General features: G+C 37.9%; 4 protein-coding genes across 4 annotated transcripts in view; 3 read left to right on the top strand and 1 right to left on the bottom strand.

Moving 5' to 3' along the window:
• Positions 1–23155: 23155 nt before the first annotated feature.
• Positions 23156–44670, top strand: RBP3 (retinol binding protein 3). The gene is made up of 4 exons (XM_051973827.1): positions 23156–26203; positions 32576–32766; positions 37547–37689; positions 44338–44670. Exons 1-4 carry the CDS (start codon positions 23156–23158, stop codon positions 44664–44666), a joined length of 3711 nt encoding a protein of 1236 aa, XP_051829787.1. The 3' UTR covers positions 44667–44670.
• A 14886-nt stretch (positions 44671–59556) lies between these two features.
• On the bottom strand, positions 59557–97121 carry ZNF488 (zinc finger protein 488). The gene is made up of 3 exons (XM_051973979.1): positions 96686–97121; positions 72714–72941; positions 59557–61550 (listed from the first exon to the last, which is right to left on the bottom strand). The coding sequence occupies exon 3, from the start codon at positions 61450–61452 to the stop codon at positions 60382–60384; it is 1071 nt and encodes a 356-aa protein (XP_051829939.1). The 5' UTR covers positions 61453–61550; positions 72714–72941; positions 96686–97121; the 3' UTR covers positions 59557–60381.
• A 32477-nt stretch (positions 97122–129598) lies between these two features.
• Positions 129599–219108, top strand: ANTXRL (ANTXR like). The gene is made up of 18 exons (XM_051981911.1): positions 129599–130076; positions 150937–151008; positions 151604–151675; positions 154912–154993; positions 155483–155516; positions 157151–157230; positions 157360–157428; positions 158508–158588; positions 159044–159104; positions 174826–174924; positions 179463–179532; positions 180892–180970; positions 183940–184035; positions 186316–186354; positions 187262–187360; positions 188067–188234; positions 190445–190525; positions 215360–219108. Exons 1-18 carry the CDS (start codon positions 129922–129924, stop codon positions 215594–215596), a joined length of 1674 nt encoding a protein of 557 aa, XP_051837871.1. The 5' UTR covers positions 129599–129921; the 3' UTR covers positions 215597–219108.
• Positions 219109–270814: 51706 nt separating this feature from the next.
• Positions 270815–271146, top strand: part of LOC127546952 (transcription elongation factor SPT5-like) — a 2314-nt gene continuing 1982 nt past the window's right edge. Inside the window, exons 1-2 of the mRNA XM_051973828.1 lie at positions 270815–270845; positions 270884–271146. The exon at positions 270884–271146 is cut by the window's right edge and continues 1295 nt beyond it. Of these exons, the coding sequence (XP_051829788.1) occupies positions 270815–270845; positions 270884–271146 (294 nt within the window). The remainder of the gene's footprint in view (positions 270846–270883) is intronic.

Genomic DNA, 271146 nt, shown 5'->3' on the forward strand with positions numbered 1-271146 from the left:
CAAAGGTTGGAGTAGTCAGGATGAAAATAGGGGATAGGGCTGGGGGATAATTCCCTTCAAATGGAATATAAAATGAGTGGCTATGAATAAGATGAGTTAAAATTGGGAACCAGATTTTGGACAGTTTTTAATAGGGATTCATGTAGATTGCCTTCTGATTTGTGATTTTTTTTCAAAATATCAGACTCTGAAAGAGCTTATTGAGCCCTGAGAAATCATATTTCCTTTGTTGATCTTGGTCTTTCACTATGTAAGACTCTTGGAGCATCTCAACAGACTGCAACTTAGCATATATTCTTGAAAGCAAAATATATAAATTATGGCAAAATATAATATGCAGAACTACAAAACCACCAAAATGTTTATATTAAATATGAGACCATGGCCCTGAGAGAGTGTTGGGTCATCCAGGATCTACTAAACTTGTTCATGACATTAACTCTCTGAGAGGCTAACAGTAAAGGGATGAATGTGTTTCTTCTTCATAGTGCCAAACCCTGTCTCTCTCTCCTTTCTCTGTTTCCCTCTTTCCTTTTTCTCCCCTTCTTTTCTCCCCTTATCTCTTTTTTATTATTATGAACCTAACAAACAACAATGTGAACCTTTCCATATAAAAAGAAAGGCTTGCATAAAATTGTGACTCTCCCTAATGTACAGCTTTATAATGTATTTCAAATTTAACATGATAGTTCCAGCATTGCCTTGCTTGTCTATATCCTGAACTTTTGTTAATTTTGTTAATTCTTATTTCTAATTGTAATGTTCTCTGGTTCGGTTTTCTTGGGGGTCTCTGGGAGCAGCTTTCCTTTCAGCTCAGTAATCACAGCAAGAGTCACCAGGGGTTAAAGTCCAAATCCTTTATTATCTCCTTCCTGGGGCTGGGCAGCTTTCTGGAGAGCCTTTCAGTCTGGCCTTGGTCTTAGTGGGGGAAGTGCAGGAGGCCAGGCCAACCACCAGGAAGATGGAAGATCAAATGAATGTCTGTCCTTGGTTCCAAGAGCTTGAGCTCCGGCTTGTCTTCTCTGACCTCTAAATCTCTCCGACTGAATCCTGGCTGAGGCTCCTAGCTTATATATGCTACACTGAATATAAACCAATCATTATATCACTAGGAAAGCATTATTTGTTATAAGATTAAATCTATCATACTGAGCCATGCTAAACTAGATAACCATTGTCTCTATAAATTCCACTGACTTAGCACCTTGTAAGAAACCCAAAATATCTAGTTAATTCTTTTATTTTTATGTGTTGAAATTAATATTCTTTTATTCCCATTTTTATAGCATTATCATTATTTCAAGATTTTCTTATTATCCACCCCCCCATAAAAGCCTTTCTTTATAACAAACATATATAGTCATGCAAAACAAATCCACACATTGGCTATGTGTAAAAATGTATTTTCCTTATGTAATGTTAACCCTCACCTCTCCTCCAAGAGGTGGAAAACATGATTTGTCATTAAACTTCTGGAGTCATGATTGATTGGTTAAGTCATGATTGATTGGTTATCATTCTTAAGGTATTTGTGGTTGTTTTTATTCACAATGTTGTTACTGCAATATGAATTATTCTCCTGCTCCTGATCATTTCATTCTGCATCAGTTCATAAAAAACTTTCTAGGCATCTCTAAATTTGTACCTTGGATCATTTCTTGTAGTACAAAAATAATCCATTACAAAAACTAGTCATTCCCTTATGGATATCATATATCTGGTTATCTTCTTCAATGCTGAGTGCTTTAAAACCTCTCTTTTCATCATCTCCCTCCTTTCTTCATTTTTCTGGAGTCAAAATTATAACCAACTCTCAATTAGCAGTGCTAATGAGGAGGACTTCCACTGAAGCATACTTTGAAATTTCATCATGAAGTAGAGTTTATTCTACTACCCCAAAGACTGCACCAATGGAAACAAGTTAGGAGGTCCAATTAAAGTGGAAAATCTTTAAATATGAGACCAGCAATAAACTACATGTCAATCCTTCAAGTACTATCTAGGCAGGTATAAAAGGCATCATCACAAGGAGTATGACTAACTTTATTAAGGCATGGAGACATTGTGATCCTCCACAATCACCCCTGTGAAATCATGTTATCTTTGGAGTCCTGAAATATAACCAAATAGAACTGATCAAGCAGTTTTGGCTGCTCATATATGAGATCAGAACAAAATAAGATTATCTAAAAATTAACAAAAAGAGATTTAGCCACTCATAGGATAGGAAAGATATTAAGAGCAGGGAAAGCACTAAAGATGCAATTGTTTCAGTAGAATGCAGTCTTCTTGTGTGATGCTATTGATCTTGCTGTTGGGCTGCTGTCCAAAGTCTGGAGAAAGAGTTCCAGTCCCACCTATCCTGGCTAGTTTTGTACCCAGACAACCCGAAAGCTTCGTCAAAAGCTAGAGCCTTGGGTCATGATAGTTTCAGTACCTTTTTTAAAAATAGCCTAGGAGATTTTTGAGAAGATGGCAGAATAGGTCAATAAATTTCAAGCTCCCCAGTTTCCCCCCACAAACAGAACAAATTTATGCCTCAGAGTGAACATAGACTGGTGAACAATCAAAAAGACTTGGGGCAGAATAGGGGTTCTCCTGGTATAACCCAAGATGACCCATAAAAAGACCCCAGATCAAAGATTAACCAGTGTGAAGGGCAAACAACTCCAAATTAGTTCTGCAGAAACACCAAGTGGGAACACCTGGGACTAGTTGGGTTTAGCTGTAGCTTTAGCAGGGAACCATGGGAACTTTTATCTCCTAGACTACATGAGAAGTTGGGGATCAGAGTGAAGTAACTTTGGTAGATTAGAAAAAACTGTCCCAGCTGTGCTGCAGAGATGTGATCCTGGGCAAGAAGGAATCAGCACACAGGGAGTGCAGAAGCAGTGGAGCAGGGACACTGCATCCATGGGCATTTGCAGTAGAGTGGAGCTTTTGGTTTGGGATTCTAGGTCAGAGGGAAGAGCTGAAGTGAAGCTAGAGGCACCCCTACCCCATGAATAGAAGTGCTTATCTTCATTTTAAAGAAATGAATGGGCAAAGACAAAAGAACCCAACCACAGAAACTTACTATGGGAATAGGAAATATCGGGGTTCATCTTCAGAGGAGGACAATGAAGTGAAAAAGCTCTTCTATTCCAAAGAGTAATATTAAATGGCTATTAGCTCAGAGAGAATTTATAGAAGAATTCAAAAAAGAATTTAAAAATCAAATGAGAGGTATTGAGGAAAAACTTTTTAAAAATCCAAGAAAAACAAGATTATGAAAAAAACGTGAATCAACTAGAAAAGGAGATAGTCTTAAAAATGAAAATAACTCTTTGAAAATTAGAATTGGGCAAGGGGAAGCCAGTGAAGTTATAAGAACACAAGAAATAACAAACAGAATATAAAGAATGAAAAAATAGAACAGAATGTGACCCATAAAAAAATAGATCTGGGGAACAGATCAAGAAAAGAAAATATAAGAATAATTGGACTACCTGAAAGCAGTAACCAACAAAAGAACCTTGACAAAATAATACAAGAAATTTGTCCTGGGGTGATAAAACATGAGGGAAAAGTAGAAAAAGAAAAAAAATCAATCAATCATGACCTGAAAAACACATAGGAATAGTATTGCCAAACTTCAAAATCCCCAGATCAAAGAGAAAATTTTACAACAAGAAAAAGTCAATTCAAATATACTGGAGTATATTTAGCTCCAGCTAAATATTAGCATTGTAAAGGACTTAGCAGCAGCCACAATAAAAACTGCAGATCTTGAAATCATATCTATTGGCAATCAAAAGATTCATAATATTGAATGAAAAAAATGTATATTCAATGAACTTGAAGACTCAATAGAAAATCTGACTATAAGAGTCAATATCAAAGATCAATTTCAAGGAAGTTATTATGGATAAGTTGTTTATATATTTTTAAAATAGAAATGTATACCATATGTTTAAGATTGACAACAGCAATTGGGTAGCTCAAAGGAAAGATTGGGACAGAATTGAGTATGATCTGACTCTAAAAAGCAAAATTACCTAAGAAAAGTCAAAAATAATAATTATATTACACAAATGAGGTTCAGAGAAAGAACACACAGAGGCATTAGAGGGAAGAGGTTCTGAAAACCTGTTCATATCATACCATGAAAGATATAACAAACACCCTTTAAAATCTATAAAGAAATAAGGAGGAGGGATGGATGGAGGGAAAAACAAAGGATGAGATCCAGGAGTGAGGGGAAGGTAAGTAATAGCAAGGCAAGTAAAGGAACAGAATTAAACAGGACTTCTTATCCTTATAAGAAGAGATGTACACAACTACTACTGGAAAAAAAAAGTATGGCTAGTAATCATTGATCTCAGATAAAGTCAAACTTAAAGATTCAATCAAGAGAGTAATCTACATTATATGTCAGCCACATTAATATTGTTTAGATACATGTTTACATATGGGTAAATATGTATGTGTATATGTGTGTGTGTATATCTGAGACTATGTAGATATGTAGCATGCTGCTTTATGTACGTATATATAGATATATGTACATGTGTATGGGTCTGTCAGTGGGTGTGAATGTATATGTATACATATGTTGTGGGCAGCTGTGTGTGTGTATGTATATATCTATACTTGCATATAAATATATCTATGCTTAACTATAGCCTGCTTGGGGGAAGCAGGGGAGATGAAAAGGGAAAAAAGAATAAAGTAAAAAAAAAAAGTATGCAGCAGAGAACAAAAGAACAACATACAAGGAAACAAAGAAAAGATGGACATTCATGAATGTAATTTTTCCTACTATTATTTATTCTTTGTTTTACAGGAAATTTATTATTATATATTTTGAATCCTCCCTGATCTTTTACTAGACATATTGAGACAATGTTCTATTCTATTTTCTTTTCTTTTCTTTTTCTGTATTTCTTTTTTCTATTCTTTTTTAATAAACAGAAATAATAAATATATAAATAAAAACAGCCTTACCTGAATGTGGAATACTAAGAATGAATAAAAAGACAGATACAGATGATCTAAAATATTTTGATGTGCTCTTGTTGGTTTACTGAGACACTTCACCAAGATATGGCCACTGGGTAAGCAACAGCTTCTTGGAACTACAAGTGAGAGTTAGATGAAAAAGGATACCTAAGGTGGATGAGCCGCTCTCACACCAGAGGTCCTAGTGTTCCCTGACAACCCTATATATGTGGTGTGGTGGAAGGTATATTGTAATTAGGGAGATAGATTTACCATAACTACTAATTTCAAGGATCTCAGAAAGAGAAGGGACCTTGGAGCTATGAAGACCTCAGACACTTAGTAGGAAGTCACTTAGACCTTTCTGGCCCTCAACTTCATCATCTGTAAAATGAGGGATTTGAACTTAAAGTCCTCTCTTCTGGGTCTATTTCTATATCTCAACTCAAACGCAAAAGGAACCTACACTGTAACATACCTTACAAGGTCATCCAGTCTTTTCTGGAAAGCCTCTAATAAAGGAAGTCCCTTCCATTTTTTGACAGCTCTCATTGTTAGGATTTTCCCCCCTAAACACTGATCCTAATTTGCCTCTTTACACCTTTTACCCATTGCTCCTAGTTTGTCCCTTGATCCAAACTCTTCAAATACTTGAAGACAATTATCATATGTTCCTCCTCCCATCCCTTGTCTTCTCTTCTACAGACTAAATTTAGTTATTTCAAGACTATCTGTTGCAGGCCCATCATTATGTAGCTATTGTACTCATTTTAGGCAAAAGGTGAAAAAAGGATGGGAAAGTATCAGTGAGGTGATCTGCACCATTAGTAGATATAACCTCCTCAATGAGATTCTAATTCTATTTAACTATCTGATTTTTTTTCCATGTTTATTTGTATGACTTTAGGCCAATCACTTTGCCTTTCTGCAATTATGGAATGTTTGGGACCAACTAGATTATCTTGAAAGACTTTTATAATTCTAAAATTCTGTTATGCTATAAAAATCAGGCTTGAAGTCAGGAAAACTCATCTTCCTGAATTCAAATCTGACCTTAGACACTTACTAAGCTGTATTATGCTGGATAAGTCACTTCACTCTGTCTGTTTTCTCATTTGTAAAATGAACTGGAGAAACAAATAGCAATATCTTTGCCAAGAAAACCCCAAATGAGGCCATGAAAAATCTGACATGATTGAAAAAGAACTAAACAAAAAAGCTTCATTTAGCATTGGAAGGAGTTTTCATTTTCTGACAGTAAATAGAGGTGATTTAGAAGGGAATAAACCTACAAAGGTAATAGAAATAGTTCTGGTTTGGAGTCAGGAGTCATGGTTTTATCAATTGAATACTCCCTGTACAATGTCAGACAAATCACTTAATGTCTTCATGACTCAGTTTCCAAATCCTTAAGAGGAAGAAGTTGGACTAAAGGTCTTCTGAAGTCTCAATCTGTGGCCACAAATAATTAAGAATTAACTGTTTTTCAGCTGTGGAGAAAGTTCCTTGAAATAAGAATTATCAAGCTAAATATTATGTGATGAAATAGAAAGAAAAGCTGGAGTCAAATCACTCCTCTACAACTCATCAGCTATGCAACCTTAATCCCTAAACTTTGCTAGGTCTCAGTTTCCCTACTTGTAAAATCAGGGGTTTGGACTTGATTCCAAGGTTTCTTCCAGCTCAAAACCTACAATCCTGTAGTCAGCCAGGCAATAAAACAATTTTATAACTTAGAAAAAAAATTAAAAACTATATCTGACACTTGATAGGTCTTGTTACTATTTTCTGCCAATAGTTGAAACCATTGGCTCCCACTTATCATTCCCAATATAGGGATCTCTATGTTAGGCAAACAAGCTGAATGACCTGCTGGTGCCATTTCCTGCTCTGTGGTTTCCTCTCAGGATTATTCTGTCACTGGGCAGCTACCCAAGCCACCAAGAGCTTTGTCACACCCAGCACTTCAAGGTTTTGAGGACAAGGATACAAATTATTCTTCACCCACCTTCTCCAGAATGACCCTAGGGTCAAGGAGGACCCTGATTTTCCTTTGAAGAGCTGGGCTATTAAGGTCCAGGTCAAAGATAAGAAACAAAAGCACAATCAGTCAGGGAGTAAAACTTTTTTTTTTTTCACAATCGTTTTAATTTTTTTAATGGAAATCTTAAAAAGAACTGTTGGAAATCGTTCAGCTTATAACAAGCAGCTGTCCTGCTTCTCAAAGTAAAATGAATTAGGACCTGGATTTAACTCTTTACTCTTCAACTTACCAGATGGGTGGTCTTAGGAAACTGAGCCTTAGTTTCCACTTCCATAAAATGGGGAAAAAAAAAACACAAAGAGGCAATGAGATATTAATGTCATTGTTATAACCTCAGAATCTACAAGCCCTGGACAAGTCATTTAGCTTTTCATTGTCTTGGAAATCTGCTAAGACATTAGGTTGTAAAGAATCAAGTTGATGGAGGGATTTTTGTCTCTGAAAGTTCCTTATAACAGTAAAATCACAAGAGTTAAAAAATAAATCAAAATTAAGGCTAGTATGTGTATCATAGGACAGTTATGAAGAAAGGACTTAGAAAGCCCTAAAATGCTATTAAAATACTTTTTTTAATCTTGTAGAATGATTGATTTAAAGATGGAAGTCATCTAGTTCAATCTTCTAGTTTTATAGAAAAGGCAACTGATCTGCTCAAGGTCACATTGTATTAAGTAGTACAGGGGGAATTCAAACTCAGAGAAGAAATTAGAGTGAAACTGTTTTGGTTTATTTTTTGAACATCTGTAATGAAAGAGCATCTTACTGTAAAAGTGCCTGATGACACAAAATTTAATGATCTTGGAGGGGATCCAGCACTTTCCATTTTCCCATTTGTAGCGACTTCCTCGTGAGAATAGGGGCTCAAATAGATTTTGCCCTTGTTTAGTTGCCCGATGAGATGAGAATGTTCTTGTAGTGGTTCAAATGTATGTCTACTTATATTCATCTGCAATACCATCCCTTCAAAGTCAAGCAGTTTTGATGACCAGCTTAAACCTGAGAAAGAATACAATTCTACTGAATTTTGATTAGATATACAGGTATACTCTGGGAAGTCAAGGAGTTTCCCGTGTATCTAATACTAAATTGTGCTAATGATTTCAACATCAAAGCTCTGTAGTTCTTTATACATTCTGGAATAGATGGTTTATTAGGCTGAATATGAAGGCAAAAAAGTATACTTCCTCCTCTGACCTCCACCTTTGGAATATGGATGTTACTGGCAGGATTCAGACACTCTGTCCCTCCTGCTATCAGACATGCCCTATTCTCTAGTAATACCCTCAATTTCCCCTCCACGAGATGAGGAGGAGGAATAGAAAAATTAGCATGACATCCCATGATGTCCTGGGATCTTCCTAGACAACCATGCCAACTGATAAAATTTCACTTAAGAACAGAAATCCCCAATTACCATTTTTACCTACTTTTAAATCTTATGTAAAACTTGTATTTCAGAACCATTTTCTCCCATACTGATCCTGAATTCCTACTTGCTATTCATATTTATCAAAAATTCACTCTAGTCTCTACACTAAGGCCAGTCACTGTTCTCTGCTTTTCTAATCTACTATTCTCAAATAACAAGATCCACAAATAAAAAACAGCTGTGATCAAAAATTTTATCTAAAGCAAATCACTGTGACTGTATTGTGTATGTAAGGAATAATAAGCAAATTTTAAAAATACAAAAGTTCTCCAGTAAATGTCATCTTAATCAATACAAATGGGCAAAAGAAAGGATAATTTGACTGCCTGTAAAGTCTTATGCTCCATTCCCCATTGGAAAATCAACCATCATTGGTGACTCCTACACTTTCTCCATCACTTCTTCCAATGCAACATCCTAGTTGTTGAAAAGAAGGGTCCTGCAACTGCTAGAAGTCATGGCAGTCTCCATGCTTCCACACTAAGCCTCCCAGTCTCTAAACTGGAATCCCAAAGTGCCTATTAGAGCCTCTCTGTCTCCATCTTGATCTCTCTTGACTCCCTGTGATTTACTGTGTCTATGTAAATCAGTCTTTGTGTCTCTGTCTCTGTCTCTTTCTTAACATCTCTCTGTTTCTATCTGTCTTTCTCTTTGGCTCTATCTCTCTGACTTTCTATCTCTGTCTCTTAACCTCTCTGTTTCTGTCTCTGTCTTTTCTTTGTTTCCTTCTCTGTAACTTTCTATCTCTCTGACTTTCTGTCTCTTTTTTGTTTATTTCTGCCTGGTTCTCTATCTCTCTGTCTCTTACTGTTTCTGATTTTCTCTCTATGTGTGTCTCTCTCCAAGTCATTCTCTGTGTATTTTTCTACCTCTGTCTTTCTCTCTGTGTCTTCCTAAATACACACACACACACACACACACACACACACACACATGTATTATGATTCCCCTTAAGGAAGGACAACCAGAAAAGCTTATCTTGGGTGTATCCCCTCGCATATGTCTGATTAATCCTCAGCCTTGTTTGCAAGCTGTCCAAAGGTACTCATACAACACCTAGAGGAAATGGTTGAGTAGTGATCTAGTGCTCCACGCTCAGCTTTGCTGAATTCCTCAGCTAATACTGTGCTGATTATTTCCTTTCTCTTTAGTTGTATCTGTGACATGGGTCAGGGTTGGCCAAGCTTTGTTGAAAACTGGTTTTCCACATACAGTGAAAGATCCACCTTCTGACAGAGAATTTCAACTCAAGATGCTGGAACTCTGCTAAAAACCATTAGAAGCCTCCTTCTGGAAATGCAAAATGCCTCGGGATCAGGCTACTCCTTGAACAAACCCAATTCTCCAATTCCTTAATCTCTAAAGGATTAGACTGGGGGAGGTATGCAGGCAGAAAATTGAGGGTAAGAGATGAAGCATTCCTTTGGTCTCCTGTGCAAAATAATTGACTTTCCCATTCATTTTCCAGTGCAATAGCCTCTTGAAATGTTTTCAAAAGGCAGAGACAATTTCTGAAATCTAAATGCTGGCCATGGTTGTCTAACCTTCTCCTATCAATATAGTGGCATTCTTAAGCCCCAAACACTTATTTATATTTATGATTTTTTCTTTTGAAATCATGAAATAGACATGGGACTATGTCACACAACTACAGGGACAATTTTCTCCTAAAGCCTCTTTGTAAATAGACTTCTCTAGGCAGCCAGCAGGAATAGAGATGATTATCTACACTTCATAACTCCTCAGAGGGCTTTCATCCTACTCAGACAGAAGGGGAGAGAGAAACTTAAAAATACCACTCTATCTGCATGCAGGATAGCGGGGTGGTGCAGTGGATAGAGCCTGAAGGAAGGGAACCTTGAGTTAAAATCTGAACAAAGATCTGTGCCAACTGGGTGACCTTGGACAAGTCACTTAAATCAGCTTGCCTCAGTTTTCTTATCTGCAAAATGAGCTGGAGAAGGAAATGGCAAAGCACTCCAGTATCTCTGCCAAGAAAACCCTCAGTGGGGTCAAGCATAACTGAACAATAACGTATCTACATATATATTCAACTGGATTTCCAAATGCCATCCCCTCCCTCCATTTCTTCACAGAAATAATCACAGAAAAAATTTTGAAACTTTATTTAGTCTGTTTTAAAAGCTTCTATTTGTAAATGTTTGAGGGAGGATTATAAGGATGAATAAGAAAGCAATGCACTGGTAACCTTTCTGGCTTTGGCCTTTGGAGTCTATAACTACAGGAGTCTTTCATTATTATAAAAACAAGACTGAATCCAGCCATCTGACAGAAGGCTATTGTATTGCTATTTTCAACATTTGTCTCTTACTAATAAAAAGCTTAAGGAGAGCTTTGCACAAAAGGAATTACCTTCCAAATAAATCTTTTTATTAACAAAGTCATAGCTCCTCCTAGAGGGGAAAATAAGTACTGCAAAAGCAATGATTGTCATCCTAATTGTGAATTTTTCCTAATTTCAGTTATTAATTACAGAATTAATTCACAACGTAATAACTCTGCCACTCTGTTTTCTTTCCATTGTCATGTGAAGAAAGATGGCAGAGGAAAAGCAGAATTAAGGTATGATTTGAAAATTTTTTAAAAGAAGATAAATTGTTCAATTTACATTCATCAATTTCTAAATAATGAAAAGGTAAAATTTTCTTTCGTTCCAAATCTCATTCTTCTGCTAATGTTCTAAAGGCAGTTGTTCTAAATATAGGTGACCCAGGTGCTGGATAGTGTCAGGACAGAGTAACTGGAACAGGAAGCTACAGAGCCAACTCTATCCAACTCTGAAAAACACAGAATCACAGATTTTCAGAGTTGAAATCTTAGCCTTTACCTAATCCAACCCACATCCAACATAACATACCCAATAGTGACATCTAGTCTGTGTTAAAACTCTCCAGTGAAGCAGAACTCAGCCATCTCCAGAGGCAAGTCATTTCCACTTTAGGATGACTCTAATTGTTATAAAGATAAGTGAGGAAAACTAAGGACAATGCAAAGAATTTCCTTTTTGTTTGTCTAGTTCAGTTTGTTTGTTTGTTTTTAGCAATCTTTGGAGAAGGAAGAGTACAACTAAGGGGTTAATACCTTGGGAGGAGACAATAATAATGAAGAAAAGAGAGAAGGTAGAGCTTCTCTAGCTATCATGTTTCTGTTTTCTTGGAACTGGAAATGACTTAAAATGAGTAACTTGTTGATGACAAAGATAAATAAGGAAATAATGAGAAAGGACTCAATTTCTCTTAATGAAATCAAGTCTCCTTGTCCACATGAACCACATCTTCAGGACCTGAAATAACTGACAGATGTGTTTGCTGAACCACTGTTGTAATATTTTGAAAGTCACTAAAAATGGGAGCAGTTATGAGATTGAAGAAGGAAAAGTAAGCTAATTTTTAAAGATATAAACACACAAGTGCGTTGTGTGAGTGTGGATAGATAGAGGGGTGGGGAGGGATGGATAGATAGACGGATAGATGGATGGATGGATGGATGGGTGGATGGGTAGATAGACAGATAAAGAAGAAGAATAAAATATAGTGTAGAGAGCCTGATTTTTTAAAATCTAGTACTGGGAAAATTCTAGAACAGATCATTATAAAGATGAAAAATAGTGTTCACTAAGAGCCATCATGTCTTCAAAGAGAACCAGTCATTCCAGACTAACATTATTTTCATTTTTGACAGATTAAACTATTAGATAAAAGGAATACTATAAATAAAAATTTACACAAATTTTTTGAGGGCAATCTGGGTTGAGTGACTTGCCTAGAATCACAAAACTAATATCTACAGTCAAATTTGAACTCAGGTTCTGCTGATTGCAAGACGTATACCAGCTGACTTATTTACACTGATTTTGTCAAAGTTTTTGACAAAATCTCATCCTGTTGTTGTGTGAAAGATGAAGAATTGTCAACAAGAAGATAATATGATGAACTCAAGAGAACAAAGAAGAAAAGAAACATGGTGAGATAGCAGGTATTGTAGGGAAAAGTGTGTAAGTTTTATTGAACTGAAAACTCAATTATGCAACAGTGGAATATGATGTTCAGAGAAATTAATGGAATCATGGACTTCACTCAGAGACACATAGTTCCTGAAACAGAAAGGGGATAATAACATTGTATTCTTCCTTTTTCCGAACTTGTCTGAAATATTGTCTTTAGTTCTGAAAGTCATGGCATAGAAAGGACATTGGTAAATTGGAGAGTGTCTAGAAAAGGATAAGCAGGATAGTGAAGGACTTTGAGTCCATGACATAAGAGAATCATTTGAAAGAAGTGGGCACATTTACTTTGGAGAAGAGAAGAGAAAACTCAGAGGATAGGGAAGGGAACATGAAAACTGTCTTCAAGTATGGGAGAAATGATTAAATGTATTCTATTTGTCTCAAGAGGGCAAAACTAAAATCAATGAGAGGAAGTTGCAAAGAAGCCAATTTAGGCTTAATGTCAGGAAAACCTCCCTAGCAATTAAAGTTGTCCAAAAGTAGACTGGGCAGCCTCGGGGGTAAGAATGGAGGAAGGGGGTGCTTCCTGCTTCTTAGAGATTGGATGGCAGCTTGTCTGATTTGTTACAGTAGGGATTTTCTTCATGTCTGTATTAAAGTAGATGGTCTCTATGGCCCTTTACAAAATTCAAATTCTGTAATTCTGTAAATAATGGGACATATATAAGGGAATAAAATTCAAGTTCTGAGAAAATAGTGAAATGAAAGGTAGCTAGGGAACCTGCTTACTGAATAATCTCAAAATGCCAATAGAAACACTAGAAAAAATTAAAAACTATTAACAAGCCTGGGGGGTGGGGGGAATTGCAAAGGCATTCAAAGACATGAGAAAATCAAAGAAAATTCAAACATAAATTGAGAAGTAAATGCTAGAAAAATGTTCTGAAAAAATACTTATAAGAGGATCAGAAACAATTATATTTTTACCCAGACTTTCCTCAAGACACAACAAACTGTATGATAAATACACTGAAAGAATTAAAGGAAAGTATATCAAAAAATCATGGGGGAAAAAAAAGAATTGATTGAAGAGTGGAGAAAGTTAACATTTAAAATGTCCACAAACCAATATACTTAATAAAAAACCATTCATTTTTAGAGGATTTTTATAAAGTAAGATGAATAATGGATGGAGAAAGAAATACTCAACTGGAAAAAGATTTGGAAATAAAGACAAATGTGACAAATCTGGAGGATGAAACCAAGGGGGAAAAAGTGAAGAAATTTGGTACTTCCCAAAAAAACTTTAAACACTAAAAGGATATAAACCTTTCATTTCAAGAAAATTTTGCAGAAATATAGAAAAATAATATGTTACAAATAAATAGAATTCATGGGATGCCAAAAGTCAAAAATTCATTTCATCCAGAAGTATCATTATTCAAGATATAAGAAGATTATTTTATCAGCAGCTAAGAAGAAAGGCATCATATATTAAAAAGTAAATATCAATTTTCCACAAAAATGAGAAATCATTGAAGTTAGAATGAGATGTGCTGCATATAAAGGAACAGAGATCTTCATTTCAGAATCAGTTTGCCAAACAAAGCTAAGCAATTAATTAGAAGATTTAAAAAATGGTTAATTAAATATCAGGATGGCTTTGAGAAATTCATGGCGAAAAGGATCATCCTTAGAGTAGCTTGAGATATACAAAACCAATAAGAGCTTGATGCCTCTGGATAAGATTTCAGTTATTAAGCTAAGTTCTTTGATTTATAGGTCCTTTTCAACTGTGATTAAGTCATTGCTATTGTAATACAATGTAGTTTGATGGATAGAGTACCAAGTCTGGAGTCAGTAGAACAGTTTAAGTACACAAAATTCAAAAGCAAACACAGAAGCCTAGTGTTTGATAAACCAGAAACTTTAATTATTTGGAGGAAAAAGGAACTATTTGACAAAAATTACTGGGAAAACTAGACAGCCGTTTATCAAAAATTTGGCTTAGACCAATATTTCACACTATATATAAAAAGAGAACCTCCAAATATGACTTGGGTGTAAATGATGACATTATAAACAAATCAAATGACTAATGAAGACAAAAACTTTCAGATCTAGAGGTTGGAGAAGAGTTTGTTATTATACAAGTGATGGAAAGGATCACATGAGACAAAATGAACAATTTTCACAGTATAAAATTTAAACTTTTTGCACAAACAAATCTAATGTAAAAAGTAGAAAGCAGGAAACTGGAGGGGGAATCATTATTTTCTCTAATAAAAGTCTATTTTCAAAAATCTATGAGAAATTGTTTTTAATCTATAGAATTATGAACTATTTTTCCAATATATAAATGATCAAGGGATGTAAACAGGTAGTTTTCAAGGGAAGAAATTCAAACTATCAACAACCATATGAAAAAATGTTCTAGATCACTAATAACTAGAGACATGCACATTAAAGCAACTTTGAAGTTGTATCTCACATACGTTTCACTGGCAAAGATGATGAAAATACGAATGTTATAGAGGCTGTAGTAAAAACAAGTACGTGAGTATATTGATGAGAATTGGTCCAACATTTCTGAGTAGCATTTTGGAATTATGCCCAGAAGGTTACCACACTATGAATATCTTTTGACCCAGCTACATAATACTACTGGGTCTACACTCCAAAGAAATCAAATAAAGAGGGAGAGTATTTATAGGTACAAAAATAATCATAACAGCTCTTTCATGGAAACCAAAAAAATTAAAAACTAAGGGGAGATTTTTCTATTGGAGAAATAAATTATGGCACATGAATTGAATGGGATATTATTGTGCAATAAAAAATGATGGAATGAACAATTTCAGGGAAACAGATGTTCATGAACTGATGCAGGACAAAGTAATCAAAACTAGGAGAACAATTGATACATTGATAATAACATTATTAAAAATAACTTTGAAAAAGTTATGAACTCTGATCAGAAAAAGGAAAAACCATGAGAACAAAACAATGAGTATGAAATAAGCTACTCAATGTCTTCAACAGAAAGATGATAAATTTACAGTTCCAAATGATTTGGATTTTTAGTTATGGATAATATGAGGATTTATTTTTGTTGGACTACATAGATGTATGTTGAGGGATTATTATTGGACTTTAAAAATGTTTGGGTGAGTGGGAATGCCAGATTGATTTTTAAAAAATACTAGTTGTTTGAATATAAAAATAATAAAATGTCTATTGTCCAGACTTTAGACAGAAATTCTATTGCACTAAATCAACAGATATATTGGGCAGGTACATAGGATATATTGGATAGGTAGGGTGAGCAAGCCGGAATATTTTGAGGAACTTGCAGAAAACTGTTCACTAAAACAGAATGACATTTTAAAAAATACTATCATCTTTCCTATAAGACAAAATGAATCATAGAATGCTACAATCTCTAAAGAAACAAAATGGCAACTATTTACATACAACTATTACAATATCAAAAACTAGATATTGAAGTAAATAAATCTTTAAAAATTAGAATTGAGAGGGCAACTAAGTGGTGCAGTGGATAGAACACAGCCCTGAAGTCAGGAGGACCTGAGTTCAAATCTAGTCTCAGACACTTAACACTTCCTAGCTGTGTGATCCTGGGCAACTCACTTGATCCTAATTGCCTCAGCAGAACAAAACAAAAACAAATTAGAATTGGGCAAATGGAAGCTGAGTTCACAATTCATCAAGAAACAAACAAATCAAATCAAAAGATTGAAAAGGTAAAATAAAATATGAAATATTTCATTGAAAAATAACTGACCTGAAAAATAGATTAAGGGAAAATAACAAGAATTACTGAACTACCTAAAAGTTACAATCAAAAAACCAGCTTAGACATAATTTTTTTTCAAGAAATAATCAAGGAAAAGTACCCTGATAACCTAGAATCTGAGGGTAAAATGAAAAATAAAGTATTCTATCAATCATTTCCTGAAAGAAATCACAAAATGAAAACTGTCAGGAATATTATAGCCAAATTCCAGAGCTCCCAGGTCAAGGAGAAAATATTGCAAGCAGTCAGAAAGAAACAATTCAAATATTATGGAGCCATAGTTAAGATAGCAGAAGATTTAGCAGCTTCCACCTTAAAAGATGAGAGGGTTTGGAATGATTTTCCAGAGAGCAAAGAAGTTAGGATTACAATCAAGAATCCCTTTCGCAGCAAAACTGAGTATACTCCTTTGAAGGTCAAATGGATATTCAATGAAATTGAGGACTTTCAAGCATTCCTGATTGGGGGTGGGAGGGCAAAACAACTCAGAATATGTATAATCTATATTAAATTGCTTACATGTAATTGGAAAAATTTGTTTTTTATATATGTTATTTTTCCCCAATTGCATATTAAAGAAATTCTTACATTTGGATATTTTTTAAGTTTTGCGTTCCAAATTCTATTCCTCCCTCATCCACTCTCTCCCCTCCCTGACACAGCAAGCAATTTTGTCTTTGTTTTGTACACATACACATACACTTCTATTTTATCTGATTCCTTTCCATACCACCAACTCCCATACAACTATTACCATCTTTTTTTTTTTAATTACTACTTTTTAAATTTAAGTGAGGTTTCCTTCTCTGGGGTTTTTGAAGAGCTTTTTCCCTACAATCACTAGGGATAGGCAGTGAACATCATCAACACTAATTTTCCCAAACCTATTTCATAGAGTGAAACAAATAGAGAGACCCAGAGGGTAGAAGATCCTCTAGTTATCAAATCTACAAGAATTGTTGAAAAGCAGTTTGACTGTCTCAAACCTTAGAATGCATGGAAGCTAAGATTTCCTTTACTCTGGGACTAAACTCTCTCCCTAACTGCTTGCTTGCTGTGGCACAGAGTTAGGTCTCCTGAATCCCAGCTCCTTATTCATCACTCTATATTAAACAATTCAGGAAATACACTCCTTTCTGTGGTCCTGACTACCTGATTGCCTTGCTTCCAGGATTACAATGCAATCTCTATTTAATGCTAGTTATATCAACTTTCTCTAAAACTCTCTATAAGTTTGAGTTCTGATTTTGTAGATTTGGATCTAGGAATGAAGCTTGCTATATGTCCTAGTTATCAGCCTGCTCATAGAGCTGGAGACAGTAGTAGTTGGGAGTAGAAAGGGTATCCATCTATGTTATTCCCTGTAGGCATCTGTTTTCCACCCATTTATTCCAGCGTTATATGGCAGTATCATTCTTTGGGAACAGTTCCCTCCTCTTTTGCTCTGCAGATGAGAATGAAGAATTAAGGACACACTGTTTCTAAAGTCAGTGTAAATCTGAGCAACTCCTTTTAAAACAGCCTGATCTCTGACTTCTGGGTCGTAGAACTAAGCCCACAATATTATAAGTTCGGCAAAGAGAGAAATTGGTTCATTAATTTCTCTGAAGTCTCCATATCTCCTAACACAGTGCTTAGATATATATTATTTATATGCACTTTTCAATGTTAATCACCTTGTTCCTGCTAAAAGGAGAAGAATCAGTTCGCTGCTGGAGAGCCAGGAAAGCGCAGGATGGAGGGAAATTGAGAAGGTAATCCATATTACCCAAAGGTTAGGTAAAAATACCAGGCATCTTTTTGAAAACTTCTTGCTCTATCAATGAATAAGCAAAAAAATCAATCTGGAGAAACAGAGAAAATTTGGTCAACGGATTTTGAAAAAATGGTATAGATAAAATATTCAGAGGATTTTAACATCTTCACTTTGCCATTATTTGTATGTTGTGATAACACAGCTGGTAACCCTTAGTTTGTTGAGTTCTATTCCCAAAGTGCTATAAAACTGGATATATTCTTTGACTCATCAATATCATTATTAAGTCTATGTCCCAAAGAGACAGAAGGAAATAGGAAAAGGACTTATATGTTCAAAGATATTTATAGCAGCTATTTTTGTGACAGAAAAGAAATACAAACTGAGGAGATGCCCATCAACTAGAGAACGGCTTAAACAAGTTGTGATATATGATTGTGATAGAATACTATTGTACTATAAAAATGAAAAAGAGGCTGTTAAAAATCTAGGAAGACACGTGAATTGATACAAATGAAGCAAATGGAATATTTGGAGAATTTTATGCACAGTAACAACAGCATTGCAAAAATGATCAATAGTGAAAGATTTAATTCCTTTGATCAATAAAATGATACAAGAGAATTCCAAGGACTAAACTGAGGTTGAAGCATATTATTTTCCATTTTCTTTCTCTTGCTTTTTTTTGCAGTATGACTAATAGGAAAATATGCTTTGCATGACTTTGCAAATATAATGGGTATCATATTGCTTGCCCTTTCAATACATGAGGGAGGAGATGGAGGTAGGGAGAGAATTTAAACTCAATTTTTTAAAATAATTGTTTTAAATTATTTTTTTAAAAAAGATGTGTTCTTAACCTGGCACATTCAGACTCCAACAATCAGGAAATGCAGGCAGAAATCTGTCGGGCAACCAGATTAACATCTTCTATACTTTTGGCGTGGATTAGGACTCAAACTTCTTCCATACTTTGTGGCAGCCCATTTATCCATGCCTCAGTGGTATTGTCCTGAAGTGAACCTAATGATGGATTCAATTTCTTTCCAGGGATGTACTAAAAATTAACCAATTTGGTTAGATCATAACACTTAGGATCAATGTGCTCTCCTGTTTGAGTAGAGTAGAAACAAAGGAACATGAAATTGTCTGATCTCCCCTAATTTACTTAAGCTCTCTGAGTCTTGGCTTCACCTGTATAATGAGGGATTTATCCGCAGTGACCTCCAGGGTCACTAACAACTCTAAATCCTAACATGATATTTAATCAGCTCAGTTTCAGAAAATTCCTGTTGCATGAGAGCACAGGGGACGAAGTGCTAGATTTGGAGTCAGAAAATCTAGATTGAAACCCAAGTTCTGCCTGTTACTACTTCTTTGTGTCTGGTGAAGGGGCAGTTAGTTGGAACTATAGTGGAGAGAGTTCTAAGCCTGGAATCAGGAAAATTCATCTTCCTAAGTTCAAATCTGACTTCAGATACTCACTAGTTGTGTGTCCCAGAGCAAGTCACTTAATCCTGTCTGCCTCAGTTTCTCATCTATAAAATGAGCTGGAGAAGGAAATGGCAAAGCATGCTAATATCTTTGCCAAGAAAAGGGGCTGATGAAGAATCAGATTCATCTGAACAATAAAATGTTTGGCCAAGTCATTACATTTCTCTGGATCTCAATTTCTGCATCTGTAAAATGTGAGTACTATATTCAACAATCTCTGATATTCCTTCCTGAAAAACAATTTTCTTTTTAAAATGTAAAGTCGTTTGATAGATTTTGATTTTATATCTACTGAATCTTCCCCAAATCTCTCTTCCTACTCATTTCTAGAAAATGGTCCTTCTGTAGGAAAGGTCTTATTTTTTTAAGAAAAAAGAAATAAAATCAACAAAACTAATCAACATAGTGGGAAAAAATCTGATGTGTGCAGTGTTTTACATTTACAGACACCTACACACATACATATATCTGCAAAAGAGTTAAATAACTGTCTTCTCCTAGCTTTTCTATGGAGTCACTCTTGTTCTTTGTAATTTTGCAACAATAATTTTTTATTGTTTTCCTGTTCATTTTACTTAGATCTTAATAGCCATTGTGTATAATGTTTTCTCAGCTCTACTTATGTCAGTTCACATCAGTTCATTTAATTTTCCATGTTTCTTAGTATTCATTATATTCATCATTTGTTACAGCACAGCAGTATACTATTACATTTATCTACCAGAATTTGTTTAACCATTCCCCACATGATTGGTTATCTACTTTGTTTCTAGTTCTTTGCTACCACAAAGATACTGCTATAAATATTTCAGTCCGTATGGAGATTTTCTTTTTATCAGTTGCTTCTTTGGAGCATATACCTAGTACTAGAATCTCTGAATCAAAGAACATGGACGTTTTAGCTTCTTTATTTATGTAATCCCAAATTGATTTCTAGAATACTTGTACTGATTCACAGCTCCATTAACAATGCATTAGTATGTGTGTGTGAGTTCAGTTCAGTCCACAGTTCTGCCACCATTGACTATTCCCAACTTCTTTTCATCTTTGCAAATATATAGAATGTGAGGTAAAATCTCCAGAATTTTTTTTTATTTTTATTTCTCTTATCATTAGTTACTTGAAGCATTTGTATAAATATTTTTGACCTGTGATCCTTGAAGCAATTGATTCCATGTATTTATTACAATAATTAACATTTATATCATGTTTTAAGATTTAAAAAATACTTTTTTTTTCTTTTAAGCCTTCTAGCAATTCTGTGAGGCAGGTATTACCTACTCCATTTTTTAGATGTGGAAATTGATGCTAAGAGACATTAAATCAATTGCTTATAGTCATATAGTTAGGCAGTGTCAGAAGCAGAAGAAGAATCCTTTTTGCTTCCAAGTCCAGCACTCTAACCTGTTTCTAACAAATTAGCAAAGCTAGAGTTATCCTAGTTTCACACCTAATTTGTTTTTTGGATGTGTCTGGCAATTTTCTGGGGACTGTTGTGAATGGTATAATGCTTCCGCTAAATATTTGTTAGCTATGGAATACTATATAAACCAATTTTTGCCAATATGCCCTCCACCAGGGATTTCAGGGCTCAGCTGGGTTTTAGAATTCCAACCCTATCAGGTAGTCTGGTACCTACCTAATTGTCATATTTAACACTAAGTGGAATTTCTACAGAAAACAGTTTCTGACCCTTGTCTGCTCCTGCTAGATTCATAAACAAGGAAAATTGTTACCAGCAGACCTTGAAAGCCCAAAAGCAGAAAGATCCCACTTGACTAACAAAACTAACCCCCAGTGTTCTAACTGGTGCCTCTTGGTTTTGTTCTAGCTGGAAGAACACTCTCTTTTTTTTTTTTTTAAACATGCACCTTGTTCCACCCTCTCTTATTCAGGTAGGTTTCATTTTGGATTACAGTTATTTCTACATCTCTCTTATTCCCCCTCTCAAACTGTAAAGTCCTTAATATTAGTGGTGCATTGGCTAGAACACAAGACCTCTGGTCAAGAAGACTCATCTTCCTGAGTTTAAATCTGACCCCCGATACTTATTTGATAGCTGGGCAAGCCAGTTAACCTATTTGTCTCAGTTTCCTCATTTATGAAATGAGATGGAGAAAGAAATGGCAAACTACTTCAGTATCTTTGTCTAAAAAACTCCAAATGGAATCATGTATTCAGACATGACTGGAAATGACTGAACAGAACAGAAAGCAAATGCGTTTTGAATATTAACCAGGAAGCTGTTTCAATACAGGCATAGTTTTGTCAACCTTCAGAAAAAATTAACATAACCCATATCCAATCACATATCAGTACTCATAAAATGTATCATAAAACAGGAGGAAAGCTAAGAAGGTAAGGGCACTATTTTTTTTAAATGTTCTATGTGGCTTAGTGGAAAGTCAGACATTTACCCTGGAGAAGAAATTTGGGGATGGGAACAATAATCTTTAAATATCTAAAATATTATCATATAAAAGAGTGTTCATATTTTTTGTGTAACTCCAAAAGACAGAACTGAAATGGCTGGATGGTAATCACAGAGGCTAAGATTTTAACCCTCTTTAAGGAAAACCTGCTCTCAATTAGATTTCTCCAAAAGCCTTGGTAAATAGTAATGCCCCCATCATTGGAAGTCTCTAGGTAGAGACTAGATGACCGCTTACTTCAGGATCGAGCAGGGATTGAATTGGATGGACTCTGAGATGTCTCCCAACTCTGAGATGTTAGTTATATTTTAGGTTTCTGTAATAAATACATAATTAGCCCCTTCCAAATATACAGGTCCAAGGTCTCCTGAATACATCTGCCCTTCAAAAGCAAACCTCAGCTCTATTGTAGTTGGAGCTGCATTTTCATTGGCTGAAAACAGTGGGGAGACATCACCATATGTCACTAGGGGTCATTAAAAGCAAATCCTAATGAGCTAAGAATTATGAAGATTAAAGTGCCTTCAGTTTTTGCTGCACTAGGCTGAGAGTGAATGCAGCCGTCCTGCAGTGTTCCTCAGCCTGTCGTGGGTGGTAGCTTTTTGTGATGGCTTTCTCATCAATGTCTGTTGTCTAGAGACTGCAAATAGCCAAATGCTAAAGCATTGGAAAATTGCCCTTCCAGGCAATGGGCTGCAAAAATACAAATCATTACTAGCAATTATCCAGGCAATCAGGGCAGCACGAATTTGGCTCCAATTTATGCTCATGAGATGAGTGTGTGATTGCAATGAAGTTGCCACAGGGTAAGTGAGTTCCCAGCAAATAGCTTTACAGTTGAATTCCTTGGTGTTAAACAACACTGGGACCAATTATTACGTCAGTTAAGATCCAAAGGGGAGAGAACTAGTGCATATTCAGAAGCAGCACAAAGATGGGGGTACAATGACACTGTCCCAGTAAACCACATTCTTTACCCACATTCATTAATGGAGTTGTAAACAACAGGACTGGCTACCATTATCACCCTTTGGCTGATGCACTTCAATTTAATGAGATTAAAGGTTTAATGGAGATAAAAAGCCCTCCCTTTATTCCCTGCTCCCATATTTAGCATAAGGCTTTCTGTCTATAGTCATTGACAAAGAGGGACACACACAGCACAGAAGAGATTGCTTTGTGGACTAAAAGAGAAGAGAGATTCTTTCCAAAGTGTGTTTCTTCTTCTGATTCCCAATGACTAGCCAGTGTCTCCTGCTGTTCTCAGCCCTACTATTTAGTTTGGCCCATGCAGAAGAAATCTTCCAACCTACTCTGGTTCTGGATATGGCCAAGATCTTATTGGATAACTACTGCTTCCCAGAAAACTTAATGGGGATGCAAGAAGCAATTGAGCAAGCAATCAGGAGTGGAGAGATCTTGCATATCTCTGATCCCCAAATGCTGGCCAACGTCCTGACAGCAGGTGTGCAGGGTTCTCTCAATGACCCACGGCTAGTGATCTCTTATGAGCCCAGCACCGCCAAGGCTCCTCAGCACGACCCCAAACTCGCCAATGTCACTCAGGAAGAGCTACTCGCCTTATTCCAGCAAATAATCAAGTACCAGGTACTGGAGGGTAACGTTGGTTACCTAAGAGTGGACTACATCCCTGGCCGGGAGATGATAGAGAAAGTTGGGGAGTTCCTGGTGAATGACATCTGGAAGAAGGTCATGGAGACCTCCTCTCTCGTGTTGGATCTCCAGCACAGCACGGGAGGTGAAGTTTCAGGAATCCCCTTTGTCATTTCCTACCTCCACCATGGGGATATCCTGCTCCACGTAGACACAATTTACGACCGGCCATCAAACACCACTACTGAGATCTGGACCCTGCCCCAGGTGCTGGGGGAGAGGTACAGTGGGGAGAAGGACATCGTGGTTCTCACCAGCCATCATACTGTAGGGGTAGCTGAGGATATCGCCTACATCCTCAAGAAGATGCGCCGGGCCATCGTGGTGGGAGAGCAGACCCTGGGAGGGGCCCTCGATCTCCGGAAGCTGCGCATTGGACAGTCAGACTTTTTCATCACTGTCCCTGTGGCACGGTCTCTGAGCCCCCTGGGTGGGGGTAGCCAGACTTGGGAGGGCAGCGGGGTGGTTCCCTGTGTGGGGATTCCAGCAGAACAGGCTCTGGAGAAAGCGCTGGCCATTCTCACCCTCCGCAGGGCAAGGCCAGAAGCCATTCAGAGGCTCATGGAAGTCCTGCAGAAATACTACACCCTGGTCGATAGGGTACCGGCCCTGCTCCATCATCTAACTGCCATCGACTATTCCTCCGTGCTCACGGAGGAAGATTTGGCTGCCAAACTCAACGCGATGCTCCAGGCGGTGTCCGAGGACCCCCGGCTCCTGGTGCGGGTTCTGAGGCCCGAGGAAGCCACAGTCGGGACGGAACCCAGAGAGGAAGCTGCCACTCCCGCCTCCGCGTCCCTGCCTGAGAGTGAAGCCCAACGGCAGGCGCTGATAGACTCGGTTTTCCAGGTGTCGGTTCTCCCGGGCAACGTGGGCTACCTGCGCTTTGACGAGTTTGCCGATTCCTCGGTCCTCGGCACACTGGCTCCCTACGTGCTGCGACAGGTCTGGGAGCCCCTTCAGGACACCGACCACCTCATCATGGATCTTCGCTATAACCCCGGGGGGCCTTCCTCGGCGGTGCCCTTGCTCCTGTCCTATTTCCAGGACCCAGCCGCGGGCCCGGTTCGCCTCTTTGCCACCTACGATCGCCAGACCAACCAGACGCAGGAGTACCGCAGCCGGGCAGAGCTGCTCGGCAAGCCCTACGGGGCCGAGCGGGGCGTCTACCTGCTCACGAGCTACCACACGGCCACGGCGGCGGAGGAGTTTGCTTTCCTCATGCAGTCTCTGGGCCGGGCCACCCTGGTCGGGGAAATCACTGCAGGCAGCCTGATGCACACCCGCACCTTTCCCCTGCTGCAGCCCCCCAATGGGAGTCTGGTTCTCACCGTGCCCACTCTCACTTTCATCGACAACCACGGTGAGTGCTGGCTCGGAGGAGGAGTCGTGCCCGATGCCATTGTCTTGGCTGAAGAAGCTCTGGACAAAGCCAAGGAGGTCCTAGAATTTCACCAGAGACTGGGCGCCTTGGTAGAAGGCACTGGACACCTCGTGGAGGCCCATTACGCCCTCCCCGAAGTAGTCGGGCAGGCCAGCGCCTTCTTAAGAGCTAAGCTAGCCCACGGGACCTACCGCACAGCTGTAGACTTCGAGTCATTAGCATCCCAACTTACCAGCGACTTGCAGGAGGTGTCTGGGGACCATCGGATACACGTGTTCCACAGTCCCGGGGAACCAGTCCCGGAAGAATCGTCCCCGCCTCACAAAGGGGTCCCTTCCCCTGAGGAGCTGACTTACCTCATCGAGGCTCTCTTCAAGACCGAAGTCCTGCCGGGGCAGTTGGGCTACCTCCGTTTCGACATGATGGCGGAGGTAGAGACGGTGCGAGCCATTGGCCCCCAGCTAGTAGAGCTGGTGTGGGAGAAGCTGGTGAATACAGAAGCATTGGTGGTGGACCTGAGGTACAACCCTGGGAGCTACTCTACCACCGTGCCCCTCCTCTGCTCCTACTTCTTCGAAGCTGAGCCCCGAAAGCACCTGTACACCGTCTTTGATCGGGCAGCCTCTCAGTTCACCGAGGTTTGGACTCTGCCTCAGGTGGCTGGAGAGCGTTATGGTTCCCAGAAGGACTTGTACATCCTGATCAGCCATACCAGTGGCTCTGCGGCTGAGGCCTTTGCTCATATCATGAAGGACCTGCAGAGGGCCACAGTCATTGGTGAGCCCACGGCAGGAGGGGCCCTTTCGGTGGGCATTTACCAGGTGGGTGACAGCCCCCTTTATGTTTCCATGCCCACTCAGGTGGCCCTCAGCCCAGTCACTGGGAAAGCCTGGGATATGGCCGGGGTTGAGCCTGATGTCAGCGTGCTAGCAAATGAAGCCCTCATCACTGCCCAGGGCATTGTTGCCCTTCGGGCCAAGGTGCCCACCATTCTACAGACAGCTGGCAAGCTCGTTGCTGATAATTATGCCTCCCCAGAGGTGGGGTCCAGAGTGGCAGCAAAGCTGGCAAGTCTCCAGACCCAGTACGGGAAAGTTACCTCAGAAGGGGAACTGGCTGACATGTTGGGGGCAGATCTGCAGACTCTTTCTGGAGACAGACACCTGAAGACAGCCCATATCCCAGAGGACGCCAAGGACCGCATCCCTGGGATCGTTCCCATGCAGGTGAGACTCCACAATAGCCCTAGTACTATTAAACTGCCTAGGAAGCCCTCTCTTAAGGTATTTAGGATTTAAGCAGAAAAAGTAGAAGATTACATAATCACAAGACTCATTGAGAAGAAAGGACCAGGACTAATGGATAATTAAAAGGAAATAAACAAGTCCAAATGAGGGACAACATAGAGCCACTTAAAAATAAAATAGACTGCCTCATGAAGTAATAAGTCCCTCTCACTGAAGGTGTTTAAGCTCCTGGTTGGTGGGGATAGTATTGAGACGGGAAGGTTGTTAAGGAAATTCATGCTTCAGATAGTTTGGGAAGATGGCCTTGGAAGCCTCTTCCTACTATAGAATTTTATGAAGGTAAGAAACGCTCTCTTACATAGAAAAGTGAATCAGCACAATAGCTCATTTTACAGATTGTCAGAGGAATGCATATTGACAAACTCACCAGACCAGGCTGAACCACAACCAGAAGACAAATAGGTCTGCTTGGAACATAAACCTTTAAAGGGGAACATCATGAGAGATCCATTGGTATTGTCAGAGGGGCTCACCAGAGTGGGCAGGAGAAATAAAGGACCCCAGCCAATAAAACTCAGTGTTCATAGCTCTGGAAGAATGTTCAGTAGAAGAAGAGAGAGAAAAAGCTGAATTAATTGCAATAAAGTTAGCTGAAATTAGTTTGAAGAAGTATTAATGAACTTTATCTTACTGAGCTCCTCTTACAATTAATGAGAATGAATTGTTCAGTCATTTTTTTTCAGTTTATTCAGCTCTTTTTGAACTTATTTGGAGTTTTATTTTAAGCAGAAATATTGGAGCAATTTGTTGTTTCCTTCTCCGGCTCATTTTACAGATGAGGAAACTGAGGCAAACAGGGTTAATTGACTTGCCCAAGTCACACAGACTCTATCTGCTCTGACATTTATCTGCCCCAGCAGAATAAATTAAATGGACAGTTAGAGGAAGTTGTAATTATAAAAGAATAAATCCAATCCAAAAAATACATACTAAATGCCTACTATGTCAAGTCAAACCAACAAGCAATTATTGCATGTCAAACACTATGCTAAGTACTAGATACACAAAGAAGGCAAAAATAATTTTTACCTCAAAGACATCACCTTCTAATTAGGAAATAATATATAAAGATATATTCATTAGGAAAAAAATGTATGTATTGCGAGTAGGGATTCCAGATCTGTGATTTCACTTTTTATATGAAACTTCCAGCATGAAAATACCCTCTATATATTTAAATAAGGACTTTATTTGTAACTTATAATCTCAGAGAGCCATATAGGTCTACTTGCACCCTGCTACATCTTTCTTGACCTGATATAAAGTGAAATGGAAGGTTACTGAGTTACTAGTAAAGACTAACTGGGGAGAGCCCATAAGACAAGCCTCTGCCAAAGGAAAGATTTGAAATAAATCTTGGAGGAAGACAAGGAAACTAATAGATAAAAGGTGAGAAGGAGGAGCATTTTAGTTATGGAAGACAGGTGGTGACAAAGGCAGAGATGGGAGATGGAGGATCATTGGGGAAGAACAGTCAGTAGGCCCATGTGGGAAAGTAAAACAGATAGCCAGCTCAAAGACATGAAGTTGGAAAACTTAGTGTCTTGTTCAAGAAAAAAGTCAGCTGGTATTTTCTGTATCGTAGAATATGTTGTTGAGTTGTTTGAGTCATTTCTGACTCTTCATGACCTCAAATGGGATTTTCTTGGCAAAGATATTGGAGTGGTTGGCTATTTTACAGATGAGGAATGGAGGCAAACGGGGCTAAATTACTTGCCCAGAGTTGCACAGCTAGTTAGAGGGGAATAAAGTATATTGTACAAGGTTCTGGGAATACAAAGACAAAAACTAAACAGTCCCTGCTCTCAAGGGACTTACATTCTACATGGAGCATAGTAGAATACAATATAAAAACAGTTAATTAAAGGCTTGCCAAGCAATGGACATATCATATGTCATTTGACATAGAAAATAACCTGGGGATATTATTATACTAGAAAGGTCTGAAGAACACAGTGCTCCTATTGTATCAAATTACTATAGACATTACTATTTCATTTTGAAAATGAGGAAACTGAGACCCAAGGGAGATAGGTGACTTGCCTTTGCTAGTAAATGCTAGAGATACAATTCAAACATGGCTCTCTCTTCACTTCTGCAACAGTGAGCTTTCCACCACCCTGCACCTTCTCTCACAACCCACTAAACCTATAAAATGGATGAACCCAAATATTTTTTTTGGTGGAAGAAGAGGGAAGAGTTTGAAGTTGTCTTTTTTTTTTTTAACAAAAAGAAAAGTGTCTAAATCTGTGTTTCCTATTCTTGCATCTTTTAAAAAAATGCTAAGGATTCAAAGACAAAAATTCAACAATCAGAGATTTGCTTCCTAGAGCTCATAGACTTTAGGTCATCCTTAGAGATCACTAAAAACAGAAGACTGTCCAAAATAGGGCAGGTCTGGCCCCACTCAAGCCTTTTTAAGCACTTGTTGAGAAAATATTGATGCTCTATTTAAAACCAACCTCAATAAAACACTTTGGTGTATATACACACACACCCGCATGCATGCATGCATGCATACAGTTGTTAAATTCCACAGGGCTTTAAAAGATGAGGAATTATCCTCTCTCAGTGACCTTTATTGCTCACCCATACCACGAGTCTTAAAAAATGTCGAGCATCTTTTGAAATCACTTCTGTGTAGCCAGGAGGGGGCTTTTTCACATGAATTCAGGATTTCTGAACCACACATAAATAGAGTCAGACTGAAGCCATGGAGATAATGGGTATATTCCTGGAACCCAGGCCTCATTAATCAATCCACACACTTGAAAGATCAAGTGGAATTCCTGTCACTGGCCACTGGATTGGAAATGACAAACTCAATAGCCTCTGATGGTCATGTGCAATGGCCAAACAAAGTAAATAAAAGGGGGAGGGCGGGAGGGAGGAAAGAGGGGAGGAAGGGCTCTGATGCCATTTGTGCAAGCCATCAAGTCTATGGCCTAAATAAAGGAACTTAGTTATGTTCCAACATGCTCCCTGCCACTAAGGGATGAGGATGCAGCAGATGAGGTAAGGAGGGCAATGAAAAGCAAATTCAAGGCAGCAAATATTTGTTAATTTGCTATTGTTATTAATTATTAACAATAATTTTGTTAATGCTAGTTAAATGCTTATTACGTTTGAGCTGTGACACCAGATACTGAGAGAGGTTCAAACATTATTCCCAGAATTATTTCTGCCCACATAAATATCTTGCAATTTTTAAAATTGTATTTGTTTGGGGAAAATATTATTTATTGGGGTGAGGAGGAACCCAAGCCTGTGGTTTCATGTTTGTATAGAAGTCTCAATATGAAAACATCTTCCTTATATGCAAATTTGTCTGCAATTTATAGCCTCAGAAAGTCATTTGGAGATACTAAAGGTTTAAGTCTATGGTCACATAGCTAGTATGCATAAGAGAAATACCTGGATCTGAAGCTTCCTCTGAAGCTGTCTCACTAAGTGGTTTGCTGAAGATTCCTCTCAGGGAAGGGTTAACTTCAGAACTCTAAATGACAGGACTTAGTAACTGATTGGCTGAAAGAAATGATGGAGAGAAGTGTGAAAGACAATCCAAATTACAGATGTATAGGAGACACTGTGATTGGCGGTACCAGTGGTGGGAAGAGTAAATTCAAGTTTGAGGGAAAGATAATAAGTTACACTTAGGACTGGTTGAATTTGAGATGCCAATGGAATAACCAGACAAAAATGTCCTATGTTCAATTGGAGGTGCTGGCAAGAGAGGTCAAAAGTGGAGATAAAGATGTTGGAGTGAAGGGTAACAATTGCAGCGATTGGAATAAATGAGTCTGTCAAAGTAAAGATCCTTGAGAGGGAAGAAGAGTTGAAGATAGAATCTTGAGTCCCACACAGTACCTTTAAAGGTTAGCTAGAGGATGAGGAGAAGAAGCAGAGGAGTGGCCCTGGACTTCAGAAGGGAACTCTCATCAATGGAAAGGATTTAAATGTCATTTGGTAGCTTCCCAAGAGTCTTCCTAGAATCAGAACATGCTAGAGGTGAGTGAGAGGAGCCTTAGAGATCTTTTAACCAACCTTCCCCTTTGTCAGATGTGGAAATGGAGCCCCTAAAGAAGTAAATGACTGCACCCAGTGTTCACAGAGATGGAACCAGAACGCAGGTATTCTGAGGTCAAGGTCACTTATATTCCCACTATTTTATATTGTTCAGTCAGTCCAAGGTGGCTCATGAAAGAAAAGTAATGAGGGCTAGAACACTCTACATTTAGATGGTTCTTAAAGTGCTATCCTGACAGAGTGTTAAGGAAAAGATCCCAATTGTAGGGTGTCCAGATTAATAATTTGGGTTTACAAACTCCTCACTCACTTAAAAGAATATCATTATTAAGCAATAGGGAGAGGAATAGGGATGGGAATGGATGGGGATGGGAGAGATGGTAGGGATAGGATTAGGGATGGGAATAGGGTTGGAAATGGAGACAGAGATACTGGAGAAATAAGAATAGGGGTAAGATAGGGGATGGAGTTGGGAATAAGGGTATGGGTAGAGACGGGGTAGGAATTAGCAAGAAAGGTAGGGAAAGGGATTGAACATGTGTTTTCAATGATATAGAGAACTCCCATAAGAGGAAACTCAGTCTCCCTATGCAGATTGACAGCTTCTCTGACATACAATCAATATGTGTCAGAGCTGGATCTTCCTGGTCTTGCTCTCTTTTCATTATATCATGTTGCCTTTCATTATCATAATTGGCATTAGTATTAATAGCAGTAATACCTTTCTTTTATTTAAAAGTTTTACAGTACTTTTTATATCACATTTCATTTGCTGTTCATTACAACACTTTGAGACAAGGCAGAAGTGATGCCCACTTCACAGATGAGGAAACTATACATGGCAAAGTAAAGATGGGAAGCCAGATCTACAATTAGGCTTGTGATCCCCTAAACCATAGATGAAGAAAATGAAACATTGCAGAGTCCAGTGAGCCCCTTCAATTCATGCTGAAAATGAGCTGCAAGGCCAGGGTTATTACTAATTTATCTGTGTTTGACTCCCTGGATCTAATGAACTCATTAAGTCATGGATGGCAGAAGCAAATAAATATAATTTTATCAATGTCATTTGAGAACTGTTTGGAGGAGGAAGAGGGAGAGCCAAAAATGAGGTACGGGATTTGGTAACATGGAAAGAGATGAACAGAGCTTAACAGTAATCTTTTTGTTTGTTTGTTTGTTTGTTCTGCAAATAAATGCCTTCCCCATCCTCACCACTGATAGGAAATTAGTTAACTCTTTAGAGGGGGACATAAATAGCTGATAGGATTTGAGGCTGTAAGATTGACAGTAGAATAAAGTATGTTAATAGCATCTTAGCTTAAAAGAACTTATTGAAAAAACTTATTTTGCTTTTCTTGTTTGGGGAGCACAGGAGTTTGTATAAAGTATCTAATTTGTATTTCTCTTCTGGATACTGAAATTCGTACAATAAACATATTTCAAAGACTCTTTTTCAGAGTTAATAAAATTCTTTTAATATGCTCAGATGAGGTATATCCCAGAAACAAAGGGATAGAGAACTCCAAGTTTAACAATTCAGCTGTATTGGATGCAGGTCAGCATTTTCTCAGCATCTTAGAACTTTACAAAGTTGTCTTATAGCATTGAGAGATTAAGAGATTTGACCAGAATCATACATCCTGTATGAATTAGAGATGATTTTTAATTCAAATCTTCCTAGTCTTGAGACCAAGGTCTCTGCTTTCTATACTAGTGAATTCTGCCACAGTGAATATGCACCTCCCATTCTGAGCTCTTGACTTGTTAGTGACATTCAAGGTTTCCCATCATATCAAGGATGATCTTTGGACCTTGATTGGGAAATATTATTTTCCTTAATTAGAAATTCATAAAATTTACTCAAATCCTTCTAGATCATAAGCTCCTTGGGGGTGTAGACTACATTTTAATTACATATCCATTATCATTCCCTCCTATCCCTTAGAGTACCACTATGATGTTTTCTGAGGGAACATGGAGGTAGGAGATAAGCCTATGATTTCAGTCATGCAAGGAACTCCCAGTGTGGAAATTCCCTCCACAGATATAGACTTAGCACTCATCATAGAGAGTTGTCTGGGACACTGAAAAGATAAGTCGTGACCCAGGGTCACACAGCCTGTGACAGAGAAAGGACTTCCTAACTCCTAGACTGGTCTCTTCACTATGTCATGCTGTGATCAGCTACTAAAGATAAATGTTGACAAACGTATTTGTTGAATTAATGAATTCTATGACTTTCCCTGTCTTTTTTGAATTCAGCTTCCCTCTCCTGAAGCCTTTGAAGATCTGATCAAGTTTTCCTTCCATACCAATGTATTTGAGGGCAACATTGGCTACCTGAGGTTTGACATGTTTGGAGACTGTGAACTGCTCACCCAAGTCTCTGATCTCTTGGTGGAGCACGTCTGGAAGAAGGTCATGCACACGGATGGAATGATTATTGACATGAGGTAAGCATGGAAAGTCAGGCTACAGGATGCCAGTAGAACTGAATAAAACCAGAAATGTAACTAGTGAGGGAGGCAATTAAATGGCAGGTGGACAGGAGCACTGGGCCTGGAGTCAGGAAGACCTGACACTAATTGTGTGACTCTAGCGAGTCCCTTAATCTTTGCCTTACTCTACTGGAAAAGGAAATGGCAAACCACTCTAGTATTTTACCAAGGAAACTCAATGGACAGTATAGCTGGTTATGGTTCAAAAATGTGAATGCAACTGAACAACAGCAATAACAATACCTTAGTGTTATTGTCTAGAACCAAGAGAAGGGAAAGTAGGATTTGGCTTCAAGGTGGTGGGACAGCAAATTTTAAATAATCTCCTTTTCTTCCTCCTTCCATCCCTTAAAGAAATGATAATCCAACTTTACTCTATCCCCTCCCTAACTCCAGGTTTCCTCTTTCTTTCTTCTTGTTGTTTTCTTACCTAGAATTTATTGTATGCATTTTATAAAGTAATTATGTATTTAGGTCTTCAGCTAAAATAGGACTTGGAGAACATCTAGTCAAAATTTTTAATTTCACAGATAGAGACATCAAAGTCCAAGGTGGTTATGATTATTTCTCCAGAGTTACACAGGCAGTAAGCACCATAGCCTGTATTTGAATCCAGATCCTCCAATGCCAGATTGTACTCTTTCTACTGTATTACCCTCCGTCCTCAGCTTTTCTTTCTGCAAAGACCAGCTTCTCTCCCACCTTCCCTGAACAAGCATCCATGTCTCTTCCCCAGTGAAGGCAGAAATCACTGTATTAGAAAGATGATCATAAAATATTCTCTGATGAAATCAAGAGAATGGGACCCCAGACCTTTTGGGACGGACTGCAGGGCCCCTCTGAGATCCTTTCTAACTCTGAGATCCTATTCCCTAAAGCCGTTATAATAACTAATTCCTCTTCCCATTCAACTCAATTTATCTTAATTACTTCTTGTATCATTTTCGCATCATGAATAGTAAAGCTGATTTGAGGGTGCTTTCCTATAAGTTACCTATTGCCCTAAGGCAATGTTTGCCCAGATGCTGCTAATTATGGCTCCAAAAGAAACCAAAATATTTCACCATCTCTATTCAATAGCACCAAAAGTGTTTTTTAGAATGAATATATATAGAGAGAGATATTATAGATATAGATATATACATATGTCTTTCCCTAAGGGAATCTAATATGTGAAAAATCAATCTTCACAAGAATGTAAATTCAGGATTGATCATTTATTTTACAGATTTTTTTCCCCCAAATAAATTCTCTTAAGGGAGAAAGATCCTTTATATCTATAAGATATGCTTTATTTATCCACTAGGTAGTGCCATAGTGCACAGAGGCATCCATCTGTAGTCAATTTACCTCAGTCTCCTCAACTGTAAAATGGGGATAATAACACTTCCCACACAGGACTTTTGTGAGGATCGAATGAGGAACAAAATAAACTATTACACTGTGTTATATATATTAGGTGATATATGTGTTCTTAGTCTCTCATCCTTGATTTGGGGAAAAATAATCCAAACATAGGTTTTCAGGAACAAGAGGCAGTATGGCTTTGAGAGTACAGAGATTCCTAGGAATCAGGAAAAGCTAAATTCAAAATTCATCTGTGACTTATATGGCTATTTAATCCTGAGCAGATCACTTAACCTCTCAGTGTTCTAGACCAGTGGGAAAAAAGGACCATTAAATCATACAAAAAGGTAGCATATTTACTTAGAAAACTATATATTAATATTATCAATGTTTTACTATTCATTTTATTAAATATTTCCCAATAACATTTTAATCTGGTCGGGGCTCTGGACTATTGGGAAGTATTGAGGCAAGCATAGACCTATTCTATCTAGATAGTATTCTAGAATTATATATAAATTACAGAAAAGATACCAAGTTGCTTTGATAAAGGAAATTTCCTCAGCTGGAAGATCCTTATGTTAATGAAATAATCGGTCCAATCCTGTACCCAGTGCTTTTTCAGGAACATAGAAGAATTCTGAATGTAGAGAAGAATCTTTAAGGTTCATATAGTCCAACTCACTGACAAAGCAAGAAAAAAGACTCAAAAATTGGGGTGACATTCAAAGTCCCACAGCTAATTAGCGACAGAATCAAAGTTAAATCCAGGTCTTAAATCTATTGCCTAAAGGACATTCTAGTTATATGGATATGTGGGAGAATATTTCTCTTTCTGTGCAGAGATAGGTATGAAAACACAGAGAATGAGCACTCCTTCTGGAGCTCTGGGTTTTTCTCTGAACAAACTATACCATTCTGTCACCCATGATCTTCACTACTTTTAGGAGAGCAAAGAGACATGTGAGTCATAAGATGAGGAAAAGTATTTCTCTTCTGTAGGAACAAACTGGCCTTTTAAAGAGCAGGTGGGAGGGAGATGGAGGAAGCCTAGAGTCCTTTTCCACTCTACCAGAGAGAGGGGTATAACCTTGGGATTTGGATCCACCACCACCCTTCGTAATCACTAGGTGGCACTAGACTCCACAAAAACACAAAACAGGCTTTTTCTTCGCTGGGAGTCCATAGAAACAGAATAAAACTTTTATTATTATTCTATAACTGAAGATGCTGCTATCCACCCTGACCAATATATGATAGGGGAAGAGAAACAAGGAAATGGGAGGGAGGAAGATAAGGAATAACTGAAAAAGTTTCCACTAGGTCACTCTCCTATTCTCTACCTTTTGATTTGCAGGACTTTTTCTGGGGTCCTTTGATTATTGTTAAAAAGTAATCTGTTTGAAATTTACTGGTGCCCAAATGGCCAGAAGGATAATCCTTTCCTCTAAACTATGATGTATACAATTTATAAAGGGATGAATAAACCAAGGCCCAGAGAAACAACATTTCTTTTAAATATATATATATATATATATAATCCATTTTTTTATTAAAACTTTTTATTTTTAAAACATATGAATGGATAATTTTTCAACATTGACCCTTGTAAAGCCTTTCCCTCCACCCCCTTCCCTAGATGGCAAGTAATCCAATATATGTTAAACATGGTAAAATATATGTTAAATCTAATATATGTCTCTCTCTCTCTCTATCTCTTTCTCTCTCTCTATCTGTCTGTCTGCCTCTCTCTCTCTTTCCATATATATGCAATTACCATGCTGCACAAGAAAAATCAAATCAAAAAGGGAAAAAATGAGAAAGAAAAAAAATTCAAGCAAACAACAACAAAAACTGTGAAAATGCTATGTTGTGATCCACACTCAGTTTCCACAGGCCTCTCTCTGGATGCAAATGGCTCTCTCCATCACAAATCTATTGGAACTGGCCTGAATCACCTTATTGTTAAAAAGAGCCACATCCAGCAGAATTGCTCATCGTATAATCTTCTTGTTGCTGTATGTAATGATCTCCCGGTTCTTCTCATTTCACTTAGCATCAAAGTCTCTCCAGGCCTCTCTGAAATCCTACTGCTGATCATTTCTTATAGAACAATAATATTCCATAACATTCATCTACCATAACTTATTCAGCCATTTTCCAGATGATGAGCATCCACTCAGTTTCCAGTTTCTTGCCACCACAAAAAAGGCTGCCACAAACATTTTTGCACTTTTGGGTCCCTTTCCCATCTTTAAGATCCCTTTGGTATATAAGCCCTGTAGAAAGACTGTTGGATTAAAGAGTATGCACATTCTGATAGCTCTTTGGACAGAGTTCCAAATTGCTATTCAGAATGGTTGGATCCAGAAGATATAATATATTATATATGTAATAATAAATATAAATTATATTATATATAATGTATTATATATATGTAATAAATTCAAGAATCCTAATTTGGAACAAATTGTTTCTTCCACTAAAGCCCAATCTTCATTCATTTATAAATTCAAACATCATAATTTAGAGATAAGGGATTATCCCTATGGCCATTTGGGCACCAGCAAATTTCCAAGAGTGATTATTGTTAATAATAATTAAAGGACCCCAGAAAAAGCCAAGAATTCAGGGCTGTTAGAAGGAGAGATATGCTAGACTCAGCGCTACTTTGGAAAGCCAATTATTATATTCTCAGGGTATATACTCCAAAATCTGTAATCACAAATCAGAGGCTGGTTTATTGCACTCTTGATTGTCTAGCTCAATCAAGTGTCAATAACATGGGTCAAACTTAAATAATGTGAGGGCAAAGAGGTTGCACAATGAATAGAGGATCAGCCCTGGAGTCAGAGGTACCTATATTCAAATCCAGTCCCAAACTCTTACTAGTTATGTGACCCTAGGCAAGTCACTTAACTCTTGTTGCCAAAAAAAAATTTTTTTAATGGATGTGGAAGTTACTTCAAAGGCCATTTATTCTAACCAACTCAGTTTACAAATGAGGAAACTGAGACCCAGGAAAAAGTTCAAAACAATCCCAAAAGAGTAACTATATCTATTATCCATTGCTAAATTAAATATCTTAGAATTTCTAAATTAGAAAGATTTTTAGATGTTATCTATTCCAACCTTTCTCCTTTTCCTCCTTTTCAATTTCCTTGAGAAAACTAAGACAATGTGACATGTGACACAGTAAATCACTGAATTTCTTCCCAACTTTGGGATTTTATGATTTCTTGAAAAAATCATGACCTATAAAGCAATCTGGAAGAAAATTTATCTATGCCTACAAATAGGATGCATAATAGAAAAATGGAATGATTTCTATGATCAAGTAGCTTTGGTTTGATTTCTAAAATTTCTAATTCTAGTTAATATCCAACAGGTTCAACATAGGAGGTCCCACCTCCTCCATCTCCGCTATGTGCTCCTACTTCTTTGATGAAGGTCAAAAGGTTCTTCTAGACCGGATCTACAACAGACCAAATGATTCCATCAGTGAAATCTGGACACAGCCTCAGGTCACAGGTGAGAGGGATATCTGGAGGATAAACTTTTTAGCTGATTTTAGCTGTAATGTTTTCAGTTCAACATGTTTTCTTTTTCAATTGTGTTCATCATGAATTAGGAATCCGTAACCTTTTGTGTCTTGGTAGTCTGGTGAAACCCAGAGACCCCTTTTCAGAATGATTTTTTAAAGATATGAAATATAAAATCCATAAGATGATAAAGGAAACCAAAAACATTGAAAAACCGTTATCCAAATATTTTAAAAGCTTGGAAATCCAAGTTCACAGATTCCAGATTAAGACCCCTTGGTTTAGAACAGTCATTTTAGAACAAATATATAACTGGATTAATTAATGTTGGACTAGGTGGTCTTTAAAGGATTTCTCAGAGGACAAAAAGAATTGATCTAAAGGGATTGGTTCAGACACACAAAGAACTAGAATCTAACAAAAGTTTGATTTTAAAAAACAAAAATTATGAAAATGAAAGCAAATAATAGAGGAGAAATATAAAAACAGGAAAAATTAGAGTAGTCAGCAGGGGACAATAAAATGACTTCTGGGGGTGGTTATTTTGGGTTTGTTAATTTTTTTTAATTGAGGAAAATAAGAGGACCAAAAAGAGAATCAGATATGAAGCTTGGGTGAATAGTGATATAATAATGAAAAACAGCTAAAGCTGGGGTCGCCCAATTCATATTTCTTTTCTAATTCCTCTATTAAGGAGAATGTTCTTAAATTCATAGGAATAGAGGAAAAAATTACAGAGATAATTAAGTAAGTAGGGTTATAGTATGAGACTTCCTAATTAACCCTTGATGAATTTCACATCCTGGAAGAACTGGAAGATATACGATTGCTGAGTCACTATCAGTGGCTTCTGAGAAATCATGAGAAATACAAGAGATATACAAATGGTGTCCCAAATTCTAACAGCAGAAAGAAAATTAAGTCAGCAGTCTATAATCCAGTGAGCTTAATGGGCTTCAATTGCAAGCTAAGTTCCAGTATATATTACTAATGACATGGCTAGTAAATCTCTAAGGAAGAAATCAATAAGAAAAGAGCCAGCATGATTTCAACAAAAATAGGTCATACTGACTAATCTCACTTCTTTTTTTTTTTTGACAAGGTTACTAGAAGACAGTGCTAGATTCAGTTTGCCTAGATTTTACTGAAACATTTGATAAAGTTTCTCTTCTCTTATTCTCGTAGAAATTATTCAAAAACATTAACTAAATAATAATAAAATTAAATAGATTTAGAACTGGTTGTATGATCATTGAACCCCTAATCTAGGAGATGCTTTGAAAGATCCTTTAGTCAAAAGGAAGTCTGTAGTAAAATAGCTTAGTGATGAGACCCAAGCACTGTGCTATTTAACATTTTATTCAAACGATAAGCTTAGCATATTTTTCAGATATTGCAAAAGTGGAAGGAATAGCTAATTAAATGGTTGAGAGCGTCAGTCAAAGAAAAAATCTTAACAAGTTAGAACACAGTGGATCAAAGCAAATGAAATGAAATTTCATAGGGATGAATGTTAAATTGTACCTGAATTCTATTAAAGCAATTTAAAATGGCAAGATTGAGAAGACAAATGATTCAGTGGTCTTAGGGTACTTTAAGTTCAATGTGAGTCAACAACCAAAAAACTTCATGCAATTTTAGGTTACATTAAGAGAATTCACAGTGAATGGTTTTGTAAAAAGATAAAAATATTGGAGGGCTGCAGAAAAACAGGCATTCTAATACTGATGGTATCATGAATTAATTCAAGCATTCTAGAAACCAATATGGAATTATACTTTGAAGTGTCTAAAATGTCCATACTCTTGATTTGGATATCTCACACCTAGGCATATATCTTCAAGGATGTCCAAGACCAAAATAAAACTCCTATATAAGGCTTATAATCAGCTGCAGAGGGCAAGGAAAGTTAAGGACAATAAAAATATTATTAGCTGAACTTTTATGACCACAAAGCACTGAAAAATAATGAACAGATGAAGCTATATGTAGTAAATGCTTAATATAATGTGGGCACAATGCTAAGCACTGAGGGGACAAATGCAATAGTTAAGTTCATTCTTGCCCTCAAAGACACTACATTGTAACAGGGGAAGATAAAAGAGGAGGAGGAAAAAAGGGGAGGAGAGAGACAGAGACAGAAAAAGAGACAGAGACAGATGGACAGACAGAGAGAGAGGAAAAGAGAAAGATAGAGGGGTGGAGGAAGAGGAAGAGACAGGAAGAGAGAGAAAAGGAGGAGGAAGAGAAGGAGGAGGAGGAAAAGAAGGAAGAGAAGGAGGAGGAGGAGGAGAAAGAAGAGGAGGAAGAGAAGAAGGAGGAGGAGGAGGAAGAGGAAGAGGAGGAGGAGAAAGGAGGAGAGGGGATAGGGAGGAAGATATAATAGAATTAATATTAATATATAATAGGAGGAGAAATATATAAAATTATTTAGTTGTTTGTTTATCTATTGATTGATTATTTATTTATTTATGGGAATAGGGATCAGGGAGAAGAGTTTGGGTTTGCTAAGTTAGGATAATAAGCTGATATATAAAGAAGAGATTTAGTACATCCTTTTCAAAAATAAAAGTCCTATTAATTTAATGTCTGTGCCCAAAGGGAGAAAATAGGGATAGTAAAATAGATGGTGACAAGATAGATGAAAATTTCTTAGGTAAATGAATGGATAGCCATGAGAAGCATGGTTTAGACTGAGATTGACTAGAACAATTGAACTAGATGGTTTGTACTTTGTTTAGTCACCTGTCAAGATGATATATCTCCAGGGTAGGAAATCCAAAGCTAAGTAAGTGCTCATCAATTGAGGAATGGATAAAGAACTGTGGCATAGGTATACGATGAAATATTACTATGTTGAAAAAAAAATGATGACTATGAAAAGAAGACTTAAATGAACTAATAAAAAATAAAATAAACACAATCAGGAAAAGATTAGATGAAATAATTGCAACATTGTAAGCAGAAAAGAAACCAGAGAAATAAAATAGAATGTTGCATAATTCTAATCACCAAATTTGCCTTTGGAGAAGAATTGAGAAAATACATGTCCCTATTTTTTTTTAAAAGAGGTGAGGAACCATGGGGATAGATTATAATGTATACTATCAAATACTGTTGATGCCTGGGTTTTCTAAACCATTTTTTTTTCTTTTTAAATATTTTTTTTACAAGGGACAGTTCATTGGGTAGAAGGGAAGGTTAGAAATTCAGAAATAAAGATTTAAAAATTTAAAAAAAGCAAAATTCCCATGACTGTTTTTCAGGGATGTAATAGAGAGAATTTACATTTAGACAAAATGTTTGGACAAAATAACCTCCTAGGTCCCTTCCAATCTTGATATTCTGTGATTTGAAGAGGCTAACAAACCATATAAGGAAATCCAAGTAGTAAGAAACCACAAGACTAGAAAGAAAGCCTTTGAACCCTTGGTTCAGTATTTTATCTATGAGGACATGTGTTAGTGTGTTAGAATGTGCAGAAAATGTGCTTGTGATTCTACAGTTCAGTGGAGAGGAGCCATGATTTAGATACGCTTAATAGAGATAACTAAAAAATCCTATTGCTGTTAGATCTTATTTTTCCTTTGTCCTTCTGTTTGAACACAGATGTGCCTGAGGTTTGGGAATTCATAACACTGATAGCCTTATAATGATGTTGCACTGTGGGCAAACCTCAGGGAAATCAGCATAAGGGGGAAAATATCCCCTTGACTATCTTCTAACCCAGGCAAATCCAACAATCCAAAGAGTTGAAGCCATTTTGGATTGTACCAGGCAAGAGGGTAAAATATAAAAAGTTCTGTCTCTAAAGTGAGAAGATCTAAGTTCAAATCCTAGAAGGGGCACTTCCCACCCATGTGACTTCAAGCAATTTTCTTAAACTTGCCAGGTCTCAGATTCTCCATCTGTAAATGAGGGGTTGGACAAGATGACCTCTAGCCTCGCTTCTTGGGTCCTGGCAGGTTTTGGGGGAGATATAAGAGCTGGCACAGAATCAGAGAGCTTGAGAGTTGAGTGAGACCTCAGTGATCTCCCAGTCCAAAGGACTAGGAATCTCCTGTATGAAATAATGAGAGAAGGGGATGTCTTCAGGAAGGAGAAGCTATCACTTCTGTATTGACCCTTTCCACTCTTAGACAAATGTCTTTCTTAACAATAAGTACCATTGTTAGGAAGATTTTCCTGATATCAGACCTAAAATGGTCTCTTCTTGACTTCTATTATTGCTCCTCATTCTGCCTTACTTCTGGGATCCAACAGAGTGGGTATAATCCCTTCAACCAAACAATCTTTAACATACTTCAAGCCATTCTTTAGTTACTCACCTCATCTCAGATTGTCTTCTCTAAATTAAACACATCTAGTTCTTAGGACCAGTCCTCATGTGACATGGATACGAGACCCGTCATTATCCTGATTGCTCTCCTCTGGCCCTCACCATTTTATCCACACTCCTCTTAAGCTGGAGCACTTAGATCTGAACACAGTACTCTGTAGGATGACATCAGAGTTCAACGGAACTTCAGGTTTACTTGTTTTTCAATTGTGTCCAACTTTTGGTAATCCCATTTAGGGTTTTCTTGACAAAGATACTGGAGTGGTTTTCCTTTTCTCTCTCCAGCTCATTTTACAGATAAACAGGATTAATTGATTTGTCCAAGGTCATACAGTCAGTTAATATTTGAGATCATATTTGAACTCAGTTTTCTCTGACTTCAGACCCAACTATACCATTTTTCTTAAAAAAACAATTCTTCCCTTAATAAGCCCAAGATTTCATGTGCTTTTGTTTTTTGTTTTTGGATAACTCATCACATAGGTGGTTCATATTGAGCTAGCAGTCCACTGAAACTCCCAGATCTTTTTCAGAACATCTATTAATTACACTTCCCTCATTTCAAATTGGTGAAATGGATTTTTCCAAGTATAAATCTACATTTGTCCCTATTAAATTTTGCCTTATTAAATTTACCCCCAGTACTTTAGCCTATCAATATTCTTTGAAACCCGATGCAACTATATAGTCGATTGGCTATACCTCCCAGCATTGTATAGAAATAATAAAAATGACATTTATATAATCAAATGTTATCTCATTTGATCTTCGCAACAACCCTGGAAGGTAGATGCTATTATTATCCCCATTTTACAGTTGAGGAAACTGAGGTAGAGGTTAAAATATAACTTGCCCAAAGTCCTTATGAAGCTGGATTTGTAGCTGGGTCTTTCTGACTCCAGATCTTGCACTTTATCTACTGATCTACCTAGCTGCCTCTTGTTTCATCTGCAAATTTGATAAGTATATTATCTATACCTTTATTCAAAACACCAACTCACAGCTTTTTAGGGTCATACAATTCTCTGTTCTGAGGAAATCAAAATTCACCCTGCAGGAGACTTCCATTACTTCATTACTGAATAACAACAAATATGGAGAATTCAGGAAGGTAGAAGCTGAACCAAGTTCTCCCACTAATCTTAAAAGGGTAAAAAACCAGAAATATAAGTCTGTAAGTGCAAGAGATACCACACCTTATAAGAGTTCCATTAAAATGGAGAACTGAATATAATGTTTACATCCATTATCTTGTTTGATCTCTACAACAAAAATATTATATAAGAAAATCAAAGGGGAAGGAGAATAAAGGAATTGGTGTGAGAGGACCTGGGTTCAAATCCTGGTTCTGCCATTTACAATATACTGATTATATTATATCATATCATATCATATTTATTATATTATATTATAGCACATTTATTATATTATATCATATTTGTTATATTATATTATGTTAATTACAATAGCCTGAGCGAATCCTTTCATCTTCTGTGCCTTTGGTTGTCTCCATTGTACAATATCAGCATTGGACCAGATGGCTTCAAAGTTCTAAATCTAATGATTTAGCAATGGTATAATAGAATTACCAAACTGGCCTCAGGAGGCTGATTGATAGTTCTGGCTCCATGAGCATAGTATATGGACTTGGGCAAGTTTCTTTATTTCTCTGAGCCTTAGTTTTCTCAGCTGTAAAATGGGAATAGTAATAGTCCACCTCAAAGTATTGTTTTGAAGTCTGAATGAGAGAATGGATACAATGGGCTTTGTAATCATAAAAGACAACAAGATTTTACACCCTGTTAGTATGAGTTTCCAGATGAGGAACCCAAATGTAAGCAGTTGTAAACTTCACAATGATGAATTGGGAACTGCCCAGATTCAAATCCTTCTTTGGATACTTCCTAGCAGGGTGATTCAAATGGCCAAGTCATTTAATTTCTTTGTGTCTCAGTTTCCTCATCTGCAAAATGAGCTCAAGATTTTCTACAATTCTTACTATCTCTAAATCTGTGTTTTAGTGAGTTAGTGATATGAGTCAGTGAGTCAGGATTAGAACTCTGGTCTCTACTGCTCTTTCTGTTATCACAAAATGTGTCAGCAACAGACTCAAAAAGGAAAGTCCCCTGAGACCTCTTTATCCTTCCCAAGTGGATGTTCACTTGTGAGACTTTTAAGCAATCAAGAAGCATTTATTAAGCACCTACCGTGTAATATTTGATGCCGGCAATACAAAGATGAAATGAAACTATCTCAGCCTTCCCAAACCTTACCTTCTATCTATTGTATCTCTTGCAGGTGAACGATATGGTTCCAAAAAGAGTGTGATCATCCTCACCAGCAGCATGACGGCGGGTGCCGCGGAGGAGTTTGTGTACATCATGCAGCGGCTCGGGAGGGCTTTGGTCATTGGGGAGGTAACCAGTGGTGGTTGCCAACCCCCTCAGACCTACCACGTGGATGACACCGACCTCTACATCACCATCCCTACGGCCCGATCGGTTGGCTCTGGGGACAAATCCTCCTGGGAGGGAGTAGGAGTGGCCCCTCACGTGGAGGTTCCAGCTGACCAAGCCCTCAGCAAAGCCAAGGAGATGTTCACCCACCAATTGCAGAAGATAAAATAGATCTTCTGGCCTGGTGGAAAGCAATGTAAAAGTTCCTGTAGGTTAAGATTGTCCAAACATTTATCAATGTACAGAAGGGATGTGGCTAGGTATTAGAGATGAACGCCTCTTTTTCTGTCTATTTATTCTAATTATACTTAAAATAACCTTTCTAAATTCAATTTAATCCCACTTTCCCTAGAATATCTGTGATAATGATTTTCTTCAACTTCTCTTTTCCAGTTTTCTTTGCTAACTTTTTAAGGTTATGTAGTTTGATAACAAGACTAATACAGTTGGAGCCAGAGGACTGGGTTCACATCCAGGATTTATTTTTTTCTGTATGGTTCTGGATAAATCATTCAATCTTCATAGGTCCTAGTTGCCTCAGGTATAAAATAAGGGCAGAACCAGATGACCCAAAAAGTTCCCCTAGATTTAAATCTAACCTAAAAATAAATAAATAAAGCCTTTTCCTTCAAAAAGTTTTTATTTAACAATCTTTAGAACCTCATTTTCCTGGTTGCTCTTCTTGAGACGTTCCAATTTTATCACACACACACACCCCCTAAAATCTGGCACCAAAAGCTAGAAACAGGATTACAAGTTGAGCCTTTAGTTTAAGACATTTACAAAAGTGCCTCATGGCACATACAGACTACTGCATCTGAAAATATGTGATTAGTCTGACCTGGTCTGCTCTTGATAATTGCATGCTGGCTTTTAGAGATCATTATTTCTCTTTCCAAATGTCACTAACTATTCCCTTAGCGCTGTGTTGTGGGATTTTGTTTAGAATAGAGGTCAACTTTACCAATGTACAAGTTGGCAACTCCACCTTCTCCTACAAACTGCCAAGAATATTGTTACCAAGAGTTTCCTCTCCCTCTTGGTCTGATTTTCTTTTCAAAATATTGGGCCACTGGATCCTGCCAATCCTTTCTCTGAACCCCACACTATTTGCTCATGAGGAGTGTACATAAAACATTATGTAGCATTAATGTGCTATAGAAATGTCAAATGTGGGGGGGGTAGTAGTAGCTACTATTCTGAGTAACAGAGAAAGGGAGACGAGGAGATCAATATTAATATGACCTAAAACCAAGACTATCAATGTGCATCCTTGCTCTGTATTTGACAACTATGTTCTTATAACCCAAGTAAGTGGATTTTTTTATAGCCCTTGCTCACACCTAGTAAATCATTTGTGATATGCCGATACCTGGGTTTAGATTGGTTTCTGTACCTCCTATCAGAGCCTCTAAGGTCTCTCCCAGTCCAAAATTTATGATACCATAATTTCCCAGAAACTCATGGCTACTTCCACAGCACAAAGAAAGCAACATGGTCATTCTTGTTTGTTATTATTATAGCTTTTTATTTACAAGGCATATGCATGGATAGTTTTTCAATATTGACCCTTGCAAATCCTTCTGTTACAACTTTTCCCCCTCCTCTAGATGGAAGGTAGTCATGGTCATTCTTTATTGAAGGATGGAAAATGATATAATGATGACATAGCATTTCTAAAAGTAATTTGCTTCTAAGCATTTGGGAACTATATTGGCAGAAATCATAACTAGATGAGAGGCTCAGCAGGGGGTGGAATAGCATAAGAATAAAAGGCATTAAGGAATATTTGGAAACAAAATAGAAGAAATTAAATTTCACTAAAAGTAGGTTGTTTCATTCTTTATATTTGGATCCCCGTATACCAACTAGATGCTTGATAAATGTTTGTTGATTGATTGACTTTTCATGTCAAAAAGTAGTCACTTTACAATTATAACTACATTATTGTTATTATATAATACAATTACCATTGATGTCATGTTATTTCATATTTAGCATTCTAGATAAGGGAAAATATCACTAACATTAATATATTTTCCTACAATCCTTATTTACATTGTATGGGACAGAATTTTTCCAAGAATACTTCAAATATGCAATACTACATGTTTCAATATTATTCCAGTTTTTAACATCATCCCTGAATCCTGTTTCATGTCTATTGATTCTCTCCCTCTCCCCCAATGGCAAGTTATGTAGAATAAATCAAGGTTGCAACCCTACAGTACAATTCAATTATTCTCCTTTCATTCACTATTTATTTTTTTAAACACCTATTAACAACCAATTATAAACAATTCACTAGGTTTTATGCTGTAGCACCTGGGAAAAACAATGAATAAAGAACTGGACCTGGCACCAAGAAAACTCATCTTCATTAATTCAAATCTGGCCTCAGACACTTACTAGCTGTGTAACTCTGGGCAAGTCATTTAACTCTGCTTGCCTCCATTTCCTCATCTGCAAAATGACCTGGCAAAGGAAATGACAACCCCTCCAGTAACTGCCAAGAAAATCCCAAATGAGGTCATAAAGAGTTGGACACAACTGAGAAACTCAACAACAAAACAACAAAGGTTTTATGCTAGAAATATCTAATATGAATAAGACCAAATTGAATTCAAGACCCTGATTTCAAGGAGCTTACAAGCTAGTAACAGCAATGAGATATATACTGAAATTTCTATAATACAAAAAGTAACACATGCATAAGATAGATTCAATCAAAGTGTTGAAAGATTGGATAAGGAAGGGGGAATTTTCAATTAGGAATGAAATTTTACCTGAGATAGTCCTTGAATAAAAAAGGGGGCATTTCAATTGTCTAAACACTGAAGTAGGGGGAAATCCATTGCAGAAATAAAGGGGATTGTACGAGCCAAAATAGGTAAATGGAAGGAGGCAGGACAAGATCAGGAGAAGAAAGATTATCCAATTTTGCTAGAAGTCACACCAAGTTAACAAACATTTATTGGGTTTCTGTTGGGTGCCAAGCTCTATCCTAAGTGTTGAGAATATAATAAAGGGAGAGGGGAAAGCAAGGAATTCATAAAAGGGAATAATATGACCCCAAGCTGAAAAGACAGATTGTGGTCAGATTGTGGCAGGAATTAAATGTCAGCCTAAAACACTAGCAATTTCTTCAAATAGATAATGGGGAGCTATTGAAGATTCATCTAAGAAAAAGAAATACATTTGACTTCCATTTTAAGTTTAGGGAGAGCAATGTCCTCTATTTAGGTTTTACACATTTAGATCTAGACCTAGAAGAAATATCAATAGTTATCTCATATAGCCCAACACACTCTTTTTACAGATAAGAAAATTGAAACCCATGGGAGTTGTGATTTTCCCAAAGTCACACAGGTAGCATCAGAAATGGGTTTGAATCCAAGTCTTCTAATTCTAGAAAGAGTGCTCTCTCTCCATTATACCTATTATTGTATTATCTCTATTATATCTATATCTGAGAATACACAAATGATGTATAATTTCCTCTCAATGAACTTCACTTTCTCTGTGGGAAATCTTTTTATGTATTCATAGATTTGAATCTAATTCTTCTTGAAAGCAAGAATTGTCTTTTACTTTTCTTTGTATATAAAGTACTGAGTACAGTGCTTGATACATAATAAAGCTTAATAAGGCTTTTTTGACTATCTGACTCCAAAGCTAGAACATTACACCCCGCTACTTTTTTGGGAATGAGAAGACTTATAAGAATCAACCATCTAATCAGGAAATCTGGAAGAGAAATTTTGCCAGAGCTTTGGGCAAAAGTACAAAAACTGATTTGATTGTTTTGGAGATCATTGAGGAGCATATCATGCCTTTTAACAGAAGTAGCTGATCTCTACCCTCAGCCTTAATGAAAATAATTTTTATCCGAAATGTACGTCAAATGAAAATGTAAAACATTTACATGCCCTTGTCATTTGCAATTGACTGGACCATAACCAAACTAACCATAAGGTTATATGATTTTGAGCTCTCTAAGAGACTTTAGAAATCACCTAATCCAATTCTTTCATTTTTCAGATGAGGAATCTGAGACCCAAAGAATTTGCCTCTGTCATACATAAAGTTAATAGCAAAACTAAGATTATAATCCAGATCCTGACTTTAAAAATAGGATTTCCATTATTACATCAAGTTTCTTTTGAATTCACTTAATTAAAAACACACAAACAAAAAAAAATCCCCTTTCAATTGCAGTTGTTGGATCAGCATTTATATGATCAGTTTGGTGATTCATTGCCTGTTACTAGGATGTTCTTCAAAGTTTTCGTCATTTTAAAGCTCCACCAAGCATGTGCCTCTTTCCCACAACCCTACCAACAATGGATGTTGGAATTGATTATTGGTTAAAGCACTAAGTAAAAAGGCATCCAGTAAGAGTGATTAGAGGGCTGGCTTTAAAACAGGAAGACTTGAGTTCAAATCCTCCTCCTGAAAGATAGTAATTGTAAATAAGCTCTTGGTGGCCCTAGAGAGATCTCAAAGATTAAACTACAGTATGAATTACTCAGATGCATTGTTGGAGTTTCTATACCAAGAGGTTCAACTTCAACCTTTCTCTCCCTGTCAAAAAAAATCTTAAGTTTGCTTTGATTTTTATTCCTCTGATAATTAAGGAATCTGAACAACAATGCTTGGACTTTATTATCAGATATGGGCAAACAGGACTGAAGATCTACTTTGACCAAAGAATTCAGAGCCACTTTATTAGAAATGGGGAAAATTGGTACCAGCTGACAGGTTCAGTTAGATTTGCTGAATAAATAGTGGGATATTTATGCAATATAAAGTTATGATTCATAAAAATTACAAATAGGAAGAAATTATGGAAACGTGGAAGGATAAATATATCATGATCCAAAGACCAGAAGAATAATATAACACATTGCTCCAATTGTGTGTATATGTTTGTGTGTGTGTGTGTGTGTGTGTGTGTGTGTGTGTGTGTGTGTGTGTAGTAAGGAAGAAACAAAGGCAATGGGGCTTACTAATTAATCAATTAATTACTAATTAATCAGTCAGAAAGCTTTTATTAAATCCATACTATGTGCTAGACTTTATACAGACAATGCTTGGAATACAAGGTACAAAAAGGTGATATTTTTTGTCCTTTAACAGCTTATACTACTGGAGGGATACAACATATTCACAAATAAATAAATATGGGAAACCCATGTTACATAGTGGTTGAACAGGGCACATTCAAGTCTGAGTCTCTTGCTTCTCGACAAACTCATGATCCTGAGTAAGGAGAGAAAAGTTATTTTAAGATGATGAGGCTTTCCCTTTGTGGCCTGTTGAGCAGGTGGAATTATTAAATATCAGAGATAGAATTTGCATCCTGTTCTTTCTCAGTCCAAGGCAAACACTTGAACAATTAACATAACCCTGACCCCCTAGGAAGTCAAAAGAATTATCATGGGATTTTTTTCTGGCAAGGCAATTGGGATTAAGGGACTTGTCCAGGGTTACACAGCTAATAAGTATTAACTGTCTGAGGTACAATTTGAACTCAAAGGCCTGTGCTCTATCCATCATGCTATCCAGCTACCCCTCATGTTAATTTTAAAATGAATTGTCCAGATACTGAGCACTCTCTTACTTTCATGTTGCATGTTAAGTCAGAACAATTTTTCTATGCTACCTTTAAGGTATACGGTGGAGCATCTTGTCCTTGCCATCATACTCTGAACACATATTATGAACTCTAGAATAAAAACCATGTTCTCCATAGCCAGAGAGAGAGAGAGAAAGGGAAAGAGAGAGAGACAGAGAGAGAGAGAGAGAGAGAGAGAGAGAGAGAGAGAGAGAGAGAGAGAGAGAGAGAGAGAGAGAGAGAGAGAGAACTGTACTAGGAGAATAGACCCAAACTTGGCCCATTTTTTTCCAGAACACACAGACTTGTTTGGACAGTGCAGAGCTGAGGTAAAATGGGTGAAGAATATTTATTAGGCAGTCTTACAAACTACATTGTATTTTGATGAGGTTTAAGTGTCAGCCTCTTTTAAGTTGTTGTTCTATCAATAATTGTGGTGAGCCATTTGCAACTTTTAGCATTCTATGAATATTGGAAATAAGTATCTGTCCCATGTCTGATTCTTATTATATTGGATACTTTTCCATTCTATCTGTGGGGAGATTCTAGAAAAGAACTAGAACTTAAGATATAAGTATATGGTCCAGGATTCCAATTAAGTTTAATGACATGAGAAGGGTGAAGGAAAAAAAAGGGGGGGTGGAGAATAATGCCTCTTTATTACAGGCTAAGTTCTCCTTCATCTTAAACTGGTCTGAACCACATTAAGGACCCAGAGTAGAAATGCCCCATAGGGAAGAAAGGAAAGGGATGTGTGCCAGTCCCTTTATCCCACTTAAATATGTACAAAGCAATTTGTAATGGGGAGATCACTGGGGAAAGTATCTTTAAAAAAAGTGTCACTTGAACTGAATCTTGAAAGGAATTTCATGGATGTAGGTGAGGAGGAAGAGCACTCCAGGAACGAGATGCAGCCTGTGAGAAAGGATGGAAGGTCATATATGTGTAACGAACCATATGTAAGCTAGCTTGGCTGGCATTCAGCATGCATAAGAAAGGAGTAATGTGTAATCAGCCTACAAAAAGGGGCTGGAGCAGATTATTATAAAGATGTTAAATGCTAAATAGAAGATTTTGAACTTAATATGTACACGGACTGAATTGGAAAGGGATGAAGATCAAATGTATTAGAGATTTCTGTTTATATTGTGTACAACTGATTTAGATGCTTAGGAAAATGTATGCTATGAAATTATTATTTTTCTGTGTGGTCAAAATGTAAACCTAAATTTAGGATTTTATGGGAAGAGTTTGGTAAATTATTTGTTTATTTTTATTAGCTGTGAATGGTGAGTTATTGTTTTTTTAACAGAACTGACCCAATCATTTTAGCCAGAATTGTCTAACTAGCCAATGTTTGCTTACACAGCCTTTGGGTCCTGCCAAATGGACAAGAATTTGATGATAGGAATATTTCAGCCTTCATGCACATTCTTTTCCATTTAAAAAAATACATCTGAGCTACAAATGCTACAACCGCAAATACTAGCTGTGGAATAACTGGTTAGTTCTGGCCAAGTACTATTCTGGGTCATTTATACAGATTTCTGACAATGAATACTGGCGGCTTGGTAGCACGATGGATAGAACACTGGACCTCAAGTTAGAAAGATCTCAGCAAAAAATTCCACCTCAATTACTTAGTAGTTCTGTAACCCAGGATAAACCACTTCAATCTCTGTCTGCCTCAGTTTCCTTGTCTGTAAAAATGAAGAAATTATCACTTACTTTACAGAATTATTTTGAGGATCAAATGAGAAATTTTTAAGGCTGTTGGCACAGTATCTAGCATGTATTAGGCCTTTAATAAATACTTCTTCCATTACCTTCCTCCCATGAATAAATCTGTATCAACACACCTTCTTTCCATTAATACTAGTAAAAATGGGAATCTAGGAGTATGGATATGTGCTAAAAAAATCTGAAAATGGGGAGGAAGGTGAGGAAAAGGGTCTAAAATTTGGTAGTCCACTCATGTTTTAGAGGTTTGTATCATGAATTCCTTTAACAATCTGGGAAATTTATGGACTGCTAATCTGAATAATATTTTTAAATGGCACAGGGGATAGAGTACTCAACCTGGAATCAGAAAGAACTAAATTCAAATCTGTCTTGAAACATATACTAGTGAGCCCAAGCAAATCACAACCTCCATATATCTCAGTTTTCTCATCTATAAAATGGAAATAATAATAGTGCTTACTTCCCAAAGATCAAATGAGATAATAGGAGGATCAAATGAGATGATATTTTAAAAGCACTTTTAAAATTTAAAGTGCTGCACATACATTAGAAATTTTTATCATTAAAAATGTATAAAGCACACAAGACTATAAAGGAAATCAATTATATAGAAATAGTTATTAATAACTATAATAAACATACAGTTATCAATATATGCAATTATATAGAAATACAGTTATAAAAGTGGGGAGAGGTTAGAGTTCATGAACACCAAATTAACAACCCTTTCTCTAAAGTGAGGTCAGCAAGTTTACTGAGGGTCACAGGAAAGTGGAAGAAGGAAAAAGGGGAAATCCCACAATAGCAATGACGATGGGAAACACATCTATAAACAGATTTATAGAACGCCATTGCTATATTTCTTCAGGGGAGTCTAGTAAAATGGAAGGAAGAATGGCTTCAAGAGAATCACAAATCACCAAATGGGAAGGAGTTGTCTTGTCTAACCTATACTTCACCAAGAATCCATTCGGTCAATCTTTACAATCCAAGTTCTCTGCATCTTCTTACAAGCTAGATCACTTAATTTTTCTGAAACCTGAATTTTCTTACCTGTAAAATGGGATTAATTATATTATATTTAAATTCAACAGATGTTTATTAAGCATACTGTACGATAAGCCCTGGAGATAAAAGGACAAGAATAAAACAGTTCCTACCCTTATATTTCCTGAGGGGAAGCATTTGAGTTACCTACTTCATAGGACTATGATGAAGAAACCTCTTGGTCAATAATTAAATACTATATAAATGAGAATTACTAATGTAATTACTGAGAATCATTGTGACCTAATGGAATCATATTGGAATTGGAGTCAGGAAGATAAGAATTGAATCCTGTTTAATATACTTCCTAGTTGTGTAATCCTGGGTAATCTTTCTCTGCCTCAGTTTGCTGGTTACTTGAAATAGGGTTTTAGATGGAGACAGAGATAGGCATAAATATAGGGAAAGGGTTAGGGATTTCGTACACATAGAGATAAGGACTAGACTGGTGATTTCATTAGTATAAGAAATTCCTGGAAGAGGAAACTCCCTCTCCCAATACAGACTGATATTGCCTCTAACACTGAAAAGTTAAGAGATTTATCCAGAATCACACAGCTGGCTTACATCACTTTCAGTTCCCATCTGATAGATAGCGGTAATAACAGGACAGTTGTGAGGATCAAATCGGATTGTATTTCCAAAGTATTTTTCAAACTTTATAGTGCTATAAAATTGACCTTTGTTATTTTCTTCTATTAATTTTACAAGTGAGTTTCAGCAGTCCTTTAACACCTATAAATAAATTACATACTAGATAATTTACCACTTAGATTGTGGGAACTGATTTTTGTCTTTATGTGTACCGGCACTGATACGGTTCCTGGCACATATAGGTACTTTAAATAAATGTTTATTGACCACCTAACAAATTGGGGGTTCACATCAGTCAGCATCAGAGAGAGCTGGGGATAAGATTATGGGACGCAATCAATCAATACACGGGTATTATGTTAAGTTCACATTTCTTATCACCCTGCACCCATTTCTACCTTACGTAGCAGTAGGGATTCTGGGAAAGGAAATCAGGAAAAATCAAGAATCTTGGTTAAAGTCACTCTTGCTGCTTCCTATCAAATCAGGTCATATACTTCTCATCATATTTCTCTAAGTCGAATCCTAAGTTCTGCCTTTCTTCCCCCAAGGATGAGGCAATACTTCTCTATCTAGAACAGGGCTAGAGAACTTTTTTCTGCCAAAAATATTTATACTTATAAATATTTATAACATCTTTCACGGGCCATATAATATTATTAACTTATAGAACTCAAGCAATGGGAGGTTTTGTATATCTGGTTTTCAGCTCATCATCACCTGTGGTTGATTCAGCAAATGATTTCACCAGGACAATCCCCACCCCGATCAAGAAGCTAAGTTTGAATAGTTCAGTCTGGAAAGAGGAGAGCCTGACCCCAATGCAATAATAAGCCACTTCTCCCTCTGAACCTTTGTCCAGACTGCCCTCCCTGCTGAAATGCACACCCACTTTCCCCTCTGTCTCTTAGAATTCCTAGTTTCCTTCAAGGTTGGATCTCCTCTTCTGAATGGAAGCCCTTCTGGCCTGAAATGATTTAGCATTTACTTATTTGTATATCTTTTGCCTATCCTTCCCCCAAAATAAAGTTTCTTGAGTGAAGAGATATCTTTAACTTTGGTTTTGTTCTCCTACACCCAATAAAATGTCCTACATGCAATGAAATCAAAAAGAACCAGAACAGAATGAAATTGAATAGAACTAAGATTAGAAGAGCAATGAGCAATTATTAAGCACCTACTATGTTCCAGGTAAGTGCTAAATATTAGGGATGTAAATAAAGGTTTAAAAAAAAAGTCCATGTTCTTGAGGAGCTCACAATTCAATGGCAGAGGTGCAAAAAATTCTGTATAAACATAAACAGGATAATTTGGAAGTAATCTCAGAGGGAAAGCACAAAGAAAGATTAAAGACTGGGAAAGGCTTCTTGCAGAAGGTGGAGCTGTCGTTGAGACTCAAAGGATGCCAAAGGAACTAGGAGGCCAATTTGAGGAGGGCACAAGTTTCAGGCATGGAAGACAGCCAGTGAAAATAACCAGAAGCCAGGAAATGGAGGGTCTAATTTGTGGATCAGCAAGGAGATGAATCTCACTATATTGAGGAGTGAGATATAAGAAGACTGGAAAGATAAGAAGGGGCCAAATTATGTAAGACTTTGAAAAATGCAGCATGGGATTTTATTTTGGTTGCTGGAAGTGATAAGGAGTCACTGAAGTTTATGATAACATAGGTAGAACTGCACTGAAGGAAGATCTGTTTAATAAACGCATGGAGATTCAACTGGAGTGTTTGAGTCTGGGGATGCCAGGGCAAAGGGGGGGAATAGCTTTGTTCAAAGGCTATGCCAGATGTCAATTGCCTCCAACTTTGTGAGCCCTTTGAGGTTACTTGAGCCTGGGCATGTAGAAGGAGGTTTCGTGTGTGAAATGTTGGCAGGGAAGTTTCATTCTGGGATTTGATGTAGATAGTCCAAGTATGTTTCAGAGAAGTCTATAGTGGGTCAGAATAGTGCATCATAGCTGAAGCTTGGAGCCCAGGTGGGGTGGGGCACAAAAAAGGCCATAAACCAGACCATGAGTCTGGCATCTGTTTCTTGGTGTCCCCTCTGAAAAATAGCCCAGTTAGATTCTACATTACACAGCATATCTGAAGGACAAATTCTTAATCTCCCTGTACTTTTTAAGCAAAAGCAAGTGGGTACTGGGAGTGGGGATGAGAATGCAAAGGAACCTATCAATCAACCAATCAACAATTCATTAAGTGATTAGTAAGAGAGGTTACTGGTAGTGCTGTGAATAGAATAGTGGATTTTTGGTCTAGAAAACCAAACTTTCTCGCTTCCATACTGCATGACTCTGAGAAAGTCACTCAAACTCTGTAGATCTGTTTTCTCATCTGTAAAATGGGGATAATAATAGCACCTACCTCATAGGATTGTTGTGAGGATCAAATAATATTTGTAAAAAGTACTTAGCATAGTACTTAATGCATAGTACATACCTTTTATCTAAATCTTAGGTGCTAAGAATACAAGCACAAAGAATGAAATGATCTCTACACATAGTGAACTTGTACCTGCACTACGTATGGTAGGTATCACCCTGATTTGTTAAAAGGAGAGATTTGAGACACAATATAATTAAGCAACTTGTCTAAAGTTGCAAGGCAAAACAGCAGTAAAGTCAGGCTAGATCGGTGTTCTTCTCACCATCCTAACTAACGAAGCATACTGAATTAATTAGCTATGGGTTGCATGGGTACAAAAAGGGGAAATGATCCCCTTATCCACAGCATCAGTGCCCATGGCATCCAATGCCACATAATTCTCCAAAGCATCAAGAATGGATGGAGTAAGGAAGGGGTTTCTTCTCTTTATCTCTAGTAAAATTTCTTACCATCCTTCAAAATGAAAAGAATCTTCTCTTGGGGTGTCACAAACCTGGATCCATGGCTGTTCTATAGCCAGAGAGTTCTAACAAACACTGAAGCCTTTGGGGGTCACTATCCCACTAGAAAACAGGGTCAGAGGCAGAACCTGCTCCTGATGCTAATGACCTGGGTGAGGAGAGACGCTAAAGGCAGCCTGAAAATTCAGCAGTTTGTGGTTGCTCCAGAGTTTCCATTAGCAACAGCAGACACTCTACTGTATCCTCTGACTGTTTCCAGGGCTTCTTTTCTTAAATCAATGGAAAAGAACGGAGGAAGAAGAGGGCACATCCATCTGCTTCAGCATATCTTTGTGAACTGACTGAACAGTTCATTGGTATTGGGCCAGGCAAATATGATTTTACCTCCAGTTCTGACCATCCATAGCCATCCTGATTAACTGAGTCAGCTGGTGGCTTTGGTACAAAATGAAAAGAATGTATTTACTATAATTATTGCAAATATCTTCTTAGTGCAAAATATTTACCTGCTCTGTCTTGTGAAGATATCAACTTTCTCTTTCAGAAAAATCTAGCAATTGGCAAACACCTTCAAAAATCCAAGATGGGAAGAAAGAGAATTTTTCTTTCCAGTGTTGAGAAAATTGATAGGACTCTCAGATACCAAGGAGGGGAATCAGATATGATGGCTGCTTGTTGATTATGTTCCAAATTGCACTTTCTCTAAAAATAATATGAATAGAGAACCTTTCTTATATAGAGTGCTGTACAATCCATGAGACATTTGCTATGTCTCAAGAAAGGTCTTCCTGGATCAAAGCCTTCCTTGAAAGAATGAATATCGTCGGCAAAAAGGATTACAAACCCATAGATTTACATAGCTAGATGCCTGAACAAGGTAGGTCAAAAGAAGGATGGATAGATAGATAGATCTAGAATACAGATACTAGAAATAGACAGACAGAAAGATAGATCATAGATAGATGTCAGACAGATATAGAACATAGATGTTAGCAATAGGTAGATCGTAGATAGATGTTAGATCTAGAACATAGATGTAAGAAACAGACAGACTGACAGATAGACCATAAATAGATGTTAGATCTAGATGTGAGAGACAGACAAATAGATCATAGATCATAGATAGATGCTAGACAAATAGATATAGAACATAAATGTTAACAAGAGAAGATAGATCTTAAATCTAGATATAAAAGACACAGAGACAAGAGAGAGATAATGCTTGGCAAGGACACTACAAGAAGCAGCATGAAGTCTTAGGAAAATAAGAAAATGGGTTCACTTATTAGAATCTGGGGGAAACAAAGATTTAAATTTATGGTTGAAAGGAATAGATGCCATCTAGAATTCTAGCATAAATAATTAACGATAATGATGATCTGTCATTTACAGAGTGCTCTTAGATTTGCAAATTGCTTTATGTTTCCTCATTTGATTCTCACAATAGTCCTGTGAGATATATGCTATTAATTTACAGATTTAACAGATTAGGTAATACATTAAGCTATTAACCATTTACTTAATAACCTAGAAGAATCCTAAAGAAATGAGACATAAGATAGGTGAGTAAAGATGGACTGAAGGAAGATGAAGTAAGAAAAAAGATAAGAAAGAGGGGATCTTTGACAGCTGTGAACATGTTGGTGCAGTGTAGGAAAAACCTAAGGATAGCACTTGGGCACTGATAGGTTTTTTTGGTCTAGATTTAAGAAAGTGATGGAGAAAATATTAACAATGTATATTAGAGTAGTTAGTGAGTCATGCATACATTTTTAAAAGAGCTGATGGTTCAGCATTTACCAGCATATAAATGTCAGATTGCATTGTTCAAAATGATAAATCACCAAAGTAAATGACAACTTTTTAAAAAATTAAAGGAAACAATTGAAAAAATTGCCCTACCACCTCTTGGCCAATACACAAATCATTGAAGTTTAAAGATTTGCCATCTGTGTTCTGAAATTTATTTGTGTCAAAGTAGCAGACTTGGTAATATTGTAGAAGATTAATTAGTAGAGCCCTCAGGAAGTCTTGACAGCTTCTAAAATATTTCTCCTAGAAATAGACTTAGCCTTAGAGAGAACAATTTGTCCACAGGCTCATATGGTATCTGCTTTAATGATAACTAACAAACTTATGCGGTACTGAAACCAGTGTCCCTCAAGTGATAAACGCCAACACCATTTTAGAGCATGTTTCTGCAAAAGGATGTTTCTTATCATTCCCTTTCATGATGTAGCTGCTCCCAGGACATGGTACTTTTGTGCTTTTGCACAGATGGTCCTCCATTTCTGGAAAACATTTCTCACCTCTGCATGAGGCTGGTCCTGATCCCCTCAGTTGCCAATTCTCTTTTATGAAATTACTTTGTACTATCTTGTATATATTTTGTATTTATTATCTAGGTACATATTGAGTAGGTTTCCTTTTCTATTGAAAATATAAGGAATATAAGGATACTGCCTAGTTCATAAGAGAGTGAGCTCTTTCTCTTTCCAGGTTTCTTTTTGCAATCATCTTCCCTTTCCCTTTCTGGTTGATCATTTATAATCATGTATCTTTGCTTTGCATTTAAGTAAGAACTTAATAAGCAGTTGTTGAAATGCATTCAACATTAAATATGGAAATTTTACTGCCTATTCAGGCATCTAATACAATAAAGCCCTCATTCCCCAAGATTTATCCCAGTGAGTGGCTAAAATGGATCTTGCTCTTTAAAGGAAGAAAAACATGTCAAATAACATCTAAAAGAATTCCCAAGTTTGCCTTTGTTGCATACAGCTGCCGCCTAGAGACGTGCCACCTGTCATAAGCTCATCATTATCGGAGATGCACACACCTGAATGGCAGCAAGTTCTGAAGAATTTTCAAATGTGACACAAAATAAGCAGGCATTTAAACACCAGAGCACGCTTCACTGAACACCTAGTGAATAAAAGTCCCATTCTGGAAAAGGACAACAGGGGGATGAAAGGTACTGACATGGTTGGAACCACTTCCCCTATTTCTTCTGTAGAGCCCATAACTAGCCCATAAGATGAGAGGTTTCCCTAGCTAGGTTTCTTGCTGTTATTTATTTTGCTTACAAGCCATTCCCCTTTCTATTTCTGAGTGATTCTTTACAGTTGTGCATCTTTGCAAATATAAAGCCATCTACCTAGTATGTGTTCGCATTCACCCAGAGAGCTTTTGGTTTTCATAGAGAACAGTGTCCTGAGAGAGAGATTGTGGGTTCCCCTGAACATACACCTCCAGCTAAGAAAAATAGGGTGCTGTGAATAGAAAGGAAGCATGGTAATTCCAACAAGGGGTTTTTGTAAGTGTGGAACAACTTTTTGGGTAGAGTGAAATATTGCTTTCTGTGATTGTTGAGAAAGAAAATTGTCTCCTGTACCATTGGGAAAAGATATCCCTGGAAAAGAATTTCCAACTAGTCCCTTAAGAGAGTTCTTTTTCTTTATATTGCTACCAATCACAACTCTTTTCCATCCTGCATACATTTATTCATTAGGGTTTTTGGACATAATGTTTTTTTGGAAGGGAAAGAGTTGGTGCTATTTTTCTGCCTTCTGTATGTCTGACTTAATGTAATGACTTAAGAGGAAGTGGAAATGGAAGTGACATTTCCTACATGATTGGTTCAAACAATTCACACTCTTGAAAATGTTCCACCGTCTGTATTATACCAACAAACAGGTCTGAAAAGTACAATGATTGAGAATTAATAATAATCTTAGCTTCATTTCACTATTTTCATTCCTTAAAAATATATATTTACAAGGACTTGTACATAAGGGTTGGACAAGATGATCACTAAGCTCCCTTTAAATTCAACAGCACTGTGACTCTGATTTAGTTGTCTTTTTAAAACTAAGACCAATTTTGCAAATATTCTCTCTCTGACCAAGGAGACATTTGTCAGTCATTGCAAATAGTCATTTCCTTAAAGAAAGGAATTCAAAGACCATTCTTCCCTTCAGCAACAGAGCCATCCAAGTACCGCGTGGAGTGTGATTGATTCAGTCCCGGGCTGCATCTCTAATTGTGAGAAGTCATGTGCCGGGATAGATGGTGGCGCTCTCGGAAATACTCGTGGCAAATTGGACAGGTCAGCTTTTCTTCCCTCCTCCTCTTGGCTTGCACCTCAGAAGAGGAGTATTCTTTTTTGTGGTGGGATCGCATGTGGAAAACCAAGTCGGATGTCATGCGGAAGGAGAGGTTACATTTCGCGCACCAGTTCTGGGTAGCCATGCCGAGGGATGTGAACGTGGGCGGCAGGAGCATCAAAGATGGGGAAGATGGGGCAGAGGAGGGGGACGACGAAGAAATGTGTAACTGAGCTACTGGCTTTGGCCACAGTTCCGAGGCATATGGGAAAGTGTTGCACTGGGGGGCCCATTCCTGTAACATTTGCAAGTTGCACAAATCGCTGATGGAAAACTTGGAATTCAAAAGATTTCCACAACACATAGCATCCATGGTGTTAATGAACCCTGACAGATCCCCCAGGGTTTCTGCCGAGTTGCTGACTGGGAGCTGGGAGCTCACTGCTGTTCTCTGGGCCAGATACTTGACTGGTTTGCTGAAAGCGCTCCCCAGCTCACCCAAGGCTCGGGCTGGCCACACAAAGGAGAACGCGCTACCTGTCCCGCTCAGGACACAATCCATTGGCTGCTGTCCTTTGCCACGTTGGTCTGCGTCAGGGCTGTGGTCCCCTTCTCTGGCTCTCTCGCTCTGAAGTTTGTCTTTTAGTCTCTTGACCTCAGTAAAAGCACTGGGCTTCTGCTCCCAGGGGGCCTTCTTGGATGACTGCTTCACTGGATTGAGCTTCCATATGGCAGCTGACAACACATGCTCAGTCCCTCCATCCTCCCTGCTGCAGGAAACAGAGGGAAGTCCCTTCATCAAATGGTTTGTTTTCTCCAGTAACACAATTTTCTGGACCTGGCTCTGCTCAGCTTCATTGGTTTGTATTCTCTTTTCAGGCAAAGGGCTGGGAATATCTTTCCGGGTGGCCATTTTAACCTCCAGGTCTCTGGCTAGGTTGTGGTAGTTGGTAGATTGGTCCAGATTCCTGGTATGGGGAGCTTTGGGATCCGGGGAGCTCATTACCAAGGGGACTTTCTGTGGAGAACCCAGGAAGCAAATGTATCAGAGATAGGAGTGCTCACACTGAAAGGTATGGCTGCATTCTGGGCATCTATAGTCTGAGTAGAGAAGAAACATAATATTATTTCATAAAGAATTCTTTTGCAAACTATGAATCATTTAGTATATAATCTTTAGTATCCTCTACTTCCCCCATAGACTCAGTTTACACGAAGGCCAGTATTTCTCTTTATATATAAACCTCAATTTACTGCAAAGAAACTTACCTAAATGAGATAATTGAAGTATTAGCCCTTGATATTTAGCTTTTTGAAGCTTTTCAGAGGTTTTCATATTTCACTATTGTGGAAAGATTGAAATTGTGATACTCACATATATCACCTTCATGTTTGACTTGAGCAAATTATTTCAGATCTTTAGGCCTCAGATTTCACATTTAAAAAAAAAACCCCACAGGCAATAAGACATGGGAACCTTGCAAAGAAAGATAAAATAATAGCAAAGAAGCAATTTAAGCAACCTATGGGGAAGAAGGGATGTTGAAAAGACAAGACTCATGAAGTATATAGGCAGGTCTCAATATGAAAATTTGTACCATTTCCTATGAATGATTTATTTGTAGCTTACAACCTTACACAGTTGTCTGGAGCATTAAAAGGCTGCCCACAATCACTCAACCACTATGTCAGAGAAAGGACTTGAGTCTAACTTTCAATTACCTATTCTTCTCATCATTAGCAAAAAAAAAAAAAAAAAAAAAAAAAAAAAAAAAAAAAAAAAGCTATTACTACCCCAAAAATAACTAAGTAAAGGTAATTATACTATTATATGTGATTTCTTAGAATGGAAATTTATCTGTGTATTTTGAATCCTCGCTGATGTTCTGTTTTAGTTTATTTTCCTTTTCTGTCTTTTTCTATTTTGTATTTAGTTTTAAATTTTAAAAAGATGTGAAAAAAAGGTAATTACAATCATTCAACTAACCAAACCCCTTAATGCATATCCTTCTGCCACCTCAAATTTCACTTTATGGAGAAAAAAAAAGAAACATAAGAATACTAGATATTAGGGATTTTATTAAAATAATTTCTAGAAAATATTGAGGGGAGGGAGTATCATTATACACACATGCATTTCACTTGCCTTTGTCAATATCTAGTTATATACCATAATCACAGACTTTTATCAAAGTCAACTTAGAAACATTAAATTTATATTCATCAAGTTGTATTTCCTAAGGTAGAAAAGTAAAACAATACCATTTAGAAAGATGGGCAAGAAAGAGCACAGGTTATGAGCCCAAATGGATTTCTCTTTTATCTTTAGTTAAATATAAAATAAAACAGCCAGGCCATCCCATTACTTAAGTTTTCTAATAATAAGTTGACAATGTTAAGCAAGCCAAAGTAAGTGTCACTGGACTTGATGTTGAATAGAAATATCTAGAAAGAAATATTTTCTGCCATCCAGACTCTTATAATTTAAGGGTCTCTCCTGGGCTTTCTCTCTCCTTCCTTTTTACACTCTCCCTACCACCCATGGGTCTAATTATCATTTCTATGCAGAGATCTTCCCTCTCTATTAACATAGATCCAGCCCTAATTTTTTCTCCCCAGCTCCAATCCCATGTCACCAAATATCTATCTCAAAGGTTCTTAAACTGTGAGCCACAATCCTGTATGGGGTCATGTAACTAAATGTGGGAGTCACAAGAAATTTGACAATAAAAGGCCTCAAATATTTTGCCAAGATTTAATTCTTTATGTAAAAATAAACAAGCACATTATTTCATTAGTATGCAAATTTGCTTTCATCTTTATAGTAAATTATTTTATTTTAAATTTTTTTAAATTTTTAGAATTATTTTAAAATAAATTTCCTTATGATTTTTATTAGTAAATGTTTGATTTATATACCCATTTGATATATACCTAGGATTGTATAAAAATTTCTTGGGTGAAGAGAGGTATTTAATAGAAAAAGATTTAAGAAGTCCTGATCTATTGGACATTTCCAACTAGAATATGTGCAGGCATCACAAAGTCAACATGTTCAAAATTGAATTCATTTTTTTTCCCATCCATAGCTCTTATGACATCTCTAAGTTTGGCAAAGCTCTACCATCCTTCCATGTTTCCCTATATGCAACCTCAGTCATTCTCCATAATAAAGCAAATTCTTGCACATATATAACCTATAATAGCTGTCTTGGGGAGGATAAAGGTAACAGAGAGAGGGAGAAAAAAATGAAAGCACAAAAGTCCTAGAAAAGTGAATGTAGAAAATTATCTTTACATATATTTGTAAAAATAAAATAGTATTTTCAAAAAAGAAAAGAAAGAAAGTGACTCTTAACTCTCACTCACTTCATGTCTCCAGTAAGTTTCCATATCTTAAAGTCTCTACATGGAGATGTTGTCTCCATAACATGTCTCACATTAATCAATTTTTCTCCACAAATTCAGCTACCATCCTAGTTCAGATTGTATATAATTCCATGTATATGTATATAATGTATGTATGTAATTTTCCACTCATGATTCCTCTTTGTCTGAGAAATTTTTACTTGCTCCTGGATATGAATCCAACATTTACTAATAATTCATAATTTTGTGACCCCCCCCACATTCAGGCACATGACCCATATGGGGTCACAACCCATAGTTTAAGAAGCTTTGATCTAGTCCAAGTCTCTTTTATTGATGAGGAGACTGAGAAGTTAAATGATTTAGCCAAGGTTATAAACTAGAAAAGATGGGATATTATTATGGGCCAGAACTTGAAACAAGGTGCTGAGTGGAATTGAGGAGACAGTGGTTAAATCTAGTTTAGCATTGATTTAATCCTACAACAAATAATGGTTTCCTAGTGATACAATGATTGATGTATATTCAGTGTACAGCATATAAGCAAGAAGCTCTCAGGGCCAGAAGGACAAGCTCACTAGAAGCTCTCAGAGGCTGAGACAGATTGATTCCATCTTCCACTTTTGTTGTGGCTGGAGGCTGAAGCACAAACCCTTGGAAGTCGGGGAGATTCAGAAGCCAGAGAAGGCAGTCGGGAGCTCAAGCTCTTGGAACCAAGACTACAGAAGGCCTCTAAGAAAGCTAACCAGGCCCCTGGAAAGGAGACAAGACTTTGAAGGAGACAATAAAGGATTTGGACTTTAACTCCTGGCTACTCGTGTGGTGATTACTGAACTGAAATGAAGGCTGCTCCCAGAGACCCCAAGAAAACCCCAACAAGAGAAGATTACATTTTAGAGAGAATGTTACAGGATATAAATCCAGGTTCTATGACTCCAAGTTCTATATACTTTCCATGTCAGAAGCAGCCAAGTGCCAACGCAGATAGAGTCTAGACCTTGAAACAGGAAGATTTGACATAACATCCACCACAGATATCTATTAGTAGTGTGACTCTTGCAAAGTCATTTAAACTCTATTTTCCTCAGTTTCTTCATCTGCAAAATGGGAGTGATAATAGAGTTGTTTTGAGGATAAAATGAGATATTTTGAAAGTGATATATAATATATATAAATATGTATATACACATATATATCACATAATACCATTTAAGTTTTAGGCATTATTGCTGTTGATGGTATAGTTATCTTGTCTATAAAATTTATAAAGCATTTTAAGATCATATCATATGATCATCATATCATATAAGTGCTAGCCATTATTGTTGTTAATGGTATTGTTATCTTGTCTATAAAATTTATAAAGTGCTTTAAGCATTTAAAATATATTTTCTCATAACAACTTTGTATTGGTGTTGCTATTATATTCCCCTTTTATAGTCAAGAGACAGAAGCTAAGAGAGATTAAATGATTTGCTAAAAGTCATGCAACTAATAAATGTCTGATGCAGAATTTGAACTCAAATGTCTTGGCTCTAAGTCTAGTGCTCCATCTACTGCACTACCTACCTTCCAGTTCCAGAATCAATTTCTATGAAAAAATTCATACAAAAAAAATCCCGACTCTCCCAAATGCTAGTATCTTTTTTTCCAAAGTCACCTTACATTATTTCTTTTCTATGGGCACACATACACACATATATAATATATGTACACACATGTATATATTTCACATCTCGCTAAAATGTAAACTTTTTGAGGGTAGGTATTATTTTGGTTTTGATTTTATATCCCTAGTGACCAGCACAGTTCCTATAGCCATATAGGATGCTTAATAAAAGCTATCTGATTTGGATCCCCAGGACTACTATCAACTAGCATGTAGAAGACAAGAGTATAGCAATGTCACACAGCTACTTCAATTCTGAGCAGAAAACAGTTAAGTTATAACTCAATATTTCTGTACTTCTGGTTTGCTCTGCCTAATATATTGATATAGAGATAATGTAGCATCAGTATAAACATTCTCTGAGAGTAAGATACCAGGCCGAGAGAGCCCTTCAGCACAAGACAGGAATAAATTAGACAGATCAGAGTTTTGGCAAAGGTAAATGAGTTTTTAAAATCATGTGAATAATGAGATTACCAAAATAGCTAAAAACAAGACAATTAAAAAAAAAAAACCACAGATTCTTCCAGGAGAAAAAAAGATGTTCAAAAATAATTAGGGACAGGTAAATTAGAAGGCACTTAAATAGTATAAATAGAGGGGGAAATCTAGGATATAGGAGAAGAATTTGGAGCAACTCTATAACAAATGAATTGACAACCAGACTATGGTATTTGGGTTATATAATAACTATATAAGAAATAAAGATCCCAGATTGTTTTAAATTCATTGAAGCAGAATCTTCTGTCAACATTGTGCCCAACTCGTGGAACAGGAAGCTAAACAACAAATAGGAGGTGTATTTGAATGATGTATCTGTCAAAAGTATTTTGATGCTCCAGATACAGGCAAATGCATTTGGGGAGTAGTGAACAGAAGGAGAAACCACAGGACATCTACACCCAGGAAAGACAGGAAGAAGACAACTGTCACGTTTCCTCTAATCAGAGTAGGAGGGCTTCACTGGGGAGCTGGGATTTGAGGAGCATTTGAAAGATGGAAAAGAATTGACTTGGTAAAAGCAAGTGGGTACATTTCACGATCTAAAGATCTGGAAGTTGGATTATAAGAATAAGATGAAGTTCTGAGTAAGTGAATCTTCTATATAGGAGATGGGGGAAATGAGGTAGTTCCCAGGTTCCCAAGTTGGGAAACTTGGAGATCAAGTTGAAAGTCTTAAGACTGATTTAAAAGGTAAAAGATACAGGGCACAGACACCATAGGGAGGGAGGAGATAAGTAAAAACAATAGGCAGGGGAAATGACTGGCAAAGTACAGTGCCAAAGATGGGAATCTAATTAATGGGAACATTATAATAAATTAAAAGGAAACAAAATCATAATAAAAAAGACAAAGAAGGAAATGTTGGTATTATCTCAATAAGAGCTGGCATTTATACAGAGCTTTAAGGTTTGTAAAGTATTGTATATTAAATCAATATTACTTCATTTTATCCTCAACAACCCTGGGAGATCAGTACAATTCAGAATCAGATTAGCATATGGGAAAACTGAGGCAGAGATAATGTTTTTTTTTTCTTAAGTGACTTACTCAGAGTCACATAATTAATGTCTGAGGCTGAATTTGAAGTTGAGTCTTCCTGCCTCCACACTTAGCACTCTGGGCACTCTGCTATCTCAAAGAAAGAAGCCATAATATTTAGCAACCGATTGACTGTATGAAAATTTTTTATTATTATTCAGATTAAATCTTGATATTTCTTGCTTGAGATGGTACCATTGTCATCAAAGATGAAAAAATGTAAGAGGAAGGAAGGAAGGGAGGGAGGGAGGGAAAGAGGGAAAGGAGGAAGGGAAGGAGGGAGGGAGGAAGGAAAGAAGGGAAGGAGGAAAGGAGAGAGGAATGGAGAAGGAAGGGAGGGAGGGAGGGAAAAAGGAAGGGAGGGAGGGAAGAAGGAAGGGAGGGGGGAAGGAACGGGGCAAGGGAGGAAGGAAGGAAGGAGGGGAGGACGAGGGGAAGGAAAGGGGAAGGGGGGAAGGAAGGAAGAGGGGGAAGGGAAGAAGGGAAGAAGGAGGGAAGGAAGGAAGGGAGAAGGCGGGAAGGAAGGAAGGGGAAAAAAGGGAAGGAAGAAAGGGAGGTAGGGAGTAAAAGAAGAAAGGGAGGGAGGGAGGAAAGAACCCTACCAAACATTTTCTTTGTCTATTATTTTTCCATATCACCACTTCTCTCCCTATTGTGGTTCTACTCAATATATTGTGTATCACTCTCAAGGAAAGGTTACTAAAAACAAAATACAATCCCTGCCCCCAGAGCTTATAATCTAATGGGACATACAACACACACAAGGAAGCTGAAAAATAGGTAGAAGAAAGAGTAGCAAAGAGAAACAAAATATATGATTCTGACATCCAGAAAGCCAGGAACAGAGCAGGCAGGTGAATGGAGACAGAATATGGGTTTTTCCACAAATAGAGGCTCCAGGCGCATCTCAACAATGAGACAGGACAGCCTTGCAGAGGGGGTAAGCCCAAGAAATGGTTGGGAGGGAAAAATTGAAGTATATTTGGATTGATTTGGTGATGGAATCTCTAATCTAAGCTGTCTTGTCAACAAAACATTGCACGGAATTCTGTGATTCAATCTCTGACCACTTTATGGAAAGCATCATACTATGGAAACTACTTCACATCCTCCACCCTGTGAAACCGTACCAGAGACAACAACTCATCTAGAATCTGGGTTTAGGAGATGGAACTAAAACTGGTATTATGATGGGACAGGGGCGGGAGTGGTGGGAAGTAACAGGTTTCAGAATATAGTACTTACTGAATTAGGGCACAGTCAGCCTTAGAAGTACCAAAACTCTGAGAAAGAAAGTCTGTTGGGACTTAATAGATCTGTGATAACAAGGATAGTAATAGTAAGAGCAACAATCAATAAACAAATTGCTTTCCTCTCAACTCCAAGATGGAATGCAAGTAATATTACTATTAAAAAGTACAGTAATAAAACACAAATCTTCCACTTCAATTTTTCCTGAAGGTGTTTCCTAGTAAGTGTCATTAGTGAGACATTTCTCCTTCATCATCAGTTTCCCTCACTTCCCAAGAAACCTGGCATCTAAGGAGCTGGGGACTGGTTTGGTTAAGGAAGCTGAAAAAGAAGGAAGGGAGAAGACAGAAAGATTTGGGAGTAAGGAGGACAGCAATAATTAGTGTGGGTATGGCCGGGTATGCAAGTTAAAATTCCATTCAAGCAGGATGAGGTACATAGTCTTCTGTGTTCTGTATCTTGGAGGAGGAAGAAGAGGAAGAGGAGGAGAAAGAGGAGGAGGAAGTCAAATCTTCATTCCTACTCTGCCAAGCCAAAGTGCAATCAGAGGAACCAGTGCTAAAAACCTGCTCATAATCTGAGGTATACAGAGCTATCAGTGTCTTCCAAAACTTTCTGCCAATTGAACAAGTCATTTCCATGCACAAATGCCTACTTTTTCCTCCCACTGCACACAGGATGAATTGGAAAAGGGTCCAGTCGTTCCAGGTTCATGCTTGGTGTGGAATAGAACTTTGACCCCATTCAGGAATTGTTGATGCTACAGTTTAGGCAGTTTATGCTACCTATGCCTGCTTCTGTCATCTTTTTCCTAATCAAATTAAACTGTTTTGCGTCATGTTATGATATAAGATCTAAGTAATCTGTTAACAACAGTTCTAAGAGGAGGGATTTTCCTGCAGATTATTGATTGAACCACTCTCAAGTAACTTAATCCAGACCCTGGGTGACAATTTAGGAGTAACAAGAAAGGAATTTTGTCCATAAACTCCTAGAATTTGTTATATATGTGCAAGAAAACTGAGTCTAACATAGCAAGATCACTTAGCTAGTCTCAGAGTCACCACTGGAACTCAAATACACATTCTGTTTCACTACATTATGATGTAGAGTGTAGATGATGAAGCTTAGTGAGAAACTAAAGCCTAAGTTTGGTAGTGGAAAGGTGAATGGAGAATGAATGGAACAACTGACCCTTTCCCATGCCTATCATGACATGGGAAGAAAACTAAAAACAGAAAATTCAAAAGTAAGGTGAAATGGGGTAGTTTCCTTATGTAGAACTATTGTGATTAAATGTGTGTAGTGTCCCTTTGGACTAAGATCTAACTTGAAGGGTTGGCAACCCAGGTTAAAGTACTCTGTGAGTCCATCCTTCTAAAATCATAGCTCCTGATTCTACAATTAACCTGTTAACTTTTTGATAAAACCATATAATTAACTTAAAGCAAAGGCATTTACTGAAGACAGCCTCTGTAGATGGTAATTGAATGATCCCAGAAACAAATAAGAGGAAGAATGGGCTAGATGGCATTTAGGAAATAACAGCCCTTTCAACAACTCTGACCTTCTACAGACAAGAAAATCTTTCCTTTTAACGTTAATATTCTCCAGGGCATGCCATGCTGCTTCAAATCAAAAAACATAGAATCAAAATGTTGGGTTCCCCAAAGAACAAAGGAAAGGTACTATATAAGTAGGCATAAATAAGCAGTTACAAATAATGAATTGTACACATGAAGTAGCATAAAAAAATATCTCAAAAATATATGACCAAAAAAGGAAGCATAGAGGTCATGTAAATCAGGTTTCCCTCTTTTACTTTTTCTTGGACCATGCTTTTTTAAACTTTCCTTGTATCCCCAGTGTCTAGAAATGGCAAGTACTTAACAAAATAAACAAAACAAAAGTACTTAACAAAAAAAAAAACTTAACAAAAGTACTTAACAAAATTAAAGACAATTGATTACATTGCTATTTTTTCTCCATTCTAGCTAGGTCTCAATCCACCTCACCTCATCCTATATCTGTTTCTCTGTTCTTTGGCTCTTGCTGCCGCTGTTAACAACCAGAGTCCCTTTTTGTTCTCTCATTCAGTTCCTATTAAATGACCTTGTTTATTGGCCATACCTAATAATAAAAGTCGGGCAACAAACAGGATCTACTCAATAAGTCATACTGTGGTATGGTTTGTGCTATTTGACTGTGTGTTTTTAGAGGATAAATAAAAAATAATCTAAACTGCAAAAGTGTCCAGAAGAGAAGGGACAGAGAAATGTCCCTAGAAGTGCTATTTAAACAAAGAATCATGACACCGTTTCAGACTCTCATCCCTAACACCCAGAGATTTGCCACTCCCTGAATTCCTCAGAAGAGCAGCCAGGTCATCTTTGGTCAAGCTTCAGGCCTGCCTCTCTGACAACTCCTAGCAATCTGAGAAGTTGTTTTCTGTTATTCGGGAGATTCTCTTAACCTCAACTTTCTGGCGTGGTTTGTTTGATGGTAGAAAAACACAGATCTCACTGAAGCTCTCCAGCTTCCTTCCAGGTCTCACATTTCCTCACATCCTTAATTTTCTCCTGCCCCAAAACTTGCATCAGCACTGACTTTTCCCAACCCAGAATCAATTCAGTTTCTTTTCAACAGACTTTGCGAAGTGCTGTGCTGTCTCTGATTACCACAGGACACTCTGTGGGAAGCAATCACACATCTGACGTCAGTCACCAGCCTTGTCTGTCCCTTCAGTTCCAGATCTGCCAAAGGCAGTTCCTCATTCAAAGGCAGAATTTAATTTTTTAAATTATTTAATAATAATTTAATTTATATACATATATATTATGTAAATATAATAATTTAAAATATTTTAATTATTTAAGCTAGTTTTATATTTTAAAAGGATATATATATATATGGGGAGGAGTGAGAGAGACAGAGAGAGGGAGGGAGGAAGGGAAGAAGGAAGGGAGAAAGGGAGAGCCTGAGACTTTCCAAAATAGTCATGTCTTAGTTCTTAACTGATTCATTAGAAACACTTTGAAAAGCCTTGATTCCTTGATTTAAGGGACTAAGTCTCAGACACGGAATCAAAAGACCAGGAGAAAGCTCAGTACTATTGCACACTCTAGAACTGAAGCCCAGAATTAAAAAGGAGATAATAAGACAGGATTAAAATGTTTTAAAAGAGTCCAAGCTTCTTAGTGGTAGGATAGAAATTGTAGACATACTTGTTAAAATACTATCAGGAATCTTTGGGAATTCAAGGAAAACAGAGTTTCCCCAATGCATTCCATGGCTATTCAAAGGTATTTGGCTTAATGATCTCTACAGGAAGCAATGGGTAAAATGATGGTAATGGGCAAAATTGGGTACAAAATGGGTACAAAATGGGTAAAAATGACTGTTGTCTGGACCGTAAACCCAACCTCGATGGATAGTTAATCCACTGGATCACATCACTACATAATTTGACACAAGTAACGCAGATGGCCTGGATTGCATTTGGGAATTTAGCAAAAGTCCCTCTTTTCAATCTTGTAGATGCCAATATTGCAACATCACAAATCTGAAAAATCCAAGTTTTCTCTTACATGGGGATAAAAGAAGAGGCACTATTCCTTCAAACAGAAGGCAGCATATGTCCCGGGCTGAATTATTCAGCTGGTGGGAGCAGAGATAGGACTATGACATCATCATTGCACAGAACTTCTGATGGAGGAAACTCCCTAGACAAAGGTAGGTCAGTCCCTTCGCTGCACATAGTAGTCGTGGAGACCTGCCTCTGGTAGTGACTTTCCTTGGGTCACATGGACAGTATGTGCCAGAGGGAGCACCTGAATCCCAGTTTTCCTATCCACCACAGCTGCTCTCTGTCAATCATACCTTTTCTCTAGCCACTTGTTGCTATTGATTTAGTGATTTCCTATCCAGTCTGACTCTTTTGGGGGGTTTTCTTGGCAAAGGTATTAGGATGTTTTACATTTCTTTTTCCAGCTCATTTTACAGATGAAGAAACTGAGGCAGAGTTAGGTGACTCTCCCAGAGTCACACAGCTGTTGTCTAAATCATATTTGAACTCATGGCTTCCCGACTCCAAGCCCAGCACACTATCCATTGCACCATCTATGTCCCTCTACCCACTTTATCACATAATATATGTGTATATACATGGGTATATATTCATATAAACCTACATAATTAAGTGTATGTATATATGTATATATACATATAATAAATATGTATATATATATCAGAATTCTATTTGCACAGACATCATCATTGCACAAATGATTCCTATCATACTTTTTAATTCTAAGATTCTACAATTCTATGATTTGAATTTTATAAATTTATTTCCTCATTTAGAGGAATTTAGTTTTGAGGAATCACTTTCCTCATGAGAAAAGATTTTTTTTTTTTTTTGTACAAGCTCTTACCTTTATGGAAAGCTCTGGCTTTAATTTCCTGGAAACCTAGGAATCTCGAAAGCTCTTCATCATACCAGACAAAGGGCTCTTCATGCTTACTGATCTTCCTCGTGGGGCGGAAATACAGCTGGCTGTTTTCCAACTTAGCTTCCAGGTTCTGCTCCTTGCTACCGCAAGCTGCCTGAACAAGCCTCATCCATGTCAATCCGGGGGACTGAGAAGGGAGTTAGCATCCACCTAGTGGACATAGATACAAAAGAAAATCTTTTGAAGGCATTCAGGAAACACTGCAATTTTTCCCAAATCGGCATGACATAGCACAATATCACATAATACAACATAGATTGATCTTCCTTAAATAGAGTTCTATTTGGAGACAAGTAGATGATACAGTGGACAGAGGGGAATTCAAATCCAACTTCAGACATTTTCTAACTATGTGACCTTGAGGAAGTCATTTACCTTTGCTTCAGTTTTCTCAACTATAAAATAGGGTAATAATAGCATTTCTCAGAGTTGTTAATGATACTTAGTACAATCTTTTGCACATAATTTGTGTTTAATAAATGTTTATTTCCTTCCTTTGTCTCATGTTACTCCCTATTCAATAAACTTCAATGGCTCCCTCTTATCCCCAGTACCAAATACAAAATCATCCATTTGGCATCCAAAGCTTGTATAACCATGACCCTTTTTAACTCCCTAGGCTTCTTACACCTTACTCATTTCCACACGCTCTGAGGGAAGAGTACATTGAGCTTCTTGCTGTCCATTGCACAAAACTCACTATATCCCATCAATGGACATTGACTGGCCATCTCCTGTTCCTTGAACTTCCTCCTTCCTCATGTCCACCTTTTAACTTTCCCAGATTGATTTAAATCCCAGCTAAAATCCCACCTTCTACAAAAAGCCCTTCCCAAGTCTTATTAATTCTGGAATCTTCCTCCTGTTAATTATATCTGTTATCCTGCATGTGCTCTGTTTGATTGTAATTGTTTACCTGTTGTCTCTCCTATTCGATTGGAATCTAAGTGAAAGCAGAGACTATTCACCTTTCTTTGAATCCTCAATACTTAGTATAATGCCCAGCATATAATAGGTGCTTAATAAGTGCTTATGGATTGGCAACACAATACTAAACTTCCAAGCAATTCCTTTGGGGTAGTCACATTGTTCAAATGTCAAATGTATCCTTGCCAAAAAGATTATTTTATGGAGAACTCATGCATGGCAAATGCTTATGGGGTAGTCAGAAAAAGTAATACGAGGACACTCTCAAAGTCTCTCTTAAGAACTTTAGAACTGATTGCATGGCATGGGAGACACTGGCATAGGACCACCCTGCTTGGAGAGCTCTCCAGAGACAAATCTGGACCCTATGAGCAAAGCAGAAGTAACTTAGAAGAAATGCAACATATGCAGTTAGAGAATCCATCCCAAATGTTCATTGGGACTATTTGTGCCCAACCTGTGGCAGAGCATTCCGAGCTCATATTGTTCTGTCAGACACACTGAAACTTGACTCAAATAAAATAATGCTATTTTGAGCCTCTTCGAGAATGAAGGACAACAACCAGTACAGAACAAAATAGCATAATAATAACATGATTTTCAGTTGCTTTGTTTTGTTGTTGTTGTTGTTGTTGCAAGAGTGTTCATATAGTTAGAAACCAGAAGAATTGGACTGTGAGCCAACCAAAGATTCTATAATTAGAGATGAAAACAAGAGACTTGTCTAACCCTGGAGTCCTGGTCTGAAGCTGGAGCCCCCATTACCGTTGAATCCTCCTCTATGCCTTCTAATCCAGATGCCTTTTCTCATCACCTTCCCCACTCTACATCCGCTATTAAACACCAGACAACTAAAGCCATGGCTTAGCTTTTGGCACCCCAGATTGCCCCATATTTTGAAACTACATCTCAAGCAAGTGGTTCATTTTCTCCTTTTCTTCAACTACAAAATGCTTTTCTCTGTGTGTATATATGTGCTGGTGAAGTTTTAATTTTCTGCTCTGAATCTCAAGCTATGTGGCCAATTAGATCATGCGGTTAGAGTATTTCTATTAATGAGACTCACATCTTAGATTAAATCCCTGGATGTCAGTTAACTGAGCTCTGTGGGTCTGTTCCATGACTACAAACTGCCCTTTTAAGCCCTGTTGGCTATTAGTCACAAAAACTCCATGAGGCAATGTGTATGGATTAATGTAAATCCATTCCTGGGACTGGAAAAAACAACTCAGAAGTCAAATCCTACTAATGAGAGATGGAGCAGTAGTATCCTCTCCCTAAGTGTGAGACAGTGAATAGGCCCTGAACTTGGAATCAAGAAAACCTGGTTCAAATCCCTCCTCAGACCTTTATTATCTGTGTTGACTCTGGGTGTGTCATTAAAAATCCTTTGAGCTTCAATCAGTAAAATAAAAGGTTTAAACTAGACTCCAACGTATTTTAGAGCAATAAATTTATGATTCTATGAAAGGTACACATACCTACCATACCCCAAAAGGCAGCAGCAAATAATGGCTGGAGAATCAGGAAGACATAAGTTTGAGATCCATCTCTGACACATAATGACTATGGGACCTGAGCAAGTCAACAAAAGCTCAGTTCTTCAGGAAACCTTTAAGACTCTCAGTTTCAGAGCAAATGATGTTTAAGATTATAAGTTTACTGTTCTATAGAAGAGTAGGAGTTCCCTCATAAAATTCCTTTCAGCAATGAAATAACACAGCCAATTTTTAATAAATATCCTTGATGAAGGGCAGCGCTAAGTGGCTCAGTGGGTAGAGCACCAACCTGAAGTCAGGAGGACCTGAGTCCAAATCTAATCTCAGACACTTAACACTTCCTAGCTGTGTGACCCTGGGCAAGTCACTTAATCCCAATTGCCTCAGCAAATAAATAAATAAATAAAAGTCCTTGATGTTATGGATCAGAAATAGCCGTTAGTGTAAGGAAAAGTAAGCTAACATTGATGCAAGCCTTGTTCACAAACCTAGAAGAGAATATTCAAATGGGATTCCCAACCCATTTAATTAATTTGATCTTTTTCTGTCCCTTCCTGTTCATAAATGTCAAATAAAGAGGACATTATGGACATGACACGATAAAATTTCATTAACATTTTTTTATTAAATAATATAGATCTGTGCCATCAAACTAAGAATTTTGCAGTGTTTGGGGATTTTGGTTGAGTGCTCTAAATGGATTTCCTCCTCACCCCCTTCAACAGTCAACTATCTTTGATATTGATTGGATAATAAATAGCTAATAAATGGAACATCATGTAGCATCATGGAAATCTCCAGTGGAATGTAAACTTCTTGAGGGTAGAAACTATTTTTTAAATTGAATTAGACCAGTACATTTTAAATGCCTATTATGTACTAGGCATAATGATGGACATTATGGATACACACACAAACATAAAACCTTTAAAAAGCTAATATACTACTAGAGAGGAAGAGAAGAGGTAGGAAGTTAAGAGGTGGGAAGATTATCTCCCATAAAATCCTTCCTCCTAAAAGAAGCCTCTCCTAAGCTTAGTTGATCTTGGTGTCTGCCCTCTGAGATTATCTGTTCATAGAAGTTTATATTTTGTCTCCCCCATTAAACTGTGAGTCTTTTGAGATAAGACTGGATTTTATATTTCTTTGTATCCCCTGCACTTAGTACATAATAGAGAAGCTTAATAAATAATCTTTGACTAGACTAGACTTTGACTAGACTAACACTTAATAAAGTCCCCTGAACATGATAGGGACTTCAAAAATGCTTGTGGAATTGAATGGGGGAAAAAAACTGGATCTAAGCCCAGCTCTGCCACTTAATGGCTGAATTAACTTAAACAAGTCACGTCTCTCTGGATCTATACATTCTCCTTTTTAAAATAAAGGGGCTAGATTAGTTGATCTTGAATGTCAATTCCAGAACTTTGAATGATTCCACATCATACAAATTCCAAAAATTGTATCATTACAACTGGCTCATGGGCACATCAGCGAAGTCCTGACGGCCCCTTCTATCTTTCTTACACCTCCTTTCTTGGAAATAATCAATGGCCTGAGGCTGAAAATAGAAAATGAACATTTGGACTTTTTTCATACATAGAATATACTCTCACGGACTGGAGAGTAACTCTGTGTTAACCCTAGGCACTGACTGGACAATTTCCTTTTAGTAAATAGGTAAGGGGCAGCCAATTGGTGCAGGGAATAGTCCCTGGAGTCAGGAGAATCTGAGTTTGAATCTAGCCTCAGACATTTCCTAGTTGTATGACCCTGGACAAATCAGTTAACATCAATGGAAGGAAGAGGAGGAGAGAGAAGAAAGGGAGAGGGGAGGAAGAAGAGAGGGAGGGAATGGGGAAGGAAAGAGAAAGAGAGCGGGAGGAGAAAGAGAGGAGAGAGAGAGGGAGAACTTGAATAACAACAACAATAAGTAGCATTTCTATGGTGATTTAAGGTTTTCAAAACAGTTCATATAAGTTCTCTCATTTGAGCCTCACAACAAACTTCTTGAGACTTGTATTTTAGAGGTAAGGGAACTGAATCTGAGAGAGCTGAAGCATCCTGCTGAGGGAGGAGGGTGTCTGAGGTAGGATTTCATCTCAGTTCTACTTGACTCCAAGACTAGCTAGCATTCTATGCCTTCTTTCATTTAGATACTGTACAAAAATTGATTTTATTCTCCTTCTACCACTGAGAATCTTGGAATCAAAAATTCTTAGGAGTAATTTCTCTGCTATATAATTGGTAGTTCATGAATATTTGTTGAACACAACACACAAAAAGTTGTCAAGTACAAAAGTTGATTTTCCACTGCTTACAAAGTACTTTTTTCTGTGTGGATACTTGTTGAAAATTATAGCTACCTCATCACTGGAGGGCTTCAAGCAGAGATTAAACATCCATTTGTCACATTTGCTATGAAGGGGATTTGTACAGAAAAGCCAGTTTGGAATGGGCAGTTTCTGAGGTCCTGCCTGGGCGTCTATGATCATGGAGCCTTTTCTTGAGGATTTATAATCACCATTATTCAATATTCTATTATGGTCCTGTCTTCTAATAGTGTGATGCCCTCAAGAGGCAGCTGAGAAGAATATGTTTACTACTCTTTGTTCTAAATCACCTTCAGGCTTTTCAGCCTTCATAACTCATAGAAAGCTAAAAGTTGACCTAGGAAGGACTTTAAGGGACATAAGACCATAAGACCACAAATCTGAGGACAATCTAGTCCAACTCTCTCATTTTACAAGTAAAGACGTGTTATTGTGCAATCGTTTCAATTGTGTGACTCTTCGTGACCACATTTGGAGTTTTCTTGGCAAAGACAGTAGATTTGCCATTTTTCCTAGATGAGGAAACTAGGCAAATGGAACTAAGTAATTTGCCCATGGTCACAAAGCTATCAAGACTCTAAGATCAGATTTGAACTGAGAAAGATAAGTCTTTTCTAACCCCAGGCTTGCTACTTTATCCACTGTACCTAAAAAGATAAAATTACTTGTCCAAGATCATATATGTGACAGACCTGAGACTCAAAGCCTGGACCTCTAATTCCAAAAGCAAGGCCTTTTCCAACTCACCACATAATCTAACCCAATGGGTAAAGACTCATGGACTTCAGTGTGGATCTGGTGGCATTTGCTTCAACCACACAGTTATTTCTTTTTCTTTCTTCTAGGTTCCCTGTATGTCCAGAAAGGCCAAAGCTGCTGCATAAGTCACTTCTGGATAAATATAATAACATTATAGTGTTCTAAGAAATTACCTTACAGACCACAATAGCTATAATACTCCTCAATAATTCCATCCATGTAGATTTATTTAGCCTTACCAAAATGTGATCATTCTTCACTTCTGCTAAAAAAAAAAAAAAGAAAAGAAAAAAGAAGGGAAAAGTAGAAAAAGAAGAGAAAAGGGAAAAGAAAGGAAGGGAAGAGGGAAGGGAATAAGGAAAGGAAGGAAAAAGGGAAGAGAAAGAAAAAAGAGGGAAAGGAAGGGTAGAGAAGGGAAAGGGAAGGGAAGAGGGAAAGGAAGGGAAGGGATAGCAAATCATATTTGCACTGTCAGACACATGGTCTAGGATTTCACAACTTTTCAGGAGATCTCTTACTCCTTTACTTTATTATATCTTGTAATTGCTGTGACTTTTAAATGCTATCCCCAAAACACATCAGTTTTGTTTTTTCTTTTTGTACAAATGACCCTCAAAAGGGCAAACACCAAAAAGGCTAATTGAATTAAGGGGTTTGTAGGAATTTCATGGAAAAGTGTCCTTTTTGCAGTTAAATTTTAATTTGCTTCTTTTGCTGATAAAAATTGTTTCTTGAAAATATCTCCCTCTCGAGGTTCTTTAAATCCTAGATTTCCTAATGCTAGAAGAGAACTGTGTGATCATTTTTTGTCCCTTGTTTTTATACGTGAGGAAACAAATCATGTTCATCAGGGAAAATAACTTGCCTCTGGTCACACAGCTAGTAACAGAACTAAGGCATCTCCAGTTCTGAAGAAATAGGATCTCCCTCAGCAAAGAATAAAATTTTTTAAAAATACCTTTGGTGAAGGAAAACTATCTTTAAAGTAGAGATTCAATTCAATTTTGAAAGCATTTATTAAATGCCCACTGAATGCAGGGCACTTTGCTAAGCTTAATAGATACAAAGACAGAAATGAAAAATATTCTCCATCATTAGGGAGTGCACCTTCTACTTCAAGTTGTGGGTGGCATTAAAATACTTCAATAACTGAGTGCGGAGAGGTTAATTTCAGTGGGAAAAGAGAAGAGTTGGGGTGGGAATAAAGTAGATTATTAGCATAGGGTGACACTATGAAAAGACACAGAAATAAGAAATGGAGTACAGGGTTTGGAAAACAGCATGTAAGTTAGTTTATTTGGAACAACAAACATGAAAAGGAGTAATGTGATAAATTGGAAAAACTGAAAATGCTAAGCTGGGCAGTTTGTATTTTCATTCAAGAGGAAATAGGGAGCTAATAAAGATTCTGGGGGAGGATAGGGATATGGGTAAACTCACACTTTAAGAAAATTATACTGACCTGTGAAAGATAGATTAGAAAGAATGACTGGAAGTCAGGAGGTCAATTAGGACTATTTTGTAATAATCTAGATAAGAGATTATATATATACATATATATATGTATATATATATGTATATATATATATGCATATATGTATATATATATATATACTAAAGTGATAATATTAATGAAGAAAAAGAGACAAATATAAAGACATATTGAGTTAATACTTGGATAAATCATTGGAAGTGGGAGGTAGAAAGAAGAAAAAATCAAGGATGACAAACTTAGATCACAAACTTGGATGCCTAGAAGGATGGTCAACAAAAAATAAGCAAGTTTGGGGTGGTAGTTTTGGAGGCAAGGAGGAAAAGTTAATGATTTCTTTTTTGGACATGTTTAATTTGGAATGATTGGGATAATTTGGGATACCCAGATGAAGATTTTCAACAGACAGGAAGTGATCAAGGTTTAGAGCTCAGGAGGGAGATTCAGTCTGCACATGAGTTTGGGAATCATCTTTATAAAGGTTATACTGAGTCCATAGGAGGGAACATGATCAGGGGGGGAAAATTGAGATGGAAAAAAGAAAGTGACCCAGGGCAGAACTTTTAATACAATTTTCCTCATTTTTCCCAATTATCCAATACTATTTAAAAATATTTAGATGAAAATGATCAGAAAAACAATATATAAGTAAGTTTTGCTCTGGAGACAATTGAGTAAGATTTGAGTACATTTGACTAAGAAACCACCAGAAGATCTGGATCCTAGTCTTGATGAGCTGTGTGATGTTTGATGAGCCATTTAATCATTCTGGGACTCAGTTTCCTCATCTATAAAATAGAGCGACTAATACTTGCCTCCCCACCTACCTTCTATAGTTTTTATAAAGCTCAAATGAGATGATTTTACATGAAAGGTGTTTTGAAAGGGACAAAGTACTTTAGAAATGCAAGATATTTAGACTGAGGAAGGGATAGAGAGGAGCCATTTCTGTCATATTTAACAGTAGGAAGGAAAGATAAATCAGAACTTTAGTGTATGAGGTTAATAAAAGAGAAAACGCATGTAAAGGGAGTAAAGTAGAAAAGTTGAGTATGGCTATTGAAGAGTGGGTTAGAAAAGGAGGCAAGTGCATAGCTGATATGTGAGATATTGTAGAAGTAGTGGTATTCAATAAATGGCAATTGTTACCGTAGAAACCACCTTGGATCTGGAGTCAGGAGAACTGAATTCAACTCCTACCTCAGTCATTTATTATTTGTATGACCTTGAAGACACTTCTGGCACTTCGCTAAATGGAGAGGGTAGTGGAGGAGATGGCCTCTGATGTCCCTTTTAGCTCTCCAGTCTTATAAGGCTATTTCCCTGCTCTGGTATGGAACACCAGGTCTACACTTTAATGAAGAAATGGAACATAGAGAGGCAAAATCCAACGGAGCTAAGAGTTCCACAGCAGAGAGAGCCCTGGCTCACTGATGGCACATTGATGCTATCTACATTATGACTTGCTAAGAGAGCCAGAGCCAGTTTCTACCATGTTGTTGTCTCCTGTGAAGAAGGCACTAGTGTTAGAATTTCCATTCTCCCAACGAATTAAAATAAGAAATAGAAATTTGGGTGAATTTGTCTAAAGTGATACACTGAGTCAATGGCACATCAGAATCTGAATGTAAGTCTTCTGATCCCCAGATAGAATGGATATAGGGGAACCTAAAGAACATGAATTTGAAAAATGCCAAATTCATTCCCACTAGGGTACCCCATTGTCCATCTCAATTGTTGGTCAGTGGCCAGAGAAGATACTCAACGCACTTTGCTGTGGAGCATTCAGGGTTACTTAGGACTGATACACCAATCAACAATTATTTATTCAGTGCTAACGGTATGAGAGGTACTGGGGATACAAAGCCTCTCAAGAGGTATTAGATGCAGAGATAATGGTGACATACAAGCAGTGGTTTGCACAGTGCCTTGAGCTATTCTGGAAAGACTGACTTTTGTTATGACTTCTTTAGGTAGCTCCTTTTGGTTTGTGTTGTCATTCATCCAACTAGTTGTTTTTTTTTTTTTCCCTTCTAACAACTACTCTGTACAAGACACAGGGTAAATTATTATAGTAACAAGAAGCCCATCTTCTTCTAAAGGCAAGCAGGCTTCTGCTTCTAGAGAAAATTAACAAGAGGACTGAATTTCCCTTGCCCTCTTCTAAAGAGGGTGTGTTTCAAAGGAAACTTTAAACCCATGCTATTTTCTTTCCAGAGGATGTAACTTCATTCCCATTTGAAGGTTTCCAACTAAACCTCAGAAAGTTGACCACAAATAGAAATGGAATTTGTTTTATTTGCAACTTGTTCAAACCCAAAGTACATCAGGGTTGTGTGGCCAAATTATTGTATGAAGAGGGGACAAAGGAATATGTCACTTCAGTAAAGTGAAGGGATTATAAATAATCTATAAGGGCCCTTCCAGATCTAATAGGTTAGGAGCCCCAATCTTAAACTATACACTTACTTTTGGACCTAGATAAAGGAAATCTAGTTTTCTGGCTGGTATGTTAATTTAGTCTTAAAGCAGGTTCCTGAAATATTCAAATAGACTGGATAACCAACCAATGCCCAGAATGTATTATTCCCATATGTTAGAAGATCCAGGTGGTAAAGCTTCTGAGAGCTAGAAAGTATTCCTGACTAATTAAAAGATCAGTATTGGTATTGTTGAAGATCATGTTTATAATTTTGATTAAAGTTCTAAATTGCTCACAGGCTGTTTTATTTTAAGTTATGCTTAATTTCTTTTAAGCCCTAAATCCATCCATTTAGGTTACTTAAAAAGCTTCCTTACTTCCAACAATCAGCAAAGACCCTCCCACTTCTATGACAATGGTGTGACCTCTGGGCAAGTCTAAGCCTCAGTTTCTACATGCTTGAAGTGAGGGATTTAGACTCAATAATTCTAAGATTCCTTTCAAGTCCCATATGTGATGGTTTTACAATTTCACTTGCCCCATGACAGTTACCCTGGCAGCCTGAAGTGACACAAAAAACATTAGTCTTGGAGTCAGAAGGGTTCTGTAAGTCCCAGCTCTAACACTAACTAGCCATGCAAACTCAGGCAAGTCATTTAACCTATCTCTTTGTCTCAATTCCTTCATCTATAAGATGAGCAAAATAATGAAATGATGCTTGTAGTACTCCATTCTTTAGGGCAGCTAGGTGGTGCCATAATGCATAGAATACTATGTATTCCTAAATTCAAATCTGTTCTCAGACACTAACTAGTTGTGTGATTCAGGGCAAGTCATTTAACTCTATTTACCTCAGTTTCCTCTTCTGTAAAATGATCTGGAAAAGTAAATGGAAAACCACTCCAGTATTTCTGCTAAGAAAATCCCAAATGGGATCTTGAAGAATAAAAAAAAGACTGAAGAACAATAACTACTTAACCCCATGGGGTTGTGTGATAAGTGCTTTGTAAAGAAGTATCATCATTATTATTCATTATTTCACCTCTGGGAACTGTTCTGATGAAAAGAGCATCTTCACTACATGAACTTAGTGTCAAGACCTCAAATTCTTAACACCTTAAAAAGCCACCTCGAATAGAAAAGCATCAACTTGTGGTTGCTAACAGTTTCATCTCGCCTAAACATCAGTACTCTAAGCCTTGGATCAAGCACTCAATAAATGAACAAACATTTATTAAGTACCTACTATGTGTTAGTCATTAGGGATAGAATCAAAGTTAAAATTAAATAGTTCCTGTCCTTAAAGGGTTTATACTCTATTATCATGGAGTTCATTCCTTTTTGATTCATCATGAAAGTTATCCCTCAAATCCTTAAAAATAATTATCCTGTCTTTGAAATCTTAATTTCAGTGGGATGTATTCAAACAACTATTCCTTATATTTTATTTAAATACCTTTAAGAAGAGAAAGGTAATTTGGTAGCAGACAGAAGTAGGGTATTGAATCCCCATATTCTCACCTTAAAGCACAAGAGAGCACAAACTATTTCTTTGTTCTTCACAACAAAGGAAAGACCACTTCTTGGTGCTCTTCTAAAACAAACTCACTTGCCCAATGAAGGGTTAGGATAGATGAGCTTTGTTGGGAGTTAGTGTCCAAGCATATATGTGCCCGTTACATTTGAGGCTTTGTGCCAAGCTCTGGGCACACATGTCCTGCTTATAGTACCTAACATTATATCATATAAATGCAACCTGTAAAAACGTAGGAGCTTATGAAATAGGGCACTGGTGACATGAATACCAGAGAAAATAAACTTTGGGTGTCCCTCATCTCAAGGCTCTGGAGAGCCATTGGGGACCCTCTGATGGGACCCTCCCTTCCTAAAAGGAAGCTATGTGAGATGATAATACCTGAGAGAATATAGACAAAGGATAGGAATAAACAGAACCCCAGGACTACAAATACTGCAAAAATACTGGCTGAGGAGCTCTCCCCCACCAAAACAACCTGAAATAATAAGAAAAGAACTGTGGCCAGACTATGCATGGAACAGATGCTGAGTGGCAGAAGTCATTCAAGAAACTAAGAACAGAATCGACAATTCTTCAATTTTCCATTATTTGTTTCATTCTCACTCTCTTGCTCCAGAAAATTAAAAAAAGGAGTCTGTATTTTCAATACTGATTTCTCAAGAGCTCGTTTGTTTTCTGCTCTCTATTGTTTTTAAAAGAAATTATTTTCTCTACACTAAACTGGTGAATCATAATGGTGTCAATCAATGTTGGGAGAGGGTGTTGGAGGCATGTGGGGTGTACATGTGAGTCCTTTCACAAGTAGGGACAGAAGGACAGGGTAAGTGTGCAGAAGAAAGACAGAGACAGATGTTTGTAACTTCTGGGATCTTTCTTGTCATAGAGATTTGGAGAAAAGCAAAAGGGAAAATTATTGATTCATATTTTTAGAAATTCCCAGAACTGAAAAGAATATTGTGGATCCAGATTCATTCCTAGGAAAAGGAGAACAGCTGCCTTTGGTTGAGAAGAAATTATAGGAAGCAGGAAGCTAGTACTGCCATGGGGATCACAACAAGTACCTCCTTTTTCTCATTTTCTTCCTGAGGCAGATTTGAAAGGGAAACCATTCCCCTCTGGGGCAGAACTGAGGGAACTGAATAGAGAGAAAGTCAAATTTAAAGGGAGGGGCTGGGAAAGAATGGCCAAGCTCAGGAAGGTGAGGGGTGGGAGGAAGGGTGTAGAACAGAAAGAATAATTAGCCCTCTCCTCTCCAGCACATCTACACCTACTCCACACCCACACTGTTGCTACACATATATGTTATAAATGCCGGAAAAGAGAATGAACACTAATTAATTAGGAGAATAAGAGCACACTTTTCTAAGAGTTGGCACATAAGCTGAGCCTTGAAAGGAGCTAAGATGTCTAAGACGTGGGTTAAGGAAGACTCTTCATCCTCTGTTCCCTAAGATCTGTTCATGTTCTTGGAAATAAATAAAAATTATATTCAAGTAATCCATTTCCCTCTTTTTTGGTACTCCATATCCCCATCTATAAAATCAAGATAATTTCGCCTACAAATGTCGTCCACTACTTGTCTTCCTAATTGCAAAGTGAGGGAAAGTGGTGAGAGTTGTAAATATCTCAAGATCATCAATTTAGAGCTGGTTCATGTAAATCCAACACATTGCACTCCTTGAAAAACATAATGTATTATTTTTTCCTTAGTTTCCTCTCTCTTTTTGTCCTCTAAATAATCCATGTCCTTCCTTTTCTTATACTGGATCCCACTGAAGTCCTTCTGAAATGTCAGCACTGAAACCTATTCAAGAATCACACTTTAGATTCCTCCTATGAGTCATTTCTAGTTTCATTTCCTTTGTAACTTTTGGTGAGAAATATCTAAACATTGAGCCTCCAGGATGATGAGAATCACTCAATTATGTCGCATCCTTTCCAAAAGGATTTCATAAATAAGAGGCCATTGAAATGATGGCAGCAAAGTTGCCAAATGTCACTTCTAGCTAGTAATTAGTGTTTCCTATACATGTCAGCATATCTCCAGCCTCCATGCCTTTGCAGTCTATCCCCCCTGTCTGTTCAACTCATCCTATCTTTGGGAATCCTTAGCTCCTTTGAAGAAGAAAATAGCAAATCATTCCAATATGTTTGCCAAAAAACCCCAAATGGAGTCACTAAGAGTTGGACACTACTGGAAAATGACTGAGCAACAACAAGCAACAACAAGGACTCAATCTATGTAACATCTCCCCTGCAACGCCATTCCTGATCCACCATAGTCTCCACAATTATTAATGTCCCTCTCCCCCACAAAATTCCCTCTTAGCATTGATATTATGCTAACTCCTTTGATCTTCACATCATTACTGTGAAGTAAATGATATAAATTATTCCTATTTTATAGAAAAGGAAATTGAGGTTTAGAGAGTTTAAATAATTTTCTACAATCACACAGCTAGTCTGAGAGTGTGCTGCAAACTCAGTGCTTCTAATTCCATGTCTAACACTCTGAGTAGTCTGCCTCTCTCATTTGTTTTCCATTTGTTATTTTCATTTTGTTCAGTCGCATCCTATTCTTTGTGACACTATGGACCATATCAAGACAATAGTGTCCATGAGGTTTTCTTGGCAAAGATACTGGAGTGGTTTGTCACTTCCTTCTCCAGTGGATTAAGTCAAACAGATTAAGGCTGTAACTTGCTTGGAGTCACATTCATATTCAGATCTTCCTGACTCCTGGCTCAAGGCTCTAATCATTGAGCCATTTAGCTGCCTCTTTATCTAGTTATCTATAAATACACTATATCTCCTCAAGAGGATACAAGGCACTATTTCATTTCTGTTTTTGTATTCCCATATGGATGTTCTGTATATAGTAGGAACTTAGTAAACGCTCATTGAACTGGACTGGATTGGATTGGATCAGAATGGACTGGACTGTTTTGGACTGAACTGAATTAAATCACTTTAGAGCCAATGTGGTACAACTGAGAAGAACATTAATTGTGGAGCCAAAGGACAGGCCTAAATCTATCTCACTTACTGTGTGACTTTGGGCAAATCTCAATGTTTCTGAACCTCAGTTTCTTCAGCTATAAAAAGGACATAAAATATGTATACCACCTACCTTGTAAAGTTATTGTGAGAATTAAGTGAGATGATGCAAAGTGCCTTGTAAATCATGACCTGATAAATAAATACGAATTGTTCCATCTGTGACTAAAGCCAATTCTACCTCCATCAGAATGGTAGATCTAATGATACACTTCGCAATGGATCAGCACCAGCTCATTGCCCCTTTCCCTAAACATTTGTACATAGACATACACATGTGCATGACTACATATACAGCAGATATAAATCTAATTCTGCAACTTTTGGAGATGAGATAGATCTGTATTAAAAAAGGATAGAGGAGGTTTAGCATCAGGTGTGTTTTCTTGGTCACCCCCATACTAACCCCTCTTTGGAGAGTTTCCTTGCTCCATTTCCAAAGAAGAAGAATAAAGCATCTTTGCCATCAACTCTGAAGGTACCAGCTATAAGACAGGTACAACCACATCTAAGGAAAGAATTTCTGTGAGGGAGAAGCCTTTTTTTCAAATTGTGAAACAGGAGGCAGGCAAGATTGTCTCTATTGGAAATAGGCATAAATATTTTACTTCCATATTTTGAGGGAGACATATTCTCCCAGATTTCTACTTGATGCACTCTTAAATTAATCAATGTGCCTGTTGTATATTCTCCACTGGAGATGGGAGACAGACAGATAAAGAAAAACAAAGACAGAGAGGAGAGGGGGGAGGGAAAGAAAGGAAGAAACAAGAAAAGAAAGAAACAAAGAAAGAAAGAAGAAAGAAAAAAGAAAGAAACAAAGAAAGAAAGAAAGAAAGAAGAGAAGAAGGGAAGGAGGGAGGGAGGGAGGGAGGAAGGAACAAGGAAAAAAGAAACAAACAAACAAGGAGAGAAAGAAAGAAAAAAGAAAAAGAAAAAAATCAGAGAAATAGAGATACAAAGAGAGAGACAAGACAGAAAGGCAGAAACAGAGAGAAATAGTGGCAGAAAGAAAAAGACAGAAGGAGAAAAGAGAGGAGGTGTGAGGGGAAGGAGAGGAGAGAGAGGTATAGAGAGATAGAATAAGGAAGATCCAAAAACAAGTCCTACACTACTCTTATTATCTTGGCTCCAGAATTCTGGGCCAGTCCCAACTTTTGCATATTCCCAGATGCTCTAAATCTAAGGGGGAGACAAGGGGCTAGTACTTGGCTGTAGTCATGAAAATGTCTTCTTCAAGAGTTCTCTAGACCTGTGAAATCACAATTGGGCAAATCTTCATGGAAAGAACTCCCCTAAAGGAAGCTCAAATACAAGGCTCTGAAATTAGAGCTATGTCTTTATACCACATTTACTTTCATGTGTGTATCTGTGCACTGCACACACGTATAAATCTATACATATATATTGCATGTGTGCGTGCATGAATGTGTGCCTCTGTGTACTGTGTGTACATATACACACGTGTACATATTCATGAGTACATATACATGTGTACATTTGTGTGTACGTACCACATATAACAGGAGGAACCAGAAGCAGAGTGATGACAAATTATCTTGATATAATTGTCTCAATTTCCCAGATCTTGTCTACGTAGCAATGGGCTAGCTGACAGAGCACACTAACACTTGAAACCCTAATGAACACTGCCCAGTAGCTGGTGATGAAACAGGTTCGTAAATAGCACATCTGGACTTTGACATCATGGAACAAAACATCTGGATGACTACTGAAGGCTTTCTACTTCATTAGAGTCAAGCATCCCCCGACTCTAGCTTCTTTTGGTCAACAGAAGCATTCATTTCTGCTGGTCCTCCAGAGGCCCTGAAGAACAAATGAGGGCATCTCTTTTCATTACATCCGAGATAGGCAGGACTTATTTCACACTGCAGTCTCGTAGCTAAACTGGATGAGATCTGAACAATAAGAAATGCTTAGCTCTCTGCTTCGAATTAACCATAAAGTATTCCAGCACTTTATTCTAGTATAATAATAATTGATGTTCCTAATGATGACCTTAAGGAATTAAAGAACCCCTGAGTGCTGTCTGAAATATCAGAGAACAAAATAAATTATTTTCAAGATAGTCTGGCTATTAAGTGTGCTTTATTGATTCTGAATCCTTTGAAAATAGATGTATGCTTACTTTCAATTCAATTCAATAAACAGTTATTAAATTCCTCCCGTGTGCAAAACATTTGCTATGTGCCCAGGAGGAGATACAAAGCTTAGAGAAGATATGATCACTGCCTCCATGGAGCTTACCCCAAGGAGGAGATTCTTGTTGGTCAGTTGTGTCCAAGTCTCTCTGACCCCAATTGGGGTTTTTTCAGCAGAAATCCTAAAATGATTTATTGTTTACTTTTTCAGCTCATTTTACAGATGAGGAAACTGAGGCAAACAGAATAAGTGACATGTCCAGGATCACATAACTAGTGTCTGAGGACAGATTTTTTTTAACTCAGGTCTTCCTGATTCCAGGCATGGTACTCTATCTACTGACCTACCTAGCTGCTTCATGAGGATTCTACCCAACACAAATAGTTGTAATACAAAATATACAAATATATTAAATAAATTCTTGATAGTATTTCCCATATTTATGTCTCATCTGAATTGCCTACACTACTATAGACATAAAAAAGCAGAAATGTATTAATTGGACAAAATACGATTTAATTTATCAATGCACCAAAAATCTATGATTTTGGTAGTGGGAACTCCCGTTGTGACAATTCCCTCCATTAATTCAGATCACATCCTCTATAATTTAGTCTTTAAAAGTTGCCTGTGGCTCTGAGAAACTACATAAGTTTTCTATAGTCACATATCAAAGAAATGTGACTTTAAAAATGCTTAACAAAATGCATGAGAAATATAAGATAAATATAAGGACAGATTGGGATATTAGCAATTCAAGGAATAATTAGGGAGGTTTTCTGGAGGAAATAGCATTTGAGTTGAATTTGAAAGAATAGAGAGGAATTCAAAGAGCAGAAGGTAGTGGGGGAAAGGACATTCTACAATATGTAATCAAAGACCAAAAGATAGAAAAACATAATTCACGTACATGTCCTGAGCAAAGGCAGTTTAGTAAGATGTAAGGTTAAAAAGGCAAGGTAGTACATGCTGTAGATAGCTTTGAATTCCAGATCAAGGAGCTTGACGTTTGCTCAAAAGGAAATAAGGAGCCAGTAAAAAACAGTTGACCCACCAGACTGACCCATTCTGCAATAGTGATTTGATTCAATTCAACTTATAGTTATCAAGTCCTTATTATGTTTCTATGAGGCAGGTAGGTAGTACAGTTGATCGAGTGCCAGCTCTAGAAACAGGAAGACCTGAGTTCAAATCCAGCTTCTAATATTTACTAGATGTATGACCTGGACAAGTCACTTATTCCTGTTTGCCTCAATTTCCTTATCTGTAAATTAGTGGCTTTGCCAAATAGGGTCACAAAGAGACATGACTAAATAACAAAAATGATGTCCTACAGAACGTGAAGTACTCTGAGGAGAGAATGAATGCACTATTTATCAGTCTCTGTGAATATCAGCCCCTTATTGGGGCTGAAAAATGTTAATCAACACGTTGATAGAAATAATGATAGTGATTTCACATGAATTCAAAATCCAAAAATCATTTTTTGTCCAAAATTAACCAAACAGTTACTTCAAGTTGTCTACATTGGACCAGCAACTCATCACCATTCCAGTGTTGAACCTGTTTTCTTCCATGACAGTACACCTCTCTTACTTCAGGTGTATTATGGAATATAAAATAAACCTGGGCTCTTCAGGTTGCAGTTCCCCATTGACGTGGATTTGGAAATTCAAATATGCTTCATCTTCATTATTGACTGACCTTTATCTATCAGTGTCTATTCAGCCTCTACTTCTTTGAATATGATCAAGAACTATAAAATATTCAACTGTACTGAGGAACTCAGTGTCTAAAGGGATCTGACAACAAACCAAAGAACTATTTTATGACATAGATAATTGCCCCTTTGTTTCTTTTTGTCAGCTGCAATTGCATTGCACTAAAACAGTTCAAATACCAAATTGGACCCCATTGTAGCTATCATCCATATCATCACTTAAAAATATGAACCATAAAGATATGCTGTCTATAGACACAATCTTCTTATCCAAATGAAAATAAGAAGTTCTAAATCATGAACGTTCACATTGTCCAATATCACAGATTGATTGTAATAACTTCAAAATAACTATTAATGGGACAGAGACAAGACCAGTGACTTCAGAGGGAGCTCTTCGATGAGAAAACTCCCTCTACTGGTGTAGATTGTCACCTTGGCAATTTATAATCTTAAAATTATTGTCTCCAGAGCAATGAGAGGTGAGACAGCTTGGCCTAGAATTACACATTCAATACAAGTCAGATGCAGCACTCATACCTAACTCTTCCTTGCTCCAAAGCCAAATCCCTGTGCAGTACATCACATCACCTTCTTGGTAATTAGAAGGGATTTAGAAATGGAAAATCCAAATTTAGGCCTCCCATTAAAAATAAAATCTGGATGGTCAATTAAACATTTGACATTTTAGCATACTTTTATCATAATTCTTTTTTTTTTTGATTGAGATTGAAAGATGGATATAGTGGAAGAATCTGCATACCTGCACAGGTGAAAGGAAATGACAGGATTTGGTTCCCCTAGATTTTACTCCTGACTTTCCTCCTGGACTTTTTCTATAATGCCCCAGAAGTCTTTATACTCCAGTTCTTTCTAGCCTCAGACTTCACACAATGAAGGACCTTCCATCCAAATGGTCCCTCCCTCTGATTAGCTAGTTCCTTCCAGAACTCTCATTTTAAGGAAGAGTTATCCCTTCCACAGTTTGGGGGTTAGAGAGGCAATATCCCTGCATTCTGTAAAATCCAAATAAAATGTTTTGACCCTCCATTCCACAAGAAGAGTTATTTTTTTTCTTTTTCTTTTATGAGAAGTTTACAGTATTAAAAGATAAAATATGTTGCTATTATCCAATACTATGCTTTACATAAAGTTATCTATATGTATATATGATATCTAAATTTTTTCCATGCCATCTACTGCCTTCATGTGTTGTCTGCAGCTTCAATAATGAACTGATGCTGAGTGAAGTGAGTAAAACCAGGAAAACATTGTACACAGCCACAGCAGGATTGTATAATGATTAACTACGATAGACTTGGCTTTTCTCAGCAATTCAGTGATCCAAGACAATTCTGATAGACTTGGAATGGAAAATGACATCCACATCCAGAGAAAAAACTATGAAGACTGAATGCAGATCAAAGCACACTATTTTCACTTTTTTTTTCTTTCCCAACTCAACCCATTTGAAAATATGTTAAAAATGAATATACAATTGATCAATGATGGACAGAATCAGCTACACCCAGAGAAGGAACACTGGGAAATTAATGTGGACTACTTGCATTTTTGTCTTTCTTCCCAGGTTATTTTTACCTTCTGAATTCAATTTTTCTTGCACAACATATATTGTATCTAAGATATACTTTAACATGTTTAACATGTATGAGACTGCCTGGCATCTAGGAGAAGGAGTGGAAGGAGGGAAGCAAAAAGTTGGAACATAAGTGAGTGCAAGGGACAATGTTGAAAAATTATCCATGCATATGTTCTGTCAATAAAAAGCCAAAATTTTTAAAAAATGAATGTGCGCCTATAACCTAAATCAGATTGCTTGTTAACATGGGGTGGGGGTGGGTAAGGGAGGAAGTAAGAAAAAAAATTTGGAATTCAAAACTTACAAAAATGAATGTTGAAAACAATCTTTACATATAATTTTAAAATAATATACTATTAAAATAAAAAATTAAAGTAAAATAAAGAAAATAATCCTAGGTAATTCATATACTTAAAACAAACAAACAAAAAAAAACTCCTCCAGAATTCTCATTTAATTTCTTAAGCCAATTCACAATATATAGAGATCAAAATGGGGAAACCTGAATGAGAGCAATAGAAAGCAGAGGGGAAAGGGGGAAAAAAGGTTAAAGAGATCTCAAGCAATGTGCCATGGCTGAGAACCTGTGAAGAGTAGCCAGCACCAGACACACTGCCAGGCAGCATTCAGAAATGAGGTGGCATTTCTTTCTAAGCAAAAACTTCAGCCGTATCTGTATGAGTCTATGTCTCTACATCCAGCTGGTTTGTGTGAATCCACTGCTTGTTTGACTTAACTGGATGCTCATTCTCCTTAAAAGAGGCCTGTGTGGTTATTAAGGGCAGACTCACAAATAGGCTATAGTTGCCAGTGAAATGACAGTCTTTATGGGTACAATCCATGGAGAGGATTATTGATCACCATCCCAGCTATCCTCTGAAGCAACAATTTAATATATTAACTATAAAGATTACATCTTTAGAAATAGCCTACTTCTTTGAAGAAATCATAAATTCAGAATCATGAATGTTTACAAATAAGTTAATGATGATAAAATCACCTTTGTAAACTTTTCCATCTACTCTTTTGTAATGAAAATAAAATGATCAGAAGAATTACGTGAAATTTCTGGTTCTCTTAAAAAATCTCCTTCCCAATTCTGAAAACTTTAGATAAATAATCAGTACATTAAAGGAAAATTAACTCTATGATCTAAATTAATATATATGTATGTATGTGTTCTCTAAATCATATGGTTGTGATATGTAATGTTTGTAATTTTTAATGGGGAGAAATGTCATTTAGGTCACTGAAGCTTACATTCACAATTACTTCTGTTACTTTTATTTGAAAGAAGCAACACTAAAATTTAACAACCAAAACCTTGAAATCATTTTTCCATGTATATTTCCTTTGAAAATAATTATACTTCTCTCATAACACATTCAGATTACAAATCTCAATTTTTAAAATTATGATCATTTGCCTTAGCTTATTTATAGATAGATATAGAGATAGAAATTGTGTAGAAAATCAGACCTTAAACATGAAATAAAGCAAATAATTATTAAGGATCAGTGTAAAGTAAAAATAAGAAATTAAACTATCTCAAATAAATTGAACAGTTCACATTTTAAAAACATTGTATTTCTTTTTAGAAAAGACAGCATATTCTAAATGTCTCTTTGTCAAATTAAATGTTTTTAATTTTAACCAAAAATTAAAACCTTGGCATAGGAAATACTTATATTTTATACCAAAAAAATCACATTTTTACTCTTTTCTTTTCAGTTTATCTGAAATAATCTTCAACAATAAATATTTTCATATTAAAACAGTCTGTTTAGCATGATATTTGTGCAGATGACCACCATTCTTGACTTTGACAAAAATAAACATTCCTTTAAACAATAGTCATTGCATCATCCAGAGCTCCCTAGTATCCAGATTGTTTCTATTTTGTCATTTTTGAAATCCAGTTTCCAATATTGGCTCCTACTAAAATATTCTTGTCACTGACATACTCATCTATTGTCTTCACAGAATAAAGCTCAGTGCTGTACCAATAGCCTTTATTCTATGACAGTTGATAGACTCTTGCAAGCATTATAAGATATTCTGATCAAGACTAAAGAAAATATAAGGAATATTTCCCAAAAGGGTTATTCTCTTTTCAGGACAGAGAGATTCTTGTGTTTGTTTACTAAAAGGAAACTACATAACAGACACCTTTAGCCTAAAGCCAAAAAAATGACCCATTCAACATTAGTCATACCTTTGTTTCAAAGCTTTCCACTTCTACTTTTCAAGTATTTTCCACAGAAGAATCCAAATTAGCTACTGGATAAAACCTATTCACAGAACAGATGACAAGTAAAATATAGAAACCAAAGTGAATAGCCTCCTATGAAAACATCTGTCAAGGTGGGGGGGAAGATGTTATATTATCTATTGCCAGGGATAATCTATGAATAGAATTCATTTTTTGTATTGCAGTTTTGTTTTGTTTTTTCTGCACAAATCTACATTATAAATGGTTCGTCGCCAAAGTGGAAACTTATTTCAAAAAATGCTCTTAAGGTCAGTTTAGCCTGTCTGGGAGAGTGAGATGAGACTTTACACTCAGTTCTATTTTCTAATATGTGTGTGTGAGTGTGTATGTGTGTGTGTGTGTGTGTGTGTGTGTATAGGAATCCATAGATTAATAGATTATATTAGTCCTGGAAGGAACCTAAAGATCATACAATCCAGCTTTTTACTTTTATAGATGAAGTCCAGAGAGATTGAGAAAGCTTTCAAATGAGTAACAGAAGGAACATCTCCTGAACCTCCCCTCAACTACTCAGCTTCTTCTACAGGTAATCATCCATCCTCTTTTTGTTAAAATTACTACTGAACAGAAATTAACACCATGTAAAAATTACTAGTGAACAGTAATTAACACCATAGCCCATATATTCATTCAGGAATAACTCTAATTGGTAGGCAGTTTTCTTCACTGCCTTGAAATGAAATCTGTTTCAATATAATTTCCATCCATTGTTCCTAGTTCTCTCCTCTGAAAACTAGAAGAATTAGTCAAATCTCACTTCCAAAGGACAGATTTTTAGATATCTGAAGATTGTTATCATGCCCATCCTCAATGAGTTTTTCTTGCTCCAGGGTAGAGTCACAATTTTTGTATCCAGTCCTCATATGGTACAGGATTTGGGGTGAAAGGAAATTTAAAGACAATCAAGCTGGGACCCCCTCTTTTTATAGAAGAGGAAACCGTTTGACTTACATAGCTAATAAATGTCAGAGGTAAAATTTGAACACAGATCTTCCCGATTCCAAGTCAATATTCCATCCGTTAGGCTGGCTAGGTACACAGTTTCCTAGACATCAAACCATCCTATCTTCCTCATTCCCTCTGGATCAGCTCTAGTTTGTTAATGGCTCTCTAACAATTGGTGCCTAGAAATGAACTTGTAAAGTGTTCACCAATCTTCTCTTGGCTTTCTGGAAGCATCCTCCCCTATTTTTGCTTAGTTTTAAAACACAGTTAAGTTTTGTTCATTGATGGTTAATAAGTTCTAACTTTCTGTCTGGATTTTTAAGGTTTGCTACCTCCTCCAGGCCTATATTAAAAAGTCATTTTTTTATAACAAAAGAGCAGATGGAAAACTTTACAAAGGTGATTTCATCATCATTAACTTATTCTGTAAACATTCATGATTCTGAATTAGCCTGACAGCTAATTTCTGGGAGAGAGTGAGCACTGAGTAGTTTTTTCATTCACCTACAAATTCTCCTGCCCATCTGCGATCCCAATGTGCCTCTCATATTTCCCTAAGCGTAGGTTCCCCCAGGAAACAGCTTTTTTCTCCCCTTCCTTATTCTATGCTTTCCCTCCTTCCTCTTCTTCCCTTCTGCTCTCTGTGCCCAGGACAATTTACCTAAACTAGAAACCCCTGAAGATTCACCAAAGACCCTCCCCCCACAGCACAGCATTGAATCTCTCTGCATCCACCTTCCAGCCTCTCTCCCAGTCCTGCACCAGGTCCTTGACCTCTGCTGACCCTCCAGGGGCGATTAGCCCAAAAAGGGAAGGGAAGGGAACCCAGTCCTAGTGGGATGCCGTGGGCAAGCCCGGGGTCCAGCCTGGCTAAGCCATGTTGGTTGTAGTGTCTGGGAGTCTATGGCTCTATTAGCGGTCCTTGGAGCTGACCTGGCTCCCTCCGCCGCTCCCCAGGTATGTTGAAACTGAAACCAAATCAGGGAGGGTCAGTGTCCCATTTCCTCCAGGCATTTCTCCGCAGCATCTCTAGCTTTGAAGGTTCAGCTTTCGCCCACCTGCTTGCTTCCTGGGGTCGCTGGCTACCTCCGTCCCTCCCGGTTTCCCAGTCTCTCGCCTCACTGCCCTGAGTAAGCAAGGGGCCAGCCCCTTTCTGGCCCAGCCTTACCGTTAGTGACGCTGCCTCCGCTGCTACAGCTCGTCTTCAGGTCACCAGAGGTCCCTGCAGTAGCACAGGTGGCCCGGACCCTCAAAGGCTCATCCCGGAGCCCTTGCTCTCTAGAGAGCCCGTGAGAAAGGGATGGAGAGAGACCTGGGGATCGCGCACGCAGACTTGGATGCCCCTCGGGCCAGGGCCCCTGACTGAAGGCAGAGGAGAGAAGGGACTGAGGTGTTGGAGGGGCTACCGTGGAAGTGGAAGTCCTGATCGCAGGGAATGGGTTTCAAGGGGCTCCCAAAATGCTTGCGTGCGTTCTTGATGCTGGGGAAGAAAAGTGGCCACCGTCTCTGACTCCCGAGTGTCTCCAGTCAGCGCGCACCAGGAGCCAGTGAGGCGTGAGACGAGGGCAGGTCCGTTCCCTGCCTGCCTGACTGCCTTTGCCTGGGCTCCCTCTCCTCCCCCTCCCGCTTGCTCCCCACTTTTCCTCCCGCCTTTCTTTCCCTCCTCCCGCCTCCCCTGCGCCTCCCCCGCATTCCACCCCTGCCTGGAGCTTCTTCTTTCGCCTCGCCAGTCCTATTCATTCAGTTCGCTTTCCCTGCTCCCGATCCCCATCCCTTCTGTCCTCTCCTCTCACGCCCCTGCCCTGCCCTCTGCTTCTTTTCTTTCCTTACAGTTCCTTCTCCCGTTTTGGGGGGGGGGGGGAGCTATTGTATCCTTGGTTCCAGCTAACCCCATATCGCTTTTCAATTTTCTTGCCGCCTTTTAGTCTAAATGGTGCGCTCCTTGGATTGAGTTGCTCCATTTCCCTCACTCCCAATCCCCCAGTTTCCGAAGCCGTCCACTCTACATCTCCCTCTTCATTTCTCTCTTCTTTTCCTCCTGACTCTTCTTTCCCTGTTTTTCGTATTCTCCATCTTTGCTACTATTTCAATACTTCCGGCGCTTGATTTCCATACACCCCTGTCTTAGCTCCATCTTCCCTCTTTTTCAACCTTACCGCATCCTGTGCATCCCGTCGGAGGAGTCTAGTCTCTTTCCCCTAAGCTATTTGTATCTCTCATCTAGGACCTCTCCTGAATCCCGGCCAGCTGACTATCCCAAGAGGGGACATTCTGGGCTATTTTCCTCATCTACATACCCCCTAGATGTTCTGCCTCAGCTTACACACAACTGCTTTTCAGTGTAGCACCTGCTTTCTGTGGCCCAATCTCTTTTCAGATCTTGTTGAGTATTACAGATAAGCTTTCTCTTCTGCTACGATGTTCTTTCATTATCATTTACCCTCCAATTTTATTTCTGGTTGTCCCTCTGCCCGACTTGACTAGGTTCTCTGGAATTCCATTTCTTTACCTTTTCTGTCCCAGGATACAATTGTTGTCGTCTTCTCTCTCTCCTCCTCTTCCTCCTCCTTCTCTTCCTCCCCTTCCTCTTCTCCTCCTCTTCAACTTTTTCCTCCTCCTCTTCTTCCTCTTCTTTTTCTTCTTCTCTTCCTCCTTCTTATTCTCCTTCTCTTTCTCCTTCTCTTCCTCCTTCTTATTCTCATCCTCCTCCTCTTCTTCTCCTCCATCTTCCTCTTCTTTTTCTTCTCTTCTTTCCCCTCCCTCATTCCTCCTCCCTGGTTTTCTGTCTTTATGTGTATTTCTTTGTCTTTTTTTCTATGTGTACATGTTTCTTTCTTTGTAGGTCTTTCTCCCCTACTGTGTCCCTATGGGCACAGTACTCAGTTATTAGACTTTCCCATTCTTGTTTTTTTTCCCTTCCTCCTTCATCACTCCACAGTCCTAAATGATGATTTCTCTTGATACTTTCAATCTTTACTTCAACCAAGGAGCTAGCCTAATCCTAGAGTTTCTAAGATCTAATTAATAATACTAGGTAGAATCTCCTGATCAATAAAATATTTACTCTTGCTACTATCTGAAATTCCTTTATTTGGAGAAAAATTCTTTCATTCCATAAAGTTAGATAAAGTGAGATGCTTTATGGGAAATAAGACACCACATCAGAAGACAAAAATAATTGATAACAGATTTTTCTTAAGAACAGGTTTTGATTGGCAGAACAAATTGCCCCTAAATTGCCCTCACCTCATCACTATCTCTGGGGTAGGATGGAAGCAAGAAAAAGAGAAAACTGAAAATAGACTTACTATAATACATCAAATTTTTCCCAGAATCAACCATTTGTATGTTTTCCCTCCATTCAAGACATTTTCTTTTTTTATTATTTTTATATAGTTTTTTTTAATTTTTAAAATATACGCATAGTTTTCAACATTTACCTTGCAAAACCTTGTGTTCTAACTTTTTTCTTCCTCCTTTCTCCTCACTTCCTTCCCTAGTAATCTAAATAATCCAATATATGGTAAATATGTGCAATTCTTCTATACATATTTCCACAATTATCATGCTGCACAAGAAAAAGCAGACAAAAAGGAAATAAAAATGAGAAAGAAAATAAAATGCAAGCAAACAACAACAAAAAAGCTGAAAATTGTGGTCCACATTCAGTCCCCATAGTCCTCTTTCTGTGTTTAGATGGCTCTCTCCATCATAAGGTCATTGGAACTGGCTTGAATCACCTCATTGTTGTAGAGTTAAGTCCATCAAAACTGATCATCACATAATCTTCTTTTTGCTGTGTTCAGTGATCTCCTGATTCTACTCACTTCACTCAGCATCAGTTCATCTAAGTCTCTCCAGAATTTCTGAAATCATCCTACTGATTGTTTCTTATGAAAAATAATATTCCATATCATTCATATACCATAACTTATTCAGCCATTCCCTAGCTGATAGGCATCCACTCACTGTTCAGTTTCTTGCCACTACAAAAAGAGCTGCCACAAACATTTTTGCACATATGGGTGCTTTTCCCTTTTTTAAGATCACTTTGGGATACAGGCCCAGTAGAGACACTGCTGGATCAAAGGGTATGCACAATTTGATAGTCTTTTGAGCATAGTTCCATATTGCTCTTCAGAATGATTGGATCATTTCACAACTCCACTAGTTGGGTGTATTGGGTGTAACACACCAATGCATCAGTGTTCCAGTTTTCCCACATTCCCTTCAATATTTATCATTATTTTTTCCTGATATCTGAGAGGTGTATAGTGATACCTAAGAATTTAGATATCATCCTTAAAGTCAATTTTTCCTCCCTTCTTCCTATCTCTACTCACTTTTTTCTCCTCCAATATTATCCAACATTTCTGTTGCTTGCTCCAAATCTAGTTTCCAATGACTTTTTCTTCATGACCATTCCATTCAGGTACCTTTCATCTCACTTTCTCTTAGGTCAGTGCTCTCAATCCCCATTTTTCTATCTGAGGGCATTTCTATTCCCGTACTTCCTTACCTTTCTCTTCAGCCATCTAGATTCCTCATTTTCTCTATCCAAGGAGTGAGAAGATAACTCCCATAGGTTTTATTGTCACTCTATGCAGAGAACTCACAGATCTACATATTTTTGTCTGAATTTCTCCCCTGAGCTCCAGTCTCCCATCATCAACTGAATTCACTATAGGAATCTTAAATTCAGTATGTCTAAAATTGAGCTCATCTACTTTCCCCGGCCCCTACCTATTTCCTATTTCTGTAGAGTGTATCATCACCTTTCTAGTCATCCTGGTTTGCAATTTTGTTCTAATCCTCAAATCCTTATTCTTCTACCTTTTTCTCTCTTTATCCAATAATTTTTCAAATTTTGTTTTTTTAAATAAAATCTTTATCAATATTTCTCATAAAGTCCCTTTTCTCCACTTACTCAGCAACTATCTTAGTACAAACCCTTAACACTTTTGCACTGGTCTTGTAATTGGTCTGCTTGCTTCAAGTCTCTTCCCTCTTTAATTTGTCCTTCACATAGCTGCTAAGATAATTTCAAACATATATAGAATATATGATATTCAATAAACTATGGTGACTCCCTTTTGAAATTCAAAGTTCTTTACAATCCAGTCCCATTTTGCCTTTCCAACCCTATCACATTGTGGTCCATAAATTGACCTTAAGTTTTCCTCACACATCATATACTATCTCTTGTCTCTATGCTCTGGCACAGACTTCTCTTCCAACTGAAATGTACTTCTTCCTCAGTGGTGTCTCATAAAAACCTGCATTTCTTCAAAACTCAGTTCAAAAACCACATTTTACAAAAAGCCTTTCTGATCATCCTCAGATGCAAGTGCTTCATCTCCGTAAATCTTGCTTTCTATTTAATTTAAATGTATCTAGGAATGTACACATTCATTTCTTCTGATTGTATTTACACCATTTGAAAGCAGAAAATGTTTTGTTTTTATCTTGTATCCCTAGCATAGTTCTTCACACATAGTAGGAGTTTACTGCATCCAATTAGGTTGATTAATTGGATGTTTGGGGGAATAAGTTGAAGGCTCCCTATGACCCTCTCTTCTAGAGAAGGCCCTCTAATTTTGACTGACTATGGAAGGAATAGAAGAGAAAAATATTAGAAAAATGTGGTTGTTTTTACACTTTTCAAAATTACAAAACAAACTGTCTATACTTAAAGACAATGCTGGTGAATGGGTAAAGAGCAAGATAATTTTTTTAATGAAACAACTGGTCTCTTTGGAGGGATCTTATTACTTTGACCTTTATCTAGTTCACATTTATCTATAACTTTGTAGTTTATAAATCTCTTTCCTTACGACTACCCTGTGATGATGAATGACAAGATTTTAGCCCCATTTTACAGAACAGATGATTAAGACACAGAACTTGGTTTTGGTCACTTAGCCAGTAGACACCATAGCCATGATTTGAACCAAAATCTCCTCAGTCTATTCAACACTTTCTAGTATATAATTTCCTAGGCAAGCAAAAAAAAAGTTAATTCTCTCTGATAATATCCTTTAAAAGGCTCAGGAAATAGGATCTAGTAGACTCCCTTTGTCAAAATTGTTATTGACACAACTTAGAACTAGAAAGTTCACATTCAGTCTTGGAGAGTAAGTATAAGGCAATTCAAACTATTGATGAATCTTTTTTGTCAATAAGTCTGGATTTTGTTCACTACCAAATAAATGGAATCTTGACACAAAACCATAACTAGGATAGGATGGTCTGTGCTTTGTCCTAAGGTGCATAAAACTTTGGGCAAACCCATTTCCTCCTTGAGGTAGCCCTGAGACTATAATCGCATTGCCTGAACCCACATAGTGTTCACTTTCTCTATCCATCTCTACAGAGTCCAGGCTGCCCCATTTCCCAAAGTGATTTCATCCATGATGGGATTATTCTCTGTACCTTCAAAACCCCTGCTACAGCTTATCCTCTTCAGATTGTCTTCCTCAAAGCTTCCCCTGACCTTGGCTACAACTCCAATTCTGAGGTCTAGTAAGTAATTATAATAAGCTTAATTAATATCCTGTTCTAAACTTCCATTGAGCTATCTTATCATAAAACAGTGATTTAGGGCAAAAAAATCTGGCTGAAATAGAGTTAGATTAGAGTGACTTCCTTTCACATAAATTAACTAAGAGACTACATCACTCAGTTCATCCTGCTGAACACAGGACAGAGGATATGGCTCATGGTGTAACATTTCCTGCTTGGAGTTAGCCTAGAAAAGAGTATTTTGGGAGATCCTCTGATTTATGGTTTCTGAATGAGAGGTAGAAGGCAATTAGGCTGGAGGGTTTGAAATAATACATCAGAACTTTGGAATACAAGCAAGTATTGTCATCTCTGAAGCTGTCCCCTTGGAAAAAAGGCTATCCGTTTATTTTTGGTGCTATACCTTTTGTTTTGTAGTTAAAATTTTAAAATAAGATTAAAAAACAATGTGATTTATGTTGATCACTTGCTAGATAGATACCTAGTGTGGCCATGAAGTGAGCACCGAATACATTGTTGCAGGTAAACTATTTATGGGGGCACTCATGGGCTGAAGACTCATGTCTGAAGGCAGAAGAAAAGATCCAATAGGGGTACTAAGGGACAGTGCAAGTGGATTGTTTTAACTGTAATGACTCCCCTGGTTTCCTTATTCCAAAGCAGCAAGTCATTGCACTTGGAATCATAAAGACGTTGGCTCAAAATCCCATCTCAGAAACTTAGCTGTACAACTCTGGCTGAATAATTTAATAGCTTTGTGCCTCAGTCTCCTGATCTATTAAATGAGGGAGCTGAATACAGTCGTCTCCAAGGTTGCTGACAGCTCTAAATTTGTTATTCTATGACTGTAACAGATTTATTCAGCTGTTCTCTGATCTTTAAACATAGACCTTGTTTCTACTTTGTTCTGTTCTTCCAAACAAAATAACAGACTACACACAGTCCTTTATTCTCTTCAAATTAGCTTTACTATAAATTCTAAAGCCCTTTCCAGTTCTAAATCTATGAAAATATATTTCCAATTGAATTGGGAATCCCCATATGTTATGGAATATTGCTTGGAGCCTTTATTTCCAAACATCTACATTTTTAAAGAAAAGCTATACTTAAAGTTGTCTGTATCTGGGTTGTTTCTGCTCACTTATCATGCCATCCCATTTAGCATTTTTTTTGTGTTCTCTCTCTCTCTCTCTCTCTCTCTCTCTCTCTCTCTCTCTCTCTCTCTCTCTCTCTCTCTCTCTCTCTCTCTCTCTCTCTCTTAAAAACTTTGCTTTGTCTTTTTCCTTCTCATCCCTCCTCTTCCCTCTTTCTCTCTCCTCCCCTTTCTCTTCCCACTCCTCTTTCTCCCCTCCCTTTCTCTTCTTTGTCTCCTCTCTGATTTTCTCTCCATTTCAATGATTTATTTTATAGAACTTTTCTTTATTTTTCTATCATACAATATTTTAATATTCCCATTTTCTTTTGATATCTGATCAATTTTAAGTTGGTCACTTTAACTTCAAGGATTTTAAACCCTGTTCTCAGTGTTCCTGTTATAGCCTAACCTAGTAATTAAACAAATGTATTCCATCTGGTTCTTGGAATCATCGGATGTTAATGCTGGAAGGGATTTTGGAGATCTTATAGGCCAACCCCCTCATTTTACAGATGGGGAAACTTACTTAAACTGTTCATTTTCATTTGCTAGTCTAAGTTTACATTTCAACTGGTCTTTTGGAATCAAATTTGGTAAAGTTTTCCTCTTCCTTCTCTGCTTTGCATCTTATTCTTTCACCAGTGCTTTCATATCTCCAACAAAACCATTATGGTCTGAAAACTTTTTATTTTATTTTCAGTTGCATGAGCAACAAACTTTGGTATTTCTTTCCTCAGCTGGCTGAGCTTCTGATTCTACAGTTTTTATCAACAAACGTATCACTAGCTTCCTTCTTAGCGTGGAACTTCTTTTTGCCATGATAGCCTTTTCTCCTAATGATGAGTTACTTCCAGGGCATCTATTCTGGTAATAGACCCACACCCAGTCATGTTTCATTCCCTACTGGATAGTGTTTTTGATGCTCTAGTTTTTGCCACTATGTCCTAGGAATGTACCTTCCCCCTTTTCAGCTCCCCTTTATGTGTTGTCTTCCTGAATTAGAAGGGAAGCTCTTTGACAACAGGACTTTCTTACCCTTGTATTTATATCTCCCAAATTAGAAAAGTACCTAGCTCACAGTAAATGTCTAATACATACTTATTGTCTTCCTTTTGGCTCATCATGGCCTGGGTAATGCTCAGGGTAACCCTCTCCTCCCCTCCCCCCATCAAGCCTGGTAAGGGATTGTATTCCTCCCTTCCAAGAACTAACCTACCTAAATTAGAAAAGGCTCTTTGTCAGCTTGCTGTCCAGCAAAGGGTGAAAGTGTTTTTCAGCCAGAGAAACTCATTAAAATACATATGAAGAGGTTTCATTCTATATCAGGAGAGGAAATATTCCCATAGATCTTCAGAACAACAACAATAAGAATAACTATCATTTATAAAGTACTTTAAGATTAACAAAGTACTTTACACCTATGATCTTATTTGACTTACATAATGACTCCATGAGGTAGACACTATGAATATGGTTTATTTCCATTTTACCGATGAGGAGACTGAAACTCAGAGAGTTCTCATGGTCACACAGCTGGTATATTTTAAAGATGTGACACAGACCGAGGTTTTAGCTAACTTCAGATACCAAACTCATCAGATACTACACCATTTTGACTCTAATTAGAACAATATACTAAAATTGAGCAAGAGGAAATTTTAAAACTCAATGCTAAATAAATTCCTATAGCATCCAGCTTTGTAATCTGTTATTCATGATCCCAATGGAAGTAACTAGATATAGGGGTCATGAAATTATGATTTATTATCAGCAAACGCCTGATTTATATACCTATATGCTCCAGGTCACCTAAAACTTTCTTGCATCATGAGTGGGAAAAATTTAAGAAGCCCTGCCATAGCAGATAGCAAAGAATTTGGAGTCAAGAAACCTGCGTTCAAATTCTTCTTCAGATACTAGTTGGATAACTCAGAATAAATCATTTTAAATAGATTGTAATTTCCTTATCTGTAAAACTGGAAGAAGGGGAACTACTAATTTCCCTAGATCCATGATCTTACAGTTTGTTCTGGATGTCAAAAATTTCATAGGGAGCCTTTTAAAAAAAGAAAGAAAGAAATCAGTAATAATAATGTGCAATAATATTTGATATAATTATGATGTCTGTATAATATAGTATAATAATTATTATAGATGATTATATGGTTATTGGGGTATGTATTCTTCATATATTTGAGGAATGATTTAACTTTAATTTTAAATTCTTACACACAAATCTTATTTCCAGGAAATATGGTGCATCTTTTTTTTGCCTAGTCTTCCCACAAACTGAAACTCTCTTTTAGTTTTTGCCTTTAGAAAGAAAGAAGGGGAACTTAATTAAGCAGAGTCACTCATTTGCAGCAACTAGAGCATGCCTACAAATCAGTAAAAAGAGGAGGGACAAGTACATTCAACATTTCTTGAAGTTCTAGCAGGCAACCTCTTGTAAAATTACCCCAATTTCTTGAATTACCCAAAGTTCTAAATGGGATTTTGAGACACTGAGGCTATAGCTTAGACATTCCAGTCTATACCCACTTTGTCCCCACATTCCCTATTAGAGGCTGGTTGGTTTGGATTAACAAAGCAAACTTTTTAAAGATACAAATAATACACATTATTGTTTAGGTCTGAGAAATTCCTTCCATCCAACAATCTTATGAAGCAAAGGGCCTTGCAAACATTCAAAAAATGCTATAGAAATATGTTATTAATGAGTAGTAAAAATATTGGTATCCTCATCTGTAAGATGGAGAAGCTGAAGTTTACAAAGGTTAAGTGACTTATCCAATGACACACTGCCAAGCTTTAAATTCAAATCTTCTTACTCTAATTCCAGTATATTTCAGCTATGTCATGGTTACCTGATAAGCCTAGGAAACAGATTGTTACTCATACTATTAGAGAACATTACATTTGTTGAATTGTTCTATTTTTTCCCCTCCAAACCCATTGAGAAACTCAATAGTTTTATGACTTTGTAAATAAATTCAAGTTACTTAACCTATCTGTGCTCCTGAAAAAATTGAAGATTCTGATGGTCCAGGAAAGGTTTGATAAAGACTTGAATTAGAATCATGGAAGTGAAAGTAGAAAGAAAGGAGTAGATTAAAGTAATATTGTAAAATGGGGATGTGTTGAAGGAGGGATAGTATGTTTTGGCAGAAAATAATCTGTTATATAGGAACTGTAGCATATAAATATATCCCAAAATGGAACCAATTATGCTATATATATATGTGATCTAAAATAAATATGGATCTTCTTTTATGGTTTTCCCAAAATTAGGTAGTGAGAACATCCAGTCTAGTATGTGCACGCGCGCACACACACACACACACACACACACACACACACACTTAATCTCTGGCTCCTTAAAGATCTCTGGGACCTCAGGGCCTGCAGCTCTTCTCCAGCCAAGCTGATGACAAGATTGCCTTTTTCCCTCTGACACCTCTGAGCTCAAGGCCCAGCCTCAGCCTGCAGAGCTAGGCTGCTCCTGTGCAGGGAGATGGATGCTCTCCCAGCAGTCAGAGTAGTGAACCAGAGTCAGGGATCCACATCCACATTCCTGTCACCTCTGCCAGTCCACACAGCATTTGATGGCTGTCGTTCCACATAAGTGTGCTTAACGCCTGGTCGAAAATGCTTGTGAGCATGTTGACAAATGAAATAAGTGAAGGTATTTGATTAATGTCCCAGCGATCTGAATACTGGCTTGCACTTAGAACAGAGATGTCAGACCTTTACCACACTATGCCAGTGAAGCATTTCCTTTCATTGTGGGGTGTGTGTGTGTGTGTGTGTGTGTGTGTGTGTCTTTTACTCAGCAACTGGATTTCTGCAAGAATCAAAAGGATGAGATGTTGTAGCACTTTACCTATAATTCTAATAGGACAATCAGAAATAAATTTGAACCAGAATAAATTTAAACCCAATTGAAATGAACCATAAACCTGCAGTAGAGCAGAGTACTCTATTATTTGAGGAAATGATTTGCTTCAGAGTCCAGAGATCCATATTGATTAGGTCCTGGGATCTGCTATTGTTTCTTTTTTTTAAATTCGGGACTAGTTTGACCAGTGAGAATAGGGACAAGGATAATGGTTGTTTTCATGAACATGAGAAACATTATAATGAACATCTTCTAATACCACCAGTCAGCTTCTCAGATCCCAGCCTTGTCATACCTGCCTTTTGGTAATGTAGAAGTTATCCAAAAGAAGTTAGAGCTTTGCATGTGATGGAACAAATGGCTTTGGGCCCTATTGACACGTGCAAAACATCAGTCTTATCACCCAATTGGTTAAACCAACAAAGGAAACAGTATATCCTTCCTCCCTTTGGTCACCAGAACTGGTCAAAGAACAATAATTCTGAAGGTGGATGGGGAAGGATGGAAGAAAGAAAGAAGGGAATCTTTTCAGTACAAAAAACTGAAACCAAGCATTTTCTTTGATTGTGGATGTAGGCCATAAAATGACTCTTAGAAAGGGGTATCTAGATTTAGCATTCACTATGTCACGATACACGGGGAAAGCACTAGATTGAGTCAAAAATCCTATGTCACATAAAACCTATGTGATTTTGAGTAAATAAAAAAACATATCTGAACCTCAAAACCCAAATGACAAGGTTGTATTAGTTGGCCTTCTAAGGCCCATTACAAATCTAATTTCTGAAGCTAAGAATAGAAACATGGACCATTTAGATTATGACTATACAGAAAGAATGCAAGAGATGTAGCTTCATAACTAAGTAAATCCATCACTGACACTATCATGTTACATTTATCTTGTTATCTCAGAAAGTTGTAGACAGAGAAGGATGCATGGAGTTCAGCAGAGGCCATACAGAATGAAATGCACAGCCCTACTACCATTTTCTGGATAGGTTAAAGGGAAAATGAAAAGAAGCCATCTAAATTGAGTGACATTGTGATATTCAAAAATCATATTCAATCATACTGTCCAATTGTAATATTCAAATTATATTGTCCAATTGGGAATACCACCCAAGTATTTTCCCTTCTCCTCTTCATTGGCCAGAGGCTAATTGTGCAACCTTGGGACAGATATTCTACAAGCTTAGCATAACAGAGGCTTTGAGCTATCCTCATACACACACTTGTGCCAGCAGGCTGAGTCCCTGTAGGGTGCCTCCTTTGTCTCCTTAAGTCTCTAAGAGTCGCTCTGAAGGGCTCAAAGGTGGCTTTTTAATTTTATAACTCATATATTATACCTACTAAGATACTTCATCTCTTGAACATCTGTTGAAATCAGTCAGCCAGTCAAGTTAGTTTTTTAAAGAGTGAGTGACAAATTTTTATTCCATTTCATACAGAGTCCAAGGGCAAGTGAGCTTTAGGGAATACATGTGGCCAAGAGGTACCTCAAAGCTCCTGGTGACTGGAACTCCTTGTCTGCCCTTAGTTTTGGTGTAATTTCCTGGTTCTTTGTAGATTCTTGAAACTGCCCTTCCCCACAGACTCCAGTCTGTCTTCACCTTCTGCACACTGTAGGTACTTCCATCCCTCAGACGTTGCAAGAATACCAAGGGGAAAAGTCCAAATCCTCCAACCCTCTGAAGCTGGCAAAGTCCTCCACTGATCAAGGAAGAGAAAGGAAATGGGATTGAGGAAGGAGAGGAAGATATAGAAATATGTTTATTTATATGTGTCTATTAATAGGCATTCAATGAGTTAGAATTTGCTGCTTGTGTACTATGTGCTAAGCACTCTGTTCAGTATTGGAATACAAATATAACAAATGAAACAATCCCTATGTATAATAAGCTTATATTTTAATACAGTAAACAAAAAGAATCTATAAAAATATAAACAGTATCTATATATGTACAAATACTGTATATACAAAGTATTTAAATAAAAAGTAGTTTGGAAACTTCATTAGGAGTTGGAAGGACCAGGAGAGATTTTGTGCATAAGATGCTTCCCAAACTGTATCTCAATGAGAGCCTTTCTATGAAGTGGAGATAAAAATTCAGTATATTCTGAGCATAGGAAAACATTGTAGAAAGAGACCAACAATGGAAATATAATGTCAGGAATGGAGAACAATGAGAAGGCTGGATGGACTGGTTCAAAGAATTGAGTAACATCCACTAAGAGTAAATATAAGTTGGGACCAGGTTGTAGAGTGTTTTAAAAAGCTAAACCAAGGACTTTAGATTTTATCCAAGAGGCAATTGGAAATCACTGGAGTGGGTTGAGTAGAGGAGTCACATGGCAAGGTATGTGATTAAGAAAATTACTTTGGCAACAGTTTGTTGGATAGAGTTGGAAGGGCAAGAGATTTGTATGGGATACCACAAAAGCTGTGACCATAATACAAGTGAAAATTGATAGAGCCCTGAACTATAGTAGAGAGAGAAGGAATCAAACCTGAGATATGTTATCAAGATAGTTACAGCAAGATTTGGCTACTGAATAACTGATTATATGACACTGGTCAAATTCTCTGTGTATGTGTGTGTGTGTGTGTGTGTGTGTGTGTGTGTGTGTGTGTACAGCAGAAGAAGCTAGATAGCTAGATGGCGTAGGATAATAGATAATTAAGAACCACCCCTATCAAGGGATGGATCGGTTCTCTGAAGTCTCTATAAAGTCCTTCCTATCAAAAAACAAGTCAGAGATCCAGCCTAGGCGACCCAATTCTCTCTGATACTGTCCTCTAAGACCAAATAAAGTCTCAAGTTTTACCTTCCCTTTTTCTCTAATATCATTATATTCCAGGATATCTTTCTGCTTTCTTGACCTTTATCTGGGCCCTTTGTAATTCAATTGTTTCATTTTTAGTGAGATTCTATTTCAGTATCAGTGTAGTATAAGTCATGATCACTTCTCATCTGGTCTAATGTAAAAGTAATGCAAAAGTTTCCAAGCATTGCTCTCAAATCCATCCTCCATAAAACTGCCAAATTTTATTAAGAGTGACTGACTATGTATCTTCCATTGCTTCCTATCACTTGTAAGATAAAATGTAAATTGTCATAGGAGCCACTTGCTAGTGGCTGTTTCCTTTCATGTGAGAGGATGATAGGAGACTGAGAGGCAGTTGCATTCTCTGATCCCTTCCTCTTGCCTCTAATTTATATCATTCCCAACTCATGAGCAACATCTGCATCAGTAAATTTGTTAATAAAAGGCTGATAACTCTGTTCTAAAGTGTGTTATGATTCACAGCTGGAGGGGCTTCAGAGAACTCACCAGTCCCTTGATAGGTGTGGTCCTCAACAGTCCTCCACAGATAATATATTGGACATGGAGTCAGGAAAACCTGAGTCTACATCTAGCCTCAGACACTTATTAGCTGTATGACCTGGGCAAGTTTGCCTCAGTTTCCTCAACTATAAAATGAGGATAATGATAGCACAAGGCTGTGAGGCTCAAATTACATCTTAAATGAAAGCATTTTGTAAACTTTAAAATGCTACATAAATTTTAACTATTACATAAATGTACATATAGGTATAAGTATAAATACAAACATTTATTTCTTATTTATCATTAGAAAATTAGCAGTATTCCAAAAAATGGGCACCTAGTAAAAGAGCCAGAATAAAGCTCATTTAGTAGCAGATATCCTGCAAGCAAAAGCAAACCTTTTCAAATCCTTTCACATGGGACTGGTCCTGACATATCCCTACAAACATTATAGGTAGTAGATAAAGTACTGAGCTTCGGATCAGGAGGACCTGGGTTCAGATTCTACTTCTAACTTAGCAAAATATTACTCTGACAAAGTCACTTAGTCTTTGGAAACTCTAAAAGACCTCCACAAAGTCTCTACTGCCTTATTAAAGGAAACTTCCACACCAAAAGTTTCCAAAGCTGATAAAAACTTCAAACTCATATATGATAGTTTTTATCCTGTAAATAGCTTATTTGTATATTTTTGTTTGCATTTTGTCTCTCCCATTAGATTGTAAGTGCATTGAGGACAGAATCTGTCTTTTACCTCTTTTTATAATCTCAGTGCTTAATCCAGTGCCTAGTAGACACTTACTAAACGTTGATTGATTCATTTTATACCCTAATAAATACTTTTTATATTTAAAGGTGAGTCTGCTTTTTCTTTTTGATATCAGAAATCTAAAATACAGTTAAAAAATCAAGGTAGTGTTTACAGGCAACAAGGAAAGCTACATATCATCCAGCCTTACCAGCAGTAATTAATTTGAATGTTTTGTCTATATGAAGTTAGAATTATAAAATATTAACATACAATGAGATCTTCAAGATCATCCCTAGATGAAGAATTTGAAGTCCAGAGCAATTAATTAGATGCCCTGGATCACAAAGGGTCATTGCAGAGTTGAAACTAGGAGCCAGATCTTTAATGTGGCTTTTGTAGTGTTCATAAAGAGGGGAATGAAAAGAAGTGTTTTCCAAAGTTTAGTTGGTTGAAATATGATGCTAATGAGGCAGATAAATCTGTGGATTAACTAGTTGGCTTTTCTGTATTTAGTAGTTACAGACAGTACACAGCCTTCACTCTGCTGGTTAGTAGCCAAAATGCCTTTGGTTACAAGGAAATAGCAAGACAAAGGCATGCAAATAGAATTACAGTCACAGGAAAGTCATTACCACTACTAGAAAAAAACAACGGAAAGAGCATACATGTTCTTCTGACTGAGTCCAGCTGTGAGGATATACCCGATTCATAACTCAACAAATCTGAAGGTCCTAAAGGGTAAACACTGGAAAGGAGAAGACTTTTCAAATGCATAAGAAATATTCCACACCTTGGAAAAGGTTTGAGACTTAACTCAATTTCAAATGGAGAGGCCATGTGGATTCTGTAAGCAGTTATCTAATGGTATCCCAGTGAAACTCTGAGTAAGCAATCTGCTTGACCCAGTTGAGCAACAAATTAACCCATATTGCTTTGGGAGGAGCCAACCCAATTTAACAGCCAAAAAACTTACCTGTCATCGAGGGCTCCCACTTCATTGAACTATGTGAGAAGCCTGTAGAGAAACAAAGTCCATCAGGTTGTTAAGATGTGAGTTACCTTGGCAATTATACATATGCCTCACTACCACGGAACTCTAAGTTTGTATCCACTCTCCCCCTCCTCCTGATTCTGTGTATTTGTGGGAGAATGAATCCCAGTTTATGTGGGGAAATACTATGTGGTTAACGTTCTTGCTATGCTATTTGAATAAATACCTTTACTAAAAAGCTAATTTAATCTACTGACTGTTCAGTGGAAGCAGAAGCAAACTGATGGGAACTTGTAAATGTTAGGAAGATAGCTATTCATGGAACACTAAAACTCTGAAAATGCTAACATCATCTCCTAGGAATACAAAATCTATATTGCTCATGTCAGCATCATACATATAATTTCAGCAGTAATAAATAGATATCAATACTTGTCATCTAAGGGAGGGGATGAAGGGGGGGAATTTGGAAATAAATAGACTGCTTAACTGCTGTCTAACACAAAAGAAAAAATTGCTAATTTTTCTCTAGTGGGTTCTTTCAAAATAGAGTATCCCATAAGGACAGAATTGTATAGAAAAATTTGTTAGTAAGTCATATTAAATGCAAAAAAGCAAACAAATATATCCTGGATGAGCCCCAAAATGTAACACCTCTTCTTTGTTTATTCTTCAGCTCATGTTGACTCTGACAGGTTGAGTCTCTAGGTAAACACAACTCCCAAGCTTCTAGGAATGACTTTGTAGATAACTACGATACTCAGAAAATATAGCATGAACCCCTACCAGTGGCTTCCCCCTAATAATTAGACTCATTTAGTTTTTAGCAAAGACATTTTCTCAAATGATGAAGCAAGAATAACACTGGCAAAGTATTCATTTCTGGAGAAAGGAAGGAATTGGTTTCCAAGGGAAAACCCTGTGCCATAATATTCTATAAATACACATAGTGTCCACTGGTAGGGGTAGAGTGGAGTAACATTACCTTACCATAGAATAGAAAGGACGCACAATTTAAAGAAAACATTTGCCAAAAACAACTTACAATTTCAGAATCTTAATATTTCTCTTTTTCTGAAATGTTCTCATAAAGGTCACTGACAGGCAAGGTATCATGATAAATGAGTCACTCTCCTATTTACCTGGGATGGTTTTCAGTAGAGCATAGTATTTCAGTAATATAAGCCAATTTCTATTAAATTAAGTTTCTGTAGGTTCAAATGCTGCTGGAATTGTTCAAGTAGGTCACTTGGTGACTGGACGATTATTCAAACAGGATCAATTAGATTGCTATGAAATCTTTTTATCTCCTGGCAGGAAGGAGGAAAAATCTAGATTCCCCCATTATACAATCACTTCAGTTCAGAATAGCTTTCCTCAATGAGAAACTTCACATTTACAAATATGATGATTTGCTCCTCAGTTATACTTCTCAGATTTCTATCAGGTTTTATATAGATAAGTAACTGGAGACAAAGGTATTAAAGCAGTCTAAAGGACTGCTTATTTTCTTGTGGTCTCTTAATAGCAATTGAGCTATTCAAAGCTCAGAAATTTTTGAAGATATAAAATGCCTTCTTTGCATCTGAAAGCCTTTCCTCATTAGAATTCAACATATAGGCCCTTTTTGCTACTTTAACCCTGAAACGCGACAGGGTCTAAACAGGACATATCTATACTTGTTCATAGTACAATATTGTACAGGTGCTGGAGTATCCCCTTGAATTGATGAAGATGATTGTTATTTCTTTGCAGGTAAAAAGGAAATCAACTATTGTTGATTACTTTGTTTTATTTTTAATTTGATATCTTTTCTTTAGGAAAAGCTAGCCCTAACCACTAAGCCAGCCAAAGATCAATAAATAATCTCAAGTTTAAATTTAGGGAAGAAATAGGACTTTATCATTTAGTAGCAGATAATTTAGAAAAATAACATATTATAAGGGTTTTTAAAAGACTGTTCTTATGGAAAGGAGGGTTGACCAAAAGCTGTTTTCCCTTTGCAGTTGGAGAAATGTTAACCAGAGGTTGAGTTCCTCTTTCCCAGTAAGCTTCCTCATCATAAAAGGTACCACCAATAAGGCAAGGATTTCTAGGTAGGATTAAGAAATCCTAGAAGAAGCTAATTTAGTCAAGCAACCTGCCTTGTGCAGTTGAATTATACTCAAAACAAGTTTCCATAATTTTGTATTCCTGTTTTTGTTATAGAAATCAACTTTGTAAGAAACAAAGCCAAGATTGCAGAGTAAAAGCAGGGGCTCCATAAGCTCTCTCCCCACACTCCTCCAAATTCCTTTAAATAACTCTGAACAGATTTTAGAGCACCAGAATACACAAAATGACCAAGTGGAACAACTTTCCAGCTGAAGACAACTTAGACATTCAGCAGAAAAGGTCTATGGCACCAGGGTAGAACTTTGCATTGAGCCCTGACCCTGGCCCTGGTCCCAACCCATGCACCAGTGAAGCAAGAGTGGGACTTGGGCCTCTGAATCAGTGGCAATATTAGTAATTTCTAGACATCTCAGCTCAGAAACATCAAAGACAATTTGGAAAGTCAACAGAAAAGGTCTGTCAGTAGGGTGAGAAGGCCTTAGGAAACCAGCTAACCAGGAGCATGTGTGGAAGGAGGTGGCAATGGCAACTTCTGGAAGATCTCTGCTCATAGAAGATCTTTTTACTAGCACTGAAGAAGGAATCTATGGCTTTAGCACACCAAACTTACAGACATAGTAGAGCAGGAACTTCTCACACTTCCAGGGCAAAAAAGAGTGCTTGTAGACAGGTCCCTAAAAGGATCTCTGAAAGCAGCTGCACAAAACTTCTGAAGTTTGGGACATTATACACTCTACTCTGGAAACAGAGCCCTACATTAACAAAGAGTTAACAATCAGTTAATAAACTGGGAAATGAGCAAACAACAGAAAAAGATTCTAATGATAGAAAGTTACTCTAATGACAAGGAAGATCAGAAGAGGGTAACAAAGCCAAATCTCCTATATCCAAAGTCTCCAAGAAAAATAATAATTGGTCTCAAGTCATAGAAGAGTTCAAAAGGGGTTTTGAAAATCAAATAAGAGAGAGAAAGAAAAACATGGAAAAAGAATTGAGAGTGGTGCAAAAGGAAATACAAAAAACTAATGAGGAGAAGAGTGCCTTAAAAAGCAAAATGGGAGGGGTAGTGAATAGAGCACCAGCCCTGAAATCAGGAGGACCTGAATTCAGATCTCACCTCAGACACTTAATGCTTCCAGGCTGTGTGACCCTAGGCAAGTCACTTAATCCCAATTGCCTCAGCAAAATCAAAAACACAACAAAAAAAGCAAAATGGGCCAAATGGGAAAGGAAATACAAAAATTCAAGGAGGAAAATAATTCCTTGAAGTTAGAATTGAACAAATGAAAGCTCATGAATTTATGAGAAACCAAGAAACAATAAAATCAAAAAGAATGGAAAAAAATTAGAAAACAAAAATGAACTTTTTAATCATTCTTTGTCTCTGACATCTCAAGAGTCAGTTGACTTGATGTGATATGTAAATGGTAGCTTTGCAAATTAAATCATAGATGTTCAGTAACTTTATGCTCAATTTATGCTCAATGCTTTTATTTCAGATAATTAACTTTAACAGTTGGCACCCCGATGGGATCTGAGGAACTGACTTCAGATATCCATAAGTGATCTCCAAGGAATTTCCCTGGGAGCTTTTCAGTCACCAAGGGACTTCTCTTTAGGGGACCACTTTGAAGGCCTGGAGGCTCACTCCAGAATCTAAATTCTTCCAAACTAAGGTAAGCCTGTACTTTGACAAGGAAACCCCTCAAAACCACATTTTTTTTTTCTCTGCAGAAATCAGGTCTAATTTAAACTGTATTAAGTCTTGTTATATGAAAAAAATCTGGTAGCTTTTCCAAGCATTTGTTTTGTTCTATGCTTTTGCCTGTCATCTAATAAGCCAGAGGAAAAAAGATTGTAAAAAGTAAAACTCTTCAAAAGATCTTCATAAAAAAACAAATCTCTTTTTTCTCTCTGTTTTCAATATTGCACCTGAAGATTGCAGAGACAAAAGACAGATTTTAAAAAACCAAACAACTATTTAATAGATTTGTTATTATCTAGGAAAATTCTAAAATTATGATTTGAAACTTTTTGCGAAGATTTTGATGAGCTTTTGAATCACCAGCAAACTTTGTAAAATTTAATGAAAACAAAAAATTGACAGATTAGTTATTCCATAAAAGGAACTTTAAAATGATTAGAGATTGATTTTAAAGTAGCAATTTGAATTTTAAAAAACTGCTTTATTAGTCATAGAATCTGTTCAGAAGAGATTGAGTAAAATTCAGTGAAATGTTAAATTAAGAAAAACTAATATAGGAAAATTAGAATAAAACTCCTGTGAGTTTAAATAATTCCACAACTCAAAATTTAAAAAGAAATACATTTGCTAAATCTTAAATTCAATTAACCAATTTTAAATCTAAAGTTTTGGGGTACCACTCTATGAAACTGGCTTTAATTTTAGCCTAAATTTGAAGTATAATTAAAACCTATACTTCAAGTTGATACGAAGTTATTGCAAAGAATATGTGGACTTTTATTTTTAGAAGGCAGAGCAGGAAGGTTTTAGGGCATTTTCAGATTCCAAAAGAATAAAAGTAGAATTGGAATTTATTTGCTGTTCTATTACTTACTGTTTTTAAACAAACAACCTGAAGGCACTAAGGGACCCCTGATTGGGACTCTCAGATAGTAGATGGGTCCCAAAGTACAAAAAGCTTGTTTTGAAATCAAGAAACACCTGAAGGTGAAATTTAATGATACTTCTGTGATTTAAATCAATTTTTAGATACATTAGAAACACAATAAAACTCTTAAAATCAGTAGAAGTGAAAATAAGTTCAAAATTATGTTTTGGTAGAATTTCAATAAGTAAGGCTATAGAAAGTTAAGATAAGAATTATTGAAAATAGAATTAAACAAGAATATAGCATTATAGGAATGTATAGGAGAAAATTGAGTACATGTACACCTAAAAGAAGGTGCAGACAATAAAAAAAAAACTATAAAGAATATATGGTTTATAAACATCAGTATTAAAAAGTAAGAATTTTGAGAAAACAGATATATGTAAATTATTTCAGGATGTTTTTTGTTTTATTGTCAAATATAAATTAAAGTATAATCACATTGATAATATTGGGCCACAAAAATTGAAATCTTGGCAGTTAATGATCCTTATGATAGTTAAAATTTTTAAATTATTACTATTAATAATTATATAGCTATATCTCATTTAGGCAGATTCAAAGTTAAATTAATGTTCATTGAAAACCATTGGGAAATTAAATAAGCTAATTACCTATGATATTGGAAAATATCAAAACTTTGTAAAAGGAAGATGCAATTAGGAATAACACCAATAACACAATGCTATTGAGAAAGGAAAGCAATTTAAATATAGAGAAAATTTTTCAATATATAATAATTTGTTATAGTGAGAGGAGTAGCAGAGACCCTTTAAAGTACCATTCGCTGTGAAGTTACTGTGCCATTGTTGGGACTTAGCCATGAAAAAGTATGAATACTTTTCCAGGATAAAAGAGGTTAACTTTGAGATAAGTGTCTTCTCCTCCAAAATCATCAATAAGAAATTAAAAGGGATCTTAAACTTTGTAGTTGTGATCAATAAATTGTATATTTAATTTATAAAAACTATAGGTTTTTTTTAATTGGAATTTTTAAGCCATAAGGAACCAAAAGGGGTGACAATAATGTAATTAATTGTCTAATAAAAATTTGTGCTAAAGTGTAAAAGACAAAAATTAAATTTATAGGCAATCTTGGAAATGAATTGGAAGTAAATTAGAGGAATTAAGCAAGTAGGAGAAAGAAAGAGAAATGTTGGATAAGTTAACAAGAAAAATCTGGTTTTAAAGAGTTTTTATAAAATGAAAGAAAAGATGACACTCTAACCAAGTCGGGATAAAAGAAAACTGGGTAGAGTTTAAGGAAAGTTAGATAGCATGAATACTTGGCTTGGGGTAAAAAAGGAGTCAAAGTTTTTTAAAAGGAAATTTAAGTTAATAAAAGGAAAAATTAAGGAATTGGGGAATTTTTAAAGAAATACCTTAAGATATACTGCTAAGATAAAGTTAGCAAAATGAAAGGGATTGGTTTAGCTCTTTGGATGATTCAAAGAAAGAAAGAAGCAGATATAGGAGTTTGAAGCATCACCATGAGCTTTTTTAATATGAATCCACTAAAATAATGGACTCATGAAAAAATGAAGTCTAGTTATTGCAACTAGCAATTACAAATAAAAATTGATTAGACTGAAAATTTTACAATTGTAAAGAATTTAATCAGTCTTTGTATTTACAAGGGAGTAGTAGTAGTAGTAGTAGTAGTAGTAGTAGTAGTAGTAGTAGTAGTAAAAATAATAAATAATAATATCTTCTAGGGTTGTGGGAGGAATTAAATTATCCTAAAAATGGCTAGTATGACTAAATATATAATATTGCTTATAATATATATACATATATAATATAGCAATATATAAATGTTGACTATTGTCATTGGGTTTTAGACTATTTCCATCAAAATGATGGATTTTCTAAGAATGATAATTTAAGATTTTATCTACCTAAATAGACATTCTTTAAGCTTCTAGTTTTTTGATCTTGTGAAATTTGGGGAAATATTGCATTAGAAATATGAATTCTCTTTTAATTAAGAAGATATATAAAAATTGTTTTGTAAAATTTTTCTAAGACATTGCAAATAATTTTAGAGATACCACTTTCTTCTTGAATTATTATGTGAATGTGATAATAGTCTTTGAAAACATTGTAATAATGAAATGCCTTTGCCTTAAGTTCTTATGATTTATTAAGAGATTTGAAAACCCCAATTCCCCACAGTTGTGATCTGAATTTGTAACTGTACTTGGGTAAAGTTACTTTGAAATGGACTAAATTGTTGTCATTTGACTAAAGTAAGTTTAGTATCATATGAATTTGACTGCTAAAATACAGAAGTTTTTTAAAAACTAATAAATATTCAGTAGGTTAATATTTCTCTAAACTAGACTCCTAAAGGGAATGATCTCAATCTTATATTTATAACTGTCCTAAAATGTGAGTTAGCAAGTGGTTCAAATAATAACTGAGAAATTAAAAATCAAACATTCTAAACTACTACTGAAAGTAGGCTCAGAGATTTTTTAAAGTAAACTTTAAGAACTAGAAAAAATGCTATTCATACTCAGGGAAAGAACTGATTGTGTCTGAATATAGATTGACTCTTTACCTTATTTTTCTTGAGGAGTTGTTTTTCTTTTTTTTTTTTTGGTGGGGGGAAGAAAATCTGTTTTCTTTCTCAACATGATTTTTGTGAAAATGTTTTGCATAACTTCACAAAGGGAGTGGAGATGGGAAGGAAGGGAGAGAATCTGTAACTCAAAGTTTTAAAAACAAATGTAAAAAAAAGTTTTACATGTTAACTAGGAAAATAAAAATATTAAATATTAAACATCAAAAAAAGAACTAGGAAAAAAACCCTGGCATGTGGTTATACATTATATATAAATGACCTATTATTACCTCTTTAATTGACAATAATAATTCCATACTGTATAATTCTATACTTGATTTTAGATGTCATTGGATATGATTAATAAAATGCCAAAGGATATAGGACAAATGATTTTCCCTGTAATATAATTTTAAAATGTTGTCATCTGACTTGTAATAAGATTCATGTTTTAGATACTTAATATTAGGGATGCAAAATCTTTTCTTATAGGAAAAAACAAGGTGGGTTACTTCCTTTTAAATGTATCAGTTACAAAATGTGACAAATGTTTGAAAACTATTAATATTTAATGAGATATTTTTTATTTAGATTAAGAAAATAATAAAATGACTTACTCTTGAGAGAAAGCTTAGTAAAATCTTTTTTTCATCTTTGTGAGGTTCCTTAGGATCAGTCTTGCTGTGAGAGTATTGTGAAACTCTACAATGTTGCAGTTTAAAGAACTAGGACCTCTCCCAAAGTAGGAAATTTATGAACTAAATCTTAAACAATAAGTGAATTTCACCTGAGATCATTTAGATGATCATGAAATTATGTCTGTAGTAATTAGTCTGTAGTAAAGTTACATTTTTAAATTACAGCTTTTTATTTTCAAAACATATACATGGATAATTTTCCAACATTGATCCTTGCAAAACTTTGTGTTCCAAATTTTTCCCTTCCTTCACCCCATCCCCTCCCCTAGATGGCAAGTAATCTAATATATGTTAAACATGTTTTTTAATGTGTTTATACAATTATCATGCTGCATAAGAAAAATTAGATCAAAAAGGGAAAAAAATGAGAAAGAAAACAAAATGTAAGTTAACAACAAAAAGAGCAAAAATTCTATTTTGTGATCCACACTCAGTCCCCACAATCCTCTCTTTGGGTGTAGATGGCTCTCTTCATCACAAGATCGTTCGAAGTAGCCTCAATCATCTCATTGTTGAAAAGAGCCATGTCCATCAGAATTGATGTTCTTATAATCTTCTTGTTGCTGTGTAAAATAATTTCCTGGTTCTGCTCATTTCACTCAGCATCAGTTCATGTAAGTCTCTCCATGCCTTTCTGAAATCATCCTGTTGGTCATTTCTTATAGAACAATAATATTCCATGATATTTATATACTATATAAAGTTACATTTTTAAACCAGATATTTACTATGTATAAACTAGTGTTCATAGAAAACTCCAGAATGTAATATTTCTGCTGCTTGTCCAACTTATCCAACATTCAACCAGTTTGCCTCTCTAACATACTCTATGGTAGTTGCTCCCTTCAACTTTCTCAGTGGGTTAAAGTTTTTTTAGAATTTAATAATGGTTTTTATATTGGCAAGCTATATTCTAAAGCCCACCTAAAGTGGTCAGGTATTTTTTCTCCCTTTATCCTATTTACAGAACAGACCAATAAGGAAAGTTTAATATTCATCTTATATTTAGTTACACTTTAGATTATATATACATGTGTTAATAAATACTATATGAATTTGAACCCAGACTATTAATGATTATCATCACATGAATATAATAATTATATGCTAGCTCATCATGTGATTAACAATGTTTTTCTATTTAAGGCAGAATCTTATGGGACTTTAATTAGACATTTCTAAATTTTGATTTCAGGCATAAATGTTTGAGCTCTTATAAGACCACTAGTCCATCATTTAAGAAAAATGTCAACTGCTCAATAGAAATAGCGTCTCTGAACTTCCTCCAGTGGATATCTGTTCTTGGGGAATAGTTGGGGGGGGAGAATTTAGGAAAACTAAAGGATACTCCTGATTCGGTTTCCCATACAAGACATTTCCCCATCTACTTATTTCTGAGTTTGACTGTCATATCCTGTCATACAATTGACTGCCTACGACTGTACCTGAAATCAAACAAAACTAATGCTGCTATGTCCCTACCTTTCTCCTCTTATAGCAAATTCCATGGACAAGGACAAGTGTAAAATGATGTTTCGTTTTTTACATTCTAATAAACATCAGAGATAAATCGTATTGGCGAATTCTGACTAATATATACCGACTGAAGAGAAGAATCATTTTGAATTGTCATCTGAATTACAAATGTTCTTATAATCTTCTTGTTGCTCATGAAGCTTTACAATTGATAGGGTATTTATTTTATAGGAGTTTATGCTACAACATCCTTTCATTATGTCAATATGATAATAATGTCCTCATAAAGGAGAAATTAGCAAGAGATATGACTTAATAAAAGATATGACAGTTTTCAAAATTCAATTAAGAATTTCACCTGTAAAATTGTACTGATAATCATAAAGAGAGTGGAATTATTTTCCCATTTGAAGCATCTATCTGATGATTTTAAGAGAAAGAGAAAATTTCATTTTTCAATTAAGGCCCTCATGAAATTCTCTAAAGCTTCAAGTGAATTTTGCATTCTTAATGATTCTTCTTATAACTCTTTTGTATATTGAATTTCTATTAAGTCTTCCTACATGTTCTTGGAACCTGAGAAGCAGCTCTAGAAGGAAGATGTCCCTTCAGAACTATCCTAAGAACATAGCTTATTACAGAAGTGTACATATATTGCTTTTTACAATTACAAAGCAGGCTGAGAAAATTCTATTGTGGGGCTTCAGAACAGAATAGATCTTTGAATTTTTTCAACAATATCAAAGATCTCTAGTAAATCTGTAGAACTCTGTTTTCCATGTGCCATTACTTCTGTACCAATAGGGATTGCCCCTTGAAAATTTTGTTAATATGCTGGTCATGGTTAATAAAGTTTTAGTCTACAAACCTTTTAACATAATACAGATTAAATCTAAAGATTTAATCTACAGACCTTTTAGGGAGACAGATTGTTAAAAACCTAAAGGACTTTGATTCTCTACTCAAGTGATCCATGAGGAAATGATTTCCTTATGAATCAGAGGGAAACTGAAAAGAAAATCAATTAGTATTGATTACTTTGATTTATTTTTAGCTTGATGATAGGATTAAACTTCTTTCTTTAGGAAAGCCTAGTTCTAACAGCTGAGCCAGACTGAAATAGATAGTCTCTTAAGTCTATGTTACCTATAGACTTAGTGGATAAATTGGCAAGATTTTATCATTTAGTAGCAGATAATCTAGAAGAATACAATAATTGTAAGATTATAAGGGTGATTTGGGATTTATTTGTTTGTTTACAAAAAAGCTGTTTCCCTTTCTAGTACAAATGGGGTTGCCCAAAGCCTAAGTGTCCCTTTTTGGCAGCTGAAGAAAGGTTAGCCAGAAGATAAATTCTTTTTTCCCAGGGAATTCCCTAAATTCCCACTTTCTGGTTACAAAAGGTACCACCTGTAAGGCTGGAATTTCTGGGGAAGGATTAACAAAGTCTAGGAGAAGCTAACTAGTCAGATGACCTGCCTTACATTCAATTGAATTATGTTCAAAGCAAATTCCTGTATTTTTTTTTATCCTTCCATTATGTTATAAAAATCAGTTTTGCAAATCACTCCCTGTCTCTGACATCTCAGAAGTCAGGTGACCTAATCGAGCGCAAATTTTAACTTTGCAAGATGCTCAGCAACTTTGTCCTCCGTTTCCTTTTATTTTAGACAATCAATTTTAACACAGATTTGGGTGAATTATGTCCTGATAGCACCCAGAATCCACCATGTCATATTTCCCTCAATTCATTTGCATGTCATGACTTCATCTCCCTGATGTCATGATCCTTTTTGAGAAGGAAGGGAACAACAACATGGTTGCTGTCTGAATATGTAAGAGAGTAAACCCCAGACTTATGGGAGAGAGATGTTCTGAAAGCAACCATTCTGATTAAGGCATCTTAGTATATGCTTTTGCTTTGAGCTTTGATGTTTAATGACTATTAAGGTTTAATGTGTGTGGGTTTAATGACTATTAAAGGAAAGCTCACCACCGGGGGGTCGTGAGTGATAATTTAGGAATATAGAGTCATTGAGTCCATCAACAAACATCATATTAAGTGCTTACTATCTCATAGAGACTTGCTAAACATTGGGTATCAGGTAAATTGTGGGAAAATAAACACTAGCGAAAAGATAATTCTTTCTTTCAAAGAACTCAAATTCTAATAAGTGAGATGACACATAAAAAGAAAGCTAAAAGAAGAAGGAGGGAAATGTACCCAGCAAGGAGGGATGGTGCAGGAGTCCAGGGCAGAGTAGTCTGATGGAAATGGAGAAATGGCTCACAGCGTACCCATGTCAACATGAGTATGGAACATGTGACAACAATTACCCCTCAGGTGAAGTGACAAATTAGAGAACGATATATATTGCCTCATTTGAAGTTTACAAAGCCACTGGTGGTGGCTCCTGCAGTCAACAACAAGCCCAAGTATTCATGTGCCAGGAACTGTGATAAGCCCTGGAGATGTGAAGAAAGGCAAAAATCTCTGAGCTCTCATTCTCATGGTATTATTATCTATTTTACAAATGGAAACTCAGATTAAATTGTCCCTAATCACAGAGCTAGTTCCCCAGAGACAGAAACTGAATCCTTGTCTTTATTTCTCTGATTCCAAGTCAGGTACCATTTACTACCGCCCTATCACACCTAAGGTCCTAGCTAGAAATTCTGAAACTTGTCCAGAAATTCTGAAATACTGAAACAAGTAGCAGATAGCAATGAAGAAATTCAGATCTTTGGATTACAAATCCAACACTGTGCTACCTCTCCTGATAAATTCACTTCCAAATTCAGATAAATGGACAAATTTTGTGGGTTTAGGGAAAAAAAAAAGTGCAGATAATCTCTGCACTTCGGCTTGGCCGGTGTAGACAAGCTAAAACTCCATTCACAATGGAGAGAGCTCTTCAAGATGACCAGAGCAGGAAAAAGTTTTAACAATTTCTACTTCACGACTATTTTTCTTAACCGACAAAGGAGAAGTGGAGAACCATTGCCCAGATGAATTCCTGAGGTTTCTCCTTCTCTCCTTTCCACGCCTCCGCCCTCTTTACCCTATCCCCTTGCTCTCTCTTCCAGCCTGCTTACACTAAGTCCCTGCCCTTCCCAAGCGCTCGCTTTGGCTGCGGAGCCCGGTTCTCTCCGAGGATCAGTCCTGCTTCCAGATGTTCCAGCAGGGAGGGGGCGAGGCTGAAAAGAGACAGGCGCCAGACAAAGCGGAAAGCAGAATGGACCGCTCTGCTCAGGGAGCAAACGCTCTTTGGGGGGCTGCCGGGATGATGAGCCTAGATGTTAGCAAATTCTCTTTGTTACCAAAACTCTCAGCATTCTCCTACCTCGTCAGGAGGTTTAGAGCCGTGGTTCTCAGTATCTTTATGCTATCAAAAATTATTGAGGATCTGTCCAAAGAGTTTTTTGTTTATATGGGTTTGTATTTATAGACATTTACCGTATTGGAAATAAAAACAAATTTAGAATTTGTAGACCCTCTGTAGAGTCACCAGGATCCTCTGGACTACATTTTGAAAACGACTGGTTTAAAGAAAGGTCTGACAAGGACAGAAATTGAGAGTGAGGAGAGGTAACGTTTTAAGGGGAGTTGGTTGAGCTTGGCAATGAGGCATTCAAGACTGAGATCCTTTGCAGTCGATTAATTTTCCTCTCTCTGTCCCAAAGCTCAAGAATTCCGTTTTCCCCATTCTTGCTCCAGACAAACCACTAGCTCCCGGTAAGAGGTCTAGTTCTGTTTATAGCCCTTCGCTGGGTGAGGTCACCCTGGATCTAGATCGAAGACTGGTCTCTGGCAGACGAAAAGAGCTGCTGCCTTAACTTTCAACCCCAAATCTCCAGGCAACGAGGCTGGGAGGAGAGAGGAAGCTAAGGGTAGACTAGTGAGTGCTGGTACTATTACTCCCATCCCCTCCCCCGGGAACTACAACTCCCAGGACGCTATGCGATTAGTTCCTGGAAGTTTGACAAGGAGTAAAGAGAGAAGAAAAAAAGCAGAAGGGAGGAGATAGTAGCTACAAGTCAGCAGAGAAGCAAAAGGAATAGGAAAAGGAGTAGAGAATGGAAAAAAGTAATGACGTGGGAAGAGAAAACATGAAAGAACTGGGGAGAAGAAAAAGATGTAGAAGAAAAGAAGGGGGAGGTTAGTAAATAAAGAAAGGAGAAGGAGGCAGAGGAGAGTGGGAGGAGAGAAGGGAGCAGAAGCAAAGGAGAGGGAATTATGGGAGAGATGAAAAGAAAAGAAAGAAGAAAGAAGAGGAGGAGAGAAAAACTGAGAGGAGGGAAAGAAGAAGAAGATAATAAAATAGGAAGAAGAGAAGGAGCAAGGGATAGTGGGAAATGGAGAAGAGAAGGGAAGGGACATTATGGAAGAAAGGAAAATAAAAGAAGTGAGAAAGAAAAGAAGGGAGGAGCAAGTACTAAGAGTAGAGAAAGGAGGAGAGAGTAGGAGAAGAAGAAAAGAAAAGGATATCATGGAATCAAAGAGAAAATAGCAGGAGGGAGAAAGGCAGAAAAGGCAAGCTGAGGAAAAGGGAGAGAAAATCATCAGGATCACTCTTGTGTTGTAATATCTCTATTAATATCAGAACTATCACAAACAGCTCACTAGAAGGGCTCTGAAACAAGGCGCATTGTAGTGTATATTGCACTGGATGGAAGGAAAAGTACCATACACAAACATATTTGTGTTTGTATCTAAAACTTGGCCCTGGTCCCTCACTAGATGGAAATTTGGCCTCTTCTTTTGAGACCAATAATTCAGGAGAATTCTCTACCTGATCTTCCATGGCTACACTCCAGTCCCCAGACTCAGTAAGTGGCAAGAAAGGCTATTTTACATGTTCTGACACATCCCTTCTGCCACCCAGAAAATAAATCTTTCAAAATTATTTTACATGGGTTCTCCCTCCTCCTCCCTCTCTCCCACTGAAAAACCAAACCAAACCAAAATGCAGCTGTTTTTAAGGCACCTCCTTAAAGCAAGTTGAAACTAGAGAAAAATCTAATGTGTTAGTAATTTATTATGATTCCTGCAATTCACATTCCCCTCCCTTGGTATACTTCATACTAATGATTAATTAAGAACAACTGACATTCTGTGCCTTGTCTGAGCCCAGAGAAAGCCATATATACAACTCTCTTTTTAGATCATCCAGAGTATATATAGTTAAATGAGAACACCCACTTTCTTCTCTTCTACCCCCCCTACTCAACCTCATAAAACTGTTTCCATCCTGGGTTTCACTGCTATCAATCAGGCAAACAATTCTTGTTGCCACCTGACAACTGTTTCAAAAGTGCTGGAGTTTCTTCCAACTTCCAACTACATTCAGAAAGGAATGTTATTGCCCCCAAACTCTTTGGTATCACCAAATGAGTCACCACCAGAAACATGACTTTGTCAGTGGAAATGATACCGAAGAGGAATTATCAACTAGCCTAGCCACTACCAAAGTCTATAAAGCCTTCTATCTTATTTGCAGCAAAACCTCCAATGTATGTTGCCTCCCCCATTAGTATAGGAATTCCTGGGAATTGGGAACTGACTTATTTTTCTATTTGTAACTCTAGCACTTTGGACATAGTAAGCTATTGATAAGTGCTTTTTCATTCATGTTCTTATCAGTGGTCTACTCAGAGCAAGGAACACATCTCTAGGAAATAAAATTTCTTTTCATTTTGGAAGAGTTCTAAGCAATAGATACTTTTCTATAAATTAATACACAGAAGCCACAATATAGATATATAGATTATATAGATAGATATTGAGAAAGTTCCTTGACAATAATAATAGCTAGCGCTTATTTAGCATTTTTTAAGTTTTGCAAAGGCCTTAACAAAATTTCATTTAATCTCCACAACCGCCGTGGGAAGTTGGTGCTATTTTTATTCCTATTTTATAGATGAAGAAACTGAAACAGCCAGAAGTTAAATGATTTAAATGTAAGGATAATACAGTTGGTAAGTGTCTGGTTTCTGAGTCTTACTGATTTGCCACTTAAGTCCCTCAAAGGAAATCCAGAGTCATTAGATGCTCCTAATAAAATGCCTGTCTCCCAAAGCAAGAAGCCCATTTGGCATAATGGGACTGTGCAATAGATTTGGGCCAGAGAAAAGTGAAGGCCAAGAAAAGGGAAGGTTCCCATATTAAAGATGTCTGTCTAAAAATAGAAACAATTTACAAGTCAAAGAAAAGAAAAATGATATTCATGTGGTAGAGGTCATAATTCGCCATAATAAAAGGAGAAGGAACAAAAAAGAAGTGGAGGAGAAGATGTTGATAAAGAAGTTAAAAAATCTATAATTTAGAGGTCACGCAGTTGACCTACCTCACTTAACAAAAAAGTTAATCCAAGGCCAGGGGGAGTTAATTGAATAACTTGCCCAAGGTCAGTGAAGAATCTGGATCAGGCTTGAGGTCCTGAGACCCTCAGTCTAGTCCTTCTTCTATTACCACAAGTTAATTTCTAATGTCAGATTCCTAATGTGTCTAGAGGTGACCTCTGTTCTTTATCTCTCTAGTATCCTGTGATATATTCAGTGGTTCCATTCCAAGCACAAACTGTGTCACAATTATCTGGCCTTCACTGAGCATTAGCTGTGATTACTGCTGTTGTGAATCATAACTAGGATCATGGGACAGGGTTTGTCGTGTTTTGTTATTCTTGTGAATGGTTTCCATACTTAGCCAAATGTTGGTGTTTATCTGTTTATTAAAAGGAATTCTTTTCTTGCTCATCTTCTTCCTCTTTAGGCAGGAATCTATACAAAGTCTAAATGTGGAAATCCATGAAGCTGCCTCTTCATTCTTTCAAGGAGATGCCAAGGAGCCTAGGAAGCAATACTTTGGTTATTATATTATTTATTTATCTTCCAGAATATCACTCCAGGATATCGTCTTAGGAAATGTGTGGTTACATTGGGGAGCAGTTTACACAACACATACATATACAAAATAGATCATTTCTCTTCCCCTTTACCCTATTCCCTAAATTAGACAGTGTAGTTCTTTTCTTCATTATTGAACCATAGAGTTCAAAGCTGCTAGGAACTTTAAAGATGACTTAGTCACCTTTATACATTATTATGTATATAATACACCTCATTGCACAGATGAGCAATCGTTACTTAAAAGAGGAAAGTGGCATGGGTCACAAAGGTAGTAAATGGCAAAAAGCAGAGTTGACATTAGAATCCAGGAGCTCAGATTCCCAAACCAGGTGTCTTTATATCACCATTAGCTCCATCATTATGATCATCATCTAGTCATTACTGGATCTTTACAAACAAGCATCACATCTGATACAGAGTGTACACCCACTAATGGGCCATTAGTTGTGCCGCAGAGATGGGGAAATGCCCAGCGGAAGTCGGAGAGCTGGTGATCCTCAAAGTATCCTCCGAAACTAATGAGAAGACCTTTTGGAAATTTGGGGCTCTACACCCCAACTCCCTCTGATATCTGCAGGCTTTGAACTTCATGTACGACTGTTGTTTCTTTTATTGCTTCGAAACAAACAGAATTAACAGGCATAAGGCGGAAAGTGTAGTACAAGAAACTCATTTGGCCAGCAGATGCTGTTCTGGCAGGAGATTTTATGGAGCCCAACTATCCACAAGCTCCCCCCAGCACACAGAGGAAGCCAGTGTTTTGCAAAGGCGCAATCAGAGAGAACTTTCCTTGCCCTCCAGGCGAGCCCTGTTTAATTCTTAAACTTTCCCTTCAGCACATACAGCATCTCTCCGACTGTCTTCAAGATGATAAGGGGAGGGCAGGCTGGCAATATTCTGGAAATTGAGGGTGGGGGCGCTTGGCTAGCGGTGATTGCCGCTCTCCCCGAGTCTCCTGAGCCCCTTGTTCTCCTCCCGGAACAGGAAAAGCGGAGCTCCGGATCCCCCCTCTTCCAAGCCATCCATCCCCGCGCGCATTGGACGGCAGGGAGGAGGAAGCCAGCCAGGGCTGGCCTCCTATCACCAAAGCCAGCCTCCTTTGGAGAGGCAGGGATGGAGGAGGGGAGGAGGAGATGGGAGGGGGTAAGGGGGTGAGGGCGGGTTGAGGTGAAGCCGCCAAAGTCGTACATCCCCGCGGCAGAGCAGAAGAAAGACTAGGGACCGCAACGGCGTGGGCTGGCTCCGCGCTCGCCGCCGGACCATTGCAACTTTGTTTCCCCTCGAGGTCTGTTTGCGGGAGCCCGGAGCCAGCCAGCCTACCTCCACAAAGTTACTGGAAGGGGGCGGGCGGGGGGAACGGGGGGAGGAAAAGCAAAGAAAATGGCGAGTCATGGGGCTAAAGTACCGGGATCAGCTCCCTTCTTCTTGCTGCTGCTGTTCCTCACTTGGAGTTGTGGCTGCGCCCAAGCGGAGGAGGAGAAGGAGGAACAGCGCTCCTGCCACGGCGCCTTCGATCTCTATTTCATCTTGGACAAGTAAGTACCAGTTCCAGCCCCGGCTTGGACTTCCACAGGGGAAGGAGGCAGGAGCTGCGGCTTAGTGCAGCTCCTGGGACTGATCGCCAGGGTAGCCCCCTTCCTGACTCCCCATAGACACAAAGAGCCCTGTGAAAGGCACAGGATAAGCTAGGCGTGCATTGCTTCGGAGGGAACACGCCAGAGCCTGTACAGACCGCGACGCTGAGGGAGGAAAGGAGCCTGACCATCCCCCTCCCCATGCACCCGGGAGCCTAAGCACTAGGACGGACACAGCCCAGCAAATGAAGCGCGCTCTCTGTCTCTCTGTCTCTGTCTCTCTCTGTGTGTCTCTCTCTGTCCCTCTGTCTCTGTCTCTCTCTGTGTCTGTCTCTCTCTCTCTCTTTCTCTCTCTCTCTGTGTGTGTCTCTGTCTCTGTCTGTCTCTGTCTCTCTATCTCTGTTTCTGTGACTGTATCTCCGTCTCTGTCTCTCTCTGTCTTTCTCTGTCTCTGTCTCTGACAGAAACATAAACGAATGTTTGTAGGCTAAGATACATGGACACAGACCCATTGACATCCAAGCACATGGGGTCAAGAAAAAGCAGAATTAGTTCCGATGTGTCTGATGTGACTCGACGGCACCACTAAGTTTTTTCAAAGATTAACCCAGGCCTTAAAGGCCAGCCATGTCTAAGGCTCTGGGATAGGAGTTAAACTGCAGTTAAGTTGGGAAATAGAGACTATAGGAATTGAGGCCCAGCGTTTCCCAAGTCTCCCGAGATGGGAGGCGCCCCCAATCTCCCACTCCCCCACCCCCTCCCCCGGCGCAAGGCCCTTCTGTGGGCACCTAACTTTTGTCTGTGCGGGGTGTTTGGTCAGGCAGAGCCGAAGGCATCTTTGGCCCAGCAGCTGCTTTGAGCTGCTGTGTTGAGGGGGTAAATGGGGTGAAAGGCTGTCTCCAGGGGGTGGGGCTAGACCAGATGTTGGGCCAAAAAAAGGCCAGTAGTTACAAAGGCTTCCAGAGGAAAAACTGGTACCATTAATCTAACCAAACAGGCACCAAGATATTCAGCTACTGAAACTTCTTTGTTTGCAGAAAACAGAAAGAGCCCTTAAAGCAGAATCTGTTCACTTGTTGCTTCCAGTTATAAACCCTCTGAACTGGATAATTCTTTTTTTTTTCAATTTTTAGGAAAAAAAAAAAAAACAAACAACCCAGCACAGTGAAGTTTTCTTTATGTCTTTTACTAGAGCTGGGACTAAGGTTTGGCAAGATGGGGCACTGCCCAGGGCACAATATACAGAAGATAGAATGCAACCACAGAACCTTTTAAAAATAATGATTCTTTTTAAAAATTGCAAATATAGTTAAAACCAGAAAATTATGCTCTCTATGGTATATAGGTTTAAAAAGACAAATTTTTATGTGTTATAATACATGTTTAATTTCCCCAGTGTCTGGTAATCTAGATTCCCCTCCTCCCACCTTCCTAAAATTCTAGAATGATAGGGACACATTTTTTAAACATTGCCTAGAATGCACTAACTGTTCTACTTATTTTTATCAATTTGTCCTACTACATCTATAACCTGTACTAAAAAGTGTTTATACAGTTAAGTCCTTGAAACCTGTCTTTTTAGCTCTCCATAAGCTGTTGAACTTTTATTTTGTGTTCATGTGTTGAAATTTACATGATTAAAAAAAAAATCATAGCCAAATTTTCTTGTAGGTGTTTTAATCTTGTTTATTATAGCAGTAATAACTATTATTATTATTTTGTCCTACTTGTGATTTCATCTGTGTAGGGAATTCCTGCTACAGTGAAGATGACGACTTTTCTGTAATATATAGTCTTAGAGTACAGACTCAGGGAACAGAAAAATTGAGTGGTTTCCCTGTGGCCACCCAGCCTTTACATGTCAGAGAGAGAATCTGAACCCAGGCCTTCATGCCTCTGTTTACTGTACTTTGCTATTGTCAATATTCTGAAAAAAAAAAAGTGGCTTGGGATAATTCTTTTAATTTTGGGGGCCATATTTCACTTTTTGATATGCTTTGCAAAAATTATTTAAGTCATTGAGATGCAGATATGGAAAAACATGAGTTGTGTAAGGTATATTCTACTGATTTTTAGTGTTAGCCCTTGAAGACCTCTCCATTAGATTCTGTCTTCAGTTAGTCAATCAGTAAACATTTATTAAGTATTTGATTTGTGCCAGACTCTGTGCCAAGTACAGGAATGCAAAGAAAGGAAAAACACCATTGGTCTCTTGTAGAAAATGAGATTTGAATCAAGTCTTGAAGGAAGCTGCAAGACAGCATTCTAGGCATGGGAAATAGCCAGGGAAAAGCAATGGAGTAGCAAGATGGAGTCGTGTATGAAGAACTACAGGTAGGCCTATAAGTGGCTAATGGAATTGGACTGCAGTTTGAGGAAGGGTGGAAAGTGTAAGAAAGCTGGAAAGGTAAGAAGGAATAAATTTGTGTAGCGTTTCAAATTACAAACAAAGGATTTTATGGTTTTTTTTCCTGGAGGCAATAGGGAGGCCCTGGAGTTTATTGAAGTTGAGAGAAAGGGTTAATATAGTCAGACCCGCCTTTTAGGACTTTGGCAATGGATTAATGTGGAACAAGACTGGGTTCAGAGAGGTGTCAAGCAATAAAGACCTGCAGTGGATGACAGCTGTATGAGTAGGGAGTAGAGAGGAGATGGATACAGGAGGTGTTGTGAAGCCAGACATAATAAGAACTTGTAACATTGGCTATGTGGAGTGAATGCAAGTGGGGATCCAGGGATTTTAAGGTTGTGATCATAGATGCCTGGGAAGGTGGTGGTGGTGCCCTCAGCTGTAATGGAAAAGTTAGGAATAGGTCTGGGTTTGAGAGAAACAAATAATTGGTTCAGTTACTTCAATAAGTATGATCCAAAGTCTTCAGCTGAGAGGGTTGGAGGAGGACTCCCATAGGAAGCTCAAAAAGAAATGAGATCTAGGCACTCACCTCACAGAGAAAAGGAGAATACCCTGAGGATTGACAGATAAAGGCCAGATTCTATATTGGATGATAAATATGAATATTTTGTACCTTAAAACAGGAGAAGTTGCTGATTGGTGGTAGTAGAAAGAGAATCTAGAAGTGGACATAAGGAGCAAAAAGGATTCTAATTTCATCTTAACCAGTGAGTCAGGCAGGAATGGGGAATGTGTGAATATTCAACCTGTACTTTAAAAGGTGGTCAGGGATTCTGGCTCATTAGGGTAGAAACTCCTAAAGACTTCATCATTAATTTCTCTCTTCTTTTTATCAGAAAAAGTCAGAAGATAGAAGGAAGAAAGGAAAAAAAGTTTAAGATCAGATTAGATTTGTTCTTTATGGAACAGGAACTTCACAATATAAGATAGCATAATACAAGAGGAGAGTAACTCTAGAATGGAAGAATAAAGCTTCCCTGTTCTGGTGCTGAAGAATAAAGAAAAGAAAAGCTCTTTCACGACTTAGTAGAATGGTAGACTAGCTACCATATGTTCTCTGTAAGTCTGGGAAAATGTATCTACTAGTAATGATTAATTACTATTAATTTCATCATAATAGTATCTATAATACTTACATTTGTCTAATTCTTTATAATTTTGAGAATAGTTTCATATGCATTCTTTTTCAATGAATCGGTCAAATTTAGTAAGCATCTACTATTGCTGGCATTGTACTAAACACTAGATCCTCACCTTGTAGTAGACAGGGAAGATACTGTCATGCCCACTTTGCAGATGAGAAAACAGAAGTTTAGAGAGTTTACAGTGGTTTGCCTGAGGTCAGATAGCTGTAAGGGCTGGAATTCGGTCTTCCAACATCATTTAATTTTTTTTTCACCAGGTGAGACTGTATTACAGAATCATGGAATGTGGGAGTGGGAAGGACCACAGTGGTTATACAAGCTAGCAAATACTCCAAAGGAACCCAACACAACATGCCCAGAATGAAGTCCTTCAAAGAAGGGGAGCCTATCACCTTTTGAAGTAACTCATACCTAAAGAGGAAAGCTTTTTGGGATTGCTTTAATTATCAGGAAGTTTTTCCTGATGCTAAGCCAAAATTTACCTCTTTGCAACTTTCACTTAAGGCTCCTGGTTCTCCTTCTGGGATAAAATAGAGCAAGTCCAATCTCACCTTCACATGAAAGCCCTTCAAATGGTGAGGGACAGTTGTCATGTCCTCTTGAGTCTTCCATTCTCCAGCTAAATGTTTTTAATTCCTCCAACAGGTTTTCCTATGATATAGACTCAAGATGCTTCAGCACTTTTGTTGCCTTTTTCTAGATACTTGGTCCCTTTGACTCTAGCTTATTATTGGTGGGGAAACTGTTCCCAAAGTGACTTATTCAACAAAAAAACTATTGGCAAAGTAGAGCCAGCAGCTTGGAGACCTGAAATGTTCAATCCACCCACTGTGGTAGGCTTAAGAGAATCATTTTCTGAATACACTGCACGTGTTTTTTGGGATGCTTAGCTTCATTTATAATTATTGTTCCGTTTATCTCCAAACCAATTCCGTTAAGGATGGAGAACCTCAAGTAATTTTGTAATACTAAAGATGGAAAAGGAGATAAGAATTTTTGTAGAATCAAGAAACCTGGATTGCACAGTAGATAGAATGCCAGGCTTAGGATCAGCAAGACCCAGCTTTCTGATTTCAAATCTGTCCTCAGGCATTTATTTTATATGACTTTAACCAAATTATTTAACCCTATTTGCCTCAGTTTCCTTATCTATAAAATGAGCTGGAGAAGGAAATGGCAAACCACTATCTTTGCCAAGAAAACTCCAAATGGGGTCACAGAGATCCAGACACAATTTAACAAGGAAAAAAACCTCTCATGTTATGTCTTTTGCTTCAGGGAGGATCTCTGTGCCAGAAGGATTCTGGCAACATATTTCTTCGCCCCAATGCCATATTACATCATTCTGTTTCCCTTTGTCAGGAAAGATCCGTGTCCAACACCATTTTTGTTCATACCCACACTCTCCATTCCATGTAATTCATGACTTCTCCTAAAAGGGAGAATGGTTTTATCTAAATGGCTGCTCATTTAACCAGGATGAGTTTATATGAAGAGTGAAAAGTAAGGGAATTTGGAAATCTTCTGATTTCAGATCTCTTATTTAACAGATGAGGAAATGGCAGAGTTTTAATTTGAACTTGGATTTTCTTGATTCCAAATGCAATACTCTTTCTGCTATACTATGTTGATTTGGAAATTTCCCTATGCCACCTTTACATTTAGCCATCCACAAAAAGGAAATGAAGCTAGAAAGGGCATGGAGATGCAGTCAGAGATCAAGCTACTGTCGTATCCTCTGGAAGCAGCCTCTGGCTTGTACCTCTACTTCCTGTAGGGTGTGTATGAGATCATCATGTTCACTGGTTGAATATTTAACGTTAGACTCTCACTCCTTTTCCCAGTGGACTTTAGCTGATATATTCACTGGGATGTGTGGACAACTTCAGACACACCAGACGATATTCAAGGGGAAGTGAAGAGTTACTTCTTATAAGGAAAAACTCCCTAGCAATTAGAACTAACCAAAAGTGAAATGGGTTGCTTTTCTTCTTTTTAGAAGTGTTCATAGTCTGGGTGACCACTTGTGTCTATAGTGTAATGGGGCTTCTTTACAGAAATAGTGTGATTCTGTGATTTCTCTACTATCTGAACACATGGCTTGATCTAGAGACCCTCCAGTGGGAAGAAAAATCAAGATTTTATTATCTTTGCTCCATATTTGACATTCAGATAAATTGCCAAGAAAAGACACACACACACAAAGTGTATCAAAGAAATTTCATTTGACAGTGGCCTGCCATCAATGAAAGAAAATTCTGTCAACAATGACAGGGTCTTGTTTCGGGCATCCTAGCTCTTTTTCTGCCTTCTAGGGCATTCAGTGAGGAGCTGGCAGAGAATCTGCAAGAATGGGCTTGTCAACAGCTAACTCAAAATCTATTGCCCCAGGAAAATAACATGACTGAGGAGCTATAATTTTACAGTTACCTTTAGTGCTGAGTCCACACTTGTGGGTGTAAAAGACCTGAAAGTAATACATCCAAAAGGAAACATCTTTCCCAGCATTCCAAAAGGGCTGGCAACAATCTGATAAACTCAGCAGGGGTGGAGGAAAAGGCGGGCTGGGGTGGGATGGCTAAAAAGTAGAAGATGAGGGGTTGAAGAGCCCTCTACTACTGAAGGCTGCCCCAATCAACTTTGAGGGGAAATAGGCCCTTAGGAAGTGACTTGATGGGCTTAGATGACATCCTCCCTTAGGCACCTAGATATTAATGGATGCTCTCTGACTCAATACCACTTTTTGGGGGAAAGCAAGATTACTTGGGCAAGGAAGGGCCAGGAGTGACCGGGGCATGAAAACAAGCAAGCCTTTGTTGCCATGGAAATATTTTTGGAATGCCTCAAGAGTAAAGAATCTGGAGGCTATTGAGATATTAATAATAAGAGCTGACATTCCTATCACAGCATTTGAAAGTTTTACAAAGTACTTTATGTACACTATGTCCTGCAACCCTCACACTGACCTTGGAAGATATAATCTTCAGGTGTATTTCTATTTTACAGAAGTTAAATCCTTGCCCATGGTTACACAGGAAAAGATGGAAGGGACCAAATCTGCTTTCTCCCTAAAACAGTGCTTTCTTCATTAGTCAACCCAGGCATGTATTGAGCTCTCACTATGTGTCATGCTCTGGTGCGATAGATTCAAAGATAAAAAAGAAAATAATCCCTAATTTTGAGAAGTTTATGTTTTACCCAGGGAACTGTGTCTTCGTGTAAGCATGCATAAAATAAACAAATATAAATAAAAATAGAGTCTTGTGGCGGGAGGGAAGAACTAGAAGATATAAGATTTCTATAAGACTAAGATTCTTCAGGGTTTACCTTTAAAAGTGTGGCCATTTCATGGTTTTGCTGGGGCCATTCCAATGGATGGGCCCCAATCTTATGTGTCTTTCTGAACTCCTTTTGATTCTACTTTGGATAAGTTACAGAAGCTCTGGAGAGTCCTACTTTACTAAAGTCTACTAGGTTAAAGAAATACAAAGGGTTCTTAGAATAAAGCCCCCAATGAAAGACCTCTAGAGAAGGTTAAAGCCTACACTAACTCTCAAGAGTGCCTTAAACCTGAAATCTAATCTTAAAATGATGTCACCTACAGAGAAGTACAAAGAGAATACTATCTTCCTTGACAAAACAGTCCAACTGTCTGAATTCCAATAAGTCATAGGAAAAGGAGAAAATATTTGTAGGATCATAGATGTAAAGTTGAAAGGGACCTCAGAATTCATTAAGTCCATTAAATAGATGAGTAAACTGTAGCCCAGGGAAGTTGTCACTTACCCAAAAATCATGTAGGAGAGGAGCATCAGAAGCAGTATTTGAAGCCGTAGCCTGAATCTAGAATCAGTGCTCTTTCTGCTGTACCAAATAGAAAATGTAAGAATTTTCAAAACTATAACCAGAAAATGTCAATTAGTTAGTAAAAAGTTGGTTTAGAACTTAAGGAATTTTTATGTTTTGTGTATCATGTAATAATAACACTGGATTTTCCTTTCTTCTCATTGCTCCCATTTCTCAAAGAAAGAAGATAATAGAGATAGAGGTAAAAAGATAGCCTAGTCTGGTGGTTAGAGTGCTGAATTTGGAGTCAGGAAGAGCTGTGAACAAGATGGGCCTCTGCTTATTCATCTGCAAAATGGGCATAATAATTTTCATACTACCTCATAGTGTATGTATAAAGCTCAGTTAAGATAATGTATATAGAATGCTTTGCAGATCTCAAATGCTAAATGAGATCATGGAAAGGAACTCAAAAGTCATCTATATCAACGTCTTCTTTTTTGTAATTGAGGGAATTGGTGTTCAGAGATGCCTGGCATTTTGTCCAAGATTACACAGGAAGGAAGTGTTAGAGGTGGGATCTGAACTGAAATCTTCCTGAATCCAACTTCAGGACTCTACCTACTACATCATGCTGCCAGCTTTTATTAACTTTTAACTCCATAGTTTAAACCTTAAGAGAAGTGAAATAACTATGATCATCCATGTTTGCCAGTGAAGATTGGAAGAAAATAGGGATCTCTAATCATAGGATTAGAGATGCTTCTAATCTTAAAATTGTCTGACCTTCCATAAATGGACCCTGTGATTCCTATTAGAATTTCTCTCATACAGTAACAGTTGACCCAATTATGCTACATGTATTATGATCCTGGAAACCAATGGAAGGGTCCATTGTAGCGAGAGTTTTGGGTTATAAGTGTACAAGCACAGTAAACTAAGTGAATAGTGCTCTTTGGCGGACACATACTGGCCTTATGAATGGCTGAACTTATCCATGACCTCCACTGACTTTCCTGGATACTCCCTCTTTCTTTGACTCATTTTTCCTGTCTATTAAAAAGTGATACAGGAAATTACAAAGTTTTTGGAAGTACAAAATCTTAGTATTATAGATTTAGAGCTGGAATAGAAAAAATCCAACCTCCTCATTTTGCAGATGAGGAAACTGAGTCACAAAGATAATTATCAGCTTGATCATCATCACCCAGGTCTTGAGTGATGAAGACAAAATTTGAACCCTTATCCTTTCATCTTGAATCCAATTTCCTCAACATTATAGTGGTGATATTATATTCCTTATTTTTTTAATCATCATTTCAAAATTTTTGAAGGCAAATGATACAGAATAACTTGTGTAAATGAATTATCTCCTCTCTTTCTGGAAAAGAAAACCAAAGAGTTAAATGAGGAACCTTTTGTTTAATAACATGGCAAATATAGTTTAAAATCCTTTAGCTGTTTGTCATCTCCTTTCCTGTTATCCTTTTGTCAGAGTAAGCTCTGCACTGAATTTAGTTGCCTATTACTTCAATATGGTCCATTTCCCAAAAATGTTTTAAAAGCCCATATACTGACTAATCCCTGAATAACAATAATAAAGATGCATCTGAGGTCTCAAATTAAAAAATGTGGTAAAGGATGGCCTAGTTGGGCAATAGCATACCTCAAAGACTAGAGCCCTAGACTCGTAAAGATCAAAGATTTAGAGCCAGATGAAGACATCCAGTCCACTGCCCTCCCTCCCTCCCTCATTTTACAGATGAAAAAATTGAGGTCAAGAAAGGTGAACTTACATATCCACATCACACTGGTAGCATGTGGCAGAGCTAGAATTTGAACCCCATCCTCTGGCTCCAAAGCCAGCATTTTTCATGTCATGAAACTGCCTCTTTGCAGTTTTTCCTACGATCTTGACTTAGTCTCTGAACTTACAAAAGCAACAAAACTCATTTCCCTGTCTTTTCTTCCCTAGTATTTTTTTTCTTCATTTCTTTACGTCATAACCTTTGCCACATTCTTCCTCTGGGTTCTAAAGTCAAAGCAAAGAATAATGAAGAAGGTATAGGTATACTATCCTTTTCCCTCGTAAGTTTTGTTCCTACTCCCTCTTTATGCTTTAGAATGGAGGAATGACCCCAAACCACTGGTATGTTAATTCTGCAGGATTGCTCTTAGAATTGAGGGCCCTGACCCACAAAGAGTGCTTTACCACATTTCTATTTCTTCTTTTCTAAACTGCAACAAGGATGTTGATCTAATTTTGGGTGTTGGGATAGTTCCCCTGTACTTTAGCTGGCTTAGACCACATCTGAACTTCTGAATGTCACATTCTGATCAGCTAGAAGGTGTCCCAAGAAAGTTGTTCAATAAGTTGAAAGGTCTGAGAATCTTACTATTCTGTGTTCAGCTGAAAAGGTTTTATTGGAGAAAGAGAAGCCTTACATGAGAAATACGATGGCCGCTTCAGGTCCATGAAGAGCTATCATGTAACAGAAGAGGGATTAGGCTTATTTTACTTGACCCAAGAAGGGAGAAATAGGAGCACTGAGAAGTTACAGAGAAATAAGCTCAGAATTGACATTAAGAAAAATTGTCTGAATATTATTAACCTATTTAAAAGAGGCAACTAGATAGTTTGGTAGATAGAATGCTGGGGCTGGAGCCAAGAAGACCTTAGTTCACTTACTGGCAATTCAGCTTTGGTCAGGTCACTTAACTCTATTTACCTCAGGTTCCTCTTCTGCAAAATGGACTGGAGAAGGAAATGACAAACCACTCTAGTATCTTTACCAAGAAAACTCTATACAGTCATGGAGAGAGAGAGACACAACTGAACAACAGCAACAATAGCAAAAAGTGGAATGGGTTTCCTTGAGAAAGAAGTCTTCATTCCACATCCAGAAATTCAGTCACAGCAAAAGTTCTCACTTTTTTCCTCATGGTTTTTCCCATTTGTTCTGATTTTTCCACACCATGTTTAATATGGAAATATGTTTAACATGATTGTACATATATAACCCTACGTTAGATTGCTTGCTGTCATGGGGAGAAAAGGAGAAAATTTTGGAACTTAAAAGCTTACAAAAATAAATGTTGAAAACTATCTTTACATGTAATTGAAAATAATAAAATAGTATTAGGTGCGGAGAAAGAAGAAAGAGGTCTTCAGACAAGGCTGTTTGACCACTTATAAAGTGTGTTCAAGAAGGGATTTGCTCAATTATGCTTTAACTAGATAGTGGCTAGGAATCCTGCTAGCTCTACCTTTGATTTGGTGTCAAAGAAATCATTAGGGATATTTCCCATCATTTTCAGTTTGTGACATAGTAGGGATCTTCCTATAGGGATTGTGTTTGCCTCCCTTTCCCTAAAGGTTGGGAAACACTCTTCTGCTCAGCCAAAACCCTATTCCTTTTTTACTTCTTGAACACCATGCTTCTCTCATATAATTGTTTTCCTTGGTTTCTGGTTGGTTGGTTAGTTGTTCAGTCCCCTGTCCATCTGCATCTTCAACTCTTATCTAAACATATAAACACCCATCCAGGATTTGTGCTTTCATTAGTAGGGAAACTGGCTCACTTATCGCTTTTGAGATCATTGCCAGAACTTTAGGCAGATTAAGTTACTTGCCTATGACCACACGACTTGGAAATTTCACATTTTAGATTTGAATCCAATCTTCCTGATTCCCAAACCCAATATTCTTTCTGTGAGTATATGGGAATACCTGCTTTGGACCTTGAGGATTCCTCTAAAAGATGGGAACTTCCATCCATCATTTCATCTCCCCACATATCCATCTCCCAACTAGAATTATCTGTGAAATGGGTTCCAGTCCATTTGTCCCCATCTTTACTGCCTCAAAAAGAAACAGTCAAAAAAACTTTTTTAGAAAAGTAAGCAAGCATCTCTTGTTGATTTCTATCATGTATGTCATCCCCATCCCACTCTTTCTTTTGGAATACCTCTGAAAGAAGAGGCTGTTCCATTTTCATAGATTATAATCATATCCTTTATTTCCATTTTGGCTGCTGGAAAGGTAGCAGCTTTTCTGTAGTTGTTGTTGATGATGTTGGCAAAGGATGTCTACCCCTTCTCTAAAAGCACTGTTCCCCTCAGTGGTGGTAGCAAGGGCCACTTGCCAAGGCAGAATCCAGGTGTGCTCATGTTCTATTCAGAGCAAATGAGAATCTTGATGATCAGTGATTCAGAGGGCAGTAGATACTAATTAGACAGAAGATTATTCCCCGATCAAAATGTCCCTATCTCTCTAATTAAACTTCAGTCCTACATTCTCAGATAGTCAGTAATTACCTATTGTCTATAGTATAAAGACAGAAATACTTTATCTTTCTTGTTCATTTCTAAACAATGATGCTGGTATTCTAGCCATCATTCTCATTCAATTCCCATGGGAAACAGGCTCTCTGCCCCTGTGACCTCTGAGCTTTCACTTTATCTTGCCTAGAACAAGGCATTTCCTATATTCATTTACCAAGCACTTCCATACCATGCTGGTATACATACTTGTATCCTTCTCCACCCCAACCCCCACCTTACCCAGCTCCTCTTGAGTTTGTCTTTCTGCATTAGATGTCTTGCTTAAACTTGCATTTCCAGCACTTAGCCTACTTACTGTGCCTGGTACATTGTAAGTACATTGTACTTACAAAGTAAATACAATGTACTTACTAAATGGTTTATATCATTCACTCATTCATACAATATAGCTCTTACATAGTAAGTACATTGTACTTACTAAATGATTTATCATTCACTCATTCATACAACATAGCTCTATCCTTTTGAAATCTTATTTTATATGTATATGAAGTTTTCACTTCATAAATTCTGAATTCCAAACAAAATGATATATTATCTATTGCTTAGATTAGATATTACATCTTTTATTTCTGTTCCTTTACAGAAGCCATTGGTCATGGCTGGAATGAACTCCTTTTTTACTTCTGCCTCAAGGCTCAATTCAGATGTCACCTCCCAAAGGAAGTCTTCCTTGAAGCCTGTCACCACCCCAACAGGATTAGTTACTGCTCTCTCCCTCCTAAGTTTTCCTGTATGCTACATCCTCTTTGAAGAGTATAAGCTCCTTGATATCAGGGACTTTCTCCTTTTTGTATCCCCAATATGCAACACAATGTCTCACACATTACTTAATTTTTTTTTAATTCAACTGAATGGAATTGAATCTTGGTTTTTATGGTATTGCTCCTGACTGTTTCTCTTCTTACTCTTTCTTCTGAGTCCTTTTTCATCTCCCTTTTTCCATCTCCAACTCCCTACTTATTTGTCCCCGTCTTCTTTGTTCAGTCATTGATCTTCACTCTACTCATTTTCCCATAGATTTAATTTTCACCGCTATGTGAACAATTCCCAAATTTATATCTCTTCTGAACTCAGGTCTTTCCCTATTCATCTTGTAGCCATCAGGCTCAAATTCAATACATAACAAATAGAAGTGATTATCTTCCTCTGTTAACTGTACCAGTCCTGCAGGTAATTCCTTCTGAGCTACCATCTTCCCAGGCATCCAGATTCACAACTTCAGTCATCTTTGACATTTCCCTCTCCCTGACCTCTCCTCCTTCATATCTCATTGGCTGCCATGTTCTATTGAGTCTTTCTCCATATCTTTTGGATTCACCTGCTTCTCCTCCACTCATGTAACCTCCATCACTTCTTTTTGGATTGCAGTAATATGTGACCAAGAACTATCTAATTAGAAGGAACTTCAGGCTACCTTGTCCAACCCTTTCATTTTCCAAATGAGGAGACTGAGTCCTAATGAATTGTGATTTTCAGGCAAATAGTAAATCATAAATGGAATCAGAAACCATAAACTCTTGACTCCAGTCAGTATTCTTTCTATTCTATACTGCCTTCCAGATCCAGGACTCCTTCTTCAATCCATCCTTCACCCAACTGGCAAAAATAATCTTTATAAAGTATTCATCTAACTGTAGCTCTTTTCTTTAGTGACTCCCTCATTGTCTGTAGGAGAAGATAGAAATTTCTCAGCAGGGCATTGAAGGATACCCACAAACTATCATCAACCTACTTTTCCATTCTTATATCACATGACCTCTTTGCTTATTCTACATCACAGCCAAACTGACTGACTGTTCCCTGAACTTGGTGTTTACCTCCTATTTTCTTATCTTTATATAGATTATCCCTTTTAACCAAAATGTATCTCTTTCTCCCCTCTGCCTCTGAGAATCCTGTTCTTCCAATAAGACTCTGTTCAGGTGCCTTCTCTGATCCCTCTCAGTTGTGAGTGTTCTCCTTATTAAATGATCTTACTTTCCTATATGCTATAATCTTCCAAAGAATATTTAAGATTCTTGAGGATATGGTCCATTCATTTCTTTTCTGTTATGTCCTGCTTTCTAGAGCCCCCACGCCAGGGTGATTAAAATATACCTTCCTAGTGGAGAAGAGATGAGGAGGGACTCCTGAGGATGGTGGAAAAATGGAGTCCATTTATTCCAAGGACTTTCCTCTTTTTTATACCCTCATATCCTTATGTAACAAAAACACTGGGCATGCACAAAGTATACACGGGGCACGTGGGACCACATGAACAACTTGCTATTGTACATAGTTTGTCACCTTCTTCCTGCTTCCACCTGCTATCATTCTGCTTCAATCACAATACAGGTTGTCACTGCCCCTGACTTCTCAGGAAAGCCGAGAGCCCTTAGGGGAGTTGGGGAGCCGAACCAAACATTGTCATCAGATTCCCTCTGGGTTGAAGGGTTTTATATCTCACCCAGAGTTTCCCCACTGACTGTGACCCTCTACACTTTTCCCCAAAAATCTTTGTAATAATAATAATAGCATTTTTATGGGCAGCTACATAGTACAGTGGATAGAATACTGGGTCTGGAATTAGGAAGACTCATCTTCCTCAGACACTTACTAGCTATATGACCCCAGCAAACCACTTATTCCTATTTGCCTCAGTTCCCTCATCTTTCAAATGAGCTAGAGAAAAAAAATAGCAAACTACTCAAGTATCTGAAACAATTCTGACTCCAGAGTATGAAATAACTGAACAAAAACAATAGCATTTATGTAGTAATTTAAGAGTTAAAAAGCACTTTTACAAATATTATCTCATTTAATACTTTTAGCCAATCTGAGAGGTGGGTGCTATTATTTATCTCCATTTTACAGATTAAGAAACTAAATTTTAAGAGCAGTTAAGTGGCTTGCCCAGGGCCACATAGCTGACACTTGTCTCAGGATGGATTTGAATTCAGGTCTTCTTGACTCCAGGTCCGGTGCTGTACCCATTAGGTCTCCTAGCCTCCTCTTTGTCTTCCTCATGCATAACAAATGTTGTTATGTCCTGAGCTTAGTAGAAGCTTAATAAATGTTGCTGTGCAGAAATGGATCCAAAGTGAACACATCTTGAGACATTGTCTTATTGGGTGAAGAAATCTAGCATTAGCCAGGGAACCTAAAGCAATCCAGCTTTCAAACCTATACTCTGAGGCTACATTCTTCCCTCAGTAGATGACAAAGAACAGGACCCTGACCATCTCTGCTCAAAATCTTATGCACTAGTGGATTTTCCATTGCATACAAAATGACAGGTTTTAAATGCTTTGGGTTTTCCTGGTGGTTTCATCGTAGGGAAAACTCCTGAGGAAGACTCATGTCATTGTTTTAGAAAAATTGGAGCTAGAATTGGACTTCTTGCAATTGGCTCGTGGGTATGGAAGAGAGAATCCTGCCCTTTTGCAAGTCTTTGTTGTGTACAGCAGCCAAGGCAATCACTTGGTGGTAGAAACACTTACTCTGCTAGATTCTAACCACTGTCGGCTTTTCTGTTTATGTGTTTGCCCTCCTTCATGTGGTATATACTTTGTTGGCTTGTGATTCATGCCCAGGGCCTTACTTGGCACTGCATCAAATTTGGGGGAGGGGAAGACAGCAATCCAGATATTTAGGGAAAAAATGATGACATTTCACTGATGATCCAAGAAGTGGGTCCTGTGAGGCATCCTCCCCCATGAGCTGCTGCTATCAATTCAAGCTCAGGGTCTATCCTCAAAGTTTAGTCTTAACCATCAGGAGGAGGCCATAATCTGGAAGTGCTAGTGGACTTGTCGAGGAGGTATGGGGTTCAGTAGAAAAGTTTATGAGGGAATTAAATGGTGTGGTTCTACTTGTGTGGCCCCGGACTCATGAGGCAAGTAGTTAATGGCACTCATGGAGAGTCTGTGGTGCTCTATGCTTACCACTACCTCTCAGAGAGTCAGGGGACCCGAGTTTGAATCCAGCTCCAATAGGTACCTCCCAGGTGAAGAACAAAATGAGATCCTGTATGCAAAAGGGCAATGTGAGTAGAGCACTGATCTAAGAATCAAATCCTGCCTCATTTACAAACTATATGATTCCAAGCAAGTCACTTAATGCCTTAGTAGAAGCTTAATAAATGTTGCTGTGCAGAAATGGATCCAAAGTGAACACATTTTGAGATATTGTCTTATTGGGTGAAGAAATCTAGCATTAGCCAGGGAACCTAAGGCAATCCAGCTTTCAAACCCATACTCTGAGGCTACATTCTTCCCTCAGTAGATGACAAAGAACAGGCCCTCAGTTTTCTGATCTGTAAAATAGGGGCAGAAAGAGCATTTTCCATACAAAGTTATTATGAGGATCAAGTGAGGCAATATATGTAAAGTACTTTGGAAACACTAAAGTGCTACATAAATGCTGTTTGTTATTATTTTTAAACTTTCAAGCACTATATAAATGTCAGCTATTATTATAACCAGCTGTGTGACTCTTGGCAAACTTTTTCTGCTTCATTACAAAATGAAAATCGTAATACTTGTACTACCTCCCTCATAGGGTTGAATTAAGGAAAAGCTTTTATATATCTAGAAAGGCTATATAAAAGTGAATTATTATCGCTCTTTGTCTCTTCTTCTCTCCCTTTCTCAGTTAAGAACAATGAGGATAAAGAACAGCCTATTAGATTTGGTAGTTAAAATATTGCTGGTGACTTTGGAGAGAGAAATTTCAATGGAATAATAAGATTGATACCCAAACTATAGAGGGTTATTGAGTGTGATTAAAGGAATCAAATTTTTTAGTGTCTTGATGAGTCATCTAATTTAATTCCCTCATTTTACAGATGAGGAAGCAAGGCTGAAAAAGGAAAATGACATGCCCCAGATCCCATAGCTAGCTAGTACAGAGATAAGGTTAGATGCCCCTCCCCCCCCAGTTCCTCTGTCTCCCAATTCATGGATTTTCCCTGGACATAGTGCTGTCTTTTAGTATTGGCCTAAAGAATATCCAAAACAATATAGTTGCAAGCCATGTTATAATGGGGTTCTGGAGTACAGCATGATACTCCAACTCTAAAACTCATTCTGAGTGAACACAGAGGAAAAAAACATCTGGCTTCAAACTTGTAGGGTTTGCTCCTGAGAAAGAAAAATCAAACTCATTGCATGGGGATGTTCTTTCTTACTCTTTATTCAGCCTCATCTACTATGGACCTTCCGTCTTGTTTTGGGCGCCATAGTTATCTCAGTGGGATTGAAAGGATGTTTGCCAAAGTAATTTTTTCATAAAATCTTTTATTTTTCGGATTTAAAAAATCTAATGAACTTTAGTAAATGTGAATATCTCCATATGCAAAGAACAGAAAAGGAATGTATTTGGCACTAATTTTAAGAGGATCTCAGGGCTGGAAGAGACTTGAGGTCATTTGGTCCAACCTCTCACTCAATGCAAAAATTCCCATTATAAGAATCCTGTTGGATATTCTCCTTCTGCTGGAACAGTTCCAGCGATGGGGAGGTCATTACCCCATGATGCAGCCTATTCTATTTCCAGCTAACTCCAGCTGGTAGATCATAAGTGAGCTGCCTTCCTGTAATTTCTCCATATCAGACCTAACATCTTTTGGGAGCTATACAAAATGAGTCTAGTCTCTCTTTGACATCATGATATTTTCAAGGTAAAATAATCATGTCCCTTTGAGATCTTCTCCTTCTGAGCTAAACCACCCCAGCTCTTTTCACTATTCTTTCATATCTCTCTACTTCCTTTTCACTCTTCAGTCAGTTTAGTTTTCATCCAGTCAAGTTAGTATCCTTAACTGACCCTCCCCCACTCACACATTTGCTATCCCCGCTTCCACCATTTTGCATATATCTGGAGTAATCTCATGCAAGATTCTCCTCAATGCTTGTCCCACTTTCCCAGAACATTAGGTTGGGATGAAAGGAATGAAAATCTTAGTTTTTCCTCTCATCTGTATTTGATGTTTGCTTTCCTCTGTATGGTTCCACTTCAAATCTTTTAGAGGGCAATAGGGGAAGGGAGGAGAGCAGGAAAGAAAAATAAATTATGTTTAAACAAAGAAGCTAATATTAAGCCCTATATTTGACCATTCTTTTAATGGGTGTTTAACATACTTTGAAATGTAAGCTCTTGAAGAGGTAGAGTCTTATTGCTTTATACAGAATCAGCGTCTAGCATCATTCCTTACACAAAGTACCTTAGGGGAGTCACCTCAGTTTGGAAAAGAGGGACGATAATATTAGGACCATCCACCTTAGAAGGTTGTTGTAAGGCTTCACTGATGAAAGGCAATATGGGTAATGGTTAGGGCATCAGACTTGGATTCAGTAAGATTTGACTCAACACATCCTGCTGTGAGATACAAAGTAGGGTTAAGTTTCCATTGAACGGTTAAAATTCAATTCCAGTACTGAAAAGCTAAACTATTACAGAATGTTGTAAGCCTCAAGGTAATAGAAGATAATAAGAATCCCTGGCCACTGAGGAGAGAAGGCTCATTTGACTTCAAGTCTTTGATGAAAATGTCTAGGTTAGAAACTGGTTTAAACTGACCAGATTCAAGAACCAGGAAAGCCTTGGGTATATGAGCTGAAACACCCTGAATAGAATTAGAACCTCATTAATTGAACATGGGATGTATAATGAGGGAGGGGGAGTTTAGGAGTAGCCTGTAAGAAATAATGTAACCCTAAGGGGAATTAACCAATCCATTCTTTGGCAGGGGGAATTGTGACAAATTAACAGCATAAAAGTTGTCTACTTCTGTATCAAGTGTTCCCTTTTCCCATCAGAGTGGCAAAGCCTGGCCCGAAATGTACAATTTCTCTGGACTTTCTCTCTCAATAAAATTTCTTTGTTAGCATTTTGTTAACTCATTATATGACTCTGGTCAAGCCATCTCACAGATCTGTGCCTCAGTTTCCTCATCTATAATATAAAGGGACCGGACTTGATGGTTTTTGAAGTTCTTCTAGCCTTAAATCTATGATCCTATGACTTTACAAAGCATAAAATAACAAATAAATATCAGCTTTCATTTTGTTAAGCACTTAGTGAATGTTTATTGCATTGAATTGAAATTGACTGGTGGTCATTCAGGACATATTAAATGAAAGAAACAGGAGATTTTGCCACCCAAATATTTTAGAATAGTTTTGGGGGGAAGCCCACAGTAAACTGAGATATTCTGGGTTCTCTTACTACCCTCTATTGATTTTAGATTGGAAAATTTTTAAGGAGTAATTATGATAGAGAAAAGAGCAAAGTTAGCTATTATGTATAAAGAGTCTATGACCTAGTAGATAGAATGCTGTACTTCAGATATTTAATAGCATGGACAAATTATTTAAATCTCTATTAGTCTTAGTTTGGGGCCATTGGTGACCTGGTGGATGGAACACAATAATGGGATAGTGTATGGAGAACTGATCTTGTGGTTAACGCCTGAAAGTTCATTGACTTTGATATACACAAGCTGAGTGATCAAAAATAAACATCTTATAATTGCTCGCCACCTAAGACAACTCTAAGAAGTTAGCAATATGCTCCCGTGGAGGGAGTTTCCACTTTAGTAGATTGCTATATGAATGAAATCATGGGTTCCCAAAACACATATGTGTATATTTACTTGTGTGTATATATGTGTTATTATTTAGTCATGTCCAACTTTTCATGACTCTGTGGACTAACCATTCATAGAATTTTCTTGGCAAAGATGTTGGAATGGTTTGCCATTTCCTTTTCTAGTCTTATACAGGCTTGCTTATGCAATGACTTGCTCAAGATCACACAGCTAGTAAGTGTCTGAGGTCACAATTAAACTTTGGTCTCTATCCACTGTTCCATTGACTATACTTATAAATGCATACTTTAATGGATTAACTAAATAAACTAACTAAATTAAATTAATTTAACTAACTAAATTAACTAAAATTAAATTAGCTAAAAATCATTTATTAATAGCTTATTATGTGCCAATCACTATGTTAAACCATGGGAGACCAAAGACCATCCTTACCCTTGAAGAGCTTAAGTTTCATTTGAAGACATTTTATATATATATTTCAGAGTGATAGCCAGGTAGGAACACTTTGATCCAGAAAGTTATTGAGGTGGATAAATGGGGCCACAGGAGTATAGACTGAGAAATCCCATCCAGGTATAATGGTAGAGTTAATTTGATCATAGTTCATGATTCCAGAATTGGAGACAAAAGAGGGCAAAAAAGGGTTGGTAATGAGGCAGTGGATGAAATGTATGGAGAGGGAAAAATAAAGGGAAGCAGCATGGTTAGAACTTTTCTAAAGTATGCATTTATTCATTTTACAAACATTTATTAGGGCTTAACACTGTGTAATACACTGTCTTGGGCTCTGGGGATAAGAGGATAACAGAGGTAAATATGACATGGTCATGACCCTCAAGGAGTTTACAGTCTCTGAGAGAAAATGAGTGATTGGCAATATAGAAAGATAAAAGCAATATCCCCATGTTAGATTCTGTCAAGTTCGCATATGTATTCTAAGATTGGAAGAGACATGTTTATTAACTCACTGGGCTGGTTGTCAGGAGACAAGCTGTGTAATCTTGGACAACTGACTTAACCTCCCTGCTTCAGTTTCCTCATCTTTAAACTGGGGATAATTTCATCTTTTCAGTAATGACTTGAGGGTAAGATGTCATTATGGAGTAAATTATGAGTTTTCTGATGAAGGGACCAATCTCTTTTGGTCTTTTAGAAGCAAGGTATTTGTAATCTTACAGCATCATTAAGTGGAAAGATCACTAAGTCAAAGAATCTGGGTTCGAATCTCTACTATATATTACTTTTGTGCCTTTATACAAGTACTGTATCTCTCTAGGCCTTAGTTTTTTTCATCAATAACCTAAGATGGTTGAATTAAATGATCTTTATTTCAGTTATATTCAGGATTTCTATATTCAGGATCAATCCATTTCAGGTATAAGTCAAATAATTCTGTCATTCATTTCTCCACCTGGAAAGTTATTTAAGTTAAGGACATTATCATGGCAAATGACTAAAATGGCATGAAATGTAAAAAACCAATGATTTCTAGATCTTCTAATGAATCTCATAATCCAATTCATCATTATTTTTGTTTAGGTCGGGCAGTGTGAGACATCACTGGACAGAAATTTACTCCTTTGTGGAAAGTCTGGCTGAAAAATTCATAAGGTACAGTTTCTCAAAGTTGAAATCAGATTTTCCATTTCTTTGGAGATAACATTTATTTCCTCATTATACTGCATAGAGTCATCCTTTAGGTGGGATTGAGACTAGAAGAGGACACTTGAAGCAAGTAGGAGATGATGGAGAGTAGAGGGAGAAGGCTCGAAGGAGAAACAGATGGCATAATGAACTAGATGCATCCCTTAGAGAATACATTTAAATTGCTATAATTATTAGAGAGCACTTGAGTTTTATTAGCAAGGGTCATGGTGGTGGTGGTGATAGAAAAGATGGCATCCTGGGAAAGATAATGTCCTGCTCTCTTTTCTGAGTTCACTTCAATCTGTACTTTACTAAAGTTCAAGATAAGCTGGTTGCAGGGAAGAGAGTGGGAAGATAGGTGGAGGGGAAAATAGTTTTGTAGAGATCCTTCTCCTTTATTTAGAATTAATATGGAATGGAGTCAAGAAAAAATGAGTCCCATCCATCTTATACTTCCTATTACCAATCATTTCAAAAAGGTGGATATCAGAGGTAGAGGTGGTCTTTTCTGTAAAATGTACCAAACATAATATTATTTTACAAAATATTTTATTTCTAGCCCAATGTTGCGGATGTCTTTCATCGTCTTCTCCTCTAAGGGAACTACCATCATGAAGTTGACAGAAGATAGGCAAGTATTCCCCCCAGCTTCATGATGTTCTTGGTCATATCTACATAGGGCAATTCAGCTAGAGAATTGAGATAATTACCCAGATATCTCAGGATAATAGGCTAAGGAAAAGTAAAATCCAGACATTAATGAGATAAGGCAGAAGAGCACCTAGAGGGCTGACTAGCTCTGAGCAGAATTGAGAAACAGACAAAATTTGTCTTCAGTACCTCTTCTCCATTTAATATCTCCATAGACTGCCAGTACCCCTATAAGATTGAGCAGTGAATTCTTATTCAAGTGTTTCCCTCATTCTTTGCTCCACAGCCAATTGAAAGTTCCCATTCCTAGGTCATATTTCCATAGGACTTTGTATTTGATAGGCAAATACTAGTCAACTTGTTAATGGCCTTATCCTTTTGAGATAGAGTCCACATATCTAAATCCCCAAAGCATAAGCAGTGTTTGTTTTGTTGGTTGTTGTTTGAGGGGCTTTCCCTCCCAACTGTATATTAAATTCAAGAAACATTCTAAAGTGTTCCCTATCTAATGGGTCCTGTGCTATATACTAGTGATGCAAAGATCAAAACAAAAGTCCTACCCTTTAAAGAATTATATTTCAGAGGTAGAGTATGTAGAAAAATTATGTATATAGATAATTATTTAATTATAATCTGTAATTATGTTATAGATTATCATATAATTATATTTAATTGTAATCTATAATTAATCTATAATAAAATCTATATGAAATAAGTTCTGGGGGATGATCCTAGCTACAGATGCTTTCTAGAGTAGAAGGTATGAGAGCTTTTAAATATATAAGGGATTCTGTTACGTAGAGTAAGGAAGGAGTGCATTTTGTGCTTAAGGGACAGTCTATTGAAGGTTTAGAGATTGATGATGCAGTCTCATATACAGTAAACAAGCAAATAGATCAACTAGAATGCTGACTGTGTGGAAGAGAGAAGCATCCTGTTCATTGAGTGTTCTTCACATATGTCAACTGTGTGGATCAGTTCATCACTGGCCATTACAATATGCCTGGAAAGACAGGTCAAAACCAGATTGTAAAGGGCTTTAAAAGCCAATCAGAATGATTTGAATTTATCTGAGAGGTAAGAGACACCCAGTGAAGTTTCTTGAGCAGAGGAGTGACATGGTTGGATCTATGCTTTGAGAAGATCACTTTGGAAGCCAGGAGTGGATGGTATGGAGACAGAGAGTTTTGAAGCAAGGAGACAAAGTAGGAGGTTATGGGTGAGGAGATGCTATGGCAGGGTAGATGGAGACATATTGTGGGTTTTAAAATTGACTTGATTGATAAGTATTGATAATAAATTGATAATTAATCAATTGTGAATTGTGAGGGAGAGGAAAGTAGTTGAAGACAGCAAGGATCTTCAGAGACTGGCTATATGTTTGTGCCCTCCACAGAAAGAAAGAATTGAAAAGGAGTGCTCCCTCCCCTTTACAGTCTTCCTACTGTTTCTAATGGCAAAGTCAGCCAACTCCAAGACTCTGGATGGTCCATATTATCCATTCATATTGACCCAAATTCATAGACCCATAATAAGATTGAGAACGGGGAGGAATTTTAGAATCCTACATTTTGAGCTGCGTAGCCCCTTAAACATCATCTGATCCCCCTTCCCTTCATTAACAGGGGCAGTGTGGGCCCCAGGACATCCAAGTAATAAGTATTTGAGGTCCTCTGACTGCAGATCCAGTGGATTTTCCATGGCCTGCCTTTGCTTTCCCTACACAAGCCTCCCCTTTGCCTCTCCTGGCAGACAGAGCCCGGCGTATGTCTCAATCTGTTCATTGAGTATTCTTCCTAGATGCCAACTGTGTTGGCCCGGATCATCATTGGCCTTTACAACCCATGTGCTTTTAATAGAAGCTGACAAAGTTTATGTTGCTGCTAACAACCCAAGAATTATTGCTAAATGGTACTTATATTTTACAAGAAAGTTCTGTTTTTCCAACTTGGGGGGATTTTAAAAAACTGGGGCTCTCTCCGGTCATTCTGACCTTGCCTCTGGACCCTGATGGCTCCAGAAGGGAGAGAGAAGCTGATGATTTGGCACAATCCTCCCCGACTTAAATCCAATCCACTCTCAAGTCATGGCAAAATCTTCTTGATGGTCTGATCCTCTTCAAGAAGGAAGGACAGATAACAATAACAATTTGTCAATCAAGGGAGCTAAAAAGAGCACCTTGGCTGGAGATTTGCATGACTTTATGGAACAGACCTAAGTGAGGGAAGATATGATGTTAAAGAAACTCAGGCTTCTGGGATTGAATTAAAAATAAGTGAAATGGGGAATTGTGAGTTAGGGATGGGAGGAGATCTATGAAATAAGAAGAGAGAAATAAGGGAAGCACACAAGAATGAAAGCTTCCTGAGGTCAGGAACTTATTTATTGCCTCAAACACAGTGCCTGACACATACTTTATGCTTGCTAAATTAAAAAATGTTTTTTTCAAATCTGATGCTTTCAGCTGAATTGTAATTATAAAGGACAACATTATGAAGGGAAGAAAATAAGCACTTATAAGAATAATGATAATAAAAAATAATAACTAGCATTTATTACAGTGTCTTCCATATGACAGGCTGTGTACTAAATACTTTTACAAATATTTAATTCTCATAACAACTCTGGGAGTTAGTGCTATTATTATCCCCATTTTACAGTTGAGGAAACTGAGGCAGATTATGATTGAGTGACATGCCCAGAGACACAGAGGCAGTAAATGTCAGGGGCTATATTTGAATTCAGATCTTCCATATTCCAGGTCCAGGGCTCTATCCACTATGTCACCAGCTGTCTCTAGAAACAATCAGTATCATAGCTCATTATTTGTGGCCATAGAGAAGGAAATGAAGCACTGCTTTTAATGGTTTACAGCCCCTAGACTGGATTTAGGATGGTCTTGATGGACCCTGAAGTATGTCTTCATAGAACAAAACAATTCCTTTGTAGATGGGAGAAAAGTAAAATTAGGTCCTCCAACTTTGAGGTCTTTTGTCTCTTTCAACCTTACCTCCTCTCTCCAGCCCCCCTTTACTATGGTGCAAGCATGGACTGACTAGGAGCCAAGAATAAAAACCTTCTTTGAAAATACTGCAGTCATTTGATAGTATTCTTTTCTATCTAAGTGGGTTTGGAGCAACACATTTATTTTGTAATGCTTCAGGGTCAGAAAAGAAGCATTAAAAAAAAAACTTAAATTGTATTTCTTTATTTCAGAGAAGCAATACGTCGAGGTCTGGAGATCCTTCGGTATGAAGTACCAGGAGGAGACACATTCATGCATAAAGGATTTGAAAGGGTAGAGACTTCAAGACTTGGGGGATTTTATTATGGGTTACAAATTCTGCTTTTATTGCCTTTGTTGGATTTAATTGGATGACCTAAAATATTTCTTTCTCACCCTTTTCCTTCTCCTCCTCCTCCTCCTCCTCCTTCTCTTCTTCCTTCTCATCTTCCTCTTCCTCCTCCTCCTCCTCCTTTTTCCCTCCTTCTCCTCTTCCTCGTCCTCCCTCTTCTGCTTCCTCCTCTTCTTCCTTCTCTTCCTCGTTTTCTTTCTCCATTTCCTCCTCTTTTTCCATCTCCATTTCCTCCTCTTTTTCCATCTCCATTTCCTCTTCTTCCTCCTCTTCCTTTCTTCCTTTCCCTCCATTTTTTCATTCTCCTCCACTTCCTCCTCCTGATCCTCCTGTTTCTCTTTCTCTACTTCCTTCTCTTTCTCCTGTTTCTCCTTCTCCTCCTCCTCCTCTTTTTCTACTTCCGACTTCTCCTCCTCCTTTTTTTTTTATAGGCAAATGAGCAGATTTACCATGAAAACTATGGAGGTAGGACACCTGTGTGTTTTCTTGTCATTGTTCTCATTTCCTAGAAGACATACTTTTCCTGCCTTTGAGCTTGGGTTAAGCAGTGTCAAAGGGAAAAAAAAAAAAAAAAGGCAGGGTGTTGGGGGAAACTAATTAAACACAGGAGTTCAGTTGACAATGGCCAGTTTTGATTTTTTTAAATTCGTTCCCAGCTGCATCAGATGCATTCCTATCTCTCTAATCATAAAGTATTTCCATTGTTTTTGAGTTCTCTTGACCTAAGTGTTTATGGCTGTGCATCCTCATAATACAGAGAGCAGGATCATTTTAGTAGAAAGCTGTCAGAATCAATGGTCCCCTTAATTTTAGACTATGCTGGTAACAGTATTTGAAAGATTAAAAAAAAGTTAAGGGAGAGGGAGAGTGGGAAAGGGAATTTAACTGATACTGAAGTCTGGACATGCCCTCAATGTCCTAGATAAGTTAACCAAGTGAATGGTTCCATACAAGATTATATTTGACTTTTTTTCACTGATTTCCTTGGACAGCTCAAAAGAATATGTCATCCTTAAACACAGGAAACAGATTGTAATTCTGAAGGAAGTACTGGGGAAGAATTACATAAATAGAACCAGGCACTTTGTGGAAATTTGAATTAAATATTTTACAATGCAACTTGGCCAGTGTGGTATTTTTGGGGGGGGGGGGTGGAGAAGAAAAACAAAAACATTGTCTCTGAAGTCAAAGGACCTGGGTTCAAATTGTAGCTCTTGATGCTTCCTAGCTGTGTAAACTTGGGCAAGTGAATTAACCTTCCTGAACTAAAGTGCCTTTTCCCTTGTTTTTTGTTTGTTTTGTAAAATAAGGTGGGGGAAGGAGGGAAGAAGAGAAGGTTTTGAGCTCCATTGCCCCTAGATCTGTGATCCTAAAGTCTAATCCTTTACAACTGACAAGATTTCACATTCCCTTCCCAGTACAGATTTAACAACAAAAAAATGGTAATGAGCTAGTTTATCCATAAGGTTTTACTCCCACTATTGAATCTCTAGTTCATAACATTTTGTAATAAATGATCAGATTGTCTCAGCAAGTAAACCCAAAATTTCATTTGAAAAAAAGAAGTAAAGGAAGACTCCCTCTGTTCACTTCAACTGGCATCACCAGTGTTTTATGGGTGGAAGGATAATTGAGTCTGTATATAGAGTATTTCTTAGTAGAAGATTGGTATAATCTACCTCTTATGCTACCGTGTAACCAGAACCAGAATGAAATGAACAGGCTGTTTTGAGGATGCCATATTTAAAGGGTGCTGACAGCATTGCAATCCTTCTGCAGTATAAAAACAACAGAATTTAGCACCTACTTAGCAAAAGTAAATAGTTAAAATAGGAAGCTTTCAGATGTTGGACTAAGATGGACCTCTTCTCTATCTCCTCCCTTTGCACATATTAGCTTCCCTCTCAGTTTTTCTCCTGCTGGTGTCCTTAGGTCTCTATCTTCCCACACTGGGTTGGAGTGTCACCTTGTACAATCATCTGAGATGCCCTTCATACTAATTGTTCTATGCATGGCTCTTGGTACTTGCCCTGCTGCCAAAAAAAATGCCTAATTATAGCCCTGCGATGATGTAACCTCAGTCACCCCATTGTGCACAGGTCTCCATACTGCCAGTGTAATCATTGCCCTGACTGATGGAGAGCTACAGGAGGAGCAATTTTATTTTGCAGAGAAGGAAGTAAGTATTATTTACCACTGACAGCAATTCCATCCATTTCATTACAATTTTTTAAGCTTTAAATATTGTTTAAATTTCCTTCTTGAGCTTCAGACTTCTTGAGCTAAATGAAATGTTTCTTTCATTTAGGCAGACAGAGCCAGGGCCTTTGGGGCTATTGTCTACTGTGTGGGAGTAAAAGATTTCAACGAAACACAGGTAACATGAAACAAAAGTCCTTGAGTTCTCCATTGTTGATCTAGATGCTCAGACAGCAGAACGATAGTTACTTTACTGAAGCATTCATACTCTCAAGAGAAACTTCTAAAAATACTTTATTTATTCACTCTAAGAAAGACAGTAAGACTTGAAGCATAGAAGAGTGATCCTCATGAGTAAATTGGGAACTTTTGGAAACTGCATTAATTCTTTCTAAAGAAATCAAGTAGATGCTTCAATAAATCTCAGAGTTAAGTCAGGATTGGATTCTGGTTACTCAATTATTATTATTAAATTTTCATTGTGGGCATTTACAGTTTGGAAATGAGCAAATTCATATATGAATGTAAAAGAAATTCATTTGATTCATTATCAGGACTTGATTTATTGTTTTGTTGATTATATAAAGTCTTGGAAAAAAATGTTAATAATGCAGATTAAAATTAAAAGTATACTGTACGTACATGTTTTTTAAAAGTTTGGTTGTTAAGCATTCTACACTCCTGATTATAAGGGATCTCACTTGCCTATTATTAGTCCAGTCCCAATTTGGATAGGAATCTCTTCTATAAAGTATTCAATAAATGTTCATCTAGCCTTATTGGATTTTATTTGGTACATTCTTTTATTTCCCAGCTTTCAGGAACCTGGTGGTCCTAAAATCAGTACAACTGAAATAAAAATAATAATAATAAGTAATGTGACAATAGTAGTGGCAACTTATTTATGTAGTGATTTTACATTTTTTAAATATCCTACTTACATCATTTGATCCTCACAATCATACCAATCATTCATTTATATTTCAATTTCTTTGCTTTCGCTTAATTAGACAAACCCCAAATCCAGAATTCTGAGGAAGGGAATTTGTTCAACTGATAAATATTTGAATAATTTTTTAAAAACCTTAATATTGGAGGTGAACTTAAAATTAATAGTATCCCTAAGGGAGATAAATTGGGTAATGATAGAAAACAGGCTATAGCTCTTAGTAATTAATACTAGAAGGGTGAATTCCACCAACACTTGGGCATTCACTCTCTCATTTTTCTGTGGACTCATTGTTCATTTCTTTGCAGTTGTCAACAATTGCTGATAGCATTGACCATGTGTTCCCTGTTACTGGTGGATTTCATGCCCTTCGAGGCGTCATTGACTCGGTGAGTATGAGATGAATAAAGATGTTGGGTTTTCCTCTTTCTTTTGAAAAAACAAACCCCCATTTTCAGAGACATAATGAGGGTAGGTTATCAGCCTTTAGCCCAGGGTATTACATTTGAAAATTGCTGACAATTCTGCAGTCCTTTTGCAGAAGAGAAATGAAAGCCTAGAACTAGTTAGCAAGAAAAAAAATCATTAAAATAGGAAGTTGCCAGATGATGAAATGAAAGGGGTTCCTTCACACTTTCCTGCTCTCAACAAACAGCAATCTTTCATCAGTATCTTGGGACTTTCTTTCTCCCCACCAATGGATGCTGGGCAGAACCTCAAGCCCTCCAGCTAATGATTTGCTTCTTGCTGCTTGCTCTGGGTCTGGTTTGGGTACTTGCCCAGGACTCAATTCTTCCTAGTTTTGGCTCTGATTGTTTTATATTTACAACTGTTTGCTTCCTAGATCTTGAAGAAGTCCTGCATCGAAATCTTAGCAGTGGAGCCATCAAGTGTGTGTGCAGGAGGTGAGTTGTATCATTGAAGCTATTAAATTACTGCAGAGCAAAAAGACCATAATGCATATAATCAATGCACTTCATGGGTAAGTGGGCAGAAGCAACAACAAAAATAATAACAACAACAACAAATAACTGGAGTACCTGACGATTATAAAATTTGTAATACCCATTATCCCATTGATCCACATCAATCTTATAAGTCAGAGTGCAAATATAATTATCTCCATTTTATAGATGAACTTGAGACTAAGAGAGGTTAAAGAAATTGACTAAAGTTATACAGATAGCGAAGGGAGAGAGGTGAGATTCAACTTGTACTGTGTGACCCCCTTTTATTATCCACTTTTGATGAGAGATAAGTGAAAAGGTGTTTGGGGATCTGAGATTAATGTTTTTTCCTATATATCATGAAAGAGCCGAAGGTGGGACTGCTGTAATTTCTTCTGGAATTGCCTTCAGCTACTCCATGATAAGGTAACAATGATTACATGACTTTAGGAGGGAGTTGAGAGAATTGACTCTCCTTTTTTCAATCTTGTTTTCAGCAATTAGAACATCAGTTACAGAGCACTATAATGGGAATAGCATCTGAGTAGGAGCCAGGAAAAATCTGGATTCAAATTCTACACTGTTGTATTTGTATGACCCCTACTAAGTAACTGCATCTCAACTGAACCTCAGTTGCTTCAAATGTAAATGGGGATAATAAGACCTATAGTATTTATCTCATTGGATTGTTGCAAGGATCAAATGAGTTAATATATTTGTGGCAGTTTCTTTGGGCTCACTCTTCAGTTCCTACTCCCACACCCTTTAATGAACTATGTCCTTAAGTTGACTATTTTTCCCCTCAGGGTTCTGTCACTGGTTAAATTTGAATAATACTATTAAAACTATTATATATTACTATTACTATTATTCATGAATACCCATCTTCACTATCAATACTGATTAACCAATTGCTTATCAATTAGCTCTTACAAAGGGGTATTTCCTGGGAAGGTACAGCAAAGACAGAAGTTACAAAAAAAAAATCTCTCATTAGAGAAATACAAATTGAAACAACCTCATTTTACATGTACCAGATTGGCTAAACTGATAAAAAAAAAAGGGGGGGGTGACAAATGTTGGCGGGGATATTAAAAAATTGAGACACTAATTCATTATAGCTGGAATTATGAATTGATCCAACCATTTTAAAGAAAAATCTGAAATTATACTCCAAAAGTTATTAACTACTTTTAACCTTTGACTCAACACTACCACTATTTGGTCTGTTTCCAAAGATAATTAAGGATAAAGGAAAAGAACTTGTGTGTTCTAAAATGTATAGCAGTTCTCTCTGTGGTGACAAAAAACTGGCAATTGCAGGGATGCAATGGCTGAACAATTTCTGATATATGAGTGTAATGGAATACTACTGAGCTATAAGAAATGATGAGTTTAGTGATTTCAGCAAAACATGGAAAGACTTGCATAAAATAATGGGGTGAAATGATCAGAACAAGAGAACTTTGTATATAGAATAGCAATGATTGGCAAGAGTCCCTCCATTTTACACTGGCCTTTTGCAGACCAGACAGATGAGATATTTATTCAACTTGGTAAAAGAATGTGTCTCCTCAGGGATTTATGGTCATTACATGCCTTTTTTGTTGGGTTTACTTACAATACCTGTTTTGAATTCCTTCTGCTCTGCCCCAGACGTTACTTATGTTATTTTGGTCGAAAATGGTACAGAATTGTTAACGTCATTAACAGTTTGTTGTAAAGTTTTGTGGGCTTAGAATAGACTTATTTAGAGTTGTCTTGAGCTGTTATTTTCTTAAAATGGGCAAGACCAATCAACCTTCATGTTAAAACCTGGCTATGGCTCTGTTATTATAAAAGGAGTATTTACAACCAAGAAGAAGATTTGGACAGACTAGACATTTAGAATATCTCTCTCCAGTGGAATTGGTGCATTAGAAAAATTATAAACTCCAATCAGAGTTTATTAAAGCATTCTACGGGGGGTTTACGTGGTTCATTCAGATAATCTGAATGCAACTCAGAAACTCTTTCCTAACGATGCGACCACAACCTGGCAACATTATCTTGTCCCATTTTCATGAGGATGAACCAAGAAGTTTGAGACTAAAACATTGGTCTTTTAGGCAAAATGTTTTAGGCAAGAAGCATACTTGGAAAGAAGTTTTATTGAATTGTTATTAAGGCTATTTGAAAGGGAAGGAATATTTAGTATGGAATGGAAATGTTGCAATCACTATAAAAGATTTCTTTCTTTTCAGAGTTTCCAGTTTCCTCATATATAGAATGAGGGGGTTGCACTAGCTGATCTCTAACATTGTGTGATTAATTCTTGCCTTGAAAATCTGCTTTACAACTTGCTGTGTCTAGCTCATGCATTTGGGGAAAAGGTAGAAAGATCTAGGAAATAAACTCAGGGGGAAAAAAACAGGGAGAGTATACTGGAAGAAGAGAAGGATCGCAGGGATCCTCAAACTTTTTAAATAGGGGGCCAGTTCACTGTCCCTCAGACTGATGGAGGACTGGACTATAGTAAAAACAAAAACTTTGTTTTGTGGGTCTTTAAATAAAGAAACTTCATAGCCCTGGATGAGGGAGATAAACATCCTCAGCTGCTACATCTGGCCCGCGGGCCATAGTTTGAGGACCCCTGAGAGAATATCAGTTCTATAATTCAGAATTTTACTAGGTTCTAGCTGCTTTGGACTGAACTCAGTGCTATTCTCATGTTTTGATTGTTTTTTATCATGTTCCCTGGGAGAGAGGCTGCATTTGGAAAATCTCTAGGTCCTGTGTTATTATAGTATTATAGAATTTCCTTGCCTTGAAGTTCCTTCTGCTAATGAAATCACAGATACCTATCCCTAAAAAATAAAAAGAAGTCAACATGATTATTTATAAGAAATTTTAGTGTCTGGTTGTTTCCCCAGACAGGTGGCTGGTACTACTTCAAGGACTGATTAGAAATAATTAAGTAATTGTAAATAGAGGAAGAAATTCTTAAGAAGAAGAAATGTTGTATTCAACATTTACACAATTTGGCTTAATTCATCAAATTTTTATTAAGCACCTATTGTTTGCACTGTCCTTTCTTTGGCTTATTCTGTTTTGTGTGGACATAGTGAGATAAACTAAGCATTGTGAAGTCACTTTCTCTATCTTAATAAAAAGCATTTGCCAGTATACAATATACACTCCTCCCCTTATTAGTACTCCAGATAATAAAGATATTCTTCCTTACATGATTTCAATAGCTTTTCTGTTCTAATTTAGGACCATTTTATCTAGTTTATTTTTCTAAGTAAGAATGCCTCCAAAGTATTTTCTTTTTGTTTTTAATTTTCAATAGTATTTTATTTTCTAAATACATGTAAAGATAGTCTCCAACATGAATTTTTGTAAGATTTTGTGTTCCAATTTTTTTCCTTCCCCCCCTTAGACAGCAAGTATTCTGATATAAGTTAAATATGTACACATTTTTAAACATATTTCCATATTCGTCATATTGTGGAAGAAAAATCAGACCAAAAGGTTAAAAAAAAACAAAGAAGGTAAAGATACGATGCTTTGGTCCATATTCAGTCTCCATAGTTTTCTCTCTGCATATAGATGGCATTTTCCATCCCAAATCCGTTGGAATTGCCTTGAAACTGCATTGTTGAGAAGAGTTAAGTCATCACAGTTGATCATCACATAATCTTCTTGTTACTGTGTACAATATTCTCTTGGTATTGCTCACTTCATTCAGCATCAGTTCATGTAAGGCTTTCCAGGCTTTTCTAAAATCAACTTTCTTAAGCATTGTCTATATAGCATTCTTTTTTTGCCTAAGTTGGGCTGGCTTGATCTTGACACTAGTCATTCAGGCCATCAGTAAATATTCACTAAGCACATACCACTTAGCAGACACTGTTCTGAGTTCTGGGATAAAAAAGAGGCCAAAAAAACCTCATTCCTTTCTTTCAAGTAGGGTGCATTCTAACAAAGGACAATATGCAAACATATACAAAGCAAGCTACATAAATGATCAATAGGAGGTAATTAAGAAAGCTCAAAAATCTAGAGGGTTTCGGAAAGGCTTCTTGAAAAGATGGAAGAATATTCTTCAGGCTTAACAATCTCATAATATGTATCTTCATCAATTCCTTCTTTCATTTATTCATCAAGCATTTATTGAGACCTGCTGTGGGCAGAGTCCTAGACTAGGTGCTAAGGGAGATAGAAAAATGAATAAGATCCCTACCCTCGAGGGTATCATAGTCTAAATAGAGAAGATGAAGCATATAAACAAAGTATACAATAAATGTTATGATTTATAACATCAATAAGATCTCAGACAAGTGAGAGATCACTTCCCCTAAAAATAATGATAGCTTATAATACTTGTCTTTTACTTTGTAACTAAAGCCTAAGAGTTTTCTGAAGCACATAGAGATCATAACTTGCCCATAGCTAGTAAAAGTTCTGGGGGGATTTAATACAGGTCTTTTGATTCCAAGCCTTGGTCTCTATGTACTTTGCCATACTGCCTACAATTAATATCAGTCACTTATTAAGTACCTACGATGAGCAGACACTATTAGCTAGAGAGACTAAATGAATTATATGTCCAAGTTTAATGTGCCATACAGCTAATCTGTAAACAAAAATTCTTATGAGATCTTTTTCTGCTATACCTAGCTAGAGTATTGAACTTGAGAGTGAGAAAAACCTAAGTTCAAATCCCATCTCAAACATTTACTAGCTGTAGACCCTAGAGAAGCCACTTAATCTGACTGGCTCAGTTTCCTCATCTGTAAAATGGGGATAATAATAGCATCTACCTCAAATTGGTTATTGTGAGAATCCAAAGACACAACCCATACAAGACATTTTGTAAACTTAAATGTGCTAGATAAATGCTAGCTTTCTTGGTGTAGGTGAAATCCCACAGTGCTGAATTGCAAAGTACCCTCAAATTGGTGGTTATGACTCCTGCTAGAAATCATATTCCCAAGCTGAAGAGGTGAATCTTTAAGTCAACAAACATCTCTTTGGCACTTTGCTAGGCACTGAGTATATAAAGGGGTTAGCTAGATGGAATAGTGGATAAAGTGTCCAGCCCAGAGTTTCTTGGGTTCATTTACCTCAGTTTCCTCATTTGTAAAAGGAGTTGGAGATGGAAATGACAAACTATTCCAGTATCTTTGCAAAGGAAACCCCAAAATGGGGTGAGGAAGAAGATGGAGTAGAGGAAAACAGTACTTGTAACTTGATACAAGAGAAAAGAATTCCTATCCCCTAAACATGGCTCAACATCTCTCTCCCTTCCAGATTCTGGGAGCTCAGTAATAGCAGAGACTAGTTCTTTTTCCTGTTTTCTGTCTCTAACACTGAGCATGCTACCTGGGTAAAGTAGTAGATTAAGTGCCTGTTGTAGAATCAGGAAGATGTGAATTCAAATCCAGCTTCAGACACTTAATTATAATTAATATTAATTGGTAAGATTATAAAAGCACCCAATGAAACTGAAATACATTTATTAAGTTTTTAAACACATTCACAGATTCCAAGTTAGGAAAGGGATAATGTCTCTTTATAAGTTTGGAATGAATTCTGTTTTGGAGATCACATACATGTTTGCTAATTATAAAATACTTGATCTTTAGTCATTCAGTTAGGCTGATGCTTTGTGACCCCATAGACCTCAGCATGTCAATGCTACCTGTGAACTTTTTTGGCAAAGATTCTAGAGTAGTTTTACATATTTTACAGATAAGGAAACTGAGGCAAACAGGATTAAGTGGGTTGCATAGCCATTAAGTGCCTCAGGCTTGATTTGAAGTCAGAAGTGTTCCTGATTTCAAGTCCAGTGCTCTACTATACTACCTATCTGCACCTCTGTTATTGAAGTTTAAAAGGATAGATTTTTATTACTAGAAAAAATATTCCATTAGGTTCCACTCTACACTAGGTACCATCTGTTCTATTTATTATCTTTATCACCCCATTTCTTTTTTTCCCTTTTTCTCATGGACACAGTCTCCATCTTGCCATTCTTTTATTAACAATGTTGCCACTGTTATTTCAAGTCTCCCTGCCACTGTGATTCAAGTCGCTAGGCAAATTCTTCTCACTGTCGTGAATGTCATTTCTGCTGCCATCTCTTCAGTCTAAGTCTTGGATTTGGGGTTTTTACGGGAAGTCACTTAGAAAAGCTTCAGCTGACTGAGCCAGTGGGTTGACGGTAGATGACAGCCATCTGACACCTCACATTTTCTGACCCTATAAATCTGTGGTGCTTGGTGGTGGGAGGGAGGAAAGGCTTCATCTGCTTCTGCTGATTTAAAGTGACCAAGACATGCTGCCTGGAAATAGGCTATCAGGGTGAGGCGGAGGGGCTCCCGCTCCCTCTCTGACAGCGTCATTGTTTTGATTATGCTCGTGGGACACAGATGTAATTGAAAGGTTTTGCTGAGATGGGGCATCCAAGCAGCCGTGTCAAATCCCAGGTGAGGATGCAAGCTGTCAGCTTCTCATCAGAGCCACACAAGCGGAGCCGACAGCCCAACTTGGGCGCACCAGCTCCAGCCCACCATCTCGCTGCCAGCTCTGCCCAGAAATTTCACTGCTGACCTTTTTCCCTTTGCCGGCTTGTCAAAAGCTGCAAAGAACAGTCTGACAGTAACGCAGGGAGAAAAGAAGGAAGCCAGAGCCAGGACCCCAAATTAGATAGAATTAGCCATTTCAAGCATCCATCAGCTAAGATGAATTAATGGGCAAGAACATCTGATGATGCAGGGTGGGCTGCAGGGGAGGGGACAGAGAAAGGAGGAGAATGATTTGTGAAAGGAGGAGGGGAGAGGCAGAGCGTAGGGGGACCCAATAACGAGACTCTCTCTATTGTCTGTGTAGTGATGGAATTTTCCCTCATTTGTTACATTAAAATCTTGATTAATCAGAATGATGAGGAATTTGCTATTAATTGGGAAGAGAAGAGAAATACTTTTTGATTCCATCTATCTGTCCAAAACGCACTGAATTCCCAAACTGGTAGCAGTTAGGGCTAGGAAGGACATGCCATCATCTAGTTTATTCCCACCTTATTTTGTAGATGAGAAAATAAGGGAGAGAGTTGAGATGACCATCCAGAGTCACCCAGTGTGTTAGTTAGATCTGGGACAGTACAATCTAGGACTGGTCGAGGTTCTTGGCTAAATAGGTCTTCCTTTCTCTGATGATGGGAGATATTGCAGATTCTTCTCTGGGTCATTATTGGGAACAAGAGTGATTGTTGTTCATGACTGGAGATAATTACAGGCAGAGGAGTATATTGACCTCAGAATATCCCCTCTAAGTTTGTTTTATGACTCAGTCTCTGATTTGTGGCTTGCCTTTTTCTCCTAAAAGAGGAGTATGGAGAAAATGAAATCGAGTTGCAGGTCTGTTAGTCTAATTCATCCCTACATTCAACAGATAATTATTGGGTACCTACTATGCCCAGGGAGGCAGAATATCAGAGCTGAAGAAAACTTTAGAGATGCTATAGACCAGCCAGTACCTGAACCAGAATCCCCTCAGCAATATTCTGGATAAGTGATAATCCAACCTTGACTTGAAGACTTCTAGTCATGGGGACCATAATTCTTCTAAAAGCAGCTAATTGTCCTTTCAGACAACTTTGAAATGCAAGCTCTGACAATTTCAGACAATTCTGTCGTTCAGTCATTTTCAGTTGCGTCTGACTATTTGTGACTCCATTTGAGATTTTCTTGGCAAAGATACTGGCTGGACTGGTCTGCCTTTTTTTTCTAGCTCATTTTACAGATGAGGAAACTGAGGCAAACATGGTGAAGGGACTTGCTTGTAGTCACACATAAATAATAAATATTAGAAATTTTTATTTTTTTAATGTGAAGCTTAAATGTGCTTCTTTGTGGATAGGCAGCTGGGTCCAGCTGATAGGGTGCTGGGTTGGAGGTCAGAAACATTTGAGTTCACTAAGCCTCAGACACTATGGCTTTTTGATCTGCACAAGTCATTTCTTTTGTTTGCCTCAGTTCTTTCAACTAAGATGGAAATAATAATAGTGCTCACTTCCCATTGTTGTTGTGAGGACCAGATGAGACAATATTTGTAAATCACTTAACAGTTCCTGAGGGGACACAGAAGGTGCCTATGTAAATGCTATATAAATGCTAGTTATTATGACTTATCATCACCATCATTTATTTGTTTATTTATTATAACTTCTTTCCTTTGCTCCTAAATCCAGATTATTGAGAAAAGTAAATTAAATCTTATCTTCATTCCAAGTGACTTTATAAATACTTGAAGTTACCTATTATGCTCCCCAAAATTCTTTTCTTCTCTAGACTGAATATCTCCATATTATTTATGGAATGGTCAATCATATCTCTATCTAGGATAATTTTCTTTTTTGCACTGTCCTGATTATAGTCTTTTGGATATTCTCTATCACTGTCCTTTCTAATATAAAATGTGCCACCCGAAAATTTAAAAAAAATTCCATACAAGGGCTGATCAGGGCAGAGAACAGTTGTATCCTCATCATCTAAGTTTAGGACAAAAAATGCTGTTCTTAGTGAATCCTAAAATTGCATTTATTTTGGCTGTTATCCCACTATTGACATTCTGAACCTAAAATCTACTAAAAACTCAAGATTATTTTCACATAAACTTACCTAAAACTATGTCTTTCTAATTCTTTATTTGTACTCTTAACTTTTTAAAAGCCCAATTGTGGAATTTTCCATTTATTCTTCTCATATTTTACTTTATTTAATTTGATCTTGAATCTTGACAGTCAACCAACATGTTGACTTTGTATTACCTGCAGATAGAAGTATGACTATAGTGTTGACTAGACAATTGATTAAAATGTTGAATAGCATAGGAGCAAGGAAGTATTCCTGGATTTTCACATCTGACAGCCTCTAATTAATAATTGATAACTCATTTAAATTAATAACTCAATAAATCATATTTTGGTTTAGTAAAGGAATTTTTAATTGGGAGTTCAGGAACTTGGATGGAAAAAAATGTATCTTTATTTTCATTAAGTTTTGGTTTTCTTTGTAATCCAATATATTTTATTTTATATATATAAAAACAGTATTTTAAAGGGGATTCATAAGCTTCACCAAACTGCAAAAAAGAGTTTATAGTCTTCAGCAGGCTGTCAAAAGGGGTCCATGACACAAAAAGGTGAAGAACTCTAAGTCGCTTTATATATCCTAGTCTAGTCCCATCTAATTATCATCTACCTCTCCATCTCTGCATCCTGACATGAGAGAATTTGTTCAATACTTGTTGAAATCTAATTACACTATGGTAATGGCATTTCCCTGATCTGCTAACCTAGTGATTTTTGTCAAAAAATTATGGTAATCTGGCATAATTTCATTTTAGTTATCAGAACATTTCTTTCCAAATAGTCATAAATCATCCATGTTATAATGTTGCCAGGTACAAGATTCAAGCTCACTTGCTTAAAATTTGAAGAATCCACCTTCTTTATTAAAATTATTTTTTCATGTCTCTAGTCCTTCAGAACCTTTCTGGTTGTTCTTGGTTTTTCAAAGATCACTGAGGCTCAACAATCAGATTCCTAGTTCATCTGAGCTTGGTTGCTTGAACACATCAAGGCTAACTAACTGCTTTCTTACCATCTTGTTATTTATCTTGGATATCAATTACTTATTTTAAAAAAGCAAGAGAAAGGGAGTATGAGGAGTAGGGAAACACAGTGCTGGAGAAGAGTCCAGATGAAATCTATTATCCATCCCACTAAAATGAAAATCTGAAAAAGTGAAGGGCTATCCCTTCGTGTGGAATTGGTCACAATTCCTACTTTGTCATCTTTCTGCTCTCCTTATGCCTCAAAAAGCTATTCAATTACTAGTTAATCTTCTATGAATTTTCATTGTTTTGAAACTTTGAAACATATCTTTGTTTTCTCCTTATTTTTTTCTAAGGAAGAAAGTACTCAGAGAAAGTATTTAGGTTCTTCATTGATTTCTGTTGGCAGTGATGATCACTTAAACTGGTAAATATTTCTGTGAGACTTCCCTTACTTCTGGGTCTCTCCTTCTTAGCACCACCACAGGATGTTTCATATGTAGTAGGTATTTTGCTACTGGTTTTTTTTTTTTGGCTGGTTTTTGTCTTTGTCCTCAAAATCATATCAGGGAGGTAATGCAAGTGAATTGGAGTTTTAAGTGAGGGAGGACTGTGCAAAGTCACCAGCCTCACTTTTCCCTCCAGAGCCATCTGAGTCCAGTGGCAAGATATAGATTGGAATGACTGAAGATGGCCCTGGCTGCAGTGGGAGACTTTACCTTTTTTGAGCTAAGATCTTTAACAGATCTCAGAGGCAACACCCATTCAGTGATTCGGGTTAGGTAAGAATCAGCAAGTAATGGCTTCTTTTACCTACCCAAAGAAAATAAAATTGAGTGACTTAATGGATATAAATGACTAAATGAAATTAACTTTGGGGAATAAACTAGAGTTCCAAATAGGAACTAATTGCTTGAGACAATGAAGAAAACTAGCCCTAGAGTCACAAGAACCGGGATTATTTCTATCCTCTGATGTTTACTATCTATATGATCTTTGGCAAATAACTCAGTTTCTCCATATATAAAATGAAAGATGTGGACAAGGTGATCTCTGAGGTGCCTTCCAGCCTGGCAGTGATGGCCATCCAAGTCACAGGGAAAAGAGTGTTGCAGCAATTGGAATGATGACAGTCCAGCTTCAAACATTTCTAAGGGAGATTTAATCCATTTCTCCTAGCCATTTCAACTCACTGTCACCATGCCTTTGTGCCCCATGCCTGGAATGCATTCTCTCACCTCCCAACTTCCTCTAGAAACTCAGCTCAAGAACCCCCTTCTCCATGAAGTCTTCCCTGGTTCCCTGCAACCAGTAGCTATTACCCTTCCTTCCTGTACTCCCTACTTAGTTGGTGGTTACTTTGTATATAGTTTCTTATAGTTTGTATGTCAAAAGTAATTATTTTATTTGTGTATCATATCTGTGTATATCTCTGTATGTATACACATATAATACATGTATATACTTATGGGTATATACAATATTAGTATATAGATATTAGTGTGTGGTGGTTTATAGTTCTGTGTTGTGGCAACACGAGTATAATTTTCTAGGATTATTTTCTTCTACTGCTGGGCTCTATTATCAAATTAACTGGAAATTCTAGTGGTTGGTTTTCCAATGCTCACAACACCTCCTTTCAGACCAGCCTCATTGGCTGACTTCCATTAAAATCCAGCCAAATTCCTTCTTTGAATTAACACTGTGAGGGGCACGGAGCCTCTTGGTGATAACTCAGTGTTTGTACTGAGCCCTCTAGGGACTTGCGACTGTGAAAGAAAAGGTGTGTTGTACACTAGGGCAGGGCAGGAAGCCGCTGCAACTCAAAAACTGCTTCTTCTAGCTATTTTACTCTCGTGGATGACTTCTGTTGTGAGTGACTTATTCTGCCTTCCACATTTATGTTCTTTATTCTGGGGTTTAGGAAGCAGAGATGAAATGAACTAGATAGCTCCATGGAGTAAGTCCCCTGCTCCAAAACTTCATCCACACATTTTCAACCAATTGTGAATTCATTCAGGTTCTATCAGCCAAGAGGGATTGCTCTTCCACACCTTTTATAGCCATTGATTTAATCAGAACAACTACTGGAGGAGATCAGCTTACTGAATGGGAGATTAGAGAAGGGTCAAGATGTGATAAAGAAGGGAAAAGGTATGAGCAAAGGAAAAAAGAGAATTTATCAGGATGAAAAGTAGCCCATTGTAGCATCCACTCATAGAGACCTGGGTCCAACCACAGCATGTCACTGAACTATGTTCTGGCTGAGTGACTTTGGGCCAGTCACTAAACTGGTCTAATTCTCTGTTTTCTCAACTGGGAAATGGGGCTAATAGTGCCACCATGCGACAGGGTTGTTGTGAGCCTCAAATAAGAATATGTATATAAGTATGTATGTGTGTGTGTGTGTGTATACACACATAAATATACCCAAAAAATGAGTCTCATCCCACACTTCTCTCAATAAATCAAGATTCGCGCATATAAATATATACATATATTATTTGTTTATATATGTATGTATATATAGCATACATGTATATATTTGCAGACTTGAAAATGCTATATAAATGTTGTTATTCAATAATTTTAGTTGTGTCCTACTCTTCAATGACCTCATTTGGGGTTTCCTTGGCAGAGATACTAGAGTGGTTTGTCATTTTCTTCTTCAGCTCATTTTACAGATGAGGAAACTGAGGCAAATAGGATTAAATGACTTGTCCAGGGTCCCGCAGCTAGTCCATGTCTGAGGTCAAATCTGAATTTAGGTCTTTCTAAATCCAGGCTCAGTTCTATCCACTGCACCACTTAGCTCCCCAATATAAATGTTTATTTTTATTATGGAAGTAGAATTGATAAGATTTAGTAAGTGATTGGCTATGAACAGCTAATGAAGGGAAAAGGAGCAAAAGTAGCAGCAAAGTTTTGACTTTTGAAGACTGGCTGCATTATGGTGGCATCGAAGGGAAAGTGAAGCCAAAAAGAGGTAGATTTCTCCCCTGTACCAAGGTACCATCATGGTGTTATTATCTCTATTTTGCAGATAAAGAAATAGATTGTGAAAAGTTTAGTGATCGGCTCAGGGTCATACAGCTAATAATGACAAAATTTAAACCAGGTTTTCTTGATTCCAAGTCTTTTGCTCTGTCTACTACACCATGTTTCCCTTTTATTAACACCAATTGAACATAAAATTAGACAGTTTCATCCCACTCTTCAATCAATAAATCAACCGTCATTTATTGAACTTATCATGTCACTGGGGATATAATGACAAAAGTAAACTAATCCCTGCAGATCTGTTCTAAGACCCCATTACAGTTTTACCTGATTTTTAAAACAAAATGACATTCATGCTGACCAGCTTCTAAGACTTTTATACTTCCTGTGGTTCTCTGCCCTTTCTTTTGTGTTCCTCTTTCACACCTGGTCTGTTAAACTCCTCTACTCCCCTTCCAGGAGTCTCTATGGGGTTTTATATGTTTATATTTATCTTCCCTGACAAGTACAAAATAGGTTCTTAATAAAAGCATCCTATTACAGCACAAGACTTAAGTTAAACATTTTTACTATTACCAAATAAATCCATTGAAACTCAAATAAACTCAGTCTGAGTAGGAGGTAATTTTTTACTCCAGTAATCCTTCCAATTTAGCTTCCAATTTAGAAAATGGAAGACAGGTGTCTTCTTGCAGAGTGGACTGGCAAGCTGAGGCTAGTCTGTAGATTATTTTTGAAACAATAATGTCATCCCTGGTTGTCTGAATTTTTTTGAAATAATGTGCAGAACTTGATGTATTATCAGATTTTGGCAATAATTGCTTGTCTAGTCCCTTTCTACTTTATAGCATCACATCCTCCCCATAAGAAAAGCTTTGAACTTGGGAGAGAATTCAGCTACAAAGCCAGAAGAATTGCAGTGACAGATGGATTTTTTTGATATAGGAATACACTTGAGATGAACAAGAGATTTCTCAGTAACATAATCGCATTAGCCCAGTGCCATTTCCATGGTAAAATCTCTGGAAAGACTATGTTCCTGCCAGTGACATGCTGTGTTCTACAATTTAGCTTTGCAAGACTACATGCACAATGTCCTGATTGTCCAATCTTAACAATGTAATTTATCAGCATGACTCTGTATTCTTTATTTGTAAAAATAAGGGAACATTTTAGGCATCTGTCTCCTTATAGCACTCACAAAAGTTTTCATTCATTTTTAATATCGTAATAATATTATTATTATTTATAAACCTATTATTTATACAAAGTAGATTCCTGAGTTGCTTACATTAATGGATACAGATAATATCTGCAGAGGTAAAAATTAAACTGGCCAGAAGCAGCACAGGTATTCTGTGTAAATCAATGTTAGCAAGAGAAGACTTGTATGAGCCAGGAAGGTAAAGAGGAAAGAGTGCTGTTTTTGTAATCACAAGGCTTGGTGTTGATTTCCAGCCTTAATTTATGTATACCTCAGTTTTTTCATTTATAAGATTGGCTGGGGGTTGGACTGGATAGGCTTTAAAAGTCCTTTCTACACTAATTATAATCCTGTAAGTTTACAAGTGGTCTTAAGGGACAAAAGTATTAGAAAGTTACAATTATATCTCTTTCAGAGAAAGTCTATAAAATTGCCCAGATGCCAATGATGTGCCTACATTCCAAATTATTTTTCTCCATATACTGTAGGTACATGCTGCGTGCATTGACAAGTCAGATCTACTTATCTACCCTAACCTATCTCCTGCCTTCTAGGCTCACATCTTCAAGTGCTTATTGAATACTGAGAATTATGTGTCCCATTAGATATCTTAAATTCAATATCCAAAACTCCTTAAAGGAGAGAGACTGAGAATGAAAAAGAAAACATGGTTAATAAACAGAGGAAGACCTAGGAGAGGAAATGGGAAGAAAGCCTTAGCTTTGGAGAGGGAGATCCATAGAGAGCTTTTAAGAAGGAGAAAGCCATCACAATAGATGACATTAAACATTTTTATAAATTAGATGAACTCTTCCTGCTAAGAGAAAATGAGATACGAGCATACTTTGGGACAGTGAATTTCTTGGGTTGCTATACATATAGCTCTTGGTCTCAGCAGGCTGCTTTATGTAATTATATTTTCTTTCTATCCATGATCCATTGCTTAGTTTGGACTATGGGCAAATGTCCACAAAATATCATAAATCAGCTTGAGCTCTCCATGATATCCTCAGGTGGAGGAAGAAGCTGAAATCCTTACATCAGTTCAGACAAGCCTTCCTATACTTCTCTGAATTGCTCTTGCTTCTTATTCTGCAGTAATAATCCATTACTTTGATTTACCACATTTTGTTCAACCATTCAGTGAAATTCAATGGTGCTGTCAAGAAATCTTGGATCTATCACTTTAGTCATAAATGAATATGATAGAAAAGATCTCTATTCTTTGTCAAGTAACTGATATAACTGGTCAGGAAGAGCATTTTTATTGTTCTTCATCTCACCAAAAAGAAAATAATTCACCCTAAACCCAATTTTGGAATTCAAGGTTCAAATTCCTTAAACCAGAAATTCTCAATTGAAAAAAAAAACCACTTCCTGTTTCATTTACCCCTGTGTTCTTAAGAATGTATGTGGGATTCAAAGAATTAGAACTTTACCCTTGCCTGCACTTCCCAACAAAAATAAGGGAGGTAAAGTTCGGCAACAGGATAAGACATGGTTCTTATGAGTCCCACAGAAACCGGAGATTATTGCTGATAAAATGAGAGACCTCAGAGGAACAAGGGTTTCAGTGTTCGCAATATTGCATCCAAACAGTGTATGTTGCCGAGCCCAGACCTTTGCAGAAACAGACACTTAAAAAATGCCTTTTGATAATGGCACTAAGGCCAGATTTCAGTCCAAGATTCCCACAGAGTTACACCGGATGAGGATTTGGCTCAGTGTGAAGATATGGACTCAAGAACAGCAGCTGCTAAGTAGAATTCCTGGGGGTTAGTTTGAGGGATAGAGCCACTTGAAAGGCAAGGTCGGATGGAAAACAGAGCCAAACCATGTCTCATGTGTCCCTTTGAATTTTTGTCTTTGCAGAGTCCTTCCAAGTGGTGGTACGGGGCAATGGCTTCTATCATGCGCGGAATATTGACCAAGTTCTCTGCAGCTTTAAGATCAATGACACCATTACTATTAGTAAGTGGATGTTCGGCTGCCTCCGAGTCACGTCTCCATAAAGGCCGTAGAAGGAGCACTGAATGTGGGTCAGGACTCCTGGGGTCTTTGCGCTGTGTCTTTCTGCCTATTTCTGTGTTCCAGCAAACTAACCATTCTTAGCTTGAGGGTGATAGGTTTTTATGTTTTTATCATAAAACCAGAGAGAGACGGCCCCTAGAATAGATGATCTCTTGAGTTCCTTTTCCTTCCTAAGACTCAAAGGGCCGAATAGTTGAGAATATATGAATTCATTCATTCTTACTGAACAGATAAGTAGGAGAATGAGATTTTCTAGTTCCATAATCAGATGGGAAAAGTGTGCTTTATTGGAGAGTTTTTTGAGTACTGGAAAAAGGTGCACAACTCTGGTCATCCTCAAGCTGGTATTCTCTGAACATGTTAGAGACTATGGAATGGGTCGGATTCCATCCCTGTATGGAACTCTCAGTTCTCCTTCCACCACTATGTATATAACTTTCATCCCTGTACGAAATACTCCCTTCACCAATGTAGAGTACTTTCCAGGAACTTACAGTGGTACAAAACTTCATGGAACTGAAAGAGTTAAGGGTATCACCCCTGATCACCCAGCTAGTATATCTATCTCAAGTCTGGACACCAGGTTTTTCTGACTTCAAGGCGAGCTCTCTGTCCACTAAGCCCCACGAGAAGTTAAAAAATTCTATTACTTAGATATTAGAGAATTATTAGAGAGAATATTATTGCTTGGAGAATTCTAGTTAGAGCATTCCCCCCGTTCCCTCTGTTGGCCCCTGGTTCAACTGTCCTAATTATGAATTTTGTTTGTGGCTTTGGATCACTAAAATAAATCCTCTCCTAGGACTCACTGGTACCTAGTTGTTTCTTTCTGAACTGTAGAGAATAGTATAAGCATGATATTTGATGAACTAAAGGACAAATTAGTGAAGAACCAGGGTTTTCAACCTGTTTCCTTTGGCTTTCAGGAAACCTTAGTGCAGCCTCTGCTCTTTATGAAAGTCAATAACTTCCAAATTTACCCTGCATTTACATTAAGAAATAAAATTCTGTTGGGATAATACCAAATATTCCCAGTATTGCTTGATGAGTTTCTTGTAACCCCCCTGGGGACATGAGTACCTCAGATCGGGAACCTCTGATCTAGAACATACCCCTTTCTTTTATGTACTGAATTGTAAGCTTCCAAAGGACAGAGACTGTTTCTTTCTTGTCTTCAGTGCTGGGCACAAGAAGCTCTCATTTAATTGAATTGAAATAGTATTCACTCTAGAAGAGATTGCCCACAGAGATTTCTAAGTCCATGGAGCTATTCTCTCTCCTTTCTCAAAGCCTGCTGTTTTCTCATCACTTTGGACTTTAGGGCCCAATGATTCCACAAAGCAGAGGTCATAACTGTTGTTCTGACTATCTAGGTTCAACTCAGGACAGGAGCAATCCCAAGCTGGCTGCCCAAGCAATGGGCTGTGAAACAAGGGTCTGGCTCCCAGCCTGTTCCCAGGAATTCATCAAAAGAGTCACTACAGCAAAAAACATGAATTGGCCGCTCTGGAATCCAAGCCGAGAAGCCAAGGATGGCATCGATCGCACAGCTTTTTCTGTCCCATGGCAGGGCCTGCTCCTAAAAGGAGTTTTACCCACTTGGCAAGGGAACTGTGACACATTTCTACTTTTAAGTTCATTTCTGATTTAGTGTCCTTATTCAGAATGGTCCCTTTGACCCCTTTCTCCATCTCAGACTTCACCACAAAGAGAAAATAAGTCTGCAGCCTGAGTCATGACTTCTTTTTCCCAGTTCCGGCAGGTTTATATATATATATATATATATATATATATAAATTGTGAGTTGCCAGTGGGGGGGGCTGAGTCTATTCCAGTTTCATATGTACATTTCCCAGAAAAGTGTGTTTATCCTGGATAAGGGATTGGCTGCCAGGCCAGGCTCTTCTCCCATAGGACTATTTCTATATCACATTCTTCTGTCCAAGTACATTTCCTACTTACCAGGATATGTTTGGATAAAAGCATCCCCCCATATTCGCAACATACTTCTTTCCCTGAATGTCTGCACAGACTTTCTATTGACTGGGACCACCTTGGTCCAGAATAGCATCCTGACCAGTTTTTTTTTTTTTTAGAATTGCTTTCAATTATCTAGAATTGTCCCCTTTTCTTTGTCTCTTCCCTAATAACCTATGGCCTTGAGTTTAAAAAAATTTAAATGATTTTTAGTTTAAAAAATATTCCTGTTTCTCAGAAAGCAATACTATTTGCCTTCACCACTAGGGCATATTCCTCGGAATCACAGATTTAGAACTAATATGGATCTTGAGGCATAGGGAGTTATAAGAGATAGAGTGGACCCTGATTCTAGGTTTCCTGATTCTGTTCACTGTCAGCCAATGATTTAGAGTACTTTGTAATTATTTTCTTTGAAATATTCAGTTGCCAGGATAGCCAGGTCAAGAAGACTTGGGCAGATCACTCATCCTCAGTTTCCTCACCTGTAAAATGGGTATAATCACAATTAGTTCCCAATGTGGTTATGAGGATAAAATGCAATGATATTTTTAAAATATGTTGCAGCTCATAAAATTGCTACATTAATGGTAGTTATTTTTATTATTTTATATCTTGCATTTTAGAAGGAGTCAAATGCATCACCGTCTAAGAATATCATGCTTCTTTTCTGGTTCTGAAGGAAAGAATTTAGTACTAATTCTTAAAATATTAGTTATTAAAAATAGCAAAGACACTTTTAAGCTCTATAATATCTAAAGGAAAGTATCCAGGTTGGCAAAGGGTCTCGAGATTATGCCATATGTAGATTGCCTTGAGGAAATGGAATTGTTTACCCTAGGAAGAGAAGCCCAAGGAAGGATAGGATAGCTTTATTCATGGATTTGAAGGGCTGCATCCAGAGGGAGGCTTTTGCTCCTCTTGGCCCCCAAAGGCAAACTAAGAGCAGTATTTATGAGTATCATAGAACTACCATAGGAAAGGACCATCTAGTCAAATGCCCTAATTTTCAGACTGGCTTCTGGTAGTCAGAATTCAAACTGAGCTTCTGACTGTAAACCAAGCATTCTTGCCAGTATGCCAGTCTGACTTTATATTTACTAGAAGGAGGACCTTCTATAGTCCCCATATTATAGAAATGTAGAATTCTGAACTTTTCCAAATGGATGTAGAATAATACTGGTAGAACCAGGAGAACTATTTATACAAGAACAACACTATAAAAACAAATCACTTTGAAGGCTGTAAGAAATCTGATCAACCATGACTCTAGAAGACTAATGATGAAACCCCTCCTGACAGAAAGGTGATGGATTTAGGGTGCAGAATGAGACAGTTTGAACATAGACAATGAGGGAATTTGTTTTTCTGGACTATTAATATTTGTTACAAGGAATATGTTTTTCTTTTTGTATTTTTTCAATGGGATCTGGGTGAAAAAGAAAATAGATTCCTGTTCATTTAAAAAATACTTAAAAAAAGAAGAAACAGGGGCTATAGGTATGGAACATTGCATGAACTTTCAAATGAGTCCCTACATTGTTAGTTTCTTTTTAATTGTTTTCATTTATTAAAAGAGAGCTTTCCTAGGGTGGAAATAAATGTTGATAATGTACAAATGAAACATATCAATAAAACTTTTTAATAAAAAAAGGTAAATGCTAAATGATCAAAGAATACATAATCAGCTTTCAGAACAGGAAATTAAAGCTATAAAAGATAATCATATAAAAATGGTCTAAATCATTAATAATTAGATACAAATTAAAATAACTCCCAGGGTACCACCTCACACCCATCAGATTGGCAAAGATGACAAAAAAGGAAAACTACAAATGTGAGAAGATAGGAATACTGAGGCAGTATTGGTGGTGTTGTAAACTGATCCAGCAATACTATATCTAGGTATATATCCCAAAGACATTAAAGAAAAAGGGCAATAACACACATTTATGAAAATATCTATATTTTTTGTGGTGGTAAAATATTGGAAATTTATGGGATACCCATCAATTGAGTAGTGGTTGAACAAGTAGTCATGTACGAAATAATGAAGGGGGTGGTTTCAGAAAATCCTGGGAAGAACGTATATGCACTGATGCAAAGTAAAAAAAAGCAGAACCAATAGAACAATGTACATAGTAACAGCAATATTATATAATGATTAATAGTGAATGACTTAATTACTCTGATCAATACAGTGATCCAGGACAGCTACAAAGACTTGATGATGTAAAATGCTATCCATCTCCAGATAGAAAATTGATAGATTTGTAGTACAGATTAAAACATTTTTCCTTTTATTTTTGTAATATAGCAAATGTAGAAATACTTTTTGCATAACTTCATATGTATAATTTATCCAATGAACCTATTAGCATTCTAGGAACAGAATGAGACACCAAATCCTCTACTTTGACTTTTCACCTGTGCTGCCCTCCCTAATGATATCCTAAGCAGACTTCTCATAATTTTTTTTCTTTTTTGTGGTTTTGTTTTAGATGAGAAACCAACGGTTGTGCAAGATACCTACTTATTTTGTCCTGCACCAAAGCTGGATGAGATTGGACAGTAAGTGGCAATAGAACCTTCTTAACCTTGTTTTGCATGATTTCCCTTTGCCCAGTGTAAGTCCCAACTGCTCTACTTACTGTCCCATTCTTTTCTGCCCTTCCTAGGGTCATTTTTTGGGCATCTCCATTCTCCATACTTAACCCCAACCTCTTTCTGTCAAAAATGAAAATTAGTTAAGTACTGACTCAATTTATCAGTTCAAATACCACTTTCTTCTTGAAACTTTTCCAGATTCCCCTGCCAGAAGTGAGGGCTCCCTCCTTGAATTTCTTATAGAATTTTGGGCAGATGTTTCCTTTATATTTGCCTGCTGTGGGACAGTTCTTCATATAGCTGTCTTTTCTTCCATACTATATTGTTTGCTCCTGGAAGGCAGAGATTCCATCTGATTCCTCAGAGATCTGTACACAGTAGATACTTAATAAATCTTTGTCAAGTTTTAATTTGTCCAGTGCATAGAAACAGCAAGGCTAATCTTGGCTATACTTAGGTACATAGAATTTAGAATAAAGAACTAACAATTACTCCACTGTGAATAATGTTCTCAATTTGCCTAAGTCTCCTAAGAAACCCAACGACTATTTTATTAGTCTTTAAAATACCTCTAGAAGATGAGTCTAGAAAAAACATTGAATTTTGTTTTGTTCTCCCTCCATGTTCTTCTATATCATAGAAGTAAACACTTGCATGCTTTTGTACCACCACTGGTTTGGTGTAATCCTGCATAAGCAGATGGAATTTTTGTTTGTTTATTTTTTAAATCCACACTTTGATCTATTCCTACTATTCTCCACTAATGCAGGTCAACAACTCCTCTGTGTCCTATAGTCTTAGGATCATTGAGATGTCATGGTCAGGTAGCCAGTGTGTGAGCCAGAACTTAAATTCAGATCTTCCTGACTAAGAATGGCACTTTCTCCACTTTTACATGCTGGGTTTCAAACCGAACATTAGTTTGAACATATGATATATGGAATAGTTCTTCTGAAATATGAAATAGTCCTAATCAGTGCCCTAGAGAAGGAAGCAGATACAGGGAGGCAAGGGTAATGTCTCGGTAGGTTTGTCTGTGAAAAATACCCTTCCTCTGATGTCTACTTTCCCATGTTTAGGTGTGGTCTACCCACGGGTAGCAAAATCTGGTTTATAAATTAATAATAATAATGATGATGATGTGCTCTAGTTCTGTCTAGTCAGCTGACTTGTGGTAAACCCAGCACCCAGGAGAACAGCTGCAGCCACAGTTTAGCCTTTAACAAGACTGGATTTAATATCCTGGCAAGAGTGGTCTCATGGGAACCATAGGAACATGCAGAATACCACCTCTTACACTGACTATCTCTCTGTGTGTTCTAGGGTGGTTTTTCTCCAAGTCAGCATGAACAAAGGACTCACCTTCATCTCCAGCTCAGTCAGTATCACCAGCACCAAATGTGTAAGTATGGAGGATATGATCCTGTGGGCCAGAGTGAATCAATCCAGAAATTTTCTTTTTAGATGTTTCTTATTGTAGAAGTGTTAAATATTACTTTCCAGCTAGAAGAAAGAAGTGAAGGGTTATCCCCATTATAAAAACTAAGACTTAGCTAAAACAAAACAAAATAAAAAACAGAAGCAACATAAGATTTACAGTCTTGGGACTTGTGTTCAAATTCTGTTTCTGCCGTTTATTATCTTTGCGACCTTGACAAGATATCCATTACCTCAATCAGAAAACAAGGGATGGAATCTCACCTCTGAGATCCCTTACAGCTCTAGCATTTATGACCCTAAGTCTAATCCCTTTTCTTTTTTTCATATGGTGACTTTAAATTGATAATTGATAATCTTATAGCAATCATTAGGGAGGCCAGCAAACAGGAGGACAAGCTCTTGCAACATGCTTTCTGATATGTGGCTCACCTTCCCTCTTAGGCTAGGACAGTGTCCCAAGGTATTATCTTTAGAAGGAATCCTGTGGTTAAAGCCACAAGCCTCCTTCTATCAAATTGCTACATCTACTAGAAGCTCTTTTCATTGAATAAATGTTTGAAAATCATTTTACCTGAGAGAATCACATTCTTTCCATCTCTCCATCCTGAAAAGTGCTATTCTAGAAGAAATAAAGATGGCATGAGGGCAGGTGACAAAAGGGGAAATATTTTGGCATTTGAATTAAGCTGCTTTCAATTGCAAGAGTGCTTTGCCATGGGGCATCTGGGTAGCACAGTATATAGAATGCCAGTCCTAGAGTCAGGAGAACTGAGTTAAAATCTGGCCTGAAATACTTAGTAGTTGTATGACTTTAGGCAAGTCATTTAATCCTGATTGTCTCCCCCCAAAAAATAATTGACATACAGGAATTTTTTTAATGACTCCAGGTCATTTGTGTTCAAATTATGATGATTTTCCATCAGATTCATAATAGGGATGAATGTTATTAAATGTAAGAGAGATAAGTGGAACCAAGAGTCATGCAGCCATTAGCACGAGGGAACTTACAATTACTCTCAACTAGGAAGGACTACTGATATATGGCTTCTTCTTGGAGTATGAGTGACAGGAACCTAGAGAGATAAAAGTGTAGAGCAGTATGACCCAGGGGAGTGGAATTGAGGGTATTGGCCCTACCCACTTGGTACCTTGGTTGTATGTACATCCCTAATGCTCAGCTGTCATCAGCACTTCAGCTCACTCAATAAGAGGATCAGACCAGGGGGCTCATGTGAAGCCAGGTGTGTTCCAAGCCTGTTGAATCTTGTTGCATTAAGCCCATTCCTTCTCATTTTGCAGATATCTCCAGTTACCTTTTCTTCTCCTGTTTTCTTCTCTTTGGCTCCCCAGCTTTAGCTCTCACCTGGCTCTCTCATGACTGCTGCAGTAAGTTTCCTCTCTTTCCCTTCCTTTAAAGCTCATTTTCCTACCCCCTCAGATTCACAATCTACAAATCGAGATTATAACTCCCTTTCATATTCGTTCTTCCATTAATACGATATCTGAAAGGACATCTCTCAAGTGCCAGCTGGTAAAAAAAAAAAAAAAAAAAAAAACATTCAACCCTTTCTGCAAATACTTAGAATCAGAATTATATGTGCTTTCAGTATATGGAAAATTTGGACAGGAAGAAGAGGAATGCCTGAGGAGAGAGTAGTATGTCTGCTCAATTAGCTTTTTTCTTGATTCTGGTACCAACTTGCACAGTCTTAACTACTATTTACTTAATTGTCTCCATCTAAGGGAAAGTATGTGGGTATGACTCTATGATCACTTGTCCCTGCACATCCCAGCCCATCAGCAAAATTAGCTTTCCAAAGCTTTTTTACAAATTATTTTGCACTTTTCTTAATGTGACTCCAACTAACTGATTTCTCCCTTTCTCTCTTTGTTTTAATTTGAAATAAAGTGAATCTTGTAATTCCTCTCCCACATTCTCTGCTGACTTGCAGATTCAGAATCTGCTTAATCTCTCCATCATGTGTGGATTTTCCTCTCTCCTTTCCTTAATCCTATTTTTCTATTTTTTCAGTTCTTGAATGTTAATACTTAGATATCACATAAATGTTTACCATAAATAGAGGGGGAATGGAAAATTAGGTTAAATGACTTGCAAGATCCCTCTCAACTGAAATCATAAATTGATGAGAGGCAGCATAATTCAGTAAATAGGACACTGGAGTTGGCATCCAGGAGGTCTTGGTTCAAAACCTGCCTCAGATGCTAATTGTGTGACCTTGGCAAGTCACTTAGCCTCTAATACTGAATATGGAAACAAGAGACCTGAGTTTAATAGCTGGATGATCTCTGTCATTGTACCTCTAGAGGTACACTAGATCTTTGTTTCCTTGTTTGTAAAATGAAGTTATATATCCTAGAGGGTTGTTGAGACATATTGCCTCATTAACTCTAAAACACTAGAACTGTTAGCCATTCTTTCTCTCACTGTGTCAGTAACCCACTAAATGCTATTTCAGTCCTCAAAAAATCTCCATGAACTAACTTAAGGTGTCCTCATAAGCCTGAATCTCCTAAATATTTTAATCACCTGATTCTGGGATTCCATGGGGGTGAAGGAATCAGGTTTAGGATGACTAAACTAAATAAACTGTGAGTCAGTGACTGTATAGTATAGTTGCTCCTGGGATGATATTATAATAAAACAGATCATTTTTATGATATAATAAAACAGATTATTTTAGTGATCAACCAAGTGTTGTTGAGCTGTTTATTAATGAGGAATTCCTCATATCCCTTTCAATTAGGGGAAATTTTGGTTATCCCTGACATCCTATTGATGAGCAGTGATATTAGCAGAGCAGAGCTGACCCATCGCTCTGTCTGTTGTGCCTTTGATCTCGTTCTGTGCTGTCTTTTGAATTGGACCGTCTGACAATTAGGGAAGTGATTGGACGTTTCCTTTGTTTGCAGCTCAGTGGAACAATTCTCTTTGTTGCTCTGTTGATCCTGTTTCTGTTACTGGCCCTGGCCCTTCTCTGGTGGTTCTGGCCTCTTTGCTGCACAGTGGTAAGTACTCGTTGGACACCTTAGATACACAGAGGGACACAGGCTTGCAGGGTGAGTGATGGGCGAGAACCTAGGGTTTCTGCTGTTCCAAATCTCCCTCCTCCCTCTTCTTCCTTTCCCAGGCAGTGCTCCCAGTTCCCTCAGGGATGAGGGCAGATACATGAGGTTAATAGTGAAGAATTGATGAGACATACCCCTAACATTTCTCATTATCTTCCCTAAAGTAGAAAAGGCTCATAAATGGTGAATAGATTCCTAGGCCAGCCCGCAATAGTCTGTTTTACCTGTAAAATAACTAATAATCCATGTTTGAAACAATCTTGGAGAAAGCAATGTTGCCTGAATGCTACGTGAGAAAGAATATAGATATATTTGTAGATAGAATCACACATACTGGGGAGGAGGGGTTACATCCATTATTTTTCTAGAAGACAAAATTCTGTCTCTTTTCTACATTGATGAAGCAAGGAAATTTCTGAGCAAAATAGCTTACAACCCACATATATAAACTTAATGGAGAGTATCTTTAAAAAAAAAAAAGTCTTTCCCTACGCAGGGTTGAATTTTGTTGTTATTCTTGTTGTTAAACAGAAGTAAAACTCAAGAGATGGCAGCTTAAAGCTTAGCCCCAGTGCTTGCTAGCTAGGGGTCCTTGCACCAGTTACTAAAACCATTTCCTCATCTGTACGATGATAATAAAACTACTTGTACTAACTCCTTCTCAGAGTTGTTGTAAGGAAAGCATTTTACAAAGCTTAAAGTACTATTATATTATATGGGTTATTAACAATATTTTCTATAGTTTGCATTGTAAATATATATGATGAGTTGGGAGCTAGCCTAAAAATCTAAGCAACATTTACAGTGTTATTTATCTGGGAAAATTTATTCTGAGTTCCAATTTACTGATTTAATTTTTAAAAATTCAATCTGTTTGCAAGTTTGTGATTTCTGCATAGAAAATTAGCCGGAAGGAAGGGAGGGAGGGAAGGAGGGAGGAAGGAAGGGAAAGAGAGAGGAAGGGAGGGAAAGAGGGAAGGAGGGACAGAGGGAAGAAGGGAGGGAGAAAAGGAAAACAAAGGAAAGAAATAAGCATTTATTAAGATTTTTTCTATAATAATTTGAGATACAAAAATCAACTGAAAGTACCTGCCCTCCAGAAAGTTTACATTCTAATATGGGGGGAAAAAACAGACAATAGAAAGTTAAAAGAGAGAGGAGGTAGAGATAAATATGCTGTTCACAGGATTATAAATCCAGAAATCTATCTAGAAAAGGAAGGAAGATCCAGGAGGAACTCACCAATGGGAAAAGAGAATAGACCTTTCAAAGAGATATTTCAGATTGAGAAAGTTATAGGGCTGATTGGATATTCCAGGATAAAAAGGTCCCAGGTGCCATGACAAATTCCAGGATAAGACAATGGTAACAGCATGGTTCCAAATTCAAGAAGACCTAGGAGAGATAGAAACAGGGGAGGAAGGAGAGAAAGAGAGAAAGAGGGAGAAAGAGAGAGAGGGAGAGGAAAAAAAGAGAGAAGAGGAGAGAAGGAGGGAAAAAAGGAAGAAGAGAGGAAGGGAGGGAGAAAGAGAGGAAGGGAAGAAAGGAGGGAGATAAGGGAAAAAGAGGGAAGAGAGAGAGAGAGAAAGAGAGAGAATAGGAAAAGGAGGAGTAGAAGGAGGAAGGAGGGAGGAAAAAAGGGAGAGAGAGAGAACATCTATGGAGTGCTTTCTCTGTTCCAGGCTATGTGATAAGTATTTGAGATGCAAGTGATAAACAAGAAAATTCTTGCCCTCAATGAGTTTACATTCTTATCAGAAGAGAAAATACCTACTGAGGAGCTGGAAAGACTGGGGTGAAGTATGTGGTGTAGAGATGGCCAGAAAGGGTTATGGAAGCCTAGTCCTAGGCAAAAATGAGACAAACTCTCCCTTATCAGAACCTGGGATCCTTCGGTTTTTGTTGGGGATAAAAGGGAAAGATCAGGGTCAGACACAACTGAATGACTGATTAACAAAAACAAAAAGGGATGGTGGCCACAGTGGAGGCAGCATAAAGAGGGAAGTGTGTCTGTCTTCTCCAAGCTAACAATGAGGATAGTATTTGTTTCCACAATTTATTTTCACTCTTTTGCAGTGTCTAGCAGTTAAGGAAGTCGTATACCCCAGAACTGATAAATGGGAAATATTTTCTTTAATGACAATAAATAGGTCCAGAGAAATGGTTGTTTGCTTTCTGCCTTCCACAGCACTTTAAAACTCTACTTTTGTATGATTCCAGGTGATTAAGGAACCACCCCCACCTCCACCCCCACCAGCAGTAAGTAGTGATAACTCTAATTTTTGCAGCATTCAGGAAAAGTGATTCCCTTTAGTTTTGTTTTTATTTTAATTTCTGGACAAAAGAACAAGTTAGTCTTAGAAGAAGCAAAAGGGCAAAAGCAACAGATAATGTTTAGAATTGAAGACAACTATCCTGATACTTCCCATCCACTTCACAAACCAACCAAATCCTGTGCCTTTCCCATCAAATTACTCATTTTTGGGTTGCCTATTTCAGGCAATGTCTAAACTGCTTACTGAATTAAATAAGGACTTTGAAAGTTCAATAAGCGATGTCCTGCTGTTAGAATGACTGCTCACAGTGGCCCCAAGAGCATCACCATGATTGAGTGTCCCTGTCCCTCACTCTCATAGCTAATCAATGATTTCATTGAGGGAGCTGCCGTCTCACTTGTTCTGCTACAAGGCAGTAGCCTGTCTCCTGCACAATTCCTTCCCACGGTGTGGCCGTCTGTGCCCTCCCAAGCAAACTGTGCTCATGAATCTTTTATACAGAGTTGATATAAATAAAGGTGGCCTGGAGAGAGACGAAGAAGGGACACCATGATGCTTGCAGGCTTCTCAGGGAAGAACTGCAGCTGTGAAAACAATAGGGTTTTATTTGCCGTTAACATGTAAATACACCATGCCGGGGCCAACCAATCTGGAGACGCTATGGGACTTGGCGTTATCCAAGATAGTTTGCATCACCTGGCAAATCTCTGACAAATCTATAGATCTAATTCCCCTTTATTCTGTATATATCTTGTCCATACATCGCTGTTTGCATGTTGTCATTGAACTGTGAGCTCCTTGTATTTTTACCTTTATTTGTGTCCTAAGTGCTTTAGCACAGTTCCTGGCACTTGTTTAAGCACCTAATAAATTCTTGGTGACTTGACTAGGACTCAGATGAAGAAGATGGATTGCCCAAAAAAAAGTGGCCAACAGTGGATGCCTCTTATTATGGTGGCCGAGGAGTTGGAGGGATTAAAAGAATGGAGGTAAGAAGAATTTACTACCTTTTGAATAATCATTAATGACCTTGACCAGAGGAAATGAAAGGCAGAACTTATATGAGAGAGATAAGATTTGTCTTGTTTACTGATTTTATGAATTGTGCTGGATCTTTGATGTCATTAATTTGGGCCTGAGAAGTAGGGGAGAAAAGTAGAATGATTTTTTTAGGAACTCAGTATCATTAATTTATGGTGTCAAAAAGGTAGCTCAGGATCTAGTTTCCAGACTTGCCCATTTTCACCAAGAGTGATTCCTTCTGTGAAGTCAAAAGGACCTCTAGCAGACTGCCTGGAATTTCTAAACATTTGGGACTGGTTCACATTTATTCAATTCCAAGACCTGCCTCGTGAGAAAGTGTATAAAGATGATGTCATCAGGTTAGGGAATGTCTTGGATTTCAAACCACTGGACCAACACATGGACAAATAAGGAAATATTGAGTCATAGATACATCAGGCCTGTCCTCACTCAGACTGAAAAAGGGAAAGGAAAAACCCTAAGTCTATTTGATCCATTTGAAAATTGATTTAGCAAAGTTCAAAGGACTCAAACAAATAGTTCCTCAAGTTTCCAGTCAAAGGGGGTGGGGAAGAGAAAATCCTTAAGTAGATTGTGAACAACTGTGTGAAAAAGAACTTAAATTGGCAACATTTTCAGACATGCTTTTTCTTTTTTTGTCCTTGTGCTCAGGTGAGATGGGGAGACAAAGGCTCAACAGAGGAAGGGGCCAAACTGGAAAAGCCCAAAAATGCTGTCATCAAATTACCAGAACAAGAATTTGAGCCGTGGGAGCCTAAACCAAAGAAGCACAGCAGGAAAGAACTTCCTTCACAGAGAAAATGGTACACTCCCATCAAGGTGAGGTCATTGTAGGACATGGGTTGGGTACACGAATGTGGAAGGGAGACTGAGACATGGACACTTTTCCTTAGAAACTCCATTTACAGGGCTTGTAGGATTTAGAGCTGGAGGAGGCCTTGGAAGTCATGTAATCCTAAGTATTTAATTTTACAGATGAGGAAAGTGAGTCTCAGAAGGGTCCCACAGGTCCCACAGTTTGTATATTTAATCATGGATCACATTTTTAGGATGGAAAAAGGCATTAGAGATTACCTAGTCCAAGACCCTCATTTTACAGAAAGATTAAATTACTTAACAGGTCATACAGTAAGAGATAAATGTAGGCCCCTAATCCAGGTTTTCTGACTTCACAACCATCCTATATCTATTGTGAACTGGATTGCTGTATTTATAGTTCTCTCATTAGTCATTGATATACTTGACACTCTATCATGCTAGCTTATTCTTTCCTCAGCCATTAAAAAAACAGCAGCTTTGTCTTTGATCCAAAGCTATTTCTTCCCTAGTAGATCAGTAACTTGCAGCTAAAGAATCAAATCAAACACCTTCTTATTCAGATTCTGATGGATGACAATTCTAATTTTAAAATATTAGCTGTATATGACTGTGTAGTAACTGTATTGACTGTGTAAAGTAGTAGTGATATAAAGTCCTTTCCCTCAAGGAGCTCATAAGCGAGAAAAATAATTCACTGTCTCTTGTGTTTCCACAAGGCATGGGAGCAAAGTCATTCAGAAGACTGGATAATTGACATGCTCACCATCAGTACCACATAGCCTAAAGATGAATTAATAAAAACATACTTATTGAGCACTTTTGTGTTAGATGCTGCGCTAAATGCTGAGATTACAAAAACAAAGACACAAGATAACCCTTGCCCTCAAGAAGTTTCCATTCTAAAAGAGGAGAGATTACCTGTATGGAGAAATGATGGCTCATAAAGGGTGTTTTGATCTGAGAAGGCACGAGGATGATGAAAGCTGCCTCATTCCCAAAGTATATAGCTGTAGTTACAGAACCGCTGCATATCTCTGCCTGTAGAGAAAGGGGACATTTGTCTTCTGTATCAGAAAACGAAAGAAACATGGCGGACACCCATCCCCACCTATAGAAGACAGTGTAGTTTATATTCAAGATACCATGGTCTATCCCAAAGGCTTCCAGTATTACTGGAGGAGGAAAAACAACAAAGCAATAAGTGTTTATTTGGTGATTACCATGGGCCAGGCACTATGCTGAATCCTGGGAATATAAATTTAAATAAAAATAAAACTCAAGAAAACTTTGATGGGGTAAGACAGACTACAAAGGGAGAACTAAAAAGAGCAGGGAAGTTTTGAGAAGGGGATAAGCCCAGTGAACCAATAGCATAGCTCAGAATAAAGCATGACTGGCCTGGTCCCATCCCCAAAATGGAGGCCCCAAAGGAAATTCACCAATGTGAGAAGGTAGTAGAGGGATGTTCTGGGTGAGAAGGTCCCAGGACAGAATCTTGCAAGGAAATAATAATAGCTTTACTAACTCTTTGGTGATATAAATGCTTCTTGACTTGATTTGACCTACCCTAGCCTACCTGCAGTATCTAAATGATGCTGAATTGAGGAGACAGCATAAGCAGCAGTAATATTGTGAAGTCTTATCATGTGGATCAATATAGGGTGTCTAAGAGTTGAAAATGAAAGGAGTTTGATTCCCTTTGCCTCTGAAACAGCTATGTCCAGTTAGGGCTGAACATGACATTATCATCACTTCCCAAATCTCTTGGATTTGTCAATCAGAGGGACTATTTGAGGGGGAAAACTAATTCCATTTCAATTTATACAATGCTCAATTTGAAGTCAGAAGACCTCAGTTTTAATGCTTTCCCATTTACAAGACATTGAGCCTTAGTCTGTTCATATGAAGATGAAAGCATTAGAGTAAATGGTCATTCTCCATTTCCTTCTAGACAACCCCTTTTTCTGCAGAAATTATTCTTTCACCAACAGCCTTGACTTTAAATCTTAATCCTGATCTCAAGCTCCCCCCCAAAAAAATTATATCTTATAAGAGATGTTATGGCTTTTGGGGAACAGTACTATTTTATGGGATAATATTTAATTTGTAAATATGATCAGTACCACACAGAAAAAATATGAGAAAGTTATCTAAATCATGGCCTTAAAATCAACAAAAGCTGAAAACTAATAATATGTGGCCTTTTTTAGGGCAAACTGGATGCTTTGTGGGCATTGGTTCGACAAGGGTATGACCAAGTATCACTTATGAGACCCCAGCCAGGAGACAAGGTAAGACTTCACAAGTGTGGTATTTTTGTGGCCAGTAATGTGTACTTCTCTTATTCCTTCAAGAATCTGAACATGGCTCTTTTCAACAATGAGATGATTCAAGGCAATTCCAATAGACTTGTGATGGAGAGAGCCATCTGCATCAAGAAAAAGGAATATGGGGACTGAATGTGGATCACAAAATAGTATTTTCACCTTTGTTAATTGTTGTTTGCTTGCTTTTTGTTTTCTTTCCCATTTTTCTTTCCTTTTTGATCTGATTTTTCTTGTGCAGCAAGATAAATGCTGAAATATGTACAGAGAAAAAAAAATAGAATCTTTCAGGGCAGCTCAGTAACACAGTGGATAGAGTACCCTGGTGTAAGGAGAACCCAAGTTCAAATGCAGCCTCATACGCTAGCTGTGTGACTCTGGACAAGTCACTTAACCCTGGTTGCTTCTCCCCACCACAAAAAAAAAAAAAAACCTTAAAAAAAACAAACAAAGAAAAGTGACATTTGAGTTCAGCCTCGGAGGAAGTTTGGTTTAAAGTAGTGGAGGTGAGGAGGGAAAACATTCCAGGCACAGGGAACAACTTATACAAAGACATAGACATGACATACATCATATATGGAGAATAACTGATGAGCCAGTTTTGATGGGATGTAGAGGACATTATTGGGCACAGTTGGAACATAAAGTACATTAAGGGGAGCCAGGTATAATCAGCCTAGAAAAATAATCTTGAGCCAAACTGTGAAGAATTTTGAATGTCAAAGGAAATTATGTTTTACCCAGAATCAAAAGGGAGCCACTAAAGTTTCTTAACTCAAAGACATAACATGGTCCTACTTACCAAATAAATGTCAGTTTGATAGCTGTTGTAGATTGGAGAAAGGAAAGACCAAAAACAGGAAGATCAGTTATGAATCTATCTTCCAAATGGCCTGAATTATATTATTGGTTATATTAAGGATAGAGGGGTGATAAATGCTCTTATAGAGGTAAAAATCAACAAGATTTGACAAATGATGGGATATAGGTCAGTGACTGACAGTGAAGAATTGAGAATAATTCCTTGGTCACCAGAAGAATGGAAAAGAGAAATATAGAGGATGGGGTGGGCTTAAGGAGAAAGATAACAAGTTCTGTATTAGACATGTTCAGTCTATGGGATTTCCAAGTAGAAGCAATTAAAGAGATGAGACCAAACTCAATCATCTCTTAAATACAAAATTGACTTCAGTATGAAGGGAAATTTAATATTTCTTATCTAAGCATTAAATCAACATAAAAATCATCTTTATGAGCACTCAGAATCATTACCTTGAACACGATCATAAAAAATTTCTTTTATGTAGTATACTTAGAGTTAATTACACTTAATAAGTTTTCATTTTATATCCCATTGCCACTTAGAAGAATCTTTCACCAATAAATAATGATTAGTTTCTTCCTTTTTGGTTTTGATGTCTTAGGTGATAATTATTATGTTAGAATTCATTTATGCTGTTACTTTCTAAGATAAGTATATATCCCTCCATTGCTAGTATGTCACCATGTAGCTACTCTAAAAAGTTATAACCTGTAGGAAAGCTAAAATGCAAGCCAACCATTCCTCAGTTCCCAGAATTAGTTTGCCACAAATCTAAAGGAAGGTGAGTGAGCAAGAGGCAAATTCTTTGGAGGGTAGTTTCATCTCTCTGTTCCATTATCTCTTGATAATTCTGGAGTGAGCTCAAATCTCTGAGATGTACTCCCTGCTAAACATTACTAACTCTGACACGGAATCCCAGTATGGAAACTGATTGTCAGATGATGCTCTTATCTGAAAGGAGCATCTTTAAATAGCGAGTCTTGGACTTGGAAATCAGAACAACTTAAAGTGTCCTGAAGAAGGACATATTTATGGGAGATATTTAAGAAATGTGGGTTAAATTGAATTAAAATGTTAAGCCAAGCTTTACCATTTAGGTTGGGCTCTCAGTATTGGGTATGTTTCATTGTAATAAGGCCATTTAAAAAAAAGCTAGGTATGCATCTAACTCTGGAAGATTTTATCAAATGGATGTAAATAGAGGCAAAGCTTATTATTATTTGTCAAATAGGAATGTTATGAAATATGACTACCGCTTATAATCAGTGTTATTTTTCAATATCCATGCATCTATGTATACTTTTTTCTTTTAAAAAAGCAGCTTATATTTAGTCCATGGATCAGATGCTGCTTTGCCTATTGAGAGAAAGCTGAATTAATTGATCACATGAGATTACTTCTATCATTCTGATTCTATAATAATATTTCCACTGCTCACATTTTCCTAAAAATTAGCAAAGTTAGAAATAAGTCACAAAAAAATCTATGTAGTATCTAGGAGAATAGGTAAGCATTTGGACCCTGCACAGACTTATCAGAAGTCTCCATATCGTTCTAGTTCAAAAACTGAAAGACGCATACCACTGGTACCAAACAGTCTCTAAAGCTGGTTGAATGGGAATTCCTTGGGCAGCTGGACTTCAGGCTTCGTAATGACTTTTTAGATCTGCCTATGGGTTCTTGAATGGGTCTTTTAGTCCCAGCTGTATTTTGATAGAAGTTGCATTATAGAATCTGATTTCATCCCATGCCTTTCCCTGGCGCTGCTGGTGGATTTCTGTCACCCACAACACAATACCACCACTGTGGTCAAGGCAGCCCCGAAACATTTCCAAACAAGGGCACTCAGTTACTCACATGTAAAGTGCTCCTGGGTGGTAAAGGGAAAGACAAAAAAAGAACAAGACTGAGGTTAATTAAAGCAGGGCAAGCCAAATAGGGGGCAAAGTCAACGAATCAAATGTTCATCAAGGCAAGAGGACAGAAAAGATCTTATTGTCAAGCAGTAGTAGAAGTCAGCTCCCCTTTGTGGCCAACAAAATTAGCTTGATTTGGCAAAAGACTGAAAAGGAAGTAATAAATGATCCCAAATCATTCTGTTTTTCCAAACACAATTATTTGAAACTGAGATTACAAAGAAGGAAATCATAGTTCATAGGACCTTGGACTGGGAATCAATGATGCTGGTTACTATACTTTGCCACTAATGTTTTGTGATGTCTCAATTAATCCATCCCAAATTAGCAAATGCCATAAGGACATATTTATTCAAGTAGTTTGAGCTCTTTGGAAGAAAATTCTGTGAGTTTTTGGCCCAAGATATTATTATATAGTATAGCAGTCTCAGGTTTGGGAAGATAGAACTCAAATAAGATCTGGGTTCAAGTGGCACTGACTATCTGGCATTTAAATCACTTAACCTCTCAATGCCCCAGGGAATTCTACAATGGTAGTAACAATAACAAAGATGATTGATGATGATGGTGAATGCAGAGAATGGACTAGATTTGTGATTTCTTGTACATATGGAATTCCTAGATAAGGAAACTTCCTCTAAAATTGAAAGTCTAAATCTTCTAAGCAATTTATTGCCTTAGATTCTGAGAATTTGTGATTCATCCAGGATCATACAGCTATTTTATATCACATTTCAATCCAGGTCCAAATTCAGCTCACTCTCTCTAGTATATCACAGCAGCCTAACAATAATAATGGCTAACATTTACATAGCACTTTAAGATTTGCCAAGAGCTTTTTTAAAAAACTTGTTTTTTTAATTTGTGAAACAAAACAAGTATTTCCATAATATAGTATAATAATAAAAAAGATGATTGCACATGAAATTGTAAATCTACTATATGCAACTTGCTATTCCCTTTAACCATACAACAAAGTTATCATGTAAATATCTTTTTCCCTTCTTTATTTTTTCCCTTGTCTTGCCCTAGAGATGGCCACTAACAGACACAAATAGATAAGTGTGTATGTGTGTGTAAAACTATTCTATACATACATCTATTTATCAGTTCTTTCTCTGGATGCAGATAGTGTCTTTCTTCATATGTCCTTTATACTTAATTTGGGCATTTATAATAGTGAAAATAACTTTTTAATCTTTTCTTAAAACAATATCATTCTAACTATATATGATATTCTCTTGGTTTTGCTCATTTCACTCTTCATTATTTCATGCTAGTCTATCTATGTTTTTCTGAGATCATTGAACCTATCAGTGATCAAATATCACAACTTGTTTAACCATTCTCCATTTGAGAGAGCTGCTATAAAACATTCTAGAACATATAAGTTTTAAACTGCTTTCCCTTTTTCCCTAATCATCTTTGGAAATATACCTAGCAACATGTATAACCTATATTGAATTGCTTGCATTTTCATTTTGGAGGTGCATTGGAAAGGAGAAAGAGAGAGAATCTGGAACTCAAAGTTTTAAAAATAAACATTAAAAATTATTTTTAATATGTAACTATGAAAAAAGAAAGCACTAAAGAAAGCAAAATAAAAGGAAATAGACCAAAATAAAAGGAAATAGATGGGTCAAAGGGTATATAGATAATAATAATTCTTTGGATATAATTCCAGATTGCTCTTCAAAATGATTAGAGCAATTTCTAAACATTTCATTTGACCCTCACAACCATCCAATGAGATAGGTACTATTATTAGAACTATTTTATAGTTGAGGAAATTGAGTTTAAGTGATACTATGATTTGATCAGGGCCACAAGCTAATAAGTGTCTAAGGTAAGATTCAAATTCAGGTCATTCTGATTTCAAGTGTAAAGTTCTATTCACTACTCCTAAGGCTTCTTAATCTTTTTTTTTTTGTTTGTTTCATAGACCACTTTTATAGTCTGTTGACATCTATGGATTACTTCTCAGAATAATGTTTTTAAATAATTGAAGTTCATGTTCAATTTCAGTAAGATTTTAGTGAAAATAAAGATATATTTTCCCATCTACATTCACAGGAATACCCATTAAATATCTATTCAAGGCCTAATGATTAAGTGCCTCTCTACACTGTACAACTACCCACATTTAAGACTTAAAAGATGTACAATAGGTTCTACTCTTCATGGATAGGAGCCTCCTGAGAATTCTCCTCAAAACAAAATCACAAAAAGAGCTGCCTTTCCTCTACTATGAAAAAAAGTTTAGGCTACTTGAAATTTCCCTTTTTAAAGGTGTTTTTTTAATTTAAAAAAATGCTAATAACTTTGTTGAGGTTGTTGGCATTGTATGGCTTCTAACATGTAGAGGAGAGGATTTTGTGGATAGAATGGGATCCGTGAGAATAGCAAGATTGAGAAAATGTTTTGGGGGAAAAAGGGTCTTTTTATTCTGGATTATATAACAAATCATGCAAAGAAATCTGACAATATCTATGGTTGGTGTGACACGCTGACTCATCAGTGTGATTCATGCTATATTTCCAAATCCATTCCTTGTCATTTCATATGACCCTTGTTTCCATTCTTTAACATGGGGGAAATAATCATTGAAAGGCAGTATGGTATAATGGGTAGAGAACCAATCTTGAAGTTAGTAAGACCTGGATTCAAGTTTAACTTCTGACACATACAGGCTATGTGACCTTTGGCAACTCTCAAAATTCAAAGAAGGTGGCAACCTTCACTGGGATGTCCCTATAGTGATCAAATCACAGATATGGTAAAAATTAATAAATAACCAACAGATGCTGGGTGTTTTTTTTTAGGTACCTAAAGAAATGCCAACTTTTAGGAACCACAGACAGCCCATCCAGGGCAACAAATAGGGACTTTACTCCCTGTGTTTTGTTATATCCAGATATTCTTAAATACTAGCTCTCCTACTCTCAGAAACCTCTGCCCATTTTTGATAGTTGCGCAACTCTGGGACCAAGCAATACAAATGTAAACTCTGTTCTGCTGACAGCTTCCAAATACTTAAGGAGATCTCCTTTTGTCCCTTCATTCACAGAACCTCTCTTCTTTAGTTTCTCCAAACAAACTTTCTCTGTTCTGGCCATGAATCCTGTTTGCCTTACTTTGGATTACTATTGATTGTCTTTCCTAAAATAGGCACGGTATTCCAGATGTGATTTGATCAGGGTGGAGTAGAGTGAGACTCACAAATCCTTTGTTGTGGACATTGCGATATTTTGCACTACTATTTTGGATCGTCATGTCACACTATTGACTCCCATTAAACTTGTGCTCATTGCCTCTCTCTACTTTGTAAGCTCCGTGTGAGTAAGGATAGTTTCATTCTTTGTACTTGGATCTCCAGTGCAGTGTCTGTTACATAGATGGCACTTCATGAATATTGATTAAATTGGTCACCCCATATATTAGCTGTCCCTCTGCGTCATTTTCTAATTAAATTTATCTAACTCATCGATTGAGTTGGTCCTCGGATTCAGATTTTTATCAAAAATAGAAAATGGAGGGAAATAAAATCATTTGTCTACTGTAATTGGCAAAGCCAAAATGGCAGATTGTACTAAACCAGGCTCTGCGCAAAATGGTTTTTGAGGTTTAGAGGTGGTTTCAGAGTGGTTCTTTAAGAAAGGTCTTGATTGGATCCATTTGCAAGACCTATTCCTCTTATGATGTTTGAGGGGGTTTGGTGAGTAGAAGAACTGATGGGGCAGATTGTTGTGAAGAGAGATGGGACCAGTGGAATGTGAAGAGCATTCATGAGGCAAGAGAAGATGTGGGCCTCAGCATTTCCTGAAACCCTAATTAAATCAAGTTTCTGAGGAGACTAATCATTAGCCTTGTCTTTGAAGGGGTCTGTGGTCAGAATACCAGCTATACCCAGTTCCAGCCTCAAGGGTCAGACAGTGAGGGACTATGGGGAAGAAACAGACACCATCCCCTGGCCACCATCATTTTAAATCAAGTAGTAATTTGTGGGATATTTTATCTGTACCTCCTGACCAGCAGAGCAGTAAACAGATGTCTTGTCCAGAATCCTCTTGTTCATGAACAAAGGCAGATAAAGCCTAGATGGTCTTAGGTGAGGCTGTTGCAACCCTTGCTTGTGGACTTTCTAAACAGAGATAATCCAGCAGCCATTGTAACATCTTAAATGTGTGTGTGTGTGTGTGTGTGAGTGTGTGTGTATATAGATATTTTATATCTATATATATTATATATAGATATATATCTATTTTTATATATGCAAGAGATTTTTTGCTGGAAAAAGTTTCATCATAATTCTGCAATTCAGATTTTACCGTAAAAGGGGAGATGATGCCAGAATTGAAGACAAGATGCTCATTAAAGGCAGAGAATGGGACAATCTGAAGCAATGCAGTGGCTGAAATGCTGGATTTGGAGCCAGAGGTCTTGTTTCATAGTCACTTGTGTGAATTTGAGCAAGTCACTCGTGCTCTCTGGTCATCAATTTCCTCATCTATAAAATGACAGGGCTAGACAAAGTGACTTCTGAGAAGAGCTTTTCCCACTCTATATCTACAGTCCTAGGAAGTGAACTCTTATCTCAGTGTTTTGTCAGTTGGTTTTCTTAGAGAGATACTGTGCTGGAGGGTTAGTCTCCCAGAATAAGCTCAGGATCTAGTATCTAATCAGTTAGGAAGTTATTCCTTTACACTTTATGAAAGAGTTTTTAAGATCTTTTAATAAGAAAAGGCTGAGATTACTGAAGGGAAGATGAGCAAGTTTGTTTCCATATGAGCAAGACAAAATTTTGATTTCAGGAGACTTGCATGCACTTGTACCATGGTTACAGTTGGATTGCTGTTCAGTCATTTCCTTCTTCAGCTCATTTTACAAATGGAGAAACTGAGGCAAACTATGAAGTGACTTGCTGAGGGTCACACAGCTAATAAGTGGCTGAGGCTGGACTCCAGGGTCAGCCCTTAGCCACTGTGTCATCTAGCTGCCTTACAGTGGAATTGATATTCCTTTTCTGAAAGTCATCCCCACTTTTAGTATTGCCTCTACTAAGATCCTACTCTGATGAGGTGGTCACCTCAAAGACTGTCAGTTATAAACCCTGACAGCTTCTATCTCCTGAAAATACCTTGAATGTGAGCCTGCTGATGGATGATATGTCTACCATCCAAAGACCCACCTGACTGAGTTTGAAGTTCATCACCAAAATGTCTTCAGGTTGATGTATTGTTTATCTATAGCAACTCTCAACTATAGAATCAGAGAAATGGGTTCTTTGTCAGGTGTGAAGGGAGTATCCACATTGATGAAATCATAGACCACTAGACTATTGAAGCAGTTATCTGATGCACTGACCATAAGTACTAAAGATATCAGCCTTGGACACCCATTTCTCAGAAGTTAAAATCCTTCTTGACTTATCTTTGGGCCATTTATAATAAATATCCTATTTAGTAATTCTTCCAAAAAAGTAGTAGCATCCAGAGTCCCCCTTACCTGCAGGCTCTCACAAAACTACCTTAGATTCTAGTTGCTTTGTGAGTCAGAATCCTCTGTAAACTATAGCTCTCAAGAGCCCTAATGACATATTTATATTTGGAATAAAGCAAAAGCATTGAATGAAGTAGCTTATCAACCACGCATAAGAACATTCCTTCCACAGGCCTTGAGTTCTGTCTCATACCAAAATATATATATTTTGTGAGAAAAGTGAACTTGCACAGGGATCAGAAGTGGATCCCAAGCCCACTTAATGAATGCTATTTGAATGGAAAGAAATTCCATGCCATAAATGGTGATAATCTTATTAGCCTTCACCTTATTAACCGGCAGGATGACCTTCTCATCTTTTAAATAAAAAAGCAAAACAGAAAAGATAGAAGTAACTTGGAAAAAATGGAAATATAACTTTGTCCCTTCTTCTCCTATAACAGTGATAATTTGTTTATAAACTTCTCCTTTTTCTCTTTTTTGGCCAAGAGTGTTCACAATCTGAAGTGTAAAAGAAGTTCAGAAAGCTAAATCATTTTTAAAATTTGGTGTTGAGCTGAGCAAGAAAGAGGCAGTGCCTCCAAAATGCTTGTTTAGTTGCTTGTTTCAGCAAATCCATTGATTTCTGCACTTCAGCACATAATATCACAGGAAATTCTGAAAGGCTTGGTTGACCAAAAACCTCAGCTAAAAAAAGACCACATTTTTTTTCAGCAGAACTGGTCTTGTTTACTTAAAGTTTTTATAAAATGAAAATCTCCCCTTTAGCCCTTTCCCTCCTCCAACTTCTGGAGGCAGTTGGTTTGCCCAAGACCTGTCAATGAGACCTAGCTTCTCCATTCAAATCCCCCTACACACCCCAAAGTTGGAGCATTGACCTTCTTTTAAAAATAATTTAGATTCTGTTGTAGCATCATGGTGGACAAAAAGATGATTAAATTTGAAGTTGGAGAACCTAAGCTCAAATCTTATTTCTATTTGCTCACTGTATGGCCTCAGTTCTCTGGGGTTTATCTCTGTGATAGAACTACATCAGATTTGTAGTATGGTGTGATGGGAATTTCTGCCTTAGCAGACAAAGACCCAAGTTTAAATCTTGGCTGAGCCAACTTACTTTCTGTATGACCTTGGATAAATAAATCACTAAGCCTCTTCAAACCTCAATTTCTCCATGCAAAAAGTAAGGGAGCTGGATTGGACAGCCTCTCACTTTGTTTTAAGTAACTGCTTACTGGAGAAGGCATTAAAACAGAGGCAGGGGACAGCTAGTATTGATGGCATTTCATAGTTTGACCCCAATCTCTCTCTCTCTCTCTCTCTCTCTCTCTCTCTCTCTCTCTCTCTCTCTCTCTCTCTCTCTTCTCTCTCTCTCTCTCCTACCTCATTTTCTCCTCTAGTCTTTCATAAACACTGCAGTTCTTGTTAGTTCTCACACATGGCCCACATGCTGCCATCTTGGTAATTATAGTCATGCTATTCCCACTCACTGCAACCCTCATCCCAGTGCCCATGTCAGAAGTCAGCTCCTATCTAAAAAAATAAGGGTTCTATGAATATTTATTGAGTCAGTGTTTGGCCCCTGCCCTGCCATGAGGGCAAATCACTCAACTTTTCTGAGCCTTAGTTCACCTAACTAGAAAATGAATAATAATGTAACCCTATGCTGCTTCTTCACTGGGTTGTAATGTTGGATAATGAGAAACATCTGAACAACGATTAGCTCTACAATAGAATGATATATAACTGTAGTGTTTTGATTATGGCAACAAAAATAGATTTTGAAGATGTTTCTCATCTTGAAGAGAAAGACCATGAAAATGGAACCCCAGAGAGAAAGGGAGAAAGTGTGGCCATTTGTAACCAGAAAGAGTCCAAGAAAATTCACTTCCAGGGGAGGCTTCAGCAATTGTATTTAAATAGATACCATGATGAGACATATACAATTTATAGATGTTTTTCTGAAGTTTCCAAAAGTCATCAGAGAGTTCCCTGTGTAGCCATACCCCTTTCTTTTGATCTCTCCTTTTTGTTCTTTTTCATTTTCATTATCTATGTTTTTATAGTTAAGAATTTCATTTTTAAGAACCTCTAATTCCTAGTGAACTGCATTATCTTTTATAGTCTCTGACCATAATACTATACTTTTTATAATTCGTGCTTAATAAATGTTCGTCAAGAGACTGACTGAATTCTAGGATGAGTGTCTATTTTTTGTCAAGTGATCCATTTTCTTACCATTGCAAATATGAAAATACCTTCTTCCAAGGTTATTATCATTTCTACATTGCCAAATAAAATTACTTTTCCTGTTTGGTGAGAATTAATTTCTCTGTCTTCAGTAAAATAAAACTGTTAATAAAAGGCATATATCTTTTTTTTTAAAACTTGCAAGAAGAAGCAGTAGAAGTGAAGAAAAGTTAAAACAAAGGAGGTTAATAAATTGAAAGCCATATTGGTGCTTTATCCTAAGTAATCTATTCTACTTGAAAGTATCAGAATAGAACTGAGTACCAAGCCATCCTATCTAATCAAGATGTCGGCCACTTGACTTGATAGAATGTGTGGTATTCAGAGGGAAAGGCCAAAGTGAAGCAAATATAGAAGCTCTTTCCAGACTTTCATGACCCTTCTGTCCCATGGGAGGGAGGGAAGGAGGAGGAGAAAAAAAAGGGGAGGAAAAAGAAGGGGGGAGGGAAAGAGAAAGAGAGAGAGACAGAGACAGAGACAGAGACAGAGACACAGTGACAGAGAAATAAAGAGAAGAGTCAGAGACAAAGAACATAATTCTCCCTCTCGAATTATAGCGAATCATAAAGAGAAAAGGAAAAAAGAAGATTAGTTTTGGGTTCCTGTCCCTTGCTCTCCAGAACTCTGTGGTTCAGTGTCTGTGACCCCATCAGAAATCTGCCCAGATTCCCATGGAAGCCAAGTTCCCTGCTTTTAGAAACCCTGGAACATGTGCTTAACATTGCACTACATTATTGGGGTATTTTGCTCTCTCAGCTTCAGAACAGGAGCGATGTGGTCAAATTCTCTACTAATCAAAGATCTTTTACAGAATTCTAACTGTAGAGAATAGATCACTGACCTGCAGTGCCCAGGGTCCTCCGGTTTCTGTTTGTGGGAAGCTAAGTGTTGCTCTATAAGCTCAGCTCCTCTGAAGGCTGAGACTTGAGCTGCCCCTCAGCACAAACCAGGACATTCTGGACATGGGAGAAGGAGTGAGTTTGAAGATTAGCCCAAGACTAGCATGACTGGACTGTGGAGGACTTGTAGGATGGACTCAGGTTGTAAAGAGATTTAAATTCTTTCCAGACAACTTTGATCTGATCTCTGTTTTCAGAAGAGGGACAAGAAAGGCTGAAGAGGGAAGATGGACCCAGTTTGTGAAGATCTTTAAACACCAGAGGAATTTATATTTGATCCCCATTTTACAGATAAAGAAGGTTAAAGGAGTTGACAAAGAAGTCAAGTTGTATTTCAGAGAAATATGTGAAGGGCAGCTCAAAATCTATGGTCTTATGAAATACTGAATATTAAAGTCTGAATGTAGAGGATCATTAAAGGGAGTTTTGGTTTGGGTTTTAGACTGTTAGCTTTGAAAACAAATTGAAGTAGAAAACAAGACTCCGCTGCTTTTCCCATCAGTTTTACAAAGCCAACTGGAAAATCTGGGATGACTAAAATATAGACTCTAAGAAAGATAAGCCAACCATCAATCACAGTGCTATAAGAAGCATCCAAAAGTAAATATAGCCCCTGGAAACCGTGCACCCAATTTCTCTGAGCAGCACATTGCAGCCTTCACCCCAGCCCCAAGGGAAGGAGTGATGGAAACAAGCCCAGGGGAACGTGCTCATTTTCAGTCCTGATGCTGCCAGGTACCCAGGGCCATTCCAGAGAAAGCAGAGATAGCGTTGATGAGCCATGTTATGGCAAGAGGGAAGTTGGTGTCGAGCTCGGCAGCACGGGCAGATTTCTGGCAAATGTGGATCTGCAGCCGTCTTATCCCAGTTCTAGGACTGGTGAATGGAGGGTGACTGCATTTGGAACCAGGACCAGTGTTTGGTTCTTGTGGAGAGGCAGCAAAGGATTTAGTGAGTCTTGTATTAAAAGTGAGGATTGCTCACAGAGTTCTCCAGGGATTAAGGATTTTATGAGTAGACTAGACGGCTGTACTTTAGAGAGCCTCAAGGGCACATATACACACATAAAACAGATGATAAACCTAGACAGAACTCAACTTATATTATTTACACAGTAAGGGTAGCATATCTAAAGAAATAAAATAAAAATGAAAAAACCCAGAACTCAGTCTTCTTATCTACAAAATGGGATGCATCAAGTCAAGCCAATAAGCATTTATTAAGAGCTTACTGTATACCAGGCATTGTACTAGATGCTGGGAATTATTAAAGTATTAGGCTGGCATCAAGAAGATCTGAGTTCAAACCCTGCCTCTGAAACTTACTTGGCGGGTGACAAGTGATTTGCTCAATGTCTGTTTCTTCATTTATAAAATAGGGGTGGGAAAGAGAATTTGATTAGTTTCTAAGGTCTCTTTTAACTAAGTCTGTGATTAATGTCTATATTATTGACAAAAGTTCTTCTTTTTAAATGTTTTCAGAATATGGAATGGAATAATAATTCTTAGGCTGTTTTATTCTGAAGAAAAGCAATTTCCTATCTTCTGTCTCTGAAGGAGTCTTTCTGATTAAAAAAGAAGAAGCAGAACTATAGACAGCAACCACAGTGAGATGATATTATGTTCCATTTTTATAACACTGCATGGTTCTCAGAACATTTTTACTGAGGTGATACCATTTGTACCCCACAGCCTCACTTGTCTAGAATCCCCTTAGATATAGGGAGGAGGAATAATTAATCATTATTCATTGGTTTAGAGCTGGATAGAGGACATAAAGTCCAACCCCCACACTTTACAGCTATGGAAACTGAGATACAGAAAAGGTAAACTTGCCCAACTATATCCTTCAGTAAAAGAAGTAGAAAATTTGACAAGAAATTGCTTTGCTTCAGAATAAACCATTCTAATGGGATTTTTTTTTCTATTTTATATTCTGAAAACATTTAAAAATAAAAGTTATAATCAGTAATGTAGATCATAAATCACAGACTGGAAGGACCCTTAAGAGCCATGTAACCAAGTATATAAGTATGGGAGGTGGGATTCTCCTGATGCTACATCCAGGATTCTGACCACCAAACCACCTGCCTCTCAATCCAGATCTTTCTAATGCAGGGGCACGGCTACACAGTCTCAGACTCTTGTACAAAGAATCAAAAAAGGTCAAGTTATGCTGGCCACAGTCTTGAGAAGAGATTTGTTTTTTTTTTATTTTTTATGTTAGCTTTTATATTTTCTTTTTTTTTCCAAGTAAAGGGAGCAAAGTTTATTATAATTGTAATGCCAATTGAAGCGATCTAAATTCCAAGAGATTTCAGCAAAGAAACCAAAGCAAAGAGACAAATTTATTCAGTTCTTCCCATTTTATGGACTGGGGGTAGAACGAAGGAGTGGTCTCTGGAATTTGGTTATCACTGACCAACAGATTATTCATCTTAGTCAGTAATGAACGGAGGAATGGTCTATTCACTATTGTCTCAGGAGTCTGATTTGTGGGATTATTGAAGCTGGATAGCTTTTTTATTTTCAAAATATATTCAAAGATAGTTTTCCACATTCACTCTTGCAAAACCTTTGTGTTCCAAATTTTTTCTTGCTTCCTTCCCTCCACCCCCTTTGCTAGACAGTAAGTAATCTAGTGTATGTTAAATGTGTACATTTCTTTGAGAAGAGATTTCAAGCCACTTCAGTCTCTTGGCTCAGCCCAACCCAGATCCCTGCTGGGTCAAGGGTTCTTAACATGTCTCTTCTATAAGCCAGCTACCTCTTCTCAGAATATTGTTTTGTGGTTTACGTTTCTTATTTGAGGAAATGTTGAATTTCAGTGGGAAGATGTAATTCTTTTTCCCCTCCAAGTTCATGGCCCTGCTGGAATCTATCTACAATTCCCAGGTTAAGAATAGTAATTAATCAGAGAATCTGGGGTTTGATGTTCTCAGACCGAAGCTATTATCAAGGGGCTAGGTCAAGAGAGAGCAAAGTAGGATGTGGGATTTTCAACACTTGTGCTTAAGAAGCCAGTTGGGGGAATGAAATGACAGGGGATGACCGAGAGTGGAAAGTCAATATAGGAAAAGAAAAAAATGACATGACTCTGTGGGGTGCCCTGCTCCCGGGGAGTTGGATGGGGAGGAGTGGCAGGGGTGCCTGGGACAGTCTGGCAGAGGGATTTCTTAGGGGAAATCATAATGAAACCAAAGAGAATTGGAGATGGACAGAGCAGCTGTTGTTGGACTAAAAGCTGAGCTGGCTCTTGTTAGTCATGAGGAATTGGCAATTGGCATGATCTGGCGAGAGATGTCATTGTTCTCTCTGTGGAACAGGGGGAAGAGAACAGACTCTAAAGTCAGGAAATTTGGTGTCAAATCCTGCTTCTGACCTTCTGCCTGTGGCACCTTCCTAGAGCCTCAGTTTCCCCATCTGAAAAACAAAGGAGTTAAAAAAAAGTTGGCCCCTGAGATCCCTTCCAGCTGGAAATCGCACTTTCACTTGGGTTTAAATGCTTGGTGGGAAGGTTTTGGTTGTATATCCAACATAGAAGGAAAAGAGCAATGCTCTTTGAATCCTGTCTGAAGCAACTAGATATCCCAGTAGACCAACAGTCCTGGGCTTGTAGTCTGGACAAATCACAAGTCAGTTTTCCAAACCACAAAATGGAGATAATAATGCTAGTTTTTCAGCATGGTCGTGATGAGGAAATAAAATATTTGCGAAACAATTAGCACAATGTCTGGCATAAAGTCTATGTTTAATAAATGCTCACTGTCTTCCCATTGAAGCAATATGGCTGTCTTTTAATATGAGCTATTTTAAATGGAAAGCACCTAAAATATGGGGGAATGTGACTTCTTAGAGATTAGTTTAACCACAAACATTCCCCCAAACCTAGGAAGTTTCCCATTCAAGTCCAAAGAAAGGGAAATAAAGATATTGAAGAACTGAAAGAAACCTGGAATTCCCTCTTCCTTATTTAATAGGTAAGATTAAATTATTTGTTGGGTGCTCCCTGGGAAGAAAATACAAGAAAACTACTTTTCACTAGAAACATATGATAAAAAACGCAAATATTATAACTGTGTGGGCAAACATGAGCACACACTATGCATGTTCACATGTATGTATACATATATGTGTGTGCATGTATGTGGATATATAGATATAGATGACATTGTAGTATTATAGAAAACACAATGTGTTTGGAATTGGAGGACCCTGGCTTCAAACTCAAAACTAGTGGAAACTATCCACTGGCAATCCAAGATGAATGATTGCTTCTGAGTAATATTGGGAAGAGAAGCAACTGATGTAGCAGGTCAGGAGCTGGCATTAGAACCAGGAAGATTTCCACCTCTCTGTGACTCCTAAAATAAATAAATTTTATATATATATATATATATATATATATATATATATATATATATATTTGCTGAGGCAATTGGGGTTAAGTGACTTGCCCAGGGTCCCATAGCTAGGAAGTGTTAAGTGTCTGAGACCAGGTTTGAACTCAGGTCCTCCTGACTTCAGGGCTGGTGCTCTATCCCCTGTGCCCCTAACGTATAATTTAACCCCTCCAGACTATTGTCTAAGTTACAGAGGAGCAGATCTGCATTTGTAGGGAATAGTCTCAATATGATGTTCCTCATACCAATGAAATTGTATGTCCAGTAAATAATAAAGGGTGAAGAAGAGGAATTTATTGTTCTGTCGTTTTTCAGTCATGTTATTCTATATACATTATATATGTGTGTGTATTTATATGTATGTACATGTATGAAATTATATATTGTGTGTCTGTGATATATACATATATAAAATATATACATATATATAAGCATAATACATACATACATTTAAATAAGTGACAGAGAGCAGAGGGTTAGCAATCAGGGGATTCAGGAAAATCCTCTTTAATGGCAGGTCACTTAAACTAACCCTTGAAGGGAATTCACAGTTCCAAGAGGCAGAGATAAGGAGATAAGTTTGAGGTCTAGGAGACAGCCTGGGCCAAAATCCAGAGGGAATAGATGGAATGTTCTCTATGTTTGGGGAATAGTAAATAGGGCAGTTTTGCTGGAGGTCAAGTGAGTAATGGGGAGTGATGGTAATCAACTTGGAAAGCAAGACTGGAGCCAGATCAGGAAGGGCTTTAAAGTGCTTTATATTAGAGACAGCATAAAGCTCCAGAAGCTTCTTGAGTCTGGACTGTATTCTCTCCTTCTTTGACTTTTTAGAATCCTTAGCTTCCTTCAAGGTTTAGCTCAGATCCCGTATCCTATAGGAATTCTTTCTTCTTCCACATTTGCTAAACCTCTCTCTTTCTTCCAGTTTTCTTACATTTACCTGTCTTTGCTTTATCTCCTCAGTAGAATGTGATTTCCTTGAGGGCAGGGCATTTTGTTTTTGTTTCTTTTTTTTTTAATCCAGCAGAGTGCCTTGCACAAAAACAAAAAGTTAATAAATGCTTACTGAGTTCACCTTTTGTTGGATTGATATACAGTAGTTACCTCTCTTCATATCTTTTTTTTAATCCATGAGTTGAGTTTTTGGATTGCTTTCTTTTTTACTGGTTTGGTTTATCCCATGTAGATTAGCCTCGGTTTAAAAATACCTGATTTTCGTTGGTGCAGGGGATAGAGCACCAGCCCTGAAGTCAGGAGGACCTGAGTCAAATCTGGCCTCAGACACTTAACACTTTCTAGTTGTGTGATCTTGGGCAAGCTGCTTAATTCCAGTTGCCTCAAAAAAAAAAAAAAAATCTAATGCTTACACCTGAGAAAGCTTGCTTCATGAATATTTACCTAGAATTCAGCTTTGTCATCAAGACATTGTTAAATGGTTCACCTTCTCTTCCAAGAGTCAGCACCGTTCTGTATGCAGCTGGCTCAGTTAGAGTTCAGAAGCCAGGCCGGATGAGGGAGCCCAGTGTGTGGCCTTTAAAACCCCTTGTTAGTCTGAGATTCAGAATGGTAGAAGGAGCTACCAGCAGCCTCGGGTTGCTATAACTGAAGGAAAAGCCATTTGGACAGTCAGCTATGGAGCATGAGTGTATGTGGGGCTTGGTGCTGTTCTGCAGATGGAGAGGAAGCAGAATTAGGAGGAAGGGCCAGAGCCAGCACACAGAAGGAGTGAACTTGAAATCTGCCCAGAGATTCTGTTGTACCTGGCAAGCTCCAGAAAGGATGGCTTTCTTTGGCACCAAACATATATCCAAGCAAATATCCAGGTATTTTGCCCATCATTGGTGGCTGCTGCTAACTGAGGTTCTTCTAAACACATTTGAGATCATCCCTGCTTTATGTGGGGCTACCTCCTAGCCCCGTGACTGATTTATGGAGAGGTAAGAACTGATAGAATGGAACAATAGGAAAGTCTCTCCTAGATATAGAATTGGAAACTTGCTGAACCAATCAGTGTGAGGGAATGTAAATGCGAATTCTGCATGATCTCGCAGCAGCCAGAGGTAGTAAGGATGGATTGTACATCAGCCAGACATAGGGTGAGAGTAAGTCCCACTTCAGTCAGTTAATCAAGAAGCGTTTATTAGGAGCCTATTATGTGTCAGGCCTGTGTAAAGTGCTAGGAATACAAAAACAAAAATCAAATAGACTGAGCCTCAGGGAACTTAAGTTCTGTCATATGCTTAAGATAGAAGTGTGAAGGATTCTAGAGAGCAAGAAGAAAAAAGCAGAAACTGGCAAGTTCTAGGCGGGAAAAGTATTCTGTAGTAGTGAGCTATGATGTGCTTTTGTCCAAATGATCTCTCGGGGATCCTCAATTCTTCTATCTATAAAGAGAGAGACCTAAAGGTCTCTTCCAATTCTCAATATGTAATCCATTGATTTTTCTTTTATTTTTTCTTTTATTTTTTTTCCCCTGAGGCAATTGGGGTTAAGTGACTTGCCCACGGTCACAGCCAGGAAGCGTTAAGTGTCTGAGGTCAGATTTGAACTCAGGTCCTCCTGAATTCAATCCATTGATTTTTCTATCATGACTCTCCCTTTTTCCTTTCTTCCATTATTTGAGGGAAAATTCCCATTGAATTTCTCGATATGTCATCTGTTAAGCTAACCTAAAAAGGGATTTTTGAGATCATCCAGTCCAGTACCTTCATTTTACAGTTGGAGAAACTGAGGACAACTTGCCTAAGATCAAGAGGTAGAAGTGACAGAACTGAGATCCAAATTCAAATGCTTTGATTCTACAATTCTTCACTTTTCCCACTGCTGGAAAGTTCCTATTTACTAAACAAGTTAATGTTGAGCTGTCCTTAGTTTCTTATCATGGAATTGCTTTAAATAGTAAGCTAACTCCAGAGGGCATTTAAAAGAGGAAACATTAGATAGATATAAATCTTCACTACTGTGTAAAATAAGATACCAACAAGATGCCTCCCTAATCACATCCTACCAAAGTACATCTTCAGGGAGTCAGGCAAGAGAAAAGGCCTCCTTTTTCTAGGGCTCTTTTCCCAATCTTAAACCTTGTTTACAGCTTAGAAGAGTAACATGAGAAGTTGTCAGAACCAAAAGAAATGCTCCCCAGGTTGCCAGGAGAGCCAGTGTGTACCTAAAAGCTCAGAGGTGTCTTGGACCTCTCTGTGGACAAAGAACGCAGGGAAGAGGTTTAACAAGGATCCAGTCATTTCAGGGGCCTGTCCTGGCTCGCCACAGCTCGCTTGGTTGCAGGGCTTTTCTGAAAGGGCTCGAGTCAGTCAGTTCCTCAGGGGTGCTAGCTCCCCCAGACAAGGAAGGCAGGACCTGGGGAGACAGTGGGATCTCAGTTTGGGGTCTTTGCATGGTCAGGATGAGCTGCGACCTTGGATCGGTGCTTTCTCTGAGGGAGGGAGAAAGACTGTGTGTGGTTGTTGGCAGAGGGAGTGAGTTTTAAACTGGCTTTGTCACTTATTTGTCGGCATCCTTCAGAAAATCATGACCCTCTGCAGCTAGGAGATACAGTGGTGGTTGTTTGTCCAACCCTGATGTCAGGGAGGTGATACCATGACCTGCAAGTGAATTGGAGTTAAGTGAGGGAGGGCTGTGCAAGGTCATCTGCCTTAATTTCCCCCCAGAGCCATCTGGGTCCAATGGCCAGATATAGAGCAGGATGACTGGAGATGGCCCTGGATGCAGTGGGAAACCTTGACCTTGTTAAGATAAGTCTTTAACAAGTCTGTGTGACTGAGACAATGCCCATTCAGTGGTTTAAAAAAAAGTGGAAGGACAAAAATACTTAGAAATAGGAAGTTCTGAGTTCAAATTCGTTCCTGGACACTGGCTTGTGACCTTGGCAAATCATTTAACAACTCAGCCTCAGTTTCCCCAGCTGTACAAAAGGGATAATAATAGTATCTAGCACATCTGGTAGTTTATAGTGGCAAGTTTAGTGAGTCTCCTATTAAGTTCTGTGACTCCAGAAGGCCTGTCCCCACACCCCCAGTACCTGCTGGTTTGAATTTGAAATTCCTTTAATGAGAGAAAGTCTCTTTTGGGGCACCATTACACGAGTTAATGTTCCTGGAGAACTTACATGGTGGCTTAATTTACACAAGAAAATGATCCAATCTAACCCAGAAAACATGTATTAAGTGCCTACTACTATAACTACAAGGTGTTAAGGCAGGAGAAGAGGAGGAGAAGAATTCTAGATAAAGTCCAGATATGAGAGAAAAAAAATATCTTCCCTTTGAAAGAGATAAACCTAAGTAAGGAGGACCTGAGTTCAAATCCGGCCTCAGACACATAACACTTTCTGGCTATGGGACCCTGGGCAAGAAAAAAAGAAAGAAAGAAAGAAAGAAAGAAAGAAAGAAAGAAAGAAAGAAAGAAAGAAAGAAAGAAAGAAAGGAAGGAAGGAAGGAAGGAAGGAAGGAAGGAAGGAAGGAAGGAAGGAAGGAAGGAAGGAAGGAAGGAAGGAAGGAAGGAAGGAAGGAAGGAAAAGGGAGGGAAGGAGGAAGGGAAGGAAGGAAGGAAGGAAGGAAGGAAGGAAGGAAGGAAGGAAGGAAGGAAGGAAGGAAGAAAAATAAACCTGGTATTGGTGAGAATTAGGACAAACAAAGCAAACCGCAGGGCTGTGGGTTGCCCTGCTACAAATGTTCATCCTTCAGACCAATAACATCAAATTTGAGTGGCTTTGTCACTTATTTGGGCGTCCTTCAGAAAATCAGAACCCTTGCACATGAATTGGAGTTGAGTGAGCCAGAGCTGCAAAGTCATTAACCTCACTCTCTCCTCTGGAGTACAGGGCAGGTCAGAAGTCAAAATGACTGGCAATGGCCCTGGTGGCTGGCACTGGGGGACTTTAGCCTTTATAATTAAGGTCTTTCCCAGGTCTCAGGTTATCTGACACCATGTCCCTTCATTTGAAGGAAGCTGGGACACCTGCAAGACTCTCATACCTTATTTGCCTAGTAGTGCCCAGGCCCTTCCCTTTCCGTGATAGCTCATTTAATTTTAGCTTCCTTCTCTTTATGCTAGGAAATGCTAAGGATGCCCTTGAGTCCTTGTACCTGAACTAAAGAGCTAGACTGGAGCCAGAGCTAACAATAGTTGGCCTGACTCCTGACCCCTCCCCTGCCCCAATTCCTGGCAGCAATTATGGAGTCATTAAGAGGACCGCCTCTGTGCAGTTAGACAGAATCAGAATTATGAATATTTTTAGAATTTTATTGAATCTTTGATAGAACAGAGAATCAGAATTACTTAAAGCTTCATTTATCCTTTGAAATCATATTGTCATTTTCCAGATAGGGAAACTGAGACCAACTACATTTGTGACTTCATTAATTCAATAAGCATTTATTAAATTCTTATTAGGTTTCAGGCATTATGAGAGAAGCCAAGCATACAGAGACAAAACCAAAAGTCCCTGGCTCCAAGGAGCTTTTAATAGCTAGCATTTTATATTCTGCAAAGTGCTTTACATATATTATCTCATCTGATACAATAATCCTGGAGTTAGGTGCTATTATTATTCCCAATTTACAGATGTGGAAATTGGGGCTGAGAGAGGTCAATTACTTACCAGAGTTACACAGTTTGCAAGAATATGAGGCAGAATCCAAATTCAAGCCTTCTTGACTCTACTTCCACACAAATCGGCCTTAATAAATCTTAATGTAATCTATTTACCATGTTTAACATATATTGGATTGCTTGTCATCTAGGGGAAGGGGTCAAAGGAAGGGGAGATTGGAACACAAGGTTTTGCAAGGGTCATTGTTGAAAAATTATCCTTGCATATGTTTTGAAAATAAAAGGCTTCAATAAATTTTTTTAAAATAAATCTTAATGTATTGAAAAAGTTACAAAATAAATTTTAAACAAGTTCACAAACTCTAGCTTAAGAATCCCATTCTAAGGAGACACAACATACTCTCATCCAAGTACATAAAGGATGCATATAAAATAAACATATAATGGATGAACAGGGGGAGGCACTAACAACAGAGCAATTAGGAAAGGCTTCTTGAAGGAAATCCCACTTGAGCTGAGAGGAAGAGTTCTGTTGGGCTTAAGATGATTATGATACATCTAGGTAGAGGCTTCCAAATGGCACCTTGTGATTCAGACTCAAGCTCGGGGGTGTAGGAGTCTCTTGTGCAGAGGTAAAGGAGAGAATTCTAAGAGGGAGGGAACTATATGTACAATGGTGTCGTTTAGGTGGGCCATTTTATCTAGAAGATAGAGTACGTGAGGGGAGTGGTGTGAAATGTCTGCAAAAAACGTGCAAAGAACAAAATATTGTGAAGGGCTTTTAATGTCCAACCCATGAGCTACTCTTTTATCCCAGTAGTAATAGGGAGCCATTGAGGCTTTTTGAGCAAAAGACTGACCACGATTTTTCTGAGTCATAGTCCATAGGAACCATTTGACTCCTCAGTCAAACTCCCGCCTTACAAGGGAGAGCTAATTCCTCTCAGAGACCAGCTCCTTTAAGTCTCCTGGGTTGGAAACTCGAGTGACTAGCGGCAGAGGTTTAGTTTTTTGGGTTTTTCCTCCGAGTGTGGTTTGGGTTAGAGTTGGAGACTGTCTGACACTTGAATAGAGAATGTGCTACTTAGTCGTTTTGTTACCACAGAGGAAATAGAGCAGCGTAATAACTGTTTATTCCTTGTTCTGACACTGGCCGCAGTCTGGAGCGAAGAGCTATGATTCCCAGAGCATGGCTTGAAGGTCAAATGCAGAGGCCACTGGAGATGTCTTCCCTTTCTGTGTGCATCCTCTGCCTTCCCTCTCCCACCCCCAAACTCTATGTAGGAAAACCAGGAGAGGGCCTGCTGCCGCTGGCCTTCTCTCCGTGATTGCTGAGAGCAAACAGGCGTCCCCCGGTCACTGCACAGAGACCCTGAGGATTGTTTCTAGGACTGAGAAGCCAGGGGGCACCTTTTCTCCCCAGCAGGTGTAGAGCCCATTTCTCAGAGCCGGAGCAGAAGAAGAAAAGGTGTGATTTCTGCCCCGTGGGCCCAAGGGAACACTCAGGTGGGACCAGCCGCTGTTCAAGGCTAAGCTAAGGCAAGGCCTAATATTTCTGGGTTCCTGCACTGGACTTCAGCTGCCTTTTTTTATGAGCATAATGAATAGTTCTCAGAGATGTAACAAGAAAAAAAGAAAAACCATTTATGGAAGCAAGTTTGTAGTCGAAGAAATCCAGACTCTCTCCAGTGGTTCTCAAACTTTTGTTCTCAGTATCTTCATGTTGTTAAAAAACTATCGAGGATCTGATCCCATGGGTTCACATGGGTTATATTTATAGCTATTTACTATATTAGAAATAAAAAATAATTTTGAATTTGTAGACCCTCTGAAAGGGTTTCAGAGACCCCAACAATTCTTTGGACTACACTTTGAGAACCACTGGCTACTTAATATGAAACCTTAGGAGGAATCAACAAGGTATCTTCATTTCAGAGTCTGGGCCTGCCACGGGACAAGCTGCCATGGGACAAGCTGTGGAGGCAGAAGGGAGGGAGTTAGGAATGGGAGGAGCCCAGCAGGGAATCAGACTTTGGAAAGATGATGGTAGCTGGCCCTAGCCATCAGCAGCAGGTCATTCTTGTGTTTTCCAGTAGCAATCCCAGAGCTTTTATTTGAAAATGGGGACCTGGCTGATTCAGACAGGTAGAGCCGTGGTCTCCAAGAGTCCGGCAATCAGGCCACTGGTGTAATCCTGACCCAGAGAGGAGAGGTCTCATATGGGAGGGAGGCAGGCTCTTCTATTGCTTAGGTCCTCACTCTGGGATTAACTTCCATTTACTCTGGATTTATCTTTTATGTACGTAATTGTCAGAAGCTAGTTATGTGCCTCGGTTTCCTCACCTGTAAAATTTAGATAATAATAGTTTCTATATTCCATGATTGTTGTGAGAATCAAATGACATCATGATAAAGCTCTCCACAGAAAATCTGGCACATAATAGGTGCTATATAAATGTTATTATTGTCTGCATCACCCCCCCCCATTTTCCTTGAAAGAGAGGGATCTAATACTAATTAACATTTACATTAACATTTTAAAGTTTGCAGAGCACTTTGCAGATATCTCAAGTAAGCCTGGAGGATAGATGTTATTTTTATCCCCATTTTACAGATGAAGAAACTGAGGCAATGAACAGTTAAGTGATTTGTTATAAGTGTCTGAGGCTAGACTTGAATTCAGGTCTTCCTGATTCCCATCCAGGGCTGCCTGTAAAGTTACCTTTGTGAGTACCTTCAGTGCTTAGCATAGTGCCTGGCGCAGAGTAAGCATTCAATCAATGCTTCATACACAGAAGTCATTCATATCAATCAGGGCTACACCTGGGATCCACAGGCCCCTAATGGATCCATAGGTCAGAGTCTCTAGCAGGGTATTCATGAACTTGGATGGAAAAAACATGCCATCTTTTATTTTCACCAATTTCTTATTAAAATTTAACATCTCCTCCAATTACTCAAAAACTTTAATGGGAAAAGGAAAACATAGGCTCCATGATACCAAAAAAGACTAAAACTCTCTGGAACAAATATATATTCATCAAATTTAGGGGGCTTTTTTCTTTCTTTCCTTCTTTGGAGACAATTAAGTGATTTGCCCAGTAAGTGTCTGAGGCTGGATTTTAATTCTTGTGCTCTTGACTTCAGAGCGGGTGCTCTTGGTTTATGATTATATTTCTCTCTAGATAGATAGATAGATATAAATATAGATATATGTAAATATATATCCATATGTGGAACCTCCTGCATGAGATCGCATCATGTGATAAAACAGCCAGAACCTTTTTTGCGATTGCTCTTGCCTCATCCAGGAAAACTGGGCCCACAGATTGGGAATAGTTCCCGTACTGGAGTAGTTCCAGTATGATACTCATATTCCCACTGTATCCGTGACTAATTCCTGATTTATTTTCATTAACTATTGATTTTTTCTCTCCCCAACAGGGAAGGTGCATCAACTTCACCCGAGTGAAATCCGATGGCAAACCAACTGCCTTCAAACAGCCCCCCAGACCACCCCCCAGTCATGAGAGCGTCCCCCTCAACAACGCCCCCAGGGGCCCTCCTCCCCCCACAGCATCTCTTCAGCCTCCCTCCAGGCAGCTGCCTCCTGTTCCCCCTCCTGCACGGCTGCCCCCAGGACCCCCACCATCCCGCCCACCCCCTCAGCCTGACTTTTAAAACTCCAGAGGAACCAAGATTGAACAAAACCAAGTTCTTTGCTGAATTCAATGTATTTATTGAGTCTTGGTTTACAGTTGAAAAACATTGGAATTTGTTGCTGGTCAGCAAAAAAAAAAATACATGTGTCAATTTACTATATGAAATATTTTTATATATCACATATAGTGAGTGGATTTATCAGTAGATAAATCCAGGTATCTGCCTTGATGTATATGTGGGTACTTAGGTCCCTATCTATATACCCAATTAATGTATATACCTGGATTGGTCATCCATTCCTAATGTTTCCTCATTACTCACAATTCCAGGATAAGAGCATTAAGAAATTAAAAGAAGACAGACATTTCCTCAGAAGGGTCAGAAAAACTCTTTGGGCTGTGAACTTTCTTCTTCACACAAAGAGAATTCTTCTCTCCCCAAACATTTCAAGTCAATCCCATTGACCGACCCTTCTTCATTATTCCACATGCCCCGTTTCGACTGACATGATCAAGAATTCTCCATATGGTATGGGGCAGCGTGCCCCCTTGTAGGGTGAATTGGACGGCATTGCTTCTGCCCTCTCCCCATTTATAGAGAGATTCATTCAGATGATCTAAACCACATCCACGCTTTCCACTTTGATCCAATCACAGTCATTTTCAGTTCCACTGAAAAAAGAAAGAAGCAAGCCTTTTCCTTAATTTTTGCCATTGGTCATCTTCAAAGAAAGCAGGCTTTCTGGGAAAGGATAGTTCTATCTCAGAGCACACCACCCTCATCGGTGTGCATGTGTGTAGGGGGGAGTGTGCCTGGTGTTGCCCCATGCATACAAATATACCAAGATTTCCTGACGTGGGATTATGCGAAGTAACTCAAGGGTATTCCAGGAAGGGAAAACTACAATGAGCTGCGTCCTATCGTCCCGAACGAATCTTGATAAGTTAAACTTCCTAGTCTCGTATATTATATTTATACCATATCAGAAGGAGTTTCTCTGCAGGGCAAAGTACAAATCTGAATGTGTTTGGTTTTGTTTTTATGTGTGTGTTTTTAGGCAGTATTGTTTGTTTTAGTTGTAGAAATTATAATGATCTCCCCATGTTTTCTGTTTTTTTTTACATTTTGCTGGTATGGTATGTATATAATGTACATGCACGTGCTATTGGCAGGGGCATCTAGGACAAACCAACTTCATGTCTTCAAGTAACCTTGTCTGTGAGTCATTATTTCCAATGGAAATCCCCACTTGCAGCACAATAATCCATCCTTACTCCAGCTTCTTCGCGCTTTCTCTTCTTTCCTCTCTCCTGATCACCACTATTATTTTCTTCCACATCCAAAGAGCAAGGCTTGGCTAAATGGGATTGACTCCTTGTCCATTTGCTTCAAAGGAAATAATATTTGTAAAGCACACATAGTCGGCACTTGATAAATGCTTGGTCCCTTCCCACTAACTACTTCAACACTCAACCAAAAGCTGCACTGATTGGCTTCCTTTCCCTTCCCTTCTTCCTTTCCTCACCTTTTCCTGCAGAGTTACATAAGTCCAATCTTCCTACCAACCTGCCTCCCAGTCTTGTGAGAATTATATTCCTTTAAAGGAGGGCTTGCATGTACAGGGTCCCTTAGAGAAAAGGTGCTAACTAAATGCAAAGTAATAGAACAGTAATAACAGGGCTGAGGGATTGCAGATGGTGAACTTCATAAAGATGATTGCCTCCATGTTGCTGGATACCTGAAGTTGGAAGGGAGAAAAGGGAAAGAATCTAAACAGAACCCCAAGATGTTGGAGCAACTTGGTTATTATTCATTGTTTCATGATCCATGGTACGGTGGAAAGGCATTGGTTGTGGAGATTCCCTTCTGGTACTTACTATCTTTGTGACCCTGGGGAAGAAGAACTCTTTGGTTCTCAGTTCCTTCATCTGTAAAAGGAGTGAGGGGCCTAGATGGCTTCTGAGATCCCCTCCGGGTCCTAGATCTATGTTCCTATCAACTACCCACCCTGTACAACTTCTTTGCCTTTAATTTGCCTAATCAGAGGTATTTCACTCCAGCTTCTTAAAGTTATGACCTTGCATTACTTTTACAGCCAGAATCTCCCTTGGTTTCTTCAAGGGACCAATCACGGGATTCATGCTGGCTCAGAATTTTTAGTCCACTCTCAAAGTTGTCTGGACAAATAAGAAGTTTGTTTTAAAGTACATCCGAAGTTGAATGTGTCTGAAGCCCTTTCAGAATGAGGACTGGGTTTTTCAGGTTCACATCAATATAAATGTTCTCCACAGACCTCACATCCAATGACAATCACAGAGGCAGCTAGGTTAGACTAACAGGTAAAGCCCCAGCTGCTGGACCTGGCTGGGATCTCTCGATCTTGCCTCGTGATCCCAATATAGCACTCTTCTGAGTTTTGGTTTCTTCTTCTCAAAATGGAGGGGAGCCACAGTGTCCACTCCCAAGGCTCTAGAAGAGTCAGTTGGTAGAACAATGTGAGCTTTAACGTTCCAAAACATCCCTTGCCCATATTCAGAGCATTTGCTAGTGGGTAGTGGGGCACGAATGTATTTTTCATGAGGGGAGCTCCCCACCTGAATGGCAATGAACCTACCTGGTGGGTTCTGGTAACAGACTATAATCCATTCCCGTGGCATTTGCACTGTCTTAAAAAGAAAAGAAAAGAAAAACTGTCCCTATGCCTTATTTCCTATTATTCTTCATAGAATGTGATCCCTAACTTTGGAGTTTTGGGGGGTTGGTTTTGGTTTTTTTATAAAAAGCAACCCCTCCCCTTTCTGTAAATATTGATAATTTTTTTTACATGGAGGAACAGAGCAATTTTGCTTTACTGCTGGACAGTTAGAGTAATTTATTACAAGGGGCTTACGGTGGATGGCTTACAGGTGGCTCAGCATATCATGCATGCAGGCAAAATCCAGTATAGTCCAAAGTGACATGTTCCAGGTCCTCCACAGTTATGGGAAAGGCATGGGGGATGGGGAAGACCGTGATATGTTCTAGTATTCTTAGCTTATATCAGTTTATGCTTATGAGTAATGCCTAACACAGTAGAAATAGAAAATCCAGAAGATCCATTCATTTAATGCTTGAAAAAGATAGCTAGGAAAGCTTGGTCTTTTAAGGGATAAGGGGGAAATTTTATTGTGTGGGTCATTTCAAAAAAGGAGTATAAATTCTAAAGATAAGAAAGAATGAGAATGGGATGTTGAACATTAAAAGAAAAGAGCTGTTTGAAAAGTTTTGGACTTGTCAGAGGGAATAGAAAGTGATTTACAGAATGTGATTGGTATGAAAGGAAAAATAAATGTACTGCTTTCTGAAATTAACTGTTTCCACATTAGAATTGTGTAACCATTGAATGTGATGTGTGTCTGCCATTCATTTCTGTGAAACTCTGCGGCAACAGGACCACAATTAAATGTGGGAAAGTGTATCTGAAATCCAATATTGCAATGTAACATATTCTTACTGATTAAAATCCAGCAATAAACCTGTTTAACAATTAATTCCTGGAATTCTTTATTTATTTTTTAAAATTACATTGGAATGGAAATAAAATATAATATTTATCATTCTGGACCTCAGAAACAGGAATTGAGCCTTAACAGAGAAGTATAAGAGAAACCAGGCTAAAAAATGACAGCAAAACAAATTTTCACTTGTTCTTATTGCTTTTGCAATTGTTAAAGTAGAACAGAGAAACTACAGACAAATGTTTTTTATGTGATTCAGGGTTATTTCTCATCCCACCTCCATTTTTTCTCATCAGACCAGGAATCAGTCTGTGGATAGATTTTTAGGGGATCTTGGAAGTTGAATAGGAAAAAAAAAACAATTAAAAAATTTTTTCACTATCCTCTAGCTGAAATTAAACATTTCTCTCAATTATGATGTTTTAAAAAGTTTCTTGTGAGAAGAGGTTCATAGATGTTACCCAACTACCATTTTTCTACCTGGTTTGGGAAATAGAGTAATTTTTTTTAAATAAATCAAATCCCTAAACTAATGTTTTGTGCTCAAGTTTGATGAAAGCCAAATTTTTATGATAAAAAGATCATTTAACAGATCATTAAATGTTTTTACATCTTCTAAGACATCCTTTAAAAATCTTATACATCAATACATATATGCATCATATGTTTTCCACCGAGGGTCATCAATTGGCTACTTGAGTGACTTCTTTCCCATTGTCCTTGGTGTCATATGTCATTCATCACTAGCTGGTCACTTCTTTAGTGACCTACTGCCATATTGGATCACCTTTCTGGGTGAGTCGGTATCCCCAAGCTATTAGTCCTAATTGTGGATCTCCATAGTTACGGTAGAATGATTCTCTGGAGTACATGGTTCTTTGGACTGGCTGTGTGGCTGTAGAAGATTTTCTTCAAAGGAATAAGTGTAGCCAACATGCTTCTGTCTAATTTCAAAGTATGTTTTTTTGTTTGTTTGTTTGTTTTCCTGAGGCAATTGGGATTAAGTGACTTGCCCAGGGTCACACAGCTAGGAGGTGTTAAATGTCTGAGACCAGATTCGAACTCAGATCCTCTTGACTTCAGGGTTGGTGCTCTATAACCTCTCAGTTTTGATTTTTTATTTTTCTATAGCCCTCTGCCTCTGCTTTAGGCTAAGGGCAAAGGATATAGACCAGATGCTTGAATTGGCTTGGAGTCATTTATCCTTGATGTAGTGTTGATGGAGCATCATAAACAAGACAAGGAATTCCTACCTTATCCAAGAGACATCTAAACTAAATTCTCATTAGTAGAGATAATGTGGATCCAAGGCAATTCCTGAGCTACCCACAGTTTTTCTTATTAAACTTCTCGTATATGTTTTGTTTACTCATCTGGGCTGCAAATTCCCTCAAATCAAGAACCATTTCTTACACTTCTTGCCTCCCAGAGCACCTCCCCATAGTCTTGCACATAGTAAGCATCCATTAGTTGTTCATTGAATGAATAAAGGTGACCCCTCTCCACCCCCACCTGAGGTATCTGTCTTCTTCAGATTTTCATTCTCACTTCTTCCAGTTCAGCAGGATTTGGGATAGACGTAGTCTTCAATCATAGACCCAGACTTAGCCTGGGAATGTTATAAACGCTCAACTGCATAATCATTTTGGGGATCTGGGACATCTGGTGCTACGACCACAGAAACCACAGTATTAGCAGTCACTATGGAAACCTGCAGAAACATTGAGTTGCATCATAGTCTACTAGAAGGATGGTCAACTAGATGTGTTTCTGAGTGGGAGAATATCAAAGAGACAGCTACCTTGTCAAGAATCTGAAATATGGTCTAATGCAGAGAATTTGGTTAACACGAGATATACTAAGTCACTTCTTTAGCTTTTTCCAAAAAAATTTACACCCATAAATAATGTTATTACATATTGAGGCAGAAACATAGTAAAAAGAAAAAAGAATTTGGTTTTGGAGACCTAGATTCCAGCCCTTTATCTTCTACCTATTGTCTCTATATCCTTGAATAAGACATCACCCCTCTCCTATCCCCCTCCAAGTAGTCTTGTATGCAAAATAAAGTTTTGAACAAGATAATCTCTCAAGATCCCTTCCAGTTCTAAATCTAAGATGCTATAGCTATAGTATACCATGATCTCTCCTGATCTCCATCTTCTGATCCAGAAATAAAAATGGATCTAAGTGTTCTCTACAGTTCTTTCCACTTCAAAAGCCTGTGAGATTACCATGAGTATTTGTTGCGAAAATCGTCATTGCAATTACCTATGGGCAACTCCAAGGTATAAACGTACTCTTAGATTTGACATTCCATTTAGAAGCAAAAAAATTTGTCATCTCAAGTCCTTTGAGAAGGCTATAAATCACACATATACAAAAAGTTATTTCCTTTGCATGTTTTCCCAGTCCCACTTTAGACTGTGAGCTCATTGAAGGGCTTTACCTTTCTTTGTATACCCAGGGCTTATCCCAATGCTTAACACACAGTAACTACTTAATAAATACTTGCAGATGGATAGATGGATGTTATGTAAATTTATAAAGAGATTAGATGGATGCCAGATTGATAGAGTAGATAAATACATAGATTCGTAGATGAGATGGAGATATAGATTAGATGGATAGAGAGATAAAATGGATTTGATGCCATATAGATAAAAAGATTAGATAGGTACATAGACATATAGTTATGTAAATTAGATAGATAGATAAGATAGATAGAAATAGGTAATGATAGGCAGATAGACAAAAAAATTAGATAGATATATAGATAAATACATAGTTCATAGATTAAATAGATACATTGATTAGATGGATAATCAGGCAAATTGAACAGATAAATAGAAACTAATGCCAGATATTCAAATAGATTAGATAGATAGATAGATAGATAGATGGATGGATGGATATGTGTGTATGTTTTTTGTGTATGTATATATGTAGTAGGAGTGCATAGGAGGAGGGACTAGAGCTGTGATTTCATGGGTATAGAGAACTTCTAGGGAAGAAACTTCCTTTTAGGAATCCAGGGTAGCCCCTTCATCCCTGCTCCTTAATAGCTTTGCTATGATATTGCTATTTGAAAGCTTAGACCTTTGTTTGGAGCACTGAGAAACTTGACCAGCATTCCATAGCCAACTCATTCCAGAGGGAGCCCCTTGAAGGCTTCCTGGGCCAGCTCTATCTACTACACCCCAATGTCTCTCCCTATATGGCCTATATAAGATAGAGAATTTCATAATCATCTCTAACAATAACCAAATACAGACCATGTCTTAATGGCTTCCAGACTTCAAGGGCAGGGATGTCAACTTTTTTATTATATCCTCAGAGCTTAGCACAGTATCTGGCCCATAGTACATGCTTCCTAAGTACTTGGTGATTGAAGTGTTGGTAAGGATTCCTTGCCCCCATATCACATGGCTCATAAGCCTGCCTTCCGTTCTCATCCTGCCTAGTTCTTGTTCACACCTTTCCAAAAAGTCTCCACTGAGGTGTGCCCAACACACTGAAGGCTTTCCTCAAGTTCTTTTAGCATTCCCCAAGCCTCAATTGAGTCAGTAGCTTCCATGTGTTCTTCTAGATTCACTGTTGACCCACATAAAGAATTATACCTACTGAGTAGTGGGAATAGTACAGAATAGGGACTTCCATAAAATTCCGTGGGTTGGCTAAGAGAAAGACCAAGACCTAGTTAATCTTTGGAATCTTAGGAGATAAACTAAGACATAACCTGAAAGAGTTTATACACACACACACACACACACACACACACACACACACACGTCCAATAAATGCCTAGAGGCAATAAGGTGACAAAAGGAAGAGTGCTGGGCTTGAAGTCAACAAGACTTGCCTTAGATTCTTACTAGCTGGGTGATCCTGGGCAAGTTATTTAATCTCTCATCCTCAGTTTCTCCTTCTGTAAAATAAAGGTGATTACAGAATCTTTCCCACATGGTTATTGTAAAGATCTAGTAAGATAACATGTAAATTGTTTTGCAAACCTTAAAGTACTCTATAGATGTTTTCTGTAATTATTGTTATGCAAGCTCTGGATTAAAATTTTTTCTTACTGAAATAAATGTCATGATTTGGGCTAGACTACAGCTATGTACAAGATACATCTACTTATGGGATAAATCACTGATCCAAAAATGGATTGAGATTTTCTCTGTCACCCTACATCAATACCCCCCAATTTATAGATCTCAAATACTTACCTGGAAGATTCCTGGCCACAAACTGACCTCTCCCTCACTCCTTACCACTTCCATCACTGTGTTTGGGTAGGATTTTTCCACACTCAGGGGACTTGATTATCAGAAGTAGTCTTTGCCCTCCAGGGATTTTAAGGTCAATATTGCCCTCATTCCCTCCCTGAATTTCAGGTGATCTGATAGCTTTGGAAAAATGAAAAGTAGCCCCAGGGTGGGAAAAAGACTGGATGAGTCTTTTCTACATGAATAGAAGGAGGTCTAAGATAGGTCCAATTGAGGATGGAAAGGGCAGTTTCAGGCCTAGCAAATAGCATGCACAGAGAAGGGTGAGGAGGGTAGGGTGAGAGGAGGACAAGACAAGTCAAAGAAAACAAATTCCATTTCCATGTAGTTAAAACTGCAAAAAGAAGGAAGAGATGGCAGGATGGCAGGATGGAAAATGCTTTGGTTTGGGATGGGAGGAGGTGAGTGCAAATAATCTCCCTTCTAGGAACATGGAGGGTGAGTCAGTCCCCTCAGCTTCTCTCCTTCTCAGATAATGTGTGTGAATATTGATTAGATAAGCTGAAAGGTTCAGAACAGCTCTGTGAGCCTGGGTCCAGAATCGCTCCCTGCAGCCAAGGCTGCTGCAGAGCAGGAGGCCGACAGAGCATCGAATGACAGAAATACGGCCTCTTCTCTTGGAATTCCACAACCCTCCTGCCCAGGGAGACAGGAAATGCCTTGGCAAGGGTCGTGCGGGCATGTGGCTGATAGCAAAGCCTGGGCCATTGGTTGGCTGCTCTGCTCTCCATTCCAGTGATCCCCCAGACTGGGGCACATGAGGCCAGCAGAATCCCTGGACACACAAACATGGGATTCGTGTCTTTGGGTGGCCAACCAAAAGGAACCCTGTGAGCTGAAGAAATTCACCCCATGAGTCTGCAACCTGGAAACCCCCAATACCATTTGTGTCTGCACTTCCAGCCTTGCCCACTTACCCCTTTTGCTCAAAAAACCACAGCCAATAGTCTGTTTTTCTCTCTCTCAGTCTCTCTGTTTCCTCCTTTGTTTTTTTTTTCTCTTTCTCCTCTCCCTGATCTCTCCCCCCTCTCCTTTCCTCTCTCTCTTTCTGTGTGTGTCTATCTGTCTCTTTCTCCCTGTTCCTTGTTCTTTCTCTCTTTCTCTAGCATTCTCTTTTTCTCTGTGTCTCTCTCTTTTTATCTCTTTCTTTCTGTCCCTCTCACTTTCTCTCTGACTCTCTTTTTCTCTGTATCTCTCTGTCTATATCTGTCTTTATCTCTCTTTCTCTCTTTGTCTCTCTCTCTCTCCATTTCTATCTCTGTTTGTCTCTGTCTCTTGCTTTCTCCCTTTGTCTTTTTTTCTCTCTGTCTTTGTCTGTCTCTCTGTCTCTGTCTTTCTGTCTATGTCTCTCTGTCTGTCTGTCTCTTTCTGTGTGTCTCTCATCACAAAGATCCGAGTTCAAATTTTGCCTCAGATACTTCTCAGCTGAGAAGTCATCCAAATTCTTCTATTTGGTTCACATTCTCCATCTGTAAAATGGATATAATAATAGTCCACTTCTCAGCATAGTTGTTAGAACAAAATAAAGTAAAAATTTGTAAAGGACTTTGCAAACTGTAAAGTGCTATCTAAGTATTAGCCATTGTAATAATTTTTACAGTCAAATTTTGCTCTTCTTTCTTTTTTAGCCAAACCTATATTTTCATTGCTAAAAGGAACTCCTGATGACAAAAATTTCTTTTGCCCTAGCAGACTGCCATCTATTCTGCTACATATGATCTTAAAGAGTTATGTGAAGGGCCCTTATCAACTATCTCGCCTGGGGTCATGCAACCTACTGGATATGTCAAAAGCAGAATTTGAACCAGGTATTTTTTACTCCTATTACCATCCCATGTCACCAGGTTTGCGTGAAATAATAGTAAATCATTTTATTGACCTTTATGTTGTTATTCTGTCATTTCAGTTTAATGGATTATTTGGGCCTCCATTTGGGATTTTCTTGGTGAAGAAATCAAAAAATGGTTTGCCTGTTTCCTTCTCTGGCTCATACAGATGAGGAAACTGAGGCAAGCAAGGTGAAGTGACTTGCCCAGGGTCACCCAACTAGTAATTGTCTGAGGCTGGATTTGAACTCAGGTGTCTAAGACTCCCTGACTCCAGGCCCAGTGCTCTATGCACTATGGCACCACCTAGTGGTCTTTCTATAAATATGAGCTTCATTAGTCTTCCCATAAGCATGGAGGATGTGGCTCAAACCTTCACTTGCAAAGAGAAGAGGAGGAAACTCCTTAAGAAATACCATCAGGTTTACTGGTTCCTCAAGGAAAGATCAAAGGTGCATCACTCTATAGTGGGAAAGACCTCAAAGTCTATCTAGTCCAAGCTTGTCACTTTGCCCAAAGTGCTTTGTGCCTCTGCCCCAAGGTCTCAGATGGGATAATTATCAGAGGCTGGATGTGTTTTGAAGGGCCCTCTGACTCCATCCTTTACTGACCTCCTCTCTTATTGGATCTTTCTACTTTCATAAGTTCCTACTCTCCTTTGCCCACCTTTCAATCCCACTACACTCATCCAGCCCCAGCCAATCTCCTTGGACCTTCTGCTAGAACCCCCCAGGACAGGCCCCTTTCTTCCTCCCAAGATGACTTTGTCAGCAATGGCATCACACTGGCTCTGGTCCTCTTCCTGACTCATCACCCTCATCCCCACTTCCTGACCACTCGTGTTTTCCTTGGCTAGTATTAGGGCTGGGGGCTACAGGGCAGGGGGAAACTGCTCACATTATGACACTGAACAAACAACTGGTGCAAATGACCCAGAGAACAGAAACGCCAATAGATGCCTAGAGAGAAAAACTGCTTTTCCATGGCCTGCGAGAATGGAAGCTTAGCCCAACTCTGTCTTTTTAGCATCAGGCTTGGGTTCTGCTTTCCAGAAAATTCAGACATTGAAGGGGTATCCAGACAGAGCAGCCTCTCTGCTTCTAAATATTCAGACATTTCCTTCCCTTCACTCTACCTTCACCCCTAAGATAAATATCCTCCAGGAGAGTTGGCTGGAACTGGGGAGTGGGAGGGAGAAGAAAGAAAGGGGTTCCATCCTTCCATAAGGCCAATGAAGGCTATATAATCTACATTCCCAGGGCTTAGTCATGGCAGTCCCTGGAATGCTCCAGAAGCCTGAGCTTTGAGGCTAAGCCATGACTCACAGAGCTAGCCTCTGGGGAAGGAGATTGCCAGACAGCTGCTTCTAAAATACACACACACACACACACACACACACACACACACACACACTCCCCAAAACCTACAGTTTCCCATGTGTATCATAGCAATAAAATAACAATTCCCAATTATTCAATAAATACATGGATGAAAAAGCACTTATTAAGTGCTTTCTCTATGCCAGGCATTATGTTAAGTATTAAGGGTACAAATTATAAGCAAGCAAGACAGTGCTTTACCGTCAAGGAGCGTCCATACTAATGGGGGAAGCAGGAGAGGGGGAGAGACAATTTATAAATGGGAGTCTGAAGAGGTAGTGTGCTCCCATGCAACAGCATGGACTGGAAATGCCTGGGAAATCTAGAGAGACTTGGTTCTGAGCAAGATAACCCTATCAGATACCACGGTGCCAGGAGCAGAATTCAAATTTCTATGAGAGGAGGAAGACGAGGGAGATTTTAAGGTTTTCATAGCACCTTCTTCATAATAACCTTGTGAGAGAAGTAATACAAACATCATTGATATTTCCATTTTAGAGATGACAATCCTAAGGTCCTTAGAGATCAAGTAATTTTCCTTGGGCTAGAAAACTAGTTTTTGACCCCACTCTAAACTATTTCCAAAACCAAGGTTCTTTCCACCAGAGGCAGCAGAGCATGGTGGACAGGATGCTGAACCAGGAGACAATAATATTTGGCTTCAAATGCTGTCTTTGACTTAAAGCTCTGTGACAATGAGCAAGTCACAAGCTCTCAAAGTCTCAGTTTCCCCAGATGTAAAATGGGGATAGTTGTTTATCCTTCTTTCTTGAAGGACCAGTAACATCAGGAGGGTAATATCTTGACTTGCCAATGAACTGGATTTACGAGAGGCAGAGCTGTGCAAAATAGCAGCCTCAACCCCTTCAGTCATCAGAGTCCAATGGTAAGGTACAGGATAAGACAACTGATAGTGGCCCCAGATGCAGTGGGAGACCTTGACTTTTTGAAGCTAAGGTTTTCCCTGACTTTCAGTTTATCCGAGGCAATACCCATTCTGTAGTTAAAGGCTAGGTAAGAACTGAGTCAAAAGAGAGCCTCATTTGCCTTCACAAAAGAATCCATCTAGGAGGATTCCTAGAATCAGAAACACTCTTGAGTTTCTGACCAGAACAGTTGATTGATTGTTGTCTTTCATTTTCAAATAGGATCTGAATGACATCACTATGTTAGAGCGAGTTATAGTGTGCTTTACTGTGGCTGATGAGACCAATATGAGCTCGGAATGCTCTGCCACAGGTTGGGCACAAATAATGCCTATGAATATTTGGAGCAGACTAATTTTTCACCTCATGTTTCTTCTGAGCTAAATCAATTTTGCTTTGCTCATAGAGCATAGCATCTTCTCTGATGAGGGTACGCCAAGTTGGGTGGTCCTGTGCCAATGTCTTACATGTCACACAATCAATTCTAAAGTTAAGAGAGACCTTAAAGTATCTGTGTATCACTTTTGTATCATATTTTGGTTAAGCCAAAATTAGTATAAACATCAGAGAATCAATTTATACTTTGTTGCATCTCAGCTTCAGAAGCTACATTGAGTGCACAATCATCTGTAAACAAATAATCATGCATCAATAGTCTCTCCACTTTAGTTTTTGTCTTGTAGCCTTTTCAAATTGAAGAATTTCAAAGTTGCTGACTTTGATGTCATGTTCATCCTCACTGAAGGCATTTAACAATATGGCTGAAAACATCGTGCTAAAAAGAATGGGAGCAAGCACACAGCCTTGTTTTACTCCACTGGTGACTGGAGAAGCTCTAGTAGGGGTCCTCAAACTATGGCCTGCGGGCCAGATGCAGCAGCTGAGGACGATTATCCCCCTCACCCAGGGCTGTGAAGTTTCTTTATTTAAAGGCCCACAAAACAAAGTTTTTGTTTTTACTATAGTCCCGCCCTCCAACAGTCTGAGGTACAGTGAACTGACCCCCTATTTAAAAAGTTTGAGGAGCTCTGTTAGAGCATCATCTATCATCCAGAACCCAGGCAAGCATATCATCATGAAGTTGACATATAATACTGATACAATATTCATTATCAGTGCTTATGTTTCCATTATGACAAATCCTGATGAAATCAAGGAAAAAATTTATGAACACATGAAAATCCTTATCCTCAAAGTGACAAAAGAGTACAAGCTTATAATTCTGGGTGACTTTAATGCTAGAGTTGGCTCAGACTCCCAGACATGATAGGGAGTTCTTTGGAGGAATGGAGTTGGAAACAGCAACAGTAATGATCACTTATTTACTGAAGACTTGTGCATCTCATGATCTTTTCTTCACCAACACTGTCTTCTATTTACCTAAATACAATAAAACCTCACGGATGCAACCTCACAGCAAACACAGGCATTCAATAGACTATATGCCTATAAGAAGAAGAGACAGACAGGATATGAGAGTGATGAAGGCAATGTGGAATGCAGAGTGCTGGACTGATCATAGACTTATTCTCTCCAAGCTGTATATTTTTAACAAAAACAGTGGCCCCAAAACTAAAAGATTATCAGAAGAATTAATGCCAACAGATTAGACCACTTCTCTGAGAGAGAACATTTTGTTGCTAAATTGGACAATTAGTTGAGCAGTTGGTAACAGTGGAGCCAAAAAAGAGTGGGTAGTTTTCAGAGATTTGGGGCACAGCATTGCATTTGCTCATCTGAATCAGAAAACTCACAAACATTAAGACTGGTTTGGTGAAAATGATGAGGAAATTCAGGGACCAGAACAGAAACAACTGGTGTTTACATTCACTCTGAATCATCAGGACCCAAACAAAGAACAAGCAGGCTTGGGATGGGATTTATTAACCAATTGGTGATTTGGGTTTAAAGGGATAGTCAAGTAGCTCCAGTATTTATGTGTATATGAATATACTTATACATATATACCCAATCTCAAATGTCAATAGAGAAGGTATAAGTATAGCTAATAAGCAAGAAAAACTGGAGATTTTAACATAAGGAGGAAAATGTGATATCCAATGTATCATTGCAACTTGGTGTGGTAGAATCTATGACCAAAACCACTCTGGAAAGGTATAATTCATGTACAAGATACAAGATAGATAAAAAGAGGAACTAGAGAATAATGTATTGATATACACGTGTATTTGTGTGTTGGAGAGAGAAGTGTTTGGTAATAGCCAATGAGTGATAAAATAGGTAATATCCCATGATGTACAAAGTGGATCAAGTCAGGAGCGATGAGAAATTCTTATCTCAAGAGGAACATCTCAAGATGAAATTCTGAACAAACCAATAGTAACACATCTGATGAAGAATAAAAGGGAGAGTTGCTCCAAGAGAACATTGGTGAGATCATAGAAGGAATGGTTTTAGCCAAATTGTAGAAGTAGAAGTTCAGCTGTCATTAATTGATGAGAGATTGAGTAATAAAGAATTGAAATCAGACAGCAGAGGCAGAATTTTAGCATATTCAGCAGAGAAGAGGAGGAGCAAGATGGGACAAAATGTAATATGGTCTTAAGAGGAATGTAATACCAGGAAACAAATCAATTAGGTAATTTCAAAAAAAGCAGAGAGAGAAAAAAGCTCCTTCCTTGTTAAAAGACCCCATTTTTCCAGACTCTGTGGCTCCAAGACCAACAGAATATTTCCAGAAGTCTGGGTAAGCATCTTTGAGATAAACCTGTAATAACAACCCACATATCATTCATCAGTGAAAAGTTACCCAAAACGTCTTGAGCAAGTTCCCACATCCTGTTCCCCCTTGTCACGGATTCCTCCAAATTTCTAGAACTGTGATTCTTAACCTGGGGTCCCAGACCTTCAAAAGGCCCACAGATAGATCTCAGAGGATTTGTTAACTTAGATGGGGGAAACAAATGCATTTATATTTTCACTAACCTGGAAATGAAATTTTGCATTTCTAATTACTTAAAAACATGATTTTGTACACGTGTTAGCAATATTTAATGATGATCAATTGTAAATGATCTAATTACTCTGAAAAATACAATGATCCAGGAAAATTCCAAAGAACTTAAGATGAAATTTGTTAGCCATCTCCAAGGAGAGAGAAAACTGCTTTTTAGATGGAGTCTAAAAGCAGATCAAAGCATCACTTTTTTTTTACTTTATTTTTCTTACTTTCTTTGCCACGTGGCTAATATGGAAGTATGTTTTGCATAATTTCTCACATATAATTGAGATCACATTTCTTGACTTCACCATGGGTAGGGGAGGGGTAGAAAAAGAGGAAGATAATTCAAAACTTGGGATTTTTAAAAATCAATCTTAAAAATAATACAATTTTTAAAAATAAAAATATTATTCTAAACAGGAGTCCATAGGCTTCATTACGCTGCAAAAGGGATCCATGACACAAAAAGGATTAAGATCCCCTGTTCTGGACTCTCCCTCTGGTCTCCAGATGACCATTTCTGGATTTCCATTTTCAATAGCTTTGGCTCAGCTCCTCTCCTCCCGCCCATCCTAAATAAATCCCTGGTAATCGACTGGCAATTGACTTAGTCAATTTCTCCCATGCAAAATCCTGCTGAAGGCTTTCCACTGAGCAGGAATTGCAGCCCCATCCCAGCCAGCATGAAATTTGCTGTTCAGTCTGGGGACTGCCGTTCTCCCCGGCCCCTTTCCTGATCCATACCGAGGAATGGGCTGTCCTGCAGCGGCAAGGTGGGTGTGGGTCTCTAGACCCAAATAGGGCATCTCCACATTTGGGAAAAAAAAAAAAAAATACCTGCTTATGCAAACATAAGCTTTGCCTAGCTTTGCCAACAGCTAGAGCATGCTTCCTGGCTCCGGGCCAGTTCGAAAGACTCACCAGGGGAATTTTCCGGCCCAACCAAGGACTTAACCAACGCCAAAAGCATCGTCCCCTACAGCTTCCTAACTTCATTCACTTCCAGCATCTCGCCGGGCAGACTGCCATTTGTGGCTGTAGTGCACCCTCTGCTGTGGAAAATTAAGACGTGCATCTTGGAGTGCACATAAGAAGGGAAATTCGCTATCTCACGTATCCCTGAGACGTGGTAGGGTAGATAACTGAAACTACTCTGGAAAGGTGCAATTCATGCACAAGGCACAGAATAAACAAAAAGATGGACTGGAGATATATACATGTATGTGTGTTTCTCTAAGTACTTAGAGGAGCCATGTGTCTAGAACTTTTCAGACAGAACCTGACTTAATGACATTCTTGCACATGGCATCCCATCTCCCGCCTCAGGACCTTTGTCCAGCCTGCCCCTCAATTCCTGGGACCCTCTCTTTCACCTCATCTCTTGAAATCCCTAATTCCTACCAGAGGCTTTTCCCAATTCCCCCACTCATTAGTACTTCCAGCTCCTGAAATTAATTTATATATATTTAAAATGTAACTTAATTATTTTAATTTAATTTGATAGATTTTAATTTATTAAATTATAATTAATTTAAATTTAGTTCATGTATAATTTAAATATATTCATATGTAATTCACAAATGTAATTCATTTATATACAGTATCTACATATTATGCAAAGATGATAAAGCATTTATTAAGTGCTTACACTGTGCCAGACAATGTACTAAGTGCTGGGTATGCAAATAAAAACAAGTAAGCAAGCTAATTCCTGTCTTCAAAGAACTTACAGTCTATTGAAGAAAGTCTAATGGAGGGAAATGGAAAGGTGGGGTTAGGATAGGATACATGGGTGGTATGACTTGGAAGTGGATGGAAAGTAAGGTGGAAATCTGACTCAGAGCAAGATCAGGCAAAATCTTATCTATCAGAATTGTAGGTGATTCTAGGAGAAGTTCACAGAATTTTGTATCTGTAATAGAGGCTGGAATACAAGCAGTATTTTCCCTCGGCACAATGTAAGCTCCTCAACACAATATAACATATAATAATTCATTATTTGTAGAATTGTATTGACTGATTCTCAAGGGACTTTTGGACAATCTCTTGGCTCTATTCTCCCTAAAATATCAAAATCTCTACATTAAGATAGACTGCATCTTTCACATGGCCAGGGAAAGGGAAAGAAGGAGAAACTGCCCCATTCAGGATCAGGGGAGATCACAGATAGAGAAATGAAGAGGATAGTGAAGAGCCCAGCCCTCTTTCAACATTTCTATCTCATTATTTGAGTTTCTTGATGATGGATCTTCAGAAAGGAGGCTAGTTAACCCAATAGGAAAGTTTTCCTAGGACCTCTTAATTCTCTCATAGTTTCAACTGAGTGACCTCCTTCTCCTCTCAGCATCTCTGTTTCACTTCAAGGCCTAGCTCAGATTCTGTCTCTTATGTTGGGTCTTTCCTGATTATATTCACACACAACTTCCTAATTTATTTTGTATTTACCAAATCACTGAGTTTTCTGACTCAACATGTCTGAGACTCTGTTGGCCGATCTATCATGTATCTGGCTGCCAGACTTTTTTGAGATAGGAATCAGAGTGTTATTGCTGTAATTATTTGTCCTTCATTCTCCAATAGGACCAATGACAGCAAGAGTGTGATGTTGGAATCTTTACAAACTGCTAACTCATGAGAGTTGATAGATTATTGATCTGATCTTACAAGAAGATATTTTGGGCCAGAACCTGAAACAAGGTACTAAGTAGAACTAATTGATACAATGCTTGTGTTTATACCTTTACTCATTGGAATTCACAAGTATGGGAGATTCACAAAGTAAACTTTGTAATCTCCTCGAGAAACCTTCTCTCGCAGAGAGAACTATTATATCAAAAAGAAGAAAATCACCACATTTTGCCAACATGGGACTGATTCAGATCAGTGGAAAAGTCTCTTCAACTCAGAAATTAGGGTGAGTACAACAAAGAAATTTTGTTAAAAGAGTTAAAGTAGAATTTCAGCTAAGACAGGACAAATGTTTAGAAAACAGCCTTCTGTTTCTGTTCAAGGAAAATGTTTAGAGAGCATTGTCAAAGTTATGGAAAGCCAAGATTTAATTATAATTTTACAGCAGATCACTGAACTTTTACAAACTGTAAAGCACATATGTCCTTGTTTCTCTCTGGGAAAGGAATTGGATCTAAACGAATGGCAATTAGTAGGAGAGGATTTTTGTCAATTCTATAATAAAAATGGACTTAACTCAATTTTCAAAGACATACTTAATACATACAATTTAATACAATTGGCTATAAGAACTTATTTAAGTGTTAGAATTAAGAAAAAGAAAGTGCAGGAGGAAGAAGTGCCAACTTTACAAGGTGAAAAGGAGGATGAATCAGATGAGAATGGAGTTAATTACAATTCTGAGTGTGCTACTTGGCTGCAGGAGGAATTAGATCATTCCACATCTCATGACCCTCCCCCCTCAATTAACCCTTCATGGGTAGAGAAAGAAGGGGGAGGAAGAGAGGCAGAAACACAGTCATCTTCTCCTATAAAGCAGAATATGACAAGATTAGAAAAGGCATTAATTAAAGCAAAAAATGAAGGAGAAGACATATCTGATTTTATAAATGCATATCCTGTGATTGAAAAGCTTGACTCTTCAGGTCAAAAAGAGAGAAAATATACTCCTTTTAATTTGGAAAAAATTAAAGATTTGAAAAAGAGTTGCACTCTTTATGGGGTTACATCCTCTTATGTGAAGATGTTACTAGATAATTTGTCTTATGAAATCTTAACCCCAAATGACTGGAAATCCATAGCTAAGACATGTCTAGAACTTGGACAAAATTTATTGTGGCTTTCAGAGTTTCATGAATTATGTAGGATTCAAGCCCAATGCAATAGACAAACAGGAACTATTGGACAAATCACTTTTGACCAACTAGCTGGTGAAGGTCAGTATAGAGAGAGTTCAGAACAGATTTATTATCCCATAATAGTGTATGAGCAAATTTCTAAGGCTGCAATAAAAGCTTGGAATTCTCTCCCTGGACAGAAAGATGGAAATAAAGCTTTTACAAAAATAGAGCAAGGTCCCAATGAACTTTTTGCAGATTTTGTGGGACGTCTGCAAACTGCTGTAATAAGAACCATTGGAGACAATACAGCAACAGAAATAATGACTAGACATTTGGCTAAGGAAAATGCCAATGAGGTTTGCAAAAGAATTATATGGGGACTAGACAAAGCTGTTCCTTAAGAGGAGATCATAAGACACTGTGCCACAGTGGGCACAAATGCTTATTGTACCCAAACTATGATGAACATGGAAAGACAGGGTCCCTTTTGGCAAAGGAATTCTGGAGAAACTCATCGATATTTTCAGTGTGGAAAAGTTGGACATCTAAGAGCCCAATGTAGAAATGGAGATAGAATGAGAAGACAGGGTGAGAGAAAACCCAAAACCCCATGTCCAAAATGTAACCAAGGCTTTCACTGGGCCTCTAAATGTAGATTGACCCAGAGGAATGAGAGGCAGGGCCCAGCTCTAAAGTATCAATCAAAAGATAGGTGGAGCATGATAGCAGCTGAGGTTACACCCAGAGAGACTTTAGAAATTCAGGACTCTGATGTCATTAACCAACAGAAAAGCAATCAGGATTACAGATGGGGAGAATACAGGCCTTTTAAGACAACAAGGCAATATCCAGTGCAAATAGCTCCAATGTAATTACCAGATGATGAGGAGAAATCCTAAAAGTGGTAAATAGAAGGGAATTAGATAGGTTAACTGCTTGGGGAAGAGGGTCTGCTTATATTTCCACAGGTGGAGAAGGAATCAGATGGCTAACAATGAGACTGTTAAAAGAAATTTAAAATCTTCAGCTTTCAGTTCCTGAAAAACCAGCAACAATCATTGGATTTCCTGAAATGAAATAGAAAAAGAGAAAAACTTCAAAACAAAGGAGATTTAAGAAGCATCTGACACTGAAAGCATGGCTGACAATGAGATTGTTAAAAGGACTTTTAAAATCTTCAGCAATCATTGGATTTCCTAACACAAGATGAGACTGTTTTAGTTCTTGAAAAAACCAGCAAGAATCATTGGATTCCTTGAGATGAAAAATTGATGAGACTATTGCAATACTTCAGAGCTTACAGGAACTATTGGATTCCTGGCACATGAACTAATGGACAATGGATTCCTTTTGGACTATTTCTAGGACTTACGGACATGTATAAATTTTCAGGTTGATTCATGTTATTTGTTACATTACTACTAGCCTGTGTTATATTGCTATGTACTTATGTAAATTATGTGCAATGCCTCCCATATTGATGGATTTACGTATACCATGTATATCTGTTTCAAGTTCTGGCCCATATTGATGGATTTATGTGTGCCTGTTTCAAATGAGCCCCTTCAGAAATCCGCTAATCTGATTTGACTTCCTATTTCCTTTGGTGTTTTCATCTCCCTCCCTGAGGTGTCAGGGAAGGCGTGATCACCTTTTTTGGAGGGTTCTCACCTCCTTGAGAAGTCAGGGAGGTCATGACCATCCTATGTTCTAAAACAAAAGAAAGGGGGAGATGTTGGAATCTTTACAAACTGCTAACTCATTAGAATGGATAGATTATTGATCTGATCTTTCAAGAAGATGTTTTGGGCCAGAACCTGAAACAAGGTACTAAGTAGAACTAATTGATACAATGCTTGTGTTCACACCTTTACTCACTGGAATTCACAAGTATAGGAAAGTAAACTTTGTAACTTTGTGAATTCACACCTCCCTTGAAGCTCTTAGGACCAGACAGCACTATAGGAGAAAACCCACAATTCCTCTCTCTGGTATATAAGAAGAAAGCAGAGGCCCAGTGGGGAGAATTCAGCCAAATTATATGGAGAGTGGAGCTGGATTGGAGGCTGAAGAAAGCAGAGGCAGAGGCAAAGGACAAAGCTTCAGGAGCACTCAGAACCAAGCAGAAAAATAGGCCTCTAAGAATCTAGCTATCCGAGCCCAAGGAAAGAGACAAGACTTGTAAGGAGAAATAAACATTTGTATTTTTACCAGCTGGCTGCATTTGGGGTAATTATTGATCTGAACTGATACTAAGGCTGCCTCCAGAAAATCTCCTCGAGAAACCTTCTCTCACAGAGAGAAAAAAGAAGAAAATCACCACAGTGTGATATCTTGACTTTCAAGTGAATTTGGATTTAAGTGAGGCAGAACTGTGTCAAGTTATCAACTTTACTCTCTCCTCCAGGGTCATCAGAGTCCAGTGAGTGGTGAGAAGTTAAGATGATTAGCTATGGCTCCAGATGCAGATAGGAGACAGTGAGATATAGGGGAAAAAAATAGTTCTAATGTAGATCTAGGTTCAAATCCTACCCTTGTGGTTCACTACCTGGCTGACTTTCATTTATGAATAACCTCATTCAGGAAATAGCTAGGTAGCAGAATAGATAAATCTCAAAACTTAAAGTCAGGAAGACCTAAGTTCAAGTGGATGATTGTAAGCTCTTTGAGAGCAGGAAGTAGTTTGTTGCTTCTTTTTGTAGCATTTAGCACCGTGCCTGGCACACAGTAAGCACTTAATAAATGTTTCTTGAATTAAATTTAACATTGCCTTAGACACTTACTAACTTAATTCCTATCAACCTCAGTTAAGAAACTGTTAAGAACCATCTATAAAATGGGGCTGATAACAGCACCAATGCACATATATGAAATACCTTGTATATATTAGAGCGAATAACTACTATTACAGCTAGCTATTAATCTCTGTGTGCTTCAGTTGCCTTATCTGCAAAAAGGAGAGACTGGATTATAATAACCTTCTTGCTCTAAATCTTTGATCCCTATGATGGTAATGTAATTGCAAATGTTGTTTGTATTTACTGATTGTGTCCATATTGTCTCCCCTTATTGCCCCTTCTCCTGCTAGAGTAAAAGTTCCTTAAGAGCAGGGAGGGTTTCATTTTTATCTTTGTTTCTCAGGATTGAGCAGAGTATCTAGCATATGGTAGAGATTCACTAGATGGTTTGTTAGTCAATTGGGTACCTCCTCATTAGGACACCTATTTACCCAATCACCAATGAGAAAATCACCTCTATAACCTGGATAGACAATTACCCTCAAAACTTTCTACTCAGTTCCCCTCAGTTTTCAGTACCACAGGGGTGATGGCCCTAAATACACACAGATCAATTGAAACACAGATAAAAATTCATAGGACCTATCTGACTACCACTTACATTGTTGGGCATTGGATATGTTGTGGTCATAACCACCTCCCCTTCTTTGCCATTAGTCCTGGAAATTGAGTTTTACATATTATTGGGTCATAAACTCCAGTGCCACAGTTTTAGAAAGACATTGATTAACCTAAGTCCACCGAAAAGAAAATGGCGGGGGTGATGAGACAACTGGAAAGTATAACACACATAGACCAAACGAAAAGACTTGAGATATTCAGCTTAGAGAAGCTAAGACATAAGGAAGACATGACAGCTGTTCCAAAGTAAATGTTATGTGAGTTAGCTTGTGATAAAGTTACTAGATTTGTTTTCCTTAGGTAGAATTAGGGATAATAAGTAGAACTTGAAAACTGGCTGATTTCATCTCTATTTAAGGGGAAAATTCTTAACACTTAGGGTTATTCAAAAGTGGAATGAGCTATCTTGGAAAGAGCAGATTCCCCATCAAGCTTTCAAATGGAGCCTGGGTTGTCAGAGATGCTGCAGAAAATATTCCTTTTCAGCTCCAGGTAAGTACATTAAAAGCTTACTAATGGCTTGTGATATTTCTATCCAACATTTGGGAGGCAGTAGGTTTCCCTTCTCTGAAAGTCTTCAGGAGTCACTTGGCCACTGGTCAGAAATATCATAATAAAGAAGAATGTTGTTCAGTGATGACTTCAATCACCTAACCTCTGAAATTCTGTGATTTTTGTGTTTGTGGAGGTTGAACTGGTTTCTCTTTAAAAGAACAAAGGATGCTATTCTTGCTTTTATTAGTGACTTGAGATGTAAAAAGTCCAGCCTGTGGACAGTTGTTGTCAGTAGGATTCCCACTGTCCTTCAAGGTCATCTTTCTGGTGAATACGGAGGCAGAGAGAAGTGGTGATTTATCTTTATCTTCCATTTTTATAGTTTCCAACTATTTTATTGCATTCTAATCTCAAACTAGATTGCTTCACTCACCTGAGTTAATCCTGGTTCAAAAATACTTTGTATTAGAAATCAGAAGAATTGCTTTCAAGTTTCAGCACTTACACTAATTCTTTGTATAAACTTGGCCATGCTCCTTAATTTCTCCGAATCTCCCTTTTCCCATCTGTAAAAAGGGGAGTTTAGAACTAATAGTCTAATGTATACTTATTTTGTATTTAATTTATACTCTAATATATTTAACATGTATTGGTCATCCTGCCATCTAGGGGAGGGGGTGGGGAGAAGGAGGGGAAAAATTGGAACAAAAGGTTTGGCAACTGTCAATGCTGAAAAATTACCCATGCATATATATAACTTGTAAATAAAAAGCTATTAAAAAATTTTTTTAAGAATAGTCTAGTGGTTCTTCTCAACAATAAGATTATTCAGGCCAGTTCCAATGATCCTATGATGAAGAGAGAGATTTGCATCCAGAGAGAGTATAGTGCAAACTGAGTGTGGATCATAAAATAGTATTTTTCATTTTTTGTTGTTGTTGTTTGTTTGCATTTTGTTTTTTTCTCATTTTTTCTTTTTTAATCTGATTTTTCTTGTGCAGCATGATAATTGTGGAAATATGTATAGAAGAATGGCACATGTTTAACATATATTGAATTATTTGCCATCTGGGGAGGGGGTGGGGGGAAGGGAGAGAAAAAATTTAGAACACAAGGTTTTGCAAGGGTGATATATGTTTTGAAAATAAAAAGCTTTAATTAAAAAAAGAAATGATAGTATAGAAGGACTCTTACAGATAGAAGAACCCTTCTAACATTATTTTATTCTACATATAATAGACAGATTGGCCTTTTTTCAACTATATGAGTTCACCATACCAGTCTTTATTAACACAAGGACGAGAGAGTATTGTTCTATGGTATCATCAGCATATTTTAGGGTTCAAAAGCACAGAGGTATTCATCCGCTATGGACTGTTGTCTAGGGATACTGTGTCCAGGTGACGTGGAAAGCATTCTACAGCATCATCCTAGGGACAAGCTTCTCATCTTGGATCTGAAACCAGTCCCTACTTCAATTTGGCCTCCTGTTATTATCCACAGTGGCCACTAGAGGGTTGCCAGACCCAACAGATTCTCCTGGTATCCTGAGGGTCTGTTTATTTTCCACTTCAGACTTAAAGGGCAGCTCACTTATTAGAATTTCTCAGCCATCCTGACCAGCCTGTCACTAACCCTCCTCTGCGACTCATCTGTCATTGGGCTCCAGAGGGTTGATCACAAAGCTTGCTTATATGACAAATGATCATTATCGTACCATGGGGCTACATATTATTGCTGAGCTCAAATTAGTTCTCTTTATGAAATGTGGCAAGATATCGTGTCTTGAAGAGATGTTTCTCTCTAACTCTTCTCTCTTTATCTTTCACTTTCTCCCAGGGTAAATGCCAAAAAGTGAGTTGAGGTAAGCAGTAGCAAGCCCTTAGCCAGGTATTGTCAGTGGGGTTTGCCCCAAGGCAGCAAATATAGCGAGTCACTAATAGCACGTATAATCCTTTAAAGAAAAAGGTGAAAATGGAATCTGAAGATGGGGTGGGAGACAGTCAACAAGCAATCGTTAAGTCTTTACTGTGCACTAGTAAGGCACTGTTATGAAATGGTGATACAAAGAAAACCAAAAACAATCTTTTCCATCCAGAAGCTGCCGTTCTCATGAGAGAGACACCATATAAATCATTATCTAGAAACAAGATAAATATGTACATAAAAGATGGGTTATCTCCCAGGGAAGGTACTAGGATGAAGATGGAAATGCACTTGATATAGTTATCTTGACCTGGCAGTGTTTCCTCAGAAAAAAAGGAGATGGGTTTATAGGACTGGGCTGTGGTCCAGCCTAAGGGGAGGGAAGGAAGCCCAATACTAAATCTGGTCTGGACCCAGGAGCCAGTTCCTTCAGGGTTGTTAGTGATGGACTTAACAAATTTTATTCACAATATATTCACTGGGAGGACAAGGGAAAATGCAAATGCCAGGGAGTCCAGGGATCAGCCACAGACTAGAACACAGCTTCCTGCTCACAATGATTTCATTAAGAAAGGGTTCTGGATTTAACATAGATTTTTACCATGTTTAACATATATTGGATTACTTGCCCTCTAGGGGAAGGGGTAGGGGAATGAAGGGGGAAATTGGAACACAAGGTTTTTCAAGGTCAGTGTTGAAAAATTATTCATGCATATGTTTTGAAAATAAAAAACTTCAATAAAAAAATAGAAGAAGGGGTTCCTCAGGTAAAGCAAGTACAGAAAAGGGTGCTTTCTGTAGAAAACTCTTTCTTCCCCAAACTGGGGCCTTTCTCACCCTCGTTTGCTCTTCCAAGCTTCTCAAACTTAGCTATTAAGAGGAATAAGAGGGAAGAGAGGAAGAACTTGAGCCTGGGAAGTATCAGTAGGATCCTCCCTTCTTGCCAAATTTTTTGTCCTAAGTTATGAAACCAGAGACAGCCTGTGAGGTTGACCGTATTTTGGTAATTTGGTTTAAAAGACTATGGACCAGCAGTCAGGAAATATACTCTAGTCTTGCAGGGATACTAACTTTAGGCCTCTGTTTGCTCATCAATAATGAGGCATTGGGCAAGGTGGCCTCTTAGGTCCCTTTCTGATTAAATCTCTGAGTCTATGCAATTGGTTCAATTTGTCTTAACTGCAAAATAACTTCCATTTCCACAAAAATAAAATGACTCTTCTTTGTGACTGGCACTTCTTTTTATGGGACTTGATGCTGCTGAATAGTACAGTAGATAAAGTCCTAGACTTGAAGTCAGGTAAACCTGAATTCAAACCCCAACTGCACAGAACTAATATACCTCAGTTTCCACAACTGCAAAATGGGGATAATAAAACCCTCGGAGTTGTTGTGAGGATTAAAGAAGTGATATCTGTAAATGATTAAATGAAGTGATATCTATAAAGCATTTAACAAAGTGCTTGATACATAGTAGATGTCATATAAATGCTTATTCTCTTCTACAAAATGGAATGAGGGAATAATTGGTCCCTAAGCTCCCTTTCAGATTTGACATGAGGTTCTTTGGAGAAGGAAAGGCTCCTTTCTACCCCCTTCACTGTAAAAATAACCATGTCATCCCCAACTTCTAAACATCAAACTTCATAGATGCTGAAGATAAAGAAACAGCTGACATTGGCACCCTATTATCAGTGATACAGTGGAAAGAGAATCTGGTTTCCAGTTCAGGAAGACATGGGTCCCAGGTCAACCTCAGACTCCTACGAGCTTTGTGACTCTACATAAGGAACATTACCTTTCAATGGCCCCAGACAACTCTGGAGGACAGTACATCACATTCTCTATATAACCAGTTTCCCACAGAGATGAACTTAGAGTTCTGGGCCAAAAAAAATAAAAAATACAGAGTTTCTTCTAGGGGTCCCAGAACCCACCAACCCAGGCCAATTTCTAGCCCTATCTCCCTTTTCTTTAAGATAAAAAAAATACTAATACTCATACCCCAAAGGATTGCTATGAGAAAAGCATGAAGTAAATGTAAGGAAGTCTCAACTGTATGATTTTCCTAAGTGTGTTCTCCCAGTCACCAGCCACATGCATTTCCATACGAGGAATACCGTGAGATAGAGAAAAATTCCCTTTCTACTCCCTAATGACAGTCTTATCAAGGTGAAAATCTATTCTACCCTAATTTTCTCCAACATTTAAGTACTGGAGATAAGGTCAGCTTTCTCCAGGTCCAGTGCCCTATCCATGGCCTCTCTAACAGCAAGTTACAGAAGCAAATTTTGGCTTGGTATCAGGAAAGTCTTTCTAACAATAAGAAAAAATCCAAGGTGAAATAACATTCCTGGGAGACAGGAGGAAGAGAAGAAGGTCCTTTCATTAGATGTTTCCAGTCAAAGGCTGGATGATTGCACTTTTGATATTCTTCTGCAACAGCAATTTGAATAGACAGCCCTTCAGCTCCAACTGGGGAATCCCAGGTCTTTGCTGCACAGCATTAATATTTATCTATTTGTTGGTATCCTTTTTAATGGAAAAAAACAGTCTATTCTCCAGGGGATTAACTAGAAGAAGCTAGGTCATGCAATGGACAGAAGGCTAGATTTAGAGGTAGGATGACTTGAGTTCATACCATGTGGTCTTAGGCAAATCACTTGATCTCTTTCAGCAATGGTTTCTTCAACTATAAAAGGTTCATTATAATTTTTAAATAAGTATAATAATAGCATTCTTTCACAGGGAAGTTATAGGGATTAAATAAGATTTATATATGAGATTGATATTATGAGATATTTATGGATTATGCATTTTGTAAACTTTCAAGCACTGTATAAAATACTATTACTAGAATAGTTGTATGATGAAACAGTCCAAGATTTCTCACCTGGGTCAAAAAAGAAGAAAAAATAGGAAGGTTTAGTTGTTGTTTTATTTTTTGTTTTTTGAAAAGAAATACTCATAAATTGACTAAGAAGAAGCTAAGGGTCTTATATATTAGGGAAATCTTCAGGCTAGTGTTTCTTCTCACCAGTGCTCAGCTTAAGTCTAGGCCAGAATGCCTGAATAGTAAATATGAGTGATACATCTAATAAGGACTTTAGGAATTTAGAGGGAGGGAGGGAATACTTCCTGTTGAAATGATGTGGGGTGTTTCCCTGGAGATGATAGCATTTGACCCTGAAGGATGATCAGAATTGCAGTGGGAGGCTGAAGTGGGGAGAAAGGGCTGAACAAACGTTCCTTAGGAATCATAAGAGAACTAGTTTGTCTGGAACATAAGCTTTACGTAGGTTGGCAGTTAGAGGTTGCCGTAGGTGTGGAATAAATTGGCCACCAATGCCCAGATATGAGTATTTTCCCTCTTTCTGAATCCCCTTAAATAGCTGCCTTTCCTCTATTGGAATATAAGCTATTTGAAAGAAGAACTATCTTATGTTCTTGTATTTATATACCCGGCCCTTACCACTGTGCTTGACACATAATGTTTTATCTGTGTGTATTGAATGCCAAGCTAAGGAATTCAAATTTAATCCTGCAGGCAATAACTATGGGCAATAAAGCTTAATAACTGCAGTAAAATAAAATGAGTGCTGCACTAATAAACCAATAACGAAATTTCTGGAACCATCTTCTCTAAAAAATATCCTTAATTACAAGCAAATAACTACAAGATGCAAATTAATGTCTTTTAATTCTAGGGAAGTAAAAATCATGTGGGACAACAACATGGCACAGTGGACTGATGACTTGGTCTGGAGTCAGGAACTCATCTTCATGAGTTCTAATTTAGCCTCACATAATTACTTCTAGGTAAGTCACTTAAACTCGTTTACTTCAGTTCCTCATCTGTAAAATGAGTTGGAAAAGAAAATGGTAAATGGCAAACCAATATGTTTGCCAAGAAAACCCAAAATAGGGTCACAAAAAGTTGGATACAACTTTAAAACAACTCAATAATTACTGCATATGATTGTATTATTAGTATTCATTGTTCTGTATGAAAAGTATTGAGAAAATCAAATGAGTGACATTCCAGGAAATAGATGAAGGCTAAGAATTGAATAAAAGAACAGCCAAAGGACTTGGGTTCAAATTCTTCCCCACTCTTCCTCTCAGTCTCCTGACTAGAAAATAAAAGGTTAAGATTAAAAATCTCTGAGGTCCTTTCTTACTCTATGAAAAAAATGGTGGCCATCATGTGAAACTGCTGGTTCCCTCTGAGCTTTTTAAAGATTGCCGAAGCATGATCCTTTTGGTCTATTTTGTATAGTACAAATGTGAGATTTTGTCTATTCAGTTCATCATATTAAATGTGGCTCAGAATTCTAACTTAATGAGATCTTTTTGTATCCTGATTCTGATCAACATGTCTGCTCTCCTCCCCAGCTTTGTGTCATCCATAAATCTGATAAGTCCTCCTTCTATGCCTTTACCTACATCAGTAATAAAAATATTGAATAGAGCAGGACTAAGCACAGACACATCATTCTATGAATCACTAATCTTTGAATCTGTTCATTTAACTATTAAAAAATCCACCTAACTGTCATTTCATCCACATCTGCCCATCTTGTGTGAATACCTAATAGATCCTTGAGTACCTCCAGACTGACAACTTTGATATGGAGTTGCTCAGAGCCTGAACTTCTTTGAAAGAGGTGGAGAATGGGGATAATTTGGAGAAGGAGAATGGGATCCTAATCTGGAAGATATGAACAAAGACTGAATTCAGCTGTTGACTCTTCATTTCTGTCCTGATTAAATATTTATTGTTTCATTACTACTTTTTGCCAATGTCTGTTAGTCTGTTGAGCTACTAAATACCTAGACCTAAGTTATCTTTAAAAGATTACAATTTTGTAACTAGGTAGGGGCAAAATCAAGCCAGATAACTGGAAATCTTCAAAAGTCTCCATGATTTGTTCTCAAGTCTGAGAAGATCCATAGCTGATGGGACCATTCATTTCATTTTTGGTAGAAAGACCTTAAAATGGAGAATCCAGGTCACATTTTGAGCTTTAGCTCAAATCTTCCCATGGAAAATCTCTATATTTAGTATCTTAGCAAAATCATACCAGGTTCCCTTGACCAAGTTCACTAGTTATAATATACACAAGAAAAAGTTACATTAAGGAAAGGGAAAAGCATTCTTATAGAGCTTACTCTGTGCTGTGCCAGGAACTGCTTTGGTTTTGCATTTCTCAATCCTAAAACATCTGTCAAAATTAATTGATAATTGTCCCATTAATTGACCATCAACTTTTTATCTGCAATCCATCTCTTTCTCTCTCTCTCTCTCTCTCTCTCTCTCTCTCTCTCTCTCTCTCTCTCTCTCTCTTCAGTAACCTCATGTAAGATTTTGGACATAGAAGTCACATATTTATAAGTTCTCTATTTAGTCTGCTCATTTAATATTGTCCCACATGCCAAATATGTTTTACTAAACTAAATTCCCAGAACACTGGACTGTAATGTGTAACAGAAGGTATACAATAAGACGGCCCAGAACAGCTTTGACATTAGTGATTTATTCCAGGTCCTTCTCCTGGTCTGCTCCTGGCTAAAAAACCCAACAACTCAGATCTGGCTTAGCTTCTCTTGTTCTAACACAGAACTCTGCTACCTAAGGAGGGAACCAAGCAATTTGGTATAATATTAGTAATAATAATAACTTTTCTCTCATATTTTAAGGTTAAATATTATCTTCTCTGATCCTCCCAACAACCCTGGGAGATTGGTACTATTATTATCCCCATTTTTCAGATAAAGAAGTTGAGGCGGGGAGTGGCTAAGCGACTTGTCACACAGCTGGTAAGTATTTGAAGCCAGGTCCAAGTCTAGAGATATATCTACTGCACCATCTTTTGTTGTGTTGTACAAACGTTGCCTCCCTAGCTAGACTACAAATTCCTTATAAGGCAGGGACTATATCTTATTTTTCTTTTGTGTTCCTCACAACACCCAGTCCAGTTGGGCAAATAACAGGGTTCTATAAGTAACTACTGATAGCTAGGTTTCATCTATGCTCACAGCTTCATGGGTGTGGTTGGGTCAGGAGGGGTAACGCGAGATCCAGTTCCTGAAGTATGAAAAGCTTGAAGAGAATGAAGAGGGCAACATAACTTAATGATGAGAGCAATTACCAGAAGTGAGATAAAAATCCCTGCCAGGAGCAAAAGGTGGAGGGTACAATCAAAGACAGAAAGTAAATGTAAACCAAAGGCCAAACCAGGTTAGGAAGCAAGATTTTGAGGGAGTTCTAAAGGACAAGGAACAGACAAAGGCATAGGAAGCCAGATCCCTGAGTGGACATTTCAAACTAAGAGCAGTTTGCCCAAGACCAGGATTATTGGAAAAAATAATTTATCTGATACAATCTGGCTCCTCAACCACTTGGTAGCTACTGTGTGATTTGTCCTGCCCTATGTCATCAATGTAGCCAATCATACCTCCTGTTTCATCTTTGGGCTTGAAAGCAAGTTCCTTTTTTGAACTTTTGAGTATGGATATGATTAAAAAAGGAACAAAAGTGAACAGAAATCTCCAATCATAAGAAATTACCTAGTGAAATTAATAGAAGTCATTTTGTCTTATTCCACTGCCACACAGAATGGCTCTATGACACAAAATTCTTTTTTTTTATTTTAAATAAATTTTATTGACAGAACTCATGCCAGAGTAATTTTTTACAACATTATCCTTTGCACTCACTTCTGTTCCGATTTTTCCCCTCCCTCCCTCCACCCCCTCCCCCAGATGGCAAGCAGTCCTTTACATGTTAAATAGGTTACAGTATATCCTAGATACAATATATGACACAAAATTTTGATTGAGGAGATGACATTTGTACAAAAAATGGGAGAAGCAGAAGAATAACAGCTCATGTATCTTTAAGTTTAAAAAAATTCTTCACAACAATCTTGGGATAAAGATAGTACAAATCTTTTTTATTGTCAAATTTCCTTGGGAGTACCATAATGGATTTGAGCCGGGAAATTTGGGTTCAGATCTCAAGCCTGATCTTATTACTAGTGTGCCCAAGTTTCTGAGCTTTATAACACTTGTTCTGTTTATTTAACAGCTCGTTATTTTGGAAATTCTCAATAAAAATAGCCCATGGAATCACTATCACTATTTCAAATGCACTTGTTTTCAGGGAAATTCTTTTCTGGATAATTATAATATCATCTGACTTAAACTACCATCCCAATTTGACATTGGGAATTTGTAGTTCAGTCATTTTACTCATGTCTGATTCTTCGCAACTCCATTTGGTTTTTGTTGGGATTTTTTTTTTTGCAAAGACATAGAATTAATTTATCATTTCCTTCTCATGTTCATTTTACACATGTGAAACTAAGGTAAAAATGATTAAGTGACTTGCCCAGGGTCACATAGCTACTAAATATCTGAAGTCACTTTTGGAATTAGGATGCTGAATCTTCCTAACTCGAGAGTAAGTATTCTATTTAGCTTCACCATCCAGTTGTACCTGGGAACATCTAAGGTCAAACACAAGTTAAGATATCCAGGGATTTTTCCCTCTTTTAAAAAATTCTGAATTTAAAAAACACAAAAATATGTATTGTCATATACCAAGTAGAAGGGGGAAAGGAGGTTACACATGAAACCTCAAATCTCTATTATTCTCTTTAAAATATAATATTCCTTTCCTTAACACACACACACACACACACACACACACACACACACACAACTGTCAAAGTTATACTCTGTACTTCCTTTTAGCTTTTCTTTTATTCTCTTTTATACAATTTCTAATTACCTCAATGACTCTCTTTTCTTTCTTTTTTTTAACACTATCAATAATTTCCCTTTCTTTTCAGATTCTCCCCTTGAAATAAAAAATAAATCCTTATAACAGATATCAAAATCACCACAAAATAAATCACCACATGTCCACATCCAAAAATATTTAGCTCATTCTGCCCCCTTGAATCCATCACTTCTCCAGGATATGCTTTATTAGCTGTCCTCTGGTCATTGCATTGATCAGAACTGTTGTCTCTCAAAGTTGTTTTTATTTATAGTGTTGAAATTATTGGGTAAATTGTTCTCTTGATTTTGTTCTCTTCACTCTTTAATTCATATGTGTTCTTAGGTTTCTCTGAAATCTTCCTTTTCATCATATCTTATGATATTCTTTTACATTCATATACTATGTGTTCAGTCTTACTTACAGCCACCCCATTCATTTCCAGTTCTTTGCTCTAATAAAAAGAGCTACTATAAATATTATTGTACATATGGGTCCTTCCCTGCCCCCTTTTAAAAAATATTTTGGTGAATAACTCTAATCGTGATACAACTGAATCAACTGTGTACCAGAATAGCTAGACTATATTAGTGTGCCTAGTTTCTTCTAGTTCTTTCAATAATTGTCATTTTTCCTTTTGCTATTTTTATTAATTCAAGGCATATAAGGGAGAATTTCCAAGTTATTTTAATTTACATTAATCTAATTTTGATGATTTGGGGAGCATTTTTTAATATGGCTGTTGATAGCTTGAAATTCTTTGAAAACTATCTGTTAATATGCTTTGAGCATGTATCTATTGAGGAATAGTTCTTATTTTCGTATATTTGAATCCATACCACAACTATCTTGGATATCATACCTTTTAAATATCCAATTTGCTGCAACAGACCAGACAAGAAATATGTTTTGAAATAATGAAATATTTCATTTCAGACACAAAATTATACCCCAAAGTAAATAGGAAAACCTATCCTGACACATTCCCAAATGAATATACCTTCATCCTTAATTCCCCCCCCTCATTAATAGCCTAAACCAGTGGTTCTCAAACTTTTATCTTCATGTTGTTAAAAAAAAAAAAACTATAGAGGATCTGTTCAAAGAGGTTTTGTTCACATGGGTTATATTTATAGTTATTTACTATATTAGAAATAAAAAATGATTTTGAATTTGTAGACCCTCTGAAAGGGTTTCAGAGATCCCAACAATTCTTTGGACTACACTTTGAGGACCACTGGCTAAAGGAACATTTTTTTAAAGATGCATAACTCTGAAAATGAAAGCCTGGGTTCCTTCTTTCTCTGATATACTTTTTTTTAAATAACTTTTTATTGATAGAACCCATGCCAGGGTAATTTTTTACAGCATTATTCCTTGCACTCACTTCTGTTCTGATTTTTCCCCTCCCTCCCTCCACCCCCTCTCCCAGATGGCAAGCAGTCCTTTACATGTTGAATAGGTTACAGTATATCTGATATACTCTTAAAAGTGCTTTTTGGATAAAAATTTCAGTGAAGGGATAAATGTATTTCTAAGATCACTTGCAGTTAAATCTTTGGGATTTTCCAAGCATATCACAATATCATCTGCAAAAAAAAAAAAAGAGAGAGAGAGAGAGAGAGAGAGAGAGAGAGATAGGTAATAACCTTATTTCCTATTTTGATTCTTTCTATTTCTTTTTCTTCTCTAATTGCTATTACTAAGATTTCCAATACAATATTGAATAATGCTCAAAGTTGTTCTTAAAATTATATCACTGTTACTGTATACAATGTTCTCTTGGTTCTGCTCATTTCATTCTTCATTATTTTGTACAAGTCTATTTTTTTTTAAGCTCATTGGTTTCATCATGTCTTCTAGTACAGTAGTATTCCATCACAAGCATGTACCACAACTTATTTAGTCATTTTCCAGTTGATGGGCAATTTCCAGTCTTTTGTTATCACAAAGAAAACTGCTATAAATATTTTAAAACATAGGTTCTTTTCCTTTTTCCCTAATCATCTTAAGAAACAGACAGATCTCCAAGTTAATTACAAAAAACCTATGAAGGAAGAAGCTATCTACATGCAAGGAAAAAACTGATAAATAGAAGTATGTATAGAATAATTTTACAGCCATCTCTGGGGTGAAGGTAGAAGAAAAAAAGGGGGAAAAGAAAATCACATGATAAATTTAATATATATATTTAAAGGAATAACAAGTTGTATATAATAGGTTTGTGTTTTCAATCTTTTTTTCTGTTCTACCATGTCATGGAAATGTTTATTTTTTATGTTCAAAAACAAATTTTTAAAAAGTTAAGACAGCTATTTAATATCAGTGCTGGAATTTCTGGATCTACATCTTTGTAATATTATTACCTGTTGCCCTTGCCCCAGAGAATGTAAGTTCCTTGAAGAAAGAATTATATTTTGTTCTGTCTTCCTATCCTTGCACATAGTACAGGTAGGTCCTGATTAGTATGAATGATGAATCCTCTGACACAGTCAGATTATTCAGATTTTCACTGCATATTTCTACTAGGCTGGATCCAATTACCAAATCCAATCACAAATCATGTGAATCTGATTACATCCAACTACTGCATGGGATTCATTATTCACATTAATCAAGACCTACATGATTTTGAACTGAGTTTTGAGAGAGGATTGGATTTAGGCAAATTGAGACATTAGGGGAGAAAACATTAAGCCATGACAGGAAATTTCAGGGTATTTCCAGGGAACATAATCATTTAGCCAACCACTTGAACTCAAATTCTGACTTTTTTAACCTCTTCTTCCCCTGCTGCATGCCCATTATATAAAATATCAGCAAATCCTATGGATTCATTCTGCCTGACCTCTCTTGATTCTATCCCTGGCTTTCTGTTTCCATTGTCACCATAACAGTTCAGACTACATGGTCCTAGAATAATACCTTCCCAACAAGCATCATTTAACCTAGTGCCTGGAACAAAGTAAAAACTTAATAAATGTTTATTGATTATTGACCATCAATTGCCTGCCTCCATTGAAAATCAAAGGATCATTGACCTAGAACTTGGAGAGATCTTAAAGGTCCTCTAGCTCAGGGCTTCTTAAACTTTTCCCACTTGTGATCCCTTTTCTCCTGAGAAATTTTTAGATGACCCCTAATATAGAGATATATAAAATATGTATAAAATCAAACATTTACTGATAATAAATCATAATTTCATGACCCCTATATTCAGTTATGTGACCCCATGTGGAGTTGAAACCCACAGTTTAAGAAGCTATGATCTAACTGAATCACCCCACTTTACAGACAAGAAAACTGAGATTCAAAGAAGTTAAGTAATTCATTCAGAATCACATAGGTAGTAAGAATCAGAAATCAGAAATGCCATTTGACCCCATCACCTCTGCCTCCAGAGCCAATGCCCTTTCTTCTGACCCACTGTCTTAAGTAGTCTAGTTTGGTTGGAGTGTAAGGTAGTGATAGGAGATAGTTTGGGGAAGGTAGAATGGAGACTGAGCATTGACGTCATTGATGGCTGAATTGAGGAATCTGGCATTTATTTGCCAGTTTTTGAACTGAGGAGGGCACTGACAAGTTCACCCTTGTGCTTTAGGTCCTTTACAGTGATGAGTTTTGAAGAGAAAGTCGAAGCCAAAAAGCTTTTGCAACATCATGATTCTGTCTTTGGCACTATCAAACCTTCGAGCCCAGAGTTGCACAAGAATCTGGGTAACTGTGGTGAACTATCAGTACAGGGTCAAAACTATCTGGCTCTCTGAGTGGGTTTTTTGCTGTTTCCAGCTTCTCTTCTGTTTGATGATCTTTCCTTTTCAACAACCATCTGTGGAAGGGCCAAAAAACACAACTACTTCATCTCCTCCTCCTCTTCCACTAAAAAAACCAAATGGGTCTCACTTGCCTCATCTGCAAGATGGAGCGAGGGGGAATTACAGCTCATCTCCTAGCTCTCTTCCAACTCTACAATAGATTCATTTTTCCCTCTTGGGGACAAACACACACAGAACCTCTGGTTTTAAGGCTTATTATTATATTATGCTATATTATGTTATTATTATATTATGTTTGGTTACATGGTTGGCAGTTGATTCAATTCCTGAGCTATTTGCTCTTTGCATCTATTGAGTTTGATGATCCTGATGAGCTTTCAGGGCTGGGCTGGGATTTAGACTCAACCCAGCTTGCACAAGGGGATGATCCACCTCCTTGTCAACAGTAAAGAGGGAAGGAATAATCCAGATGTCTGTGTTCAACAGCCATGTTGTCTTCATCCTGATATTCTCCACAATTAAAACAATAAATTTGAGTAGGGAATTTTAATTGAAGAAATATAACATGTTCATTGGGATAATGTGTACATTAATTTAATCTAATGTGAATAAGAAGTCACTTGAGATGGAAACGGGAAACAGCCCCTCTAGGGCTAGTACAATGGCAGACAACAAAGGCGATCCTTGTTAATACATTGGAAATATCCTATTACTAACAGGAAATGAGACAATACCTGTTTTGGGAAGCTGAGATATATGGAAGGAAGAAGAATGTGAGCTTCCAACATGTCAGAGTGGTGTCCTAAAACAAGAGCAATATCCCTGACAAAGAGGAAAAGGAGGGACCCGGCTTGACCTAGGGAACTTTTACTCAATCAGAGGGCTCAAGCAACAGGCTCGGCTGATGGTGAATTGCATGTTATGATTTATGGAAAATATTCCATTGGTGAATGGTAAATTTTCAAGCAATGTGTATATAAACAATAATTACCTCATAATTTTAAGATTAGTCAATTGTTTTGCTATGGATATGAAACTCCATTCCTTCAAAATCATTATGGACAAGAACTTTATCAGAAGAAATTTAATCTTTAAAGTTGGCAGGTCTTGGGACAGCACACACACACACACACACACACACATACTCATCATGATTTTTCTATTTTTTCTAGAATAAAATGCAAATTCCTACCTTAGGCATTTAAGGTCCTCCATAACTCCTCTCTTTTACCTTTTCTGATTTGATGAATATTTGGACTTCCATTTAACCCAGAAAGGGAGCTCATCATCAGTATAATAGAACCCCAATTTCCTACAAAGAAAAGGAACACATTTCTACTTCTTAAGCAGGGTGATCTAGAGAGTAACCCTTTGTCTGGAGAAGAGAGATTCCTGGTCAGATTGAGCCTGGAGCATTGCCATAAAGGTCATAGCAAGTTAAGGAACTCAGAGGCCTTACCCCTAAGGAAAAGAATATTGATCGGACAAAGAAAAGGATCATCCATGGGAAACTTTCAGCACCTGCAGAGTAACAAGGTAGAAGGACACCTCATGGGAGAAAGTGCATCCAGAGACCAGGATGTTGCAGCCCTGGATGTTTCAGTAATCACCAGAACAAGTAAAGCCAGGGGATGAGGGGCTCTGCCCACCTGGCAGCTCCAAAGTGTCTTTGTTTTCCTGGATGAGACAAACAGCAGGAAGCATGCTGTGTCATCTTGGGCAAGTCATTTCTGTTTGCCTCAGCTTCATCAACTCTAAAAAGGAGATGATAATAGTGCCTAACTTTCCAGTGTTGTTTTGAGGATCAAATGAGGTAATTTTGTAAAGCACTTAGAGTAAGTGATCTATAAATGCTAGTTATTGTTATTATTATTATTAAAGAAATACTTTTAAATTTTATGACAAAAATATTCCATATTCCCATAGGTAAATTCACATAGACCCCCAATGGTTATTCAGTCTCACCTTCCAATTATGTCACAAAATAGTTTTGCTCTTTGATTCACTTTTCTTGAATGACCGAGTCAGAACCAGGCAGTGCCCTTGTCTCTGGATACACTTTCTCCCATAAGGTACCATTCTGTCTTGTCACTCTGCTGGTACTGGGGGTACCACATGGACAATCCTTTTCTTTCTCAAACCTCTGACCAACAGGATCCTAGTATTGGAGCCCAGAGAACAGGGAAAGACTTAAAAGTTACTCAGAGAAAGATACAGCCTTTGCTGACCCTGTGGCTAGTTCACTTTCCTCCATTTGGTGCATACCGTGACTCAAGAAATCCAGGAACTTTTCATAGCATTCACTCATCAGGTCTTGAAGAATAAAAAAAGCAGCCCAGAAACCTGAGCTAATTCTGCTTTTATAAGCTGCATAGGGGCAGACACTGAAAGGGAGAGAAGCTGCTCCTTGATGTATTATGGTGACAATTGTGTAGCTGACTTCCTGCCCACCAACAAATGGGCCAGACTCTGATGTAGTCACCAACTGCTTCCATTTTAGAACTAAAAAGTCCATTTTAGGTGGTTTCAAGGTTTTTGTTGTTTTTAAATTTGAATATCTGTTCAGGAAATAGAGAATTTCACACAGGTTCTCTCAGGATCCAATATTTTTCCCCAGAGGCTATTAGAAGGATCTATTTAATGAAGCCTTATGTAATACACAAAATCACAGATTTTCAGAGTGGAAGAGGCTTCAGTGGCTGACACATCTGGAAAAGTATCCCCTCCATATCATCCTCAGTGTGTAAGCTGGGTTTAAGGCATAGTCTTTAAAAAATGCATCTAGCCCATAAACCCCAAGATTTCTTGGGGATTTTAGTGATCAAAATTTATATTCCTTTGGAAAGAGCCCCTCTAGGGAACAATGATTTTCTATGTGGTCAGAGGGAGAGGAGGGAAAAAGGAAGGGAAGGAAGAAGAAAAGAGGGAGGAGGAGAGCTACATTGCCCAACCAGAACTGGTCAGTTGGATCCCCAGTGAAGTAGTTACTACTACTCACAGATTGTTATTTATTCTTCGGTCTTAAAGAGGACCATGGCAATAGGGAGGGATGCCATGACACGTAAGTAAATTGATTTGACTGAAGAATGGCTGTGCAAGGTCACCTGCCTCACTTTCCCTTCCAGAGTCATCTGGATTCAATGACAAGATACAGATCAAGACAACTGCAGACAGTCCCCAAATGAAAAGAATTACATCACTAGCAAAACAATAAAAAATCAAATATGAATATTATAAAATTGCAAAGGACAAGCTTAACTCCAGAGTGTGATACAAGAAGACATTCCCATACTCCTTTTTTGGAGAGGAGGGATGTGCAATGCCCATTACTCTTATTTCAGACTTTTTCAATGTATTGATCCACTACAATGATTTTTTTCTTCTTTTTCTTTTTCATGTTTTAAAAATATTATTTGTTTCTCCTTTGAGTATTTCTTATTGACTGGCCAACAATATGACCCAGCCCAAATCATTGTTTAAATCCTGATAGGCTCAGATTAAGTATAATTAACAATTGTCTTTATTTTGGTCACCTCAAGGGTCTCTCCTCCGGTTTGAATTTTTATTTTGTTTCATTTCTTACTTAACCTTAATCACTGAATAGTTGTTGGCCCAGTTAAACTGAGAGCTGTTAAAGCCCTTAGCTTAAAAAGACAAAGGTCTTTTTTTGCATCCAGTGCCATCTCCAGTCATCCTGACCTATATCTGGCCACATGACCCAGGTGGCTGTGAAGAAGAAACTACCCTCCTCCCTCGCTGCAATCCAACTTCCTCGCATGCTGTCCCCTTTCCAATGTCACCTCTGAGAAGGAAGAACCACCAACAGCTTACTACATAGTCTTGGCTGGAAGAGCTCAGTGAGACAGGGCTCTCCATCCCAAGGCTCCTCATTCACTCATTCCTGACATGAAACTAAAATGGTCATTTTGTCCCTTTCAGGTTTTGTTCCAGTTCTGCCCTTGGAGCACAGGAAGCACCAATTAATCCTCTCTCCCCAACCCCCACCCCCCGACAGTGGATCAAGGGTTAAAAGGCACCCGTCACATCTCTGCTCTGTGTCCTCCTGGTGAGTCAAAATGTCTCTTCTCCCAACTAATTCATTCAGACATCCAGCCAACCGCTATTAGGTACATACTCCATATCAGGAGGTGCAATCATGTCATTTTGGGGGGAGGTTAAAGACAAAAATTAAAACAGTCCTTACTCCTCGATGTTCTCATCTTGCCTCCTGATGAAAACACCATAATAATAATAATATTCACAAAGTACTTTTAGATTTGCAAAGTGCCCCTGCATAAAGACATCAAGTTCATATATAATATGAACAAAATGGCAGCTACTTCTGGCAGATACTCAGATTAAGAGTCACCTTGTCCAGGGACTTTTTCTGATCCTCCAGTGGCTAGTACTGCTCACCATCCAAGAAAATCCTCTTCCATCTATTCTGTATCAACCAAGTGAAGCTTTTGTTTCCTCGAAGGACAGACCCTTTTTCCTTTTATCTGTGTGCCCAAGGGCCAAGCATAGCACTGGACATATTGTGGGTGATCAAGAAATCCAAGAGACAAAGTCCCAAGACAGAGGGCACGGGTATCACCAGATCTGTTAAGCAGGAAATGACTGGCAATTCAGCTAAGGTTGCAGAGCAGCGTCCAGCTCAGTAGAATTAGTTCTCCCATCGTCGCTCTCCGCCAGACCTTCTGCTTCTCATCAAGATCCTTCCTGCACGAAGTATCTAGAAGCAAGCCCCGGGCTACCAGTGTGTCCCCTTGAGACTGCTCCCCCAGTTTGTTTCGCATGAACAATAATGGAACCGTTGTGACAATGTTCTGGAAAACATTTTAGCGCTGGCTGTTATGCGGCACTGACTGGAAATACTATTTCACTGGTGCCATAATCAAAGCCCAGTTGATTCAGCATCTATTCTGGGGGTGGGATTGATATTTCCCTGGTACCTTATTTCTCATTAATAAATGGCTCCTAATTTGAGCAAGATTGTAAAAAAGATTCCTTTTGTAAGTTCCTGATGGATCATCAGCAATCAGGGGAATTTTAAAGAGCAGAGAATCATCCCAGTGCCTCAATAACGGGATGATTAAGGTAGAAGGCTTAGGGTTAAGGGCGGTCTGAGGCACATCAAGCAAACAATCACTCACCTTCACCTTTATCCCATTACCAGCTTCCTCCAAGATCTCCAGACTGCTTTGCATTTCATCAAGTTTCTCCCCAGCTCACCTTGAGCAGGAACTCTGGCAGAACCTGGCCAGGGACCCAAGGGCTTGGGACTGGCTACTGCTCAGAACCTCTTTTGGTTCCCTCCCCCACTTCAACCAGTGTCACAATTAAACCCATATATTTGCTCTTTATTTGATTTTTTTTTTTAGCAGAGATCATGATGAATTTAGCTCATGTGTCGGGACTTGCCTTGTGTCCTTCCATAAAAATATCCTGGCCATGTGGCTTAACTTTAGCTAGAATGGTGATGGTGGTGATGATGTGTATGTGGGATGTGAGAATACTGGAATTTCACCCTATTTGATCTCGCATGAGGGACTTTTGATTCCACACAAAGGGCTAAAATCCTTTAAAAATGTTTTATCACAAATGATCACATTTCAAAATTTCAGAAAGCACTTGGGAATGTTAAAGTTCAAACCAATTGCTCTAAGCTTTTAAGTTACATGAGCTGTTTTATATTTTCTGACATACGCATATATTTATGTATGCACATGTATGTATGTACGTGTCAATGTATATATGCACATGTTATAGTATGTATATGATCATGCTTGTGCAGATTTGTGTGGTTGTACATACATATATGTCTGTACACATGAACAGGCTCTGGTGTGTTATATACTTATGTATTTGCATGTGTGCATGTATGCATTATCTATGTGTATATATGTGCAAGTGTATAGGGATGTTTTATATGCACATATATATGTATATTGTACACTTGTTTATTAGGTACATATGTATTTTGTGGTTCAGCCATTTTTTAATCTTTTCCAACTCTTCATGGTTCCATTTGGGATTTTCTTGGCAAAGATAATGGCGTGGTTTGCCATTTTCTTCTTCAGCCCATTTTGCACATGAGGAAACTGAGGCAGACAGGAATACATGACTAGGCAGGGTCAGAGAGTTAGTGAGTGTCTAATAAGGAAGATGCAAATTCCCAACTCTGGGCTGGTTCTCTGTGCATGATGGGACCCCTTAGACATCCTGTGTATATGTACCCGTGTGTTTCTAGATGTGTATTATATATACATATATGTGTGTGTATATGCACGTGTATCTGTTGTGTGTATACATTATTGTGTGCATTTGCATGCATACATGTAGGTTTGCATATAAATATACAATGTACATGTGTGTGGATACATTTTGTGCATGTTTATATATATGGATTTGTGGGTATATATGCATATTATGCATATGTATAGGTATGTAAATAAAGCTGTGTGTCCACCTGCACATACATGTATGCATGTGTGTAAGTGCATGTGACTATATGTGTGTATTATTCAGATACAAGGTGTCCCAAAAGTCTCAGAGCAGCTTGAGTTGCAGAGGGCTTACAAAGCTATAATAATAATAATAATAATATTTACATTTTATTCTAGAGGCAATAAGGAGACATCAGCCTTGGGTGAGTGGGAAGGGACACAGTCAGATCCATGCAGGAGGAAGCTCTCCTTGGCCCACTTGGAAGATGAACTGAACTTATGAGAAGGCAGGAGGCTCTTGCTGTAAAAGGGATGGCATAGTTTAAGCCCTGCACTCAAGGGCGGCTGGAGGTGTGAAGGAAGGGGGCCAGATCCAAGAAATGTGCTGAGGTTTGGTAGTTGCTTCTTGGCCCTGCATGGGATGATTTTCCCCTCACATTCCCTCTGGAAGGTGTCTTTCCCCTTCCCCTTTCCAGAAAGTCATAATCACAAGAATTTTTTTATTTTTGTTTTGTTTTTTGTTTTTAAGGAGTCAACTCAGCGAACCCATTCAAACATGTCTGATGTTCTATGCAACATTTACCATTCATAGGCCCTCACTTCTACGGTGAAGGGAAAATGGTGGATTTTTTCAAGTCTTTTTCTGGAACCAAGATGGTTCATTTTAATCATAGATTTCAGATTTTGGCCCCTAAATCTACATTTCATTCCCCTCCTGGCTCAACTCCTGGCTTTTCAGACTTTGGCACGCAGCTTTCTCACTCTGGATGTTCCCTCAGCACTTGAGGCCTTTTGGTCTTGGACTGTCCATTGTCCCCTGGGACCTTCTTTCCCTGGAACTTCCTTCCCCCAGGCCTCTACTTTGTTGAAAGGTTCAGGTCATCCACCCTTCCTTCTCTTCATGGCTGTTTCCGATACTTTGTACTTTATTATCATGGCTCAACATGGGGCCTTCACCCTCTGCTTTTTGGGTAACATCTCCTGCACTTGAGTATAAGCTCCTTGAGGAAAGAGCCTGTCTTTCTTTCTGCTTGCATCTGTATACTTCCTGCTTAGCACAGTGCCAGTCACAAAACAAGTATGTGATAAGTGCTTGTTGTATTGTTATTGCCTTCTTGAGAATCATTTATCCTTTGAGAATTGATCCACTGGGTAACATTATTGAGTAGCCTATGTGTCAATGACTCGTACACTTTGGATGCTACACTCCTCTCAAATTATTGATGTAATTTTTTTCCCAATCAAGACCCTTACTCCATTAATTTTGTCTATTCGGGGTTTCAATGTACTAAAACCAAAGTTCTCTGTTTCATTGTCTGCCTTTTTCTCTGCCCCTTTTTTATTTTCAATAGTACTTTATTTTCTAAATACATGTAAAGATAGTTTTCAATGTTCATTTTTGTAAGACTTTGTTTTCCAGATTTTTTTCTCTTTTCTTCCCTTATATTCCTTCCCCAAACAGCAAGTAATCGTATAAAGGTTAAACATGAGTAATTCTTTTAAACATATTTTCATATTTGTCATATTGTACGAGAAAAATCAGACAAATGTAAAAAAAATATGATAAAGAAAAAGCAAACAAAGATAAAAATACTAAGCTTTGATCCACATTTAGTTCTTTCTCTCTGGATGCAGATTGCGCCCTCTATTTTGAATAAAAGAATAATAGCCTTTCCAGACCTCAAATTAGAAAGCACAATATTCTAAACTCGTTGCTACTGTGTCTCAATTCCCTCCCTACCTAAACATATGTGCCTTCCTGGACTCATGGAAGCCTCATGAAGAACTCCTAGTAAGGGAAATCAATGCCAGTATTGGTTAAAATTTAAAAATATACACAATTAATAAGTAGAACAATAAAAACTGAAATAATTGAAATCATTAATCCAATATTTGATGAACCTAAGAATATCATATTAAATAATTGGGAAAAACTCATTATTTAATTAAAAAATTGCTGAAAAAGTGAAAAAGTTTGGTTGGCAAAAATTAGATTCTGATCAACATATTATACTATGTACCACTCCAAATTTGTATGGAAGTTGAATATATAAAGTCATACCATTAAAGAAAGATAGAAAGAAAATTGGGAAAGCTAAGTCAGTTATCTTCCTCAAATATGTTGCTTGGTAAAAATTTGATTCTGTTCAACATATACTATGTGACACTCCCAATTTGTATGGTACTTGAATATATTACATGAGTTTCTGACTCCTTAATTCATACCATTAAAAGAAAAAAAGAAAGGAAGGAAGGAAAGAAGGAAGAAAGGAAGGAAGGAAGAAAGGAAGAAAGGAAGGAAGGAAGGAAGGAAGGAAGGAAGAAAGAAAGAAAGAAAGAAAGAAAGAAAGAAAGAAAGAAAGAAAGAAAGAAAGAAAGAAAGAAAGAAAGAAAGAAAAAAACAAAGGAAGGAAGGAAGGAAGAAAAAAGAAAGAAAGAAAGAAAAATTAAGGAAGGAAGGAAGGAAAGAAGGGTAAGGGATGTAGAAGACCCTTACCCAAAATGACTAATCAAAGATCACTCAGTAGGAAGCAGAAATTCTCATGAGAATGAGCAATTCCACTGCGAGGAGGGAAAGAGAGAAAGCTCACAGTAGAAGGGCTAAAGAAATAGTAAAGATATACAGTTTTTATAGTTTCTGTTATAAAGGATTACATCATAAGTTGGGGAGCATTGAGAAATAAGTGCCCTCTCCTCTAATTGAATGTTAAACATTGGTGCCAAAGGCAGATTAGAACAGAATGCTTTGTTTTCCTGGTTCCGAGAGGAATCATCAGTCAGACCTTCAAATTTCAGATTACAGAGCTGACGGCATTTAATAATCTAAATATTGTTAACATTGAACAAGGATAAATGTCATCATTTCTGGTTAAGTAAATATATCTAAGGTTTTAAGTAAATATTGGCTTGCACACAACATACTTATGTAGGTCACAGAGACATAGAAATAATAAAAAATACAGAAAAAGACTTCACACATTCCTGTAAGTCTTTCACCTTATCTCTCCATTCCACACAACTCCTCCCTTGTAATGTGTAAATGATTTTTATCATATTTCTATGATAAAACTGCTCAAAATCAGTTAACATATCTATACATTGTTTATCAAGTTTTCCATCAAGATCATCCTTCTCTAATATATTCCAGCCCTTTTTCTCTAAAGAATCATCATTTTAACAGCATCTTCTGTATGCAATATTTTGATAGGTACTGTTGAACTATTCTGATTACTAATGTAATTATACAGGGTAGACATAGTGACAACAGGATAATACCACTGATTGCACTAAGTTCATATCATAACAATTGCTTCCACCAACTGTCTTGGAAGCAGTTATCACAGAACAGATTGGCATTAGGCAGACATAAAAATACAAAGATAAATTAACAAAGATGACAATCTAGGGAAATTGAGGCATAAAATTACACACTCTCCTTCTGAATATTTTAATTATTGAATTACCTCCCCCTGGATAACTGGGAGGTCTCAGCACTATAATTTTGGCCAACCCAATATAAAGCAAATAAATCAAAATGAAACTAGAAAATGCAAGGATTTATGGCAAGGGCAAGTCTCTTCCTGACAATCCCAGAGTTATCAGCAATACAAAGGCCCTCATCTCAATCAAAGAATCCAGTTTGAGATGAACAGTTCACTATGTTAGGTAGTCTTCAGTCATTTGGGCACTTAATTCAGCCTCTGCTTATATAGGGAGTAGCAGGGCTTGAGCCAGTCATGCTGCCCATTCAGAGGGGCAGCCTACTGCAGGGGGGAAGGATGAGGCTTGGAGTAGCTCCACCTGTCCCCATCCAGAGGGACAGACAGGGCTGCTACTAGAATATAGATTTATGAGCAGAGCTATTAGAGCATGCACAGTTAGACCATGAAGGCAGGCAAACCCCGAACTTCAGCATCCTTTGAAAATGCTGAGATACCAATTAAGAAACTGGGGTTACAGGGCTGGAGACTGCCAATCCCAAGATGTATGATTTCTGATTGTTCCTAAAAAATAGTCCCCAAAACTGAGTCTACCAGGGCAATTCAACAGAATAAGGGGTTTCAAAGCTAAAGCATCAAATAACCATTTCACATATAAAGTTTCTATACATCCATAACAGCAATAATTACACATTTTAACAATTTCCATCCCAAATCTTAAACACAGTAATAGATGACCAAGTCAGGGTTTAACAGTCATTCATCAACCATTCCCAAGTCCCCCTTCTCCATCCAAATTACATCAGGGCCATGGGTGATGGTTTCTCATTTAAAAACTGCTTCATGCTGATAAGAGATGGAGAACTGGCTCTCAGTCCAAGCAGGGGGATGGGTATGGTGTGCTGACAATGATCAATGGGCTGATCCAGGTCCCAAAAGCAGGTCAATATAGCCGTAATGTGACCAAAATCTAGAACAAAAAAACCCCCAAATCTAACAGATAAAGATTAAAACAGTCTGGAACTGCTACAACATGTGGGGAGGCCAGTACAGATTGGCCAGCAGTTCCCATGTGAAGGAACAAGTTTGTTTCATAGGACAAGCAGACAGCTATAGTCCCAGTAAATCGCAGTTAGGTTTCACAGACCACTGTGCTAATTGTCCTCTCATTATTTAGAAACATTTTTTTAAAAACCTGAATATCCACAGACACAAATATCCAGTAACAGATAGATGGCCAGGGTAAATACTCATTTACATAAGTATTTAGGATATAATGATTACATATAAGCAGATTGGAAACAGCAAGGTACGACATATTTGAATTGCATTAACAGTTCTTATTAACTATTGTTCTGATCATAGAAATTAGTCACAGGAAGAAAAAATGCAGGGACATGACTATAACATAATATAAGCAGTTAAAACTTAACTTTCAGCAAAACAGGATAAAATAGCTTTAATTCATTTTTACTCCTGTTAATTGTCTCACTAACTGTCAGAGAGTGGAGCTGTAAAACTCCCAAATAGCATTAATTATAAGTCCAAAGAATTTTACTTCTAATAACAAATTCTATTAACCACGTTTCAGACATATCCTAAATAGATATTTACCATAACCTTATATCGGTAACAGTAAGAAATTTATCCCAGAAAATTCACACAATCTTACATTCCCAAGTAGATGTTGAATATTGAATAAATTGAATATTATACCAATCATTTTGCTTTTTAAATACCCACTACACAGAAAAATCCCAAACTATATATTGTTCACAACAAAAACATTTTCAAAAGGAAGAAGGTAAAAACTATTATTCTTGCAATCCCTTCCAGATAATTGGCATCAATACAGTTAATTAAAACTTCCTATTTTCACATAAAAAAAAATCTGAAAAGTTCTTGAAAACATCAATTAAACTTTTGGAAATAACTCTTTCAAACTATAGATCACATTTCTGATCATATTCTTTAATATTCATAACCATTATGCATCTAAAGAAACAAATATTCAATCAGTTAACATCTTATAGGAGGAGCTTGTTCCTTTAAATTACCATTTGCTTTCTTCAGCAAGAGGAACCAAACAGCTGCAGTACCTTTCCACTGCTGCTCTGCTACTCTCCTCCCACAAAAAATCACATCCGATCTCACAGCCATCTCTCTGTGACTACACTTTCCAACCAGTTCCTTCTTTTTCCCACTAATTTCTTCTTGAAATCATTTGCTCCTACTAATCAATCCTTCTTAAATCACCTTCATTCTCTTGTCCCTTCTCTGTCTCTCTCCTCCCAATGCCTACTCGCTCAAACCTTCTTCAACATACTTTAAACACTCCCAAACCAATAACCCTTCTTACTAGATGCTTCATTTAAACTATTAATTGCTTTTGTAAATTAATCTCTCTTTTCCTTTGTCTTTAAATCACCCTTTTTTTAAACCTTAAACTTCAAGATTCACAATTAATTTTGAATCAAACTTCATAAAACTTATAATATCGTTTACAAATTACCCAATACTTTTAAAAAGCAACATACCATTTAAGTAGGGAGATACAAACACCACCTCCCCTAAGGTAAGCTACTGGCATTTTTTTAATAACCTATATTTCAATTTGAAGTCCAACCAAATAATTTTTTAAAGTTTTTCTTTTCAGTTGTAAAGATCACAATATTCAAACAATTCTTAAGATTTTTACTCAGAATAACTCTAACATGTGTAAGGCACCAGTAAAATTATTTCCCAATTTCAAAATTATAGTACCTCTTTAAAATATAGTAAGTTTCCAAAACTCTTAATCAAATGTTGCAGACAAACAATTACCCAGTTTAGCCTTCTTAAACTTTCTGTTTTCTAATTCCATGAAAGCAAACTTGCTAATAATAATTTTTTTTCTTCTGGGACAATTTTTAGAAACATGCCTAGTTTTCCCATAGGTCCAACAGGTCATAGAGCCCCTGTGTTCAACTATTTACCTCTCTTACTCTATTTTTATTCCTCCATTCCAATATCTTCAATTTCTTATTTCCAATCTTTACACACATACCAATTTAAAGTTATTTTAAAATTAACCAGTATTTTAGTTTGTGAAATTTCCTAAAATCTACCTAGATATTCCATTCAAACTTCTTTTCTTTAGTAAGCCAGGAAAGAGTTAAGCACCAATCCTTGCTTTACCTGGAAATTTTTTTTTTTCTGGCAGGAATCCACAAGCCTGAGTTATCAGTAACAGGGCTCCTTGTTTACAAGAGTGATAGCCACTGTTCTATTTTCCCAAAACTTTCCAAACTTTCAATCTATGTTTTTATTTTTCACCTTCTTGCCCCCTTTCTGCAAAGCCGCTGCCAGAGGCAGAGGGAGAGAAAAAGATTTTCTTTTCTTGAGAAGCCCAAAACTAGTTATATTCTGAGCCACTCTGAAAGAATTATTACTCTGAGTGAATTCCAGCTCCCACAATTCAGCCTCAAATTTTTCTAAGCCTATAACACAGAGGCTGAATTCTGATCTCTTATGAGTTTGCTAACTTTTAACACAGAACAAAATGCAGAACAGACATACACACACAGACAAATGCAAAACTCTATTTTCACTTTTTTACATAGAGATTTAAGTCTGATATATCCAAATAGTCCTGGGATATACATCCTCCCAGTTTTCTTCCATTTTATATCTGTGAAGTTCATTCTAGTTTTGAATTCCCTAGCTAACGAACTGATACAAATTCTTAGACTGCTTCTATCCCATTTTACTACTTTGTAGGACCCAGTCCAGGTGTTTGGCAAAGGTCCTTCATTACCCTCACGCCCCATAGCCACCCAAGAGCCTTTCTCAGAAAAGTCCTTTTTCTTTGGGGTCGACAACAATCCACACCAAAAGCAAATTTAGGAGGGCTAATCCCTCAGGGTCTCCCTTGACCCAACCAATGGACCCCCAGACTCCCTCCAGAATGTTACCTTGAGTTTACATGTGTACATATCTTTCAGGCTGCAAATGCCAGCCATCAGAACTCTATTTCCTTCAATCTTAAATTCTGCTTTCCACTGAGTATCTCTGTCTTGGGTCATTGTCTAAGAGGGGAGGAAGGCTGCTCACCCAGAGCCAGAGACCATGGGGAAAACAACTCCATGGGCACCTGTCCCTGTCTGGGGTGCACACAGCCATCTCCCCCAAAGACCCCATCCCAGATGAGCCCCCAACTGTAAGGGATATAGAAGACCCTTACTCAAAATGACTACTCAGAGATCACTCAGTAGAAAGCAGAAAGGTTGTTTATTAATAAATCTCATGAGAATGAGCAGTTCCACTGCGAGGAGGGAAAGAGAGGAAGTTTGCAGTAGAAGGGTTAAAAATGTCATACAGATATACAGTTTTAATAGTTTCTGTTATAAAGGATTACATCATAAGTTGAGGAGCATTGAGAAATAGGTGCCCTCTCCTATAACTGAATGTTAAACATTGGTGCCAAAGGCAGATTAGAATGTAATTCTTTATTTCCCTGATTCCAAGAGGAATCATCAATCAGACCTTCAAACTTCAGATTACTGAGCTGACGCCATTTAATAATCTAAATATTGATAACATTGAACAAGGATAAATGTCATCATTTCTGGTTAAGTAAATATATCTAAAGTTTTAAGTAAATATTGGCTTGCACACACCATAGTTATGTAGGTCACAGAGACATAGAAATAATAAAAAAAAAAGAAAAGAAAAGAAAAAAGAAAAATAGTTTAAACATTCTTGTAAGTTCTTCACCTTATCTGTCCATTCCACATAGAAGGAAGGAAGAAAGGAAGAGAGAGAGAGAGAGAGAGAGAGAGAGAGAGAGAGAGAGAGAGAGAGAGAGAGAGAGATGGCACATTGTGATTGAATATGAGAGGATGAAATCTAAAAAATAAAATAAAATTGAGATGTGATTAAGGAATGAACTGGGAGAAAGGGAAAGGGAGAGGTGGAATGGAGTAAATTATCTGCCATAAAAGAGACAAGAAAAAGCTGCTACAATGTAGGAAAAGAGGAGAGGGGAGTAGGAGTAGTGAACTTTAGTCTCATCAAAATTGGTTCAAAAGGAGCAAGAGGAGAAAGAGGGGGAGGAAAAGGAAGAGGAGAAGGAGAAGAGAAAGAGGAAGATTAAGAATAAAGAGGAAGAGGATGAAAAGGAGGAGAAAAAGGAGGAGGAGGAAGTTGAAGAAGAGGAGAAGGAGGAAGAGAGGAAGAGAAAGAAGGAGGAGAAGGAGAATAAGAAGCAGGAGAGGAAGAGAAGGAGAAGGAGGAGGAGGAGGAGAAAAAGGAGGAGGAGGAGAAAGAAGGAGGAGAAGGAGGAGAAGGAGGAAGAGAGGAAGAGAAGGAGAAGGAGAAAGAAGGAGGAGAAGGAGGAGAAGGAGGAAGAGAGGAAGAGAAGGAGAAGGAGGAGAAAGAAGAGAAGGAGAAAGAAGGAGGAGAAGAGAAACAAGGAGGAGGAAGAAGAGGAGAAAAAAGAGAAGGAAGAAGGAAAAGGAGGAGAAAGAAGAAGGGGAGAAAGGAGGAAAGGAAGAGAAAGAGGAAAAAGGAGGAAAAGGATGAGGAGGTGGAGGAGCAGAAGGAGAAGAAAAAGAAGGAGAAGAAGAATTGCAAGAAGGAGAAGGAGAAAAAAGTAAAAAGAAGGAGAAGCAGGAAGAGGAGGAGGAGAAAGAATAGAAGGAGAAATAGAAGAATGAGAAAGAATGGAAGGAGAAATAGAAGAAGGAGAAATAGGAGAAAGAGAAGAATTTCAAGAAGAAAAAAAGAAAAAGAATTACAAGAAGAAGGAGTAGGAAGAGAAGAGGAGGAGGAGAAAGAAGAGAAGGAGAAGAATTGCAAGAAAAAGGAGGATAAAGAGAAGGAGAAAGAGGAGAAGGAGATGGAGAAGGAGAAGAATGGAAATCATGAGGGACTTAACAAGAGTTATCTGTTTGCATTCCTACAAGATGATACTTGTAACTTAAAATAACGAGCTCACTACTATGGCAGTTAAAAATTACATATATTATATATATATATATATTATATATATTAGAGAGAGACAGACAGAGAGAGACAGACAGACAGACAGACTGAGAGAGAGATGTCAATGTGTGGGTTGAATATGAAAGGATAAAATCTAAAAAATAAAATCCAGAGGTGATTGAGGAAAGAACTGGGAGAAAGGGAAAGGGAGAGATAGAATGGAGTAAATTATCTGCCATAAAAAAAGATAAGAAAAAGCTGCTACAAAGGAGAGGGGAGGGGAGAGGAGTAGTGAATTTTAGACTGCAAAATTTACTCAAAAGAAAATAACTTACATCAATATGGATACATAATTTTATCAGAAAGCAGGAAGAGAAAAATATATGGGAAGGGGAGTGTGATAAAAGAGAGGGCATATTAGGTAGCAAAACACTTCTGATAGGGAAAGGATGAAGGGAAAGAGAACAGAATAAACAGGAGAGTTATATAGTTAGCAAGAGTAATTATAAAAAGCATTTTGAAGCAAGTTTCTCTGATGAAAGCTTCATTTCTCAAATGGATAGGAAACTGAGTCAAGCTTGTTTTCAAAAACATGAACCATTCCCCAATTAACTAATGATGAAAAGATAGGATCTATGCCCAAAGGGTCATAAAATCCTTTGACCTATATAAATATTTATAGCAACTCTTTTTTCAGGGCAAAGAGCTGGAAATTGAGGGGAAGACCTTTCATTTGGGAAAAGACTGAATAAATTGTGGGATGGGGTTAGGAAGGAATATTCTTATTCTATAAGAAATGAGGAAGAGGATGCTATCAGAAAAATTTGGAAAATCCTCCCTGAGTTCAAGCCCTGTGAAATGTACTGTGTTATAGCAAACTTCAAAGCTGTGGGATGATCAACTGTGAAACACTTTGCTGAAGGACTGAAGGAAACTGCTATCTATACCCAGAGAAACACTGATTGGGTCTGAACCCAGACTGAAGACTTTTTTGGGAACTTCCTTTTCTTCTTGAGTGGATTGGGGGGAAGGGGGGAGGCACACAACATTTATACTATCTTTGAAACATAAATATTACAGAAATTGTTGCATAAATTCACAGGCCTTCTAAAAAGAGGGTGAAGATGAGGAGAATGGGAGAGAATCTGGAACTCAAAGCCTGAAAAACATGTACAAACTTGTTTTACACATAACTAAAGAAAATAAGAATATTGCTCACCCCCTCCCCCAAAAGGTAAAGATTCCTATTAAACCTTTTCCCCCTAAGACTAGGCACAGTTTTCTTTTTCTTTATTTAGCACAGTGCCTGAGTAAGAGCTTAGTAAATGCTTCCTGGCTGATTGACATTTCTGTAGCCATCAGAAGAGAACAAAGCATCATTTTCATGTACACTGTGTCGTTGGAACCGGGGTCCTCTCTGGGGATCATGTCCAACTTCTCCCTTCTCCTTCTGTTGGTTGGATGCCATTGCTTGCATGTCCTCTCTCCATTGGAATGAAAGCTCCTTGAGGGCGACTTGGGTTTTTATTAATATTTTAATTTTTTCCCCAAGGACATGGAAAACACTTTTAAAACATTTGTTGAGTTTTTTTTTTATTTTGAGCTCCGAATTCTCTCCCTCCCTTCCTCTCCTCCCCACCCCCCACTGAGAAGACAAGAAATTTTATACAGGACACACATGTACATTCATGTATGTACCTACACAGAGTCATCCAAACATGAGCTCATATTGCAGGGACTTGGCTTTCATGGCCCTTAATGGCCCACCTCCTCTGGATCTCTCCAACTGGGAGACGACAAAGGAGTTGCCTTTCCTTTCAGAATTACTCCAGCCTGCCGTCCCCTGCAGGTGGTATGACCCCCTCCTGAAGATGGGCATTCACTGACGTCACAGGTGCTCCTGAGACTATATAAGGAGCTGGTGAGCCACTGAGGCTCGCTCATTTCTTGCTGGGAGCTCCCCTGGTGGCGGCAGCGGCAGCAGCAGCAGCAGCAGCAGCAGCAGCACCAGCGGCAGCAGCAGCAGCAGCAGCAGCAGCAGTAGCAGTAGCAGCAGCAGCTGGGATTTGGAGATGAAGCCCAGACAGGCTCACTTGAAAATGTCTCGGGGTGGCCCACGCAAGGTAAACGAAAAAGGGAAAGGGGAAAATAGCGTTCAGAACCAGGCAGGGGGGCGGGGCCATGGCCAAGGCCAGGTGACGGTCCGGGAGTCAGAGCACTCAGAGCTCAGGCCATCCCTTTTCTGGTCCGAGTCCGCGTCTGAACCTGAGTGGGGGTTGGGGACCCGGACCAGGTCCGAGTCCGAGTCCGAATCCGAGTCCGAGTCCGAGTACGAGTCTGGGTCAGGATCCGAGTCCCGGTCTGGGTCTGGGTCTGGGTCCGCCAGTGAGTCCGAGTCCGAGTCTGAGTCCGAGTCCGCGTCCAGGTCCGGGTCGGGGTCTGGGTCTGGGTCTGGGTCCTCCAGTGAGTCCGAGTCCGGGTCTGGGTCTGGGTCAGGATCCGAGTCCCGGTCTGGATCTGGGTCCGCCAGTGAGTCAAAGTCCGAGTCCGAGTCCGGTCCGGGTCCGGGACCGGGTCCGGATGTGGATCCGGGTCAGGGTCCGGGTCCGGGTGTGGGTCTGGGTCCGGGTCTGGGTCTGGGTCCGCCAGTGAGTCCGAATCCGAGTCCGAGTCCGAGTCCGAGTCCGGGTCCGGGACCGGGTCCGGGTGTGGGTCCGGGTCAGGGTCCGGGTCCGGGTCCGGGTGTGGGTCCGGGTCCGGGTCCGGGTCTGGGTCCGGGTCCGGGTCCGGGTCCGGGTCCGGGTCTGGGTCTGGGTCTGGGTCCGCCAGTGAGTCCGAATCCGAGTCCGAGTCCGAGTCCGGGTCCGGGACCGGGTCCGCGTCCGGGACCGGGTCAGGGTTCGGGTCCGGGTCAGGGTTCGGGTCCGGGTGTGGGTCCGGGTGTGGGTCCGGGACCGGGTCCGGGTGTGGGTCCGGGTCTGGGTCCGGGTCCGGGTCCGGGTCCGGGTCCGGGTCCGGCTGTGGGTCCGGGTCCGGGTCCGGGTCTGGGTCTGGGTCTGGGTCCGCGAGTGAGTCCGAGTCCGAGTCTGGGTCTGGATCCCAGTCGGAATCGGAATCAGAATCAGATGGAAAAAATGAAGACAGGGAGAAAGAGGAGAACGGAAAGGAACAGAAGAAAAATGAGGAGGAAGAAGAAGAGGAGGAGGAGGAAGAAGATGAGGAAGAGGAAGAGCGGCCCAGGAAGAAGCCCAGACACCACGGCTTCATTTTAGACGAGGCTGAGGAGGACAGTGATGATGAAGAAGATGAGGAAAAGGAAGAGCGGCCCAGGAAGAAGCCCAGACACCACGGCTTCATTTTAGATGAGGCTGAAGAGGACAATGACGAAGAGGAGGGGGAAGCCGAGTGGGAGGTCGGCGTGGAGGACGTAGTGGACAGAGTGGGACTCCCCGGCAGGGACAGCCCTGAAGCCAACCCCCAGGAAGACTTCTCCGGGGCACGGCGCCTCCAGAACGCCTGGAGGGATCAGCGGGAGGAGGAGCTGGCCCAGTATTTCATGCAGAAATACGCCACCCCGGCGTCCCGGGAGGTCGGGCGCGGAGCCCCGCGGCAGCCTCCGGACCAC

Source organism: Antechinus flavipes, chromosome 2, assembly GCF_016432865.1.
Source record: "Antechinus flavipes isolate AdamAnt ecotype Samford, QLD, Australia chromosome 2, AdamAnt_v2, whole genome shotgun sequence".
Classification (NCBI taxonomy): domain Eukaryota; kingdom Metazoa; phylum Chordata; class Mammalia; order Dasyuromorphia; family Dasyuridae; genus Antechinus; species Antechinus flavipes.

Excerpts from the sequence above, each read along its gene's own strand:
- ANTXRL (XM_051981911.1), top strand. The coding sequence starts at position 129,922 with ATGGCGAGTCATGGGGCTAAAGTACCGGGATCAGCTCCCTTCTTCTTG. Across the intron at positions 151,676-154,911 it reads ATGAAGTTGACAGAAGATAG|AGAAGCAATACGTCGAGGTC; the intron begins GCAAGTATTCCC and ends TCTTTATTTCAG. Across the intron at positions 187,361-188,066 it reads GAGGGATTAAAAGAATGGAG|GTGAGATGGGGAGACAAAGG; the intron begins GTAAGAAGAATT and ends CCTTGTGCTCAG.
- RBP3 (XM_051973827.1), top strand. The coding sequence starts at position 23,156 with ATGACTAGCCAGTGTCTCCTGCTGTTCTCAGCCCTACTATTTAGTTTG. Across the intron at positions 32,767-37,546 it reads GGAATGATTATTGACATGAG|GTTCAACATAGGAGGTCCCA; the intron begins GTAAGCATGGAA and ends AATATCCAACAG. Across the intron at positions 37,690-44,337 it reads GACACAGCCTCAGGTCACAG|GTGAACGATATGGTTCCAAA; the intron begins GTGAGAGGGATA and ends TATCTCTTGCAG.
- ZNF488 (XM_051973979.1), bottom strand. The coding sequence starts at position 61,452 with ATGAGCTCCCCGGATCCCAAAGCTCCCCATACCAGGAATCTGGACCAA.